This window comes from Camelus dromedarius, chromosome 23, assembly GCF_036321535.1.
Source record: "Camelus dromedarius isolate mCamDro1 chromosome 23, mCamDro1.pat, whole genome shotgun sequence".
Taxonomy (NCBI): domain Eukaryota; kingdom Metazoa; phylum Chordata; class Mammalia; order Artiodactyla; family Camelidae; genus Camelus; species Camelus dromedarius.
In genome coordinates, this window is record NC_087458.1 from 3385601 (window position 1) to 3656068 (window position 270468).

Sequence of the window (270468 nt, forward strand, 5' to 3'; positions counted from 1 at the left end):
GTGGGCCGCCGTTGCGCTTTCTCCTGGGCTCCGTCCCTCTTCCGGGCGCGTCCTCCAGGGCAGGCGCAGGGCCGGGGCCCCTGGGCGCGCTCCTCTCGCCGGGTCTGGAGCCCCGCGCGCCTTCCGCTGGGGCTGCAGGGAAGCTCCGTGGGCCGCCTTGTAGGGTTTGCGGAGCCCAGCGCAGCGCGCCTGTGTGTTTGTGGCCCCTCCCTCGGGCGCCGCTGTCCTTCCGCCCCTGTCGGAGAAAGGACCACTGCCCCCTCATCCTGCCCACGTGGGACCGCGGCGGGCCGGACGCGACCGAAAGACAGAGGATCCCTTCCTCTGACTCGGCGTGGGAGGTGAAAACTCGTACTTAGAGGGAGGAAAGAAGAGGGGTGGAATCTCATGAAATGTCCTGACCCAAAGCTCTTTGGGGACTCAGTCCTCCGGCGCCGGGGAGGATGGCGCCGTCCAGTCGCACCCTCGATGCATCTCGAGCCAAAGCAGGACAAGGCAGAGCACCGCCTTGGGGGTCTCGCGAGCGAGCTGCCCGCGTCTTCCTCAGGGTCGGAGCGCTTGAACTTCAGGTGTGAAGGAAACGCGGTGAGCACCTCACCAAGACAGGAAGAAAAGCATCCGCAGGAGACAATGGCACGTCTTCCTCCAAACTTACAAAGTTTTACTTCTAAAGGAAATGAGGGAGAGGGAGGGAGAGGGAGAGGGAGAGACAGAGACAGAGACAGAGACAGAGACAGAGACAGAGACAGAGACAGAGAACTGCATTAAAGTCTCTCAGCAAAGAGAATCGCTTTCTGCCGGCGGGCCGTGGGCTGCGAGGTTGATCTCAAAACCCCTCCAGGCACCGGCCTTCTGTGAAAACCGCCTTTACCTCCTCGTCCGCGTCCTAGGTTAAGCCTCGCACTCCACCACCTGTTAAACAGGAAAATTACACAAGGCAAATGAAAGAAGTTTCGGGCGTTGTAAAAGCTAACACAAAACTGTCCTTCAAGCAGAATCTCAACGGAGGAGGGAGGGATGAGCAACGGCGAGGTGTGCGCGGCCTGCGCCTGGGTGGTCCACGGATTTCCGTCCACGGATTTCCGCGGGGCCTGATGTCCAGACGAATTCAGGACAGACCGGGAAGCATGGCTTGGACGCGCTGATGTTCGATATTTTCTAACAGCCAAACGGCCTGAGACGTCAGCCTGTGCTACGCTTCCTGCTGAACGTGAAAGTGGGGTGAAACTATTGGGCTTAAATTAGACGAGTAGAACCAGCGGCGGCGGCAGGAGCGCGTGGAAACCCCTCTGCCCGCGAGGACGCGCGGGAGGCGCGGCGAGGAAAGTGCTTGAGAGGTAGGAGCTCTCGGGTCAGGCGCACTCGGAGCGGAGCGGAGGGCGGGCCCTAGGGTTCCGGGGTGGATTCGAAGCACTGCTCAGTTCCCAGAGCCGAGACGCTGACCGCCGGCGGTGGGAAAAGAGAGAGCGAGGTTCGCAGACCAGAGGTGCGGCGTCTGCGCTGCTGGGCGGCGGGGTCACCTGCGGCTTAGACGCACCTACCCCCCCCCCCCCCGATCCCGCGGCTTCCGGCAGCTGTGGAGTCAGCGGGGCAGACCCCTGGACTAGGGCGCTTAGTTGTGGAACTGGAGACCCGGCGTTGGGTGTGGGGTCCCGAAGCCAGAGTGTAGGGGGCCCCAGGGACCTCGCTTTCCGGGAGGAGCTGAACCCTAAGCCAGGGCCTCTCCGAAGTCGCAGCCTCCTTGCCTGAGGGATCGCCTGTGCTCCCTGAGTCCGTTTTCTTTCAAAAATGTTGGTGGCCTTCTTGAACAAACTGATGTGCCTAAACAGCTTCTCCATTCACTTGTAAAAATAGATCTGTCTGTGTACCATCTTGGTCTCCCCCCCCCCCCCGATTTTATTAAATTTCAGAACAGCACTCTAGGCCGCTTTAGTCTCAGTGTGAGATTCCCTGTGACTATCTGGAAGGAAAACAGAGCCAAGACCTCTGGTCTTAAATATATAGGAATTTCCTTTCTTTAGTCTTCAGGAGTAATATGTAAAAACAAGTAGGGGTCTAATCTCCTAGAAGGTAGGCATTTCTATCCTTGAAGAGAATATGTCCTCAGAGTACTAGCACTTTTAGAGGAAAAGCCAAGGTATATAGGGTGTGTGGCCATCCCATCAGTGGAGCATGAGAGAATGGCATATCATTGTGGGAAGAAAAAAAGAGTTTGGGGAACTCCCATTGCTACCGCTTTTTGTGAGATGTTGATCTGTGCTCCCTGAGCTTGACTTTTAAAAGAATTACTCCGGCAGCTCAAGTAGTATTCTTGGATGGTCTTGCTGTTCTTATTTCTCCTTATGTTGTGTGTGTGTGTGTGTGTGTGTGTGTGTGTGTGTGTGTGTGTGTGTGTGAGAGAGAGAGAGAGAGAGAGAGAGAGAGAGAGAGAGAGAGAGAGAGAGAGAGAGTGGCCATGGGTTTTCATTTGTAACTCCATCTGTTTAGGAGAGTGGGCTCTCCACAAGGGAACCTGCTGTGAACTTCACTGCAGCAAGAATGTAGAGAGAAATGGGACTTACTCCACTAAGGCTCTCATCTCACACCTTAAGGAGAAGAAGGAGATTTCTAGGAAAACTGGGCTAAATTTTCTTTATTCTCCATCGTTTTAATAAGACAAGTTGTTTGGCTTTCCTATTCTGACCTATGTTATGTTCTGTTATAATGTGCCCCCAAAGAAAAGAGGCCAATCAGTGTCTGTATATTTTATTCCTTGATTCCTCTCAGTTTCTTCTTGATTTTCGGCATTTGTCAAATTCCTAATTTGAATATGGGTTAGCAAATTTAAACTTCATGTTTGTACCTACCCAGGGGACTCCCCAGATTTTGAACTTGAGTTAGACTAAGAGGAATCCATGAGTTGTTATCTGGCCAGACTTAAGTAGATTCTATTTTCTTGGTTCTCCCTCTACGTAGGACCTCTTATTTTATTGTCCCCTCTTCTAGATCAATTCTCCTTTGATTTGGATATATTGAAGTTTTGTTGAGAAGGAGGTTGAAGAGTAGATTAGTAAAATTCCAAGATCAAAATTACAGTGTGTTAGAGAGTGTGTGTGTGTGGGGGGGGGGGAAATTAGTCTCTTTTTCCCCCTACATGGGATAAAACACTGTGAAATTTAATCTTCAGCTGAAGGTCCTGCAATTCTCCTAAAATATCGTTATTTGTTTCTTTCTTTAACAAAGTTTAAGCTAGTGTCAATAAATTAAAAAGAGAAATTGCTTGCTTGTCCATTTCAGCTTTGTTTTATGCCCGTTTCATACTGTTCTCTGTGTTGTAATTTATGCTTTCAAAAGCATAAAGAGTTCAATTTAAGTAAACTGTTTAAGAATAAAGCTTTTTTTTTTTTTTTTTAAACGTTGGTGGCCAGTTGTGGCAGGAACTCAGTTTTTAATATATCTGTAGCGAAAAACAAGCAGGCGTGTGGTTTCCGTAGTGTAGTGGTTATCACGTTCGCCTAACACGCGAAAGGTCCCCGGTTCGAAACCGGGCGGAAACAAGCTTTTTCCCTGAAACCTACCTTCATGAGAAAGGGTGAATGGAATGCGTTGTGGCAGCATATGCAGCTGCATGCATTTTTATCTCCCCAAAACATAGAACTTCTTTTACTACCTGAAAGCCTACTCAGTATTAGGAACCAGGCCTCCATTCTAGGTCACTTTGGACACTAGGACTCACTTTCTCTTCTGGAGCCTAAATCTCCTCTCTGACTCACACTATGTCTTTGAAAATTGACTTTCCCTCACCTCAGCACACCTACAAAATACGCTGATTTGCCTGACAGAATAAAAGAAAACGAACCGAATTCTGCACTGGGGTGGGAGGGTTCGACCCAAAGACATGTAGATGAAGAATTTCAGGCTCTACAAATTGAGATTGTTGCGGAGGAAAAGGAGCCAGTATCCCTGCCATTATCAGAAGAGCCCCTGGACTCAGAGCAGAGATCGGACAGTAGGCAAATCAGCTCAACATTCGCTGAGAGCCAAGTCCTCACCTGACGTCAAAGGAAACCTCACCTGAGGTTCGGAAAGAGCGCATGCCTTCGGCTCTGCTGCACACAGAGCTAAAGCTAGAATAGGATGGAACACATGCCGGTTAATGTGGCCTGGCCTCAGAGCCCAAAGCGTAGCCCAGGCCAGGGGAGGGGAAGGGTGATGAGCAGCAGGCCAAGGACTGGGAGCCTCGCACAGCTGCATTCAGCCCAGGGGTGCTGGGAATCCTTTCCTTTTCTGCTCTGTCCGTCTCTGAAATCTAAGCTTTACTGTCACAATTTTCACCTGGAGGCGCCAACTTTGCAGGGGAAGAGACTCCTGCGTGTCCCTGGTGGTCTAGTGGCTAGGATTCGGCGCTTTCACCGCCGCGGCCCGGGTTCGATTCCCGGTCAGGGAAATCCCTTTTCGATGTGTCTGTCTTTTCCGGACCACTGGCGATTTACTTACTGTAAGGTCCACCTGCAGAAGATCCTCTGTGCTAAGTCCCTATTACTGGGTTGCATCAGGCTTGGTGGCTGCTGCAGGGGAAGGATAGATGTGATAAGCCCCCAGGCTGGCAGCCTTCTCCTACCCTCCACTCTTTTCTCTCTTCATCTCACAAACCTGCTCTCTCACGCTTGGAGTCTTCATTCAAAGAGAATCTGAGAGTTCTAAAAACGCATTAAGAAAAGGAAAACGTAAAGCCTTTGAAACATACACAAACTTTGAAATACCAATATCATATATCCTGTTCCTAACCGCACAATGAACATTTCCCCACCTTTGCTTTCTCACTCCTCTCCGTATGTGTGAAATGCCACACCATCTGAGAGTAACTTGCCTACATCTCAACTCAAGATCACTCGCTGCTTGGGCCTGTCGCTGTGGCTCCTTTCCTTTGGCGAGTCCCTCCAAATCAGATTCTGCGGGACTTGTCCTCCAAGGCCACAGGAAGGCTTTGTCCTCGTGAGGAGCCCCCTTGTGTCCCTTCAGGAACCTGAAATCCCATCTCTTCAGGCTGCAGAAAAGCTTCAGGAGGAGTTTTATTCAGCTCTCCCCGGACTGCAGGCCAGGAGCACCTCGTAGGAACACGACTGGGTTGTCATCCCCCAGCTGCCGCTGCCTCCGGACCCCTCCTGGCTGCCTCCGTGGGCAGCGGGGTCTTGGGTCAGCCTGAGCGCTAGAACCACCCACCTGGGGAGAGGCCCTTCAGGGAAGTGCGGCCGCCCCCTTGGCTCTTGCCTGGCTCCGTGTGCCCTGCAGGGAGCGTGAAGGATTCTGACCTGACAGAGAGCAGAACCTTTCCTGTGGTGGGAGGATGAGGGGAGTAGGTAGCAAATGCGTCAGAGGGTGGGGGAAAGTTCTCAAGGGCTTTTCAGAATTGTCGGCAAATCGGTGCTGTCACCTGGGTGACTACCCCTGTGGTAATGGTGCTTGTCCGGACCTGAGTCCAAGCAGACAGAGGCATCCTGATTTGCAGTGTAGGTTCCGTTGTGCCTTCCTCCAAAGTGGGGTAGTAACCCAGCTTCTAGTTCCAGGATCCCATTGCATGGTATCCATGTGTCCCTACCCACCCCCACCACGACCACCCCTGAAGTTTCTTTCTTGGTGATATGTAAATCAAGGGGGGAAAATTTAGCTCTAGGTAAATTGGTGGTCTTCAGTGCTAGGTTAAAGAAAATAATACTTCTAAAGACTATAGAGAATTCTAATCATTGACATGGCATAGACAGTGGGTCACGTCGCACTTCTAAAGATAACTCTTTGTATGCGTCGTCAGTTTAACAACTTATATCCTCCTGTTGCGCATAAGACTCGAGAGACAAGAAAGTGCATGTGCAGAGTAGAAATAACCGCAAAACAGCTTTTACACGCTAGTAACTGAGACGCGTCCCTGGGTGGGCTCGAACCACCAACCTTTCGGTTAACAGCCGAACGCGCTAACCGATTGCGCCACAGAGACGCCTACAGCGAGTTTGCTGTCCCTTTCTCCGTCACCTCAGCCGCACAGAAAGCGAGGCCTCCTTCCGCGCTAAGCGGAGCCACTCGCCCTTAGCAGGACAGCTGCACGGGCTCCAACGACTCGGAAAACCGGAGAAACCGATGGGAAACCAGTGCGCTGGGAGAGCCGGAAGGCAGAAAAGCAACCAAAGGTCCTGGCTGAGCCTTGCTCCACACCTGCCGTATATGCCAGCGCCCCGGAGACGCCTGTGCCCACGACGCCCCGGGCCTGAGTCGAGTCGGCCCCAGGAAAGCTGGACCCGAGACTGGCTTCGCGATCGCTCTTTCTATTCTTTGTTCTGCCTTCACCAGGGACCCATTGTCCTCTGGGCTGTGGTTTAGTAGGTGTGGTCGGTTGGCTACACCAGGAAAGAGATCAGGTCAAAACAGGAAACATGAAAAGGAGCAAAAGAAAGGAGAGCCATGGATGGATGAGACAAGGCGACCTCCTAGAAAGTCTGTGAGGAGGTTTGGGCCAGATCATGAGAGATGAAAATTGTTATCGTATAGCTGAGTAGAGAAGGAGAATCGGAGAAGAGTATGAAAGAGAAAAGCAGGAACGTCTGTAGGTGTCCAAGAATTAAACAACAAAAATAGTGTGAATATATTTATGTAAAAAAAAATTATCCCCAGGCCTGTGGTGCATCGTGACTGTGTAGCTGTAGGTAAAAAAAAAAATTGAGTTGAGGCTGCACCAGCCTTGGTTCAAACCCAGTTTACAGCAGGGTACTCTCTCTAATTGGTCATCTGACTTGCTTTTAATGCCAGCATAAGCTACTCCCCTTAGCAGCAGTCAGAGCAGAGTTTACCTCTGGCCCCACAGCATGATGCAGTCAGAAGAGAAATGACTCCCACAGTGCACAAATCTGTGGGCAGCCGTTCAAAGCAAAATCTAGGTCGGTTCCTTGTCTCACTATTGAGCAGAGAAAGTCCCTAAGGGTGAAATACCACCTCTCAAGGAGCCTTGTCTGTAGCTTCCTCTAAAGAAATAGTGTAGTCATAGCCATTTTTCTAGTAGAGATAATTCAGCTATCAGGGAGGGTTTTCACACTAAAGGAGAACAAGTTTTGAATAAGTTTACAATAAAATGCAAACTAGTTGTCATGGTCTATATCAGCTTGTCTCCATCCACCATCTACTATTTTTTTTTTAATGGGAACAGCAAATCATTGAACTCTAGTTCACATAGGGGAAAAAACACACATCTTTAATGCACGATTTGTTGAATTTTAGCAAATGTAATCATTACCCAGATCAAGTTAGAGAAAATTGCCACATTCCAGAAATATATGTTGAACCCCTTTCCAGGCAATTCCTACCCTAACTGGTTTAGTTACCATTCTGAGAGCTATCGCCATAGTTTATTACTGCCTGCTATTCAAATTCAAATGAATGAATACACTTTTTTTTTGTATCTGGCTTTTTTCATACAATATTATGCTCATTAGACATCCATATTTTTGTATGTCACTTCTTAATTTTGGTATTATTGGGATAATTTTGTGTTCTTGTGTCACAATCTCCCAATACAATAGTTGTCAACACAATGGAAGCAGATCACTGTTGCTTGGAGAATGTTAGTACTTCCATTGTTCACATGCTGGTCTACCCAGTGCTGTGCTTGGAGCCAAGGAAGAAGAGATCTGCCATGGGCCCCGCTCTGGCCCTCTTCTGGCTGCACCTTGTTCCATTAGGCAGGATCATGTGGAGCAAAGAGGACATTCCCACATGAAACCCATGTCCTCCCTTCCCCATAGACCTATCCAATGAACAAAGAATCCCCAAATCCTTCACACAAGTGTCTTTTAGCCCATGTATACAGACTTTGAATCTTTCTTGCATGTCAAACTGAGGGCAAAAGATACTTTTGTTTGTTTGTTTGCTTGCTTGCTTGTTTGTTTGTAGTCAGACCTAGGGCTTGTGGACAATGTGGCTTCAAGAGACTGCTTTTTAGGGAAAGCTAGTGGATGCAGCATGGGTGTGTTGGACGTGCATCTTGGACTTCTTCACCATACTGTAATGTTATCTCATTGAGATTTCCCTTTTAATATCTTTTATTGGTAATGAATCTGAACACCAATACATGTTTATTAGTCACTTGGACCTCCTCTTATAAGGGTTCCCCCACCCTCACCCCAGGAGCTTGGTGAACTTCCTATAGGTCTATCTGTCTGATCTTGTTTTGGAAGAATTCATGAAATATCTTCACTACTAGTTGATCACGCCGACTTCAGGTACATTCACCCAATTTGTGGTTTGTCTTTTTATTCTTTATTCTGTGTTTTGATGAACAGAGGTTTTTTCTGTAGTAAAATTGATCAGTCTCCAAGATTAAGAAACAGGAGAAGGAGGGAGAGAAGGAGGAGAAGGAGTGTGGGAGGAGAGGGGGTGGGGAGGAGGAGCATAGGAAGAAAGAGGAAGAAGAGAAGAAAGTGGGATTGGGGGATGAGGTAGAAAGTTATTACTTGTTAAAGCATGGGAAGAACCTCACGGCCACAGGGCTCTGCAAAGTCCCAGTTTACATCAACTCCTTAATATCTTCTGCTCAGAACTGCCTTGTGGATTTTAGCTCATTTTCTTACTGCTTGTGGTCCAAACCACAATATGAGACAGCGGGCAAAAGCAGAGCGAAAAGGGAAGTCATCATACTATGTTGCATTGGCCGGGAATCGAACCCGGGTATCCCGCATGGGAGGCGAGAATTCTACCACTGAACCACCAATGCTCCCTTCATTGGCCCCTGCTCTTTATCTCTAGCAAGAATCTCCACAGAGACGAACGGTCCTGCAATGGAGAGACAAGAAATTTCCCAATTGGGTTTACACCACTGTCTTGGGCAGACAGAGCTCTCATCCTCCCAACACAGAAATTTATGTCCAGAATAATCAACAGGTAATGCTTTACTTTATTGGGTGCACCACTTTATGCCTGCACCTTCCATCCATCAACTCTTACCTGCATTAATACAACCAGATAAAAAGTCAGTCTCCCTACACCCAGTCTAGTCTACACCAATCCATTTGTCACACTGCATCTTGAGTAACCCTTGCAAAGATAGGAGCTGCAGAGCTGCAGCCATGTTTCTCTCCCTGAGAAGCCCAGCTAGCTGGAGGCTGAGTCGTAAACTGAAGCTCAACAAAGAAAACGACCATCACCTTGGACCTCCAAGAGCTTTGGTTCTATCTGCCCTCTGCCCATCAGCCAACACACGCACCAGCTCTAGCCAGCACGCTTTCAGTTACCACTTACATCAAAAAGATTTACATTTATTCCCACATCTCTTTCTAAACGACAAACCTGTACTTTCAACTCACACCTCGGAATTCACGTCAGTGCCTCATATGCATCTCAGAGTCACAAATGCTAAAACTCAACACACGGGTGAGTTCCCTGTCAGCATGCCACACCCACCTCCACCTCAGCACTCTATGATCAGACCCAGGCACAGTATCTCCCAAAGAGTAGTTGTGCACTGAGGAATGCATCTTCAGTGAGGAAATTAAGTCTGGTGTTTTGATTTAAACGCCACAATTTGATAGTGTTGCCTGATGTCAGCCTTCCATGTAAGTAAGCCTTTGCTCTGGGTGTTTTTTTCCATTTGTTCTGCATGTCTACCAAAGAGGCCAGTTTAAACTTGTTTTTAAAACTCTTTTCAAAGTGCTTCCCAACACTCTATCTAGTCAGACCTAGTATTTTACATGAAACCAGAGCATTGGTGGTTCAATGGTAGAATTCTCGCTTCCCACGCGAGTGATCCGGGTTCGATTCCCGGCCAATGCACCAAGATACCCACACATTTTTTTTTTCCTTCTGGGAAGAAATTGATGTCAGGGTGAACTCGTTTTGCAGCCCCCCAGGCCATGAAGCGATCACTCATACTTCAGTGCTAGACCGGCTGAGCACCACTACTTGGCTAAAGCATGTCTTTGAAGCCCTACATGTGTTCTGGCGGGTCTCTGCGGTTTGGAATACTTGAAACCGAAACCACTGTTACTATTATCCTTTCTCCTAGCCTACATCGCACTATTGAGGAGCAAGAAAAGAAGGTCATCAAAAAAAAAAAAAAAAAAAGGATATTGAAGGACAGCAGCTGCGTCGGAAGAAATGTCAAGGGATGAGGGAAAGGGGACGCTTGTGGGAAGGAATTCGAATGGAGAAGAAAGAAGTTGCCTAGTCTCTGACCTTCCTGGGGAGGTAGACCCTAGTTTGCTAGTCTTGGTAAAAGTAAGGACAAAGATGAACCCCTAGTGGAGAGGTGCACCCACATGAAAATCATTTTTATCTTGTCTTTTGGTTTTACATTCCACCAATCTAATCTTCTGGTCAGTAGATCTTTGTTTTGTATTATTAATACTCTATAGAACTGTTCTGGGATTACACATAGCAGCCAAAGTTCTCATAGTCACTCCTTCCTTGCACAGTTTCCTCTATTATTAACATCTTTCATTTATGTGATACGTTTGTTACAATTAACAAACCAATATTGATACATTATTATTAACTAAAGTTCATGGTTTGCATTAAAGTTAACTCTATGAGGTTTGACAAATCCATAATGCCACGTATCCACCATTATTGTGTCATAGAGAATACTTTGGATGCCTTAAAAACCCCCTGTGCTCCACCTAATCATCCTTCTCCCCTTCCTATCCAAACCCTGGCAACCACTTATCCTTTTTACTGTCTGTATAGTTTTGCCTTTCCAATGTCCTAGAATTGGAATCGCACAGTATGTGCTCTTTTCAGACTGGCTTCTTTCACTTTGTAATGTGAATTTAAGGTTCTTTCATACCTTTTGATTACAGCCCATTTCATTTGTTCAATTCATTCCCTATTGAAGGGCATCTTGGTTGTTTCCAGTTTGGGACAATTATTAATAAAGCTACTTTAAACTTTCATGTGTGAATTTCTGTGTGGACATAAGTTTTCAACAAATTTCTGTAAGTGCCTAGTAGGAGCACGATTGCTAGATCATATTGTAAGGCCATGTCTAGCTTTGTAAGAAACTGCCAAACTCTGACCCTAAGTGGCTGTATCATTCTGCACTCCCACAAGCAATGAATAATGATTTCTGTTGCTCCACATCTTCACTAGCATTTGGTATGGTTAATTTTTTGGATTTAACTATTCTGATGAGTGTGCAGTGGTATCCCACTGTTATTTTCATTTGCAATTCCCTAATTACACATGATGTTGAACATCTTTTCCTTACGCTTAGTTGCCACTTGTATATATTCTTTGGTGAGGTGTCTGTTTAGATCTTTTGCAATTTTTTTTAGATTGGAATCAAAATGTTTTTCTTATCTTTGAGATTTAAGAGTTCTTTGTATATTTTAGGTACAAGTCCTTTAAGAGATACGTGTTTTGCAAATATTTTCTCCCAGTCTGTAGCTTGTCTTTTCATTCCCTGAAATGTCTTTTGCAGAGCAGATTTTCATTTTCATGAAGCCCAACTAATAAATCTTTTTCTTTCATGAATGGTGCTTTTGTTTTTGGACCCAGAATACTTAGTGTCAAGCCCAAGGTCACATAGATTTTCCACCATGCTGTCTTCTGGTACTTCTATAGTTTTGCACATTACTTTTAGTTCTATGAACTATTTTGAGTTACATTTTGTGAAAATGTAATGTCGGTGTCTAGATTTGTCTGACATACCCTTACAGCTTGGCTTCTGCATAGAAATTATGTTATGCTAACAGATCCACTCAAGAGAAGTTGCAGAAATGAGAAGAGGCATTTTCTGCAGTTATTGCTGGTGGCAAGTAAGGTTATGGAACCATCAGTGTTTAGATACACCTGTGGTTGGCAGCCATAGTCTAGTTTCAAATTACCTTTTTGATGCTCTTTAGTGGCAGTAAAAATTCCACTTTTCTATGACTTGCCTCACTTCTCCCCTCCACTCCTCCATACTAAAACCTATAGGATAGAAAGCTGCTGGTCTTGCTTTTCTTGCCAATTTCCCTAGTGCTGTAGTTTGGAATGACCCAAATATCCATCACTTGTGGTGTAGTTTTACATTAGTGTAATGCTTACTATTATAAACACCAAAAGTAAAGTGTGAGAAATGCAATAACGTACAAATATAAAAAACATTAAGTTGCTCGATAATAACAGCTAGATAGAAAAGTTATATACTCATTCATAGGAACTTGAAGAAAGGACAAGCCTAATTTGTGGGGTAAACATCAGAACAGTTTAAAGCAGCAGGGGGTGGATGGGCACCTGAAAAGTGTATCAAAGGGCCATGCTTGGATGCTAAAAAATGTCTATGCCTTGATCCTGGTGATGATCACACATTTCAATATTCAAATAGCTGCCCATTAATGATTTGCACATTTTGTTCTGTAAACACACATTAATTTCCTTGTAGGAGAAAAATTGGGGGTCATATGTCAGAAAATCCAGTGAAGACCAAGACCGATTTGGAGTATATTGTAAACTCTTTAAAAATTTGTTCTGTTTTGTGTAAAGAAGCATGACTGATGTTTAAAATATTTCCACTAAAAAAAACAAAATAAAACAAAATAAAACAAAACAAAACCAAATCCCTATGACGAGACTATTTCCTTCGTGGAAGCCTACTCACAAGGTTCAAACCTGATTTTTAGATATTTATTCTTACTGAGACGTTTCAGGCCTAATGCGGTTTCGAGCTGACTTTTCTTCTGACCTTGCTGCGTTTCGTGGGCATTTCCGGTAAATACAACCTAAACCACAAACCTGCCCTGACTCAGACTCGAACCAAGTTTACTTCAGCCACAACGCAGAGTACTAACCACCATACGATCACGGCGCGCCACACTGCAGGCGGTAGACTGCTCTCTTGCTATACCAGTTTTGACCTAAAACGATTTCAATTGTTGAATTGCTTTGTTGTTGAACAGCTGCAGGTTCTCGTTCCTTTCCCTCATGTCTTCCTTCCTTTATGTCCTCCCCATTCTGATGCATTTCTCATCTCCCCAGCAGCCAGCCCTTCTTTCTGCACAGTTCCAGATAATTATCTTTGCTCTATTCTTACCTCTCCTGCTTCATTCCCGCCTCTGTATATTTCCTCCTTCAATCAGTCTTCCCAAACCCCTCTTTTTGGCTCCCGCGGCAAGCAAGGGGAGGGCAGCGGTAGCGACGCAGACCATCAGATGAAGGTGGAGCAAACCGGGGGCCATCGCGGAGCCCAAACGGCATTCAGCTTCCCTGGGAGCCCGCTTGGTTCAGGCCCGGGGCGTCGAGGGTCCAGACCTCTCCGGGGCGCTGGCAAGGCGGCGGATGCGGAACAAAGCTCAGCCAGGACCTTCGGCTGCTTTTCTACCTTCCGGCTCGACCAATGTACGCGTTTCCAGCGGATTTCTCTGGTTTTCCTAGACTTTGGAGCCCGTGCAGCTGTCCTGCTAAGGGCGAGTGGCTCCGCTTAGAGTGGAAGGAGTGCTTGCTCTCTGTGGGGGGTGTGGTGGGGGAGGGAGGAACAACGAGCACTCTGTAGCTGTCTCTGTGGCGCAATCGGTTAGCGCGTTCGGCTGTTAACCGAAAGGTTGGTGGTTCGAGCCCACCCAGGGACGCGTCTCAGTTACTAGCGTGTAAAAACTGTTTTGCGGTTATTTCTACTCTGCACATGCACTTTCTTGTCTCTCGAGTCTTATGCGCAACAGGAGGATATAAGTTGTTAAACTGACGACGCATACAAAGAGTTATCTTTAGAAGTGCGACGTGACCCACTGTCTATGCCATGTCAATGATTAGAATTCTCTATAGTCTTTAGAAGTATTATTTTCTTTAACCTAGCACTGAAGACCACCAATTTACCTAGAGCTAAATTTTCCCCCCTTGATTTACATATCACCAAGAAAGAAACTTCAGGGGTGGTCGTGGTGGGGGTGGGTAGGGACACATGGATACCATGCAATGGGATCCTGGAACTAGAAGCTGGGTTACTACCCCACTTTGGAGGAAGGCACAACGGAACCTACACTGCAAATCAGGATGCCTCTGTCTGCTTGGACTCAGGTCCGGACAAGCACCATTACCACAGGGGTAGTCACCCAGGTGACAGCACCGATTTGCCGACAATTCTGAAAAGCCCTTGAGAACTTTCCCCCACCCTCTGACGCATTTGCTACCTACTCCCCTCATCCTCCCACCACAGGAAAGGTTCTGCTCTCTGTCAGGTCAGAATCCTTCACGCTCCCTGCAGGGCACACGGAGCCAGGCAAGAGCCAAGGGGGCGGCCGCACTTCCCTGAAGGGCCTCTCCCCAGGTGGGTGGTTCTAGCGCTCAGGCTGACCCAAGACCCCGCTGCCCACGGAGGCAGCCAGGAGGGGTCCGGAGGCAGCGGCAGCTGGGGGATGACAACCCAGTCGTGTTCCTACGAGGTGCTCCTGGCCTGCAGTCCGGGGAGAGCTGAATAAAACTCCTCCTGAAGCTTTTCTGCAGCCTGAAGAGATGGGATTTCAGGTTCCTGAAGGGACACAAGGGGGCTCCTCACGAGGACAAAGCCTTCCTGTGGCCTTGGAGGACAAGTCCCGCAGAATCTGATTTGGAGGGACTCGCCAAAGGAAAGGAGCCACAGCGACAGGCCCAAGCAGCGAGTGATCTTGAGTTGAGATGTAGGCAAGTTACTCTCAGATGGTGTGGCATTTCACACATACGGAGAGGAGTGAGAAAGCAAAGGTGGGGAAATGTTCATTGTGCGGTTAGGAACAGGATATATGATATTGGTATTTCAAAGTTTGTGTATGTTTCAAAGGCTTTACGTTTTCCTTTTCTTAATGCGTTTTTAGAACTCTCAGATTCTCTTTGAATGAAGACTCCAAGCGTGAGAGAGCAGGTTTGTGAGATGAAGAGAGAAAAGAGTGGAGGGTAGGAGAAGGCTGCCAGCCTGGGGGCTTATCACATCTATCCTTCCCCTGCAGCAGCCACCAAGCCTGATGCAACCCAGTAATAGGGACTTAGCACAGAGGATCTTCTGCAGGTGGACCTTACAGTAAGTAAATCGCCAGTGGTCCGGAAAAGACAGACACATCGAAAAGGGATTTCCCTGACCGGGAATCGAACCCGGGCCGCGGCGGTGAAAGCGCCGAATCCTAGCCACTAGACCACCAGGGACACGCAGGAGTCTCTTCCCCTGCAAAGTTGGCGCCTCCAGGTGAAAATTGTGACAGTAAAGCTTAGATTTCAGAGACGGACAGAGCAGAAAAGGAAAGGATTCCCAGCACCCCTGGGCTGAATGCAGCTGTGCGAGGCTCCCAGTCCTTGGCCTGCTGCTCATCACCCTTCCCCTCCCCTGGCCTGGGCTACGCTTTGGGCTCTGAGGCCAGGCCACATTAACCGGCATGTGTTCCATCCTATTCTAGCTTTAGCTCTGTGTGCAGCAGAGCCGAAGGCATGCGCTCTTTCCGAACCTCAGGTGAGGTTTCCTTTGACGTCAGGTGAGGACTTGGCTCTCAGCGAATGTTGAGCTGATTTGCCTACTGTCCGATCTCTGCTCTGAGTCCAGGGGCTCTTCTGATAATGGCAGGGATACTGGCTCCTTTTCCTCCGCAACAATCTCAATTTGTAGAGCCTGAAATTCTTCATCTACATGTCTTTGGGTCGAACCCTCCCACCCCAGTGCAGAATTCGGTTCGTTTTCTTTTATTCTGTCAGGCAAATCAGCGTATTTTGTAGGTGTGCTGAGGTGAGGGAAAGTCAATTTTCAAAGACATAGTGTGAGTCAGAGAGGAGATTTAGGCTCCAGAAGAGAAAGTGAGTCCTAGTGTCCAAAGTGACCTAGAATGGAGGCCTGGTTCCTAATACTGAGTAGGCTTTCAGGTAGTAAAAGAAGTTCTATGTTTTGGGGAGATAAAAATGCATGCAGCTGCATATGCTGCCACAACGCATTCCATTCACCCTTTCTCATGAAGGTAGGTTTCAGGGAAAAAGCTTGTTTCCGCCCGGTTTCGAACCGGGGACCTTTCGCGTGTTAGGCGAACGTGATAACCACTACACTACGGAAACCACACGCCTGCTTGTTTTTCGCTACAGATATATTAAAAACTGAGTTCCTGCCACAACTGGCCACCAACGTTTAAAAAAAAAAAAAAAAAGCTTTATTCTTAAACAGTTTACTTAAATTGAACTCTTTATGCTTTTGAAAGCATAAATTACAACACAGAGAACAGTATGAAACGGGCATAAAACAAAGCTGAAATGGACAAGCAAGCAATTTCTCTTTTTAATTTATTGACACTAGCTTAAACTTTGTTAAAGAAAGAAACAAATAACGATATTTTAGGAGAATTGCAGGACCTTCAGCTGAAGATTAAATTTCACAGTGTTTTATCCCATGTAGGGGGAAAAAGAGACTAATTTCCCCCCCACACACACACACACACTCTCTAACACACTGTAATTTTGATCTTGGAATTTTACTAATCTACTCTTCAACCTCCTTCTCAACAAAACTTCAATATATCCAAATCAAAGGAGAATTGATCTAGAAGAGGGGACAATAAAATAAGAGGTCCTACGTAGAGGGAGAACCAAGAAAATAGAATCTACTTAAGTCTGGCCAGATAACAACTCATGGATTCCTCTTAGTCTAACTCAAGTTCAAAATCTGGGGAGTCCCCTGGGTAGGTACAAACATGAAGTTTAAATTTGCTAACCCATATTCAAATTAGGAATTTGACAAATGCCGAAAATCAAGAAGAAACTGAGAGGAATCAAGGAATAAAATATACAGACACTGATTGGCCTCTTTTCTTTGGGGGCACATTATAACAGAACATAACATAGGTCAGAATAGGAAAGCCAAACAACTTGTCTTATTAAAACGATGGAGAATAAAGAAAATTTAGCCCAGTTTTCCTAGAAATCTCCTTCTTCTCCTTAAGGTGTGAGATGAGAGCCTTAGTGGAGTAAGTCCCATTTCTCTCTACATTCTTGCTGCAGTGAAGTTCACAGCAGGTTCCCTTGTGGAGAGCCCACTCTCCTAAACAGATGGAGTTACAAATGAAAACCCATGGCCACTCTCTCTCTCTCTCTCTCTCTCTCTCTCTCTCTCTCTCTCTCTCTCTCTCTCTCACACACACACACACACACACACACACACACACACACACACACACACAACATAAGGAGAAATAAGAACAGCAAGACCATCCAAGAATACTACTTGAGCTGCCGGAGTAATTCTTTTAAAAGTCAAGCTCAGGGAGCACAGATCAACATCTCACAAAAAGCGGTAGCAATGGGAGTTCCCCAAACTCTTTTTTTCTTCCCACAATGATATGCCATTCTCTCATGCTCCACTGATGGGATGGCCACACACCCTATATACCTTGGCTTTTCCTCTAAAAGTGCTAGTACTCTGAGGACATATTCTCTTCAAGGATAGAAATGCCTACCTTCTAGGAGATTAGACCCCTACTTGTTTTTACATATTACTCCTGAAGACTAAAGAAAGGAAATTCCTATATATTTAAGACCAGAGGTCTTGGCTCTGTTTTCCTTCCAGATAGTCACAGGGAATCTCACACTGAGACTAAAGCGGCCTAGAGTGCTGTTCTGAAATTTAATAAAATCGGGGGGGGGGGGGAGACCAAGATGGTACACAGACAGATCTATTTTTACAAGTGAATGGAGAAGCTGTTTAGGCACATCAGTTTGTTCAAGAAGGCCACCAACATTTTTGAAAGAAAACGGACTCAGGGAGCACAGGCGATCCCTCAGGCAAGGAGGCTGCGACTTCGGAGAGGCCCTGGCTTAGGGTTCAGCTCCTCCCGGAAAGCGAGGTCCCTGGGGCCCCCTACACTCTGGCTTCGGGACCCCACACCCAACGCCGGGTCTCCAGTTCCACAACTAAGCGCCCTAGTCCAGGGGTCTGCCCCGCTGACTCCACAGCTGCCGGAAGCCGCGGGATCGGGGGGGGGGGGGGTAGGTGCGTCTAAGCCGCAGGTGACCCCGCCGCCCAGCAGCGCAGACGCCGCACCTCTGGTCTGCGAACCTCGCTCTCTCTTTTCCCACCGCCGGCGGTCAGCGTCTCGGCTCTGGGAACTGAGCAGTGCTTCGAATCCACCCCGGAACCCTAGGGCCCGCCCTCCGCTCCGCTCCGAGTGCGCCTGACCCGAGAGCTCCTACCTCTCAAGCACTTTCCTCGCCGCGCCTCCCGCGCGTCCTCGCGGGCAGAGGGGTTTCCACGCGCTCCTGCCGCCGCCGCTGGTTCTACTCGTCTAATTTAAGCCCAATAGTTTCACCCCACTTTCACGTTCAGCAGGAAGCGTAGCACAGGCTGACGTCTCAGGCCGTTTGGCTGTTAGAAAATATCGAACATCAGCGCGTCCAAGCCATGCTTCCCGGTCTGTCCTGAATTCGTCTGGACATCAGGCCCCGCGGAAATCCGTGGACGGAAATCCGTGGACCACCCAGGCGCAGGCCGCGCACACCTCGCCGTTGCTCATCCCTCCCTCCTCCGTTGAGATTCTGCTTGAAGGACAGTTTTGTGTTAGCTTTTACAACGCCCGAAACTTCTTTCATTTGCCTTGTGTAATTTTCCTGTTTAACAGGTGGTGGAGTGCGAGGCTTAACCTAGGACGCGGACGAGGAGGTAAAGGCGGTTTTCACAGAAGGCCGGTGCCTGGAGGGGTTTTGAGATCAACCTCGCAGCCCACGGCCCGCCGGCAGAAAGCGATTCTCTTTGCTGAGAGACTTTAATGCAGTTCTCTGTCTCTGTCTCTGTCTCTGTCTCTGTCTCTGTCTCTGTCTCTGTCTCTGTCTCTCCCTCTCCCTCTCCCTCCCTCTCCCTCATTTCCTTTAGAAGTAAAACTTTGTAAGTTTGGAGGAAGACGTGCCATTGTCTCCTGCGGATGCTTTTCTTCCTGTCTTGGTGAGGTGCTCACCGCGTTTCCTTCACACCTGAAGTTCAAGCGCTCCGACCCTGAGGAAGACGCGGGCAGCTCGCTCGCGAGACCCCCAAGGCGGTGCTCTGCCTTGTCCTGCTTTGGCTCGAGATGCATCGAGGGTGCGACTGGACGGCGCCATCCTCCCCGGCGCCGGAGGACTGAGTCCCCAAAGAGCTTTGGGTCAGGACATTTCATGAGATTCCACCCCTCTTCTTTCCTCCCTCTAAGTACGAGTTTTCACCTCCCACGCCGAGTCAGAGGAAGGGATCCTCTGTCTTTCGGTCGCGTCCGGCCCGCCGCGGTCCCACGTGGGCAGGATGAGGGGGCAGTGGTCCTTTCTCCGACAGGGGCGGAAGGACAGCGGCGCCCGAGGGAGGGGCCACAAACACACAGGCGCGCTGCGCTGGGCTCCGCAAACCCTACAAGGCGGCCCACGGAGCTTCCCTGCAGCCCCAGCGGAAGGCGCGCGGGGCTCCAGACCCGGCGAGAGGAGCGCGCCCAGGGGCCCCGGCCCTGCGCCTGCCCTGGAGGACGCGCCCGGAAGAGGGACGGAGCCCAGGAGAAAGCGCAACGGCGGCCCACCCCCACGATCCGAGGTTCAAGGTGAGGGAGTCGCGCGTTAAACTGATTTCCCCGCCTTTATCGGGAGACTCGTTTGCCCAAATTCAGAGTCGCGAAAAGGAGGGATTGTGTAGGAAAAGTCCACATTTCACCGAGACGAAAACACGAAGTTCTAAGTAATTGGATGTGGGGTCTGAGGAAAACGCTGTGCCAGAGCCATCTCTGGGCCCGAGCAGAGGGAAGGCGGGAGCTGGCACGACCTAAGGCGGGGAAAGGGCAGGCGGCGCAGCAGGTGGTAGGGGGGAAGACCCGGGATCCAGGTGTGCGCGCGAATCCTTGTTTCAAAGCATTTTCCATCCAGCCGTCCCAGTTTCTGCATTCACCAGGAGTCTTTTATGATGTTGGGGATCCCGAGATCTGACCCCAGGCGCCTCCCGTGCCGTCTCTACTGCTTCGGCCCTGACGACCTTCTCTGCACGCGCGGCCCGCCCCGCAAGGGCGCGACTCCAGGGCAGATCTCAGGTGCGACTGGGACTCGGGACTTGTCGGACATGGCGGGCCTCGCGGGAGCGTCCACTGTCCCGGAGCGCGCTCGGCCTTTCGTGTCGGGCTCAGCTTTTGGAGAAAGCAAGGAGGGAACGTTCTTCGGGTACCGTTCTGTGTGTGTGTGGGGGGGGGTCTCCGTACCGGCGGCGGAAGTAGCACATACTCATTTCAGATGACCTTGTTCATTTAAAAAAGTTGGCTCTCAGCCCGCTGGTGGTCTAGTGGCTAGGGTTCGGCGCTTTCACCGCCGCGACCCGTCGGGTAAGTTCCTAGTATTGCAGAGGTTTCCTCACCCAGCAGGTCTCATTTCGTTTCTAGAGTGTGATGTTTCTCAAGGCCCACTGCAGAAGTCTATCCATGGAATCCTCAAGCTTGGTGAGTCTAGGTCTCAGGGTCTAAGACCTCTCCCAGCCTGGGAATAGGAGTAGGTGCCGTGTGATAAGCAGCCTGGCCAGCCACTGGCACCCTCTCCTTCCCTTCATTCTGGAAACCTAGCATCTTCTTCTGAGTGTCCACTTAATTGGGACTTGAGTACCTTTCAAAAACAAAAAACTGAAACATACAGCATTATATTCTTCACCTAAATGCACCAATTAACATCTTCCCACATTTGTTTTCTCACTGTCTCCATATACATGAGTTACTCTACCGTTTGAGAGTAACTTGCAGACATCTCAACTCAAGATCACTGGTTAGGGGACTGTTGCTCCTTTCCTTTGGCGAGTTCCTCAAAACCAGCTTCTGCAGGACCTGTCCTCCAAGGTCATCAGAAGGTTTGTCCCCAAGTGAAGGTCCATTATCGCCTGGTTCTCTTCAGGCTGTGAAGAAGTTTCAGAAGGAGATTAATTTGGCCTTCCTCAATGGTGCAGGCAAGGCGCTCCCTGTGCTTGCAGGAACACGACTAGGTTGTCATTCCCCCAGCACTGGTTGCCCTCCAGACTCAGCTTGGTTTGTGGTGGGCAGTGGGTCTTGAGTCAGCCTGAGGGCTAGAACAGCTCCGCTTGGGAGAGACCCTTTAGTGAAGGACAGCTGCCCTCTTGACTCTTGCCTCTCTGTGCCCTGCTAGACTTTTCTATTTTTTGGTTTATAGCATTACATTTTTATATGTATAGTATTATATTTGATTTCTGTATATATTACAGTACTCTCACCATCAAAGTTTAAATTTCCATCCCTGCCATACAGTCAACTTCCTTTACTTGCATCTCCCTCCTTCCTTCCTCCCCACTGTCTTTTTGTATGGTTTGATTTTTACACTTATTTAAACTTTTTTTTTTTAAAAAAAGTCCACATGTGAGTGAAATCATACGGTTTTTGTCTTTCTTTTCCATATTGTGATTCATAAGGATGAAATACCTTCATTTCTTTCTGATTTAATGATTTTGTTCTGCTCTCTGAATTTCCTATGATCATGAGCATATGCTAGGTGACTAAGCTAATAAATGGTGATCAACACAGTACCCTGCATGTTTATGGCCTTAATAAATGTGCTATTAATGACAGTTCAGCCCTTGTGCTTGTGAGGCAGGGTGAGGAAAGAGAAGAAATATCAATACAGTTATATCTGAAACAAAGCAGAATTAAAAGTGCACAGAGCACATAGCCATGGAAGGGGCTGCTGGGATGACAGCTATGTTACTCCAGATTCTCCAAAAAGGAAATGCTGAGAAGGATAAAATATTCAAGGACTTTATTAGGGAAAATACTTGGATGAAAGGAAACTGGAGGGTAGTCAGGAAGGATGGGAGACCTCTTAGGCCATTATTGAAATCTGACCCTGAGTAAGGAAGACAGGAGGGAAGGTTGGATGGAGGTGTCCATGAAGTCTAAATTTATCAAAGTCATTGTGGAGTAACCAAGCCAAAGTCAGCCAAAAAAGAGTCCCAGGTCTCCGAGGAGTGGGTCTGCCTTAGCATCCCCACTGCACTCAGCTATTGGCAGGGAGCAGCCCATGAGATTTGTGGCCTCAGAGATAGATTTTAAAGCGTAGCTAAGTCCTTCAGTCAGTTAAACTCTATGTATTAGGAAGGTCCGTAAGGCAAATTATCATGGCCATAATAGCAGCCAAACCCAGAATAGATGTAAGTATCATTGATACTACACATAAGTATCATTGATTGGCAAGTATGGCAAATAGAAATAAGAACAATGGTAGAACTGTTGCTTTTCCTTCCAGTTCTGTGAAGGCTACTGTCACTCCACCTTCTTTTGCTCTACCTTCAGTTTGAGCTGTAAGTGGCAATAAGGAATAAGTAGACCCAAAGAGCCAGAGATGTGATTACCTCTGTGCCCTGCGCTGATCTCATGAGAGAAGTCATCTTGTTGACAGCATCTTGATTAAAACTATTCTTTTTCTGATAAGTATGGCATTGTTTCTTGCTGAAGGCTGCATGGAATGTGAGCATGTACAACAGTGGCTGAGACAGAGGGCTGGCTCATGTTGTGGAAGGCAAGGAAAGTAGGAAGAGTGGATATAGGGAAGACATGACCAAACACTTCTTTGTTTCTTTTAATAAAGCTATATGTATGAGGATTGAGTTGCTGTGGGCAGATCCATGCTTCCCTTGAAGACAGGGGAGAGTAGACTGAGAAGGAATACTCAGAGAATAAGAGAAGGGCTAAGAATGCCCTCTCAAGAAAGCAAGGAAGATTGAGTCCAGAGTGATGGGAGAATGCAAAAAAAAAAAAAAAAAAGATGCACATCAAATGGAATAATAATGCATGTGAGTCATTTGTACATTTCAAAGCACCCCAAAACACAAGAGATAGATCTTACAAATAATGAATATGCATTACCATTATTAATTCACTGATTCTTATGTTGCTTGACATTAGCTCACTATCTCACTGAATGCTTCTTTCCAACAACCATATGATGTAGATTTTAAAAAATTATACTGTTACAGATGAGGAATATGAGACTGGCTTAAATGCCTGAAAGCCTACATTGTTTGCCTAAAGCAAAAATCAAAAAAGTAGTGATAAACTAGAACCTTCTGCAGATAGTGGGGAGCAAGAAGCTATAAATAACAAAGGCTTATGACACCTTATTGAGTCTTTGGGGCCAGATGTTTTTAAAATGTCAAAATTTGTTATTCTTTTAAGAAAATAATATAAAGCACAACCTTTATGTTATATAACCCCTCCAGTGAGGACTGGGATCGTATCCCATAATCAAGTCCATATATTGGATTCTAAAAATGTAGGCATCACTTGTCTTGCCCTAGTCACTTCGAGCTCATGAAACGAGGACAACTTCATCTGAAGTCGTTATTTAGAAGGACAAACATTCATCCCGGAAATACAAGTTCTCCTGCTGTTTCTCCTTCTGGTTCTGTGAAAGCTACTGTCACTCTTTCTTTTGCTCTACCTTCAGTTTGACCTCTTGAGGCTGGGGCTGAGACAATAGCAGAGCCTCCTCAGGAATTCCATCTCCTTGGAGTGTTTGGATGAGCCCAGGTTGGGACAGGGATAAAAGAGGGGGAATTTGGGTCCTCTGTATTGCAGTGCTATCAGCTGGAAGATGAGCCCAGTCACACCCACAGTGGCACTGAGATCTGAAGCAAAGGTGGAGGGAAGGCTCACTATTGGTATCTGGGGTGGAGCTGACCATGAGGGCCATATAATGGTCCTTGGGGTGACCTGCACTTACCTGGGTTCAGTGCAGTAAGAGTGACACATGAATTCTAGGAAACTAAGCTTAGTACTCAGGCATCAGGGGGATGTGACAGGTATATCTGTGGGAAGTTGACGGGGGTTGCAGGGAGCTGTTGAGATGGTATGGGTGCCTCTATGATCTACTGATAAAGGTCACATCCAGTAGATAAGCACACAAAAACTTCGCAATAAACTATTTAAGACTAAGCCATGGGTACCAGAGAATCATAGAACCCTGCAGTTGGCCTGTGCCTAAGGTACCCAGTTAGCAAGCTCTCTTTTCAGGAACTTTCTCTTCATGACAATACACCTGCTCTGGTCCTGAACGCTTCCAAGGACAGAGAGGTCTCTCCACCGCGAGGTGTGCTGCTTCTGTCCCTGGACAGTTCTGTGCGGTAGAAATCACTCTCTCCATCAAGCCCATATAGGCCTCCATGCTGCTTTCACCCACCGGGGTCCGTTCTGCCCTCTAACTCCATAGATAACCTAATTTCATTCCCATAGAACATGGCAGCTGTTCCAATATTTGATGATACTGTATTTATAGTCTTTTTTCCCCCTCAGGTACCTTTTTTCATGAACTACTCCATCATCCTCTGAAAACTCTAGCAAAACTATGTCTCTTAGAAAAAAGTTTGCATCCAGAAAGTCTCTTAAATCTAAGCTATGCCATGACCAATGAAGAGCACAAGGGCCTAATTTTTACCCTTGACTCAGCTCTCTGGGCAGTTCCTCTGACTGCTGAGTCATTAACGTGGCTTAATTTAGTCCTGATAAGCCCATTTGGGTTATCAGTGCCCACCTTTTCTACGTACTCACATACCATCTATTTAACACCAATCCATTCTTAGTTTGAAAAAGATCAAAATAAAATTTACTCATATATATATTAAAATACATCATTTAAAATCTTGACAATGGTTATTTTTCAGGCTTGAGGCAACTCTGATCTTCATGACTTTGAGAAGAAGTTTCTCTCATTCCCTTGAATGGAGTTTACTTGGGTCTGGCAAATGGTCTTCATTTAAAACATTCAGATTTTATCCTACTATATTTTCACATGTGATAGTTTTTCTGTTCTAAGCATGAAATAGGGATTAAGGAGTCCCACAGCCCCACTCTCAATAGCTCTGACCTTCTCCCAGCTTTAGCCTTTTGAGTCTAGTTCTCTGAAATAGAGATAGCTAATAGAGAAAAGTCATTTTTCCTTTAACCTTTTCTATAAATTTCAGGTCATTCTGAATTTTATTTTTCCCTGCACAATCTTTATTTTTATAGACAGTTAAAAAACAGATGTAAACAATTTTCAAATAATAATTTATTAATTTTGATCCATTTGTTTAAAGGTAATGTTTGATGCCTCCAAGTTTATACCCACAAATGCTGTTGGGTAGGGCTGGGAAATCTGGAGAACACTGCTCTGGACCCTCCAGGTGGCATGTCAGAAGATGACCTGATCAGAGCTGGAGGAGTGACGCTGAGTGTGTGCGAGGGAGACACCTGGAGGTGACGGCGCGGTGTCTAGGGAGGGAGAGACAGAGCAGCGATGAAGCCTGGAGAGATTTGGGGAACTCTCTTCACCAGTCGCTCCAAAAAGAAACCGACATCCCTCCCCTTCCTTATTCACACTCAGCTGGAAGTGGGGAAGGCAGACGGAGAGAGACACCAAGCTGGTATTCAGCTCACAGCCAGTGGTTAGCTGCAAAGATGGGGGAAGGGACTTATACAAGAAATGTGAATTTCCCAGTGCTATTCACCTGTAGAGCTTGGGGTCTAAGGGCCTATAGGTGGAACCTCATAAGCAGCAGCCTCATCTAGACTGGGCCACATGGGTCTGGGCAATTTTTGTACTTGCCACCCTCTTTTCTTTGCTTCTGCAGCTGGGTATTGCTGTGGAAAGGAGGGATATGGAAGTGACCAAGCTCGGGTTTTGTCCTCTGTAAGCCCGAAAACTCCAGCTTGCTTCCCTAAAGGCTCTTTTCTTGTTGTTGAGCTGAGGCATGGACTCTGGGTTCTATCCATGGAAAACAAAAGTGGATATTGTCTCAGGGAATAAAAACAACCTAGACAAGTCACACATTTGGGTAACAGATGCTTTCAAAGATATACTTTCCTGAATCCACCAAAGCGTCAGCCCCAGCCAAGCAAGAAATCTGAGAGCCTCATGCACCAGGACAGGAGTGTGTTGTGGCTGAGTCACACCACGATGGGCTACACATTCATGGGCAATGGCTGCGGCTGTGGAACAGGGCCTTCCCCCTCCCCGCAGGTTGCTGCTGTGATGTATTAGGGGCCCTAGTCCCCATCCTTCTGATCCTGACAAGGGAGAAGGAATGTGGAAGTACTGGTTTCTAAGTGAGAGCATCTGGGTGGCAAGTGTGGGAGTACGGGCCCTTCACATAGGGGAAGCGGCAGGTGGTATCCAGGGCACATGGTAGTAACGTGATGGTGAGACGTGGTCCTCCCTCTGCTGAAGCAGGCACCATGGAAGCCTCAGCTTTACCGCCTGCCAGTCAGGCCACAAGCCCAGAGCCAGCACCCGGTGGTACAGGGAGTTGCAAGAATGGGGATCACATCAGACAGCCCTGAGGGTGAGAACTAGCCCTGCCTGGTAAGCCACTTGGTGTCTTTATTTACAAATTAAGGACAATAGTGTCTGCCCTGCTTCCCTCTCTGGGCTGATTGTGAGGAAGGGTGAAGTAGTGCACACCAATGTGCCTTATAACTGCAAACCTCTACGCCCTTGTGGGACTCTCTAGATGTGGACAGAACCAGGAAGTTTTGGTGCCTTTCCTACCCTTTCCTTGGTCAGCATTGCTGAGCACGTGTTCCAGCCTCTCTCGCAGGCGGTCATTGACGAATACAGATTCCTCCAGGCGCTGGCGCAGGTTCTGGATCTCAACCAGATTCTTTTCCAGCAGGGCGGCCCCTGTTGCACACCACCAAGACACGGGAGAGATAGGAAATGGGGAAGGCTGGTCACTCACGGGCAGGTGGGAGGGTGGGGGACCTGCCCAGACTCTGTCAGATTCCTGCCCAAAGCTATACTTCTGTCAACTTCCTCCTCTCACCTGGGCACCCAGGAAGCACAAGGAAACTGTGTTTAAAGAGCTCCCGGGCTTTCAGTCACAAGCTAGCCCCCTAAGGAAACTCCCCAGGACCTCCTCCCAGACAGAGGCTGCGCACACCTGAGGGAGATGGACGCTGGACTGGAGAACAAGGGTGAGAAACTGGTAAAGCCCTCTAGGTGGGGCTGGCCTAACGATGGGCAAGCCCATCCGCCTCCTTCCGCAGCAACCAGAGGGCCTCCCTTTCTATCTCATACCTCTCCTACCTGACGACCCACTGCTCAACAGCCTTTACAATTCACCCACTAACAGAAAGACTGAGCTAAATGCACAGGAAATCAGATCAGGCTATGAATAATGAGTGATATGGTGAAAAGTGACAAGGAAGAGCCTGGGGAGGTGTCAGGATGTGGAAGAGGAACAAGAGAGAAGGGAACACCTTCAAGGAGGAAAAAGATGCCCAAAGGGAACGGGAAAGAGACCAAAAATAGGTTTCATCCCCCAAGACATCTTGATTAGGGCCAGCTTTTTCTCTGAGAATTTCAAGTGTTGTATTGTTATACTACCTGCATCTCAGAACCTGGGCTGCTTCAAGCCATTCCTCTACATGGCTGTGGCCCAAACCTCTGGGAGCCAGGATGCCTGGCTCCAAATCCAATAGCAAAGTTTGAGAGGCAAGATTGGCTTATAGTTGTATACAAAATGTGTGTGTATGTGTGCATGTGCGCACACGCGCAGAAATAGTCTCCTATCCTGCAATAGCTCTTGATCTAAGAAAGACCTCCCCAAGGAAGTCAACGCTTGGAATTCCAGAACAGTCTAAACGTAGGCTTAAGAAGGTTGTAGCACCGAGAAAAGGGAGCACACAATGTGAGGCAACTCATCCTCCCTGCAGAAGGCCTCAGGATGCCCCTGACTTCCTTTACTCTCCTGCCCAGAGTGAATGCCTAGCTAAGGAAGTGGGAGAGGCAGACAGAAGCACCAGGACTGGGCTGGGACTTCACTCTCTGGCAGAACACTGCCCCTTCACCTTCTCACCCACTTCTGTGAGCCAGGGTCTAACAGAGAAACAAACAACCGTCTGGCCAGGAAAGGAATGTGTCATTCCTGCCAACGGACTCCGCTTCACCACCTGCTCATCGTGTTTTACCAGAGGGCTTAGAGTCAGGCCGGTACAGAGAGGAGGAGGAGGACAGGTTCCCAGATGCATTCATCTTCTGAGGCCTCATCTCATCCCATGGGCCACTGCTGCCATGAAGCCCAGGGTCTGGTGTCCCGCTCGGCTGTGTGGCGGCACTCAAAGGAGAGAAGGGCTGGGCAGACACGGCTTCTGAATGGTTGCTGTGCAATAAAGCTGAATCAGCAGGAGTGGCTGGGCTGACATCTGTCCAGGAGGGAATATGAATGAGAAACAAATGGGAGAGTCAGAAACGAAGTGCTTTACAAATAATTATGCTGGGCTGAATAGCGTCCCCCCAAAATCCACGTCTACCTGGAACCTCAGACCATGGTGACCTTACTTGAAAGTAGGGTCTCTGCAGATGTAATCAGTTAAGATGAGATGATACTGGATGAGAGTGGATCCTAAATCCAACATGACTAAAGTCCTTACAAGAAGCGAGGAGACACACAGATAAAGAGACACATGGAGGGAGAAGACTATGTGACAATGGAGGCAGAGACTGGAGTGATGCATCTGCACGCCAAGGAGTGCTCCCAGCAACCACCAGAGGTCAGGAAGAGGCGAGCAAAAGGGAGCTGGCTCTGCTCACACCTTGATTTCAGACTCCTAGCCTCCAGAACTGTGAGAGAACAAGTTTCTGTTGTTTTAAAACATCCAGTTAGTGATTCTTCGTTCCAGCAGCCTTAGAAAACGAATAAAGGAATCCATGGAATGAAGACTAAGGCAGGTACCAGTGACCCCCGCCTACTGCTGAGTATTAGCTAAAAACTTATTTTCCAAGGACTGTAAGTTTCACCCCAAGGTTACTGGCATTCCCGGCCTATGATACCAAGAAGTAGCTATTAGATGTGGTGTCTGAGGGTCACAGTGCACACACAGGAAGAGGAGTGGGGCCCCCTCCTAGCTCCCTCCATGGTCCCCCGTGCTGGAGTGATCCCAGGGAGGTACTTCAGAAATGTGTCCTCCAACAGCAGGACTCATTGCCAATCTGCGAAGTCCTGAGAGGAAGGACGTGAAGCAATCTGCTGGTCTGAGAACCGGTGATCCACTCACCCGCAGTCGAGGCCCTTGCCAGCAGCACAGCGGCTGCTCCTTCCTGAGACTGTCCTGTATTGGGGTTGTTGGAAGAGGAAGGGGAAACGGCTTCCACTTCTGGCCGATGCGCAGAAAACCTAGACAGGGTTTTCTCACTCCTGCCTCAGCTGACTCTGGACGCCGATGAGGCTGAGGGAGTGACTGAGACAGGGAAGTGGCGATTTGCATCCCACCCAGATGGCTCATGAGACGGCAAAAAATAACTCTTAAATATAGCTCAGATTGTCTGGCTCCTGCCCAAAGAGTGACTGGGGTACTTCTACATGGGGGATTGTAGAACCCAAAAATACATAGCATCCTTACAGCTCGAGGATGCTATGAGAACATGGCCCTGTCCTTTGCTGTCTCCCTTTAGAGAAAAACCCAGCTGCATGGCAGGGCCATAATTCAGAGAAAAGTTTAAGAGTCTGAACCTTTCAAGGATTACAAGGATTATCATCAAGGGCCACAGGGTAGTCACATTTCTCCACCGAGCAGGTAGAGTGTGGTCCTGTTTCCCTCCACCAAGCCAAGTTCCTCTAGGGAACTGCATGCTTAAATCAGTATCCAGCAGATTGCTCCTCCCCCGGTTTACATAATACCAGATGTAATTAGCATCACTGTGAAATAAAGAGTAAGGTAAACTACTTTACTTCAAAGCCTCACTTAAGGTAGGAACGCAATCAAAATGTGATTCCCAACCCCTTCCAAAGCTTCTTTATTCCCCACCACAGAAAATCAGCTTATTCTCAGCCAAGGCCATGGGAGGTTCCAAGTCTGTTAGTAACAGTGATCAGCACTTTCTTGTCCCAGTCTCCCCCGGCCACACAACACAGGCAACATGCCCTACACCGCACGCGGAAAGCGGCAAAGAACAGCCTCCTGTGAGGGGAACTCAGCCTCACAGTGAAGCTGCCGCACCCGCCACACACCATTGCTAACTACCCTAGAAGTTCTGGCCCCCAAATCAAAGGAGCAGTGATAAGCCATTGCCCCTCTGAGAGAATGATGACTTCAGATGGGAAGAAGAGGGGCTTCAGTCTCCCTCAGGAGAGACAGAGGTAGCAGAGAACAAGGCTGATGCATTCTGGGAGTGCCACTCCAGAGGCCACATCTCAAGTGTGGCCATTCTTACAAGTGGTGGCAGGAACTGCAGGTGAGGGGAAGATGTGTTTGCCCTTCTCCTGCTGTCTCTCAGGGCATCGTTGAGGTGGAACCAACCAAGTGCCTCTGGGCAACTGAGTTCAAGGATACACACAAAACTCCCACTGGCTCCTTGGAAGTTATCACAGACATATCCAGGGCAGCCCATCCATTTATAAGTTCATGGATGGAAGTGCAATGTGTATGGCATCTTGTCTCATTTTCAGAGGCTAGACCTTTGTGCTGGGCATAGGGGCAGAAAGAGCGGAATGGGGAAACTGGCTTCAGAAGCCTAGTAAAAGAGGTGTGCAAACGGGCGGCTCCCTCCCTGCTTGGTCCCTGACTGCCCAGGCTGCAGTGCAGTGGACAGTTTCGGCGTCAGAGGCAGGCAGGCTCGCCATGACGTCACCCCAAGCTGGACTGTCTTCAGTATGCTCCCTGACTTTGCTAGGCCTCAGTGTCCTCGGCTGTGCTGTAAAATCAGGACACCACCCGTTTGAGAGGATGGCTATCCTCAGTAACAGGGGCAACATATGTGTCGTGGTCAATAATGTAAGCATGTAAGTGCTCAATAAACGTGCATCTCCTGTCTTTCCTTGGCTGGTATACTCGCGGGGGAAACATTATGCTGCTTTGCTCCTCAGGGTAAAATGAAAAACAGGAATAGTACCAGGTCAAAACCCATTATAGCTTATTCATACCTGAAATAGTCAATTCAGAAAAAAAAAATCAGATATAGCCAGGGGCTAAGGATGATTTCCTGGTCCCTGGCTTTTAACACCAGAATTTGACTCATATAGTTGTCTACAAATGCTTGTCTAAGGAGGGAAAATAAAGAGAAGGCTGAGCAGGAGAAAATGAAGGTTTGGTTTTAAACTTACTCTCCTCCTCCTACCCCCACCATGGCTACCCAAGGGCCCTCCTTGGGGAATTCTGGGGAAAGGCATGCTGGTGACAGATTCAGCCTGGCCCAGGTATTGATGGTTTAGAGGATATTACAGCTGAATAATAATAATAATAATAATAATAATAATAATAATAATAATAATAATAATAATAATAATGATGATGATGATGATGATGATGATGATGATGATGATGATGATGAATGATGGGTGGGATCTGTAAATCCACAAATGATAAAGAATATTTAGTGGTGAATAGAAAACAGGAACTGTGGCTGTTTACCCAAAGGATTCCAAGAACAGAGGCCCAATGTTAGTGACATTTGCATCTGTGGTCTGAAAGATTGTGTTTGCAGTGATGATGGAGCATTTGTCCCCTCCCTTTCCCAACTCAGACCCTTCCCCTCAAGTCCGACCCTATGTATGTGCCAGAGGGGGTCTCGTGGCTGATGACATGCGGGACTAGGAATGGGGAAAAGCTATCTGACACCCCTGGAGTCTGGCTTGGCACTGAGTCCCAGACCTGTGCTCAACCAGGTACATCACAGTGAATCTGCTGGGCCTGGCTGCCAGGATGCCTCCTCTTGGTCTAGACAGATGAGCAAGCACCCAGAAACTGGAGGCTCTCTGGTACTCACTGGCCACATTCATTGCAGGGCGCACTTCCTGCTCACCAAGCAGCCGGGAGGTGCTGCTGGGGGGGCGATGGGCGGCGGGCTGGGCGTGGCTGCTGGAGCGGGTCTGGGGCCAAGTCTGGGGCCGCGCGTCCTGCTTGGTCTCTAGGACTTCCATCACTTTACCCTTCTTATGCATCTCCCTTAAGATACTGGTGGGTAAGAAAGACAGAAGGAAAAATGAAGGTCACCTGAATGCCACAGCTATACTGATCTGGGAGCTCACAGGAGAGGACCCAGAAGTCAAGGAGACTGTTCCGTTAGAGAAGCCAAACAATTCGTTTCTGTTTGGGGTAGAGAGCTGGGGGCAGGAGAGAACAACAGTTGTCCAATGCCTTGGCCACAAACATTCTGAGAAAGACAGAAGACCCATCAGGCCCTCTAAACACTTACGGTTCCTTCACAAGACACCCAAAGGTCTGTAAGAGTTCAACAATCTCTGCGAATGATCCATTAAATAGTATTTGCAGTGGCCCATTTAAAACTGCTTCCTGAGACGATGTTGCCTTCCAGGTGTCTTGTAATTTCTAGACCCCCCTCCCTAGCTATAGTCATACAGTGTAAATCTCTTTTTTCAAAGAAAATTTGAAGGCATTTAACATTTGCCGGCACCCACTGGGTCACTCTTGAAGATACCAGGCATAATCTCACTCCAGTCTTTACGGATCCAGGGGAAATCAGAGGGGACCATGGGAGTACAGGAAACCCTGAGGACTGGGTAGTTAGGTTAGAGCAGCTCTATATTATTAAATCAGTGAATTGATGTAAGAGTGGAGGCCAAAAGAATAATACATTTTAAAAACAGGAAATGAGACCACTTTATCACTAAGGATCCATAATGGTTTGATGGTATAATCAACCGTTTGTTTTTTTACAGGGTGTGAGAGCCCCTTCTCCTTTGACCTTCTGGCTCTCGCTTCTGGATCCTCCTCCAGATCGTATCTTTCATAGCCCTTGAAAATTTGGAGTTACCTGAGGTTCCGCAGCGTCTGTCCTGTTTGATTCTTCTTACTCATACAGTCATCTGAAAACCAGATTCAAAGAGGACCAGTCAAAATTTAAGCAGCTCTCATTTCCCAGAATACAAATGAACACTGGCTTTTCTCTCTGGGATGAGAGACACAGAATTGCTTGTCGCTTGAGTCTGGGATACTCTGAATTTTTTCAGAAGAACTTGGGTTGAGTATTTACGGAACTTGCTAGGCAGGCTTTCCCGAACCCACCACGAAGATCATTACCTCTGCTTGCTCTGCTCTGAGTCACAATAAAAAGCTGAAAGTGTCTTTTTTTCCAAAGATCTTGAGATTCTTGTCTAACTGGCCTCTGGACCACACTGGCCAGAGCCTCCAAGTCCTGCCGCAAGGCTGGTCCCTAGTCCTGTGTCTGTGTGTTATATCACACTTTCATGCACAACCTACTCCTGTCTCTGTAGAGGTGACAGACAGCCCTGTCTCACCTCTTCATCTGCCATCACGAGCCCCCACAGTGGCCTCAAGCCTGCTCTTACTTTGTGCCCTCAGGTCTCTAGGGAATATTCTATGTAAAAGGCTCCTGAAATAAGAAATATTCCCACAGCCAGGTACTAGTACATGCAGTGCCTAAACCATTTCCAAATCATCATGATTCTTTTTATCACTTTTTGAAGTGCACTGATTAATATTGTTGTTTGATTTTTAGAATAATCATGTGGCATTTAGGGGCTGATATTATTTGACCTAATTTTTTAGGTAAAGGAAATAGATATCAAAAGAAATATGAACATGTCCAGAGTTAGTAGTGAACACATATAGGCGAGAGCAAGCATCTTCAGATTCCTAGTTTAGGGTTCTTTTCACAACAACCAGCTGCCCCTGTGCCACCTCTTTCTGCCAGTTAGTCTCAGATAAACACTATCACCCCTAGTGACGCCTCCTGCCCTAGCACCCATACTCTGTGGGAGATGGAGGAATAGGTAATCATCATGGCACCCCAACCCTGTGTGCCTCACTGTTGTTGTTCCTGACTCTGCCGTGGCCCCAAAATGGTGATACAAAGCAGGACACCAGACTGAAAAGTCACTTGTGGATGGGTGTGAGCCTGTATGAGCCTAGGTCCTTGGGAAGGACTAAAGGCCCTCCCGATCCCTGGGGCCCACTTACCTGTACTGAATTTGCTGGCAAGGCTCTCCGCCAGCTGGCTGCCCTTGGCCAGCTGCTCACGGAAATGCTGCTCCATGTAGTGGTCAATGCTGTTACTGCGGAGGAGCTCCTCAAAGGTCTTCACTGTGTTCTTGACGTGCTGGATGAGGAGGGAAGAGATAGCCCCCCCGATTCTCATCTTTTGCCGCAGGTGGGTCAATTCTCGAGCCTGATCCTGGATCAAGGAATATTTCCTAAAGCAGAAAAGAAACAATAAGGGTGGAAAGGGGTAACTGATAGGTTATGGTGCTTCAGCAGAAAGTGCTTTGAAAATTTCTCCAAAAGAGCCCCCACACTGAATTCTAGCTCATGTTTAGTGACCTGCATGTGGTAAAGGGAATAAAAGAAGGAAATGAAAAGGGTTCCTCTTCGTAAAAGACCCCTTCTAAGATCATCTTTCCCCCTGTCCATACTTCTGAAAATGGAACCAGGTTTCCCTCTCTAGTTCTACTTTAAAATCTGTTCCCAGGCCCTCTCTTTAGCTTTTAATTCATGTCAATACAGTAAACAAAGCCAGGTGTTAATTGAAAAGTTGAAAAGAAAATCATCATGTGATAGAAGAGACCACTTGGCCTAGGCAGCAGAATTCTTCTCTCACCAGGATGGACCTACCTGTGTCTTTTCCAAAGACAGCTAAGACTCAATTAGCAAGACATCTTTAAGCCTTTAATTTAACACTATACATTATTGCTTCTGTATTTTTCAGTGTATCTAATATGGTGTTTTACCCATCAGGTAAATGATCTCCAAAAAATGATCTTAACTAATTTAGAATCCCATGATATTCTGGCCAACATAACCACAATTTGCTACAAAAAAGAATAGAAGAGAAGGTTTTAGTTTATCTTGTTTCTGAGGGAGGCAAAGCAATCAGATGTAGGAGCACGAATCAGCCGGTCTGGGTTTTAGCCCCAGTGCACTCTACCCTCCCACTGCAAACCTGGGGAGTCACTGTACTATTTGGTGCCTTAGTTTCTTCATCTGCAAAGTGAGAGTAATATAGCTTCTTTGCCTTTTTAGAAATATGAGTGGGATTGAAATTTATTTTAAATGTTGGGATGAGTAGAGCAGAGCCTGTAAAGCATTTATCTTATCAAAAAGAAGACAGTTTTTAATTCATTAATTTGGTAAGTAATGGTGAACTTAATGTCCTCTGTGTTTCTACAGGTGTACCAGAGCAGAACCAGTGACTTCTGACTTCAGCACTTTCTCTTGGAGACCTTGGCAGTGTCGCCTGTATTGTGCCAGCAGGGGCACAGGTGCTGTTTGTTTTCTGAGAAGCTGAACTTTGCCTGAAGCCCAGAGTCACTGGTCTGGAACAGGTAATCCAGGTGTTGGAAGGAACAAGAATGGGGATCAGGGCAGGTCATCCCCCCAGGTAGCATAAACCTCCCTTTGAACCTTTAAACTACACTGTCCTTTATTCATATTTCTGTCCAACATTTCCCATGCCATTAGGCAGCTACTGGTTACTAGACTAAGAGTTCTTTCAGAACTGGGAGGGTTTTGTCCATCTTATGCATATAGGCAAACACAGAGGAGGCTCTCAGCAAACATTTCTTCAACAATGGAAAAGAGAAGCGCTTGCAAACCTCCGCTCATCCCTCACTGCGTCCCTGCCCTAGCGTCCTCTCAGGTCCCTGCCCTAGCGTCCTCTCAGGGAGCCTACGGATTCTCTACTGATGCAGAAAACCCTTCCTCTAAGAAGGACCCTGCACTCACTTGTGGGGAGTTCTGTGAAATGGGAATGTCCTCAGAAATACATACAGAAGTGGGTGACACCTTAGCAAAAGATGGCCTTGCCCTACACTCCTTGCAGCTGGGCTTCTGAAACTCTCAGAGGCTAGGACGGTTAGAATATTCTGTTGAACCTGTCTATTTGTATATTTTTCTTCCCCACCAGTTTGAACTTCTTCATGGAGGAGACCAGATCTTATTGATTCCAAATGCCTAACATGATATCCAGAAAATGATACACTTAGTAAATATTTATGAGCTATTATGTATAAAAGCCTTTCTCAAATGTAATATAAGTACAGAAAGATATTATTATTACTGCTGCTTCAGATGCATTAGGATTTAAATACAATGCAAAAATCTCAGAAAATCTACTTTGATTCCAAATGCAGATGACTTACTTTTTTGTTCCTCATCTAGAGAGAACTCAGAAGTTAATTCAAAATATCTGTTTCAACAACTGGCCTATAAAGGCCATAAGGTCTCTCGTGATAAGCTTCAGTTTTTACAAGGAAAGGTACGATACCCAGGTCATTATTTATCTGCAAAAGGAAACTTTCTGTCTCCAGAAGGAATAAGTACCACCCCAAGTAACCCCAACCCACGACTGAGAAAGAACTTAGAGGCTTCCTCACACCAGCAGGATATTGCCAAGCCAGGGTCCCTAACTTTTGCTTGTTAGCTTCTCCACTCTATGTATGAACTGCCTAAAAATAACACTCAAGGACCTCTTCCTTGGGAAACAAAATAGGAAGACTTTACTGAAATTAAATGGGCTTTACAAAATCCTCCTGCATTGGGACTCCCCAGCTATACTAAACCTTTTATGTTGTTTGTTTAGGAATGTAAAATCAGGCTGTGGGAGTACTTCCTTAAAAACATGGAGTTAAACATAGACATACAGCTATTCCAGTTTACAGGTCCAGCGGCCAGGGCACACCCCAATTGTTTAAAGGCAGTAGCTGCAGCCACTAAAGTTATAGAATCCTCCTTGAAACTTGTTCAGGGAAGTGAATTAAATTTACAGGTTCCTTATGTTGTACAAAGTTTGCTAAACACTGAGCATACACACCATTTCTTAGTAGACTAACATCTTACGAGATTCTACTTGTCTCCTAATCTGAGCATTCTTTGCTGCAGCTCTTTAAACCCTGCTACCCTTACCCAGCGAAGGAGAGAGACGCATAATTGTGTTGAATTGGGCTCCCCAAATCTAACTCCTAGATTAGATTTCCAAGAAACTCTACTAGCCAATCCAGATTTAGTACTCTCTGCGGATGGCTCCTGTGCCAAAAATTCTGAAAGAAAATATCACACTGGATGTGCTATCACTATTCAATTAGAATTGAGGAGTCTCTTCCTCAGTTTAACTCAGCCCAACCTGCAGAACAGTTTGATCTCACTTGAGCCTTTGAATTGGCAAAAGAAAAAAACCGCAAATGTTTACACTGTTAGCAGGTATGCCTTCAGAGTGGTCCATGACTTTGGTATGCTCTGGGAACAGAGATTTTTCTTCTTTGTGGTACATCTATAAAAATGAACTTCAGGTTACTGACCTCTCTGCACTATTACTGCCCTCACAAGTTGCTGTCATAAAAATTGAGGCTCATACCCACTGATGAGACCCTGAATACCAGGGAAATGCGATGACTGACTTTTATGCAAAGAAATTCCTAATGTACCAAAACTTTGTAATGTAAATGGACTCCATAAAATGGCCAAGGGAACAGAAACCAAACTTTCTGTATAGCCATTTTTCTCAGTTTCCATAACCTATGGTCCACTGTAGAGTCAAATCAGATTACTTAAGACAGTTTGTATAATAGATACGAAATTGTATCTGATGCTGAAAGACACAAAAGTAGCACCCAAGAAGGATGCATATTTAATTAAAAAGAGGACTTTGGGAAGCCCCAAATGGCTGTCTGATGCTTCCTGGATTCCTCAAATTACCACTCTAACAAGCACTTCATGTGACTACCTATTATAGAATTGACAAAATGACTCAAATTATGAAAAAAATATTAGTGGAGTGATTGTTCTAAATTAGCAAGACAGGTTTATAATCAATGTTTAACTTACGAGTCAGATAACCTAGGTAAAATCATTAAGGTAACTCCAGTGGCTGCTTCCCCACCAGCTGGAACATTTGAACATTTAAAATAAGACTTTTTCAACTGTCTCCTTTATGGGCTATCAATATGTACTTGTAACGGTATGTCTATTTCTAGAGGAACAGAAGCTTTCCCATGTTGGAAAGCTGATGCCACCACAGCAGCAAAGAAATGATTAGAAAGTGTTTTTCTACTATGGGGAATCCCAAACGAAATTTCAAGTGATAGAGGGACTCATTTTACTGGACAGGTTATAAAACAAAGGTTGTATAACAAAGGTTATTCAAACATTCTGGCACTGTCATTGCCCCTGTCATCCTCAGTCTTCAGGGAAAGTTGAATGTTCCAGTGATATTCTAAAATTAAAATTGGTAAAAGTTACTGAAAATACAAGAATACCTTGTCCTAAAGTGTTCATCTTAGCCCTCATGACGAGATCAACACCTTTTGGGAAACACAAATTTAACACCTTATGAAATCATCACTGGGCAGCCCATGCCTTTGATGAGAGAACTCCATGCATATCCTGCCCTTGTAAATTCTCATATGAGCCAGTACTGTAAAGCACTAATACAATACTCAGAAGCTTATATTCAACAGGTCAAGGAGGCATTCCGAGACCCTCAGTCTGATAAGGACTTTGTATCCATACACTGGAACCTGGAGACTGAGTACTCTGAAAGAGCTATCAGTGAAAAACAGTGCACTTGAACTTCGATGGAAAGAGCCCTACCAGGTTCTTTTCATTTCTCACACAGCACTTAAATTACAAGATATTGAAGCTTGGGTCCATGTCTTTCAACTAGAGAGAGCCTCCCCACCCTCACTTCCACCATCAGACTCCTGGACTCCTGGACTCCTGGACTTGTCAACCTATGGTTGACTTAAAATGAAGGATCTCCAGGAAAAAGATCTTCCTTTGAAGCAGATGACAACACAAGGTAGACAGTTTACATCCAAGACATGATTCTGCTGGCTCCTCCATCTTTCCCAGGACTTATTTTTATAACAATAAAAATTGTGTATTACTGTTTGACAAACACAAAACCTTCAAACTCATGTTCCTTTTTCTGTTAAGGATTTTCTCCACTCACAAAGTTCCACCATTCAATACACACCCTCCTTTACTAATTAAAACAATTGTTGGTTATGGAGCCACTTAAATGCTCAGGAAGACTCTCAGTTAATATTATGACCAGAGTTTACACATGCTTGGAGGACAGAAAGATTTGGTATCCATCCCTTGACCATTCAACTAAAACTTACGGTCAATTAATCTGGTATTGAGAGGAAGCTGTGGAAACAAAAGGACAGCCCATAACCACTGTAAACTTCATTGCTGGCAATCGGTCCATATGCATAGAACACCTTAATGGTACTAGACTTGATTTAGGTCATGTTCTGGACTCACTCTGTAAACATACTCTTTGGTTTGACTCAGATGTTGGAAACTGAACTACTATATATAACGACATATTTTAAAACAGATAATGACAACAATACTTTTGATTATGTTATTAAGAAAATCACTGAAGCTAAACTTAATTTAGCTTATTCTGCAAAACAAGCAAAAATTACCTTGGGCTGCATCTTGTAAATGCCCCTGAAAATCATAAATGAAACTTTAGCTGTTCCCCTAAATTGGCACGAGGTGGCCACTTTTAACCAATCCTCTATTGCTTGGAAAGCTCTAATGCTGCAACAAGTCATTGTAAATAATAAAAAGCCTCTGCATTCTCCTGTACAGGCTACCTTATAACAACACACCTCTGAGCCTCATTCTACTGTCAGTTTAAGAGCTCCCAGTTTTTGGACTGTTTTTATATGCACAATAAACCCTTACTAATCACTATTTTAATGATCCAAAGGTTTCAATTTTCCTGTTTCCAGATTTTTGACATTCAGTTTCTGCTTTCTCATTCACAACAACTGTCGCTGCCCACCTCCCCTCCATCATCTTACTCTCTTTCTCCAGCTAAGAAGATGTTCTTCTCTCATCTGCTCTTTCAGCTCTGAGATCTCAGGATGCAGTATTAGCGCAGTGCTCCTTGCAAGAAACACACACACAACACACAGATATGCACCAGGGGCCACGGCCTGGTCCTGGCTGCATTTACCAAGATTACAGACCCTTCAACAGCCCAGTATGTCAAGACGTAGAAAATACTAGTGCGGGAAGGAACCTCATCTTATTTTATGGATGAAGACATTGAGGCTTACAAAGAATAAGAAAAATATTTGATATATGTCAATAGTATCTCAATAAAGCCAGGGGAGGCAATATACCTGACCTACCACAACTGGTTGGTGGAAGAGCCATTATTTAAAATTTTGGCTTCAAACTCAGAATCTAGTATTCTTTATCAGTGCCATGCATCCTCCTGTTCTGACTTTCAAGGGTCTCTGAGATAAGTAAGACTATTTCTACTTCCAGGACAAGGCCAATTATTGAAGCATTCATTGTTTGGATTCTATAGGTCTATCATTTATTCTCAGGCAATTTCCAAATAATAAATAGGTCTTATCACAATGACAATTAAAGTGTACTTGGGTAATTTTTTTAAATAAAAGCTGATTGTTGGAAAGAATCAATAAAATCAATAAGCCTCTAGACAGACTAACTAAGAAAAAGAGAGAAGACACAAATTACTAATAGAAGAAATGAAAAGGAGGACATCATTACAGATCCCATGGGCATTAAAAGGACAATAAAGGAATACTATTAACAACTCTATTCCCATAAATTTGATAACCTAGATAAAATGGGCCAATTTCTTGGAAAACACAATCTGCCAAAATCCACACAAGAAGAAATAGATAATTTTTATAGACCTATATCTATTAAAGATTCAATAATGAATAATCTTCCAAAACAGAAAGCACCAGGCCCAGATGAGTTCACTAGTGAATTCTACCAAACATTAAGGAAAAAATTATACCAATTTTCTACAGTCTCTTTCAGAAGACAGAAGCAGAGGGGATACTTTCTAACTCATTCTAACATTCTTAAGCTAACATTACACTAATATCAAAACCTGGCAAAGGCATTATAAAAAACAAACTACAGACCAATATCTCTCATAACATAGATGCAAAAATTCTCAGGAAAATATCGGCAATCCAACAATAAAAAAAAAAAGAATCATACAACACATCATGAAGTGAGATTTATCCCAGGCATGCAAAGCTGGTTTGAGCATTTGAAAATCAGTTGATGTAATTCATCACATCAACAGGCTAATGAAGAAAAATCATGTGATTATATACATAGATGCAGAAACAGCACTTGACAAAATCCAACACCCATTCATGATTGGAAAAAAAACAAACCTCCCAGTAAAATGGGAATAAAGAGAAACTTTCTCAATTTGATAAAGAATATCTACAAAAAATATACAGCTAACATTACACCTAGTGATAGGAAACTAGAGGCTTTTCTACTCAGGTCCGAGACAAGGTAAGGATACTCACCCCCTCCTTTTTTTTTCCCCTTATTGCAGTATAGGTGATTTACAATGTTGTGTTAGTTTCAGGTGTACAGAAAAGTGATATAGATATAGGTATAAGTCAGATTCTTTTCCATTATAGGTTATTACAAGATATTGAATATAGTTCCCTGTGCTACACAGTAGGTCCTTCTGTTTACCTTATAGGATACCCTTTCTCACCACTCCTTTTCAACATCATATTGGAATTCCTAGCTAATGCAATAAGACAAGATAAGGAAATAAAAGGTTTATAGATTGGAAAAGATGAAATAAAACTGTCATTATTTGCAAATGACATTCTCGTCTACGTAGAAAATCTGAAAGAATCAACAAAAAAACTCTTAGAACTAATAAGTGATTATAGTAAGGTTGCAGAATACAAGGTTAATACATGTTGTATTAGGACTTGATAAAGGACTGTTAGCCAAAGCCAGTTGTTTTCCTATATGCCAGGCAATGAAAAAGTGGAATTTGAAGTTGAAACAATACCATTTACATTAACACCCCTCAAAATGATATCCTTAGGTATAAATCTAACAAAATATGTACAAGATCTATATGAGGCAAACTACAAAACTCTGAGGAAGGAAATCAAAGAAGAATTAAATAAATGAAGAGATATTTCATATTTGTGGATAGGAAGATGCAATATTGTCAAGATGTCAGTTCTTCCCAACTAAAGATTCAAAGCAATCCCAATCTAAATCCCAGCAAGTTATTTGGTGGATATTGGCAAACTGATTCTAAGGTTTACATGGAGAGACAAAAGAACCAGAATAGTGAACACAATATTGAAAGATAAGAACAAAGTCAGAGTACTGACACTACCAACTTTAAGATTTACCATAAAGCTATAGTAATCAAGAAAGTGTGGTATTGGTGAAAGAACAGACAAACCAATGGAAGAGAACAGAAGAGCCCAGAAACAGATGCACAAAAATATAGTTGACTGATCTTTGACAAAGGAGTAAAGGCAATACAATTGAGAAAAGACAGTCTTTCCAGCAAATAGTGCTGGAGAACTAGACATCCACATGCAAAAAACTGAATCTAGTTGCAGACTTTACAACCGTCATAAAAATTAATTCAGAATAGATCATAAACCTAAATGTTAAAAAAAAAAACTATGAAACTCCTAGAAGGTAATGTAGCAGAAAATCTAGATAATCTTGAGTTTGATGATGACTTTTTAGATATAACTCCAAAGGCATCATCCATAAAAGAAATAATTGATAATCTGGACTTGATTGAAATAAAAAACTTTTGTTTTGCAAAAGATACGGTCACAAGAGTAAGAAGATAAATCACAGACATGGAGAAATATTTGCAAAATATATACCCGATAAAGGACTATTATCCAAAATATACAAAGAACTCTCAAAACTCAACAATAAGAAAATGAACAATCCAATTAAATAACAGGCAAAAGATCTGAACAGACACCAAAGGTATACAGAGGGCACGTAAGCATATGAAAAGATGCTCAACATCAATGTCATCATGGAATTGCCAATTAAGACAACAAGATACCACTTCGCATCTGTCAGAATGGTGAAAATCCAGAACGCTGACAATACCAAATGCTGGTAAGGATGTGGCACAAAAAATACTCTCATTCATTGCTGATGGGAATGCAAAATGCTACAGCCACTTTTGAAGGCAGTTTCTTACAAAACTAACCATATTCTTACCATATGACCCAACAATCACACTCCTCACTATTTGCCCAAATGAGCTGAAAACTTGTGTCCCCATGAAATTTTCCACACAATGTTTACAGAAGCTTAATTCATAACTGCCAAAATTTGGAAGAAACCAAGATGTCCTTCAGTAGGTAAATGAATAAATTAACTGTGGTACATCCAGAAAATGGAAAATATTCAATTCTTTTTAAAAAATGAGCAATCAAGCTATTAAAAGACATGGAGGAAACTTAAATGCATATTACTATGTGAAAGAAGCCATTGGAAAAAGCTACATAGTGTATGATTGCAACTACATGACATTCTGGAAAAGGCAAAACTATGGCAGCAGTAAAAAGATTAGTGGTTGCCAAGGATTAGAAGGGAGAGAAGGATGACTGGGTGGAGCACAGAGTACTTTTTTAGGGCACTGAATAGTCATTCTATACGATACTATTAATGGTGATGCTTGTCATTATACTTTTGTCAATATCCATAGGATGTACAGTACCAAGAATGAATCTTAATACAAACCATGGACTTTGAGTGACAATGACATTTATCAAGTGTGACAAATATACCAGTCTGGTGCAGGATGTTGCTAGTGGGGGAGGAGGCCACACATGTGTGGAGACAGGGTGTATGCAGTCTCTGTACTTTCCACTCAATTTTGCTCTGAATTTAAAACTGTTCTAAAATTAAGTCTATTTGTAAAATAAAAAAAAAGAATGATCATGGGAACATAAATTTTAAAAATGTATTTGACAAAGTGGGTAGGCTTTGTGAATTGAGAGCCCAGGATTCTTATAATATTTCTGTTGAAGGCTATTGTGTAGCTTCGATCAAGCAGCTATATCTTTGGGCCTGAGTATTCTCAATTACAAAATAACTCTAAGATTATTTCAGCTCTAACATTATTCTCTGGGTCAGTGAAATTTAAGTGGCACATACTGACAGTGACCTAATGGAGCATGAAGCAGAATCTTAATCACCTCCAAATCTGTGCCCCAACCACTAAGCAAGTTGGTGATGATTTAGTATTTCAGTAACTGGTGCTCACAGGTAATGCGTACTGGATTAACCCCACATTATTTGAATGTGTTCAAAAAGCTATAGCGAAACAGTCATTAAAGACAGACTTGATAAATTTAGCCATCAGGCCATTATTTGCCAATTTTATAAGCTTATTTTAAAAATTGAGCTTATCATGCTGTAGCATATACAGAAATAGAAATATCAGATTGTACACATGAAACATATAATATTATAAGTCAATGTTACCTCAATAAAAGTTAATTTTTAAAAATTCAGCTTATCAAAATTGCCACTTTAGAAACCAGGGACGTGAGCACCTGTAGAGAACTGAGTGGCGATGGACGAGCCTCTGCAAAAGTCCGCCGCCTCAGGTGCTGAGACGGGTCAGCTTTCACCAGCGAAACATCTGAGGTAACAGGAGAGTCTCATGTGCGCCCATCAGTGCAGAAAAGAGACATTACTCACGTGACGGGAAGAATTCCATGAAGTCTCAAGCCCCAGGAAGATCATGTATTTGGTGCATACATGCATTGTTAGTTTGAATAAAACCAAACTACTCTGAATAATATAAAAATAATTAATAATAAAAACGCTATAGGCTTTTCTCTAAAGAATTTCCAGGAAAATCTTAAGAGAAAGCCCTTCAATTAAGGCACAGAGCCTGGATGCAGATCCTGAAAGCTGCTATGACAGCAGTGACTTAATTCTGACAGTGGAAGCCTCTGAACAGAGTCTCTTACCTACTGTGGGACACAGAGGAGAATCCTGCTTCCTCAGGCTGAGTCTTCTGCTCATTCACTCCCCTCTCAGCAGGTCCCTTCTTCTCTAAGGGCTTATGCATTCCAGACTTCAGTTGGAGCATTTTGTCATGAAGAACCCTCTTACTGCATCCTTTAAAAGGAAAGATAGAAAAGAAATGCATCTGGGTCTCCATAATGGCTAGATTTTCCTCCAAAGCTACCTAGAGGAATCAAAACAAAATAATGATTTAAAGAAGTTGGATTACTACGAAGGATCCCCTAGGAGCATAAAAATCACAAAAAGCAGAACCTACAGGTTAGTAAATCGTGAAGCTTACAATGTGCCCCCTTGGAGAGTTCTTCCCCCGCTATGAGGACCCTGCTGATCCACTGGGTTGAAGGAAAGATGCCGCAAGTAGTGGGAGCTGCTGCTATGAGGAGGGGGTGGGGGTCCAGAGAAGTGTTAGAAGTAAAAACAAGCAAATAATAAAGTAAACAAATGAAAACAAACTGGGCTAAAGGATGAGTATTTTTTATTCTTACAGTTGAGATAGTTTCCTGAGAGTGTCCCTTCAGAAATCAGAAAGCCTTTTTGTCATTCCATCAAGTTTTGAGAGTCATGAAGGCAGAAACAAAGTTTGAGATGCCAGCCTTCAAACCCCAGGTCACTGGACATCAACAGTAGTGCCATGGGAAGGACTCAGGGAGTGTACTTTCAAGGTGTAATCACAGAATCAGGACGTAGAGGGAGCTACAGAACCTAAGGAAGCCCTGCCTTCTGATGGCCTGTCACACTCAACACAAGGCTACCTGTTTTTCCATGGATATCTCTATCAATAAAGAATACCTCTCTTACCAGCCAGTTCTTTCTTTCTTTCTTTTAATTGAAGTATAGTCAGTTTACAATGTTGTGTCAATTTCTGGGGTACAGCATAATGTTTCAGTCATACATATACACGCATATATTCCTTTTCATACTCTTTTTTTATAGGTTACTACAAGATATTGAATATAGTTCCCTGTGCTATACAGTGTAAACTTGTTGTTTACCTGTTTTATATGTAGTAGTTAGTATGTGCAAATTTTGAACTTGCAATTCATCCCTTCCCACCCCCTTTCCTCCTGGTAACCGTAAGTTTGTTCTCTCTGTGAGTCTGTTTCTGTTTGTAAATAAGTTCCTTTGTATCATTTTCTTTAGATCCCACATATAGGTGATATCACGATTTGTCTTTCTCTCTGCTTACTTCACTTAGTATGATCATTTCCAGGCCCATCCATATTGCTGCAAATGGCATTATTTTATTCTTTTTTATGGCTGAGTAGTATTCCATTGCAGAAATATACCACAACTTCTTTATTAAAGTTTTTTTAATTGAAAGAGTAATACATGCCTATCCAAGGGGAAAAAGTTAGTTGGGAAAGATTTTTGTTGGAAAAGAATAATATTTAAAGGCATTTTTTTGGCTTTGTCATTTATTTATATATCATCTTTCCTTTTCGTTTTTCTAAAGTTGGCATAAAGCGGGCCTCATGTGTTTGTGTATAACTTTTGGAACGTGTATTTCCATTTAAAACTATTAAAATTAAAATATTCATCGTTAACGTCCTGGATTTATCTTACGTTCCACCAACAGTGCACTTGAAATAAAATGGGCCCAACCTAGGAGGCAAACCTACCTGGCTGAAGTGCCCTTCCTTGGTGTGTGTCATTAACAGTAGTTGCTTTCCCTAGTGTATTGGTTGAACATTTCCCCTACACCTGAAAGTCGTCATTTAAAACCCGTCATAAACCGTTTCCGTCGCTAAAAGATTTTAAAGTACTCTTACCCCAAGTAAGTGCATTAAAAATAGACGTATCTATTGCATCCTTGGAATCCATAAAAAGTCCAGGGAGAGATGTGTTCAAGTGCTACCCAGTTGGGGAGGAAGAGGGGCTACTTGCTAACTGGTAGCCGGGCCAAGTTTGCTTTGACTCCAACTACTGAGAGGAACTTGACTCACCTTCACCAGCGACTGGAAGACTGGCTCCCTGCGGACGCCGACTTCATCTTCATGGTGCTTTAGATGAGGAAATAGCACTGGATTTCTTCTTTTCCCTTAATTTATTTCCACCTCTCCCTCTGTCTTCAAGACCGTTTTTTGGATCCTTACTGGACAGGACTTAAAAGAGAGGCTGCCCTTCTCCTACCGGTCTCTCCCTGGACGTTACTGCCCGCGGACGAGACCAGAGGAGCCGGAAGGGCAGCGCGTGCGCGGGAACCGCAAGCTCGCCGCGTGCGCCCGCGCGCACCGCGCACATGCGCCTTGCGGGCTCTTGGCGAATTGAATCAATGCCTCCCGCAGCTTCTCTGCCGGCGCCACGGGAGGTGTGGGGCTGCCCACCCCGCGAGAGCGGCCGCGGGGAGGCGGCGCAGCCCTGCTCCTGGCCCTCGAAGATAGGCTGGGAAGAGGCTGATTTGAACCAGCAGAGCCAAGAAAAGTCTCAACCGCGGCCCAGACCAACCGTACCGAGTTTAAAGGTCTCAAACCCCAAAGTCTCAGCGGACTGAGGGTAACGTGTTAAATGAGTTTCCATACCCTTATGAGGAGAGTCGTGGACCCAAATCAGAGACCAAGAAAGATTGTGTGAATCAAAGTGCGCAATTAACCAGAGAGGAAAAACGATCTCTTAACAGACTAGATGATGGATGGTGAGAGGAAGCCCGTTAAGATTTTCGGCGTGAGTGTATGAAGGACAGAATTGCCGTCAACAAGGTAAAAAAAACTGCGGGTGCAGCAGATGGTAGGCGGAAGATCCGGAATCCAGTTTAGGCCTCCCCACGCCCAGTCTACTTGAAAGCGTTTTCCATTCTTGCTATCCCCATTCCTGCATCCGCAGGGGTCCTTTATGATGTTGGAGATCCTGGGGTGTCACCCCGGGCCCCTCCCCTTCTGCCTCCTCCCTGCACCCTGTCCCTTCCCCGGCCCCAGCGTCCTTCTCTCCGCACGCGGCCGCCCCGCAGAGGCGCGTCTCCAGGGCCGATCCGAGGTGCGGCCGTGAGGAGGCGACTCGGGTCTTGCAGGCCTGGCGGGCCTCGTGCGCGCTGCGTGCGTCACCTTCGAGCTCCTTTTTTGGAGGAAGCAGGGAGGGAACGGCCTTGGAAAAGGGTTTCAGGAACAACGGGTAACCGCTCGGAAGGCCCAAGGCCTCCTAGAGCAAAGGGAAAAAAGGTCATTCTGGCCCGAAGTCGGGAGAAAAGCCAGGGGCTTTCAAGTAGGCTAGTGGCTAGGCTTCAAAGCTCCGCGGCCTGGGTTTGATTCCCGGTGGGGGAAGATACCTCACCTCGCTGTGTATTTTCCTTATCCCTATTTTACTACCAAGTTTGGTATTTTCTAACTGCTATGGTTCATTTTCCCCACGACTGGTGGAGAAATGGCTTTAACTATTTATCGAGGATACATGCCAAAAGGGGGAACGGCTAGGTGAAATGTAATATGAATTTAAAACTCCCATATGCACTGACCACCAACGTGTAAGTAACAATTACATGTCCCATACAGTATGAGACTTAATTTTTCTCCCCCACATTTAAAACCAACACTAGAAATTATCAAACTTTTAGATATAATTTTGAATTTTACTGACCATCAACCAATCTCTTCATTGCCGATTTTTCTCACAGGCCTTTTTTTTTTTTTTTTTTGTCTTCACAGATTTATTCCTGCATTTGAAAGCCCTTGTAAGACTAATAAGGCCCTTTGATTGACACCAGATAGCCCAGATGTCGAGGGAGACCCCACTAGGCTTCTCAAGATGTGGGCCATTACCATTTACTCTAAGGAAGGCCAGGCAACTAAAACAGAATATTCAGGGAACTTACTCTGTAACTGGCCATTTTTCCTTGTAAACTTAAATCAAAGTACTGTGAAAATAAACTATTCCCACTAGGAGATAATATTGTTTCTTCTGGCCTGGCAACACAATTGACTCAGTGCTTCTGCTGATCCTTTTCCAGTTCACCAATCTCAGAGGCAGTAATATATTTCTGCAAGTAGCCAGCCAGCTGTCAAATAACTGGAGAGGAGTGGAAGAGAAAAATAATCTGGGAGCCTCGGTGTCTCCTTGACTCTTTTTTTTTTAAATTGAAGTTTAGTTGATTTACAGTGTTGCATTAGTTTCTGGTGTGCAGCACAGTGATTTAGTTATATATATACCTTTTCATATTCTTTTTCCAGTATAGATTATTACCAGATATGGAATGTAGTTCCTTGTGCTATATATTAGGATCTTGTTGTTTATCTATTTTATGTATAGTAGTTTGTATCTGCCAGTCCCAAACTCCGAATTTATCCCTTTCCCTTCCTTCCCCTTTGGTAACCATCGTTTGTGAGTCTGTTTCTGTTTTGTAAATAAGTTCCTTTGTATCATTTTTTTTAGAGTCTACATATAAGTGATATCATATGATACTTGTCTTTCTCTTTTTGGCTTACCTCACTTAGTATAATAATCTCTAGTTCCATCCATGTTGCTGCAAATGTTATTATTTCATTCTTATTTATGGCTGAGTAGTATTCCATTGTGTGTGTGTGTGTGTGTGTGTGTGTATCACATACTTATCCAGTCATCTGTCAATGGACATTTAGGTTGCTTCCATGTCTTAGCTATTATAAATAGTGCAGCTATGAACATTGGGGTGCATGGATCTTTTCAAGTTGGAGTCTTCTCTGGGTATATGCCCTGGAGTGGGATTACTGGATCATATGATAACTCTATTTTTAGTTTTTTAAGGAATCTACCTACCATTTTCCATAGTGGCTGCACCAAATTACATTCCCATGAACAATGTAGGAGGTTCCCTTTTTTCCATACCCTCTCCAGCATTTATTGTTTGTGGACATTTTAATGATGGCCATTCTGACTGGTGTGAGGTGATACCTCACTGGTTTTGATTTGCATTTCTCTGTTAATTAGAGATACTGAGCATCTTCTCGTGTGTCTGTTGGCCATCTGTACATCTTCTTTGGAGAAATGTCTATTTAGGTCTTCTGTCCATTTTTCAAATGGGTTTTTTTTTTTTTTTTTGCTATTGAGGTGTATGAGCTGTTTGTATATTCTGGAAATTGAGCCCTTGTCACTTGCATCATTTGCAAATATTTTCTCCCAGTCCATAGGTTGTCTTTTTGTTTTGTTTATGGTTTCCTTTGCTGTGCAAAAGCTTGTAAGTTTGACTAGGTCCCATTTGTTTATTTTTGCTTCTATTTCTATTGCCTTGGGAGACTAACCTAGGATAATTTATATCAGAGAATATTTTGCCTGTGTTCTTTTCTGGGAGATTTATGGTGTTCTGTCTTATGTTTAAGTCTTTAAGCCATTTTGAGTTTTTGTGTATGGTATGAGGGAGTGTTCTAACTTCATTGATTTACATGCTGCTGTCCAGCTTTCCCAAAGAGACTTGCCAAAGAGACTGTCTTTTCTCCCTTGTATATTCTTGCCTCCTTTGTCGAAGGTGTATGGGTTTATTTCTGGGCTCTCTATTCTGTTTCATTGATCCATATGTCTGTTTTTGTGCCAGTACCACACTGTTTTTGATTACTGTAGCTTTGTAGTATTGTCTGGGAGGGTTATGCCTTCAGCTTCATTCTTTTCCCTGAGTATTGCTTTGGCAATTCTGGGTCTTCTGTGATTCCATATAAGTTTTAGGATTATTTGTTCTAGTTCTGTAAAAAATGTCATGGCTAATTTGATAGGGATTGCATTAAATCTGTAGATTGCTTTGGGCAGTATGGCCATTTTAACAATATTAATTCTTCCAATCCAAGAGCATTGGGATATCTTTCCATTTCTTTAAATCATCTTTAATTTCTTTAATCAATGTTTTATAGTTCCCTGTGTATAAGTCTTTTTCCTCCTTGGTCAGGTTTATTCCTAAGTATTCTTTGATGTAATTTTGAAAGGGATTTTTAAATTTTACTTTTCTGATATTTCATTGTTAGTGTAAAGAAATGCAACCGATTTCTATATGTTAGTCTTGTATCCTGCTATCTTGTTGAATTTGTTCATCAGTTTTAGTAATTTTTATGTAGAGTCTTATAGTATCATGTCATCTGCATATAGTAACAATTTTGCCTCTTCCCTTCCAATTTGGATACCTTTTATTTCTTTTTCTTGTCTGATTGCTGTGGCTAGGACTTCCAATACTATGTAGAATAGAAGTGATGAGTCTGGGAATCCTTGTCTTGTTCCAGATTTTAGTGAGAAGGCTTTTAGCTTTTTACCATTGAGTATTATATTGGCTGTGGGTTTGTCATAAATAGCTTTTATTATATTGAGATATGTTCCCTCTATACTCACTTTGGTAAGAGTCCCCATGGACTTCTATGTCTGCAAGAGACTAACTAGAAGAACTGCCTAGTAATTAAGCAAACTTGGATTCAAGACTCTGTGTTCTCTTCTGTTTTAGTGTTCACCATTTTCTTCAGGTAAGATGAGTTGTGATAAAAATGTAAGTCTGACTTTTTTTGCTTGCAGTTTTCTCACTGGTTCTAAATTTTGTGAATATGGGAGCTGTTGCTTGGATAGTTTCATGGATATACTTGACCTTTAGGAACTTCAGAAACATAGGACATGAGTGGGTTCCTAAATCCATCTTGGGAAGTTTTGGCAGAAATAAATAAGCACCAGAAATAAAAGTAACAGCTTCTAAGACCAAAGACTGGTTGGAACCATAACAGATTTTTTCTTTTAAACCAGAGAGGAGTTGTTTTCATAATTTAATTTTCATTTTGTTGGACACTTTATTTATTTTGATGAGGACATTAGTGGAGGGAAATTTCTTTATTGGATCATTAATTTTTATTTCCCTAAAAGAAATGTAATAAAATAATAATAATAAAATTTCACATCTTACATTATTCACATTGATGTAGCTGGCTTATGCTGTCATGTATTACCCACTATATAATTTACCTCATGAGTATGTTCAAATATGTAGTAATACCTACCATTTTGTATATATTTTACATATAGATAGATAATGCAACTATTTATAACTCTAGAAGGGAAATATAATGGGAAGGTGTTGGTGACCCTTTAATGTAGCCCTGAAATTTACTGAACTTGTGCCATGTTCTCACAAACTTCAGAAGGCTATGCTATAATATTAAAACGGCATTCCTTGTCTGGTTATATTGCCCATTTCCTGGCTCAGCATGAAACACAGGAGGAGTGACAATGGGAAGACAATAGCCTTTTGATGGACTTACCTCATCTCTGTCTTACTATTACTTGGAATGACATCAGAAAATCAAAGGGGAATATTTACGTAGAAAGGGAAATTCTCCTTTTCTTCTCTAACCGTTAACGCTCAGTGGGAGAGCAAATACTCTTCTCATTCTTCACAATCCAGGACATATGTTGAGCTTCCTTTTCTGACCGTTGAGATCACAGTATATTAAAACATCATAGAAAGGAGTGTGATTACTACTGCCCGCTTTCTAACTGAGCATCAAAAGTTCCAACCTGACTGGTGTCAAGGGGAGCTTCCAACCTTTCTTATGGGCCCTCTTCTCTCATAGGACTTGGACCATCAGGTTCATTTGGGGAAGTTCGGTAAAGGTTGTTTTGTGCTTAGACAGAAGGAAAAACCTCTAAGACCCTGAACTGAACCTTATGTTCTGATCTAGTTTACTGGAATTCCTGCTACTGTGACACAAGCCGCACTAATAACAAATTATGTTATTGGTAATAACCATACACTTTGCCACTTCTTTGTGTACATATCTCCCTCAGGAACCCCCACACCTGCCAGGGAACCTAAGTTACTGGCAGAACGGGACTTGGGAGTTCTTTGGTCCTCTGGCCAAACGCCACCAGTTAAGTGCTCTAATTTCACCATTTTCTGATATTACACCCACCATATTTTAAATACTGTTTATTTTGGAAAGTCCAGTTTGGAGGCAGTGGAGATTATTACTTTAATATTATTCCTCTATTTTTCAAATTTTAACCATAATGGGGATTTCTCATCAAAAAGTATGGAGGCTAGAAGACAGTAGGATGACAATTTTTACTGTGAAGCAAACAGATCAAACCTTGGCAGGAGTTATAAATCTAGCATGCAGTGGTGGCTTCTATATCAGAAATACAGAGATCTTTACCTTGTGAGAGAAAGCAGTTTGCTTTTCTTTTGGCTGCCGGAGGGATTGATCTACATAGTACCAAGAAACTTTACTTGGCAAGAAACCTACTTGCTTATTGGGGTTTATTAGTCACTTTTGCTAGTAGAGGTCTCATAACACTGCAGTCAGAGCTGTTGATATTAAAATTTTTGACTTGCCAAACAACAGGATATTATTCACTGGAGAAACTTTGGACATCAGAGGGTACAGGCACTCATGTTGAATTTTGACCTATCCACTAGTGGCAAATAGGGAGTTTATCCAATTAAAAATGACACAAATGAACTTATTTACAAAACAGAAATAGATTCACAGACATAGAAAACAAACTTACGGTTACCAGGAAGGAAGAGGGAAGCACAGGAATACATATCTATCACTGAATCACTATGCAGCACACCAGAAATTAATACAACATTGTAAATTGACTATACTTCAATTTGTAAAAATGTTTAGAAAAAAAGAATTAGGGATGTATTTCCCAGAAAAGGAACATGATAAAAATAGTTAGAAGAGACAATTTCCTTCCTCTTTTCTCATCTTGGCTCCACAGCCCCCCAGCACAAAATCTTCAGTGTCTTGTGTGCTACAGGTCTCACTGCTGCTGTCAGCTTGGAGATAACATGTGGCTCTTAATAGCTCTGCTCCTTTGGGGTAAGTTGGGCTTCGAGGTGGGTAGCTAGAGGGGTACAGGCTCTGGCTAAGGGAACTCAGGACTTCTTGTCTTGTTTTGGTGTCCTAGACTAGAACTCATGAGTATGGAGACAGTTGTATCTGTGCTCCCATGGCTTATTGGTGCTTATTATATCAAAAGAATGGGAAGGGAGACTCCAAGGTTACATTAAGCCTGGAAGCAGCATGTCACAGTAAAGCCTCATCAACAACCATCTGTAGGCTGTTCTGTACCAATGGTACCTGATTTTGGAAAAGCAGAGAAACTCAAGAGGCCTAAGCTGGCTCATCCGAGTCCACGTTAATTGTCTCCCCAGCTCTCCCGTCCTTGTCATCTCCCACTGACCAACTGATGTCTCTGTTCTTTGGTCTCTTACAGTTCCAGTTGGTGGGCAAGTGGGTAAGTCATCTCTAACTTAACTTCTCTTCCTCTGCCACATTCCTGCTTCTGAAGAATGGGTCCCCTTATCCTGAAGAAGTTAGTAAAGAGAGAGGATACAAAGGAGAAAGATGTATAAATTATGTAAAATACTCTATATTCAGAGTATGATTTTTATCAAATCCTGGTTTTTAAGGTTTCTCTCTAAGATTTTCTGAATGAGCTCTGACCTCCTGGTTAAATGCCTAAATAAATGTATGTGTAATAACAAGAAAGTGCCCAAAATTGCAAAACCATGGAAGTAGCTCTGCTGGGTTTTCCAACATCCCCCACACCAGTCTCCCTTAGAAGAAAACTGAGTGTATTTTTTTCCTTCTCAGAGAGAACCAAGCAGTACTGAAGGCTTCAGAGTATGGAGTTCGATGCTAATAAGGCCTGAGATTAACCCTTAGAGACAGTATACTACAGAGGATAAGAGAATCTGCTCTAGTCAGTTTGCCCTCGTTTAAAACCCTGCTTCCTGCTTACCAACAAGGAGACCTAAGCTAGTCATTTATTTCTTAGGACCCCAAAATCTCCAACAGCTAGAAGCAGATTTAATAACAGGAACAGGACTCTCTGCAGCAGGGCCTGGGCACTCTTCGTGGCTAGCTTTTGTACTTTTCCACTTGCCTATTTTCAATCTAATCTAAACACTATACCTTTTCCCCTTGTGCTAGCCACAAACCTTGCCAATTGCTCAGATTTTTCTTTTACTCCACTTGGTCTTTGCTTTTTAATCCCAAAGCAGATCCCACAAAGGCAGTGATCACACTGCAACCTCCATGGGTCAGTATGTTCGAAGAAGAGGATGTAACCTTATGGTGTGAGGGACCCCGTCTGTCTGGGGACAGCTCTACACAGTGGTTTCTCAACGGCACAGCCATTGAGACCTTGACCCCTAGATACAGAATTGCTGCTGCCACTGTCAATGACAGTGGTGAATACAGGTGCCAGACAGGTCTCTCAGTGCCAAGTGACCCTGTACAGCTGGAAATCCACAGAGGTAAGTGTAGCATGGAAAAGGAGAACTGGAAATCACAAGGTCTTCCTTTGTGTTTCCTCCTTTCTAGATGCCAGATGTGTGTGTGTGTGTGTTTTCATTTACCTGAGTATTAGTCTCAGCTCTATGTGTCTACCAGGTACAATAAAGATACTTAAAACATCACATTAAGGTCTTACGTTGTGCCCCCAGAACACCCCAACTAGGGCAGCTGTGAGTAGGGTATCTAGATTAAAACTTAGACCCTAAGATTTTATTATTCAAAATTATCTAGTTTTGGTGAAAAAAGTAATGCCTGCACATAGTAAATAATAATAATTCAGAGAAGTGAACAATGAAGTCTCTCCTACCCCAAACCCCAAGTCCTGTAGTCACCTTCCACAAAAACAAAACCATTAATATATAAAAACTTTTTTAAGTGGTTGGTTGAATACTCTATATACTGTCTTACACCGTACTTTTATTACTTAAAATACTTTGGAGGTCTGTTTATATCAGTGGAGACCAACCCCTAACTTTCTTACGTCTGCTGCGCTATGTGGCTGTGCTGTAACTGGTGTAACCATTCTATTAGTAAACTTCTAGTGTGTTTCCATTCTTTTGCTTTTACAATCAATGCTGTAGTAAACATCTTTATACACATAGTCTAGGGGGACATTTCATAGTATACCTGCAATATAATATTCTAGACATGGAAATACTGTGAGACTTTCAAGTATTTTAAACTTTGATGAATAGAAGCAAAGAAAAACATCACTCCCCACTTAAATGTGTAAGAGGTTTCTGTTTATCAAGAGATGGAGACTGCAGGACTCATTAGGGCAAAATGTCTCATTATTCAGGACAAATAATTGAATTCAGTAGTTTAGTTATTCAAAAGCAATAGGTTAAAACTTCTTTGTAATTGATTAATCAAAAGTTAATCCATCCTGGAGGCAGAAGCAGATTTATGTGGACTAGGTTGCTGTTAGGGAAAATGTGTTTTAATCAAGGATATGTTGAGAGTGTCGGAGGAAGAAATGCTGGGTGCTCCTCATATGTCTCTCAAGACTCTGAGAATCAGTTCCTAGGCCCGAGAGGCGAGGGGGGCAGACCCCTGTTTCAAGAGACCATGTAGTTCAAGGAGCAGCAGAAGTGTTTGGTGGTCCTGGCAACAAAGCGTGAGCCCGGCCTGCGAGGGGCCGCCTGCCTCGCTGCTGCGCAGACGCTGGCACCCCGAGCACCAGTGGCCTACTGAGAGTAGTGTCTTTTACTTTATTTTACATTATATTATATTTTACATGATATACCTTTTTATATTATATTTTAATGTGAACTTCTATGGGAGTATAACATACAAGAAAACTACGTACGCCCCAGTGAATTTTCACAAAGTAAACAGCACCCATGTCAAGAAGTAGAACATTCCCAGAATCACAGAAACTCCCCTTGCTCATCTCTCGTCCCCGCCCCCAGCACTGACTGCTACCACCACGGGTTTTCACCTGGTTTTTAACTTCATATAAACGGACACAATACGACATGGTATGTGCTCTGTGTCCGGCTGCTTTTTCTCATGTTTTTTTTTTTAACATTTTTCATTGATTTATAATCATTTTACAATGTTGTGTGCTTTTTCTCATGTTGACTGTGAGACTTGCACATGTTGTCAAGTTGCAGTTCCCTGGTTCTCATTACTGTATGGTATTCCATGTTTGCTCACTCTGTTGATGGAATCTTGGGTCGTTTCCAATTTGGGCCTCTGACAAATAGTACTTCTGTGGCCATTTTTGTACATGCCTTTCAGTGCACATATATGTTGGAATATATATAGGCGTGGAATTACTAGATCACAAAATATGCATATATTCAGCTTTAGTTTTCCAAAGCGGTTATACCGCATTACACTCCCCCCAGCAGAGTGTGATAGCCCTGGAAGCTCCTTGTCCTTATTAACACTAGGTGTTTTCTGTATTTTTCATTTTAGTCATTCTGGTGCACATGCAGTAGCATCACATTGTGGTTTGAATTTGCATTTCCCTGATGACTAGTGATATTGAGCATTTTTCATATGTTTATTACCTATTTGAACATCCTCTTTTGTAAAGTACCTGTCTAGGTTTTTTGCCAATTTTTAAAATTGTTGTCCGCCTTTTCCTTACGGACTTGTAGGAGCTCTTGATATGTTCTGGATATAAGGTCTTTTTTAAGTGTTGTAATTATCTTCCACTCTGGACTTGTCTTTTTGCTATCTCATTGTTGTTTTCTTTTTTTCAATGAACAAAAGTTCTTAATTTTACTACAGTGCAATACATGAAGGTTTTTGGTTGGTGCTTTCTGTGTCCCATTTTAAAAAGTTTTGGCCCAGTTGGTCAGCAGTGGAGGATCTAACTGCAGTTACACTAGCTCTCAGTCACTTCAGTTAAGTCTGTGTGTGCTGAAACCAGGAAAAGACAGCTGGTTCATGGACCCGAGTCCTAATCATGTGACTTACAACGAGTCCCCATCCTACTCCAAAGTGAAGATGAGAATAGGTTTTAAGTATGAAATTAATGATGTCTGCTAAAAGCTGCAGCCCGCAAGTTTTGAAATGTAATAACCCCATTATTATTTAAGACTAAATATTTTTAATTTCCATTATAATTGGTTTCTTTCTTTTACTCATGAATATTTACAAGTGTTTTTAGAGGGTGGCATTTTGATCAGAATTTGTGTTAAATACATGAGTTCCTTGATGTTTGTTGAAAATTGCTTTGTGGCCTAGTTCATGCTCATTTTTTTTGTATATGCATTTGGAAAATTTTATTTTCCTCAGGTACAGCATTCTATATAAATCCATGAAATCAGGCCTATTAATAGTGTCATTCAAATATTTTATATCATTACCAGTATTTTTGACAGTTTCTGATGAAAGTATTAAAATTTCCCACTATATTTGTGACTTTATAAAGCAAATGGGTCTGTGTGTTGGGGCAGTGCAGTCTGCGAGCACCTTTTGGTTAGGAGCAGGAATAAATGAAGGAAGAGTATTCATTCTGTTTAGAAGAACTATGGCAGCACCAAGACTGTGAGAACCATGCTATATTCAACGCTGGATGCCTGCCTTCCATTCTTAGATGAGTTCTGGATGGGCAAAAAGCACTGTATCTCTTCTCTTTGGTCCTTTAAGAACCTCACCTTCATTTAGTCAAAACAAAACAAAACAAAAAAATAAAGGCGACCTCTTGAGGGTATGTGCCGAGGTGTACATTAAAGGGAGGGCCCATCTGACTTGTAGCTTGTTTTCACCAACTCTATCACTGATTTCACATATGTGAGTATTCCTGTCAATTTAGAACCATTTATATTTCTGGATATGTTTGCCATTATGTGTATTTGTCTTAGTATGTGTGATCCTATTAACAAATTAGTCAGCAGTTAGAGTGTATTAGTTTTCTATTGCTGTGTAACAAATTACCACAAATTTAGCAGCTTAAAACAACATACATTTATTATCTTCCCATGGGTCAGAAGTCTTGGCTCAGCTTAGCTGGGTGCTCTGCTGAGGGTAGTCAGGGTGCTGACTGGGCTGTGCTGCTTCCTGCAGCTCTTCCAAGCCCCCATGGTCACTGGCAGAATTCAGCTCCTCGTGGTTGTAGGACTGAGGTCCCGACTTTTTGCTGGCTGGAGGTCAGCCTCAGTCCCTGGAGACCCCTCCCATGTGGCCCTCACACAGGCCCTCTCACAACATGTCAGCTCACTTCTTTAAGGGCAGCAGGAGTCTCTCTCAGTCCAGTCAGCTTAGTCTCATATAGTGTAACATCATCATGGGAGTGAAACCCATAACCTTCATCATATTCTGTTAGCTAGAAGCAAGTCATAGGTTCCAGCCGTGCTCATGGGGATTATACAAGCATGTGGCTCATTGGAGGCGTCTTAGAATGCTGCCTATCACGTGCAGGGAGCTGTTTTTGTCCCTACCAACTTCTGAGATCTGGAAAGGGAAGATAAGAAAGGGCCATGTGCATGGTTGCTGGTAAGGATTACTTTTCTTCCCAGAAAAGCTAAAGATATTTGAGGAATGGGAGAGAGGCCTCAAATTCAGCAGAGCTCTGAGGTTTGAATGTTGCAGAGAAAAAAGATTTTTAAAAGCCCCAAGGGCCCAGCTTTGGCCTCTTTGTTCCTCTACCATTGTATAAACACATTTTTGGGTCCACATTTTCCAGATTGGCTACTACTCCAGGTGTCTAGCAGAATCTTCACCGAGGGGGAACCTCTGGCCTTGAGGTGTCATGGATGGAAGAATAAGCTGGTGTACAATGTACTTTTCTACCGAGACGGCAAAGCCTTTAAGTTTTCTCCTCGAGATTCTGAATTCACCATTCTGAAAACCAACCTGAGTCACAGTGGCGTCTATCACTGCTCAGGCATGGGAAGGCATCGCTTCGTATCAGCAGGAGTATCTATCACTGTAAAAGGTATCGTATCTGAATAGTCGTAGAGCTGTCATTTTAAGGACCAGAGGAAAACATCATGAATTACCAGTTCAATTTGCAGGTGAAGAAACTGAGCTCCAGAGAGGTAAATTGCCTTACTGAAGGCCACACAGAGACCAGTGGCTAGCTGGGATCAGAACTGAGGTCTTCTGGGTCCCCACCCACCCCATCCATTGCTTTTTCCCCATCAGCAATTCCAGGAGCTAATGTCAAGGCCAGGCCATAGTGAGGATCCATTTCATCACTTTTATTTTAGTTGCAGGGAATAGAGACTCACTCAAGATAAGGAGGAGAGTTATTAGAAAATGACTCAATGCGGGGTGGGGAGGGTATAGCTCAAGCAGTAGAGCACGTGCTTAGCACGCACGAGGTCCTGGGTTCAGTCCCCAGTACCTCCTCTAAAAATAGACAAAACCTAATTACCTGCCCCCCACGGCCAAAAAAAAAAACCCCCCCAATACAGAAACAGAAACAAAAGACAAGAAAATGACTCAGTGGAATCTCATAAAAGCTCCCCAGCCAGGAAGACACCAGGATGTGGTTATACTTTCCGTCTGGCTCTCAGGGGCCACGTGGCCTCTGGTCCCACTTCTCTCTGAACCTCTGCTAACTAAGCAGCTTCTTCTGTTAAGTTTGTGTGTAGCTGTTGTGATTCTTTCATGGCCTTTTATCTTAGTGCTCATAACCGTTAGCAACTTTTTTCTGTCTGAAAAATAGTTCATTCCTATGGGAAAGAAATTATTGTCCTAGATTATCTTTTGAGGCAGAAACACAATGAGTCACTGAACTGGCTAGTGTGTAAGTCAGTGTCCACTCCTGGTCAACCATTACAAAAGGGCAAGTTCGTATAGTAAATAGCATGGCTATTCAGGGAAGCACGGGCTGTGTAGAGGTGCTCTCCCCAGTAGGTGTAGGCAAGCTGGCAACCGTAAGTATGTTTATGAAAAAAACCCAAGAATGGCTCTGCCGGAAGTGGGGAAAATTATGTTGTACAGATGCATTCTCTAGGGGCAGATTTCCCAAAGGAGGTGGGGGTATATCTTGTATTTAAAAACAAAGAAACCTTGACACTGAAGCAGGCAACCCTATCCGCACCCACTTTTTCTTTAGAGCTATTTACAGAGCCAGTGCTGAGAGCATCCTTGCCATTCCCCCTCCTCGAGGGGAATACGGTCAACCTGAGCTGTGAAACAGAGTTGCTCCTGCGGAGGCCTGGTCTGCGGCTTTACTTCTCCTTCCACATGGGCAGCAGGACCCTGAGGAGCAGGAACACATCCTCTGAATACCAGATACTTACTGCTAAAAGAGAAGATTCCGGGTTGCACTGGTGTGAGGCTGCCACAGAAGATGGCAGCGTCGTCAAGCGCAGCCCTGAGTTGAAGCTTCAGGTGGTCGGTGAGTGAGGAACGTGGGAACTGCCCAGCACACGAGGGGGTGCTCCCTTTTCTCCTGTGGGGCTGAGGTCTGTCCAGGGGAGTTCATGGCCCAGCCGGGGAAACGCCTGAACAGGCCTCTCCACTCTTGACTGGAAACTTCACACTCCTCGTAAACTTCCTTAACTTGCCTTCCCTTTCTTTTTCTTTCCTTCTTCCACTTATTTCCTTCCCTTTGTCCCTCCTTCCTTCTTTCTTTTTCTTCATTTTCTCCCCCCCCCCCACCAATAACCTAATCAACAACATACTGAGTTCTCCTCTCTACTGTCACAGAAATGGGGTATAAAGACACTGGGGGCGGCTTTTACCTCAAGGGGCTCAACATGGTAGGCTGGCGAGATAGGGGTTTGGGGGACTGCACGTAAGTACCTGCCCAAGTGTCTATACATGGCTGAGGTGGAGGGACCATGAGCTGCAGAACAAAGACTCTTTGGAGAAAGAAAGTTCATCTTCAACCTAAATTCATTCTAAGCATTAAATGGCATAGAAACAGCAGTTCTCTGTGAAACTAGAAAGCAAGTCCACTGGCAAGACCCTGGCAGTTAAGCTCTTATGAGGAGCCTGCCCCGTGCCCGTCCACTGCAGGGCCCACTGGAGCTCCCTCCAGCCCCTGAAATCCCTGGTGCCTCCACTGGGTACAGACACAGCAGGTCTCAGCCAGCCTTCTCTTCCAAACGTAACTCCGTCAGGTCCCTCTGGTTTCTACACAGCGTTTCTTCTCTGCCGTTTTCCTTTACAGGCCCCCAGTTGCCAGCTCCTGTCTGGTTTCATGTCCTTTTCTATCTGACAGTAGGAGTAATATTTTTGGTGGACACTGCCTTCTGTATGATGATACATAAGGAACTGCAAAGAAAGAAAAAGTGGAATTTAGACATCTCTTTGGACTCTGGTCATGAGAAGAAGCTAACTTCCTACCTTCAAAAAGATAGTCACTTAGAAGAGCTGAAATGTCAGGACTGAGAAGAGCAGCAGCAAGAAAGGACGCACCAGGAGACCCTCCGGGAGGAGGGCGGCGACTCAGCGTCCACAGACGTGACAGCCGCACACCTTCCTCTCTGTGTTAGTGCCGGGCACTGACACCCAGAAGTTGAAAGATACTCGAACTGTGAATCCCATGACATCTGACTCTTAAATAAAAAGCAAATAAATGAGGTGACTTCAGTGGAAGCAAACTTGGACATTTGGTAATCAGGTATGATTTGAAGTGAGACCTACTCTAAAGAAATCTTTAGAAACTTGGAAGTTGAGTCGAGCCTGATTATCCTATTAGGGTATTCTGAGCAGTAATTTCTTTCTGGGGACAGGGTGAAAAGGTAAGTGCGTGCATAGGTAAGAGATTAATGCAGAGAGAGACAATGAGAGGACGGGGTGGACAGAGAGAGGTGGGGGGCAGAATATGAGGAAGACGAGGGAATCGTATAGACCAAGAAGAAGGAAACAGAATCTACAGGTGACTCTGAGTGACTGTGAGAACGAGAGCGCTCGCACCTCCCGGTGCTCAGGATGGTGACTTCAAAGCTCTTCCCTTTTCCGTCCATACATCTTACAGAGATGCAGCGAGTAGCTCATGATGAGAAATGGGTGTGTTGTTTTTGCCTTTTCATTTGAAGTTTTCTCATAACCTCTCTGTGTCCAGAGACACCAGGGGTCCTGCTTGTCTGACCCAGTCCCCCTCCCTGTAGGAAGGGCGAGTGTAGCTGCTGCTTTGCTGAATAAAGTAAACCCGGCTCTCCAAGCGCTGCACCCCAAGGGGAGCCTGCAACTGGGGAGAGGCCATGATGTCCCAAGGCCGCAGCTCCTGCTTCCGGAGGTCCACGTCACCCTTCTGACTTCCTAGATGATTCAGGATACATTACTCTCCCACTTGGGCTCCAGTTTGGAGACAAAATATTTTCCTGCTACTTCATAGCACAGCTGAGAAAAAAATGAAATATGTGGATAAGACCTTGCTAAAGCTTAGGGGAAAAAACCCAAAAATGGTACAAACAAACCTAGCAACATAATGCTAAATTATCTGATTAAAAAAAATGTTACTTATCTGCCCAAGAAGGATGCATCCCCGCCTGGCCTCTGTCCTGGTTCCATATGGCAGGACTCACCTGTGACAGCCACCATCTAGACGTGCCCTCAAGCAACCCGGGACACGAAGCAGACGGGAGGCGCCTCAGCCCACTGCTTTCCTAGTCTGTGGACGGTGAGAATGTTCTTCTCCCCTTCACTTTCAGAAAAAGTTCACTAATTATCATCTCATTAGAAGTGTGACAACTCCAACATTTGTGTTAAAAGAAATGGTCATGTGTAGCAGGAGCTTTACTGATTGCACGTAATGCTTGGCCTTAGGGACTGGGGAGACAGAGAGATGAGAACCGCAGGGAATGAGTTCCAAAGGAAAGAGGCCCAAAGACCCTCTGTAGCGGGACTGTCTGTTGACGATTCTAGCCCGAGGACCCGGGAACTGAAGCAGGAAGTGACAGGCACACTCAGAGGAGAGAGCTCTATTCTACCCTCACTGGGTGGCAAGGATTTTAAGGAAAGGGCTCCCTGGAGACAGGTTGGGGGCAGAAATGGACACAGACAGCACTGTGACCCGGGAAGAGGCGAGGAGCCGGAGCGGGGCCAGTCATTGCTAAAGCAGCAAGTGCCTCCTCCCCCGCTCTCTGCGCTTCCTCTCCACATCCTTCCACACTTGTGTCTTCGCCAGTGTTTTCTCATATGTACTTTAATAATTTCCTGATTGAACGATTTGCACCTCAGTCTATCCTTATTTTTGGTGTATAAGCTGTGCAGAAACAGGTTCTTGGTCCCCCCCAAATTGTGGCCTACCTGCATGTTCCCAAGCCTTGGTGCTGGGTCTGGTCAAGGCCTGGTACCACCTCCTACTTTCTCCAGGTGGGTGTCCAGCCCTCCAGTTTCCCTCGGTGGTTGAGTGCCCTCTCCCTGGCACTTAACCTTATCTGTCTAAGAGCTTACTTCTCTTCATTTTTATTCCATCCAGTACTAGAGACACACAGAGAAATCACCGGATCCTGTTGGGGAGAGAGGCCCAAAGGACCCTAGATCCTGTCTTTCCTAACCATCCTCCACCTTTGGGGAAAGCCTCTGTGTATGACCAGGGCGTGGGGGTGGTCAGTGCCACTGGGGACCAGGAAACCATGGGCAGGAGAGTAAAAGGTTCTCTAGGTCTGCTCTAGAGACAAATTAACAGGTGCCCACAGGGAAACTTTAACCCATGGTCTCATTTTTTGAATCACTAAATCCAATATGCTTCAGACGTAAAAACAAATGCACTGATTAATTTGAATCTGCACACCAGCTTTTCAATTTGCAGGGAGGGCACAGCTGAAAAAAGTCAGAGATGGTTGCTCACTCCAGCCTTTGGAGTAGGACTCTTGGCATTCTAACTGGAAAAGAGCCCTTCTGTTTCTTGTGGTTTGCGTGCCACCACTGGTCAGTCCCATGCCCCTCCACGTACTCCAGATGCCACCTGCAGGCCGTTCTTCAGAATGCCTCTGATTCTCGAAGGCTCCTCTACTGTGTGAACTGGCATCCAGGGAAAACCACAAGTGCCAAAAAATTAAAGACCCAGAATGGAGCCTCAACCAGGGAGGATGGAAGTTAGCCGGTCAATAGCCCCATTGTGTACCTCCTCTGGGAGTGGGGTGCGTCTCACACAGTCTCAGAGGGCCCCCTGCGGGATGGAACCCCAGTCCTCACAGTGGCAACCTGCTCACCATCGGTGCCTCCTTTACGGACTCTCCTCCCTTCCATGTTTCATTTCTCCACTCCCATCACTGTGCTTCCTGAGATGACCAAATGTGTACTTACACCCGGCCTTGGTTTCAGGATCCTCTTTGAGGGGAACCAACTTGATTGCTGTAACCAGGCCCATGCCGGGATACCAATGACTGGCATTGAAATCATCTTTTGTCTGTTGCTTTCATTTAACTTCAGCTTTTATGCACTAAGCATCAGTCTTGTGTGGTAAAATGAGACAAATGGGTGGCCGTCGTTAGCTAGTGAATTCCTGCTCATTCTTTAAATAGCTCTTCTTTCCAACTGTTCTGAGTCTTCCAGGAAGGACGGTGCTCTCCCTCCCCCTTTTTCCAGCACCCCTTTGCTCCGCACACTCATGTAACAACCTTTCAAACAGATCTCGTAGCCTACAATACTAGGCACTTTTTTTTTTCTGGAGTGGTAGGATCATTTTTTTTTAACCTGTTCTTAGTTTTGTTTGTAATTTTTAAAAATATGTTTATATATAATATATAACACATTACATATACACTAATTATGTATTTTATATATAACATTTTTTGCATTATATTTTTAAGGTAAAAATTCCATTTTGATACAACATCTATCTTGTCAGAATGGGATTAAATAGGTCTTGGGGAGTGAAATCGTAACTAGTTACTGTTTAGTGTTTCACTCTTCATGTGGGTCAGTTAAGAATCTTCCAAGTTGTGAGCAACAGAAGCGAACTCTGGCTCCTTGAACAAAAAAAGAGAACCCATGGGAGGAATACGGGAGAGCATGTAGGACCGAAGGGCAGCCTTCGAGAAGCCAGAAGCAGGAAGCCCCTGAGAAGATCCCAGTGCTATAGAACTACATTCTCTCCTTACTCTGCATTTACTTCCAGTATCTTTTCAACCTAAGCTACTCCCCCCATGAGTTATTTACGTAAACCTAGAACTACTGCTCCCCACTAAAAGTGTCCTGACCTGCAGAGAGAAATCAATGAGTAGGTCTTGATCTATATGCTTCCACAAATGTTTCTCCAAAACACTTCCTCAGAAAAAGACAAAAAGCAGAACAGCAAATAGCAGCTCAGGCTGAGTTACCTGGTCTTTTGCTGACTCTGAGTGCCTGGGAGGGCAGTGGAGGCTGAGGCTCCTCGGGACAGTGGGGATCTTACCAGAAGGGATAGACATGCAGACCCAGCAGAAGGCAAACCGGCTCTTGCTGAGAACCCCACAGTCCTCCGTGATGTGTGCGCCCCCCACTGCGGAGCAATAAACCCAACTTGTTCAACCACGAGTGTCTTCCTGGTGATCTTTGGTTGAAGGTGCACTGACAGTAGATTTTAAAAGTTCTAAATCCTGACCAGAATCTGAAAGGAATATAATGAATTGTTTCAGTTTTCATAATCACTTAGCACTTTCATGACCGCCTCCCTGTGATAAGGTTTGGCCTTTTTGATCACAGGTGGATGACTTCATGTTCACACGTACAACAGCTAAGAGCAGGTGACTGTTACACAGGACTGGTGTGAACTGCTCTTCATTGTTTGGGGTGCAGATACGGTCACATCTCTTTATTTCTCCAAATTAAGACAAACCAGTTCAATCCCTTAACATAGGACTAGCAGGAAGTACAGAATCATCCTCGCGGAACTTCCTCCCTCCCTCCCTCCCTCTGGATCTTGAAAGAATCCTTGGCAATTATGCAGTTCAAAAGAATTTTAAATTCTAGTTTCCACGCAGCAGCAGGGGAGCCCTGGTATCATCTGACAGCCATGGCTGCCGCCGCCGCTTCCCCGTGGCCGTGCACGGATGCCGCATTCGCCCAAGCAGACTAAGACAGGGAGCTAGGAGTCAGTGAGGGAAGGAGATTTTTAACTGTGTTTTTTTTTTTTGTACATTTTGGATTTGGCCATATATTCAAAAATAAAAACAAGTTATTAAAAATAGACTATTTGATGCTAAAAGAAATTTATTTCTCATAGTTCTGGTGGCGCGGAAGTCCCAGATCGAGGTGCCTGCAGATCTGGTGTCTGGTGGGAGCCCAATTCCTGGTTCATACACGGCTACCTTCACCCTCTGTCCTCACGTGGGGAGCGGGTGAGAAAGCGACCTGGGGTCTCTTTTTTTAAGAGAATTCCACTCAAGAGGGCTCCACCCTCATGATCCCGCCGCCTCCCAAAGTCCTCCACCTCCTAAAATCACCCCTTTGGGGATTCGATTACACCATGTGACTTGGGGTGGGGAGGACACACAGTCTGCTGCACCTTCTGATGCCCTTTCCAAAAGATAGTTACCATTGGTTGTTTTCTGTCATCCAGAGATTTTTGTGCTTTTATAGGAAAATAGAGACATCCTTCTTTCTCCCTTTGTACACAAATGGTAGCATAACATATACACCATTACACCTCGCATTTTTCAAATAACACATCAAGAGGTAAAAATAAAGAGCCTCTACTTTTTAAAATTATGGCTGTGTGTGCCACAATTTACTTAAGTAAAGCCTAATTATAGAATAATAATAATATTAATTTTCCAATAGATAAGAGAAGCTTTGTCTTTAAAAAGTAAAAAATTACAGGGAGTGGGGCTTCTTCCACAGCAGACACAGGGTCGGTGTGACCAACCATGGCCCCAGAGTCTTCCTATTAATTTAACTGAAACAATATTCTCTTAAATTATTTGTTAAATAATCTGACAGTCACTGGCTTTTATTTTTCCATCATGCCCAAAAAAGAGAATACAGCTGACCTAATCCTAATCTGACTCACAAAGCTTGCGAAGATCTATGTTGAGAAGTCAAATGTCATTTTTGGCATTATTTCCAAGGCAACAAATTGCCTATTGACAACAGACTGCAATTTCATGTTTTTCTTTAAAGGTTATTTTCTACTGGAGATGTAGAGACTTACTGCCTAACCCCCACTCCCAAGCTTTTGACTTGCTGCCAGCTGCAGGGACCCGGCCAGCAGACAGGCCACAGTGACCACGTGTGGCAGGGCCAGGGCCCCCCTCAGCTGCGGAGGGCAGCCCTGCCCAAGCGCCCAGCCCAGGGCAGCCCGCACGTGGTACCCAAGCGAGGCACGGATACACAGCACCTCAGCCAGCATGGGACTCTGACTCATTCCAGAGAACCCGACTCACTGTGTTGGCTAAGGTTTTGTTGGGTCTGCATTGCAATTCAACTGCCCAATCCGGCTTCCTTCCCTTTCCAATCCCTTTCCCATTCTATTCTTTGATAGATGTTGATCCTTTATACAAATCTTGCACCCTAAGCTCCATCTCAGCTCTGCTCCCTGAGAGCCCAATATGCAATGCTTCTTATAGTGAGTGGTCTGAGAAAGCAGGTAGTAGGATAAGGTTTTAGAGATGGAAAATTCACCCAGGCAGTGGGCAATGAGGCGCAGAGAGCCCTTGGCACAAAGTGGCAGTTCAGTTGTTAAAACTGTCCCCAGTGGTAAACTGGGAATTGTCCTTGTGGAAGGGAATGCACCAGCAATTGCCATGGACCAGGTATTTGAGGTCTCTGGAGGAAACAGTGGACAGGAGGATAATGGAATTCAGTGACTCCAGTAAAGCACCATTGATGCTCTACAGAGAGACAATGAGCAGCTAAGGGAAACAAGCAATTGAAAACTAGAGAACTTCTTTGGCTGCCGGCATGGAAGGAGCTCTCATCTCCTGTGAAGTGGAATGCCAAGGAAAGCCAAGCACTAAGGCCAGGCCAAAGTCCAGGGGCGCAAACTTCAAAGAAAGTCTGAGGCCAAGGCCCCATTTGGGAGACCTGGGAACCTAACAAATGAGGCATCTTGTCAGATTCCCCCAAATTTTGACCCCCAATGCTTCTAAACCTTTTGAGCCTCCAAAAGTGGTCCACTCTTCTCTAATAAGAGCTAGCACTCCTCCCCTGGTGGATCCAGATGGCATGGGGTGGACGATGGGGACATGGAGGTGTGCTGCCCAAACCCCCAACAGGAAAGGGCTCGACAGCCAGCGGCAGGGAGTGCGCTGCAGGCAGCCCCCCCGCTGTAGTTAATGCCTTGCCTTTCTGGGGGCTGCCCTGCCGCCTCTAAGGTCACACCCTTCCTGGAGCCCCCTGCACATCCTGCAGGAATAAAGCAGGCTATTGTCATGAGCAGTGCTGCTCCAGAGCACCCCAGCGGGTCAGGCGAGGCTGTCAGGCTTTCACCTCCGTCTGAGTTCCCCCTCTGCCCAATCCTACGTCCTCACTCTTCCTTTCACAACGGTTCCTGCCTAATAATTGTCTTGCACCCCAAGCTCTGTCTCAGCCTCTGCTTCCAAAAGTACAGCCTGAGCATTTTGCATGCCATTACAACAATCTGTAAAATCTCTGGAGTCTTATAAGGCTCGTTTGTTCAAAAAACACTTCTAGGGACACATTTATTTTAACAAACAAGTTGGTAACATTAAAAATATGCAGCAGGCTCCGTTTTGCACAGGAGAATAAGCTTGGTGTTCCTGTGAATGTTCTTGGTTTAATACTTTATTAGATTTGATTTTGTGAGCTGGTCTATGGTGCAAAGTGTCCTCTCTCCCTCCAGCTGTAAGGGAGAGGGACCATCTTCATTTATTTCTCATTATACCTTTAGGAATTATGAAGGCTTCCATTTTAAGGTCAGGCTTTGGAATTTCACTAGTTAGAAGCAAAATACAAACCTGCTAATTTTATTTGCTGAAATCAAGGAATGCGTCAACAGGATTTTACTCAATACTGGTAAAACATGGATCATACAACCGTTTATTCTGGAGTCACTGCCACTCACTAATGTCATACATGTGGATTGCTTCGCTCACCAACACGGGTGTCCTGTAGGAGGATATGAACCCACAGGGATACGTAACGATGTTCTGATGGGTACACTGGCGATTTAGTTTAAGGGAGTCAGCTCCCAGCGCCCAGTTTCCATACACACCTTTTCGTTATGTTGCACTGACTACAAACATGCCTGCTCTGTTTGAAGCTGGTTCATCTTTTCTACCTCCTTTTCCCTACTTACCCGTCTCCCAATTTACAAAAGAAAGGCATATCTCTCACCTATCCCAAATCATCATACATTGCCCTGGGGATAAAAAAAAAAAATCTCTTGAGTGTACCAAAGAGACAAAGGAACTATAAACCAGAGGTAAGTTTTTGTGTCTTTATCTTTTACTTATGGGTGTTAGGGGCAAAGCCAGGTATTAGCAAGGGATACGTTGGCCCATGTTGGCCAATCCTAGTATATTGTAGAGAAGTAGGGCAAATTTTATGACAATTTGTATTTAACCACACCTTATCTCACCTAGAGCAACAAACTTATCCACAGCTCTGTACCTGAAATACACATCTGCAACTTGGGCTGTATAGGAATAGGCCAGAGTATGTTAAGGATCGAACAACTCCAAAATCCTAGCACCTTCAATCAACAAAGTTTTGTTATTCATTCATATTGGACTAGGGTCAACTGATGGGGCTGAAGGCAGCCAGCTGCTGTGCCAGAGTGAGAGATCAGGAGCATCTCAAAACCAGGAATTAAATGCTCAGCGGAGAAATGACACACAGCACTCTACTTCCAACTCATTGGTCAGAACAGTTGCATAGCTCCACCCAACCCCAGCGAGGATGTAAAATCCTAAAGTAAACTAAGGCAAGAAGCTGGCAACACTGTGCATATAGCATAAATGTTATCACAGAGAGTATTTAACATATGTAAAAAGCATGCTGGGAAATATCCACTGACTTCAAAGAGCAGTCTTCCTGCATTTTCACCATCCTCAGTAAAAGGAAAGAGCTGATCTCATTCACCCGCGACTCAGACTGTTCCTCAGTTAAATATTCTGCATGATTTCAAAAAGGAGTGGAAAGTTCTTTCACTTCTAACAGATCAACATTACATCTTCATGTAAAAGGAATGTATTGAAGGTAAGTTGGTGTTTTACAGTTTCTTGATCAATTTAGAAGAAATTGTTTCATTAACTTTTACCAAGAAAAAAAAGTACTAGATACTGTAAATCCATATTCGTATTTTTACTTGGTTTCAAATCTGCTTGCTGTCGCTCATGAATCATTCCTATTCCTGAGTTGTGATAGTAGATTCTATTGTAAACAGCTATTTAACAACTGTCATTAATACACTTACTTATAGCTCCACACTTACCTGGTGGAATTTGGCTCCTGGATGGACAGACCAAGGTGGTAGCTCTCGAACCCGACTGGGCGGAGGCGTTGTGCTCCGAGCGTATCTCGCAGAAGGCCGCTGGCGCCACCTTGTGGTCACCTGTGCACATTGCGACCCTAGTCGCCGCCCCCGCCGGTGCGTGGGGTCACAGCATCGTGGAGGCTAGCAGCCGCACGCTTCCTGCAACTTCCCCCCAAAATCCTGTGAGAAGCATTTGCTTCCCCAGAGCTGGCAGGGGCAAGAAATTAGGTCTGGTCACGTAGGCGGCAGCGGCGACCGGCGGGTAGAGGAGAGCAAGGAATCATGCGTGTCTGATTCACCCCGGTACCCAAAAGAGCGCCCAACTCTTGGGCTGCTTCGCCTAAATCCCGACGTAATTGCTGGGGGTCGCCAAGTGAGAATCCGACTCCCGAGTGGGCCCCGCAGGCAGCTGCAGGAAGCAAGCATCACGTGAAGCCAAAGCTTTGGTGTTGGTCGGCGGCCTCCCGGAACCGCGGAGCTTTTTACCAATTTGTAGGCCAGCGGGCGTGGAGGGGCGGGGAGCGGCGGGGAGCGGCTGGGAGCCAGATCCTGCCTGTGGACCGGGTGACGGCGCCACCCGCTGGCGGCCCAGTGCACCTGCAGCCTGGGCAGCCGAATGGCGCAGGGGCTGCTGGGAGGCGCGAAGCCGAAGGGACTTTGCCCAGGGCTGCGGCCTCCAGGGAGACCCGCACTGAGGGACCAAAGGAAGGGGAAGGTGTTACCGAAAAGTTCATGTGCCCCACGCACCGTGAGGCGAAACAAACTGAGACGTTGGAGTTTGGAGCAGAGAAATGCTTATTGCAGGGCCAAGCAAGGCGGACAGGCGGCTTATGCTCCAAAAACCAGGAATCGGATGGTTTTGGAGAAAAGCATTTACAGGCAAAATTTGCAGCGATTGCTGGAGGGTGTGTGACCTCCTGATTGGTTGGTGGTGAGGTAACAGGGCGGAGTTCCAGCAATCTCGCTAAGCAGGCACTCTACCTCTGAGCTCTGCCCTCCCCCCTGCTCTAGTTTCCTGACTGTTCCTCCCTGGTCTGACTCCCCTCCCTTCCCTGATTAGCTACTGTTTAAAACTGCCCTTTGGAACTCAGGGAAGGTCAAGGAGGCTGGATGAAGCCTATTTCCTACAACAGAGAAACAGGGGACAAGGAAAGAATCTGCACTAGGGAGGAGTCCACAGGGTCTCGATGTTTCAACCGGCACTAGCTGTCCCCACGAGAGTCAAGAAAAAGGCAGCAGGAGGCGGCAGCAGAGAGGGAGCAGGTGGAGACTGCCAGACGGCCCTCTAGTCAAGCGGATGATTCCCTGCTGGTTCTGATACAAGAAAAATGGGGCACAAGGATGGTCTTGTCCCAGGTCTCGGGCGAGTCCCTGGGACGAGCCCTGCCAAGTGAAGGTCCTTGGCTTCATGCAGGAAAGAATCCAAGAGCGGGCCACAGCTGAGTAAAAGTAGATTTATTCAGAGAGATACATACTCTATAGACAGTGCAGGCTGCCTCAGAAGGCCAGGGAGGCCACGAGGTGTGTGTGCGTGCGTGCGTGTGTGCGTTGGGGGGTGAGGGGTGGGTGGGGGGGTATTTAGTTTAAAGTAAAAGTAGATAAACAGAGTGCAGGCCATCTCCAAAGGTGAGAGAGCAAGAGGCCTAGGAGATGCATGTTCCATAGGCAGTGTGGACAAAAAATACTGCCAGCCGTATCAGCAAAGGGTGCTGTGGCCATCAAGTCACCAGCCGCTACTGCCTCCCTCGACAGTGATCGGAGGGAACTCAAGATGCAGACAAGCAGGCAGCTGGGCCTCTGCTGCCACCCACAACGGTGCCTCCTGGGGGAACTTAGGATGTGGAAGAACAGGACCCTGGCCCTAGATAGCTAGGTGATTGTCAAAGGAATGATTTCAACAAGCCCAGACTTTTGCACCTTCCCAGACATAGAAAAAGCACTAAATTCCTTAACTTGAGATGTCTGGGTTTCTTTAATTAACAGTAATCTTTTGATATTCTGAGTACCTGGTCTTGGCTGCAAAAACTCCCATATATCCTGGCTCCTCTCTTCCCTAGGTGGAACAGTCTCTTAAAGTGATTTGAGAGGCTGCCTCCTGGGTTCGAGTCCTCAGAAAGTCCGCTGAATGAAACATAACTCTCAGCTTACAGGTTGTGCGTTTTATTTCAGGTGACAGCAGGATGCAGGCCATCTAGAGAGGCGAGCAGCCTCAGAGCATGGGGTCCTCTAGGAAAATGAGATTGGCACCAAGGTGTGGGGGTGGTTAAAGCAAAAGTAGATGCTCCATAGACTGCAGGCCGGCTCAGAAAGCATGAGAGTGACCACGAGGTGCAGGCTTGATAGTTGTCATTGGCTCAGTAATTTCATATGCTAACAAGTGGGAGGATTATTCCAAATACCCCTCTGGGGAAGGGGCTGGGATTCCCAGGAACTGAGCCATCACCCACTTGTTGACCTTTTATGATTAGCCTTGGAAACTTTATGGCACCTGCAGGAGTGTCATTTAGCATGCTAATATATTATAATGAGCATATAACGAAGCTCAGGGTCTACTGGAAGTCAAATTTTCTACCATCTTGGGCCTCAAGGTCTACTGGGGGTTGAATCTCCTGTCACCTTGGTGGTAACTGCTGTGTCATTCTTTTAATGGTTGTGCCCTACCCCTTCCCTCTTGTCTCAGTTCCACCACCATCAGAGCCAGCAAGGAATCCCCGGCTGTTAGAACCATCAGGCCAGTGGGCAGGAAGCCTCCTGGCTCCTCAAGGGATGTTCTGAAATTCACTTAGGAACTGTGGAGCTCCACCCTTAAGGGTCCGAGGCCTATCCTATCCTGGAGAACAAGGCCCCAGAGCTGGTAGTAAAGGATGTTAACAAGGAGTAGCCAGTAAGGTTAAAGAAATAACAGGAAAGAAAGCATCTCAAGAAAGAGTGATCAATTATGTCAGATCCTCCTGAGAAGACTATTAGATTTGGAGTAGGATTGCATTAAATCCGTAGATCTTTTGGAGGCGTGGGTGGTGGTGGTGGTGCCAATTCTGACATCATTACAATGTTGACTTCTCTAACTCATGAACATGCTGTCACTCTCAACAACGTCACACTTTTCTCTCTAGAAGTCTTATTCATCTTTTTAGATTTATTCCTAGGTCCTTCATTTTTGTGAGTTATTGTAAATGGTATTAAAATCTTAAGTGATTACCACCAATGTCATAGTTACAACTGTATAAAAACTGAAGGACCCTAAGCAAGCTGTACATTAAGGTTGACAATGGAAAGCAGGATATCAAAAAGAAAACACAAGTAAGTTGAAAATTTGGGCTTCCACAAGTTCTTTTAGGTATAGACGCCTTTGTTAGTGCACACTGGCAGTGAAATTGGAGCCAAAGAATTGTTTGCTGTCCTTTATTCCTCATATCTTTGTATGTTTCTAAGTATGGAGTCAAACCCCCCCAAAGGGTAAGAAGTTCATCTTTCTGCCTTGGCCTCTCATCTCCATATCACACTAAGCACATGTTATTCCTTAACCCTTTGACTTAGGATGGAAGAGAATAAATTGAGAAGCATGTGGTAAAGGGAGAGATTCCCAAACATGGTATGTGAGTTCATGGAGATAGAAACTCTCCAAGAAAGGCTAGGATAATTGATTTACACATTTTGGAGAAGTTCCCCACACATGTGTTCTCTGAAAAGATACTTTCATTTTGAGGAAGAAATGGCATGCTCTCCAGTGAAACAGCAATCATCTGGAGTCTGGCTGTGACTTTGAGGACAACCAACCTTTCTGGACTAGCATGTGCAAATCATTTATAGTGGGAAATACTAAAGTTCCAATGATTATAAGAGTAAAACGACTGTGACTATTCTTCCTGGCAGGAGGAAATTATTCTACATACACGGACTTACAGGCCTGAGTCTTTTAGATTGAGTTGGCGGATAGAAATACAACCATATACAATCGCCCCACAGCAGCACAGAGATGTCCAAGTAAACGCATTTGACCCTTCCTGGTGGTGCAGAAGGGTGTTGGGTTCTTAAAGTCTTCTGAGTAAGACACTGTATAGTGTGTTAGGAAAGGGTGCAGGCTCTTAAGACAGATCGTCTCCCAGCCCTGCTCTTTGTCAGCACTGCCACTAGGGTAAGGTTTTTGAACTTTCTATGCTTCAGTTTTCTCAGCTTTAGATTGAGAGTAATAGTAATGCTTACTTCATAATGGTTTTTTGAAAGGTAAATGAGTAAATACATATAAAATTCTTAGATTATTGCTTGACACAATGTTAGTTGATGTTGGAAGTAGGGAATGCCTGTTGAGGGCTATGGAACTTTTTCATCTCTAACGTACAGTGGAAATACCTACTAATTCAATCTAGTTTACTGAACATATGTTGCATTTTTCCCATCTTCCACCCCAAATTCCTAGAAGTGATAGAAAATTGACCAAAAAAAATGGCAGATGGAATAAGGGTGAAGAGTGTAAGAACAGGGAACTATGTTCAGTATCTTGTATAACCTATAATGAAAAAGAATATGAAAACGAATATAGGTATGCGTATGTGTGACTGAACTGTTATGCTGAATACCAGAAATTGACACATTGTGAACTGACTATACTTCAATAAAAAAAAAAAAGTACAAGAATAAACATCTTGGAAATTTTAAATTTGGTTACTAATGCAAAAATTCAACAGTAGGACTAAGTCCAGAATAGAATCAGTATAGCTGGAAAAAATGTGGGAGCTGAAAGATGAAGCCCAGAGATTCCCCCACAATGTCAAATAAAAGATACAAAGATAGAAAATATGAAAAAAGTTATATGACATGGATGATAGATTCAGATGTTCCAAAATTCACCCACTAGGAGTTTGAGGAGAGAATAGAAATAATGTAAAAAATAAAATATAGGTCTACCAAATAAAGCTCACTGCTTGTGCACTGCACAGCCTCAGGAGCACCGTTTCAATTATAATCTTTGTGAACAGTGTCCCCTGCAGCTGTGCAGTGCACAGCCCAGCTGTCATACATGGGGCTCCTGAGCGAATGAAAGGAGACTACTTCACAGAATATGTATCTGCAGACGGCAAGGTCTCATTAAATGCAGCTCATATAGAGATGAATTAAAAGTACCTTTACCTAGAGACATGGTGATAAAATTCCAAAACACAAGAGTTAAGGAGAAAATTCTAAAAACACTCAGAAAATTCTTACAAAGATATAGGAGTCAAATTTATGTCAGACTTCTCATTTGGACAACATTGGATAGAAGACAATGAATCCATATTCTTTTAAATCTAGGGAAAATAATTTTGAAGATAGCTCTGGGGCAAAGCTGTGTAATGTATGTTACCTGTCCCATGTGAATGTAAACTGTTCGCGATTCAGATAGAAATGAGTGTACCCACCAAATCATCAGTCACATACCACATACCTAAGGCCGTGTCAGCTTGCTCTAGTAAAGCTCCCGTGTCTGGCATGGCAGCTTACAACTGTGGCCACTAATGAGCTGAGCTTGCAGTCACCTCCAGGGTCCACCTAAATTCAAGGGCCAGGCTGTTTAATAAAATACAGGCATTATGGGGGCCACTTCCCTCCTTTAGACTTGCACTGTCTAGCATGGTAACCTCTAGCTACATGTGGTGATTTAAATTCAAATTAATTAAAGTTAAAAATTCAGCTCTTGTCACACTAGCTGTATTTAAAGTGCTCAGTAACCACATGTGGCTTGTGGCTGCTGTACTGACAGCACAGATACAGAATGTTTCCATCATTGTGCAAACTTCGATTGGACAGTGTGGATCTTTAACGGATGTGATTACTCTCTGCCATCAACCCTAGTATACAGTATTGGTTTAGATTTGCTATCTTGGTTGGGATTGATAGGAAGAGTCCCCAACAAAGATGCTTAGATAAGCAAAGTCCCTCTTACTCCATGTTCCCAGTGCAGCAGGGAGAGGAGTGAAGCAGCCCAGGAAAGCAAGCACGCGCTCCCCGGCGGGGAGTGATCCTGTAGTGGATACGGGTACAAGTTCACCAGTCTGCCCTTCTCCTGCTTGTTACTCTACCTGTTAGGAGTCTTGAGTAAGGAGACATGCCAAATGTGGTAAATTTGCCTTTTAGATCAATTTTAGGAAGGGCACTAGTTTAAAAATGAGATATTTGTCTGAAAGTCATGACAGAAGATTAAACTGTCATTTTTATAGGTTTCTATGCATATCACAGTCCATTCACCAGCCCTTGAAAAGATGGAAAAAAAGACAATCAATCTCAATGACATTTGACCTGACCCAGGCCACGCCCATTTCTACAGCTGCAGCACTCCCAGGATCTGATATTTAAGGCTCCTTATCTTAATATCACACACTTCTGGGATGCACCCTCCCCCCAATCCAACCACTTCCTTGTTTGCAACACTGGAAAAGCAGTACTTCAAACTAGGCTGAAAAAGCTCTACTCTAATCTCATTGTTTTGGTCACAAATATAACATTCATTGGCTCAAGGGAAGCTGTCAAGTGCAGTACTTTATCTGCTCCTCTCAGAATTTTTGAATGTCTAACAGTTATTGTAACTGGGCCAATAATTATTAAGAGCAACTAAAAGCATTCCAGGTTAAAGGAGCAAGAAAAAAATTAGGAAAAACCGGAGGAAAAAAAAAATCTCATTGGAGTATTTGAACCTGCCATCCTCACACCAGTTTTCTAGTGTTCTATGCTCTGGGGAATCGTCAACAAACTTTGAGAGCTATTTTGTATCAGGCACTGGGATAGCCTTTGTGAAAGATCTCAAGTAGTATAAAAAGCTGGACCCTACCCTCTAGAAGACAAACATAAGAAAACATAAAGCCAATGAAAATGAAATTTAGGAACAAGGCTACAGAATTCACAAAGCTACACTATTAACTGTAAATTCATTGTGCAGAGAATAGAGCCTTAAGAGTTAAAATGAAAAAGACTCCCCCATGAACAAAGATAGGATGGGAAGGCTTCACAGGGTGAGATCTGAGCAAGAGTTTAAAGAACTGGCAGGATGATAGGCTCTGAGGAGCCTAGAGAATGACAAACTGTACAGCGCAGAAGACTGACACAACCAAAGCACAAAGGAAGAGAAATCCTTTAAGATGCATTAAAGGCCGCTTTAGCTAGCTAGAGGTCTGGGGGAAATGAGTAATTGAAGAAGGTACATTTTGGCCTGTTGGTAGAAGGCTTTTGGTTTCAGGATAAGGAGTTGAGGCTTAATCCTTTAGTGAGTGGATAAATGGGCCAACTGACAATGCTTTAATAAATCTGAAAGATGGTGAGAAACATGGTCCCTAGTCCTCAGGGAGAAGAGTCCCTGGCCTTTAGGATCCTAGCTAAGGGGAACAACAGACTGACAGGTTGACTGGCTACAGGACACACCACCCTGGCCTTCTCATTCTTAGGGTGATTTTTTTTTCCCCTATCATAAACTGTACTGTATAATGGTTTATCTTCTTTCAACTGGAAATTTTAGGTTCTCAGCTGAGTCATCTCTGGTAGCCTCCAGGGAAAGATGACTCACAGAGAATCTCAATTTCCCAGTGAAAAAAAGAAATCAGATACAGCCCACTTTATACAACTTTTAATTGGATGTAAATTTGAACTCCTACATTATAAATTACTAAACTTCATTTTAAGCACAAAGTCATGTAAATTCCCCCAAATTTACAAAGAATGGCTTAATTTCCAAGTTTGACTGTCAAGTGAATTAGAAACTAAGATTTTCCTTTTGCCTCAAGAGTATATTTTATTTGGTAAAAATATCCAGCCTTTTGTGAACTTGATACTGCTCTAAAAAAAAAAAAAAGTCTATTATTTAAAAAAAAAAAAAAGTCTATTATTAAAAAAAAAAAAATCCAGCCTTTGTCAGGATTAGTCTTGAGTTATGCAAGATTTGAACTGAGAGGGCTTCAGAAATTTATACTTGTTAATTGTGCTCTTTTGTATATATGACCCCCAAATCTATTTTTTAAAAATACACCTGAAAACACTAAAACCCACTTCCCCTAGAAGCGACCTTATCAGAAAGCTTTAGGAGAGGCAACTGAAGTATGTTTAGAAAGCATGGAGTGATTCTCACAACCAGGAAAGTTTGTTACAGAACCAAGACAAGGTCCTTGCCCTGGAGGAGGTAATTTTCCTGTGGAATTTAAATAATCACAGTAAATTATGAACTGCTCAACTTCACCAAGGGCAACAACACTGGCTGGGTAGGGACTGGGGAAAGGTTTGACCTAAATAAAGATTAAATCCTGAAGGGCCAAAAACAAAAAAACCCAAAAACCCTGAAGGTAAGGGAAGTCTTTGGGCGCTGGGTCTTTCAACCTTGGCGCCACAGTTGACGTTATGGACCAGATAATTCTTGGCTGTGAGGACTGTCCTATGCAGCCTCTGTGGCCTCTACCCACCAGGTACCAGTAGCGCTCCTCCCCCCACATGACAATTAAAATTGTCTCCAGATATTGCCAAATGTCCCACAGAGTTGAGGGGCAAAATATAGTTGAGGATTGCTGGACTCGAAAGAAGTTAAGGGAAGCTAAGTTGAGATTTACAGACAGGCCAACATACATCACCTGGCTACACTGAGAAAAGTTTGTGACAGACACCTAGAGGTATATGTTAAGAATATATATAGACTTTAATAAACGGCAGGGACTAGGGAACTAAGAGCTCTGTGCTCTAGAATAAAGTAAATCCTAGTTTGTTTACTACCTTAATAGTAATAAAAATTTAAGACTCTAGAAACATTTAAGGACAAACAGATGAAACAGTAGGACAGGCTAGTCATCCTCCCCCACATTAAAAAACAAAAAACCAAACTTCTGCAAAAGGGGGTCACTTTCCCTGCTATCTGTACCTAGGCTCCCATTGAGGGCTCAGACTAGGTAGGAGCCACATTGAGAACTAGTTACTCATTTATACCACAAGAGTTGTACTGCTAGGCGACACTACCAGACTGTAGGAGGATCCAAATTTTAACAGCCACCGCAATATTCATCACGGTCCCAAACGAAAACCAAATTCAAGTCCACTTACGACCATAGGCCCACCCCACCTGACCAAAAGCTAACCAACCTTCTACCAAGTGTTTACAGCCACTTTCTCTGATAACTTAAGTGGCTCTGAAAAGAGCCTTTGGGGTTAAGTAAATATTCTATTTCGTCCCTTGCGCGCTCTTACTTCGAACTGGTGTACTTGGTGACGGCCTTGGTGCCCTCGGACACGGCGTGCTTGGCCAGCTCGCCGGGCAGCAGCAGGCGCACGGCCGTCTGGATCTCCCGGGACGTGATGGTCGAGCGCTTGTTGTAATGCGCCAGGCGGGACGCTTCGCCCGCGATGCGCTCGAAGATGTCGTTGACGAACGAGTTCATGATGCCCATGGCCTTGGACGAGATGCCGGTGTCCGGGTGCACCTGCTTCAGCACCTTGTACACGTAAACTGAATAGCTCTCCTTGCGGCTGCGCTTGCGTTTTTTACCGTCCTTCTTCTGCACTTTGGTGACAGCTTTCTTGGAGCCTTTCTTGGGAGCAGGAGCAGATTTCGCTGGATCCGGCATTTTTGCACGAAGATAAGCAACACTCTACTAGAAGCAATCCCAACTGCGGCAAATGGCTTGGTTACGTGCTACTTATAGAGCCTGCATGCAAATGAAGACTAGCACAGTACTGCGTTTTTATTGGTTAAAATCCAATAGTGTCGTCATAGGGGTGGAGTCCATGCAAATAAGGTTCTGTTCGCGCTTCCTTAGTGGTCATTAGAACAGAAGTCATGTTAACCAATCAAAACGTTCCATTTCACACTGACCAGTAAATTATGTAAAGTGTAGTTTCATGTTTGGGGTCTTTTGCTAACTTTCATTTTTGTTAACTTGCATACGATGTAAATCTGAAGCGCCAGCTAAAGATAAGTTAACATTCTATTTTTGTGTCATTTTACTCTATACTTTGTGGAAGTTTGCTTTGTTTTGGTTCTTGAAACAATACCTCAGCTCCCCCCCCCCCTTTTTTTTTTAACGGTTTGCGCAGCCTGTCTTATGCAGTAAGATGGGATCTTACATACTCGGGACTCAGCACAATGTCCCTTGCCCCCAGTCCTTTTTATCAGTTTTAATCCCAACCAAATATTTGGGGATCGAGGATTTTGCCAGCCTAGTTTTAGTGACTGTATAATTGAGCTGAAAACCCATTTTCACAACCCCTTATCACTCATGACTACCGTGTCATTTAATTTCTGTATTAAGACGTGCTAACGTTTACGTTATACAGCAGCTTGCTAAGCATTACAAACGACTGGTAGAGCACGTTATCCTCACTAAACTCTCGTCACAGAAATAGCAAGGCAAGCTCTCTAGAGTTAAGTCACAATGTAAGAGCGGTCTTGGCCGAAAACGACCTAGATCCCTAGAGATCCCTCTGGCATTGGACAATGTTAATTCCACATCCTCACCACCCAAACACCTGGGAGTTCCGCCAACCCTCTTCAGCTGTGCACAACAGAAACCGACCGAACTGAAAGCTAGTACAGCCACTCTTTATGAAAGACGTGGGTGGCTCTGAAAAGAGCCTTTAGGTCGTCTACCTAGACATAAAGCCTTAGGCCCGCTCCCCGCGGATGCGGCGGGCCAGCTGGATGTCTTTGGGCATGATGGTCACGCGCTTGGCGTGGATGGCGCACAGGTTCGTGTCTTCAAACAGCCCCACCAGGTAGGCCTCGCTCGCCTCCTGCAGCGCCATCACCGCCGAGCTCTGGAAGCGCAGGTCCGTCTTGAAGTCCTGCGCGATCTCGCGCACCAGCCGCTGGAACGGCAGCTTGCGGATCAGCAGCTCGGTCGACTTCTGGTAGCGCCGGATCTCCCGCAGGGCCACGGTGCCCGGTCGGTAGCGGTGCGGCTTCTTCACGCCGCCCGTGGCCGGCGCGCTCTTGCGGGCCGCCTTAGTGGCCAGCTGCTTCCGCGGGGCCTTGCCACCGGTCGACTTGCGGGCGGTCTGCTTCGTCCGCGCCATGTTTCACCAGCTTTGCTCACCAACCCCTAGGCAGCCTTATTTATAGACATAGCCTCGCCTTGATTGGGCCAGAAAAGCTAGGAGTTTCCAGAATTGTATCTCATTGGTTAGAATTCAATCCTATTTATCGGGGCAAAATTCAATCGTTTTTCTCTCTTCCCTTATTACTTTCCCTTCCCCGTGCTCTTCTATAATTTTATCGATCAAAGATTTTTTTCTTTTTTGGCCTTTTCCTTTAAAGCTTTAACTTTTGTAAGAGCAATCTATGCAGTGTTTTTGCACGCTTGGGATGTATGTTTTAACAAGTTCTTCACAAATACAAACGTGCCCTAGGTTTCAGACTGCATTTCCGGTTACTAGTTATTGTAACTCCTCTCCCAAAGCTAACATTTTATTTAGATCCTGACACTGTGCTAAGCGCGTTAGATGCGTTTCATAATGACTATGTTCAACAAAACAATATGCAGCTTAAGGAACCAAAAATTGAACTTAATGTTTACCTGATTCGGAACTCCGCCAAAGCTGTGTGCTGACCGGTACCAACTTACATAGTAGAGCCTTCTGCCTTTCTTTTGCCTTTTCCCCCTGGAATGCTGTTTTCTCCTCAATCCATCCATGGCTAATTAGATCCTATGGACGAACGCTTCTAAGTCACGGAAGATAAGCTGGAAATACTCATTTCTCCTTTACAATGTTCAGTAGTTTTAAGTAGTCCAGCTGCTTATCAGTCAGATTGAAAGTTGAAATGTCAAAGCAAATAAAGTATTAGTTGATTACTGAGTTGCTAGCATATTTTCTTCAATAAATTGTTTTCTGATGCTTTAAAGATTTATATCTTTTCTATTCTCTAAAAGGAAATTGAAAATCCTTTGCCTTTTAGTTTTTTCATATGCTTTGAAGAATTGCTCCGAAAATTGCATATAATACAACAACAGTCATGTAAGGTTACCAATGCTTAAAATTATAATAGTTACTATTAAAACTTGTAATGCTTATTTGATTGAAAAAGCATTATTTCATTTAAACCTTATGAAAACTCAAACCTGAGAACAAAAACAGGCCCAAGAGTCTCAAAACTTACCTTGATAGTGTCAGTAAGAATGATCATCTTCCTGAAGTCAAAATAAAATAAAAGTGATTCTGAGGGGATTTCCTGAACATTAAACACAAGGTAGAAATTTATATTATATATTCAAGTCTACTTGGGCAGCTGCAATCTCCTGCTTTAGGGAGAAGATCTAAAATGTCATGCAAATGTGTAACTGTTGTGAACAACCGTCACCCTCTCCTGTGATGGTTTTGTAATAATGCCTTACATATAGAGAGCACTACTCAGTATTTAAAAATTCTCTACATACAGTTTCTCATTTAATCCCAACTCTGTGAAATAGATGATATTTTCCTCATTTTATAGATAAAGAAACTGAGTCTCAGAGAAACTATGACTCATCCTGGACAACTAACAGGGACTGCATAATATTATAAAGCAAAAGAATGAAATTACAATGGATTTCCAGTTTCATCAGGCTTGGTATATTTTAAAGCACTGAAGAATTTTCTCACCATACAATCAAATTACTCAACTGAACTATTCCCATCAGAAGAGGAAACTGCTCAGGGCGGGCATCTGTATGACAGCCCAAAGCAGCCCACCCCAATGTCACATTTCTTTGAAATGTTCTTTAAAAAAAATTTTTTTTTTAATCTATGCAACTCTCGGCCATGATGTATAGATGTGTTCATTTAAACAAGAAAGAGATTCTCAAACTGTCTACTTATATAGAATCCAAGAGTCATGGGATTTGTTTTACCTTTATATCATAGAGAATAAAAACATTCCAAGAGTCCTCCTCTGGCTTAATAAAGAAATATTAAGAATTTCTACTTCTCAGAAACACAGTGATACCAATTTAAATATTAATTCCAAGGAAACCAATCAAATAAAATGATCAGAATGTACATTTTGAGGTGTTACAGGAAACATCCCTGTGACTATAACAATCTGTGATGGATGGTTGCCTTAGAAGTCACCTTTCAAAACAGAATTCAGATTCCTATTAGTTCAATTTCACCTGGTCTCCGCACTGGACAATAGAGCACTAGTCCCGTGAGGGTCTCAAAAGACCACGTTATCAGAAACAAGTTGAGAATGCAGAAGAGCCTCTGCTTTGCTGAAGCTGTGTGGAAGAGGGATGGTTTTCTCCTTTAATATCTCTGAAGTTTCTTTCATCAGAAATATTAAGAATCTGCAGTTTTAAGACTGAGCACTGAAATTTCATTATTTAGCACTGGGGGGCAGGGTGGGGAACAGGCATGAGAAGCTTAAATTTTACCGTGGGAAATGGGCAAAATGTTAATAAGTGAATTATGAGGCATATGTTTTGTAGGTGCATGTGTTTGTTTTAATACAAAAGTAATGGACTAAATTAAAATACATATTCCAGGAAGACAATTTGTGTTTAGTTTTTGACTTCAAGTACACCCAGGGCTTCAAGTATCCCCATTGTGAGACTGAATCTTTGGTTTGTGGGCTAGTCGGGCCATGTGCCTGCTTGCCTTTCATTTTGAGTGGCCTGCAGCCCTGGACCAAATTGAAAAGCCATCGGATTTTGAGCTTTTTTTTCTTACTCCATTTTGAGCTATACTCATTCTCTTAACATCCTGCTCATTGGATAACCCCCCCCCCCAACCCTGTCCTTAACACTACTGCCTCTACTGTACAGTGAGGGGTCATGCAGGGGAGGCAAAAATTATCCTTGACCCTCTTAGGGTCCCTGGCTGGATCTGAACATTAAACTGACAAAGACAGATTAACAGGAGAAAAACACACAACTGAATTTGAGTTTTTCATGACACAGGAATATTCATAAGGAAACCAAGATCTGAAGAAACAGGCCTGAATGTTTTTATGCCAGGTTTGGTGAAAAGTGGGCAGTCGTGTAGAGATATGAGCAGTGAGATGATGAGTGTGGGTTAGTGTAGTAACCTGGGGAAAACAGCAAGGCCTGTCAGTTAGGGTTCTTCTGTGTATCCCTTTGTTTTTTAGAGAAAACGCTGCTCCTGTCCTCTGGATGTAGGGAGGGCACCTCTCACAAGAGGGTTTTATGACCTGTTTTGGGTGAGAAAGTCGGTGACCCTCCTGCTTCTGTCATTTTCTCAAAATTTCTTCAGCTTAAAATATTCAACATGCTAAGCTGACACATTTTGGAGTGGCGTGTCCTGAACCCCCTCAGTGGCAGTATACGTCACCCCTAAAATATGCCACTTTGGTAGAAGGATTATTTTGAGCTAAAGACACTTGAAAAACAGCAGATGCAAGAAGGGCACTCTGACCTCCCCTTTTCTTCCTTAAAACAGGAGATAAAACCCCCACGTGGAAGAGGTCTTCCCGCTACCAGGAGCGTAACCAGGATGGGGAATCAAAGCCAAGAGAAATCTGTACAAACAAACCTTATTAAACTAACCCATATCTTCCTATTTACTTCTCCACCTAGTTAACTCCCCTAGTTAACTGCACCTAGTTAACCGCCCAAGCCCTTTGGTCTTGTCATATCCCCAGAATTTATTGTACTTTGTTTTAAAAGATATAAATAAGCGTTGGGGCCTATATAGGTCTTCAGCTTCCTTCTGAAGATTCTTGTGTACACAGAAAAGTATTTAAATTGGTATGCTTTTTCCCTTTTGACCAGACTTATGTCAGTTTAATTCTCAGGCCCAATCACATGATCTAAGATGTAGAAGAAAAATTTTTCCCTCTGCTACAAGTTTACAATTTCTGACTTTCCAACCGTAACAGATCCCTGTGGACTGCAGTAGGTTAAACTAATGTTACACAGTATTTCAAAGTTATACAAATGAGGATTTTTGTTGTTGTTGTTCCATTAACCATCCTCATGAGATTTAAGCTACATTTTGTGGGAATTTTAAGGTCTATGTTTGTTTGTTTATAATAGAAATAAATTGGACTTTTTTTTTTTTTTAAATGTTCAGGCCACAGACGTTAGCATGACACTACTTTTGGTCTGTGGGGAAAATTAAGACAGAATGGTCACAACTCAAATGACACATAGCCTGTCTGCAAAAAAAAAAAAAAAAAAGTATTTTTTAACATACCTTCTTCCTCAATATTTCTTTCATTTAATTTTTGTAATCACCAGCATGTATATATTATTTCATTTAATATTCACAGCTACATGTGAATTGCTTTCTCAGTCTGAACTTCTTGCAACTGGGAAGGGGAGAGTTTATTTTGGAGAGAATTTTGTTTAGGTAATGCGTGATTAGGCTCCTGGGAGGAGGATGAAAAGTATTGAAAGGGAAGTTTGTAGATATTTGGATTCTGCCCAGGGTTCTGTTCCCTCTGACACCAAAAACCATCCCTTCTGTCAGCCTTGGCTTGTGGTTGTCTTATCATGTTGTGATTTGGTTGTGCCTTTCCTTTCTACTAGTGTTTAAAAGCAGTCAAATGCAGGAACTGTTCATTCTATAATTACTGAGCTTATGCTAGACATTGAACATGTCAATTTACAAAGAAAAATAAGCAAAAAATCACTGCCAGATAGTCGCGGGGGGGGAGGGGTTATGTAAGATGCAAAAGGCATTTAAATTAATATGATAGATTCTGTAAGAGTCGCTAAAGGGTCAGAAAAGAGCAAATGTGTTTTTCTGCCCTGAAGCAACTGAAGGAGAGGAAGACATTACAGGAGAGGAAAAAAAAATTTCCCTCTACCCTTCCGAGTTCTGAGCTGAAATTCTTGTAGTAAAAGACAGAGCAACAAGAGAAAAGCAAACAGAAGTTTATTAACATGTATACCTTATGCATACATGGGAGATACTTGGCAAAAAATGAGTAGCTCCTCAAAGTGGCTTAGAATTCAGACTTAAATACCATCTTCATGGGGAAAGGGGAGAGATCATGTAGGCCTCTTGGGGAGAGTAAATGATATTTAGGAAAGATGAATGGGCCCTTAGAAAAGATGAAAGGTATGACAGTTTGTGACAAAGTTTGTCTGAGTGTGGTGTTGACTTCTAGCCTCCTCTCCTGTGACAAGAGTCAATCTTCCCTGGTTGATGAAACCACCTGGGAACGGGATTCCTGTCAATAGAGTTCCTTTCTGAGGATCTGTCTTTAGGCAGAGGACTTCAAAGAAAGCCTGCCCCTGCATTTGCTGTTTTTCAAAGTACTACAGCTCAAAATAACCAATACACCAAGGCAGCGTATTTTGAGGCGGCTTATGCTCCTACCCTCCAGAAACTATTGTGAATTCCAGGGCGTTGATTTAGGTATGTGATCATGATGACAGCATTCAGTGAGCAGAGAGAGAACCCCTGTGTTTATGGAGTGGGAGGGAGGAGAATGTATTCCCTCGGCCCCCAGGAGAGCCATACCTTGGAGATTTTAAGTTTAATCTTTGGAGATTCTGAATTTTGAGTTTAAAATGTCCAAAGAACACCCAGGAGGAGCTACATGTCTGGAGCCCAGAAGTCTGGATAAAGCTATAGATTTAGGATTATTACCATATAGAAAGTAGAGCTAAAGGAGAGATGAAAGAAGGCACATAAGATTTTTTAAAAATAATAAACATGTCTCAGAAAAAATATAATTTTTTTTGATGCAGAAACCACATCTCCTGTATTCTTCTGCAGAAGGCCCAGGTAATGAACATGCTATCAGTAAGGACTCCAACCAATTTCATAAGGCAGCTTCTGGTAATGACTCTCAGTATGAAGCAGATGTCCTCTTGTGAAACCCAACTCAGCAAACTTTGTTAGCTCCACGTGGGCCTCAATGGGGACACTAATCTGGGCACTGAATCCTGGCTGAAAACATGGTCTAATTTAGAGGATCTGTAGAAACGGCGAATACGCTTCAGTCTTCTTTCTGTACGTATTGCTTCCTTCAGCAGAGCTCTACATGACCGTGCACTGGACCCACTGCCCTCCGTGGGAAGGCTGGGCAGTACCGTGAGAACAGCTCTCCTAGGATATGGTTTCTCCTGGGTGAGGAGCAATTAAAACAGAGACGAGACTCGGGAATCGTGGCGGTCTCCCCGCTTCCCTCTCCACACACATCCCAGCTGCCGCTGCTCTTGAACTCGCCTCCTGGGTCTGTCAGTCTAATTATGGGAACTCCATTGCTGCAGTTGTATGTAACCATCGCCCCGAAGCCTGGGATCCTTCTGTGGGGGTTAGAGCCGGCGGCACGCTCTCTTCTTCCCGTCTCTGGATTCTACTTGCTCTTCTGGTCTTCCCCACTAAGACCTTTCTTATTAATCTAAATTTAATGTTTTCTCCATCCACAGATGGAGAGAGACAGAGGCAGAAACAGCGGCAGAATCCAGAAGTTTGGATCCGAATTCTCCCCGGGACTCTGGCAAATAGATTTTTTTTTTTTTTTTAAGGTAAGAGTACGAGGGGGAAGGGGCAAGACAGGGGTAGGGGATCAAGAGGTACAAACTACTATGTATAAAATAAATAAGCTACAAGGATGATTATACAGCACAGAGAACATAGCCAATATTTTATAACTTTAAATGGAGTCTAATCTATAAAAAATGTTGACTCACTGTTGTACACCTGAAACTAATATAAAATTGCAGATCAACTATACTTCAAAAAATAAATAAGTAAATAAAATACAAATAAAAGGTGAGAGTCCGTTAGAGGGAGCTGCGGAGGTGGAAAAGTGTTGGGGAAGCAGCAGAAAAGAAATGACGAAATGCCTATCGGGCGGGGACAATTTAGAAGCTTCCCGCCCGCGCGCTTTCGGTTTTCAATCTGGTCCGATACTCTTGTATATCAGAGGAAAAGCCGCCTTCACAGTCCCCAGACTTGCCTCCAGATCACAGCTAGTCATGTCTGGGAGAGGAAAGGGAGGGAAAGGCTTAGGCAAGGGTGGCGCTAAGCGCCACCGCAAAGTCTTGCGAGACAACATCCAGGGCATCACCAAGCCTGCCATCCGGCGGCTTGCTCGGCGTGGCGGGGTCAAGCGGATCTCTGGCCTTATCTACGAGGAGACCCGGGGTGTGCTGAAGGTGTTCCTGGAGAACGTCATTCGGGACGCCGTCACCTACACTGAGCATGCCAAGCGCAAGACGGTCACTGCCATGGACGTGGTGTACGCCCTCAAGCGGCAGGGACGCACCCTGTATGGCTTCGGAGGCTAAGCTGCCCCTTCTGAGCTACGTGTGACAATCTCAAAGGCCCTTCTTAGGGCCAACCACACAGTCATTAGAGGAGCTGGACACCTGCTGAAAGTAGAGGTAAATTTATGTTTGGCTGTTGGCTGGAGTAGGGGTCAGAAGTTTGGGAGGCAGTGATTCCCCAAACCGCTGAGAGCCTTGAAGACCAATGCCAGTTACCAAAAGCTGCCTTTCACCAGTCGGCCTTCACTGTTACCAACCTGAAGGGCTATCATACTCCAGATATAAGTCACTTCTTGGTTTGCTTTTGAGTGTGCTGTCATTTGTGGCCGTTGGACCAGGCTGTGGGAAGTACTCTGGGCTTCACTTCCCACCCTTGCAAAGGAGGGGAGGGGAGGGGAGGGGAGGGGAGGGGTTAGCTGGGCAGCTTGATGGCTGAGTTCACATTGGATGTTCTGACATTAAGAGCCCCACCTGAAAAGGTGCAAGAGCACTAGTAAAACCAAGTCCAGCCACCAACTATTCAAAAATGAGGTAAATTAGGTCAGAGGTGAGCTCATTGATGCTGATTTAAAATATGCCTGATGAATTATTTGGCCAATGTATGAAAAGTACTCTTGGTTCCCTTTTTCATGCTAAATTAAAAGGCCCTTCACAATTACCTGTTGAGAGTATTGTGTGTGTGTGTGTACCAGCTTCAAGGGAGAATTTAGTCAAGGACCTATGAGACATGAGATCCGTCTTTCAGTGACAACATTGCAAAGATAACCGATGCAGAAGAAACAAGTATGAACCTTCTATAAAAGCTGAGCAAACTAGAATCTTACTGTCATGAAAGCAAGCAAGTCTTCAAGAAACAGCTCAGGCATGTCACTGTTCTGTTAGGTCCTGCTGTAATTAAGAATAAGAGACTGGCAGAAACATACCCACCATCAGTACAGAAAGCACAGTTTAGTTTTTGACAAGGCAGAAGCAAATCATCCTATAACACCATGGTAAAAAAAATTTATAGTAAGCCATTCTCTATGCTACCATTTCTAAATTGCCCTGATGAGGGTTGAAATGTAGGTCCGTACCTCTCATCTTTGAACCAATTATAGTTTTGCAGGCTTAGGATTTTACAGCTAAATCTGGCTGTGTATGTAGCCAAGAAGAAATTCTAGAGAAGAAATTCAGCTCCCAAGAGGTAAGTCAGCTGTTGCTTTATCGGTCTCCACACTTGGTAGCTCTCATTATTATCAAATACTTGAGGGTGAACTAGGTTTAAAACATGGTGCTTACCAATGGAGACCCTAGAAAGTCAAAGGTTGTGAGACTTGCCCTCTAGGAGCTTACTATCAGAATGGGGAGGAAAATAATGTCTAAAATACATGCGTGCATGCGTACATACTTATATGCACAGCTCAGTAGTACATGGTGGCATATATTCAGTATGAGAAATGCAGATGAGAATTACTATGAATCCTAACACCACGGAAGTCACTGGCTGCTGGGAAGTGGGCAAGCTTGGCAGTCGAGAGGCTTGTGTCAGGCTGTGAAGGAGCAGAACACCTGGCATCCTAGTAAGACATACAGTAAAGGGGAGCGGGAGGATCCGGAAGGGAGTGGCAAGAATACATTTGTGAAGATGTGCAAGGTGAGAAATAAGAGGATGTTCAAGGTGTTTCATCTTCCCTTTAAATTAAAATATCACCTGCAACTGATGGCATTTAGATTTCAAATATCATTTTTTTTTTAAATTAAAGGCAATGCAGATTGTATATATTTGATCCTTAATGAGACACTCTGGAGAAGGAGATATCAAAAGTTGGAAGAGAAACCAAAGAATAATGGAAGGGGGGAGGGAACATGTCCATTGTCTAAATTAGTGGTTCTCAAAGTGTAGTCTCTAATCCAGGAGCATTAGATCACCTAGGAACTTGTTAGAAAAGCAAAATCTTGAACCTACTCCAGACCTATTGCATGAGAAGCTCACAGGGGTGAGACCTAGAAATTTGTGTTTTAACAAACCCTCCACTTGGTTCTGATACACATTAAAGTTTGAGAATGGTCTCAGTAACAGTGTTTTTTTAATCAAAACTATTTGGAATCTGAATACATATGCCCTAACTTACCTACCGTAATGTTAAGTTTTGCTTTCTTTATGGAAAAAAAATTAGGTGAATGATTCTAATAAATTTTTTGTAGGATAAAATATTACAGGAGGAAAAAGGTAAAATAGCTTATTTCCTCAAAGCATCTAGGGCAAAAAAAAAAAAAAGGATGTATGAATAAAAAATATAGTCAGCTTGTTTAACTAAATATTATTGTTTTGTATTTTTAACAATATTGAATTTCATAGTCAATGGATATGTTTCTTTTCTCTTCCTAAATTTCTCCAAGATCTTGTCCTTTAACTATTAATTTTTCATCTTCTTTATAGTGACTTTAACAGTGATCCTTATTCCCACCTTGTCTACTCCACAAAATACTTTTATCATAGGGCATGACTGAATCCTCTGATAGCCATATCCAGCCTCTGAATATTGCCAAATTATAGAATACGCATTGTGCATTTTTGTGTTAATAAATGGCTTTTTTGTTGTTGTTGTTCTTAACTATCTGTAACAGTGAGGAATATAATGCTATTTCATCTCTGATTTGCTAACAAAATACTTTCCTTCCCATTTCTACCCATAAGTCACTCACGTGCTCTCTGTAAGCCAGCCCTGGTTGCCAACACTTTCCCTCCATGGGTGAATTCAGGATTTCCACTAGAATACACGTGTACAAATTGTTCTCATCCAGTCTGCACATCTACTTCCATTACTCCGGTCATAGAGGCACTTAAGTGTCCCACTGGCTAATCAGGCTTCACAGTAGACCAGTCTGAAGCCTTATCTTTCCTCTCCAGGCTCCCTACTTCTCTGAATAACAGCATTATCCTCTTGAAGGCTAGATGCTCCTGTCATCTTTCGGGACATTCTTATTTTCTTCCTTTGAAATCTTTTACTCTGAACTTTATATTGTAGCTATTGATATACATGTTATTTCTCTACTTGAGCCAAAAGAATTGAATTGTCATTAATGCAGAATACTACTAGTATATACAAATATATATGGATGTATAGAGAATTATCAACAAGAACGTTCACAAAAATTTAAGAGTGATTTATAGGTGTTGATTTTTGTTACATTTATAGAGTACTTTTGAACTGTTCAGAAGTTTAAAAATAAGCATGTACAATTTCCCCCAAAAAGGTGATAGACAGATAGATAGATAGACAGACAGACATAGGGAGATAATCTGGGCTATATGAACCATGGAAAATCTTAACTTTGTCAAAGTTCAATTTTCTCATCTTTAGTGTGGCTGAGAATTCCTGCCTTTCTCACAGGAGTACTTCAAGGATCAAAGAAAAATACTCTGTGTAAGACTAAAGTAAAATCTTTCTATGTGAAAGCTTTATAGTGACAAAGAAACCAAAGTTGATGTATTTATTGCCTATTTCACCCAATCTAGCTCTTCCATGCTCCATAGTCCCTGGGGAAGAGAGGGAGTCAGTATAGCCAAAATTTAGAGAACAAAGGAGACAGTGGGTAAAGGTGACTATGAACAGGTTGGCAGGGCCAGATTTTTTCAGAATTAGACCAGAAAAATGTAAAATCTTCAAGAACCAAAGAGACTCCCCAGCTGACTTGACTGTTATAATGTGTTAAATGTATTATTTAAGAATATTCAATTATTCTATAGAAAATAGGAGGAATAGACAAATAAAGAGAAGTTCCTTGTAGATAATAAGTAAGCACAGCCTGTGAGAGAGGGTAGACTTAACTAAACAGAGCATCTTCCAACATAGATATAGGAAGGGGTGGAGGACCAAGTAAGCACCATGTCAAATACACGTGAGGTACCTGAGGTACCCAGTGTTTACGTCTTCTATCAGTCATCCATTGGTGACAACCACTGTTGCCTATATTGTCCTCTGCATGCTAAACACAGAGAAATCCATAGCTATTCAGCAGGTTATTGGTGAATTACAACTATGGCCAGGCATACTTGCCCCTGTGTCTCACTGATCAAGCAAGTGTAAACTGGCTTCAGGCACCTTCTATCTGCTGAGTCCCCTTGCCCACTTCCATTTCTAGTCCTTTTAAATGCAGCATCAGTGGGGAAGGCTAACGCCCTAGAGCAAGACATGACAGAACACCATGTAACCCAGGAGTGGATTCTGTGTTGTACTTCCCCCATCACCACACTCTGTTCTAAGTGTGTTAACTTCACTCACCACTTTCGCCTTGATCCTTGTTTTATGTTTTAAATGGACTCAGTTAACTGTGTGATTTGAACATCTTCATTTGGCCTATGAGCCTTTCTGTTCAGTGAACTCTGGGATTTCTTATCTGGTGATAGAAGACTATGATTACAACAACGTACTTTCTTATCACAACAACCTTATTATAGAAGAGGGCTGGAAATAAGGTGAGGGGGTTGGGGGAGGAGAGAACATGGGGTTGTGACCATCCAGGTACCAGATGGTACCCTAAGCATATCTAGTTCTTGCAATGAGGCAGCCTTTAAAGTGAAATGGTATCCTGGCTGAATAATGGCAGCCACTGAGGTCATCTTCCTCCATGCTTTTCCCAGCTTTCTGACAGCAGTTTGGCTTCCCAGATAGATTTGCCTGCAGGGAGTTAATGGGCTGATGAGTTACATTTCTCGTTGGAAATTAAGAGCATGAGTTCTGGAACCAGACTATTCAGGTTAGGATCTTAACATCCCATTTACTAACAGTGAAACCTGGGGGAAATTCCTTAATCTCTGAGCCTCATTTTCTTTATCAGTAGCATTACGATGAAAAGAATACCTATTGTATCAAGCTTTTATGCGAGTAACATGTATTAATATTTATAAAGCAATAAGCACTGTGAAATTCAATAAATGCTAATTCCTATGAATGATAGCAATTATTACTGGGGGTTATGAATCTGTCCCTTGAGAGTCTGGTCAGTGGGATCTAGTCCCTCAGAGCTCACCACCCCTGGCTTATCAACAAAATGAAATTTCTGAGCCTACAGAGCCAAGGACCAGAGGCTGGAAGGGAGTGAGCATGGGTATAATGTCCTGTGTGAGTGGCCAGCAATTCATTTCCTTCACTGCTGCTTCACGATGCAATAAGACTGAATGCAACAACTTCCCAACCATTAAAGACAAAATCCAGGTAGCAAAGGAAGAGAAAAGGGGGGAAAGATCAACCAAAGAAACACAAACCCCAAATCAAAACCTGGCTGAGGAAAATTCAGTCAGGAGCTCAAAGTTTAGCTCTGAGCAGGGACTCCTATGGGCCGGAGAGGGCCCACTGCCTTAAGAAAGAAAGTTTGCAAGATCAGAAAACACTTCACATTTTGCTCACCTGGTCTAGGAGGGAGCATGAGATTCAGAACTAAATAATAAACCAACCAAATTTAAAAGTTTCCCAATGTCCAGAGCCAGTTGTACCAAAACTCTGGGAGGCCAATTTAGTAATACCTATCAAAATAACCATTCAGATATACGGAAAATGAGCCCCAAGTTATACGTACAAGGATAATAACTCGTGACGGTGTTTTCAGTAGCAAAAATCTGGAAAACAAGTATCAATATGACTTTATGTAAATAAAGACACATCCATTAAATGTAAACTGTGTATTCCTTAAAAAGAACAAAGAAGATTGATACAGAGGCATTTTTATATCTATAAAGTTGATATAGAGTGACTTCATATATAAACATAAATATACATGTATATAAAGATCCCCCCCTTTGCTTTTTTACTTTTATATAAAATATATGTATACATTTTTTACTTATATATTTCACTTATATATAAAATATGTATATTAAGTGAATTAAAAACAAAAGGCAGGACAGTGTGTCTTCCATGTAAATTGTCATATAAAAACATTGGTAAATAAATAGAACATTTTTCTGGAAGTACATAAGAAACTTGTAACAGTTGTTACCATTATGAAGAGGAAATGAAGTAGGAGCCTGGGAAGAAGAGGATTTTGCTTTTCTTTTTATTCCTTTCAGTTCTGTTGGATTTGCTCTCAAGTCAAGTCTCACTTTTATTGTATGTGTGCATCAACAGAAGTAATCTAGACAGTAGGATTATGAGCCATTTTGTTTTTCCATTTTAAATCTTTATTATAAAAAATGCTCAATGTTTTAAAAACATAGGAGGGTGGATAAACCATCTCAAAACGCCTAGCCTGGTGCCTGGCACATGGTAGACAACACATATTAGGTAAGTCTTTAAAAAGAGAGTTTTATAAATTGAAAAAGAAAAGAATTCACTAAACAGGTGTCTCTGTTTCAGCAGGCGTTCCCCTGGGTGAAATCCCACGCCCATCTTGGTGTGTGTGTGTTTGTTTTGCCTTGTTTGTTAATGAGGCCTGATGATAGGTTGCTTCTCCGCTGGGCTAACCACACCCTAAAGGGCTGAACCTTGGAGAACCTTGAAACTAGGCAGAGACTGGACACAACAGAATAAAACCTGGAGTTGTTGGTTGATCCCGAAGCAAGTTGAGACTGATATTTTGAGAAGGTTAGTCTGGCTGAGCTGTGCACAGAGGACTGAACGCCAAAGAATTAAAACTAAAACCAGTTGGGGGGCTGCTATGAGCTATATAGGGCCCTGAACAAGAATGGTGGCAGCAAAAAGCAAACAAACATACAAACAAAAATTTTAAAAAATAATAATAAAAAAATGGTGGCAGCAGGACTGAAGGTTGGAAAAATCGATGGAGATGGAAGGAGGCACAGAAATCTCTGGTTTCTCTAAACTTGAAATGGTCACTGGGGCTGAATTTAGATGTCTCCCTTCAATTTGAGGCAATTTTGAAACTAAAGAGTAATGAGGAATAGTTCCCATCTGTTGAATATCTACTATGTACAACTTAATATAGTTTGCATAGTTTACAAATCTTCAGAACAGCCCCAAAAGGTAATTAGCACCATGTTACAAAGCAAGAAACTGATGTTCATACAGTTTAAATAACTTGGCGTTCTCTGATACACTATGAGTCTCCAGAATCTTACTAAAATACTGGTCTAAATTTTTTAAATCACAAATAATCTGAGGATCTTTAATACATTTGCTATACTTGTTTAATAGAACTATACAATATCGGTGCTGAAAAGGACCCAGGAAATCATGTGGTCCAATTTCCTCATAATGTTCCTTCTGGTTTCAGGACAAAACTCTAGCTTCCCTTCCCCACCAGATCCCTCCCTAAGTGGTGTAGATGTTCCTCAGAGGCCTGTCCTTTGGGCCATCCCTTTATAAGCTCTTCCCAGGGACTCCCAGGGGTTCCTCTAGCTCTTCTGGGCAAACAAGGAAATCCAGCTGGGTCTCTACACTCCCAGCTGCCTGAAGGCCATGGCCATTGGCCTCTCCGCTTCGATACCTCTGTCCCAGTGTGGCCTGAACTCCTCAGCAGCAGTCCCTCCCAGGCTGCCTTTCCTGTGAGAGTGGCATCGTCTCCCAGTCACTCAGCAAGAAGGGCTCGAGACACCTTTGATTGCTTTCGGCTGCAACAACCTCCTACCCCTTCCCCCACCCAGGTTCAGGGGGTCTTCCACACGCCATGACGTCAAAACCTCCCCCCCAGCTCGTTGCTGTGGCTGCTTCCTTCGTGCTCAACCCTCAGCCGCTCTCACCTGCTACGTCCCTGAGGCCTGGGACTCGGCCTCCTGCCTCGGATGCTGCTCACTTCTCACTCCTTTCCTCCCCAAGATTAGCCTCCTTTACACACAGCTCTGATTATGTTACCCACCTGCTTCAGGCCCTGTCCAGTTTTGGTTTTCCTCGCTTTTCTAATTTTCTTTTATCCTCATTTCCCTATCTTTTCCCCATTCTCCCTCACAGAAAACCATTCTGGTATGTTTAAAGTCTCTTTATTTCTGTATATGATTGCAAAATACATTCATGTGTTTTGAATTTTCATAAATAATATTTTTAAATCTCATTCCCTTTATTGCCTCATTTCCCTCAGAATTATGTGTTTAAGTTCTGTCCTTATAGTTACGTGTCCATGTAATCCACTGTCTCTCATTGCTGCAGAGGACACTGTGGAGCGTATTCACCACATTTTCTCTGCTCACACTCTCAGTGATGAATGCCCACATTGTTTCTAATGCTCCATCATACTTGTCAGGTTCCCTGAGAGAACATGTGAGAATTTCTTTTGGATAAATACCCAGAAACAGAATTGCTGGTTCCTATGATGTGTAACCTTAACTGGCCTCAGAAGTACCAGGCTTCTCTCCAGAATGGCTGCCCTAGGCCACACCCCACCAGCTGTGCACCAACCTTCTAAGCCCTCCAACCTGACCAACACTTGTTATGGAAATGACAGGCCAGCCAAGAAACAAGCACCTCTCGGATGGTTGGAGTACTCAGATTTATTACCCCGGCGGGCTCAGAGGGGCTTCTGCTCCGAAGCTCTGAGCACCTCCAAGATGTGTGCATGGGGTTTTATAGGGTTAATTACAAGCCTGGGGGCTGTTAGCCAATAAGGCTCGAACAGCAAAACCAAGGAATCAGCACACTGGAACTTATCTATTAGGAACAGATCACGTTACTGACACTTGTTGAGCTTGGATTTACGAGTTAGCTTGTTAGCCCAGTAAACTGACACTAAACTTCAGATTTACGAGTTAGCCCAGCAGAACTTCGATCAGTAAACCGACACTTATTACACTTAGATTTACGAGTTAGCTTGTTAGCCCAGCCCGGCTTTTCCTTCACACACTTAGCATTATTCGGCTTTCCATGATTTGCCAGAGTACCCAGCATAAAGTGGTACCTCCTTATTGCTTTCCTTTTAGTACTAGTATTTATGAGCATTTCTACAAATGTTTTTTTCTTCCTCTTCTTTAATCCTTTCCCCTACACTCTTCACAGATTAAAATCTACCCCTCTCCAATTTGGCATTTTAAGTCCCCCAGTAAGCTGGCCTCAAAGGCCCCACCACTGAAAAGTCATTTGCCATTCCTGGTCTTGGTCCTCCCTGTGGCCTGGCCACCACTCATAATTCTCCTTACCTTTTTCTGGTTCCCTGCCCCATCCCAAGTTCTCCTACAAGAAGAGCTCTTGAGTCCCTCAGTTAGAATTGTCCTTTCCCTCTGAACTTCCAGATAATTCATCTGCACCTTTCTCTGCCACCTTTCACATGTGCCTTCATTATAGTGCATGTCTTCTCACAGAGCCTGAAGACCTGGTTCCCATTTCTGCAAACTCATATACATGTCTCCAGCTGTGAAGAATTGCCAGGCTTCTTTGAACAAAACAAAGAATTTTTAATTGTGAGGTGATTTTACTTTATTCTTTGTAATTTTCTCTACTGCAGTAGTTTTCATTTGCAGGTTGTAACCCATGAGCAGGTGGTAAAATCAACTTAAAGAATGGGAGCCAGTATCTTTTATTAATGAAATAGAGAAGGATTGAAAATATCCAAGGTGCAACCCAAGTGAAAAAAAATCCTTTTGTATAACTTGTTTCATTTTAGATACCTGTGAATGTGCAGCAGGTAGTAATGTAAAATTATATCTTACTATAGTTTGGAGACAGAAGAAATCAGAGCTGTTATACAGATATAGTGATACTGTATCTCTGTGTGTAACTATTGTGTGTATTGTTTTCTTCTGAAGCAGTGAATCTAATACAAAAAGAAAAGCAAAACACAAGACCCAGGCTCAAGCTCTACCTCTGCTGTCTTCTGCTTATGTAACCCAAATCCCCAGGCGTCTCACCCTCAGCAGGTTTAATTTCTCAACTATTCAACAGAAATTTATTTTTTTATTGACATATAGCTGATTTATCATGTGTTAGTTTCAGGTATACAGCATACTGATTCCATTTTATATATATATACATACATGTGTGTGTGTATATATATATAACTGAATATATATATAGCTATATAACTGAATATATATATTCTTTTTCAGATTCTTTTCCATTATAGTTTATTACAAATATTGAATATAGTTCCCTGTGCCATACAATAGGTCCTTGTTGTTTATCTATTTTATATATAGCAGTGTATATTTTTAACCCCAAACTGCTAATTTATCCCTCCCTGCCCCATTTCCCCTTTGGTAACCTTAAGATTGTTTTCTATGTCTGTGAGTCTATTTTCAACAGAAATTTTAAAAGCCCTTCCTCCCTTTCAGGGCTATTGTGAAACTGGATGCAAGAAGGTGAGTAAAAGATGAGCCATAAGCCATCTAGGAACCTGGGTATTCTTACTGCCTGGACCACACAGTCTAGAAGCTGGGCATGTGTTGAAAATTATTCACCAATTTGTGTGTGTGTGTGTGTGTGTGCGTCATTCTTTTTTTTTCCATGACATGATTTTAATTGAGACTTACATCAATTCATATTAATGTCACTAATATTTACATCATCGATATAGCAATCATGCTACCAATATTGCTTTATGACTGTAAGTAAGGCTCTGTTCTAAGCACTTTGTGTGGGCTACATTATCTCTGTTCATCCTCACAGCAATCCTGAAGTGGGTGCAATTATGATCCTGCTTTACACATGACGAAGTGGAGATATTCTTCTCTTTGGAGCCCTTTCTTGGTTAAGGGTCAGGATCCCTTGTCGGTGGTGCGACATCATGTACACACAAACACCATGCAGAGAGAAGCAAAAAGTTCTCTATTTATTGATTCTTAGAAAAGGATTTATATAGAACATGCATGGTGCCTCGCATAGCATCTAAGTTATAACAATGTTAATAATTTTAAGCTAGTTAGGTTCCCAGGCTCCTGCAGTAAGCACAGGATGTTACATGATCAAGGACAGATTGTTTTAAAGTTTGTCACAAGACTTCATTAAGTAGGCCATCTCTTGTCCAGCCGGCTGTGCTTGTCTTAGGTTGTCCTCATCTGAGGCTCTTACCCGTCATTGGCTTTGCAGCCGTCCATACTGGATACATTAAATAGGCCATCTCTTATCCAGCCAGCTACGTGACATTTCTCACAGCTTGTTTATCAGTTCAGCCCATGGCTTATTCTCTAGAGCCTTCAGGCGGGGGCCTACAGCCCTGGCCCTACCCACCAAGAGGTCTCAGGGCTCAGCCCCAGTTCATTGTAGTAAGGACCCTAGACTTCTGTCTCCCAACCCCTTTCTCTCCTCTACCATCCTTTCTCCCCTTTCTGTCTCTCTTTATGTATACGTCCCTCTATGTTCCTGATCACATCTCAATTTCATATCAAATCCCCAAAAAGTCCTGTCAGCAGGGCTGAATCTGATGTCTTTGTGGATATAAAACCAGACACTCCTCCCCAGAGCTCCTGCATCCAGGAATAGACTGAGGGCGCTGGTGGGTGTGTAGCTCAGTGAACTCCTCTCTCAGTTCCTGTCACCAGGAGCAGGCTGTCTAGGACTATGGCCATTCATAGGTAAGGGGCATCTGGAATTTCCAGATGGGCAGTTTCCTGCTTCTGTATTGTGGGACTCCCTCAAGGACCTTGGAAGTTCTTCCCAGAGGTCCAGTACAGGCCTGCTCTTGATCTGTAACTTCGAGGACCCAAGAACTGGGGGCATCTTATGCTCAGCTCCTTCATATAAGGCAGAGTTGAAGATCAGGGGAATTGGGTCCTTCATCAAGCATCTCCTATCCACCTATGGTGTGCCAGGCACTATTGGGTGCTCATGCCACCCAATAAGGACAAATCCTCAGCCTGAGGAATGATGCCAGCCTAATGCTGAGGGTAGGGGATAGGAAGGGATGTAGGATAGGATGGGGAGAGGCGAGGAGGAGGGCAAAGAGGAGAAAGGGAAGGAAGGTCACAGAGGGCTGAATCTTGAAGAATGAGCAGGGATTCTCAGGGCTACAAAAAAGAGAAGGACATTCTGGAGAGGAGAAATGGAAACTGAAGCATTGTATACTTCGGGACTGAGGATGTTCTGAGGGGCTAGAACCTACCTCTTCAGCTGGCAGAGTGCTTGGAGCCCGAGGAGACTCTGGGAAATATCAGAGATAAATTGTATATTAAAATGACTTTTATTGGGATTTTTAAATTTAATAACTATTAATAGAGCACCTAAAAATAATTGAATACTTATTCTGGACCAGACACTGTGCTAGGTAATTTATAGAAACTGTCACTTAACATTTCTGACAACACTATTAGCAAGATACTGTTGTCACCATTTTACAAAGGGGACAAGTGAGGCTTACAGAGATTTACTTGCTGAAGTCACATGCCTGTTATATGGGCAAGACCAGGATTCAAATTCAGGTTTGTTTAACTCCAGAGTCCCTACTAATTATCAACCTCCACTGCTCTGACTGCCATGCAAAGGAAGGTGAACTTTATTCTGAAGGAAATGGGAAGAAGGTAGAAATTTTTAAAGAATGACTGTGACAGTATCAAAAAAATGCGTTTTAAAAAAGACAGCTCTCATGCGGAGTGGATGCTTAGTCGCAAGGCAGAGTATCAAGACAACATTTAATCCTCTAGAACAGGGCTGGTAAGGGCGTCTGTCTACCACAGATGGATAGACAGAGCGTGACAGAATTAAAAGTCAGATAGTAGATTTGACATCTGGTGACTCATGAGACTGGGACAAATGACAAGAGAAAGGAACTGCTGACCTGAAGAGATGGGGGAGGGAGGGTAAAGGTGTTTTTCAGTAAGATGGAGAATATGGAAGGGAAAAGATAGCTTTGGGAAGCAAGATGATGCAATTTTGGAAATAAGCTGAGTTTGAAGTAACTGTTATCCATTCAGGACCTGGCCACCAGGCAGTTAGAAATATTCTTGTAGAGCTCAGGACTGGAGTCCCAAGACAAGATACCAATCTAGGAGCACTTGGCAGAGTAGATATGGAAAGGCAGGGAATCCATGACCTCTCTTGAGTTTCAAAGAGGAAAAAATAACAGCCAAGGGCAGCATGAGTGAAACCAGGAATACTGATGGGGCCTGGCAAACAAAGAGGACATGAGAATGCGGAGATGGGGACCTAGAGAAGGATAAGTGTGATCAGGAAAGAGTGACCGAAGGACCAAGTCCTCTTCCAAGGAAACAAAGGTGGTGTCAAAAGGGCTGTAATACCCCTGTAGTTTCCCTCAACACACACAAATGCACCTGTCCCCCACTACTCTAAGAATTAAACCTGAACAAAGACTTTTTATATTTCTAAAAATCCCTGAAGACAGGCTACACACATGTCTGAAAAAAACATGCAAGGACATCTCCAAGTTGGAAGACAACGCTGACACAGGTTCAAGTTTTTAGAGACTACATCACGGAGTACAGTGATTCTCACTCGAACTGGGCAGGGAAATAGTCTGTTGAAGGCCCAGCTCACAAGAAAGTGGCCTTAGGGTCTATACATACACCCTGAATGGATTTTGATGAGGAACGAAGATGGGAGACATTATCCTGTCTAGCGAGGCCCTAAATTACCGATATTTTAAGACCAGGAAACCCGTACTTACTGGGCAGACTGGGACAGCCAGGGGGGGCGACCTCCCTCCCAAGCCGGAGGGCCCCGCAGGGTGGGGCCCTTTCTCGCGTGGGTGAGGAGGTAGCGGGCTCTCACCCATCCCCTGCTCTCAGCTGCCTAATCTAAAAGGCCAGCCCCTACGCGCTCTGGCCCGCGAATCCCGAGCGTCCCCTAGTGACTCTCCGTGGTCTCAGCGTGTCACTCCCCCCTCCCCCCCACCTCCCAGCGCGATTACAGCTCTGGGCCACCTTCGAGTGCGGAGACGCCCCGGAAAAGCCCGACCAAAGTGCGCAAAGCCCGCTCTTCCAGGATGGCCCGCGGCCGCCTCCAAGAAGCGAAGAGTGGGTGCCCTGGCCGCGCCCAAGAAAGCAGCGGCGACCTCGCCCGCCCAGATAAGGCGGCTAGCAGGCAGGGACTAGGCTCGATACCTGGCCCCTAGCCTACTTGCTGCACACCCAATTCTTTGCCCACTCTAGCGCCCTCTCCTCCCGGATTATAAGGTCTGCCGGAAGAACACTGACGAGTGGCACAGCTTCTTCCAAGTGCAGTTGTGAGTGGCTCTGAAAAGAGCCTTTGGATGTGATGGAACCTTGAGCCGAGCGCGCGCTTCTTAGGCCCGCTCCCCGCGGATGCGGCGGGCCAGCTGGATGTCTTTGGGCATGATGGTCACGCGCTTGGCGTGGATGGCGCACAGGTTCGTGTCTTCAAACAGCCCCACCAGGTAGGCCTCGCTCGCCTCCTGCAGCGCCATCACCGCCGAGCTCTGGAAGCGCAGGTCCGTCTTGAAGTCCTGCGCGATCTCGCGCACCAGCCGCTGGAACGGCAGCTTGCGGATCAGCAGCTCGGTCGACTTCTGGTAGCGCCGGATCTCCCGCAGGGCCACGGTGCCCGGTCGGTAGCGGTGCGGCTTCTTCACGCCGCCCGTGGCCGGCGCGCTCTTGCGGGCCGCCTTAGTGGCCAGCTGCTTCCGCGGGGCCTTGCCACCGGTCGACTTGCGGGCGGTCTGCTTTGTACGGGCCATAGCGAGCCAAAACACAAGATTACCAGCACAGCGCTACGCAGGGAGAGTAAGCGGGTCCCGGGCTGCGGCAGCACTCTTTATAGGCACTGTCTTTTACCCCCCCATTGGGCGGGACCAGAATTGAAAAGTCCCGCGCTGGCTGCCCATTGGCTGTGACGCCACCCACCTTCGAGCCACTCATTGGCTTGGGCAGAACCCTCCCTACCCTCGACCGCCCCTCCCCCTTCTACTTTCCAGTTTGCCAACAGTCTTCCGTGCCTTGTCTTTCTTCCGGCCGGAGAGTCGTCTTTGAGAGCAGCTAGGTCAGAGTGTTCCTCAGCCCTTCTCTCCCTAGAACACACTACCCGCGATACCCTCTTCCTTTCCGCGCTTTCTGGCTCCCGAACTGAACCGCAATCTCCCGTTTGTTCCCCCGCCCCGTGAACACCTGTTACCTTCTCTGAGCCCTCTAGTTGGTCTAACGGGTCGTTTTTTCCCTGCCTTTCCAGCGGAAAGTTACCTGCGCCCCGCCCCCACTCCGGGCGCAAGGCTCCGCCTGTGAAAGCCTAGAGTGGGGACCTGTATCTGCGTCGGGGAGGCACGTCTCTGACCAACCTCCCGCCTCCCCAAGACAGTAGGCTCACTTAAGCCAAAGCCCAGGTGTGCCACACCCCCGAAACTGCCCGCTCCCCTAACCGGCAGGGGTGTTCAGGGTGGGCTGTACGCGTGCGGGAACGTCCCCCTACTATGAGACCTCAAGTGTTGGTCAAGGGCCTCGGGAACAGCTACAAGTGCGCCCTGGGCACCTGACTCCCAGTTAAGAGAGCGGAGGCGAGGGGTGGGGAAGAGGAGTAGAAATCTGACAGGATACTTGAACCGAGCCCACCGTAGTGCCCCAAACTTTCTACCTCCACGTGCGTTAAGCCTTAGGCCTTAACGACTCCTCCACTCCCCGCCCCAGCAAGATACGGGGATAGTTTAAGCACTCGAACTCGACAGGCGAGGAACGGTTGGGAGGAACAGGCAAGTAGTACTCCCTCCCCCCCGCCAGTCTTCCTATCCCTGGGCTCCGCATTTACCACTGGAGCAGGGTGGAACTGAAAACATTTGTTATGGCTACTGCAACAACTCTTTATTTGAGAGAGTGAGTGGCTCTGAAAAGAGCCTTTGATTTCGCGGGTGCCCCTTCGAGACGAGGACTGCAGGGGGCTTCTTGCCGGCCTTACTTCCCCTTGGCTTTGTGGTGGCTCTCAGTCTTCTTGGGAAGCAACACGGCCTGGATGTTTGGCAGGACACCACCCTGGGCGATGGTGACTTTGCCCAGCAGCTTGTTCAGCTCCTCGTCGTTGCGGATAGCCAGCTGCAAATGGCGAGGGATGATGCGCGTCTTCTTGTTGTCTCGCGCCGCGTTGCCCGCCAGCTCCAGAATTTCAGCCGTCAGGTACTCGAGAACCGCCGCCATGTAGACTGGGGCGCCAGCTCCCACTCGCTCGGCGTAGTTGCCTTTCCGCAGCAGGCGGTGCACTCGCCCCACCGGAAACTGCAGACCAGCGCGGGACGAGCGAGACTTGGCCTTAGCGCGGGCCTTGCCTCCTTGCTTGCCACGACCAGACATGACAGCAGTAGTTTCTGTGAAGTAGCTCTCACTTGACAACCGGGAATAGTCGCCCTGAATGCAACCCCGCTTCAACCTTTTATAGGCAGAACGGCGATTGTCTACGGAGCACTCTGATTGGCTGCCGCACAGCTTTTACCTGGTAACCAATAGGATAGCTCAACCAGAATCCACTCATTTACATAACCTCGTCGCCCTCGCAGGAGCGCCACTGAAAACTCGCCAATCGCAACGCGGCGTAGTCAGAACCCTAATTTGCGTACCGCCTGTGTAAGTACCGAGTCGCTTCCGGTAGCCTCTGTGCTGCCGTTGGGTTTGCGTTCCTGGTTGTTCCCCGTTGTCCCTGCAGCTTGTGCTCGCCGTTATGCCTGAGCCGGCAAAGTCTGCTCCGGCGCCCAAGAAGGGCTCGAAGAAAGCCGTCACCAAAGCTCAGAAGAAGGACGGTAAGAAGCGCAAGCGCAGCCGCAAGGAGAGCTACTCCATCTACGTGTACAAGGTGCTGAAGCAGGTGCACCCGGACACCGGCATCTCGTCCAAGGCCATGGGCATCATGAACTCGTTCGTCAACGACATCTTCGAGCGCATCGCGGGCGAAGCGTCCCGCCTGGCGCACTACAACAAGCGCTCGACCATCACGTCCCGGGAGATCCAGACGGCCGTGCGCCTGCTGCTGCCCGGCGAGCTGGCCAAGCACGCCGTGTCCGAGGGCACCAAGGCCGTCACCAAGTACACCAGCTCCAAGTGAGCCCCTGCCAGGACGTGGCGCTCGCACGAGTCGCCGGGCCGCTTGCCGCCAAAGGCTCTTTTCAGAGCCACCCACCTTCTCAGTCGAAGAAGCTGTCATCTTGTTTACGTGGGTCTTCTGTTATGCCTTGCTTCGCTCTTTTGTTTCCTTTCCTAGTTAACCTTGAAAGGTCATACTCGTAGGTATAAATATCCATTTTTAGTTTTTCAGATAAGCGACCGAATAAGTATTATTTTCTCTGTTTTGGGAAAGATCTAATGGTAGGTATAGACTTGCTGTGTTTGGTCAGAGCTGCTCATGAAACTGGCTTAGGCTTGCTTGCACGCAGGTGAATATGCCCATATCGAAATAGTTTCCTAGTGAAATACTGTGCTAAGTTTATGAAGACCAGGTATGATTTTAAAAAAAAGTTGTCTGTGTAACAAAGGTGCAACTGGTTCCCAAGCAGTTAAGTGGTGGTGCTTAATCTTTTTTGCGTTATGTGCTGTTTTGTGTACAAAAAAAGGAATAACAACTACTCTGAATAAAATAAATTTCTTCTGTATAGCACAGGGAACTACATTCAGTATTTTGTAGTTACCTATAATGAAACATAATATGAAAACGATTATATGTGTATATATACATATATATGACTAGAACGTTATGCTGTACACCAGAAATTGACACATTATAAACTGACTGTACTGCAATTTAAAAAGTCCCACAAAAAAAGAAACTCGTTACCTTTGGTACTAACAAACTCATTGAGTTTGTGTATCCTGTATTCTCAAGCACCTGCCTACCCTATCTACATGTAGCTTCCCCGGCTAGGGAAATTGAAGCCTGATTTTGGTATCCAGGAATTAACCATTAATGCTGGTTCCTTCTCTCTGCCTCTTCTTAAATCATATACTATTTGCCTAATATTTGGTGATAGTGTTCTCCTCAAAGAATTACCACTCACAAAAGCAATTTAAAGGACATGCCCATTTAATGGGAACAAAATATGCGTAATTGCTGAACCAAGAAAAAGTTTATAATGTTCATAGAGCAGAAAGCCCCAATGTGGTTTGGAGTGTAAAGGAGATAGTCTTCAGAGTTTAGCCTCAGTGCTTTGGAAACCTTTGGATTGTTTTTGGTGGGGATATGACTACATAACTTCATTAACCTTAAAATAGATTACTCTGATTGCTTTGTGGATCATAGATCCTTGGTTGTCCACAGTAGAAAGGAAACCAATTAGGAGGTTGTGGGCTAGAGCAGTGATTCTTAAAATCTGGTCTCCAGACCAGCATTAGCATTACCTGAGAACTTACTAAAGATGGACTCTTCAGACCGTAATATGTGATAACAAGTTCCCTGGGTGATTTTGATGCATGCTGAAAGTGTGAGAACCACTCTGTAGTCTAGATTTGGAGTACAGTGATAGTATGGTGATAGTGAGAAATGTTGGCATTAGAATTGTATTTTGGAGGTAGAACTGGCAGATCTTGCTGAGGGATAGGATTTGAGCAGAAGCAAAACCACTACATTTTTGTCTTGAGTAACTGGGTAAACAGTGGTTTACTTAGGATTGAACACTGGAAGAAGGTATGGATTGGGACGGTGAAGGGAGATCCAGAATTCTGCTTTAAGATTGAGAAGCTTTCTGACATTCAAGTGGATGTATGGAGTTGGCAATTTGAGAGATGCATCTAGGGTTCAGCAAAGAGAACACAATCCTGCCTTTAAGGACTACCTCTTATTGACTGAATGGGAAGAAAAAGCGCAACCTGAAAGCTGAAAATTTTGTTTTATTTGGCAGATTTACTGGGGACTTAATCCCGGGACACAGTCTGTCAGTTCTGAGGGACTCAGAGAGGTAAGGAAGGAGTCAGGATATGTAGGAGTTTTTGCTAAAACAAACAAAAACCCCCCCAAACATGTAGTCGAACATCAAAAGATTACTGCTAATCATAAAAACAGGCATCTCAAGTTAATAATTTTAGTGCTTTTCTGTGTGTGGGAAGGTGCAAGAGTCTGGGCTATTAAAACCATTCCTTTGATATGCACCTTAACTATGTACAGCCAGTATCTTGTTTTTCTCCACCCTGAGTCCCCTCAGGGTGCACTGGTGGGGGCGGGGGTGGGGGGGTTCCTGATAGCAGCTGTCTGATGGCCACAGCATCTTTTGTTTACTGAAATGGCAAGTGACTCTGTCCACACTCTGAACACAGCAGTGGGGATGAAGGCTATCACCTGTAAGTATTCTTCTAGACTTTATTTTTCCTTATGTGTCCTTAAAGCATTCTTTAAGACTTGATTTCTTGTGTGTTTGTTATGAAGTATTAACTTAGTAGTTGATATCTCTTAATGTATACTATTGACTAGGTAGCATTTTTCTTCTCTTTCTCTAATTGTATCCTGATTTTCACTGAGGAACCCACCTAATCCCTTAGGTAGTTCTCAAACTTGACTGCCCACTGTAACTACCTGGAGAACTTTTTAAAATATGCCTGTGTGTCATCCCCAGAAATTCTGATTTAGGTGATCTGGCATACAGCCTTCGCTTGAAATTTTTAAAAGGTACTCAGGTGACTCTAAAGAGCAGTAAAGTTTGAGAACCACTGACACATGTGTTTCCCAGAAAACAGGTCTTATCCACAGTTCTTAGGGTTGGCCTCATTGGTTTAAATGTAGTTCCAACCCCCTTCCCACATCAATTAGTTCAGAAATCTAGACCAATCTAATTAGCACAAACATTTCAGAAATTGAACTGAGAAGGAGACTGTAGATTGCTCTTATCTTTTGGTAAAGTTTCTTTTGCTTTCAAGAGGCAGCAGCAGGATGGAGTGTTATGTGGGTGTGAAGGCAAGAATGATTATAAGCAACACTGATGAGGGCAACTGCTAAGGGGAAGAATCTGAGGACTGAGCCATTCATGGAACTCAGCCAACCTCAGAGCCCTGCTATACTTTCAGACATCCAGTTAAGTCAGTTTGCCTAACATACTTTTATTTAAACTAGTTTGGATCTTGAAATATTTGAGAAATAATTTCCCAGAAAAAAAAAAAATGATAGCCTTTTATCTTGGAAAGTCTCAAAGAGACCAAACAGGGTAGATAACGAGAGAGAGAGGTGCTCTAACTACATATTTGGACTAAATATCTAAGTATTAAAATCAGTATTTGACTAGGACCAGAGATTAATATTACCATTAAGAAGGAATGTCTGCTGTACACCAGAAACAACATTGTAAATCAAAGATATTTCAATTTTAAAAAAAGGAATGCCTGGAATATTTCAAAATCTGAAATTTTTTAAAAAAATTTAAAATGGTTGCCGGAAGGGAAAGAGGAGAGGGGAGGGAAGGGAGGGAAGAGGGAGGAGGGGAGAGAAGGGAGGAAAGGGGACAGGGAAGTGTAAGGGGAGGGAGGGGAAAGTAGGAGGAGGGGGGAAGGAGGAGGGATAAACTGGGAGTTTGGCATCTGCAGATCCAAACTACTATGTACAGAATAGGCAACAAAGGAAGCTATATTCAATGGCTTGTAGTAATCTGTAATGAAAAAGAATATGTATGTATAACTGAATCACTGTGCTGTACACCAGAAACTAATACAACATTGTAAATCAAAAAAATAAGTAAAAGTAAAACTAGAATTTAACATCCGCTGGGGGAAAAACAACACTATGAATCCTAAGCATGTATTGTCACTACTTTTAGTAGTATCAGGGTGTGTCATGAAAAGTTCAAAAGACTTAAGATTTGAAGAGAATTGATATGATAAATCCACTAAAACTTGATTCCCAATGCAACTATAAAACAATGTGTGGACTGTAGATTTCCTAGGCACCTGTCCTTTATGTGGCCAGATTAAAAGCACAGGGCATGTCAGATCATTAGCTCTGAATATTATGTTTAGATAGACGTCGTGACAAGCATTAATCAGTACCGGGTAAAAAAATACTACAAACAAAATCACATTCCTTTATAAAATACAAAAAATTGTCATGGAGACTGAGGTGAAAAGGAAAAAAAAATGAACAATGTAATTCTATCATTAAAATTTTTAGTAGTTGCAATAGTTTCTTAGGGCTGCCGTAACAAAGCCCTACAGACTGAGTGGCTTAAAAGAAATTTATTCTGTCATAGTTCTAGGAGGCTAGAAGTCTGAAGTCAAGGTGTTGGCAGGGCCCTGTCCCTCCAGAGGCTCTCAGCTAGGATCCTTCCTTGTCTTTCAGCTTCTGGTAGCCCCAGGTATTTTTTGATTTATGACAGTATAAATCTGATATCTGCTTCAGTTTTCTTCCTGTGCATTTTCTACATCTTATTATAAAGGAAATCTGTCATTATTGGATTAGAGCCCACCCTAATGACCTCATTTTAACTTGATTACATCTGCAAAGACCCTATTTCCAAATAAGGCCACATTCTAAGGCACTGAGGAGGTAGACTTCATATCTTTTGGGGGGGACACAATTCAACCCATAATTGTAGTCAACAGCTGTGGTAAGCTGAGTATGGCTCCCAAATATGTCCACATTTCAATCCCTAGAATCTGTGAATATTACCTTAAATGCCAAGGGGGATTTTCGTGATGTGATTTCAATATATGGAGATTACCCTGGATTATTTGAGTGGACCCAAATGCAATCACCAGGTTTATTATGAAAGGCAAAAAGTCAAGGGAGAAAGAGATGGAAGCAGAGAGAGATTTGAAGATGGTATGATACTGGCTTTGATGATGCAAGAACGGACTATGACCCAAGGAATGCCCCTCTAGAACCTGGAAAATTCATGGAAGAGGATTCTTTCCTATAACCTTGGGGGAGAGCACAATCTTGAGATCTACCTGGTGAAACTGATTTTTGTGCTTCTGATCTTTGGATCTGTAAGAAAATAAATGTGTTTCAAGCCACCACATTTATAGTAATTTGTTACAGAAGCCACAGGAAATTATACACCTTTATAGGATTTTTTTTGACAATTTAAGATTTGAATATGGATCGTACATTTGTTAATATTATTAAATCAATATTAAATGTGTTGGATGTAATAATGGTATTGTAGTTGTATAGGAGAATGTCCTTATTTGTAAGAAAGACATGCTGAAGTACTTAGGGAAATGGCTCAGAAAATAAGTGTGTGTGTGTAAAAAGAAAAAGATAAAGCAAATGCAGCAAATAGTAATTGGTGAATCTAGATGAATACCACCTATTATGATCATTGTACTATTTTTTCAATTCTTCTATAGGTTCAAATTTTCCAAAACAAAAAATTGAAAAATATTTAAAAACTTGTAATCAGACTTTAAAAACTAGTAAAAAAAAAAAACAAACCAGTTTTAAAGACATTATTGTTCCATTTTATTTTTAAAGTAATGTTAACTGATTGAATTTCAACATATGAACATAAAAGATTTTTCACTCCATTATGTTTAAAAGGCTTTTATGTATGTTTGAGTGATCATCTATATGTTAACTAGAACTCTGAATGATATCCTTTGTTCATCACACTTTGCTATACTTAGAGGTAACGGTGACTTGTGTGATTGCACTAGTCCAGGGATATGCAATTAACATTGATTTAGACAATTGGTTGTTCTGCCTTCTGAAGTTGGACTTTGAAACTGAAGTTAGATAGGGGATTTTAATCAAATACTGAGGCCAAGGCTAGATATGGAAAAAAGCCTTATCTAGATATGTTACAGTTATTCTAAAAGCTTCCATAAAGAAAGGATAGACCACCTACAAAAGAGCAAGAATCAAGGTGTTAGAATCTAACTTCTGTCTCCTCCCTGAACTCCGGATTCTCATATTGCGTGTTCCCAACATGGGGAATTTGATAGTTCCTATTCGATATTTCTACTTGGATAGCTACCAGGAGTCTCAAAATTTTGTCTAAGATAGTACTCTAGGCTTTCCCCCCACAAACCTAACTGCCCCTCATATCAGTAAATTGCAGCTCTTTCCAAGTGCTCAGTCTAAGAACCTACAATTAATCCTTGATTCCTCTCCGTCATAACCTACATTCAATTCATCAATTTCATTTAAAATATTTTGATTACTTCTCACCATCTCCACTGCTACCATCCATCTGTCTCCTGAGCTGTTACTGTAGCCTCTTTGATATTCTCCCTGCCTCTACTCTTGCTCTCCTACAGTCTATTTTTCAGCATAGTATCCTGGATGAGCTTTAACATAAGTAAAATAATGTCATTACTCTGATCAGACTCTCCAAAGGCACTGCAAATTATTTAGAATGAAAGACAAAAATTTCAAATTGGCCTGTGAGGCCCCTCAATAGCCTACATGATCTGACTCTCCACTACCTTTCTGATTGCATCTCCCTTCAGATCTTTCCTTTGCTTGCAGTGCTTCAGCCACAATGGCCTTGCTTATTGCTTGCACTCCCCAAACCTGTGCCTGCCTCAGGGCCTTTGCACTTGCTGTTTTTTGTTCTTAGAATACTCTTCTCCAAGATATTCTAAGGCTCACTTTCTTACTTCATTCAGGCCTCTTTTCACATATTAACTGATTAGACCTGTCATCCACACTCCACTCCATATTCTACTTTACACAATAGCACATATCACCTTCTGAATACTATACTATTATACATTTTTCTTATTTTCAGAATCCATCAACTAAAATGTAGCTTTAAGTGGACAGGGACATTTTCTATTCTGTTTACTGCTGTATTTCCAGCATGTGTTATTTAAGTGTAATTATTTTCCCTCTCCCTTATTGTGAGAAGCAATATGCACAAATATTCCTAACAGAACCTAAACAGGGTGTCAGTTTTGCTTTCACACCTAATATCTGGGGTGGTCACACCAAACAGAACAGGTTCTGACCAAGGACTATGGGAACTACATAACCAATATGTCAGTAGTTACCAAAATTTGAATCACCCGGTGTGTTTTATAGACTATTTATCCTTGACTCTCACCCTCAGTGCCCCAGTGATTTGGATTCAGTGGAAGTATATGGGGCATTAGGGATAGATAGATAAATTGATCAAACAGCCTTTGAACTGTTTCAGGAAATCTGCTTTTTAAACTTTCTTGTCTCAAAAACACAGAGGGCCTTTATTATTATCTAATTTTTACTTCCTCTTTTTCAGAGAGAAAGAATGAATTGTTCCAGGGAGGGACAAATATTTTTAAGGGTAAATAGTTTTAATAAAAGCTGCTGTATTTACAAACTAGAAAAAGACTCACAGACAGAAAACAAACTATGCTTACCAAAGGGGAAAGGAGTGGAGTGATAAATTAGGAGTTTGGGATCAATATATACGTACTACTATACGTAAAATAAATAGCAAAGACCTACTGTATAGTCCAGGTGACTATATTCAATATTTTATAATAAACTATAATGGAAAAGAATCTAAATATATATATATATATATATATATATTTGAATCAATTTGCTGTGCACATGAAACTAACACTGTAAATCAACCATACTTCAATTAAAAAATTTTTAAAAAAAAACAATGAAAGCTGCTGGATAAAGTCTCTGGAGGACATTTTACGGTTAGCAGGCCCAAGTTCTTGAAATTCCTGAACATCTATAAATCCTTCCTTCCTTACCCAGATTATAAAATAGCAAAAGTACAACTTCAGGGAATTGTGTAGATATCAAGACCTGGGAAAAATGTTTACATAACAATGGCCTTTGTATTATCTTACTCTGATGGTGTTGTTTAATGTCTTGAATTTGAGCAAGGTATATTGCTTCAGTATACGCATCTGCAAATGAATTTAGAAAGATGACAGCTTCTTTGACTGACAAGATGGGTGGCTCTGAAAAGAACAGGAAAGAGACAAGGAGTGTGTAGACTAAAATTACTTCAATTACATATGGTCAGAAAACGTGGCCTGCCATATCAGTAAACAAAGGATGTTGTGACAATCAAGGCATCAGCCACTGCAGCCACCCAGACTGTGCACTGCAAAGGGATTCACTATAGAAACAAAACAGGACACTATAGGTGCTCGGGCGTGGTCTCAAAGTATTGCTTTGCATTTTTACAGTAACATTACGTTTGGTTTTCTGGGCTCAAGAAAAATGCATTTACAAAATATTGACCCAATCTAACTGCTATAGAGTAACCACTGCTTAACTACCCGCCCCCTATCCCCCTGAACAGATTTACATTGATCACCACCCTTGCTAACCTTTTCACTGTGAAGAGGCCAATTATTTGTATGTGAATGAACACACACTAACTAGCTGTCGACCAATCTACAACAAGTCTTGTCCTACCTTGAGTTCTTTACTTGCCTCGTAAAATAAACGCAGCTTTCCACTAGGTAAACGAATAGGTGGTACAGGAAGAACCAGTTAACAGAAAATGAAAATGAATTTAGAAAGATGACAGCTTCTTCGACTGAGAAGGTGGGTGGCTCTGAAAAGAGCCTTTGGCGGCAAGCGGCCCGGCGACTCGTGCGAGCGCCACGTCCTGGCAGGGGCTCACTTGGAGCTGGTGTACTTGGTGACGGCCTTGGTGCCCTCGGACACGGCGTGCTTGGCCAGCTCGCCGGGCAGCAGCAGGCGCACGGCCGTCTGGATCTCCCGGGACGTGATGGTCGAGCGCTTGTTGTAGTGCGCCAGGCGGGACGCTTCGCCCGCGATGCGCTCGAAGATGTCGTTGACGAACGAGTTCATGATGCCCATGGCCTTGGACGAGATGCCGGTGTCCGGGTGCACCTGCTTCAGCACCTTGTACACGTAGATGGAGTAGCTCTCCTTGCGGCTGCGCTTGCGCTTCTTACCGTCCTTCTTCTGAGCTTTGGTGACGGCTTTCTTCGAGCCCTTCTTGGGCGCCGGAGCAGACTTTGCCGGCTCAGGCATAACGGCGAGCACAAGCTGCAGGGACAACGGGGAACAACCAGGAACGCAAACCCAACGGCAGCACAGAGGCTACCGGAAGCGACTCGGTACTTACACAGGCGGTACGCAAATTAGGGTTCTGACTACGCCGCGTTGCGATTGGCGAGTTTTCAGTGGCGCTCCTGCGAGGGCGACGAGGTTATGTAAATGAGTGGATTCTGGTTGAGCTATCCTATTGGTTACCAGGTAAAAGCTGTGCGGCAGCCAATCAGAGTGCTCCGTAGACAATCGCCGTTCTGCCTATAAAAGGTTGAAGCGGGGTTGCATTCAGGGCGACTATTCCCGGTTGTCAAGTGAGAGCTACTTCACAGAAACTACTGCTGTCATGTCTGGTCGTGGCAAGCAAGGAGGCAAGGCCCGCGCTAAGGCCAAGTCTCGCTCGTCCCGCGCTGGTCTGCAGTTTCCGGTGGGGCGAGTGCACCGCCTGCTGCGGAAAGGCAACTACGCCGAGCGAGTGGGAGCTGGCGCCCCAGTCTACATGGCGGCGGTTCTCGAGTACCTGACGGCTGAAATTCTGGAGCTGGCGGGCAACGCGGCGCGAGACAACAAGAAGACGCGCATCATCCCTCGCCATTTGCAGCTGGCTATCCGCAACGACGAGGAGCTGAACAAGCTGCTGGGCAAAGTCACCATCGCCCAGGGTGGTGTCCTGCCAAACATCCAGGCCGTGTTGCTTCCCAAGAAGACTGAGAGCCACCACAAAGCCAAGGGGAAGTAAGGCCGGCAAGAAGCCCCCTGCAGTCCTCGTCTCGAAGGGGCACCCGCGAAATCAAAGGCTCTTTTCAGAGCCACTCACTCTCTCAAATAAAGAGTTGTTGCAGTAGCCATAACAAATGTTTTCAGTTCCACCCTGCTCCAGTGGTAAATGCGGAGCCCAGGGATAGGAAGACTGGCGGGGGGGAGGGAGTACTACTTGCCTGTTCCTCCCAACCGTTCCTCGCCTGTCGAGTTCGAGTGCTTAAACTATCCCCGTATCTTGCTGGGGCGGGGAGTGGAGGAGTCGTTAAGGCCTAAGGCTTAACGCACGTGGAGGTAGAAAGTTTGGGGCACTACGGTGGGCTCGGTTCAAGTATCCTGTCAGATTTCTACTCCTCTTCCCCACCCCTCGCCTCCGCTCTCTTAACTGGGAGTCAGGTGCCCAGGGCGCACTTGTAGCTGTTCCCGAGGCCCTTGACCAACACTTGAGGTCTCATAGTAGGGGGACGTTCCCGCACGCGTACAGCCCACCCTGAACACCCCTGCCGGTTAGGGGAGCGGGCAGTTTCGGGGGTGTGGCACACCTGGGCTTTGGCTTAAGTGAGCCTACTGTCTTGGGGAGGCGGGAGGTTGGTCAGAGACGTGCCTCCCCGACGCAGATACAGGTCCCCACTCTAGGCTTTCACAGGCGGAGCCTTGCGCCCGGAGTGGGGGCGGGGCGCAGGTAACTTTCCGCTGGAAAGGCAGGGAAAAAACGACCCGTTAGACCAACTAGAGGGCTCAGAGAAGGTAACAGGTGTTCACGGGGCGGGGGAACAAACGGGAGATTGCGGTTCAGTTCGGGAGCCAGAAAGCGCGGAAAGGAAGAGGGTATCGCGGGTAGTGTGTTCTAGGGAGAGAAGGGCTGAGGAACACTCTGACCTAGCTGCTCTCAAAGACGACTCTCCGGCCGGAAGAAAGACAAGGCACGGAAGACTGTTGGCAAACTGGAAAGTAGAAGGGGGAGGGGCGGTCGAGGGTAGGGAGGGTTCTGCCCAAGCCAATGAGTGGCTCGAAGGTGGGTGGCGTCACAGCCAATGGGCAGCCAGCGCGGGACTTTTCAATTCTGGTCCCGCCCAATGGGGGGGTAAAAGACAGTGCCTATAAAGAGTGCTGCCGCAGCCCGGGACCCGCTTACTCTCCCTGCGTAGCGCTGTGCTGGTAATCTTGTGTTTTGGCTCGCTATGGCCCGTACAAAGCAGACCGCCCGCAAGTCGACCGGTGGCAAGGCCCCGCGGAAGCAGCTGGCCACTAAGGCGGCCCGCAAGAGCGCGCCGGCCACGGGCGGCGTGAAGAAGCCGCACCGCTACCGACCGGGCACCGTGGCCCTGCGGGAGATCCGGCGCTACCAGAAGTCGACCGAGCTGCTGATCCGCAAGCTGCCGTTCCAGCGGCTGGTGCGCGAGATCGCGCAGGACTTCAAGACGGACCTGCGCTTCCAGAGCTCGGCGGTGATGGCGCTGCAGGAGGCGAGCGAGGCCTACCTGGTGGGGCTGTTTGAAGACACGAACCTGTGCGCCATCCACGCCAAGCGCGTGACCATCATGCCCAAAGACATCCAGCTGGCCCGCCGCATCCGCGGGGAGCGGGCCTAAGAAGCGCGCGCTCGGCTCAAGGTTCCATCACATCCAAAGGCTCTTTTCAGAGCCACTCACAACTGCACTTGGAAGAAGCTGTGCCACTCGTCAGTGTTCTTCCGGCAGACCTTATAATCCGGGAGGAGAGGGCGCTAGAGTGGGCAAAGAATTGGGTGTGCAGCAAGTAGGCTAGGGGCCAGGTATCGAGCCTAGTCCCTGCCTGCTAGCCGCCTTATCTGGGCGGGCGAGGTCGCCGCTGCTTTCTTGGGCGCGGCCAGGGCACCCACTCTTCGCTTCTTGGAGGCGGCCGCGGGCCATCCTGGAAGAGCGGGCTTTGCGCACTTTGGTCGGGCTTTTCCGGGGCGTCTCCGCACTCGAAGGTGGCCCAGAGCTGTAATCGCGCTGGGAGGTGGGGGGGAGGGGGGAGGGGGGAGTGACACGCTGAGACCACGGAGAGTCACTAGGGGACGCTCGGGATTCGCGGGCCAGAGCGCGTAGGGGCTGGCCTTTTAGATTAGGCAGCTGAGAGCAGGGGATGGGTGAGAGCCCGCTACCTCCTCACCCACGCGAGAAAGGGCCCCACCCTGCGGGGCCCTCCGGCTTGGGAGGGAGGTCGCCCCCTCTGGCTGTCCTAGTTTCTGCCCAGTAAAGTGCGAGATTCCAGCGCCCTAGCTGCTAATTGGTTGTTGGTAATGTTCGGGCTTCTCAGCGGGAAATTTAGCAGATGCCACTCATCACCTTGCTTACACTCTCTCTCAAAAGTCCTCTGCAGGCCTGAACGATTTTCCTAGTCTTTTTTTTTTAACCAAAGACAAAGAATCAGAATAGGAAAGTAGTTTATTACGTTACACCGTCATAGGCAACGTCTTGCCACAAAGATGAGAGGTGACTGTACAACGTGGGTGGCCGTACAGGGTCTTTTATTGATAGGAAGGGGCTGGTAGGGAAGAAGGGAAGAATCCTTCCTTGCCTCTCAGCTTCCAGTGACTCCTGGCGTTTCTTGGCTTCTGGCAGCATAATTCCAATTTCTACCTTTGTCTTCATATGGCCTTCCTCCTTGTGTCTCTATCCAAATCACCCTCTCCTTGCTCTTATCCCACCCTCAATGCAGGATGATTTCATCTGAAGACACTTAGTTACATCTGCAAAGACCGTATTTCCAAATAAAGTCACATTCTGAGCTTCTGGGTGGACATGAATTTGGGGAGGACCCTGTTCAACCCACTATAGATGCTGGGCCCTTCGCCTCAGGGCCCTCTGGAAGACTGGTTTTCCCTTTCTAGGGGACTATGAAGTCTCTATCTCGAAAGGCCCTCAATAGAGTTGCTTACACCTGAGTAGAAAACTAAGATCGACAGCTTTGCCTTTTTCCCGGTGATCCCCATGTCCATGAGTGTGGAGGCTGGAGGGGAAGCTGCGTCTCCTCTTGGGAAAGTCTAGGCTTCAGGGGCAGTACAGGGAGATGTCTCTGTCCCTTGGCTAGATGCCTCTGGTAACTATGAGAAAGCCTGAACTGTCTGTTCCCCGGATTCACTTGTCTGGGAAAAGGTGGAATAGAAAAGGCATGGAGCTAGAATAGGGGCTGAATGTCTATTTCAATATCTGTAAAATGGTGACAATAAATGTAAACACCCCAGAGAATTACCATAGGGATAAAAGGAGATAAATACAGTCCATGCAAATTACTTAGAGCAAAGTCTCAACATGGCAATAAATTAATAATTGTCAGTCAATGTAATTAACATGTTAAACACTAATTGATGAAAGTCCTAAATCTTTCCTTTAGGAACATTACAATCATGTTGTGGAAAGAAAAATACATTGGAAACGTTACATTATCTAATCTCTAGATGATTAGCACGTAGAGATTCTGCTAGATTGTGGCCCAGACATTAAGAATATTTGGGTTCCTGGGTGTCTTATGAATCACAAAAGCCATCCACTATGTCCTCTCATTTGATTCCACAATAACCCAGGAAAGGAAAAAGGTTTTTTATTTTACAGGTAAGGAGATTTCTGGTAAAGAAGAGACGACTGGGAATGTGAGTCACCCAGCAAAAACATGGCCAAGATGAAATCTGAGCCTAAATTCTGTGTTTCTTTCTTTTTTTTTTTTTTTTTTTTTTTAGATTCAAGGCTTCAGGGGAAAGGGATACACACAATAGATACAAATAATATCAGTATGTGTCCTGTAGGGAAGGAAAAATAATTTCCCCTCTGCCCTTTTGAGTTCTTAGATGGGACCCCCATAATACGAGAGATTAACAAGAAAAAAAAAAAAACAGAAGTTTACTAACATGTACACATGGGAAATACTTGGGAAAATAAGTAACTCCCTGAGGTGAGTTAGATTCAGACTTAAATACCATCTTAATAGGGAAAGAGGAGGGAGGATTGGCCTCTAAGGGGCGAGTAAATGACTTTGGAGGAAAATGAATGGGCCCTGGAAGAACAGATGTGAAGTATGATAGTTTGTGACAGAGTTTGTCTGGGTGTGATATTGACTTCTAGTCGCCTCTCCTGTGATAAGAATCAGTCTTCCCTGCTCAATGAACCCCACCCCCCAGGAAGGGCATTATGACAATTGGGTTCCTTTTGGAGAGTCTGTCCTTAGGCAGATAAGGGAAGTTCAGAGAAAGTCTGTCCCTGTATTTGCTGTTTTTCAAGTACCTACTTCTCAAAATTACCAATATGCCAAAGTGGCATATTTTGGGGTGGCATGTTCTGTGACCCTTTCAGTACAGTAGAATAGACTTCTGACCTCAACCCACAGTAAGAAACACATTTTACATTGCCTCCTAGACACAATCACACAAGAATACAAGTTGCAACAGATTTCACAAAATGATACTTGCTATTTGTGATACACTCTGGTATTTTCTCTTCTGCTTCTTAAAAAAGGGCGCTCTCTATCAAGTAAACCAATTTCATACCCCACTAATGAATTACAACCTGTAGTTAGAAAAACACTGGCTAGAGGAAACTACAAAGAGTAAAGTAAAAGTCATCTTACTTATCTTTTAAAGTCTTACTATTTCTCTGAACATGCCTTCTGAATCTCTGTTTGCATACACAACCTAATGCCTGTCTTTGTGGGGAGGTGATGTCCACATCAATAGCTAGAGTAGAAGGCCTCTTGTGACAGATGGCAAAGAGAAATGCAGGTTCAGCTCTGTGGGAGCTGAGAATGAAAACCCATTTCCAGCTTAACAAATAAGGGAATCCTTCCTACAGGAGGTGATATTTGAGGTGGGTTCTCAAGAATGCTTAGGCTGTGAGACATGTTTAGACTGGGGGCTTGGAGAAGGTGATATAATCCAGAGGGGACAGTGAAAACAAAGACAGAAGAATTGTTGTTGGGCCACGTATAGCATGGACAAAGGCAGTAATGAGACGTGAGCCGTTAGTATTGGGGACCAGTTTTAGGGGCCTGCCAAACTAGGAGGGCCTAGGTTTTACTCCATAAACAATGTTGGGGAAAATGAGATGGGTAAGCAATATACAGGAGAGCAAACACAAAAGCAGTCACTCATGTGGAGATGCTTGAACTCATTAATAATCAAAGAAATGAAAGTGAAAACAATGATATTGCCCTACACCAGACAGTCTGGCAAATCTTAGAAAGTCAGCTGACCCAAGTGTTAGCCTGGAAGTGGGCTTCTAGGAGCCCTGATGCCTTGGTGTTGGAAGTTTGGGCCAACCATTCTGGAGGGGAGCCTGGTACTCCTTCATTCAATAAAGAATAAATAGACCCTAGTAATCGGAGTTCTGGTCCTGAGTTTTTATCCAAAAGATATTCTTACATAGGTCCATAAGGGAGATGTACAATGATGTTTATAACAGCATTTTTTGTGTTGATGGAGACTTGCAGCAAACCTGGATGTGTATCACTGGGAGAGCCAGAAGATCAAATTTAGGGTCTGCACATCCTGAAGGTATTCACAGCACTTCAATCAGCAAAGTGCATGTTCACATCACAATGTGGAAAGCAAAGAGAGATGCAGGTTGAATTTTGTGGGAGTCGAGCACGAAGGGCCATTTCTACATTAAAAGAAACCCCACTGAAGTGAATGGACACTCCTTTGAGGGTCAGGGTGCATCTGCAGCCGAGGGTGCTTGAATGGACACAGACCATCTGGCCTCTGAGACTGAGTTTTCTGTTTCCAGTGCCATTCAGCTCCTTTCTGTTTCCATAGTTATGTCAGCCTAGAAACTAATCAGGTTCTTTAAAGTCCGTTTCCATATACCTGGTCTAATCCTGCAGGGTCTGGCTCTGCCTCCTTGTGTGACCTCCAGATTTTGCACTTTACCTCCTTGCCATCTAAACACTACCCACACTTGACTTCTTGTAGTGCCTCCTGTCTCCCCACATTTGCTGTCCTCCACTCTCCTCCAGGCCTCTGCCATGCCACCCTCTGCCTGGAACACTCCACCTTCCGAGCTCTTCCGGTGTCATCCTGAAAGTCCTTCCTCAGAGAGGCCTTCCTTAACCCCTTAAGTGAGGCCTTCTTCCATTACACTCTCTGGATCTGTACTTCTCCATCTTAACCCTTGTCACATTTTATTATAGTCACTGGTTTAATATCTGTCTTTCCTTCTAACCACCAAAAATCTAGGAAGGCAGAAGCTACTCTATTCTGTTTTACCTTATATCCTCACTGCCTAGCAGATTTCCTGATATCTAATAGATATTCAATAAATCATTGAATGAAAGATGAATTAATTAGATCATACCTAACAATGCTTAGGAGTCAGAGTGGACCTAGAGAGCCTTTCTTATGGAACTTACTAATGCTAATAGATACTTAACAATTATTTATAAAATCTATAATGACGTAAGGCAAGTGGTTGATGGAGGAAAAGTCTGGGGGCAGAGGAGGACACTGGTAAAGGGGGCAGGAGGGAAGAATTATAAAGGGGCACTAGGAAAGTCTGGCGGGGGTGGATATGATGGATAGGATCGTTATTTTGATTGAAGTAATGTTTTCATAGGTCTATATGTCTGTCTACATTTAGCAAATTGTACTTTAAACATGTACATTTTATTGTATGCTAATTATACCTCAGTAAAGTTTTGTTCTTTTGCTTGTTTTTTTTTTTTTTTAAGCAGAGGTGAGGATGGTAGAGAAATTAATTGAGACGTATCCTTTGAGGTGGAAGATTATAGCCCTGGCTTGAAAGAAAGAGTTAAAATTCCAAATTCTAACACTTCTTCCTTCCTCACTCTGTAACTTACTTCCTAGCAAACATCATGCCCAGGAGGAGCCCACAACCCATAACCAGAAGTCTCTCACATTTGTAAAGGTATTTCCACTGGGGAACCTTACGACTCTGGGACAAACTAAACGGAGTGGAGCTACATCCTCTGGGATGGAGAATGAGAGCACCCCCAACCCCTCCCTCAAGGCTTTCAGCCACCACCACCACCGTAGACTTACATCCAGGGTGCATCCTGAGAATAAAACAGGGGGTATTTATTTTAATTTTAATTTTAATTTTAATTTTAAGGTATAGATCTTTCCCCCTAAAGCCCAGGTTTTGGGAGAGAAGAGGAATTTTACTTTCTTAAGTCCCTTTCGCCCTAAATTAAGAGTTTATTCTCTGGAGAGTTTCTGAGAAGCCTCTCTGTGTCTTAGTTGCCTCATCTGTAAAATGGGAGATAATAGTGACTACTTCATTGGGTTCTAGGTACTCTGCAAGTGTTAGCTAAACTTTCTGAAGGACTTTATTTCTTCTAACTTGTTTATAATGCTTCTTGTTGGAGATCATTTTGTTTGTTTGGGTTTTTTTGGTTTTTTGGCGGTCGTGTATTTTTCAATTCTAAGCATTGACAGTATGGCGATAACAGACTATTTCAGCCCCATTACACCTCTGAGGTAGAAGTATATTTCACCAATGGTTTATAAATATTCATCCTCCAAATCAGAGGCACCCAGCTTTTCCACAGATCCAGTAGTGGTTGTATCCACTCATTTAACTTAGAAAATATATTGCAGAAGAATCCAGCCAAACTTTTAAATTAACTGATAACTTTATTAATAATAATAGCATCTACACACATTTGAAAACACACATGTAGGAAACATAGATTTATTCAGTCTCTGATAATGTCTGGAGTCCATTTGGATTCATGAAACCCCTGCAATCAACTCCAGGACCTCTTAACCAAAAGCAGAACTGAATAACTGATTAGATTGTCAGTGTCTTTATTAGCAAAATCAAGGCTTGGACAGAAAGATTCAACATTCTGTAATTACATGAAATAAAACTAAAATGCAATTGTCCTCACATTTGAGGATACAAAGGTGAACAATGTTACCTGCACGACCAGTGGACCAATAACTTTACTTCTTGCAATCTTGTTTTTAAAGAGATACTAACCTAGTTTACCTTACAGGGTCTCCTGAGATAGCGTTGTTTTTTAGTTTTGTTTTGTTTTTTTGGTGGAGGGGGAGTAATTAGGTTATCTATATTTGCTTAATTTTTTAATGGGGATACTGGGGGTTGAACCCAAGACCTAGTGCATGCACTCTACCACTGAGTTTACCCTCCACCCTGCAAGTGAGATATGGTGAGTGTAAATTAAAGCTCATCTAGGTGGGGGAACAAGGTATCAGGATGGGGAAGGGGCGTCAGAAAAGGAGAAAGGAAAAGGATCTTTCCAGTGACCAATGTTCTGAATTTAATGAAAATCCGAGAGATTAGGCCAAAGTGAGAAGCATAAAGGGAGGACTTCAAATTGCCATCTCCTTCCTTTTTGGCGCAAAAAACAAAACAAAATAAAAACAAACCAAAAAAACACAAACAAAAAAAAACCAAAAAACAAAAACAAAAAAACAGGCCTCCTCCAAGCTATTGACCTGAGGTGAGGTGACCACGGACAGACTTGGGAAGGAGCTCCAAAAACATTTCCATTTTCATCGTGTCTTCACATACATCTAAAGTATACCTCACCCATCCATTAAGAAAGGGGTGGGACAGGAAAATAAATTCAATGAATTAATTCAAGTGTCCATTGTGTGCCAAGTACTGGTTGGCGCTGACGATACATTGGAAAACCAGACCAGCAGTTTCTGTTAAGGACTTGAGAAGAAAGACGATAAAGAAAATAAAAGAACGAGACAATTTCTGACACCCGCCAGGAGGAAGACAAAACACAGTGAGGGGCCAGGACAGGCAGGAACGAGAGGCGCAAATTCCTGAGTGGATGACTTGAAAGGATCTCAGAGGATTTTTAAACCCAGACTAAAATGACTAGTGCCTTGCAGTGACCCGAGGCCGGAGCGTTCCAAGAAAAGAATTAAATGCAAAAAACGATCCACAAACCGAGAAATAATAGGGACTTCAAAGCGCCAAAGTGAGCGGCGGAAACCACAATCTATCCATTCTGGAGCCGCGCGTGATTTTGAATATTCATGTCGTCCAATCACGGGAAAGATGAAACCATGCAGCGCGGGCTCCACCCGAAGTACTCCGAACGGCTGGTATCCACAGAAGGCCACATCGCAGGGTAGAACTGGTGATCCGGCACCCAAGCAGCTGTCGAACTACGGAGAATTCCTCAGGACAGTGACGCAGTGTTCTCAGGACCCGGGCTTAGTTGTGTCTTGGGGTCCTTCCTCGTTGAAATCACTCACTTCGTTTTAGAACGCCGATGAAACATACCGAACAGAGCCACCAGGACAAGAAGTCCGGGAGCGGAGGGTGGGGACAAGCAGTCTTGATATCCTAATTTAGAACTGACTCATAGGAAAGCTAAGCAGCACAGTGAGGGGTTAAGACGCGCCCTAGATTAAAAAGCAAAGCCAGTCACGCTCCAGAAACCTCGTCAGATGGGATTAAAAAGCTACGTATACATCTTCCGTGACCTTTAGCCAACTAGAGTAACTTACTTTGTGAGAAAGAATTGAGAGGGAAGACAAGTGAACAAAGCTCTTTTCTGATTAGGTGGGTGGCTCTGAAAAGAGCCTTTGGAGGCAAGCGGCCCGGCGACTCGTGCGAGCGCCACGTCCTGGCAGGGGCTCACTTGGAGCTGGTGTACTTGGTGACGGCCTTGGTGCCCTCGGACACGGCGTGCTTGGCCAGCTCGCCGGGCAGCAGCAGGCGCACGGCCGTCTGGATCTCCCGGGACGTGATGGTCGAGCGCTTGTTGTAGTGCGCCAGGCGGGACGCTTCGCCCGCGATGCGCTCGAAGATGTCGTTGACGAACGAGTTCATGATGCCCATGGCCTTGGACGAGATACCAGTGTCTGGGTGCACCTGTTTCAGCACCTTGTACACGTAGATGGAGTAGCTCTCCTTGCGACTGCGCTTGCGCTTCTTGCCGTCCTTCTTCTGGGCTTTAGTGACGGCTTTCTTCGAGCCCTTCTTGGGCGCGGGGGCGGATTTTGCCGGCTCCGGCATTGTAGAAAACACGGCGGGTTAGCAGAGAAAAGATGTGTGAGAATGGGCGGGCATGATCCTTTTATAACCATCGTATGCAAATTAAGGCTCCAAAAGTCTTTCGTTTCTATTGGGCCTTGTAGAGACCTTGCGTTATCAGTAATAGCTACGTAACAACACCGACTCCTGACCTTATTGGCTGTTTCTGGAGACAATTTAGGACCAATGAAAAACTCGTTCCTGACCCCACCCCTAGGAAAGCTTATAAAGGCTCTCCAATTGCTGATCTTTCAACCCTGTTTGTTGCGAAAGTCTCTGCTTTAGAGATTTTTAGCCTTGTTTTAAAATCATGTCAGGTCGTGGAAAACAAGGAGGCAAGGCTCGCGCTAAGGCCAAGTCCCGCTCCTCTCGTGCGGGCTTGCAGTTCCCGGTGGGGCGAGTGCACCGCCTGCTGCGCAAAGGCAATTACGCGGAGCGGGTGGGGGCCGGCGCCCCAGTCTACATGGCGGCAGTTCTGGAGTACCTGACGGCGGAAATCCTGGAACTGGCGGGTAACGCGGCGCGAGACAACAAGAAGACGCGCATCATTCCTCGTCACCTACAGCTGGCCATCCGCAATGACGAGGAGCTGAACAAGCTGTTGGGTAAAGTCACCATCGCCCAGGGTGGCGTTCTGCCCAACATTCAGGCCGTTTTGTTACCAAAGAAAACTGAAAGCCACAAAGCTAAAAGCAAATAAGTCCTAACAAAGTAGACCAAAGACCAAAGGCTCTTTTTAGAGCCACCCAAGTTCTCAAAAAAAGAGCTAATGCGCTATTTCGTGATCAGCCCTTTACTTGATACTTTAGTGGCTCTTAAAAGAGCCTTTGGGGTGAGTAGGGGTGGTGTCAAGCTCCCTAGTTACTTATTCTTGCCAGGTTTGTGACTCTCCGTTTTCTTGGGCAACAAGACTGCCTGGATATTGGGCAGGACGCCGCCCTGGGCAATAGTGACACCTCCAAGTAACTTGTTGAGCTCTTCGTCATTTCTTACGGCTAGCTGCAAATGGCGAGGAATGATGCGCGTCTTCTTGTTGTCTCGAGCTGCGTTGCCCGCCAGCTCCAGAATTTCTGCGGTCAGGTACTCGAGCACGGCCGCCAGGTACACAGGCGCGCCGGCCCCCACCCGCTCGGCATAGTTGCCTTTGCGCAGCAGGCGGTGCACTCTCCCCACCGGGAACTGAAGGCCAGCGCGGGATGAGCGCGACTTGGCCTTGGCGCGAGCTTTGCCCCCCTGCTTTCCGCGTCCTGACATTACGGGTAAATATGCAGTTACAGCTGGCTTTTCAAGGAGAAGGATATGAAAAGGATAATGAGTTTGATGTAATTTATAAGAGCTACCGGGAGGGGTGAAGAGAAGTCGTTTGATTGGCTAAAAGCGGAGCCCGATCAAACAACCAATAGGAAAGCTGAAAGCAGACTCTTCGTTTGCATCTTACACTACGAGGAAATGACGGATTTTTTAAGTGCCTACCAATCGCTGGGAGCCACATTAAAGCCCCTTATTTGCATGCCAGGATTTTTAAAGAGAAGGTTTTCAAACGAAACGCTGTTCTGTTGTTTTTTTTAATTGGTAATTTTTTTTTCCAGTTTAGGGTGGTAGGTTCCCCACCCACCCACCCACCCACCAGCTTACAGCGAGGGAAATCCCAAGAAGGGCCCAAAAGGACTGCGGAGAGCCTCCAGCAGACGAGTTACTACCAGTCAAGGGTACCGGATTCTGAAAATGATTATCCCCTTGAGCCATAAATTACCCTCCAAGTCTTTCCCTTTCTGTCTACCTCAAAGCCAAACTCCATTAAAGAGTATAGTACTACTAAGGCCATAGGCTTTCAACGTAGTTGTTGCCCGCGGTGTGGCTTTGCCCCATCCCCACCCGCCTCCGCTCTTCGGGGTCTAGTTGGACCCAGGGCTAGATTAGACTTGTCATTCTCCTTTTGACCTCCAGGAGGCGTCCGATACTGCCTTGAAACTTGGCTTTCAAAATGTCGCCCTCCGTCTTTCCTCATTCTCCTATTCCTCTGCCTGTCCCTAAATCCGCGTGTCCACCTGGGTTGTGCCTCCCTACTGGCCCCTCCCCCACATTCCTCCATTGTTCACTTTTCCGGAAGCCTTACCCACATCCATGCTTTCAACTAACATCCAGATTCATTCCAGCTCAGACCCTTATACCCATCTACTTACTGGATACTTCAACCTGCTTGTCCCAACAACTCGACCAAACCAACCGCGAACTCATCCAAACAACCCCTACCCTTTCTTTACTCTCTTACCCTGAATTGCACCAACAATCTTCCAGATACCTAAGCCAGAAATCTACTTTTCCCTGCGTCTCAACAGCATATCCAATATTACCTTCTTAACATATCTTCACGTTTCCTCCACGATCCTCTTGTCTGCGATCATCGCTCACTCAGACTTCAGCAGCCCCTGCAGACCCCTTTGAGTAATAATCCTCCGCCTACCTTCCATAGATCTTTCCTGAAAGTAAAATCTCCTTAGCTTCCCATCCCTGAGAGTTCTACATCCCCACACCATTTTCACCCTTTCCTGAGTATAGAGAAAAGAACAGACTTAAATTCTATTCCTTGAGTACTTTTCTGGTGTTCCTCACTTATCCTCACCTTTGTTGAACGGACGTTTATTGAGTACATGCTACCCGTCAGGCAGTGGATATACGTATGATTGAGACCGATAGACACGACCAACTTCATTTCGGCAATCCGGCGCCATTTCAGGACAAGCCCGAGCTGACAACAAGCAACAACATCTACCTTCTGCCTGTGTAAAATCCTCCCCGGACCTGAGTGAGAACTACTGGCGGGAGCGTTCATCCTACATGCCCCTCTTTTGGACACGCCCTTCTCACTTTCAGCATCCCTCATTTGTCACTTTCAGTATCCCCTATTTGCATACGAACCCACCAATCAGCTCCTACCCTTGGGTATAAATACCCAAGCCTGCGCACGGAGAAGTTGGATACAGTTTGGGGATTTTCCTTTGTGGATTTTTCGTGGTGAAGCAGCTTGTGCTGTTGCGTAGTGCCTGATGCTCTCTTTCTGATTATTAACAGAGACTAATACAGAGGGGTCTGTACTGATAATGCCTGGAAGTTGAAGCAGTATCAGCTCTTTCTAGAAGTTATCCCTGATGAGAATGCTAGGAGCTGGTTTGTGAAATACTGAATTAATCAAAACTAGTGAAGTGTTTCCTCAATAATAGGATGTAACTGAAGATGATTCTAACCCAACTGACTAACATCTCAGAAGATGCACATGTTAATAGGCATAGTCTATGTAGTGTCTAAGTGGGGCAATTACAGACTGTGCTGTTTCTCTATCACTAAGAGTATGTGCTACACACAAAGGTTTGGACTGTTAAAAGAAGTTTCCTTGGTTGTGAAAGGGTCAGATTGTTCTCATAGCCTGGGTGAAATATTTAAGATTATCCAACTCTACCTCAGGTTCTGTGTTCAATTAACTTTCCATTTCTGTTTCAAGGTTAAAAAGTATGAGATGGGAGAGCTAGTATGGGAAGGTACATCTATCACTAAAAGTTAAGTCAATTTGCATTCTGAGCTATTCATAAATCTCTTGTGTATTTTGTTACTGTCTCTTCCCAGTCGGCTCTGGAAGTTCTGATAGTGTCAACTTTTCAGTCCTACTGGGCATAGAACAAAATACAGATTGTGGGGAACCTGTGACAACCCTAGTACTCTTCGAGGACCTGCTTAAAGGGCCAGCTGACCTCCCACTCTTTTTGACCTCTGATGTCTTTTTTTACGTCTATAACAGTGACCCTATTCTGTTAGGAAGGGTGAAGGGAAAAGAGATTATACTGAACACTTGTTATGTGGTAAGCTCTATGCTAGGGGCTATCGATGAAGAAGACACATAGTTGTCCCTCAGTACCAACAGAGACTGGTTCCAGGACCCACAGTGGATACCATAATCTGAAGATGTTCAAGTCCCTTATAGAAAATGGTATAGTATTTGCATATAACCTACCCACATCCTCTCAGATACTTTAAATCATCTCTAGATAACTTACAATACCTAATACAATGTAAATAGTTCTAAATACAATGTAAATACTATATAAATAGTTGCCAGTGCAGGGCAAATTCAAGCTTTGCTTTTTGGAACTTTCTGGAATCATTTTTCTGAATATTTTCTATCCACGGTTGGTTGAATCCTCGGATGTGAAACCCATGGATACAGAAGGCCATCTGTAATTGTTTCACAGATAAGGAAACTGAGGTTTTGGAGTTAAAGCACTTGCTGAAGGTCACACCACTACTTACAAAGACAGGATTAGAACCAAGGGCTGCCTGCCTCAAAGACTGTTCATGATCACTTTGTGCACACTGTCCCACTAACTACATTATGGGCTTCATGAAGTCACTTAACTTGCTGAGTCTTGCTTTCTCCCTCTGTTACAGAGAAGGAGAGAATAGGAGACAAAATCTGACTTAATACTTAAGAGTCTATCCAGCTGTAAAACCTTATTAGATAAGTCCAGATAGGCCAATATCCTACAAATTACAGGCTCAATTACTATCTATTGCTCCCCAGAGCTCCTTTTCCAGCATTCCTACCAGAGCTATTAAAAAATAAAATAGAGCAGGCCATTTGGAAAAGTAGTATACCATCGCAGACAAACGGGCTGCAGCTTTTCTTCCTTAACACCTCTGGGATTTTTAACCAAAGGTAACTGAGTTCCTTTCCAGGCAATCTAGTGAAACAAACATTTAGTTTGCATTCTACATCCATTCTACTGTTCCAGTCATACTCTTCCCCCTTCCCTTTTTCTTCTGCCTCTCCCCAACTCCATCCCCAGTCCTCTCCATACTGAGCTGCACACCATTCATGAGATGAGCAAGGCCTTTCTATAGCTCCCTGCCATTGCGCATACAGTTGCCTCTGTCTAGGATGCTTCAGCCTCCTCTTGACCTGCAAAATCCTCATCCTTCCAGTTTCCACCCAGATATCACCTCCTCTTTCATGAGGCCCTCCCTACTCCCACACACACACAGCCTCAATGCACCACATCTCTTTGTTCACATCCTGGTGTCAGAAGTTAACCGATCTGTCCTGTGTTTTGACCTTGGTCTCAATTCATTTCTGTGACCACCTCAAGGGAGAGACCATATCTTCTTCACCTTTGAATCAGGAGTCCTTGATTTCTTCTACCTGTCTCTTAATAGGGTAATGACATGTTCTGGCATGAGTAAGTGAAACTATACTCTTAGAGAATTAGTGTCTTCTTTTCTAAAATGTTTCTCTTTAGTCAACAAACCACTCACCAAATGCCAACTATAAACAGTAGACTGTAGTAACCAGAGTGATGGAAGATATGATAGAAGCTCATTAATTAAATAAAAATAATATACCCTACCATAATAGAGTCATGAGAATAAATGTAAAGAACCTAGTATGGAACCTGGAACCTGAGATGCCCCAATGCTGGATTAGGAAGCAGAACAGCTTAACAGTGGTTAAGAGCCCAAATTCTCTGGGTTTGTTTACCATCTGTGACCATGGGCAACTTACCTAACCTCTTAGGGTCTCTACTTCCTCATCGTAAACCAAGAGTAATAACAGTAGCTACTTCATGGACTTGTCACACTGAATTAAAAGAGTTCATAAATCTCAAACATTTACAATAGACTTGGCACCAATAAAGCTGTGTCATCTCAAAAATTCTTTGAATGAGTTTGTCATTTCAGAAATAAACATTGTGTTTATCCTATGACCTAGCAATTCCACTCCTGGATATACACCAAACAGAAATAAGTGTTTACATCCAACAAAACGCATGTACAAGAATGTAGTATATTCATATACTATAATACTACACAACAAGGAAAATGCACAAATTACTGCCACACACATGGATAAATCTCACGATGTTGAGGAAGAGACAAACACAAATGAATTCATGTGTTCTATTTATAAGAAGTTCAAAATCAGGCAAAACTAATCTATGGTGCTCGAGGGTACAGTAATGATTACCAGTGTCAGGGTAGTACTGACTTCCCTGGGAGCCTTCCAAGGTGCTAGAAATTTCTGTATCTTGATATGGGTGTATTTGTATGTAAAATTAAGCTGTATACTTAAGATTTGTACATTTCTTATGTGGAAATTATATGTCAATAAGCACAAATTAATTTTTTTAATGAACAAATACTGAAGTAATTAATCATTATGGGGAAAAGAATGAATACTTTGCTGGGCATCTTAATCGTCATGTTACAGATTAGTGTTTACTGTTTTTTTGTTTTGTTTAATTACACATGAGGCAGCCACCAGCATAATCTCTCAGTGCTTAAAACCTCTAAAAGTCTTAATCTGTCCATGACACACCTTCACTAAATAGCAGATACTATGATTATGTTTTTATCAGAAACAAAGACACTAAACTTGCCCTATGGAGCCTGAAACTTACAAAGCTTTCATTTGTTTTTGCAACGGGAATAATAATGATGTCAGCCCTTCCTATACATGTATGAGTTCACTTATCCATCCAACACATTTTACTGAACACCCACAAGTATGCCAACAATGAGCTTGACATAACACATCTAGAATGTAGTGAATACATTCCCTCCGGCCAGATCTCTCTTTTCACATGATTAGTTCCCACTAGTCATTCACATCGCTGTTTATATGTCCCCTCCACAGCAAGGCCTTCTCTGACCACAGCCTCCCACCAGTCCCCCCACCCCACCCCAGTTACTGGATTAGCAAATTACAGATCCTGTAGATGCCATCTCTTTAATAGCTTTCTGGTCAATTGGCTTCTCTCCAGCCCATCTCCTGCCTCCACTCAGATTATCTTTCACCAGACTATTGCCAAAGCCTTTTCTACTCTTCTCTCTGCTTCCACTCTTCCCATTCCACTAACAGATTCTTCACACACTAGCCAGAGTGCTCTTCTAATAGAAAATCCGATTCTTTTCTCACCATGTATCTTCCCCATGGTAATTTCACTCCCCTCACCCACTTCCCCACCTAACCCCCCACCCATGACTTCATTTCACCTTCAATAACTCTTCAGATACACTTCTCAAATGCAAAAATTAGTAGACAAAAGCTTAATGAGAAATAGAATATAAAGAAGACTCGAAGTATCTCCTACAACTACAAATGGAAAAAGAATAATTTTACAGTGGAGAAACCTGAGAGATACCACCTGGATCAACTGATCAGAATTATCACTAGCAAAAGGACAAATCAAATTATATGCCCCCATATGGTTCAGTGAGGACTCAATATCACTTCTGCAGTATTCCTGCCAAAAATGCATATCCTAAATCTGAATCAGAGGGAAACACTAGACAAACCCAAACTGAGGGATATTCAACAAAATACACAGTCTGTACTCCTCAAAAATGTCAAAGTCATGGAAGACAAAGACCAAGGAACTATTCCAGACTAATGGAGACTACAGAGGCGTAACAGCCGAACACAGCATGTGCCCCTAGATTGGCTCCTGGCCCAGAATTTTTTTTTTTTCATTGTTTATAGAGGACATGAGTGGGACAGTGGGCAAATTTTGAGTGAGATCTGTAGATTATAATACTGTATCAATGTTCATTTTCAGAGTTTGACAATTATACTGTTGGTTATGTGAGAAAATGTCTTTTCTTTAGTAAATATACATTAGTAAATATATATTAGAGTTCTTCAAAGAAACAGAATAGGATGTATATGGAGAGAGAAAGAGCAAGTGAGAGAGAGAAAGTGAGACAGAGCAAGAGAGAGAGAGATTTATTATAAGGAATTGACTCACATGATAATGGAAGCTGACAAATCCCGAGATCTGCAGGGTGAGTCAGCAAGCTGGAAACCTAGGAGCGCTGATGGTGTAGTTGCAGTCCAAGCCTGAAGGCCTGAGAACCAACAGAACCAATGCTGTAGTCCCAGCCAAAGGCTAGAAGGCTGGGGACCCAGGAAGAGCCAGTGTTTCAGTTGAGTTTGAAGGCAGTAAAAAAGCCAATGTCTCAGTTCAAAGGCAATCAGACAGGAAAGAACTTTCTCTCTCTCTCAGGGAGGGTTAACCTTTTTATTCTCTTCAGGCCTTCAACTAATTGGATGAGACGGGCCACAACCAGGAAGGGCAACCAGCTTTACTCAGTCTACCAATGTAAATGTTAATCTTAACCAAAACACACTCACAGAAACCCCAGGATAATGTTTGACCAAATATCTGAGCATCCCGTGGCCTAGTCAAGTTGACACATAAAATAACCATCACAGATAGTTAGAGGTAAATGGACTTTATCTCTGAAACTTACTCTCAAACAGTTCAGGGAAAAAAATTATATATGTGAAGATTGATACATAGAAATAAAGCAAGTACAATAAAATGTTAATATATTAATAATCTGGGTATCAGGGTGAGGGATAGACAAGAATTATTTGTACTATTTTTGCAATTTCTGTAACTCTGAAAACACTTAAGAAAAAGTTAAAAATACAATTCACACATACATAGAGCCATATATCCAACTTGACATCTCTTCTTGAATATCATAAAGATACTTCAGATTTAAGTCCAAAACAGTACCGGACACCTAATCGTCCACTTCCCCATTCTTCCAAACCTGGTCCTCTTCCAGTATTCATCTTAGGGAATAAATGCAATCCATCGAGATGCAGAAACCTGATAGTTATCCTTCACACTTTCCCTCCCGTAACTGGCTCATTACCACATCCATGAATTTTACCCTCCTAATATATTATCTTGTAGCCACAATTTCTTCCCATCTCAATCTCCACCTCCACCACCACCACCTTGGTCCAAGTCATCATCATCTTTCATCTAGACTACTACAATAACCTCCCAGCTGGTCTCCCTTCTTGCACTCCTACCTCCTCTACAGTTTTCCACACTGCAGCTAGTGATCTTTGCAAAATACACATTGAAAGAGGGCTAAATGCAATACATGATCCTCCACTAGCTTTCTAAAAATAAAAAGTTATAAAGGACACTAATGAGACAACTGGGGAAATCTGAATATCAACTGTATATTAGGTACTGGTATGAATATTAAATGTCTTAGGTGTGGTAGTGGCATTGTGGTTATGCAGAAAAATGTCCTTGTCTTAGGAGGCACATGCTGAAGTATACAGTAGTGAAATGCAAAACTTTTTTTACAGCTAACTCTCAAATGATTCAGCAGAAGTGGTACATTTTATTTTTATTATACACACACATATTCAAAGATTAAAAAGCAAATCTCACAAAATATCAGTAGAGAATAAATGGGGTGCTCACTACTAACTTTGCAACTGACATTAAGCTTCTTGAATGTGATAAGGATATCGTGGTTATTTAGGAGAATATCCTTGTTCTTAGGAGATACTTATTGGAGTACCTAGGGATGAAATGTCATGCTATCTGCAACTTCCTTTCAAAAAAGTATATAAATATATTTCTAAAGCATATAGGATACATAAAGGACTTAAATATAAAAGTATATAAGTATTTAAAATATAATATGTAAAAAAATAGTGGAAGTAGAGGATATTGCTTTGTACTTTCCAACTTTTCTGCAGGTTTGAAATTTTTCAGAATTAGAAGTTGGGGGAAATACATATATGGAGAAATCTATAAAATATGAAGGATGCAAGATAAAATATAGATTGAATTGACAAGTTATCTATCATCTTGGAAAAATCTCATCCCTGCTTAAAACTTTCCCTTCCTTCCTACTGCTCCTAGGATAAAGACAAAACTGCCTAACAAGACCTACAGGGCCCAGCCTGGTTTGGCCCCTTCCTCTTCTCGCCACAGGCCTATGCACTCACCCCAGCTCCCAACACCATCATCTCTGCCCTGTCGGTTCCAACCATGCCTAACTACACCCAAAGGAACCACCAGGAGGAAAGTACTCTCCTCCTGGCCTTTGTACGAAAGCTACCACACTATAAGCACTGAGAAAGGATTTTCGTCTCTTCTAAACTGTTCCCCTAAACTTTCTCTGCTCCCCAAAGTCTGGATGGCGTGCCTCCTTAGCATCCTGTTCTTAGTCCCATCACAGCACTCAGCACATAGTATTGCACCTGTCCCCTCATTTATCCATCTTCTCCAGCGTTCTGTAAACTGCCTGAGGACAGGGCCTGTCTTCCCTCCCTAGCCTCCAGAACTGGTCTGGTGCGCAATAATTATGTATTCAATAAATGAAATAGACTGTACTTTCTCTTATGTAAAATAAAGGAGTTGGGCTACATGACCTATAAGATCTATATTGGCAATAAAATGGGTAGAATAATCCCAAACCCAACTGCGCCGAACTCCCATTTTCTTCGCAATTCCTCCAATTCGGCACCTCCATCGACGTCCCGAGTCGGGCCAAGTGGAGACTACAGTTCCCGTGAGCCCTCGGGGTACCACGTGACCGATGCCGGTTCTAATCGCGTTGCGAGGACTCCATTTCCCAGCGTGCCTCCGGACGCGAGGTCTGCATTCCGCTCAGAACGTCGGGAGTTCTGGCCCTGAGGGGTAACTGCTGCAGCCAAGACTGAGTGCAAGGTAGTGAGGGCCCAGTCTGGGGTTCAGAGGGGACGTGTGGACACTGGCTCAACTAAAAGCCCGGAGCTTCACATACTCTACCTTTGCAGCCTCCAGCCTATTCCTTATGAATCCCCGTGGTAACGAACGTGCCTCGCGCGCAGGCCCTGTCTTAAACCCCGTCGCCGCTCCGCCGCCCGCGGAGGCTAGATTCCCGTCCGTCACACGGAGGGAAGGGGCGGTGCCTTGCGTCTCTCGCGTTAAGGCGGGGCCAAGCAGGAGCCGAGTGTGGACGTTCGCCGCGGGCGGGGGCTGGGGTAGCTGGGAGACTGGTGTCTCACCTAGCGCGAGGCCCTGTCCCTCACTGTTCCCGTCCTTCTCCCTGTGGTAGCCGATGCTGAGTGGGCAGCTGGTCGGACGCTTCTTCTCCATGGCCGGCCGCGTCTGTCTGTCCCGGAGCAGCGCGGGATCGGAGACCGTCGGTCCCGTTGAGGCCGCCATTCGCGCGAAGTTGGAGCAGGCCTTGAACCCCGAGGTGCTGGAGCTGCGTAACGAGAGCGGCGGCCACGCGGTCCCACCAGGCAGTGAGACCCATTTCCGCGTGGCAGTGGTGAGCTCGCGCTTTGAGGGACTGAGTCCCCTCCAAAGGCATCGGCTGGTCCACGCGGCGCTGTCGGAAGAGCTGGCTGGGCCAGTCCACGCGCTGGCCATACAAGCGTGGACCCCTGCCCAGTGGAGGGAGAACCCTCAACTGGACACGAGCCCCCCCTGCCTGGGCGGGAGCAAGAAAACTCGAGGAACTCCTTGAATCCTGAGAGAGAGGGAGAACCAGGATCCAAATGGGTTGGGTGAGAATAAACTACTGGGGCCTTCTTTCCTCTGTACAGTCTGGTATTTGTAAGGGATGAGGACCCTGGGGCCCATTCAACCGGCATATACACATACTCTGCAGACAGCAACTCATTTCACCTCATAGCTAACCCAGGGAAAGAGTAGTCTCTCCTGCTCTTGCCATGGACTGTTCAGGGAAAAGTACGCAGTTATTTCGAATTAAATTGTGACTAAAGAACCACTAGACCTTATGAGTCGCAGATAATCCTGTACACTAAAAGAGAAATTATCATATGAGTTGAATTGCTGTGTTATTAGTGGCCTGTTGGATCAGTGCTACAGATGTTCTTGGGAGAAAAAAGATACTTGAAGTGTAGGGCAGTCAGGAAGGGCTTTATTCAATCAGAAAGGAGAGGAAAGCTGTTGCAGGCAGAGGGAAGAGCCCAAGCAAAGGCACAGAAGCTGGACTAGGCAGCGAGTTATTGGACAAGACAGCAGTTACAGACACATTTGAACTTCAGACTTGGGAGTGTTTGGCTTTCTAACAACATGCCCATTTCCAAAAGGATTTGCGTTTGTTCGTGAGAAAAATCTTTTTAAAAAAATCACTAAAGCAACAAAAAGATGATAACCTAGGAAATGAATATAGAAGATGGAGAAAACTTTATATAGCACTTTTTCCTTTGAGCCTTCCAAACGTCTTATTTCTGAGGGGAACTCAAGTGATATCTAAATAAGCAACTTTGCAGTGATCTCAACGTAGAGATGGAACTTTATAAAGAAAAAGCTTGATTAACACGTGTCGACCATTTCTTGCTAAAGAGTATAGACTGCATCTGGTTGGGCAGCAGGGAGTCACTGAAGAGTTTTGAGGAAAGGCATTTCAAAGAACATTTTGGGATAGATTGATCTGACCGTGATGTAGGAGATTGGAGGCACAGAGATCAACTGATGGTGAAGGTGGAACCCTGACCAAGAGGTCAGCTGTGGAAATGGAGAGGAAGGGGTTGATTTGAGAGCTCCCACTTAAAAAGTCAGAAAAGGGCTTGATTCAAACAGTAGTGAACCAGAGAGAGGGGATTAATGGTAACCTCTCGGCAGTGGTTTTCAGATTTCCTCACAAATAAGAGTTCCCAAGGGAACTTGTTTAACATGTACAGTCTAGGTCACCTCTCTTCTAAAAAAAGGATTCAGCTCCGCAAGTTGAGAATGGAATCTGGAATCTGTATTTTTAAAAGACACAAGAGGGTTTGGAGGAAAATTGATTCTGTTCTTAAGAAATATTACTCCAAGTTGTTTGTTTTCATTTTTGGAGATTTTAGATTTTTAAAAAATTATTTTGTAACATTGCAGCAAAAACTCTAAATATGAGATCTACCTTCTCAAATGTTTAAGTGCACAATATATTATCACTGACTGTAAGCACAGTGTCGTACAGCAGGTCTCTAGAGCTTATTTATCTTGCGTCACTGAAATTTTATGCCTGTTGATTGGTAGCTGCTTCTCCCCCAAGCCCGTGGCAACCAACATTCTAGTCTGAGTCTATGAATTTGACTATTTTAGATAATTAATATAAACAGAATCATCCAGTATCTGTCTTTCTGTGACTTATTTCACTTAGTGTAATGGCCTCATGATTTATACATGTTGTCACATATTGCAGAATTTCCTTCTTTTTTAAGGCTGGCAGATACTCCATTGTATGTATAAACTATTTGTTCTTTATCCATTCTTCCACTCTACATCTTAGCTATTGTGAATAATGCTACAGTGAACATGCTAATGCCTCTCCAAGATCTTGATTTTAATTCTTGCGGATAAATACCCAGAAGTGAGATTGCTGAATCATATGGTACTCCTACTTTTAATTTCTGAGGAACCTCCATATTCTTTTCCAGGGTGGCTGTACCATTCTGCCGTCCCATCAACAATGTGCAAGGGTTCCAGTTTCTCCACATTTTGCCAACACTTTTTTTTGATAATCGCTATCCTGACAAGTGTGAGGTAATATCTCATTGTGGTTTTGATTTGCACCTCCCTGATGATCAGTGACATAGAGCGTTTTTTCATATTTACCTATTGGCTGTTGTATGTCTTCTTTGGAAAAATATCTATCCAAGTCCTTAGCCCATTTTTTAATCAGGTTATTTGTTTTTTTGCTGTTGAGTTATAGAACATTATCCCAAGTTTTCAAATCTGGGAGACAGAGGGGACACTCCACCTGTAAAAGTGGAAAGGTCAGGAGAGAGAGACTGACAGGAAATCATGTTTTTCTGGCCTCCCAGGACCCTCTTAGGAGGCAGGTCAGAGTTGGATATAGGTGGAGGCAAAGAAGCAGATACAGCCATTTTGGGTTTTAAGGATTTGTTTCCTTTTTATTTTTCATCAATGTTTTCATTTCATTTTTCACATCAACATAGTTGGGTTTAGGGTTCCCCAGGAGAGTAAGGGAGATGGATGGGTCCCTCCAGGGGGGTGCAGGGAAGAGGGCTGCGTCCAGCAAGTGAAGGGTGAGGAAAGGGCACACACTCGTACACTGGGCACTGGAGGGGAAAGCAGTCCTTTGAGCACAGACACCAAAGAGTTAAACAGTCACCACCTGGTTCAGTGTTACAAAATGGGAGTGACCACAGGGAGGGGGCACCGCCAGACGCAGCATGAGGAGGGTGAATTTGGATTTTCTTTTTTTGTTGTTTTCACTTTTTTCCTTTTAAATTTTTTTTTAACATTTACAAACAGCTAAAAACTACAACACATCACAGCTACAGTGGGGGGAAAGGGGGCACCAAAGAAAGCCACGTGGAGTGGGGTAGGGCAGGAGCAGCTTTACCTACAGGGGCTATCCTGTGAAGAGGGTGAGATGGGGAAGCTGAGGCTTCTGGTCCCTGCATTAGGGGCCCCTGGCTTACTGTCTGACCTCTTCCCACTTTAGAGGGGTTGCTGGGAAGGCCCCTGGTTCCTGGCCCTGCCCCTTGTGCTTTTTGATCTGCTGGTTTGACCATATGCCTAGTTTCTTTCCCTCCCCTGCTACCCTGCCTGTGAGGGGACGGGGGTGGGGGTGGGAGGGCTGCTGTGCTGTTCCTGTCTGTGCTGTAGTGGGTCAAGCCTCTCACTCCAGAGGAGGCCTGTGCTTCCTGAGAGGAGGGGAGGAGGTAACCTTGTCAGGTGTCCTCAGATTTTCCTACACTGTGGGACTCTTATCCCAGCCTGGCCTAGGGCTCCTCCCTCCCAGGCCCGGCCCAGAAACAAGATGAGAGGAGATACTGTGGGAAGCAGGGCTGTGTGTGGGTCCACTGAAATTATCCTTGGCTTGTATTTCAGGACAGTATAGTCACACCCCCGGCCCACGGCACATACACATGCATACAAAAGTGTACACACGTGTTCATGTTCACACACACACACAGTCCTGCTGAGCTGCCTCAGAACCTAATATATAAATAAATAAGAATCAGAAAGCTAATTTCATAAAATTCAGGTTTCTTACTTGGAGCCCAAACTGAGGAAGCAGAGGCCAGGGCACTGAGATTTACTGCTGCTCCCCCAGCATCCAGCAGGTGTGAAGGGACACCGGAGGCCCCTCCGACTCTAAGAAGTTCTTTTGGTCCGTGGTCTACACAAAGCCCCAGCCCCCCGATGGTCATATGCCTGTGGTTTCGCTAGGGCACAGGCAGAGGGGATGAGGGGAAGGCAGGAAGCCTGATCCATAGCCCCAGGAGCCAGGAAGCGCAGGGGCCTCTCACTAACACTGGGGGAGAAGGGTGGGGCCGAGCCTTCTCTTGTGCAAAGTGGAGGGTGGTAGGAGGTGGGGAGTAGATCTGCATCCCAACACTGGGATGGAGGCGCCTTCCCTGTAGTCCCTGCCCACGGGGTCACACACATGTGCGCGCACGCGCTCTCTCTCTCTCTCTCTCTCTCTCTCTCTCTCTCTCTCTCTCTCTCTCACACACACACACACACACATACACACACACAGCTAAGACACCAAACACGGGCGAGTGGGGAAAGAGGGCTCTGGGAGCCATGATGGCAGGGCAGGGAGGGGAAAGAAGGAGTTGTTGGTCTCACAGTGTGCCTGCCACCCCCAAAGCCCCAGAAGCTCCCTCACTGCAGCACCTGCCCCCGGGTCTCAGGCAGCTTCAGGGCCAGAGAACTACCAAGGGCAAGGGCAGCTGAGGCAAAGAGGATGGGGGCAGCCTTGGTGATTCCCACAAAGGATGTGAAGATGCTGATCCCCAGCACAGCTGCCAGCTTACACAGGGCATTCAGGAAGCCGAAGGCTGTGGTCCTGCTCAGGAGTCCCCCAGCACAGCACGCAGCAGGGACGGGCCGGCCCAGGAGGGAGACGAAGGAAGAGCAGTGGGAGGGTTGGTGGGGGAAGGGCAGGTAGGTGGGAAAGTGAAGGAAAGATGGCAGGCAGTGTCCAAGAGGGAGAGGAAGGATGGAGAGATGAGAGGTGAGGGATGCACATCAGGAAATAAGGATAAATTGGGAGGCAAGGGGAAAGGACACCAAAAAACTAGGTTAATAGTTAAGACTTCAAGGAGTGAATACAAAAGCTACCAGCTTTTAGAGGAGAAACTAAAGGGGAATGTGTACCCCTTTTACCCCTGCCTTTCCCAGTCAGCCCCCTTCCTCACCCTACTTCTGCCCTGCCCTCTGGGCCCGAACCCTGCTGCCCTGCCGCCACCACACTCCACCTACCTCTTGTCCGAGGGGTAGAGTTCAACAGTCAGCACGTCCAGCGAGTTCCAGGATGCAATGCTGACCCCCCCAAAAAGGCAGAGCAAAGCGATCATGGCCGACTCGCTGTTCCCAAAGGACAGGAAGAAGCAGGAGACACAGGACATGACGCTGGAGCCAGCTAGAGCCGGGGAAGGAGGAGGCAGCATGAGCCTGGCCACGGGGGAAACCATCCGCAGCCCACCCTGCCCTGTCAGCCAGCGTTGAGATGAGACTCTCCTCTTGCCAAGGTACCCCAGCCTCCCTCATAATTGTCCTTTTGTTAATAATACCCGTGCCAGCCATTTCTTCAGTGCCAGTTATGGGCCAAGCAACTCGATGCTTTACGTGCACTGATCTAATATGTAGCTTCATGAGGCAGGTACTGTCATCACCCCCATGCTGCAGGTGAGACAGCTGGGCTCATAGAGGGAAAGTAACTTGCCCAAGGTAGGCGATGGAGCTGAGATTCAAAATCCATCACCTCAAAGCCTGTGCCCTGCACTTGCTATTCCGCATACCTCCTACCCCCAGGGGAGCTTCCCTGCCAGACCCCTCGCCATCCTGCAGCCACCCCCAAGCAGAAGAGATAGAACCTTCTCTGGCTAAGCTCTTCCACAGACTAAGGTGAGAAGCCCATTGACAGCCTTCCCCTTCGCCAAACCCCTCATCAGTCCTGACGTACCACCACCCAGCCTGTCCCCTCACCGAGCATTCGGAGCCTGCCGATCTTGTCCATGAGCAGAGCAGACACAATGTTCCCAGGAAGCACAGCCAGCGTCCCCAGGAAGCTGACGAAATACACCATGTAGGCGCCTTCGCCCGTCCCTGTCACGTCTAGGGGGCAGCCCTCCTTGTTGTGCAGGAATGTGCTGTTCACCAGACGGCTGTTCACGAACTTGTACTCAAACAGGTCTGGGGGCGAGGGCCGAGACAGGCAGACAGTCATGGCCGATGTGAGAGGGAGGAGCTGCAGCCTGTGCTCAGGGCTCTGCCTTTGTGGGGTTTGGCAGGGAGGGCACTCAGGATCATTCAGGGCGCTCACTGCCAAGCATCCGACACATGACTATGGGAACTGGACTCTATGGCACAAAGTGACCGTAATCTACGGAATGAAACGGTGACTGGCTGTTTCCAAGTTTTCTCATTAGTAGTGCCTGCTTCTTTCCCATTCATACTTTTTGCCTGCTCGAGCTGACTGTAAGCAGTAGCGGTGCCATAAGTTTAGGAAAAAATACTGAGCAAAATATTAAAAATCATTAAAAGCCCCATCATTATTTTTTCCTGCAAGATGGGAAAGCTCACCCAGTCCTCCACTTAGAGGTGGGAAACCTCAGTCTGGTTTCCAAAACCAGCATTTCATGCATATGCAGTTTGAGAATCACTCTTAAAGAAATGGATTAAGGCCATGGCCCCCAACCTTTCCTCTACCAAGTGACCTTTTTATTGTTTTTCTTTCTCCCAAGGACCCTGTTTTGAATGGTTTTTGCCCTCTTCAAAGGTGCATTAACATCACCACACTGAGTTGTTTCAATTCTAACCAAAGGCAAAGAAACTTGATGTTTTTGTCAGATATTTTAACTATTACAGAAAAGTTTTCAATTTCCATTAGATTTTTCGAATTATTGGCAGTAGCTCACAGGCCCCTGTACCAGCCTTCAAGGCTCCGGAGAGCTCAGCTTGCAGACCCTGAGCTAGGGAATGAGGAAGGTGCCCTCCCCGCCTCTTCAGGGTCCACCCAGCCCTTCAGTCAGACAGCCACTGGCCGCCCCACCTTACCAGTGTTATAGAACACGGTGTTGATGAATGTGCAGTTGCGGAAAAAAGTGTTGCTGGACGTGACATCCTCAAAATAACACTCCTCAAATAGGGAATCCTCAAAGGACACTGACTTCAGACGCAGCCCAATGAACCTGTAAGGCCAAGATGATGAGAGATCCCCATTGTCTCCGCCAGGACCCACTCCTTCAGTGTGGTTACAGAAAGCGGCAGCACCAAGGAGAACCACAGGTCTTTGGCTCACACAGGCACCTCTCGTTTGTGTGGCCCTCTGTTGTCTATGGCAGTGTACCTTGATAAACTCTTTTTCTAGTCTACAAACAAACAAACCCACAGGTCTTTGCCCCCCAAATACCTTGTCTCCGAACTCCTAGACTCACAAAAGAGACAAGGGGTAGAAGGGACAGGAGGAGTGAAGTGTAAAGGTCCCCACATACTTGTCATTGAAGTACTGTCCCCCTCGGTGGATCTGATTCTCCAGGGTGAAGTTAAAAGTCACATGCTCTACACGCTCCCCTGGGAACACTTTGGTGCGGGCTGCATAGTCCACTGCTTGGAGATGGCGGATCATGTCAGGAAACCAGACAGTCAGGCCATAGTAGCTGAAGAGTGAAGGGCAGTGGAGTCAGACAGGGCTCAAGGATTAGAACCACATAGTCCAGGAGGGGGAATAGAGGAGTCAGTCCATGCCAGGACCTTGCCTACCTCCCAGCCTCATCTCTCACCTCACCTCATCTTTCACCAGTTGCTTGGTTCTAGGGGAACTTCAGGCTCTTCTGACCTTCCCACCATACTCTTTCTTACCTTCCAGGCATTTGCTCTTCCCTAGTCCACCCTTTAAAAGTCTCCCTAGCCCACCCTTAGCCTGTCTAACTCCTGTTCATCCTTCAGGACTTAGATCCCCTCTCCTGCCCACCCCAGACCTGGGCTGGGAAGCCCGCTCGATCATGTGCTCCCAGAGCACCTCCCCTGCTGTGACACTCATCACACTACCTTGTAGCTAGTTTTGTCTAGCTCTCTAAACAAAATTTAAACCCCATGAGGACTGGGACCACATCTGTTCCAGCCCAGCAGAGTACCTGGCACAGAATAGAAACAGTACTGTTCAGCCTGTAACGTAAGTTTGTTGGATTAATGAATGAAGTAGAGGAGCTGGTGGAGGATCAGAGGGGATCTGAACAGCACCTTCCCTCATTTTCATCCCTTTCATTTCCATTTCTTCCATCTCTCTCCCAACCCACAAACCACCACATAACACCTGCCCCACCCACCTCCTCACCTGAACGACATGGTGAACCACACGCCCATCATCATCAGAGTGATGCGTCGATATTCTGGACCGAAACAGGAGAGGAAGTTCCCCCAAACCTGGGCATAATAGAACAAAGTCAGGCAGTGGCTGACAGACAGTAGTTCTAGCACCTGCAGGTCCCAGTTCTTCAGCCCAGCCACCTCCCTTCAGTTCATGCATCACCCCCACACCCAGGCTGGAGCCCTGCCTTCCTCTCCACCTCCCCCGCTCCCTTCTCTCTTTCCACCATCCCATCCCCCATTACCTGCCCTCCTAGGCTCAAGGCTCGGACCCCCCAGCGCTGGTACCAGGTCCCTGTGTCTGACTGGATTTCAATCAACTCATCCTCCTGGTGAATTGTCTTAATGTGGGTGACCTGGGGTCAAGAGAAGGAGTGAGCGAGCAGTCACATAGTCTGTATTTTCCACCCCTTCCAAGTACCTCAGTTTCTCTTGCAGCAGCAAAATGGGAGGTTGGTGGACATGAAACCCCAAGAGATTTCATTGAGGGAGTGTGGCTGGAGTGGCCTAGGAAGTGGTGGGGATAAGGAAGGTGGGTGACTAGAGAGGGGCCAGGGTGGGGCTGGGGCTGCAGGGGCTTGGAGGACTGAGGGGGAGGACTTACTGAGAAGACTCGCTCAGGATGCCCCTTGGCTCGCATGTTGGTGTCATGAACCTGCTTCAGCACCATCCAGGCCTCATCATGCTTCCCATTCTAGAGCCACAGACACAATCCCCACATCTAGGTTAGCCCCTTCCTGACCCAGGGTTGGGGACCCCCTCCCTCCAAACTGGCTTCTGGAGTCACAGGACCCAAAAAGGCTCCTCCCCCAACCCCTGACGTATGGACACATCCATCATCCACTCTGAAAGAGCCCCAGTGGGAGTACAGCAAGATATCATCAGACTTGGGGGAGTCCAGGGTCCTAACCCAGGTCCTAGGCATCCCCTGTTACAACGGAAAGAGAAAACAGAAAACAGGAAATGACGATGGTGGGCAAGTATGTAGTCGGGGAAGGGGCAGCATCCTAACCCTGCTGGACCAAGATAAAGTTGGAGGGGGAAAGAGTACGCAGCAGGATCTTCTCTTGAACTGTAAAGTCAGGGCGAGGGCCAGGGCCAGGACCCCTGCCCGCAAATCCCTAAGCCACCCATGGCTGAGCAGATACCCTGGTTTCTCCAGCCATGGAACTCCTCTGGAGGTACATTCCAAAACAAAGGAAGCAAGATAAAGTCCCCCAGAGCATGGACCCTGTGAGGAAGGAAGGCAGCCACAAAGGACCAAACCAGACCCACAGTGGGTGTTTGAACACAGGAGCCTCTGCTGCCCTACCCGCAGCCCAGCCCCATCCCCATTCACCTCCAGGAAGAAACGGGGGCTCTCAGGCTGTGTGGTCAGAGCCCCAATGGCAAACACAGAAGGAAAGGCGCAGACGAGGACAAAGACCCTCCAGCTGTGGAACTGGTAAGCGGACCCCATCTGAAAGCTCCACCCTGGCAGGGACAGAGGCACAGAATCAGCAGAGAGGCCAGAGGATGGAAGGTCCTACCACCGGCAGCACAGGAGAGGAGGGAGAGAGTCTGGGGTGCGCTCCCAGGGGGCTGCTCACCGTAGTGCGGGATGATGGCCCAGGCCATAGCAGCTGCGTACACTCCACCGATCATCCAAAACATGCAGAGCCAGCTCAAGTGCTCCCCGCGTTTCTCCTGGGCCAGGAACTCCGAGAAATAGGAGAAGACAATGGGGATGGACCCTCCAATCCTGGAGGGCATTGGAAGAAGTCCGTGTTGGAAACTGGCCGTATTCCTGGCCCCCTGCCCCAGTGCTCTGAATCCCCAAGTCCCTCCCATCTTACAAACCTTTTAAAGAGACTCCTCACACATACCCTGTGGGCTCCCTCATCACAGCCATAAGCACCCATCCTTGGGACTCTGGGAAACAAGCAGGCAGGTCTCGGGGAAAGGGAAGAAATGAACATGAATCTTGAAGATGACTGCAGAGCAGAAAGGGAGGGGCGATAATTCTAGAAAAGAGGGGAAATCCCCAAAGGAAAAAGAACCGAGGAGTCTAAGGGCATGTGTGTGGGAGCAGGCCAGAAAAGAGCTTGGGGACAATGCAGAGAATGCACCCAGGTGGCTGAGTAAGTGTAGGAGTTGCGCAGGCCGAGGCTTCAAAGTTCCGGCAGATGTGGGTACCAGCAAGGTCTGTTACTGAATGCAGGAGATGTGTCGACTCTGGGAAGGGGATAACTCAAGGCTCCACAGGTGCCCAGGGGTGAGTCTGAGACCCACTAGGCCTCTTCATGGAGTCAGGTTCAGAATGGAACTAGTGGATGGGGTGGAGGACTCTGCAGTGAACCAGACATGGAATAGCATTCTGCACAGGCAGCAGACAGGTCCTGGACAGGGAGAAGCTGGCCTGAAGACAGTGGGAGAAAGGAATTCATTCATTCAGCTCATACATACTTCAGGTCCATCTGGTGTGCCTGGCACTGTGCTGGACCCTAGAGACACAACAGTGACAAGACACAGTCCTGCCCTCCAGGGGCTTGGGAGGTGGACACTCACCCAACTCCAGAAAGGAGGCGGCAGAAGAGGAAAGTGCCATAACCCTGGACAAAGGATGAGAAGAAGGCGAAGACGCTGTTGACTGAGAGTGAGATGAGCAGACACTGTCTTCGACCCAGCCGATCAGCCAGACCTCCCCAGAGGAAGGCTCCCACCATCATGCCCAGGTAGACAATGAGGCCTGGAATGAGGAAAGCAGAGGCAGAAGGGATATAAGCAGACACACTTCAATTCTCCCACCCCCTGAACAGTAAATGAGCTGAAATTGCAGCAGAATGGATGGAGTTGCTGAAGGGCTTCCAGGAGCTAAGTCTACCCAGAGATGAGAGCAAGTGAGAGAACTGCGTGAGCAAAGATGTCTGTGCAGGCCGGGGGGTCAAGGCAGGGATGCAGATATTGGAGACCCCCAGAATTCTTTCTCTCCCTCTCATTCCCTCTTGCTCGCTCTCAGTTCTCACTCTTGCTGTCACACACACATGAACACATAAACACACACACATACAAGACACCCCCATATCTGGCTTACATGGAATGAGGAATGGATCTGCCTCGATTCCCAGACCCTCCCAGGGTCCCCTCGACCCTCCCTGCCATGATGCCCTCAAAGCAGCAGGAGGTGTCTCTCATGTTCCCTGGGAAAGAGGCACCATTCCTTCAATCCTCCCAGGAAATCCCACACACAAAATCCATCCTTTACTCCTTTCAGGTCCAATACTTCTGGTCCTAAAACTCTCCTGTCTCTTACTTCCTTCGTAAAATCAGACGTGGAATTGATCTTAAAAGTCATCTACTACAAACTCCGCCCTTTACCCATGCCAAAGCCAAGCCCCAGGGAGAGGGCAACTGCCCGAGATCTTACAGCAACTTGGTGGCAGGACAAGACCAGGTATCTTTCTGAGTGAATCTAGGGGCTTTCCTCCCTCCAGGTCCCCATCAGCAAGGGTCATGAGAGACCACCTGCTGACCCCTGAGCACTCCCAAGGCTGACCAAGAGCAAGTGTGTCCAGTTTCTCTGGCTGAAGACCCAGGATCCTTCCCCTCCCACCCCCCACCACCTCAAACTGACCCTTCTCATTTAAACCAGAGTTTGAATACTGACTTCTTGTTCCCCCCCAAAAAAGAAAGGAATCAGGATAACAGGAGGGAAGGCTCTGAAGAAACATTAAATGGGGGCCTGTCCCACCATGGCCACCTCCTGCAGAACTAAGCAGACCACCAGTCAACCACTGGCTCAAACCCCAGCTGCCCGCCCTCAGGCCCCTCTTGCACAAGCAGCCTCGCTATGACCCAACCACCAGAGGAGGCTGTGTTCTGGGGAGAGTATGCAGAGGAACCTTGAGCCCTCTAGGGACATCCTGGAAGCAGGGTCCTTAGGAGCTCAGTAGTGAGGACAGGAGCAACTCTCTGGAACAGGAGTGTTTCCACAGTTTGGGGCGGGACAGGGCTGGAGTGCCCCCCAATGTCTTACCCAGCATGCCTTTGTTGGAGTCAGACAGGCACATGTCCTTCTCAGCACTGGGCAGCACGAAGCCCACCACGAAGACCTCGACGCCATCAGCCATCAGCGCCAGACCAAGCACGAAATAGAGTGTCCACTGGAAGCGGCCATGGCCACACTCCCGCAGGATGGCTTCGTACTGCTGGGCTAGTTCTTCCCGCTCTTTCCGCCGCTGTGCCTCTCCTCGCCCCCCAGGGGGGCCTTCCCCATCACCCAAGCCGCCCCTCCCTCCTGCCAGGGGTGCCCCGTCTGCCATCCGCTCGCCTTTGCCCCCAGACTCTGCCCGAGGGATGCCCTGATATTCCCCTTCGTAGATCTCATCATCCTCATCATGGCCCTCGGTGGCATCACTAGATGCGCCACCTTCCTCCTCATCCTGAGCCCCTTCCCCGCGGTAATAGCCGTCAGCAGGGGCGGGGAAGTCATCATCATCCTCCTCCTCCTCAAAGCGGGAGTAGGATCTCCGGGAATATTCGTCCTGGACTCTGTCCAGGCCCTTCACCACCTTCTTGGCTGCATGCTTTTTGACTTCCTTGGCAATGTCTTTGGCCCCACGGATGAAAGCCGCCCGGTCTCTGAAGCCCTCTTCCATGATGGGGCTTTGGGAATGCTTCACAGGAGCTCCCCAACTCCTTATTCAGAGTTTGTGCAAGGACTCGTGGAGTCAGAAAGACCTCTTCTCCCAGTTACTTAGATGAAATGTGTTCGAGTATCTCTGGGCACAGAATAGGAGGAAACAGGACCTGGCCTAATAGACCAGTGTCTAGGGGAGGAAAGGCGGGAGAGGCGCTCTGGCCCACAGCCAGCTCAGTTGGGTGCATTGGGAAGGGAGAGGGGGAGCGGGGGAACAGGAAAGGGAGGGGAAGCCAGGTTGGGGAGGCTAAGCTGGGGAGCCAGGGTAACTCAGAAAAGGCTGCTACTTCTCTTCCAGGAGATTCTGGAGATCTAGAAAGAAAGAAAAATATAATAATAAGAGGGAGAAAAAGGAGGTTGTGAGGGCTAAGACACTGAAGAGGGCCAATATAGAGTTCCTGCCAACCCAGAGTCCCACCTGGCCACGTTGTATAGAGATGGTCTCTTTGCCTCAGGCCGGCACACAGTAAAAAGGGATGACTATCTGGGCCAACTGTGGGCCATTCAAGTGTACAAGCCCCCTTACTTTGACCTTGGAGACTAGACCCATGTGATTTGCTCCAGAGTCATGGTCACCTGCCCAGAGCCCTTTTCCTAACCTCTTGCCCCACATCAAGATCAGACCCTTTGCTCTACCACCAATCTGCGAAGCACAGAAGAGGAAACAAACTAGGACTCCCTGCTCGTCTGGTCTGGGTTCCTTACTGTGGGTGGAGCTTGAGGAGAATGTACAGAAGGCACTGAGTCCTCCAACCTGTTGCCTTCAGTCCACTGATGGCTTTGAAGGTGGGGCTTCCACAGTCCTTCCCTCAGGTTCCATGTTTATAGGCCTCACAGACAGAGGTCTTCTCCTAACATAGCTCAGCAGGTGAAAACGCAGCTTCCAGAGTCAAACAGACTGGAGCCTGACTTCCTGCTTCAGCACTTACCAGCTAAGTGACCATAGGCACCTCCAAGATTCAGTTTCCTCTTATCTAAGAAGAGGAAAGTAAGGATTAAATGACAAACTGCATATAAACTCCTTACCATAGTACCCGGCACATAAAAATTGATAAATATTGGTTATTACTCTTTGTGGTGGTAATAATGTAATGAGATGCCCAGTACTTCACAAGATCCCAGAACAAAAGCCACCTGTGGATGCCCTTTAAGGTGAGCAGCAGAAAGGGACACTGGCAAGGAGAAAGCTGGGTCTGTGCAGAACACATGACAGTTATACAAGCTAAGTTGAAATCCCAGTTCTGCCACTTACTTACTAACTGATCTGGGCAGCGTACTTCTCTAAACCTCAGAGTTCTTATATTTAAATTGGGAATAATAATCTCTATTCTCTGAGTTGATGTGAGAATTCAGTCTCACAATAGATATTCTATTAGTTTCCTTCCTTCCTATTAGATTGAAAAATGTGAAAGAAGCAGCAAGCAGTGAAGGGCAAGCAGGGTGGGGGTCATACTTAGGTGCTGTCGTATCCTCCCAAAACAGTCCCAAGACCCCTCTGTGTTCAAACTAATTCCAGCAGCTGGACCCACACTGTCTTCCTACAGACAAACAATATTTAAGGCTCACAAAAAGGGAGGTCTGGAACCTGAGACCACAGGGAAGAGGGCAGATCAAAGTCTAAGAAAGAAGTGATGACTGGTTTTTGCCACCTTCCTTCAGGACAGCGTGAGTGGGCCCTCTTCACTAGTGGGGGTGGGAACAGCAGTGACTGATCAGACTCATATATTTCCAACATGGGGGTCTCAGGTCTATAGTTGCACCTCATTTCTCCATGGCCTCCCTTCCTAACCCCCCTTAATCCCCCTGCTCCTCCTCCAGGAGTCAAGGAAAAGGGAGTCCACAAATACCGCATTGCGTAGGAGGCTGATGTAGAATGAAGGGGGCCTTGGGCCTCCCTGCAGGGAGGTATAGGAGAACCCCCTCTTCCTTCATAGAAGCAGAGGAAGCAGGACTAGATTCTGATCAGAGATCATTCCCCTAAAAATATCCGGTCTCCTTCTGCTCCCACCCATCCAGGGCCTTCATTAAATGCACGCGCGCGCGCGCGCACACACACACACACACACACCCCATCCCACCCCACCCCACCCCTGGCAGAAGGGGATGAGTAATGCTATGTGGTTCAAAAAGAAGCACTGGCAAGTAGAGCCCTACCCCGCCCTCAGGTCAAATGTGAGCAGTGGACCACAATGACCAGAACCAGTGACCCCTATGTCACCTTCTTTTCTTTGTGGTTCAGGGCCCAAAGCATCCCCCATGTAAGAGAAGGGACTGTGGAATCCCCTTACTGCATGCAATTTGCTTTCCTCTCCTTTCTTTCCCAACTAGGCTCTCCCCCAAACCCTGAAGGAGGCAGATGGACCCACCAGGAGCCATGCCCTGTGTTTGTTAACACTCTTCACCCCTGAGAGGTCCGGGAAGGGTACGAAGGCCCTCAGAGCCACAGCAGGATATGATGGCTCAACAGCCAGCTCCCGCAGGGCCAACAAGCCCAGGAGGTCAGGAGGGAGAGAAAAAAGACAAATTCTTTCAGCTCATGAGGAAGTAGTGCTATTTTTAGCCCCAAAAGCAGCACAGGGTGGCTAAGCCTGTGGGAGAGAGACAGCACTTGGAGAGGTGGAGGTTAAAGGAGACAAGATGCAGGGTTACAGGGCCCTTTAAGGTTGGCTGGCTTCACCTGACCGGAAAATGTGCCCAGGAGATTTTCTGCGGAGGATGGGGGAAGGGGGGAGACTGAGCAAATGCTTCCTTTCAGGACAATTCACTCAGCCCTGGGTAAGAGGGGAGTCTAGAAGCACCCCCATCAAAGCCTGTGACTTTGGGAGCCACCAGGTTCACTAACCCACCCTAGCACAGGTGACAAGGTCATTAAGAAGCAATCACTTATCAAAACATCCACGGAGGGGGAGGTGCTGGGGCACCATTCCCCATTACAGCTGGGTGACTGAGCCTCGGTCCCCACCCCAGGACAGTCAGGGCTGCACCTCTCCTCCCTGTACCCTCCCCTAGGGTTAGGAGGATGGAGCACCCACAGTTCTGAGGAAAAAGACCAAGTTGTCAGCCGAGAACGCACAAGGAGAAATACAGAGAGACAGGACGCCGGCAGAAACCACGACACGCACAGGCATAGAGACCGCCCCCCGCCAGCGTTTGCCGCGACCCCCACCCCATCCCGCCCCTGCTACGGTCTAAGGCACGAGCCCCTAGAACTGACTGAACCCATTCCCTGAGAGCCTCCCCTCACCTTGGATTCTGCTGCTGGACAAGTGCCCACCATCACTCAGCACCCCCTCCCCCCTGCTCCGGAGCAACTGCCTCCAGCCCCCGCCATCCTGCCCCCAAGCCTGGCCGTTTATCAGTTCTTGGTACCCAGCATTTCCGTTCTTCCGTCTCTTCCCTCCCTCCTTCACCTGCCCTTCCTCCACTCCCCCCTCCCAACTCAAGTCCAGGCGCACAGAGGCAGCATCCATTCTCTGGCCCCAGCCAAGGTCATTTATCATTCACGGGGTGGGGGGGCGCGGCAAGGTGAGGAGGGCATTGGAGTTTGAGGGAATCTTACAAGCCCCCCACCCAGTTAATATCTGAGGAAGATAGTTGGGACTTGGTTAATGCAGAGAAAAACGCCATATATATATATATATATAATCATATATATATATAGTCTGATAAGCACAACGACTGAAATAAATGTCCATTCAAACCACCACCAATCCCCTCACCCCTAAAGAGGGGTGGTCACCCTCCCCACAAGCAAAGCATCGGAGGATAAAATGGCTGCAAGGCAAGGATGCTTCTGCCCAGGGCGGGGCGGAGGTGAGACACTTAGAGAGGGGTCTTACCTGGGCTGGGTCCCCTCGGTAAGGGAGTCCCGGGTGAGGGCGGGGGTCCCGGCCGTGGGGCTGGCGGCAGCGGCGACTGCTCGGGTACCAGGGGAAGCGGCACTGCAGACCTGACCCCCCCACTTCCACGCTCCGGCCCCGCCTCCGCCCTCCCCCCCCCCCCGCACCCCCCCACCGCCACTGAGCATCGGGAGAGACCATTATTGGGGGTGGGGGGTGGCAGAAGAAAAGAGGATGGGAAGGGACTGAGGTCTCCGCGGAGAAGCGGTGAAGGGGCTAGGGGTGTTGTCGGGTGCAGCAGGAGATGACACACAGCCCTTCCCAGCCCCTTCTAGTTAAAGACGAAAGGACCCTAGGAAAGAAATACTGATGTCAGGGAGGCCAGGGGGAAGACAGAAAGGGAGATGGTGATCGAGGCAGCCCCTTTCTGAGTTCCCCAGTCCCAGAATGGCAGGACGGACCAACGAATGTCAGGGAGTCTCTCTGCCTTCAAATCGCCTCTCTTCCCCTTCCTCACTGTTCCCAGCTGAACTCCTTTGTACAGCCCTCTCTCAAATCCGGAGTGCTCACACTCCAATTCACCTGGCTATTTTAGAGAAAGCAGGAATAACAAGGTGTGGTTTTTATCCTGAACTGCTGGAGGCAGAGACTCCCGGATGCCTGCCATCTCTTTCCAGAAGCAGTCCAGATTATTTATTTCCAGTGCAGACCTCCCTGTCCTCCATTCTGCTGGTGACAGCAGAGGTTGGAGAAGCTGAAGGGATTTACCAGGCCTGACCAAGTGGACATCTCCCCTTCTATTCATTTGCCCTAGTGACTTAAAAAAGGACTCCCTCTGTACTCTTCCCCACTTTCTCTTACTACACACACACACACACACACACACACAAACACACACACACACATATACACACACACGCACGCACGCACACGCACACACACACACACACATACATACACACACGCACGCACACACTTCTGCTTCCAGGGCAAAAAAGAGGGAAAAGTGAACTGGTTTCAGTTCTTTCCTTTCTCTTTCCTTTGCCCCTACACCAATAGCCTGGGCTTGGACATCCAAGGCCTGCCGCTTGGGGAACACCCCTGCTGCAGGGATGAGGGGAGCAGGGTGATTTAGGGATGTTCATATTGAACGTTTCTACCTGTTCTAGGTAAGGCCTTAGGATAACTGAACACAGCACTGACCAGGGCTCTGACTTTGATTCTTGCTTCTAATAAGTTCTCTGCCTCTCTAAACCTCAGTTTTCTCATCTGGAAAATGGGGGACCTGGACTAGATGCTGTATCAGCTCCCTGTCAGATCTTATAGTGTGTGATTCTGTTCTCCTAAACATGAAGCTTTCAGAATGCTGGGAGATGTTACATGGAGAGGGCTGGCAGGCTGTGTCCCAAGCAACCTCAGAGGTGGCATTTGTGGTGTTGAATTTAGTGCTGACAGGGATATGGGTCTGAGTTTTGCAGACTCCAAAGCTACATCTTGGAAATACTCTTTTGTGCCAACAAAATTTACAATTTACTGAAATATAAAGCCATAATACATAAACATTAATTTACAGTGAGAAATTTAACTGTCACTCAGACTGAAGGAAAACTCATATCTGCATGTCCAGCAACTTCTCTCCCTTAAACCAAATCAGAATAATGATGTCAACATATAAATGCACAATGATATAACTGGACAGGAGTCATTGTATCTTTAATGGCATCTGGCCATGCCCAGTAAGGAGTCTTGCCAATGGGTTCAGAAAACTCTTCTTGGCTACAATTCCCCACCCACATCTCTAACCATGGGCAGCCTTGCCAATACGCCTGGACTACTCGAACTCTGTTGGTTAAAGCATTCTTTCCAGGATGGCGCTTGGTAAGGCTGTGCGCACGTGGGCTTCAGGACTCTCCTTTTACTGGGCTTTCATTGCTGACCTCTCTTCAGGTTGACATACTCTTTATTTAAGTATGTTAATATTTTCAATTAGGTTATAGCCAAGTCCTGAGTCCTGCTGGCAGGGAGCCGTTTCTTCTCTGTAAGCTGACTTTGCATGCTCTCTACTTATCCATTACTTGCTAAAATAGAAATCTTGTGTACTCTTAGAAAGGGTGCATTTAATTTTTCAAGTTCTGAGGAAAGGCGTCATCATTTTTCCCAGGAACCACAGACCCATGCACCTCACCTGCCACTCACTCTCAGTCCCCTTTTCTGGGCCCATTAACATGAGGGTTCCTCGGGGCTCACTCCCGGGTCTTTCCCCCCTTCCACCTACTCTATTCTCCTCAGTCACCTCAGGTAGTCCCATGATCTTAATGCTGTCTGTATGCTAATGATTCCCACATTTATATCTCCAGTCCAGACCTTTCCACTAAGCCAAGTCTCCAAATCATCATCTGTCAATTCAACATCACCACACGCATATCTAATAAGCATCTCAAACTCAGCAGATCCATGAACAAACTTCTGAACCAGTTTCCTCCTCATCTCTTCACCAGGGTGTTCAGGCCAAAAACTGCCGGTTATCCTTGTTTCCTGTCTTTCTCTTATCCCTACATCAGTAAGTCTTGTCAGCCTTACCTTCAAATTACCTTCTGGACCTACTTCTCCACCCCGGCCCCCAGTCTACACCACCATCATCTCTCTCCTTAGCTACTGCAGCAACCTCCTAACTGGCTTCCCTACTTCCAGTCTTGCTCCCTTAAAACCCATTATTCTCAGCAGACAGGGTGATCCTCGAAGAACAAATGAAATCTGATCCAACAACTACGCTCCCAAGAGAACTGAGTGCATATGTCTCACAAAAGAGACAAGGACAAGTATTTTCATAGCTTTATTCATAATATTTAAAACCTTCAAATGTTTATCAGCCAAAGAATAGTTAAATTTAGATAAACAAATTGTGATATATTCATGTCAGGAATACTATGTAACAAATGTTTAAAAGACTAAACTGCTACATGCAACTGCATAAAAATGTCTCACAAAGAAAATACTAAGCAAAAGAAGCCAGACCAAAAAAAGGAGTACACGCCCTGTGGTTCCACTTCCACGAGGTTCAAGAAAAAGCAAATTCATCTATGAGAGAAAATATCGATTACCTCTGGGAGGTGGAAATTGACTGTGAAAAGGCACGAGAGGACCTTCTGGTTGGTGGGAATGTGGCCAAAAGGGTGCATACATACATGAAAATACAATGAAGATCTGTGTGTTTTTCTGAATGTATTTTACACCACAATTTTTTCTATAAGTTGTAAAAAGGTCTTATCACTCTCTTTTCTTCAAATCCTCCAATGGCTTTCTATTATACTAAGAATTAAATGCAAATTTCTAATCAAGACCTAATAATCATGTGTGGTCTGGCCCCTGCCTGCCCCCTCCTTTCCTACGCATGTCCCAGGCTTCAGTTCTGCTTTAGCTTCACTGGTCTCCCTGCTGTGGCTCCTACACGCCCAGCGTGTACACATCAGAGGACCTGGGCACTGGGGGTCCTGCTGCCGGGAACTCCCATCCCCCAGATCTTTGCCTTATCATTCAGGTCTCTACTCAGAAGTCACCTTATCAGACCACCCTGTCTAACAGAGCTACATCCCTCCCCACTCCCGTCACTGTCCTGTCACCCAGTATTACTACTTTTCTTACGATATACTTCTATCTAAAATTATTTTTATTTGTTATACTCTCTTATTTTTTTGTCTTCTACCTTTTTTCAGTTCTAAGGGAAAAGGAACCTCATCTGGCATATTTACTGTGATGTCTTCAGTATACATTAAGTAAACACTCAGTGAAGGATTATTCCAAATTAAGTTAAATATTACCTGTACCGCATATGATAAATTTTTTCCTACTCCCACTAAATATGAGTGCTGAACTAGCAGGTAAAGGATTGGCTTGAAAGAATATAAATTAATTGCCTGTTGAGAATTGTCACTTTTTTTTCAGTCTAGACTTGTTCTTATCCCCTAGACTCATCTCTTCTCCACAAATAGCTTATATTGGGTGTGGGAAGTAAGACCATGGCCCAGGAGATGATAAATGGGTGTATGGGAATGATGGTTGACATTGTTAGAGAATTTACCTGACTTGGGCACTTTTCTGGCCACTTTACATTGACTAACCTACCCCATGTCACCATTAACCTGTGAGATGATTACCTTTTGCAGATGAAGAGACTGAGGCACTGATTGGTTAAGGAGTAACTTGATGAAATCACACAGCTCAGAAGTGGCAAAACTAGGATTTGAATGGAGGCAATATAGATTTAGAGCTCTTATTCTTTTTAAATTCATCCATTTTAAGTGTATCGGTCTGTGAGTTTTAACAGATGTTTACACCCATGTAAGCACCCCCTTGATCAAGATATAGAACATTGTTCCTGAAAGTTCCCTTGTGCCCCTCTGCAGTCAACTTCCCCATCCTAGGCAACCACTGTCTCCTTTCTGTCTCCATAGATGAGACTTGTCTATTCTGGAGTTTCATACAAGTAGATCCATACAGACCGAGGTCTCTGACTTCATAGCTCTGGGTTTCAGAGCTTTCCAGTTTTGGTTTTTTTTTTTTTTCATTGAAGTATAGTTGATTTACAGTCTTGTCTCGGTGTACAGCATAGTGATTCAGTTATACACATACACACACACACACACACACACACACATATTATTTTTTTCATATAAATCCTTTTCCATATGCTTTTTCATTATAGGCTCCTGCAAGATGTTGAATATTGTTCCCTGTACTATACATACAGTAGGACCTTGTTGTTTATTTTATGTGTAGTAGTTAGTTCTGCAAATCCCAAACTCCCAATTTATACCTCCCCGTCCCCTTTCCCCTTTGGTAACCATGAGTTTTTTTATGTTTTGTTGGATTCAGTTTGCTAATTCTTTGTTGAGAATTTTTGTATCTATATTCACCAGAGATATTGGCCTGTATTTTCCTTTTTGGTAGTGTCTTTGTCTTGTTTTGGTATCAGGGTGACGGTGGCTTTACATGAGTTTGGGAGCATTCCCTCCTCTTCAATCTTTTGGAAGAGTTTAAGAAGGATCAGTATAAGTTCTTCTTTGTATGTTTGGTAGAATTCCCCAGCAAAGCCATCCGGTCCTGGACTTTTGTTTGCAGGGAGCTTTTTTTTTTTTTTAATTACAGATTCTATCTCACTTCTAGTGATTGGCCTGCTCAAATGATCTGTTTCTTCTTGATTCAGTTTTGGTGGATTGTATGTTTGTAGAAGCTTGTCTGTTTCTTCTAGATGGTCCAATTTGTTGGCATATAATTGTTAACAGTATTCTCTTACGGTTTTTTGTATTTCTGTGGTATTGGTTGTAAGCTTTCCAGGGTTTTTAACCACTGCTTTATACTACTTCCTGGTGTAGCTTCCTTCCCCACTTACCCATCAAATTGCCTGCTCCCCAACATCAGCCACCCACCTGTATTCTATCACTGCTTCTACCCACCATACTCCAAGCACATAAGACTGTCAGTATGGGGAGGGTTAAGAGGGACAAAACAGGGTCAATGACAGCACCTCTAAGATACTGTAGAGTTCCAGTGAAAGATGCTAACAAGTAAAGCATCAAAATTCCTTCCTTTAGGAGCTTATAATCCAGTTAAAGAGAAGGGATATCTTATCTAGAAAGCCAGTAAGTAGCAAAGCGTTTAAAACATTCATTCATTCAACAAGCATTTATCCAGTAAATATAAAACAGCATAATGTGACTGAGCACTTGGCTTTGGAGTTCAGACAGATTTTGGTTCAATTACTGCAACCACTACTTCTTAGCAGATAACCTTGGTCAAGGAACTTAATATTAGCTTCCTGATCTTAAAGTTGGGGTAATAATAAAACATATCTAAGGGGTTATTTTGAGGATTAACTGAGATAATGCTTATAAAATACTTAGTACAGTACCTGGCACATAATAAGACTTAGAAAATATTAGCTGTAATTATTTTTATAATTATTGCATATGTCAGGTATCTTTCAACACTCTGGAGAGATACAGATTAATAGAATAAGATTCGTTAATAGAGTAAGAGTTCTTAAGAGATTCAGTTTAGTGCAGGGATACTGAGATTGGGATCCATGAAACTTCTGGAATTTTTGCTTCAGGATATTGGATATATACGCATGTACATATTTTTTCTTGGATAGGGTCCACAGTTTTTATCGTATTCTGAAAGGACTGTCTATGGCCTACATATTTAGGACCCATGGTCTAGAGCATGCATTCTCAGCAGGGGTGGTTTTGCCCCTCAAGAAGTCAAAAAGTGATTCGGAGGTGGGAATCTTAGATATCACAGTGGTATTGTGCCTCCAAAGGGCCATAGTACATAAGCAGATAAACAACATGCCAGTGATATTATAATTTCATGCATGGGGGAAGGGCAATTAGGAAAAAGTGTCAGAGGTAGGCAATAATTTTTTTAACGGGTTGAGAAACCCTAGTACGTGACTAACAAACAGATGTGTGAACTGAGTACCTGTGTGCTAGCAGTACTAGCTCTGTTCAGGGAATTGCTGAGCAGCTGTAGTCTGAAAGAACTGGAGGGTGGAGAGGGGGATAAAGGAGAGTCTGGGGGAGTCAAATTTAATGACTAGAGGAGGCACTCAGAAACTGTGGAATAAATAAAAGCTCAGAGATTCTGCAAATGAATGCCCGAGAGAATGGTGGTTCTAAAGGGAGAAGTAGGGAATTCAGTAAAGGCACTGATTTACTCTGTGGTGGTGTGAATTCATCAACATGACATCAGATAACAGCCGAAAATACCACACAGGAGTTCATATGAAAAAACAACCTAGAAATGTGAACATAATCAGCATCAGGGTAACAGTCACTGAAGTCCTCATCAAGGCTCAGTTGGAAGAGGCAATTCGTTTGATAGATGACCTGGAGGCCGATGGACACAGAGACTGAGAAAAAGCCTCCCACTGGGCTGCTCCAGTGCTGGCCTCCAGCATCTGGGGCCAGGATCCAGCTGCTAGCCGTGGCAGTTCCAAGTGTTCCTGGGACCTCAGCCTATGACCACATCAAAGCAAATTTATAGCAGAGCTCTGTTTGAAATTAAGAGGTCAGTTATTTCCGCTGTAACCAAGAAGCCTGGCATCCTCAGCCATTCACGATGTGAAATATCAGGTCTAGTCTTCCCCCAAGCTTTTGACACATATAATCAGACACCCACTAGGGGACCTCACCTCAAAGCCACCATATCCAAAATGGAACTTATCATTTTTACCCCACTCTCCCCCCAAATTCTTCCTGTTGCATATTCTCATCCTTGATTCCACCCTCCCCTTCATTCACTGTATCCAATCTAGTACCAGCTCCTAATTTGCCTTTTATCTATCTGCCCGCTGCCTCTCTCTCTTTTCATCGCTGCTCCTGTCATAGCCCTCATTATGACTTCACCTCTCACCTCAGTTATTGCCAGTTGCATAGCTCGTTGCCTTGCCCGCAGTCTTCATCTCCCTCAAATCTATTCTATACACAGCAACTTTAGTTCTAAAACACCAATTTGCCACTCCCTTGCTTAAACCTCTGCTGTGGCTTCCCATCATGGACAGCAGCTTCCCAACCAGTATGCCTTGACAATGATGCTCAGATATTAATTCCCTCAGCACCTTGTGCTGCTGGGCAGAGCCTGGACAGCTGGAATTCTTAAGCCGATAGCCTCAAGCCTGAAGCATCCTCCTCCACCTCAGTGTGCTTTTTCAAGTGGTTCTGTGCCATGATGTGGAAAAGGGGCTGAGAAGCACTGATTGTGGGAGCTCCCTGACTGGCTCTGACCTCATCCTGCAACCGATACCGAACAACTTTAGTGCATTATAAACCAGGCTGTTTATCAATCTCTGCTTCTGCTCAGAAACATCCCATCCACCTGGAATGAGCTTCCCTTCATCTTTGCCTGGGAAGATTCTAACTTTCCTTTGAGATTATATTGTGTCACTTTCTTTCCCCAGACGTTTTCTTGGACTTTCATGCCAGGTTAGGTACCCTTCCTCATGTTCAGAATAGTTTCTTTCTTAATATTCTCTTATGTGTCAGTCTGTCCCCTTAGTAATGATGGGACAGCAAAACCACCTTGCTCATCTTTGTGTCTTCAGCTGCCACCAGCACAGAGCCCTCATAGGTACCATATGAAGGGGAGTGATGTAAGCGAACAAGAGGGCCAGGCTCACCTTTTCTTGCCTTGAGTTTAGGAAAGTATGTGGTTATATAAGCCAAAAAGTGAGCTTCAAGAAGGGGGTGATATAACAGGATTAAATGTGGTAAAGAACGGAATAGGCCATTGGATTTGGTCTAGTTGCTGCTCTAGTTACTAAAAGTCTGAGCACAGAATTAAATATAATGGAAATTAGGTTTGGAAGGACTGAGAATGAGAAAAAAAATAGGAATAAGATACAAACCCCTTACCCAAGATATCTGGTGGTAAAGAATGAAAGAAAATGAAGGTTTACTGAGTTCCTACTGTCCCAATTTCAACTGTTCTGCAATCATATGAGACTTGCACTTGGTTCCAAAGAAAACCACATTAACATAGTTTGCTCAGAGGAATCCCACTTCCCTCCGTATCCCTTCCCTTCTCACCCCCAGCCCTGCCCCAGTGGCATCAATTTCCATTGGTTTTTGGTTTAGCCTTCCATTTTTAAAATATAAACAAATGTATACATTATGTGCCACCCCTTAGACAAGGAAACACACACACTCTGTCCTGCATGTTACTTTCCTCACTTTAATATATGCTGGAGGGCTCTCCAAAACTGTAGGTAGTCTCCCCCATTCCTTTTTACTGCCGCTCAGTACTCTGCAGTACTGTATAGATTTACCAGTTTATTCAACCAGTCCCTCCCTGATGGATATGTGAGCTGTTTCCAATCTATTATTATTACACATATGCTGCAATGAATAGTTTTGTGCACATTACTTCATATTTTTGCCAGCATATCTCCAGGAACTTTACTTCTGTTCTTAGTTAATATTCGCAATAACTATGCTGTATATGTTATGTCTCCATCTTCTGTATAAGCTTGATGTAAGGAAACAGCTGCTGTAGTAAACAGCAGTCCAGTTGTAACCAAGCAGGACCCTTAGGGGCTCTTCCCAGGACAGGCCACCCCCCCGCCAATATCCTCTGATTTAGCTCCTCTCTGAAGTACCTAGATAATTGTATCTGACGCATCTTTCCTGAGTTTTTCAGATGCTAAAACCACCAGCAAATGGAAGAAACGAACTACTCGATGATCATGAGCATGTGGCCCCCAGACCTTCTGGCGCCTAAGGATGGCTCACCCTCAATCAGAGAATTGTGCACAGCTGATCACACACGCTGGGCCGCCCCTCCCTCAGCTGGCTTTAAAAATGCTCAGCTGAAACCCTTCAGGGAGTTCATGGTTTTCTGGGGCATGAGCCAATCATTCTCCTTGCTCAGCCCAGCAATAACCTTTCTCTGCTCCAACCTCCGACATTTTGGTGTTTTTTTGCCTCACTGTGTGTTGGGCACATGAATTTGTGTTCCATAACCATTTTGGCAAAGTCAGCCTAGGAATCTTTGCCCGTAGCAGGTCGACCCTGGCTGGAGGCAGCCCCTTCCCTGGGTCCCCAGCAGCTGCCGGGGAACTGGGAGGGACTCTTCCTGACGGGAGCCGCCGCCTCAAGGCAGACTGGAGCTGGGAGGCGTCAGGAGCTATGCTCCACATTCAGTGTCGCCTGGGGGTGAGTCGCTCCAGCTTCTGCAGCTGGGGAGTCTCTCCACTCCATCTGGGTTCATTCCCTTCTGGGAAGTGAGCCACTCTGGGTCCGTTCTCTTTCGAGAACTGGGCCCATCTGTATGGAGGCCTCCTTCTGGGAGTGGAAGTGGAATTTTTAGACTACACCTCGTCTGATTTTCTGTGTGTGCAACCACAGCTTATCTGTTATTTGTGTTTTTGTCTGTGTCGTTTTAGGGTGAGCCACTCTGGCTTACACAGGATGGGCAAATTCCACCCGCTCCACCTGGGCTCATTCCCCTCAGGAAGTGAGCCATTCTCGGCTCCCAGGGGCCAGTCTGGATCCCTTCTCTTTCAGAAGCCAAGCCACTCAGGAAGCCTCTGGGAGTGGAAGTGGAATTGTGGGGCTACACCTTGTTGGGTCCTATGTTTGTGGGCCCATGTTTGTTGTTTGTGTTCATGTCAGTACTTAACATTGGCCCGCTGAGACATCTGTAAGTAACAGGGCTCACGCGTGATGACACCAGGGTATCCTTCCCTATGGTGTTTCAGAGAGGCGATTAAGCAGGCTATTGACCCTGGCAGATTAACAATGAGGGAAAGAAAGTGCCAGCCTGTTAAACAGGCTGTTTCCCTTATCCCGCAGCTGGCTGCTTGGTTCCAAGGACATGCCATACAAGACTTTCTGTGTTCCACAACTGCTGCATCAGTTACAAGGACATACCCCAGTATCTTTCTTCTTCCCCAACCCGCACCCCGATGAAGTTTCTGCTTTAGGGTTGAGCTCCACTGGAGGAAAGAGCCAGTAATAGATGCCTGGCAGCACCAGCCTGAAGGTTAACATGGCGGAGCCTTCCAACAGAAGGGCCCACTGCCCGATGGGGGCTGGAGCTGTCTCACCCGGCCACCTGGCTGACGGCTGCCTGCTTGAGTGTTTCCTTTTTTGTCTTTTTCCCATTCTTTGAGCAATAAAGCAGCTCTTTTGTCCCTCTGCTTCTACTGAGAATTCTTTCTCAATCACACATGGGGTGAGAGGGCTTACCCACCCATTTGGTGAGCTTTGCAATTTGGGGTCTTCCTATCTACTAACAAATGGCACCCCAGATGGGAGATATTTTGTGAATACTGAGTACTCAATGTTCCCCAGGAGCGAAACCTATCAAGATCAGGTTGGTGAGCCTCTGGCTGTCTTCTTGCTCTCGTCTTAGTCTTCTGTATCTCTTGCCGCACCTGTACCTGCCCCCTCCTTAGTTCTGCTATTCTTCCCTGTTCCTTCCCTGAAGAGAGTTTTTTTTGAACCTTCTACTTTTTACAATTTTCTTCTTTTTACTTTCAGCTTCCCTTCTTTCTTTTTCTTTGTGGGTTCGAGTCCCACAGAAATTCAAAGTCCTGGATGCAGGACACAAGTGAAAGTCCACAGAAAATTTGTGGGTCCAAATCCCACGAGAGCCCAGGAGCCAGGGCCTGATAACTCCCGTGGGCAGGGAACTCATTTTAGGTGAGTGGGTTCGAGTCCCACTGGCCAAATGTGTTGAGTTCGTGTCCATCTTCAAAAGAGCCTGGGGAAGAGTCCTGTAAGGCCTGAACATCAGGCTCCTGGGTCCAAGTCCCACAGAGGAGCCTATAGGTTGTGTCAAGAACTGTCTGCAAGGCCACTACTCCCTGTTCCTTTCCCTCCCTCTTCAGCTGGCTCCCTCTACTCTCTCTTTTCCATCATCCAGCTAAATATTACGCTCTGGTGGACTTGGATACTTAATTGCCATCCTTGCTCTCAGGATCTCTTATGATTTGGCTCTGCTCCTATACCCTAGAGGGAATTCCCAGGCCTGGAGGGAATTTTGGAGTAAACTGGGTTGGCTGATATTTTTGTTAATGTGGCTTAAAATTGGAAACTTTAATTTTAGACTTGTACTTTGTAATAAAACTAAACTAAAAAAAGTGGGAGATTATGTCTCTACAGCCTCCCAACTCCCAGACGGGCAGCCACCCACTGAAACTCCAGCTGGCTTCCACTGTTGATATGGAGCCAGTACTTATAAGGACTTATCTAGCCCTAAGATGGCCAAGGTGAGGCGTTTTTTTTTGGACATTTCAGACTCACAGACATAGTAAACAATCTTACAGTTATGAGAGGAAAGGGAGTGGGAAGGAACAAATTTGGGAGTTTGAGATTTGCAAATATTAACTGTCTACAAAAATAGATAAACAAATTTCTTCTGTATAGTACAAGGAACTATATTAAATATCCTGTAATAACCTTTAGTGAAAAGGTATATGCAAATGAATATATGCATATGTATGACTGGGGCATTTTGCTGTACACCAGAAATTGATATATTGTAGCTGACTATACTTGATTTGATGTATTTGATTAAAATGAGGGTAATTATAGAGAAAAAGAATACATTTCAGTGGACATTAAATTCTAGTTTTGTTAACTGAGGTCTGTATTTACTAAGCCTCCCTTCCCAGACAGTTCCTTGTTATGTTACATTGTTGCAAAGTTTAGTTGAATTATTAAAAGGACACTAGAAATTTGTTCCTGAAACTTAGTAATCTATTTCTGGATGAAGATCAGACAGCCCATGGCCTGCAGCCATGGGATTATACATACTGAAAAAGACATAATTGAAGGACTGTCTCCAACCTAGGTGGAAGGACCTCCTGACTATCTCACACACAGTAAAACTGAAGGAAATTGACTCTTAATAATCTTTCCACTTACAGAGGGCTTCTGCACTGGACTGGCCTATAGAGAGGATTGCTAACCTCGAAATCACCTTGCAACAGTGCTCAAGTGGAGGAGGAACTAACTAGACCAGGATGAAAAGATGACATCTAGGTAAACAGCTGACCCAAGACACCAGACCAGGCCTGTATACCAATTACTTTGACAATCACTCACACCTTTGCTTATGAACTAAATGTATCTCACAACCTTATGCAAAGTTAAAGTTAATCCAATTGTTAAGTTTATGGTCAGTTACCTATGTCTAGTACTTCTGGGTTACCTTGGTGGATTTCTCTACTCTAAGGCTCTAATTAGATGGCCCTTAAAAAAATTTAGAGGAAAGAAATTATAGTTCAGGCCACTTTGACATTATTAGGTGGGATCCCCTCACCTGGTCAATTAATAATACCTGCTCTGATCCTGACCATGAATATGAATTTTCTTCTAAAGTTTCTCAAGCTCAATCAGAGCAACAAGCAAAATTTCAGCCAAAGAAAATAGCCTCCCACAATTTATAGGATAAAGTTATATGATTAACATCAGGCTATGGTCATTTAAAGACTTCCTTATGTTGGGAACAATTAAGCCATACTAACAACTAGCCTGATTAAAAAATTGGGCCATTGCCCTATGGACAATGCCAATATGTAATTTCCCTTAAAGATGAAGATGGGTACAAAACAGGCTAAGTCAGATGCCCTGGGAATGTACTGAGCTGCACCTAATGAAAATTCTTAACTTCTTCCTTCTGACCTTACTATACTGCTAATATTATTTGCTTATTGCCTGTTTTACAAGATTGCTGTTTCTCACATTACCAAATGTGTGACTGAGACTGAGCCTCCAATAAAACGACGACTGGGCAATGTGAAGCAGTTAACCAGATACATCGTTCTATAGGAGATGTGATTACAATGATGTGACTATGGGTGTGGGAAGAAACAAGAGGGCGTATTTTCCTGGACCACAACAGACTAGTAAGACAGGTGGTCCAGAGACTTCTTACTACTGTTAATAAGGCCTGTTTCAGTAATAGCACAATGAGTGGCCTATCAACAAAATTCTCACCCGGTCTAGGAACGAGCATTCCCAGCACTGTGGGACAAAATGGTCATAAAATACCTCCCAAGCCATGGTCAAATTTATAACCACGAGGAGACCCTACCAACTAAAATTGACACTTGCCGTCTGCCTCTACAGGGATTAAGTCACAAGGCAGTTGCTGACCTTCAACACACCCTGAAAGGAATTCAGGGTGGAATTCAGGAATAAGACACTCAGTGCTCTGAGAAAATTTGGCAGAACAGGGATTAAGATAATTAGATGTTTTCAGGAGAAGATTTTATGAGCCCAAATTCTTGCATCTCCCCATGTGTAGAAAAACACTAAAATCATGTATAGTGACATCTGCTTTAGCCATTAAGGAGAAAAAGTTTAAAAGTCAGACTAGAATATAACTGTAGGTTAGACATCTAAGGCAAAACTAGGTGGCCATTACGGACATGACTTCAGACAAGTTTCTGTCTTGCTGAGAACTTAAATTTTCCGGACTGTATCAGACTCAAGGACACCTCTAGCCACTCTCAAAGAATCTGCAACCTTGTGGTTGCAAGTCTCCTTAGATCTCACCACAAGCCAGGGAGGGACCTATGTCTGTCTAAGGAAAGAATGCTGTTTCTGTTACGATTGATCAGGCCAGGTACAAAAAGATCAGAGGTCTATTAGAACAAGCAGAAAACCCCAAAACACGTGGTAAAGCACTCAGCCGGCAAATGCTGTGTCTTGCCTTGGTTAATGCTCTTCCTAGGCCCTGCCATAATCGTCCTGTTGGCCCTAATTTGGGGACTATTTTTAACTCAAATACTTTCCCACTTCATTTCAAATCATCTCCAGCAGTTTCAAAATAAGACTCTGCTACTACACGACTGGAAGCCTATCCCAGGGTCACACTGTCTAGATTTAGATAAGGTAGAAAGAGACTTCAACTCAATCAGACATGCCAATACCCCTTTTCAGCAGGAAGTAACGATGGACGATAAGAGACCTCCATCCATTTCCCCAAGAAAATTCATGAGTATGAAGTGTCACGGGGGGGAGCTCAGAGATTTCATTAGGCAGGCTTACTGACCCTGACTAATTAATGACAAAGGAAAGAAAGTGCCAGTCTGTTTAAAAAACAAAAAAACAAAAAAACAAAACAGATTGTTTCTCTTATCCCACAGCTGGCTCCTTGGTTCCAAGGACGTAGCCATACGACAAAGTATTTAACACTCCACAAATGCTGCATCGGTCCCAAGGACATACCCCAGTATCTTTCTTTGTTCTCTTTTGCCCCCGCAGGCGCTTCTGTTTTAGAGTTCAGCTGCATGAGAGGAAAGAGCCAGTAATAGAAGGTGCCTGGCAGCACCAGAATGATAGTAACATGGCAGAGCCTTCCAACAAAAGGCCCGGAGGCCCGATGGGTGCTGGAGCTCTGTCAGCCGGCCACCTGGCTGACACTGCCCACTCAAGCTCTTTCTTTTTTGTCTTTTTCCCCTTCTTTCTCTGAGCAATAAAGCAGCTCTTTTTCACTTTGTCCCTCCTCTGCCTGAGAATTTTTTCTCAATCAGCAGGCAAGGACCCCCACATTTGGGAGGTGGGGGGACTTGCCCACCCATTTGGTGGGCTTTTCAATCTGCGGTCTCTATCCGCTAGCACATTAGCTTCCCCTGTGGCACAGCACTGGCTGTGATTTTCCCTTCTGGGCCTAGCTTGGTCACCCATCTGGCTTCCTCTCTGACGGGGTGTTGGTCGGGGCTCTCCCCTTTTGGATGCATGTGGCATTGGTTGGGAATCTCCCTTTGGGGGCTGGGGAACTGTGACCCTGAGAGAACATTTTGAGCTGTTTTTTGCTTGATAATTATTCACAGCAGATGTTATCAAATTAAGTATGGATGATCAGAGCTCTTCCATCTTATAGTCCCTTGGGGTATTTTTGCAAAACTGGGAGTTCTTTAGAGATGCTCCCATAAATGAAAGAAAATGCTGTTTTTATTGTAACATCATGTGGCCTCAATACTTCCTGAGATCTGAGAGCAATGGCCCCTAGTGACTCAGCTGTTACATCAAAGTGTGCTTTTGCGATTGCTTTGGATTTTACCTTAGTTGTCTATGTGAGTGTCCCAGTATCCGAGTCCAAATCCTGTTCTCTCTTCCTGGTTTTGCTGAAAGTGAGGCATGTGTATATAAGTGAACGATGTGTCTGTTGCCTATTACTGTTATTTCTTTGAACTGAAGTGGGTATTTGGGAACTGAAAAAGAAGTCCCTGAAAATGGCCAAGATGTTTGGGTTTTGTAAAAGCAGTTAAAGAAGAAATTTGCATTTCTCTTCCTGTGCCTTTGAGGTGTAGATTATCTACCTGGGCTCTCAAGGGGAAAAGAAAAAAAATTTTTTTTAACGTAGGTGGAAAAACTGAGATCTCTGGTTCTGTTTTTACGTAAAAATTAACTTGTAAATGAGCTCTGTTAATTGACTTAGGAGTGTTTAATTTGTAAATGCTTACTTTTAAGTATAAAAGAAGCTACAGAACAAATTTCAGATTCATGTGATCTAGGATATTAAACTTAGTTTAAGCTTGTTGGTAGAGTCCACATAGACATGTCTTCTATTGTACCCAGGTTTCATGAAGGCCAGTAAGTTTGTTTCTGTTGCAGTTTGTCAGCAGAAAGAAAAAAATTAACTTGGTATGATGAAATTCTTGTAAGCAAATTAAATGCAAATTAGATAAGAGCTTTTGGGTGAGTTCTTTAGAAATAATTATTTTAGGAATGTCTACTTAAAAATGATCTCTTCTAATATTTGGTAACTTGAAATTTTAGAGTTGTGCTAAATTAAGTTAAATGATGGAAGTTTGGCTAGGTCATTTCCAAACAAAATAAGATACTGAAGCATTAATTACTGAATGTTGGCTTCCCTTTACAGAGAAACTAAAGGTATTTAGGATTATTGATGAATATGTTTAGTATCACCCTGAAATATTTTCTATAAAAAGCACATGTGTTTGGAAAATTATTGGTATTTGCCTGCCATCATACAGAATACTAATGTAAAGGACAGCTCATAATTGCTTACTTGGCTTTTCACTCGAAATTGAGATTTTTAATAGGTTGAGGATTCTAATTAAAACATGGCATTAAAGCTACTAAAAATAATAAACATTTCAGTGTATACAATAGGAAAGTAATGTTGTGGGAGAATAGGGTCTTGGCTCCTGCAGGAAAGAATTCAAGAGCAAGGCATGTAAAGTGAAAGCAAGTTTATTTAGAGAGAGAGACCCCACTCCATGAAGTGTGACCCTCACTCAGAAGGGAAAACAGCTTAGGAGATAGACTCCATAGGCAGAACGTGGGCCATCTCAGAAAGGTGAGAGGGAGAGCCTGAGAGGGGTGGGGCGTTTAGTTTAAAGTAAAAGTAGATACACACTCCGTTGACAGAGTGCGGGCTGTCTCAGAAGGCAAGAGAGTGAACGCCCACGAGGTGCGGAGTTGTTAGGTTTTACGGGCTCCGTAACTTCACAGGCTAGTGAGTAGGAGGATTATTCCAACTACTTTGAGGCAGGGGCGAGGGTTTTCCAGAAACGCCCCCCTCTGCCCACTTTTTGACCTTTTAAGGCCAGCCTAGGAACTGTGGGTGCGCCATGAGGCTCAAGGTCTACTGGAAGTCGAATCTTCCGCCATCTTGGTTCTAACCAGTTTGTTCTGTCCTCAGTTGCTGTATCATTCCTTCAATGGTTGTGCCCTGCCCTCTTTCCTCCCACTTCAGTAGGACCTGTTTTGAGTTAAGAAAGGTATGAGGTATGGAATTGCATTTTGTTAAGGGAAAATAAAATGATCTGGACCTAGAGCTGATTGTTTCTAGATGAGAAAAAAATAAGGGACAAACTAATATGGAAACAGAAAGTTGTGGAAAGTTTGTAGAAAGGGAATCCTAAAAAAGGAGTTCTGTGCATTGGTGGGGCTGAGATTAGATTACACTTAATAGGTAAGTGGATTTTATTAAAATAGGCTGGTGTAGAACTAGATTTGCTTCCTCTCTGTTAAGAGAACTTTACCTTTTTGATATTTTTAACAAATTTCCTATCGAACTTAATATTTTTCTTTCTTTTTTTTAATGGAGGCATGGGTTTTGAATCTAGGGCTTCATGCATGGTAAGCATACACTCTATCACTGAGCTATTTCCCTCCCCCTTCAAATTCTAATTAACATTCTTTTGACATCAACTAACACTAGGATGCTTCCAAGGGCCCCTGAAGCATCTCAGAGAAAAATGATTTACTAGGATTGGTTGGTGTGTTGGTTGGAGTTTCGGATTACACACGAGGCATTGTCAAATGGTGGTAAGCCTCCTCAGATTATGCAGTGTGGATAAATGTTATTAATATAGATATTCTAGAAATTACATAAAGTTTCTGAAACTTGGATATGTCCTGGTATAATGCTATCAGTCATAATTCTGGTTGTTATCTTGCAATGCTGTCACAGCCACTTGATTAATCCTGTCAAAAACATAATCAGATCTTTTACTTTGCCCTTTTAAATCTTTTGTCATTCATAGACAGTCACGCTGATGCTTTGCAAAACTGCTTCATCTTCAAGAAAATTCATAAAGGGGAGGTATAGTTTTCTTTTAAATCATATTGCCGAGCTGGGTAAGATATTTTTAACTCTGATTTCATAAAACTGCTAGTAAAAAGCATTAATTACATAGGACTGAGTGAATTACATATATATGAGTGAACATATATATGTTAATACCACATCAAAAGTTAAAACCTACATGTATTTACATGCAATATGTGTATGTGCAGTCAAACTGTAATAATTCCACCTAATGACACTGAAAAAGGAGGCGAAAAAAGTTAAAACCTACCCAGATAAAAGCAGACAACTGGCCACCTGGCTGCAAGTCTCCTCCAGAGTGCCACGTGCAGACTGGCTTTCAGGCTTGTTCTCCTGAATTCCTCAAGGGAATGAGATCTTAATCACACAAGACTCAGATCCAGGACCTGGAACTCAGGGATTTTCAATTCAGTGTCCATTCCCCAGATCGAGGTTGGACTAGACCATGTCTCAGCAGGAAGTAGCCAGAGCAGTCGTCACCCCATTCCCTGAGACTCGGGGTGTGGGGTGAAACAGGACTGGAGACTGAAACCGAGTTCTTCTGCTGAGTTTGTGATGAACCTCTCTATCCAAACTATCACTCCTCTTCTTGTCCAACACCTGTTCTCAAGATTGAGGAGTATCAAAGAAAAGGGGGAACTGTAACTGAGCAGGACCCCTAGGAGCTCTCCCCGGGACAGGCCACCCCCCCGCCAATATCCTCTGATTTAGCTCCTCTCTGAAGTACCTAGATAATTGTACCTGATGCATCTTTACTGAGTTTTTCAGATGCTAAAACCACCAGCAAATGGAAGAAATGAACTACTTGATCATGAGCATGTGGCCCCCAGACCTTCTGGCATCTAAGGATGGCTCACCCTCAACCAGAGAATTGTGCACAGCTGTTCACATACCCTGGGACCCCCCCCCCCCCGCCTCAGCTAGCCTTTAAAAATGCTCAGCTGAAACCCTTCAGGGAGTTCACGGTTTTCTGGGACATGAGCCAATCATTCTCCTTGCTCAGCTCAGCAATAAACCTTTCTCTGCTCCAACCTTTGACATTTTGGTGTTTTCTGGCCCCACTCGCATTCAGTAACATGACTGCAACAGCACATTACAGAATAAGCCTGTAAAACGTGGAACAAACACCTTCACTCCTACCTTACCACTCTTCTCCCAATATACTGACATCTATTCTTAGAGAAAAAGTCCCCATACCAAGGAAAACACCACAAAGAATAAACAAGGAGTTTAGTTTATTATCTCCGCACTTGTAAAACACTTAGGACCAACATAGGGGAAAAAACCTCCTGTGAAAAAAGTTACACTTACAAAGCAGGTCTGAGAGGGATTAGTGCCTTAGCCCCGAGAACTACAGCAACTCTGATTGGTCCAAGGACGTGAAAAGATATTGGGAGAATATAACAGGAGGAAAGACAATGAGAAATCACTGAGGAAGAGGGCCTCGAAGAGGGCCTCGAGGGGGAACTGGAGGCCGGGGAGTGGGTCTGGGTGGAGGGAGGGGCCCTCGCTGGTAGCCGTATGGTGGAGGCCGAGGAGGGCCAGTGTACCCGTGTGGGGGCATCAGTGGAGGAGGTCCACGCATACCATGCGGAGGCATAGGACCTGGGTGGCCTGCAGGGAGAGAAGGAAAACTTACTAAAAACAAATGAGATAGTTCACATTGGGACAACGGAGGGAGACGATAGACAGGGAGACAGTGAAAAGAAATGTAAGAAAGCGCAGGGGATGGAGGTGTGACGCAAGAAGCTGTAAGAATAAGACGTGTCAGGATGAGGGAGGTGGCCAGAGCCTACTCACCCATGGGAGATCCAAACGGAGGCCCTCGGGGGGGCATGCCCATTGGAGGAGGTCCAGGATGAGGCATTCCAGGTGGTGGTCGGGGCGGTGGCTGCCCCCCAGAGCCAGGGGGCCCGGCGTGAGGGTGTCCTAAGCCATGAGGGCCATGGTGGGCCAGCTGCATCTGAGACATTCCTATGAGGACAAAACAGACACAAAAAGGAGACAAAAAGTTAGACAAGAGGACAAAGAAAATGAGCAAAGAAGAGAAGAAAATGGAGAAAGAAGTAACATCAGAAAGAAGAGACTGGAAAATAAGTCTGACAAAAAGGACCCCTTTCCTTGACTCCATTCCAGGAAACAAAACAACCAACTAACCAATCGACCCCTCCCACCTCCCCTGGCCCTTCCACGGCTCAGGCCCTGTAACAGTGCTGCGCAAGTATGTAACAAGTGGGGTGATTATTCTGTTGATAGGACTTGGGAAGGTAACAGAGATACTGTCTGAGCAAAGACCTAATTCTAAAGGATGAGTAAGAACTTTTCAGGTGGACAACAGAGTGGGAATAGAACATTCCAGAAGGAAAAGATTAGCATGTGCAAAGCACAGGTGTGTCCAACAGCAAAGTATGTTATAGGAAACCCAGTAACACGGTGATAAGGAGCAGGTCACGGGCAGGAGGCACGTCAGGAAGAACCTAGAATGCTATGGTACCAGGTTTGGGTTTTACTCTGTAGGTGAAAGGGAGCAACAGAACAATCTGAGCAAGGGTGTGTGACCATGTGTACTTTAGAAAAAAAACTCTGTGAAAGTTGATCAAAGGTAGAGATAACTGGAGTCAAAGTGTCAGTTAGGAAATTACTACAATACCTTAGGTGTGAAATAGTGAGGACATGAGAGCCTGAACTAGGGCACTGGTGGCTGGTCTGAGGCCAGAGACATTGAGACTTGGTATTAAGAAGGGGTGATAGGGAACAGTCAAACATAGCTCCCAGATTTCTGAATCAAGACCAAAAAACAAAGAATACTAGAGAAAGAGTAAGTTTGAAGGGAAAGGGTAGAAAACTGGAGCTGTCCATTAAACAGCAAGATTAAGGGTATGGGATGTTAATAACCATGGAACAGAGACACAGACCTGGGAGGCACAGAAATAATGGAATCATGCAGAAAAGAGAACCAAACACAAAACCATAGTACAAGCAGAGAAAAGGGAGCCTACTTAGGTGGCTGAGACTGAGGAGTCAGAGAGATAGATGAAGAATCCAGAAAAACCCAAAGAGACAAGATTTTCAAACAAGAGGACCTGGCCAGTTTCAAGTACAGCAAAGGTCAAACCAGAGAAGGAGCAGAGATGTCCCCTCAACTTGGCACTGGGGTAGAAGTCAAAGAAGAGAATGTAAGTAAAAGCTAAGGAAACAAAAAACAGCAAGTATAGTTTACTCTTTGGTAAAACTTAAATAAGAAAGGACGATAGGGTGGTAGTTGTTAAAGTACACAGAGTAAAGCTTTTAGTGTTTGTTTTTATAAAATAATGTCTGAAAGACACGAGGACCTGGGGGCTATCTATTACGGCTGAAGGACAAAGGAAAGCAGTGTGTCTCCTCTACCAAGCTCATCCTTCTCCTTCCCAGCAAAGAACACCCACCTGGATGTGGCATCCCACCCGGCGGAAAGGGGTGAGGATGTGAATGTCCGTGTCCAGGATGTCCAGCCCCTGGGGTTCCTGCTGATGGGGGGCCATGTCCTCCAGCCCCAGGAGGCATAGGTGGCGGCGGCATGGCTGGGGGTATCCCAGGTGGAAGTGCTCCAGGAGGTGGTACTGGGGGTGGGAAGGAGCCGGGAGGAGGCATCCCTACAGAGAAAATGGAGAAAGAGTTAATGACAGTGAGAAGAGAGTGTCTTTAGAGAGCTTGTTCCAACCTGGCCTCTCTAGGCAGGATGAGCTCCTTTCCCCTCCTCCCAACTCTCTATAGTCAGAAACAACGTTAGACAACTCAAACAACTTCAGCCTTCTGGGGAAACTCGACACCACCATCATCATTCCTCAATCCCTTTCTCATTACCTACTCACTCAGTGCCTCCCTTTTCCAGGTTCTTTTTCCTTCTTCCTGGTTCCACCCTCACCCCCAAGCCCAAAACATATTTTGAATCAAAAGCTTTACCTGGTGGGGGTAGCCCGGACCCCAGTGATGATACCACAGGATTGGGAGCAGAGGGTGGAGGGGGTGCATCTGCAAACAGCTGATGAGGGCGGTCAGCCTGGGAGAGCGGGTTCTGTGCTGCCAGAAGTCGCTCAGCTGCTGAACCATGGCGCTCACCCTTAGAGTCCTTCTTGAAGGCATAGGACACAGTGATTGGGCGGTTACAGAGGTACTGCCCATTCATGGCCTCAATTGCTGCATCCGAAGCATCAAATGAAGCAAAATTAATAAAGGCATAACCTTTGGAGTTGCCTGTGTCTGGGTCCCGCATAATCTTGGGGGTTTGTAAGATGACCCCAAAGGCGCTAAAAGTATCATAAAGCAACTTCTCATCAATCTCTGGGTCCAGGTTCCCAATGAAAATGTTGGCCCCCACATCCAGGTTTTTGTTGTGAGCTGATGCCTTGTTCACTCGTATTGGCTTCCCATAGAGTTTGATCATGTTCATGATCTTAATGGCATAGTCAGCATCTTCCTCACTCAAGAATTCCACAAAGCCATAGCCTGAGGAAGTGGAAGAGAAGAGGTTAAGAATTTGAGTGAAGTGACTCAAAATGGGGTTTTCGCCTTCTATAGTGCAAAAAACAAGAAATAATAATCTCACTCAACTGAAAATCGTTCCAAAAACAAACTGTGAGCTAGGCTTAAGAGAAAGAAATCTTAAGCTTGCTCATTCCAGAAGTTATGAATACCACTGGGGCCCTCCAGAAGCAATCTGCCCCCCCCCCCGATATACATAATTGCACTTCGTGCCATGTACTCACCTTGGTGCTGACCAGTGACTCTATCCTTTGGCATGTGGGTGTTGACTACTGGTCCTGCCTGGAGAAATAGCTCCCACAGCAGCGGTTCACTAACCTTCTCATCCAGGCCCCCCACGTACACAGTGGCATCTGGAAGACAGGATTAGAAGGTTAGGGCAGGGATGAGAATATGAAAGGAAAGAAGTAGATGATGGGAACATGAAGATGAAAGCCAGGCAGGGAAATTGGGGGTGGAGATGGGATACAGGAGCAAAGAGAAGGCGAGGAAAAAAAAAAAAAAAAAGACATTACGTTAAACCCTTACACCTCCTCCTTTACAGAAAACAGATTTAAGTTTAACTTAGAATTCTGGTGCAAACTCTCTTTGTAGTTTAATTTTTTTCTTTTTTGGAGTGGGAAGGCGACAGATGGGAGATAGACAGAGTTACACCTACAGGCCTCAGCCTGCACCCATCCATCCCGTCCCCAGCCGGCATCACAGCCGGTCTCGCGCCCCCCGGGATGGTCCAATCTCCCGCCCCGGCGGAAACACTGCTGGCCCTAGTCGGGGCCCCCCAAACCTCCTAGGCCCATTCCGGGCTAGTCCCCTCCAGTCACCCTGGTTCCGCTCAGAGATCGGCCCGGCAGCCATGGCGATAGAGCTCCCGCCGTCTCCAGGCAGCTGTTCCGCCCTCTGACCTCAGTCACTTCTTCCACTTCCGGGGCGAAGGCGGACGTGGGCGGGGCCGCGGCAGAGGAGGAGCCGGAAGCGGCCGCGGCCATCTTAGGGCCCGCGGAGAATTGAAGTGGTTGGGGTGACGGCGTTCTTCGGTTATTGGTCTTGTGCCAAGTGTACGGCTGTGAGCGGCCTGGGCCGGGAAGGCGGAACGGAAATGCTCGGACCCTCCTAACACAATGCTAGACGTTAAAGGATCCCACTGCTCCCAAAAATGTAAATTCAAAAGCGAAGAGAACAGAACTTTACTTTTCGTACATTTTGTATCCTTGTTCCCTAGGAAGGGTCGGGGAAGAAATCCTCAACCTAATGACTCGTGGGCTGCCCTCGGGCATGGAGACAGCTGTCCACCTCGGCCCGCAGGGTTTTGGATGGATGCGGCCTCACAGCCCCGGTCTGGGCTTTGAGGTATTACGTTTTCCCTCAGGGAGGGGGTTGCGGAATGTCTGAGCTCGCCTAGTTGTCGCTGCACATGGGGCTGAGAGGAACCCGAGGCTCAAGAGGTGGTCTGTGACCAAAGCTGAAGGGTGACTGACAGTGAAGCCCAGAGGTCTCGGTCTCAGCCTCCAGGGCACACCTCGGCCCCAGCAACAATTTCAGTCTGCTTTTGCCCCATCTGCACGGGAAAGAACCCAGTTTGCCTGCAAATTCTGCAGGGCCTCAGCAGACCTATCCCTTATTTCCTTAGCAGTAATACGGTGGGCACTTCCCTCTCCTGGGTCACACCCACCCTCTGCCCACCACTCTCCTACCTAGGTTTCTTTATTCAGACACAAGAAACAATGCCAGCACTATGTATAAATACTGGGCTTTAATGAACTCTTTAAATAGGAATGTCACAACAAAAATACACAATTGGAAGAGAGAGTGTCGCCCATATCCACTCCATACCCATAGAAAACTATAAGGGAAGAAACAGAAATTGGAATTAAAGAAGCAGCAAGAGGAGGAGGAAGGAGGTCTGTAGGCCATCTTGTTGGCGCTGATAAAGGGTATCTCTGATCTCACAATTCACCAGCTCAGTATCCAAAAGGGCTGGAACTGCCCTAAAAAAAAGAGGCAGTCATATTCTGGATTGTTTTTGTTTCTTAATTCTTCAACTCACAAGAAGCTGTCCATATAGCTATACTGAGGAACAGAACAGGCCAGGGTAAGAGTTGGATAAGGTTAGCACCACCCATCTGTAATGGAAAGTCCGTGAGCTTAAGGGCTGGCGTATAAAAGCTGAGGCAGTAAGACCAGAATTAAAAAATGGGAGGATCAGACAGAACTTCCTCACCCCAGACGACCCTTGCCCATGAGAAAGGCAGGAATTTCAACGGGATTGGGAGAGAATGGTATCTGGGTCTCTTTTCTTGGAGTGACCCTCTGGAGATATTCTTGGTGTCCATTTCTTTAATAACTCCTGAAGATGGGCTAGTTCATCCTGGAGGTCAGAGATTGTGGGAGCTGAGAGGCCCATCTGGGGAGGTGAAGAGAGGCAGAGGAATATTATTGCAGCTCTTGCTGTCTGCTTCTAAGATCTGTCCATGACTTCTGGCATCTTTAATTCTTTTCCCCCTCCAACTCAGCCCTAGATTATACTTGATATAAGCCGTGAGCAGTTTCCCCACACTCCCAAACCTATCCACTTTGATACTAGCAGGAATGGTACCTCACTTCCCAGTACCCCCACCCCCACCCCAGTTCTTTGCCTTTCCAGCTTCTGGAAACATCTCGTTTCTCCTAGAACATCTTGTTCAGCAGTCAAACCCATTTTCCCACTCCCAGTCCCTGTCTTCCCTTCTCACCTGGATCTCAGGCCTTCCCCTCAGGTAGCAGCGTCTCCAGAGCCTGATCTGGGGTCCCAGATATCCAGGCAGCAGCAGCCCCGGGGGTAAAGGGCAAGCTCCCCAATGTGAGGGGAGCCCCCACTCCTGATCAGCCAGGCTTTCAGAGGAGATAGCAGGTCGAGGGAGCCAACGAGAAGAGACTGCCAGCAGGGAAGGACTGTCCCGCCAAGGACAAAGCTGATTCAGGGGGGTCAGGGCCCCTCTGGAGAAGAGCCACACAGAACTGGGGGGTCCAGGAACCATGAAGCTTGGCTGAGGGGGAAAGAGAAATCAACTGGCAACCTAGAAACCGGATGACCCTAGTTTCCCCAAACCGTCAGGAAGGAGTATGTCCATCTGCCACCCACTCAGCACTGCATGAGTGATCAAACCACAAGCCTTCCCCTGAGAACTCTATCTACTCTGCTCACTAGGCTTCACACTAGGCCTCAGGACTGATAAAAGTTGATTTTAGGGAAACATAAAAATGTGTGCATGAGACAGGAAGACTAATGAGGAGGACAGAAAAGATGCCCTTGTGATTTCTAGGGTTTCTGTCTTCCTGGGGACAGTCAGGGACTGTAAGTGACAGCTACAGAAGAGGAGTGGGGAACTCAGACCCTGTGTCTTTCTACTTCTCCCCATTCTAGTAGTTTGAGCCTATGAGAAAGTCAAAGGAATTTAGGAACCTTAAACACCTCACCTGTTGTCTAGGGAGCCAGGAATCTGGGCAGTGTTCTGGGTCATAGCCAGGATTATGGAATAGTAGTATCTGTTCATTGCTGTAGCGTAAATTCCAGTCCCAGACAGACAGCTGCAGGTTAATAGAGTTCCCAGCTGGGGGCTGGGAGTACCCTGCATTGTAGACTTGTGTGTAAGTGTTGAACTGAATGGAGGAAACAAGAAAAAGGATGGTTAAACAAAAATATAAAAATTTTCTCCCAGGTCTAGAAAGAAATCATGAAATTTTCATCTCTTACTCCAAGAATCAGATGTAGGATGAAAGTCCAGTCCTGAAAGTGAGCACCAACTTCCCCCTTTCCCATGCGCAGACCTCACTTTTCATAATCAAGACTAAACTTCAAAGAGTACTTCTTAATGGGTGTGGGGGGCGTGGAAGACAAGTCAAAAATGGAAGTCACTGACCTGTCCACTCTGCTTTCCACGCTCCCAGGGAGTATCTCTCAAGAATGTAAGGGTGTCAGGAACCCTGACGCTGTCGTGAAGAGCAAGAAGGAAAAACTCAGAGAACTCAAACTCAGCTGGAAGCTGCTGGAGGAGCTGCCAGACGCAGTCAAGGAAAAGGAGAAACACTGGGGCCTGAGAAGATGGAAATTAGGAGGTTGGAAGGGATTATGGGGACCAAAATGGGGAGGGTAACAAAATGACAGGGGATGAGGGACACAGGGACCAGGGGACACTAAGGAGGTCAGGGAACAGAAATCCCAGTTAAGGGTGGTAGGGGGTTGTGGTCATTCACTCATCTGGGTCTCCCTTCAAGCTCAGCCCAACGTCAGAACGCTTTGGACCTAATTCACCTCCAACGGGTTATAATATATAATTTTCTCATCTGCTTACTTCTTTAGTAATACCTGCTCCCTGCACCCCAATACCCTTCCCAAATACTCTCACCTCTTCACTGGCCCCAGTTCCCCCAAGTCGGGTCAAGAAGGGATGTCCAGCTGCCACCCACTCTCGCTGCACTAGTGATTGGAAGCCGAGCAGTGTTCGGGCTTCAGGGGCTGAAAGCAGCTGGACGAGTGAAGAGAGGAGGCCATTGAAATCACGATCACCGCGCTCTGGGTGATAAAGAGGGAGAAGGGACAAAGAAGGAAGGGCCAAGAAACTAGGACAGAAGAGAGTGAGAAAAGGAAAGAATAAGTGAGGGGCACAGAGAGAGAAAGTTTCGGGTAGGTAGGATTGAGAGGGCACATAGAAATGAAGAGAAAACAAAGACCTTGAATGATTCACTTCATACAGTCCACTTGGTAGAAATCCCCAGCTTCACATGTAGGAAGCAGAATCATAAATGTCAAACCAGCTTCCACCTCAACCCCAATCCCCATCCACTGATGGAAGTGCAGGAGCAGAGAGCTGAGAACCCTTCTGTGAGGGACCACAGTCTTAGTGGGGAGGCAGAGGTAGCACTGAAGGATGAGTTGGTGCTGATGGGTAGTTCCTAGCAAAACAAGAGGAGGATGCTAGCACTGGAAGGGGACAGGGAAGCTTTATAGGTCTCCCTCCCTGAGCAGAATCCAGTCAGGTGCGTAAAGGAAAAAGACAAGGAATGGAATAGATTGGCCCAAGAAACTCACCTTGAAGTACTACAGAACGAACCCTGGATGTCACTAAGACCGAGATGTCACTGGCCTTTCGAAGACAAGACCTGGAGGGGCAGGGGAGGAAGAGGAGAGGGGAACAAGAAGCCCAGAGGAAGGGAGTGAGGGGTCATGGGAGACAATAGAAGCAGATTCTCTTCTCCTTCTAAGGAGCAACGAAGAACAGTCTTCTTGGTAAACCAAGGAGAAGAGTTAATGGAAGACCATTTAGGAATCCAAGTTAACAGAAGGATGGGGAGGGATGAATTATAAATCGTGGCTAAAAAAAGGAAGTACCTGACATAGTCCAACCATCGTGTTCCTTCCAGAGCTGAGAGCCATTTATCCTCAGCTACAGATGAATCTGAGAGAGAGCAGAGGGGTCAGGAGGGCAAAGAGCTCAGGAGAACTGGGGATTCAGCATCCAGGGTTAAGAAGGGTTACTAGTCAGTGGGGTAGTGGGTGCGTAGGTCTCGGGATAGGAATGAGAAGTAACTGTAGATGGCTATGAGATTTCTACAATTAAGCTGTGGTGATGGTTGTACCACACTGTAAATACAATAGAATACATGGAAGTGCACACTTAAGATGGGTGAGGGGTAAGTTTTATGGTATATAAATTATATCTCAAGAAAGCCGTTTAAAAAAAAGAATGTGTTGGGGTCAGGAAGGCAAGAAATCAGCGAGTCTGTGGGAGATGGGAGTTGAGCAGAAAACTGGATCATGGGCCTGAAGGGGTACCATCTATAGCAGGCAAGAGGGTGAAGCAGGGTACGATCAGCAGGCCTAGGGGTGGGGGTAAGGGGCCAAAATTCATCTCACCAGGCAGGCAGAGGGCCCTCAGCCTCAGGTGGGCAAGCTGGACATCTGCGAGACCAGGCAGCTCGTCCACAGTGTCTACCAGGACAACGTCCGAATGCCCAGCCTGGAGCATCGACTCCACTGCTCTGGAGGGGAGGGAGTCAGAAAGTAAGGGAAGGTGTCTGCCTTGAACATTTAGCCCTTGATTCTTCTCACCCGCCCTCCCCTCACCTGATATCCTCCTTGTTCGGGTCGCTGGCTGTATAGAAGCCGCCACAGCGGAGAAGGTCACTGCCCCCAGGGTGATGCCAGGACAGGCGCTTCACATGGAAGAGAGAAGGATCACTGCGGGAGAAACCCAGCCTCACCCTACCCCTGCCCCTACACTGACCTCACGGGGATCCCCTCCCTCCACATCGACCCCTGACTTCCATGACCCTCTAATACCCACCCGTTACCCTGACCCTCACACTGACCGGTCCACGGCCCTGATGGAAGTGGCCAAACGCTTTCCTGATCTCACTGTCCAGGGTTCGGTGAGGGACCCAGAAGTAACGGGGGAGGCTGTGAAATTGAGAGTTACGTCACAGCTTGGCTCAGTGACCTCATTATAACGCAAAGCTGTTCTTACAAGGAAGCTACTTAGGAAGGGATCTCTCTGAGGTAAGGGGGATAGCTTTGTGGATGTCCTCGGAGACTGGAGCTTGTGGGAAGTCCTAGTTTTAGAGCATCAGAGAACTGGGGGAAGATTGGGAGGGCAGCAGGGGTGGGGGTGGACGGGGGGTCACCTGGTGGCTACGTCGAACCTCTCATTGACAGTGCTGACCCTCCAGCCCCTGGCACCCTGCTTTTTCCGCTCAGTCTCCCAGTCTTCTGACGTCTCCAGGAGGGGAATAGGTGGTTTCCTGGAGCCAGAACTCCAGCCTAGAGCAGGAGGGAGGCACAGAGGAGGAGAAAGAAGAGCCAGAGACAGCTTCTCAGCTCTTTTGTCTGCAGCCAGCCTCTGCTTTTTCAGACTCTACCCTTGCCTTACCCTAAAGCACCCTCGCTCACCGGCCTTACTCAGGGTTATCCCTGCATACTGTTGGGCTTGGCTGCTCCGAGCTCTGGCTTGGACAATGGCCATGGTCACCTGTGGAAGAAAGAACACCCCATCCTTTGGCTCAGACTGAAGAAGTGAAAAGAGGGAAATGGGGCCCAGGTGTGGTTCCACTGTCTTTGCCACCAGCAGAGAACAGTGAAGACAGTGCCCAACAAAAGGCACTTCCACGGGCCATGGGGAGCACATCTGGAACCACAGAATCACAGGATGTTCATTCCAGGAGGAATCTTAGGAATAATCTTATCCAGCCCTCCCTGTTTTTCAAAGGAAGGCACTTGCTGGCAGTTAATCTCCTGATGATTGGCAGAGCTGGGCTAGAATTCAGGCCCTTGCTCTCATAATACTCTCATTACACTGTCATTTTAGCCTCTCCTTGAGAAGCGATGGATGAGAGGGATCTTGGGAGATTGGGGGCTACAGGGCATTGCCAGGGAAAAGATCCCAAGGTTCTAAGGGGAAGGGGGTCCTTGGGTTGAAGGCCTCTTACCTGAAAGGCCTGAGGCTCTAGTCCTCCAGCCTCAAAGCCAACTCTGAGTAGCCGGAAGTCTCGGCCATGGATCAGAATCTCCTCAGGGATAAATTTAAGCAGGGACCCTGGACGGAGGAGCTGGACTCGAGACAGGCCATTCACTGAAGTCAAGAGTGAGAGAGCAGTGTAACGCTGGATCTGGGTCCCTCTGGGAGGAACTCATCCAGCCCATCCCACTCCATCCACTTAGGCTGTCCTCTGAGAGTAGAAGGGTAAGGAGGGGTTCCAGCACCCCCGGTGAGCCCCTTTGCCAAACCACCACACTTACCAGCCTCTAATCGTCCAATGTTGGCCAGGGAAAAATCATACTCACTGCTCAGGGGAGTCTCCTAGAAGAAGCACGTGACTGATGCCAAAGACATCTGAAGTCTCATTCGTTGCCCTAGTTCAGCAGCCCTCACCTCCCTAGAGGTAGCCCCCCCTGGACTATCCCGGATACTCACAAAAGACAGCCCTTAAGCATAACTCTCACTATCTCACTTCCTGTAATGTTTGTCTAAATCTTCTGGCCTCCCTTACCCACCTCCTGCTGGCTGTCCTTTCCTCTGTCCTACCATCTCACCTGACTCCGCTGCCATCCACAGGGCTGGAAGGTGACCCTCAAGTTGGTGCAGATCAGAGTTCCAGGCAATTTGGGTTCCAGCCCCTTCCTCACCCCTGGGGCCCATGCTAGGATCTGCTCCCCTGCAGGGCAAGGAGGGAAGTCAGGTCTGACTGTCTGCAGTGCTGCCCACACATCCACTCCTCTCAGACAGGAGGATCTAAAGGGGGAAGATTAAGATCCTGCCCTAACCTCACTAGAATGAAAGCTTAGGAGAGAATGTGTATTCTTTTGCTCCAGAGCCTAGAAGGCTCCTGGCACGTAGTAGGCACTCAAATATTTATTGAATAACTAAATGAGAAAAGGAGTAACGAGGTCAAAGAAGCAGAGGGACCATCAGGGTCCAAGCTCCCAGCCAGCCCTGGACAGAGAAGAGAGCAAGCCTCAGGCTGAAGCACCTTAAGCCAGGAGGAGAATACAGAGGCATCCGTGGCGAAGTTTGAAGTCTTTGGAGATCAGAAGTATTGGAAGAGCATTATTACCTGGGAGGCATCCAGAGGCCAGGCAACTGCCAAGCTGACGACTCCCGGGCTCTGGCATCCCGCTCCCCTGGACAGACTTTGGTCCAGAGAGCTGCAAAGGGTGTAGGGTTATTCCCCTTGCCTCTCCAATCCTGGGGTCTGGGGTTACTTCAGCAGCCACCTTTGAAGGCCTACCCTCATAGACTCTCAGGGGAAACAGATCAGTGGCTGCAGGGAGCTCAGGACCAGGGTTGGCAGGTACTAAAGGGAGGGGCTGGTTAATGGATAATGAGACAATGAACTTGAGACTGTGAAAAAGACCAAGCCTCCTCAACCGAGGTCGATGAGACACGCCCTCCTCCTTCTCTTCTAGATCCTTTTCTTCCCTTTTCCACCTCCACATCATCCCCACTCACACCGTCTTGCTAACGCCCTCCCACAAGCCCAAGCTGCTTCTCCTTACCCCCATCTCTGGCTCCTCCTTCTGGGGGGCGATGTTGAAACTCTGGCCCCGGCCCCCCCACCACATTTCTCTGGCTCCATCCGGTTACGGAGCGGTCAAGGGTGGGAAGCCTCGAGGATGCTCAAGCCTCTCGGGGAGAGAGACTGAATCCTGTAGTTGAGAGGAGGGAAGTCAGGGAGAGGGGCAAGGGGAGGATTCAAGGAAAAGGAGCATTTGAGGTGCACAGAGCACAAGTTGGGGTCTTTCAAAAGGTGTGCCCAGCCTGCTAGAGAAGGCTCCTCTGGAAACTTCAGTCGACTCTGGAGAGGGCGGGAGAGATGCCCAGCCCCTTAAAGGAGAATGCACACAATTTTGGAAAAGTGGAGAGGAAGTGGAGCCTGAGAAAGGTGAGGGAAAATGGGGTACTGAGATAATACCCAGATCCCCTTCTTTACCCCAATCCCAGATCCTGGTCTCTGCCTGTTCATGATCATTGAAGACCGAGGGGAGCTGTAATGCTAAGTACTAAACTGGAGTCATTTGGGCCATTTCTCGGGGCTCTCTCAGAGTTGGCTTCCCTGGGAAGCTGGGCTTTTTTTAACATCTTCTAAAAAGGGGGTGGGGTGGGGAGGGGGTAGGAGGAATGTAAAAGTAGTTCAGGCCTCCCCGACAGACCTAACAAAAGTGGTTGTGAAGAAATAAATGGAAATTGGCCCTCAGGGAATTTTTGCCTGGGGAGGCCCAAAAACTGGGGAGTGGGGGCGAGTTAGTGTTTCCGTATATCCTGAAGGGTGCCGTGGAAAAGTAAGGAGAGGAATGGAAATACCTGCGGGATGCAGACACAGGTACAGGTATGTTTACATGCAAGCTCTGGGGGCGGGGGCGGGAGGCCCCAGGAAAAGATCTTACCACTTAATCCATCAAACACACATACACACACCACCCAAGCGGAAACTAGAGCCCACTCCAGGTACCGGAGCTCTCCCAGCCCAGACACAAGATCTCCAGATTAATGATTCATGTTAAGGACTTTGAAAGCCGAGGGCTGGAAACCTCTGCTCAGCGCAACAGTCCCATTCCCCCACCCTGCACACTGCACCCCAAGAAGCAAAGGTGGGTGAGGAGGGCAACCCAAGAAGCAAAGAGGGGGGTGAGGAGGCACCAGGAGGGAAGGAAAGGAACTGTAGCTGTCGGTGACTGGGGGTAGGAATGCAAACATCTACTTTTAGCTACGATCAAGATAGGAAATAAAATACGAAGTAAGAGTTAATGAGCTGCGGTTTTATTGATTTTGAGTCTGTACAGAGGCAGCAGTCCTTAGGTGGGGGCCCCAGTTTTCCAAAGTGACACTCAACTTTCTCCTCCCAGCACACACACCCTTCCGGCCTCAGCTTTAAAAGTTCCCTGTCTTGGCTGCAGCTGTGGAAACAGTGAAAATATTGTGAGACAGGGAGTCGATCTGGAACAAAGAAGCATACACCTGCTAGGAACGTGGCCCAGAAGCCTGATTCTAGAAACTCTAAAAGCTACCAAGCTCCCCCACCCCCACCTGCATTCCATGGGCCTCAATCACTTGGGGGAAGAAAATTCTTCCCAAGGTCTGTGGCAATAGGAAGAGGTGTGTACCACAATTTAAAAATCCATTATCCACTTTTCTTCCCGCCTCCACCCTTCACTCAAAAGTGTTCTTTAATACTTTGAGGTGTAGGAGCAGCAGAGAGATACAGAAGGAAAAAACATCTGGGGAATGGGGGAGTCAGAGGCAGAAAAAAAGGGAGACTTGGATCAGCACCTAACCAGGAGTGCAAAGTGGGTAGCAGCTGGGGGTTAAGTAACAGGAGGACCACCTCTCACTGCCCCACACACACCCAGTGGAGGTTAACGGATGAAAGGAAGGGTGGATAGACAAGAGGCTGTGTCAGATTTTTCCATTTTCAGGATCCTGGTCTGGTTGCAGGTTTGTGCCAGGAGTGAAGGCTGCTGGGAGGGGCAGCTAGAGGAAGGAGGTGGAGCTGAGTGACTCACAACATGAGTCACAGATCCAGTTATAAGCACAGAAAGAGGCCAAGGTCCTCCCCACCCCCGCCCCTCGGCGCCACTGTCAGCCAGCTTCCAGTTCTGTTTGCTACCACCCCTCACCCACGTGGCCAGCAGAGGGAGGTGGCATGGAGAAAGTCTAAATGGGGAATGTCATAAATATTTTGTTAATCAACTTAAATACAGGGGGTAAAACACTGTGATTTGCAGACCCGGTATCAACAAAGTGAGAGAGACAGACTGCCTGTATGCCTCACTGGAGCTACAGTTGAAGGGCCTGGAGGGAAAAGGAAATTAGAAAAACCTGGGGTGCAAGTGATTCCAGGCCAGGAAGGGACTTCTAATTCTGTCTTCTCACCTGTGGCTGTGTGTCTGGGGCACTGACTCCTAGGAGAAAGAAGGGGTCAGAGTCCAGAGGTGTTCGAGTAACTCAGGGACAGTCACCTTTGAATCTCCTTTATTGGGAACAAAAAAAATGTGACTGGAACCTTAAGACATGTCGTTATTTAGAAAGTAGTAAGAACAACAAAAGCTAGGTCCTCATAAGTCATTCAGAACCAGCTCAGTATCAGCTCCCAAATGTACAATACAGAGTCTGCTAACTTGCTTTATTGGCCTGTGAGCTTTAGTTTCACTTGAGAAGAAACTGAGCCAAAGGGAGAGGGAGGTTGCTTCCCTCCAGGCCCTATACAGCACTGAGTTTAACACCATCCGCACTCAAAAGGGAGACTGAATCTTAAAAACAAAACAAAACAAAACAAAACAAAACAAAAAAAACTTCATATACTCTTTTATTTTGTTGGTAGAATCCAGTATGAGGGGATAACGTTTGGTTAAATCTTGTAACTCTCAATAAAACCAGAACAGATTAAGGGAGGAATGTAGAGGCCTAACCTCTAGTAGACCTGCTCCGTCAGTGGGGTAGAGAGTGGAGGGTGGAGGGGGAGCACTGTCTTAAGTCAAAAGGGGAAAAGTTAGGAACCCTGAAAATCTCCCCTCTCCAGTAAAAACCCCAGTAGGTATCCCAAATGCCCTGGATTAAAGAAACTAAGTGCACTTATTTCGGCCTGAGAGATGGTACCACCCCTCAGCTAGGGCTATGGGGTCTGCCTCCCTCTTCATCCACACACCCCTCCTTAACTAAGGAGTTGTGGCTCACTGCGTGCACATCACATACCAGTCCTCCCTTCTCCCCAGCACAGTAATTCTATAAGCTCTCCTCTTCCACCCCCTCATCCTCCCCCAATACCACAAACCAACCAGGGTCTGTTTTCATTTCCCAGGCATTATTTTTTCACCACCCTCCCGTGCCACAACCCTGTCAAAGAGTAAAGCAAAACAGACTTTACTCATCCCTACGGAAAAACATCCACTGACTCAGGGTCCCTCATCTTTAGAATGAAGAGTTTTTTTTTAAGATGCCTCAATAGTTACCTTCCCAAATTAAAAAAAAAAAAAAAATATATATATATATATATATATATTTCTTAATAAAAAGCTATAGGGCCTAAATAAAGCCCCATTTTACCATACTCACCCCTAGGCCACCTGCAGAATTTCCACCTTTTTTATTTGAAAAGAAGTCAAAAGGAATTGGGATTGGTTACTTTATAAATCAAACAAAAACAAACATGACACAAGGCTTTCGGTTTTGTTCATTTGTCCTCAGTTTTTAAAAACAAAAGTATTAACTAAAATCTAACAACAGATCATATCCAAACACAGCAGTCCAGTGGAGAATCAAAACTTTCCTGGTTTTATTCTCTGGGAAAACTCCTGGTCTGTTTCCATTCCTATTGGTCCAGGCCAAAATCCTATGATATAGATGGATGCCTCTGGGCAATCTAGGAGAGCTGTGCAAATTCAAGGTGTGAGTTTGAGCCACCTGTTGTTTGGGTGCATGTTAGGTGATAGAACTTCATAAGGTGTTGGTCTCAACAGTGTTGTTATAACCCCAGAAACAAGGTGAGGTGAGCAAGGCACTCGCTTAGGGCACAAAATTTAAGGGGTGCACAAAACCCCAGTAACCAAGATACTATTTTAATGCAGTATTTTTTGAAAATCGAAACTAATGTAAAAAAAAAAATCCACAATGAACAAAGTATCAAAATTTTAAATAAAGACAAGATTCAACCCACTTTCTCAATTCAGCTTTTCTTTTCTTTTCTTTACCCTTATCCCAGTCCTGTTGGATCCTGTCTTAAGGCTTTGATATTTTGTTCATTATGGATATTTTTTGCAATCATTTTTAAAAACACTGCATTAAAACAGTATTATCTTGATTACTGAATTTTTCAGTACCCCCTTAAGTTTTGAACCTGAGGGGAGCCCTCGTCTCATGAGTCCCAGCCCTGCCCAGAAATATATTTAAGTACCCTCCTTTGGAACCTGTCTCCTTTGACCTTGTTGCTTCCTTAACACCAGTCTATTTTCAAATAAAAGCCTAAAAATTAACAGCCACAGGAAGCGATTAAATCAACAATCGGGTTTAGAAAATAAGTGACTTTCAAGTTTGTTGAGGAGAAAGGAAACTCTAAACTGAGCAGTTCCAATGAACAGGACAGCCTTGGCTGGCTTTGTCACCAACGGGGATGACAACTTTCCCTACTGGGCAGAAGCAACACATGGCAAACATGAGCTCCCCCAACACACACACCCAGCCCAGGTCTGCCCTGGATCAGATGTGGGGACTACATTCCACAGGATGGGTTATGAGTACATACCTCAAAGGAGAAATCCAAATACAGAATGGTAGCCCCAGTTAACACTCTGGACACTTAAGTACACTTATTCCCCTTCTTCATATGCACCTAGGAGTGTATACAATTGCATAGTTGATTTTTTCCCCCCAGGAAAAAAAATTTAAAGAAAAGGGAAAATTGGCCCAGGATAGGTCCTCCAGTTTAAAGCTCTCAGAAATGGTGCTGGCCAGAGCACAGGCTGTCCAGGCTTGGGCTTTGTGCAAAATGCAAAGGAGCTCCCCCTGCTGTGTCCACAGGCCCACTCCCATCTCCTGGGGAGAAGGGACGGGTCAGGGAAAGGGGGGAAGTCCAAAAACAGATCAGCTCATTGGGAGTAGTCTGTGATCTGTGGTTACAGTTCACTAAAATATATTTCTCTAACTACCTTTTTATAAATTGCCCCCAGCCCCCACCCCAAGTTTCAACATCAGTCCTATTATAAAAAATATCTCTGCTTACAAAGTATTTTTTATTATTTTAATAAACTAACCACAGATTAAGGTCAGCTATGGCTTAACAAAAGAAGCCGGGATGTTAAGTTCATTCTCCAAAAGTAGAGAGAAAGGAGAAAGAATCACTTAAATAGGAAAAAAAAAATCATTTTTAAAAATGTTTTTGCTTGCTGGGGTCTTTTTGTTCCTTTTCCTTTAAAAAAAAAAAAAAAGTCCAAAAAATAAGTTGCTTTCTACAGAAACGCAGCAGCAGAGGATGGTAGTGCTCTATTTAGGTTTTTGGTTTTGTTTCCAACAGTCTGGCCAAAAGTCTGTCCTCCTACACCCCTCCCAAGGCGTCCTCAAACCCTAAGGTGTGGTTATTGCTAAGCAGTTAAAAAAAGATCACCTCTGCATCAATTCACCTGGAGAAAATTAAACACACACGGCTGCTCTTCTCACCACTCTCTTCCCTTCCCCAGAGGGACCTTTTTTTTTAATAAAATTAAAGTCTTAAAAATCCCTCAACCTTCTTAGCTGAGCTCAGCCCTCAAAAAGGACGAGGAAAAGATAGGGGGCAATCAATCGGCCATCTCTCAAACTAGAACAGATGACAGATGGCTGTTCAGAAGGACATAAAATTTAAGAGGAAAGATTCCCCTTTTAAGTTCCTCCCTTTCCCATCTTACTAACCTGATTCAAGCTATCCCCCTCCTAATAAGCACCCATGAGCACACATTATTGCCTTGTCTTTCCAGACCCTGCAGGAGGAAGAATTTATCCAACCCTAAGTTTCTGCCTTAATTCAAGTCAACAGCAAATCTGTCTAATTTCCCAGTTTCCCTCCACATTCCCAACTCCACCACCATGTGCTTTTTTCCAACCTAAAAGAACTTTGGTCTGTTTTTTCTTTTATTGACTGAGAACCTCCTTTGCCTGTTCCTCCCCAACACGTCTACCCACCTCCCCACCCTCACACACCAAAGCTTCCCCCTCCCCCCGACGACTTTCTCTTAGGTCCTGGGATGGACTCGAGGGGTTATGACACAGAATTACCATCCTTCCCCCCCGTGTACTTCCTCAGTCCCTTCATGTCAAGATCGGCAGAGGACCAGTGCAGCCCTCAAGGCACCATCCAGCCCTGGCCTGCTCTTGCTAGCCTGGCAGCTCCCCAGAGTATACACACTTAAAAGTCTCTAGCCAGGCTCCCACACACATGACTGCATTAGCCCCATCAACATGGGGCTGGGTCTTATGAGCCAATTAGTTGAGCTTAACTCTGTGTAGCCCCCTTGCCCACCGAGGTGTCCCCATTCAGAACCTGTGCACCAGCAGCTCCCCAGCCGGTTCACGCTCCCTTCTCCTCAGCTCTTCCCTGTAACAGCAGGAGCAGAAGTTGTTTGTCTCAGGGTGTCCATAGAAGCTGCAGTTCGGTTGTTTGCATTTGGTCTGGGTTGGGGGGAGCCCCCGGGGACCTCCAGCCCATCCATCTGGCTCAGGGGGCTCTCTGTAGCCATTGCTATAGGAATCAGCCACGCGGAAGTGGGGTGGTAACAAGGCACCCCTGTGAACGCCATCCTTGGAGTGACTGCCTGGCTCCAGAGAAGGGATGCTGTCCTGATGGGGGTGGGGTCGCCCAGGAGGGCACTGTCTGGGGAAGGTGGCATATGGTGGTAGGCTCCCCCCACATGGCCCCCCTGCCAACTGCCTCCGGGGTTCCTGGCAGTGGACTCCACCCCCCGAAGGCCGAGGGATAGTAAAGCCACCAGGGTAGCCAGTGGAAAATGCCACTGCCTTGGACTCTGCTGGAGGGGCAGCCAGCAGCTCCTCCCCACCATCTGGCTCTGGCTTTTTGGCTGGAGGAGGCCCACTCCCTACCCCTCCATTCATGATCTTTCTCTCTGCCTCCTTCTGCTTCTGCTCTGCCAGGAATCTTTCCTCAGCATCAGAAAGGTAGCGCTGGATCATCTCCTCCTGATACTGGTGACGGTGACCCATCTTCAGGGTTCCAACAAAAATAAACTTCCCCTCCCCTTGCATCGCAGTCCTCAGAAAGCTCAGGCTTTGCATCACCTCCTGGCTATACTTGCTCCCTCCATTACCAACAGACTCAGACGTGGGCTTCTCAGATACAGGCCCATCCCCAGCTGCCTCCTCCTTGCCGCCCTTCCAGCTCTTCAGTGAGTTCTTCTTCTTCTTCTCCAGTGTCTCGGTGCCACCGCTAGCCCCCGCCCCCGCCCCGCCGGGCTTAGAAGCCTTGCTGTGCATCAGGCCCCCCATGTTCTTCTTGAGCTTGCTGCCCAAGGTTTTGCCAAAGCTGCCCAGCTTGTTAGCCACAGAATCTGCTCTCTTCTTGTCCTTTTCCCGATCTCGCTTCGACTTCTCTTTCCGCTTGCTGCCCTCATTGCTGGCAGAACTGCTGCCAACTGACTCCTTGTCTGATTCCCCAGATTCGGGAGTGGACCGGGGCTCATCTCCAGCCGAGGCTGTGGGGGACTCCGGCTGGGCCAGGGGCGCCTGGAAGAGACAAGAGCATGGCTGACAGTTATCCCACAGTCTGGGTTGGGGGGAGCCCCCAGGAACCTCCAGCCCATCCATCTGGCTCACAGGGCTCCCTGTAATTAGCCATGAGGAAGAGGGTGGTAGCGAATGCTTTCCCAGAGTGACTGCCTAGTTCCAGAGAAGGGCTGCTGTCATGATGGGAGAAGGGTCCCCCAGGAAGACACTGTCCTTCCCAACTCCAGCCAGCTCTCCCGTGGGACTGGGTAAGATGTATCTAATATGTAACTTTTACCTCACTTCCTGCAATTTCACTCCCTTTTGTAATAAGGAGATATCAAAACAAAGCCTGACTGCTCTTCCAGAACAATGCGCAACTACCCAAATAAATGGCTTCTGGGTGAGGAGGGAGAACATTCTACAGACACTAGAATGTCCTTTACTGTAAGTTTCTCTATGCCCAATTCTGCCCAGAATTAATCTCAAGGAAGTCTTAAATAATCACCCCAAGTCTAACCATTCTGCATCCCCTCAACTTTTAGACATTCAGCACTGGAGTCCATCAGTTTGCCTTTGCTCCTGTGTTCCTGTTCAACGGCTAAGAGTGACACCATCAGAACCTACCAGATCAGGAGCTCTTTAAGCTATTCTGTCTCCGCTGGTCCCCAGCACGGAGATCTATGTACAGAGGGCTTGGAGCAAAGTAATGACAACCTCAAATTCACCAGAAAGTCCAGAAAACTTTTCTTGAAGACTGTGTTTTAGTGTCAGAAAGCAGAGCTTGGTTGGAGAGAAGATACAAAGGGCACTAACAGGTAGAAAGTCAGGGAAAAGTGTCTTTTGGAACTTACCTGGTATTTCCCAGTTATTCCTAACCTTGAATCATAAGCCACTGCTCAGCAGAGACTCAGAAGGAGACCACCACCACATCTCCTTGTTCCCCCAACACGGAAAGTGAGGACACGCAAGGGCGGGCGGGGAGAAGCCCTTACCTGAGCGTCTGAGGACACGGGGATCCACCTGACATTCATGTAGCTGTGCAGCAGATGCAGCTTGACCTCTAGGGACAGGATTACACTGGGAAACGGAGGGGAAAGAGAATTTAAACTTGTACTGGGACCTTTAAAAAGCCAAGGAGCATGATCCAGTTGGGGGTAGGCTGGGAGAGGGCTACCCAGCTGGGACCTCAGAGGGGGTCGGGTTTGAATTAGAGCTCCAGCAATTACTAAGCTTTATGACTCTGAGCAACTCACTTCAACCTTCCTGAAACTCACTTGGGGTTGACACTGGGTAACATCTATCCTGTAGGGCTATTGTGAAGATTAAGATAGTATTTGGGAAGGGCCCAGCACAGTGTCTGGAAAATAGGACACACTTACTAAACAGGAGCTATTATTGTTGTTGTTGTTGTTGTTGTTGTTGTTGTAAATATTACTTGGAAGGAAGGAGTTTTTGACAATTAGGTGAGAACTTACATAAAAAGTCATAAACTCTGGGTTTTTTAATCAAATGCTCTCAGTTGGATCAGTTTCAAGAGCCCAAAGAAGGAGGCACTAGGTAAGCAGTAAGGGAGGGGCTTTCATATTCATAAGCTCTTCACAGGAAGCTGAGGAGGCAGGAGGAAACCAACTTCTGGGAGGCAGGTGGCAGGAGGGGAGAACGCATTATTCTTGCTGTTTAAATTCCAGCAAGGCAAAATCCAGAGCACACTATTTTGGTCAACTGTTTAAACCCCTTCTACATGGGCTGGGAGAAGAAGTGTGATTTGATTATCTTGATTTTCTGACCACTGTCTGGGGATCCTGCAAGAACACCTGCATGTTGTAAGGAGATCCCGGGACTCCAGGCTCTTTCTCAGGGAGAAGCAGCAGCTGCGCGCTGCAGAGTCCCGCTGCCCAGCCCGCCTCCCACCTCTCCACCTTCCCAGAGACACCGGGATGTTAGGGGACTGTCTCTGCCTCCGGGCTGGGGAAAGTCCCTGGGAGATGAGACCACAGCTACAAAGCAGACGAAAGGCTAGGCCTGCCTCACCTGGCCAATCGGACATTGTCATTGTCATCTTTGCCCCACTCCCAGCCCTTTCCAGGGTCCACAGCAAAGTGCAAGGGCAGCAGCTTATGCTCTGAATCTGTAAGTGGGATCACAGCTGGGGAGGAAAAAAACACATGATCAAGGAATCTCTTGAGAGAGGAACACAACTGAACAGACTGACTTCACTAAAAAGAAGGCTGAACCACAACAAAGGTCTCTAACTAGAGCCACTTCTCAATTCTTACACGTGAATTACCTCAGCATCAAAAACTAACAGGCACGGGGAGGGTATAGCTCAGTGGTAGAGCACGTGCTTAGGATGCACAAGGTCCTGGGTTCAAGCCCCGGTACCTCCATTAAAAAATAAATACATTAAAATAAAAATAAATAAATAAATAAATAAATAAATAATGTTCCTAGTTTCCTCCCAAAACAACAACAAAATTTAAAGAAAAGAAAAGAAAACAAATAAAAACTAACAGGCAGGTTTTCCCTTACTACCAGCACACAATTCAGGCCACTGATCTTCACAACTTCCCACCAGTCAGCCAGCCGGCCAGTCAGCACCCATGATGTTCTTGCCAGTTAATGCAGATTCGGGGAATTTAAAGTCATTACTAAGACAAATATATTAAGACCTTCATTTGGAAGCTTCTATGACCTTAATATATAAGCTTTTTATTGCAGAGCAGGGAACAGGGAATACAGGCTATTGTGTTATCCCCAAACACAATTTTTTAAAATTTTAAAACCCCAGTATATCATCTTACAGCTTAGGAAAACTGTATCAACATGCTTGTCTGGGCTTCCATGTCACTTAATTCTTTCCTCCTACACTCTGCCTCATTTCAGTTCTTCCAAGTGAAAATAAAGCAGACCAAAAGACACCAGAGACACAGACACTGCATCCCACACCTTGTTCCTTGGCATTCTCCTTGTGCTCCATGGACACCAGTGCAGAAAAGTGGGCCTGATCGTAGGCGAGCACCAGAGGGGAGCGGTGACACTGGCTGGCTGGGGCCTCCAAGGGCAGATAGATTCCCCCAAAAGGAATAGGGGCAAATGCTGCAGGAAACCATGGAGATGATTATTAAGGTTATATTCTTGCCTAGTAGGACACTGCCCCACCCCACTCTGCCAGTGGAGCCCTTTCATTCCAACCCACGTGTAATAATTCCTTCCTAGAAGTCTCGTTCAGTAACCCCAGCTGCTTCACTCTGAATCTCTTGAGAATTTTGCATTGTTCTAACTTATACCTTGTTTTTTCCCCAAGAGTCTACATATCCCCTTTCCTGCCCTCCTCCCAGTGCTTAGCCCAAGGCTCTGCAGACAGGGATGCTCAGGGTACAATGAGGACTGACTCACCTTCCCCTCCGGAGTCCCTCAGCATGGTGTCTGCCACGACGACTATGGGCCTCCTGAGCACATGAGCAAGGACGAAGACGTGGAATTCTTCTAGGCTCTCGTACACAGGCTCTTCTGAACTCTCCACCCTAGAGTTGGAGGAGGGGAGAGAGTGGAAGGGGTGCAGTGGAAGGGGGAGGGAAGAAAACAAAACAAGAGACCCCTGAAGACCAGTTCTGCAAAGAGGAAAAAAAGAAATGCCTTTCCATTTTTTCCAGTCTTAAGGCTGCCATCGACGTAGCTGATTATCTTATGCTACCATGGCTGTTCCTACTCCCGTTTCACAGATGAGGAATCCAAGAATAGCAATGTGAAGGCTCTGGGGATAAAGCAGCGTCAGGAATTGGGAAGTAATTCCTCTCTTCATACTCATCATGTTCAACCATCTTCCCCTTCTCTTCATCCAGTAGCTCAACACCCAAGAACTGTGTAGCCTCATCCTGCTGACTGTACCCAGCACAACCACCCACACCCCACACGCATCATGTCCTACCCCTCCCAAAAGAGAAACTAAAAATCCCTCCTTCTGTGTTCCCTTACTTCAAGAACAGCCTCACCCGTCTACGTCGCAGCCTGATCAGAAACCTGAAGTATTTACTGTTCTTTATGTCTCATCTTCAGTTAATCACCTGGCTTGACCAAGTCCCTCTCTTAAGCGGCTCCTGCACCTGTCTCCTCTGGCCTATCGCGAACCACCACTCCTCACACCCACGGCCCCTCCTTCCCGGATTACTACTTCAGTGTGTCCAAATACAGCAGTGCTCCTGTCACCCGCATACTCACGATTCAGTGGCTTCCTGCCCCCTAAACCAATGTTATTCAACCCTCGATGCTTGCCACAAATGCAGATTTCTGGGCCTTACCTCTGTCCAACTCAACTGGACTTCCTTAGGGTGCAGGTCCAGAGTCTGCATTTTAAACTATCTCCCAGATTATTCTTATACACAATAAAGTTTGGACAGGTTATAATTTTTAACTTTTTACTATAGAAAAATTATAAATTTTAAACATATCTAAAACTAGAAAGAATATTATACTTACCTCTCATGTATCCATCACCCAGCCTCATCAATTATGAACACATGGTCAATCTAGTTTCACCTAGACCTTGATATATTTCCCTAGGGATCAGCTCCCACCATACCAGATTATTTTTGAAGAAAATCCTAGATATCATATCATTACATCATGAATATCTGTTTCTATCTCTAAAAAATAAAGAACTCCTTTTTAAAACAACTACAATATCATCAATATCACACATTAAAAACTTAACAGTAATCAAACATGTAGACGTCATTCACATTTCCCCAACTGTCTTATAAATGTCCACACATTCCAACAGGTTGATGTGTCTCTTAAGCATCCTTTTCCTTTTTTATTATCCTTGCCTTTATTTATTGAGGAAACCAGGTCATTTGTCCTGCAGTTTCCCAAAGTCTGGAGAATACAATTTTAATTCCATAGCATTGTACAAGAGAAATCTTAGCGTGGCCCCCAGAAGTCTGCACTGCCTCATCTATCATTGTGCACCATGCACTCTGTATTCTGGCAGTAACTGAACTGCCCGTAGTTCCTAGAACATGCCACACTGTTACCCCGTTCTGTGCCCTTGCCATGGCTTCTCTCTCTCTTTCTAATATCCTGTTAGCACAGAGCTCTTTGGACACTGAGGACTCAGCAAAGATAATTTCCTGCTCCTCCACTTAGACATACTTACCCACCACAATTGGCTCCGTTGGTTCCGAGATGCATGCGGGGTTCACTTGAGGCAAGCTTGATCAGCTCATTCCATTCCTTCTGCCACTCATCCTCTGTGTATACCAGTCCTGACTGTGTGAAAGATGAGCAGGGGACAGCAAGCAATTAGAGGCTAGATTCAAGAGACAATAGCCATTCCAACTCATTCACGTTACCCCACTCCCTACTCTCTTAGCACCTGGCGTACAACTTGCACTACAAAGTCAAATCTCTCTCCCTTTTATAGTCAAGAGCCATGAAAGAAGAGTCTATGGCCTTTTCCCGCTCCTTTCTGACCCGTTGCAGTCTAGCTTCCGTCTCTGCCCTCTAGCCTTCGCCCCCACCCCCACACACCACTTCACCTAACTAGCAAAAGACAATGACCTTGTCATTGCCAAATTCAGTGGACTCTTCAGTGCTTATCTTTCTTAGCTTCCATGTGGTGTTTGATCTCCTCTTTAAACTTTCTTCTCCTTCAGCCTGCACAACCTTCTTTCTCCTACCTCTCTCAACTCTGTTGACCTCAGAAATACTGAAGCTGTGTCAGTGATGTTAGCCTTGGTCCCGTCTGGGTTATCTCTTCTACCACTGTCATCTCATCTACTGCTGTCTATATGCTCAGGACTCTAACATCTTCCTCTCTGCCCAGACTTCCTCTGAACTTCTGTGTTCACATCCAGCTGCCTACTGATGACAGCCACCGCCTATGACTACCTCAGACTTGATCTGGTCAAAACTGGACTTCCACCTCTTCTAAAACCCGCTCTTCCTACATCTCTACCTTAGTGAACACCACTATCACCAAACACCCAACTAGAAGCCGGGATTTATCTAAGACTCCTCTCCTTTCACCCATCCCACATCTGGATCCCTTTAGTCAACAATTATTAAGCACAAACTACTGTAATGGACCCTTAACTGGTTTTACTACTTCCAGTCATACATTCTTATGATCCATTTTCTACTATGCTATCAAAGATTTTTCTAAAATTAAAATCTGATGATGTTAGCTTCCTGATACAAGTTCTTTTAAGAATTGTCATTGCCTATTAGATACAGTTCAAACTCCTTAAGCATAGCATACAGAGTCCACTTCCTGGCCCCAACCCACCTCTCTGATTCAACATTTAATTAGCTGTAGCTCCTTGAATGCACCATGTTGTTTCATACTTCTGAGTCTTGTCTACGTTGTTCCTTCTGCTTAGAGCAGCCCACTCCATATTCACCTGGAGAATAATTTCTCAACTGTCAGGAAAGACAACTCCTCTATGAAGGTCTTCCTAAATCTCCCTGATAGATCGACCACTCACTCCTTTCTTTGTGTCCTCCCTCCTCAACTGCTATATGGATTTCTACCACGGAAGTCACAACCTGTTCCGTTTTGGCAATTATGTATTTACATGTCCATCTCTTCCTACTACTCTTAAGAACCAGCACGGTGTCTTATGCACTACGCCCAGCACCTGCTGTGTGACCAGTAATTAAAACACACATACTGAGTGAAACTATAGTTTTTATCAAAAAAGAGGAAGAAGTGGTACAAACAATCTTATAATATCATATAGGCTTTAGGATGTGTATGATTTGGAAGAAAATCTACCTTATTATTTACATTTGACCTACATAAGTGTTAAAATGAGTTTATACTTAAAACACACACTGACAGAGTAGAAAAAAAACACACTGGAAACATGAGAAGTTTCAGAAACAAATTTAACAGGAATTAAAGAGCTGCTGTGAGCACATTTTACTTTAATCATTTAAAAAATGACAGCTATTTTCAGTTTGTAAAATGCTATCACAAACTTTTTCAACTAAAAATAAAAACAATGCACTGGTTACGTATGAGGTGCTCTGGTCTCTCTGATAAATGATACACATTCACGAGGATCCATCCCCCTCATCCTCCCACGAATGTTTGCTTCCTATTTTTACAAGCACAGCCACGAGGTGGTGCACCCTTCTAGGCTGAAAGTGCTCTTACTAGGTTTTACCACCATTTTCAACAACAAAAGGAGGCCTGAGAAATCAAAACCAATTTAGTTTGGTGTTTGGTGCTGGCTAAAAGTAGCTCTCCAGTCCTTCACCCCCTCCTCTGACTCCCACGCTGGGATATAATACTATGAATGGTCTGAGCTAAAACAATTATCTGGTTTCCACTTAGAACTTCCAATGTGCTGAGCAAAAGGAGTAAAAAGATTGTTCCTTGCACAGCGACTATTCTCTATGCATGTATTTCCCCTTGGGGACTTTGAGAGGGAATAGGTGGCTGACCAAGAATAGAGCTTGGATATTTCTGGGTCTCCAGGCTAAATACCATCATAACCTAACCCCACCTTTAAAAGAATAACTATCGTAGCCTGACTGCTGGCATCGGGCCCACCTATTCTCTGACTGCTGCTGTCACTTCTGGCTGGCACGCTCTGGTCTGGCCTTTTCTTGTCTCGGAAGTGGTCAAATCTAAGGTTCAGGTACAGTGTGAATTCAACAGAGAAGAAGGCAAACTCTAGGCTGGCTCTCACTCAGGCAAAAAAAGCTCTCCACGCAGTCCAGCTCAGCTCACCAGGGAGCTGGGGGTTTGGCGAGTCAGTAAAGAATGCTGTTTACTTGGCCTTGCCCCTGGGCATTTATTTCCCTCAGGAATCTTCTGGGGCAGACTGGCTGATCAAAGACAGGATTCTGATCTTAATATCATCCTTATTTTAACAACTGAGTTCTTTGTTTTTGAGAAAGAAATATAATACATTCTACTTCCATATTTTAAATCTTCAAGGCAAAAAATTCTAATAACTGAAACAAAAAGAAATCTCTTAGTTCTATATTATGGCCAGCTATTATAGAGCAATAAAAAGGTGGGGGGACGATGGGAAGAAAGAGGAAAGTTTCTCAAGAGATAGTCCCACATTAATGCCAGAGACGCCCAGCTATACACATGGCAAAGAGCAGCTATACACGAAGAGCAGGAGAGAAACAGAGAAGACAGAGAACCAGGGCAAAAGGAAACAGGGAGACTCATTATCATTATGTAACTGTATAATGTCATCATTAAAGGGAAGGGAATCGGCAAACTTTCTCTGTGAAGGGCCAGGCAGTACATCTTTTACACTTTCTTGGGCCACATGCAACTCTATTCTGCTGCTGGAGCAGGAAAGCACTTACATAAACATAAACATGTAAATGAATGAAGGGGGTGCTGTGTTCCAATAAAACTTTTTTTTTTTTTAACAAAAACAGTTGGGATTTTACCCACAAGTCATATTTTGTCCAGCCTCTGGACAGAGATGGAAAGTACAAATAGTTCATTGTTAGTTTCTTATACAGAAGCAGCCTCAACATTTGCTAACCATTCAGACTCATGCCTTTAAAAGTTTTTTACAAACAAACTGAATATATGAAAAACAAATGGTATATATGGCAAAAAATTTTTAAGCATTTGCATTTCTGTAAGAGTTAAAAATGTAATAAGTCCTTAAAAACTGGCCTAGCCTTATTATAAGCAAAAAACAATATAAAAATTCTTTGAACACATACTTTGTTTTGCAAAAGATTGCCACTAAAGGCTTAGTGAGAGCCTATCAGGTGGAAAAGCACAGTGTCAGATGTCCCCTCTACAGCTCTCGGCTTCCCCACACCCGTTCTCACAACTGTCTCAGGAGGCATGTGCCCTGTGGTGCTAGCTGCATTTTAGACAACCTCCAGGACTATAAAAGGAGTAACACTGACTTAAGCACCTAAGTAGGAGACACTTCCTACCGCTAGCCCTGGCCACTTTCCCGGGTAACTGGAGAAAGCAAGGTGCTCCCACCCAAGCTCCCTCACCTCTTTATTCTGCTGAGTTTGCTGCCACCTCCAGCGCCGTTTTAATGCTTCCTTCTCAGCCCCCTTCTCCATCAGTGCATACAGAGCTTTCCGCAGCATCAAGTCCCGATCATGGAAACCCCACATCCCTGTGGCAGGAAAACATAATGATAAGACACCTTCCCTTGACTCAGTTCCACTTACTGATTATGATACACACCCTGACATGAAGGAAATCAGGCTGAAGCCCAGGTTCAAAGAAACTCCCTGCTGTGACCTGGGGGAAAGGTAATTAAGAAAGAAAAGACATTCCTACTCGGGAGGTTCAGAACCTCCTGATCAAGGTTGGCTGGATCAAGTCCTGCACATGAGATTTAACCGTATTGCTTCCTTTCTATGAGGGAACAAAGGACCACTTGCAAGACTCACCAAGAGAGGCGGCATGCAGAAGGCAGTTTCCATCTCCAGTAGTTGCCAAAGGAAGGAGTCTCTGACAGGTGGGGTCCACACTCACCCACCAGTTCAAACGCCCTACAGAAACAAGAGGAAAAGGAGAAAAGCATATTATCCACAAAGCTCCTCCCACTTCCCTATTTCTAAAACAGACTCCAAATTTACCTCCTCGGAATAAAACCATCACTCTATTACTCTATGTATCTTCTTCACTTACATCTGCTTCATCAGAATTTGGGGAGCCCAAGTGCTTAGATCAGTGGTCCTTAAGTGGGGACAATTTTGTCCCCAAAGGAACACTTGGCAACATCTGGAATTATGTCTGGTTGTCACAGCTGGTGAGGGGATGTTTCTGGCATCTAGTGGGTAGAAGCCAGGAAGGCAGCTTACACAACAAAGAATGATCTGGTCTTAGGTGTCAACAGCACTAAGTTTGAACAACCCTGGGTTGGATGATGAGGCCAAGGTCGTAGGTTGAAATCTGTGTTGGCTACTTGGTCTGGCTCTGATTCCTTCACTCTGGTCAGTAGACCAGCAAATACTGTAGCAACAAAAATCAGCATAAATCCATCACCAGTAAAAGAAAAACAATTCAAAGCCTGTGTTCAAAGGGTCATGCAAGTATCATCTGCATATGCAACAGTGAGCATGTCAGCATGGATCTGGTGTGACTTTAAAGACATGAGCAGTAAGACAGAGCACTTAAAACACCCAAGAAAGTAAGTCTCAATTCTGTAGATATCCCACAATTGCTAATCCATTATTTACATAAGGAAAATATTTTAAGAATGCTTAAAAGTTTTCTTGAATTACTGAAAAGTCTACTGAAACAAAAACTGGTCTGTAATCATACCTGCCAAATAAACTGCTTACTACTTAAAAAATTATAAACAGATGCACATGGTTAGAATAGAAGGGTACAAAATGAAAAATAAAAGCTTCCTTCCGTGCCCCCACCTCCCACCCCTCAGTCCTTCCACAAGAATTTTTTAATACCTTATGAGCTTTTCCAGAAATCCCAGCTGCCTCACCCCATCATATTAACTAATTATAACAATAACTTAAGACAAATATAACTGTAAAAGTAAATAAATCTTTTGGGAAAGGTTCAAATAAACAAACATGACTTGGATTAACCACCGCCGCACATCACTGACAGCGCTGGTTCTTTCTGTTCCCAAGGGTCTTCCAGAGCCAATTATAATTCATCTGTATTTTTTCTTCATGTATTGATTTTTAGGTATTGATTCCTAGGTGTATTTCTGGTTTTCCTTCTAACAAATGGGAAATTTCCAGAGGAAAGCGTCTAATTTACGTCTTTTCTGTAACTTGAAGAAGCACCTAGCTCAGTGCACGTTTATCTGCCTGACTGTGGAGTCTGGATGCGATCGGACCAAAGGCTTGGACTGGAAGCCGCCAGCCACGCCCGGCCCCTCCGCATGGCTGTGCATAGGTGGAGAGCGTGGGAAAGGAAGTGCTCACTGACCTGCCTGTTCCAAGGCAACAAGCATGGACTGCTCAATGAGGTCTCTCTCTATGAAGCTGCGGAAGTCTTCGTTGTACACAGTGAGATCTGGAAGCTGGAAGGCACAGATGGGCATTTCCAGGGGGTGCTCACTGCTCCCCCCACCCCCACCACTGGAGGAGACATGGGACCGGGCCAGGGAAACAATGCTGGAGCTGGCGTGGGAGATGCCCCTAGACAGGCGTTTTTCTGCAATGAGAAATGGAGTCACCTTAGAACATATACAACCCACTCAGAGAACTTTCCACTCACGTGGTGACGGTTACCTCTAGACAAGGTTTCTGGTCAGGGAAAAGCTGTGAGTCTAACTGGCTACCAAATTTCACGACCCTCTTTCTCAAGCCAAATACAACTGAAGAAACACAGAAAGTGGTATTTTCACAGGCACTCACATTAGCACCAAATATACACTCCTCTTTCTACCCTTTTTGGAATTTGTCTTAAACTTCTTCCTGCCATGACACTGTCTTCTTCCACCTCCATTTCCCAACATAATAGGGACCCATTCATTTGGCAATGTGGTCAGTGTTTGGTGAGAAGGAGAGAGAATAAGGGACATGGGGTTTCATTTAGCTAGCTTGAGTCAGATAATCTCTCTGATAATTTTCAGGGTCTTGGAGAATATAGAAAAGGATTTCCATTACAGAAAATTCATGACAAATCTTATGCATTGGGAACTTTCTTACCTATCATCAATAATATTTATTTACATCATTTACTACAACTTTTCTTGATACTCATATTTGTCAAAATGTATATTCTTACTTCACATACTGCAGAGGAAGACAGTAATGTAGATAGTGCCCCAAATTGTTTCATTTGTTTTGAACACATGGCACTTGTCATTCTTCAGCAGATATTTCACTGTGATCATAATTTGTTCAGTACAGTATTACAATTTATTTGCATGGCTTGAGTTATATGAAGTCCCATCAAGAGAGCTAAAACTCACATTGGGTAGCAAGTCAATATAATATTTGCCAGAGATGATGCACAAAGTAAAGAGTTGTCTAAAGTTATTTTATAGTGATATTATTTTTTAAAACTCTAGGTGTTTAAAAAGTACCACATGCCCATGGTAAAAAGTCAAGATACTATCAAAATGTTTAAAGTGTTACAAAGAAATCTCCCTCTCATTCAAAATTCCTGATCCCCTCCCAGAGGCGACCTTTTGTATCCTTCTAGAATTTCTTTTGCATATAGAAGTACGCAGAGCTTTTAAAATATTTTTTAAAAACACAAACAGGAACATACTGCATATACTGTACTACACCTTATTTTTCTCAATAGATTTTAGAGATTTTTCCAAAACAGTACATCAAGTTCTACTTAATTCTTTCTAATGGCTGCGATGTATTTCAAAACATGGATGATTGCAATTTATTTAACCACTCCTCTACTAATGGACATTGAAAGTTATTTTTAAGCTTTAACTTTCAAGCTTTACATTACATATGTATTTGTGTCTATTTATGTATGCATGTATGTATCTATTTAAAAGGATATATACACACATGCACATAACATGCATATGATACAATTCCTAGAACTGAAATTGCTGAATCAGAGTATACATGCATTTTTAAATTTTGATAGATACAAATACTAACAAAATGCTCCAAAGGGGTAGATGATAGCGATCCTTTGAATTCCATCTTTATGTGTGTCTTATCTCAACAATTAAATTGTTATCTTCCTTCCTCTGTCTCTTTCACAATACCTAAAGAAGGCTTTTATACAGGATAGCACTCAAGATGCAGACAGTGACAGGTTCCAGCACCTGGAGAGACTGAGGACACCTCTGATTGGTTTGGCTGGGGAGGTAGGGGAGGAACAGAAACATCTCCGAAGGATCGCTAAACTCCCTCACTCCGGTTAGCAGTCGCCTCCCTTCCTTTCTACTCCTCATACATTAACACCCCTCAGTACCCCAATACCTTGAACGATGTCATCCTGTCGCTGTAGGGTGGGTCGGGGAGGGCGAGCAGACTCTCTATCAGAAAACCCTTTCTCAGGGGTCCTGGAGCCACCACTCCCTTCACTGAAGGGTGGAGGCAGGTTCCCAGCATGGACCTGACGTAGCTGTTCAAAATCGCTGAGGGCTGCGCTCACATCCCAATTCTTTCCTATCAGGAGACAAAGCAAAAAGTAAACTGGGCACTCAAGAGTATGGGCAAACTGAGGAAAGATACAGAACCATGACTCTAAGCACCTCAGCAGCAAACCAGCAAGCGTGTACTCACACACAGCTCAGTCATTCTTTTTTCCTTCCCTTCTTTAATGTCCTTCATAATACTTCATTCTGGAATATCACAATTTCTTTATTTACTTACCATCTATTTCCTAAGTAAGCCCCATGAGCACAGAGAATTTCTCTCTCTGAACTGAAAGGGCCGTTGGAGGCCTAGTAACCTCATTTTACAGATAAAGGAAATGAAACCTCAACAAGGAGAGTTACTTGCCCAAAGTTACAGTTAGTTCGTACCGGGGCTCGGCTGGACGCAAGCCCAGGTCCCCTAATTCTGAGACCCAGAGAGTTCTTTGCCTCAGTGTGTCTTAGGGTGCCCTAAACCACCTGAAGTTGAATACAAAGTTATAGGTGTGTGCATTTTTCTAAAGAAAGAGCTGACAGCTGCCATCAGATTATCAAAGGGAAATGTTAATTCCCCTCAAATTTAAGAATCACTACTTCACTGAAGAAAAGACCCAAATGACAGATGTGCCACAATAGAGTTTTCTGTTACTTTCTCCAGTTAAATTAGTCAATAAATGACATATGGCATAACTGCTCACACTTCTTTCTGTCCTGTTTCATGTCACCACCTTAATTCAATTCCTGTCACCTAATGTCCCGCCTCCAATCCACTCTAAAGGATCTTATGGGATTCATTCTTCTAAAGCACAATTCTGATCATTTCAGTTCCATCATCAAAAATTTTAGTGGCTCACCACTGCCTACAGAGTAAAGCCTAGGCTCCTCTGCCTGACATCCAGACCTTCCTGGCCTACTTTTCCAACCTTTCGTCTGTGCTTCAATTTCCCTGTCTATGAAAGTGGAAATGATATCAGACAGGACTGTTATGAAGATTAAATGAATTGAAAGCACTTAGAACAATGCCTGGTGCACAGAAAGCCTTACATATGTATTCACTGCCATTGCTGTTATGCTTCTTGTCATAATTACACTTCTCCAGCTAAGCCGTATTAATCACCCACGCCGGGTGAATCTACCTCTGAGCCATTACATTCACCATTTGTTCCAACTCCCTTTGCTCACGCTGCTTCAGTCACACTGGCCTCTCTGCAGTTCCCGGAAACTTGCTAAGACTGCTCCCACCTACAGCCTTTCCACTCACTATTCCCACTGCCTAGACGGCTCTTTTCTCAATGTATCTACACAGACAACTCCTCACCTCCTTCAGGTATTTGTTCAAATGTCACATTCTTAATAAGGCCCACCCTGACTACACAGTTAAAAATCACAACCCACCTCATCGTTCCCCTTACCGTTTTCCATAGCACCTAACACCTTGTAACACAGTACTTTACAGTTTACTTGATTATCACGTTTACTGCTTATTGCCTATCTCTTACACTGGAATGTAAGGGCAGAGATTTATGTTTGTTTTGTTTTGGTCAAGGATCTAGAATCTGGCACATAGTAGGTACTCAAAAAATATTTGTTGAAAAAATGGAGGACTTTTGTCCTGAACCAATGAATGAATGAATGACATCTGTCCTGAGCATTCTATCAGTACTTCCAATTTTCTGCCAAACTCCTTAAAATCAGGTCCTCCTAACAATCAACATGCCCCAAACTGAATGTCCACCTACATTCCCTAAATCAGCATCACAATCCCTCCAGGCCAGAAACTACAGTCATTCCAGCTCTTCTCTATTCCTGTTTCCCCCCCACCTCCCCTTACTATCTACTAAATTCTCAGGGTTCTTTGTACCCCTGAAACACCTTTCAAATCTATTCTTTCTTGTCCATTTTTATTGTCACTGCCCCAGTTCAGGTCCTCATACCTTCATCTGGTTTTTGGTCTTTTGGGAGGGGGCTCTCTAGTCTCTCTACTCCTCATCCCACCCCTCTACAATTCGTTCCTTATCCTACAACCAGAGTCAACTTTCACAGGGAAAAACAGAGACAGAGGGAAAGACAGACAGAGGGAAAGACGGAGACAGAAAGTGAGGATCAGGCCCTTTGATTTCCCTTCTAAATTATAACTTAAACTCACCTATTTCTCACTCTACTTCTACTACTGTCTCCCAAATCACCATCATCTCTCATCCAAACTATGGCAATATTCTTAACTGATTTTACCACTTCATCTCTGGCCACCGTCCAATCAGCTCCACATCTTTAATCAGTATACTGTTTAAAAACTCAAATCCAATCATTTCACTCCCCTGATTAAAGTCCTTCACAGTTTCCCACTGAACACAGAATGAAACGTACACCCCTTGCCAGGGCCTACAAGGCCCCCGGTATTCTGCCTCCTGCTTCCCTAAGCAGCGTCTACCACTGTGGCATCGCTCCTCCTACCTGGCTCACTGTCAGTTTCTCCAATGTGCCAAACTCTTTCACCTTCTTCTGCATAACACTCTCTTCTACATCCCTTTGTCCTGCTACTCTATGCAACCTTCTGAGTTCAGCTCATATGTCACTTCTTCAGAAAAGGCTGTTCTGCACTCTGTATCTTAATTTGGTTTCTTCCTTATACTTTCATAGCACCTTCAACTTCTTTCATAGCATGGGTGTGTGCGCACATGGGTGTGTATGTGAGAAAGAGGAAGAGAGAGCGCATGCAAGCATTAACTTGTAGCATAATTGTTAAGAGACAGACTCTGAAACTAGGTTGCCTACGTTCAAAACCTACTCAACTTCCTAGACCTTAGTTTTTTTTTAATTGTAATACTAGGATAATAAAATCTATTTTGCAGAATGGTTGTGAGAATAAAACAATATATCTCAAGTACCTCAAACACATTAACACATATAGGTGTTCAACACACATTACAAGAGGAAGAGAACGCACTTGAGCTGAATCGAGAAGGAGGAGGAGAATTTCAGGAGAGTGACAGAGCAAATGACACTGCAGACTTAAGAGACAACTTAATATGATCAGGGAAAGGGAACAAGTCAGGCCTCGCTGGAGCACGGGAACTGTGGGAGAAGGTAATAGGAAATAAAACTGAAAATGCAAGTTAAGGGCAAAGCCATACTGAATTAGCAAACTGGAATTTAAACCCTGATTTTCTGTTTCCAAACCAACACTATTCTCACAGGTAGCTAAGTATATGTCAAACTGTCACACCTTACTAAGGGCTGACAATCTAAAAAATTACCTGTGTATGCTGAGAACTTCCCCCTTCCCCCACAGGCTTACCTATTTGTGTCATTATATATTTTCATCATTAAAAAGCATCTCTTGATTGGATAAGGAAGTTGTGGTGTATATATACATACAATGTGGTGTGTATACACACACACACACACATATAATATACATATATATACATACAATATGTATACATATATATACAATGGAATACTACTCAGCATAAAAAAAGAATAAAACAATGTCATTTGCAGCAAAATGGTTGGCCCTGGAGATTGTCGTACTAAGTGAAGTAAGCCAGCAAGAGACGGAAAGATACCATGTGATCACTTATTGCAGAATCTTAAAAAATGACACAAAAGAATTTATTTACAAAACAAAGACAGACTCACAGACAAAGAAAACAAACTTATGGTTACCAGGGGGGAAAGAGAGAAGGTGGCAGTATAAATTGGGACTCCGGGATTTTTAGTTACTAACCACTATATATAAAATAAATAAACAACAAGGTCCTACTGTATAGCACAGGGAACTATATGCAATACCTTGTAATAGCCTATAATGAAAAAGAATATAAAAAGGAATATATACACATATAACTGAATCACTATGCTATATACCAGAAATTAACACAATATTGTAAATCAAATATATGTCAATTTAAAAAGTATTTTTTAAAAAGTATCTATTAATTATGACTCCAAAGATTGCTAATGACATGATGCCAACAAGCCTTAAGGACCTTTAAATCTAGAACACACTTATGTGTATATACAGATATACACAGATATAAGTAAACAAAAGCAACAAAATGAAAGCATTAAATCAGTACACTTCACACAGAATGACCCACACAAGTTAGGGAAGGAAAGAAGAAAGCCATGGATGATCCCATATATGAAAATCCAAGTCACTTACATATAAAAACAAAGTCTCACAGCTCTAAAACTGCTTTTAGTGGACTAATGTAAAATTTCACTTGCATTACCTGAGCATAAATTGACAGTGGTGAAAGCTACCTAAAAATTCAAGGTAAAAAGGGAATTTTGCATTTTAAAGTTATGGTGGGTCATACACGAAGTGGATTATTAGAAATAACTTAAATGTAAGGCCTACCACACACAAAGTGTCTTTCTGATCACCTTAAATATTCCAAGCCTTCCTAACAATAAATATCACATCTCCCATTTTACTTTGTCTCTTCTCGTTCTCCTCCAAAGGCTCCTTACCTTCCAGGAGATCTCGAGCCAACCCTGGCTCTGCGCCTGTGGAACGGACAAAATCCGACAGGACAGCATCCATGTCCAGGGTCATGTGATCATTAAGTCCTTTCAAGCAGCTGATGTAGGGAGTACATAGATCAAAATTTAGGCCTCCACCTGAGGAGGAAATAAACACATAAGGCCCAAATTACACTGGAACAAGGTGATCATAGCCATTTCAGCAGCCTCCTAACTAAATGGGGAAACTACTCATCCTAGCTCATTCATTTCAGTTTAATTCATTAGGAAGAATAGCATTTAGTTTCTTAGTTTCTCATTAATATTAGTTTTTTTCCCTTTTACTATGTAAGTATCAGGTTTCCAGCATTATAGTTCAACATCTGTACACACTGCAGTGAGCACCATCACAAGTCTAATTATCATCCATTACCATAAGGTCACCCATTTCACCTGTATTAACTTCTCAGCTACCGCATTAACCACAAAACCGTAACACCACTCTGAATAATGCTTTTCCTCTCCCCTTCTAGAGTATTACATTCCTACCCATCAGTCGCTTATCTAAACTAATGGAAGGAAGCAGCAGAATATCACCCTGAAGAATTCCCTACCAGGGTTACTCTCTAACATAGCACCCTGTTTATTTCCTTCCTGGCACTTGATACATCCTGAAATTATTTCAATTAGTTGCTGTCTAGCCTCCTCCTTCATTATGTAAGTTTCTTGAAAGTAGGAAGCTTGTGCATCTTGTTCACTAATGTATCCCCAGCATGTATCCCTTGGCACTTGGCACAGTGCTTGGCCCACAGGCCCTCAGTAAATATTTGATGAATGAATGAATGCATGCTATAAACTGAATAACTTTAGAGTTGACTAGTATTCTGACACTAGCTGAGGAAATGGAAGGAGCAAACTGATAGCTAAAACGACTTCAAATAAAACAATCTGCTATTATGCAAAGCAAAGTGACGATCCCAAAGGTTCAAAACAAAGGTCAATCTTTGTCCGCCAACTTCATGAAACCAGGAAACCTGGCTTTCTCCGCCCAGGACAAATGACTTGCCAAGTAAGTTCACCTGAAAAAGATCTCTTCTTTCAGGCGTGACTCTGGCAGAAATTGTGTCCCTGACCTGTCAGCCTGGCACCAATCCACATTCCTCTGAAGTTAGCAGTCCCGGCTGAAGAAGCAGTAACGGAGTGAGGAACAATCTCTCACCAAGATCTGCCACTTCAGACAGGTTTACAGTTCTCTGCAGAAGAGGACTTGTTCATGAAGTCACCAGGCACATCTGCCCCACCACAACCATCAGTGCCCAGCTTTGCGGGAAGGCCAAAAGTAGAGTTCTCAAAGGTAATGGGGTGGCTCAAGTGACTGTCTCTTCAGAAACATCTCCTCCTAAACAACATAGACTCTAAGGGAGGCTCTCAGGTACTTTTCCATCACACCTCCCCTGGCCCCAGGACACAGGCTGTTTAGTGGTATTATCAGATCCTGATTTTCTGCAGTCTTTAAAAATATTAAGGCAAATAAACAGCAGTGGTTTGTGGGTCATGAAACCAGTAAGTCACTAACTTAAAAACTTCACAGAATTCTTGTGTGTGTAAGAGAGGCGGCAAATTAGAAAGTACTCTCCCTTGCACTGTTCCAGGAGTATAAGAGGTCGTGAGTATAGCGACTTGTTTTACTCGCATTTGTAGCCCCCGTATCTAGCACGGCATCCACGGCACCGTAGCCAGTCAATAAGCACCTGATGAATAAATGACTGAATGACTAACTGAACCTCCATGTCACCCACCACCAGACCAATCAGTGTGAGGCTTAACTCAGCAGATCAGAAATTCAAAGGTACTTCACACCTCACATCAGCCCTCTGTTTCTAATGGTCTGTGCTGGTCCCAATCCACCTCTGGAAGTTTAGAAACTCTCCTTTCTAGACAGACATCAATCATATCATCACTACTTCTACCACCCTCATATCATATGATTTTTACCTTCACCTCTATATATTATTAGCTGGGTGACTTTGGTCAACTTACTTACAGGGTTTCAGTTGCCTCCTGTATATCCTAGACTTGGATTTGATGACTTCTAAGATCCTTTCCAGGTTTAAAACATGAACTTCTTCCGTTCACTACAGCCTCATTAACTATGATCCTTACATTCTCGTTTCATGTACATATTATCAAAGTCTAATTTACTTCCATTTCAATATCACAATTGTCAGAAAAGACTACCAATACATAAAGAACTTTGGGCCTAAGATACCTCAAATTCAGAACGTTAAGTTATAAAATAAATTAGTTCCTTGCATACAATACTTAAGAATTAAATTCCTTCAGAACTCAGAGATGAATGAGTAGTTTCTTCTGCCTCTAATACAGACAAGAATGCCTTCCTCGAGCTCATTTTAGTCACCATCTTTGGTCACAGGAGATGGTAGCAACCCAAATAACCTAACACATGAATAATCCAAAACCAAGAGCACAGCTGCAAAATGAATTTCAATCTTCTCTCTTAAAAACATGCAGAGTTACTTAAAGCCGCTTTAATAACTGAAAGAATGTGGGAAATACACAATAAGCACACAAACAGCAATCAACAAAAAGGTGCTCAGCAGAAGAGAGAAGAGCTGATTAAGCCACAGGCATCCAGGCAACTTCCCAGCCAGATACAGGCTTCTGAGTGAGAGAGGCCAACGAAAACCATCATCCCAACTGTACCCTACTGCCTCCCTAGGGGCTAGGTCATTACTGGTTCCCAGAACTGCACTGACCCATTTAATTCTTTCATCATAGGAGAGGGCTGTGCCTGTGATGTTTATTGAAGACCTGCCTTATGTTTTTCTCAGTTCAAATCCCTACCATCTTCCCAAGCACCAACCTGCACAATCCATCAACATTTCTGCCTTAGAGTTTCATTATCTCGTCAAATGCAAAAAGACCTCTCTCCACTCCAACAACTCAGCCCTGGACCCTGCCATCCTCTGAAACCATCCACCTCTAAATCTTCAATTCCCAACGTCTTACTCTGGCTACAATCTCATCTCCTTCCAGCTTTTGATCTCTACTACTAAATTCGTTCTCTCACCTCAGGCATCCACAACTCAGACTGAGGCATCCAACTCCTTAACTATCTTATTCATTAATTCAACAAAAATTCATGGAGTGCCTACTGTGGGTGAGGCACTGTGGTCAGGATTAGGAACACAACTGTGAACTAGACGTAATCTTATTCCTCACAAAGCTTCTATTATGGAGGAAAAAACACAAAATTTCACCAACAATTATAATTTATTATAATTATAATAAAGAAATACTGGGGGGAGGAATGTTACATCTTAAAGGGAGTCAGGAAACGATTTCACAAAGAAGCGATATTACATCTAAGAATTGAAGAATGAGTAAGAATTGAAGACACAAATTGGAAAAGAAAGAATGCTCTGAGCAGAGGAAACATCAACACTCCGTGGTAGAGAGGAACACAGAGGTGAAAATGGTGCAAGATGAAGATGAAGAGAGGGGCTAGTGGACCCTATATTAAAGACTGAGATTTTATCCTAAAAGTAGTAAGAAGCCATTGAAGGGCTGTAGGCAGGGATAGGGAACGATCAGATTTAAATTATTGAAAGATCACCCTGGTTGCAGCGAGAATAGTTTGTAGGGAGCACAAGTCGATTTAGGGATAAGTTTAGAAAACTACTGCATAAGAGATGATGGTGAGCTGGATGAGGATGAGAGCTGAGAAGACTGAGAAAAATGGATAGATTCCACCTTGTCCCTTCTTGTCTACCTGAACATAAACCCAGGGAGTGATCACGTTAATTATTTTCCAGTAAAAACCTAGTTCCTTTATCCTTCCGTTTCATCTGCCCAGCCTGGATGAACCCTGCACTCAATTTCTCTGCTACTAAATGGGGCTACTGAGCAAGACAAGTTCACGTAATACATGGTACCCTGTCTCATTCCTTTCAATGAAACACTGCTGTCTTTTGCTTGACTTTGGTACCTAACCGGTCTCCTCAGCTACTATGCCATACTTTGACCATTCTCCTTGAGCCTCCTACTAAACCCTTATCACCTCCCTTACTCCTGTTAGATGACCTTGCCTCTGACTTCACAGAAAAAACTACAAAACAAAGCAAGAGGAGTTCCTTCAGGTTTCCTCCCCTGTTCTACCTGCTGGCTGCTCTTCTCTTCTTCCCTGAAAAGCTCCTCACAACACACCACAGTCTGCTGCTTTCTCACCTTCCGTGCAGTCTCAACTTACCAAAATGGGCTTCTACAGAAAGACAACGGCACCGACTTACAGACAAGATCATCCTCCTCCTCCTTACTGCTTATCTAAAGCACCTCTTTGTAGCATTTGTTACATACTGACCACTCTTCCTGCCTCTCTGGCTCTGGGTCTTGGTCACGTTTGTGGGCTCCTCCTTCTGTGCCTACACCAAAGTTTAGTTCACCCACACTTCTAACCTCAGGCCTTCCATCTTCTCATTTTATATCATCCCCGTGAGGAAATTCATTTACGCCCCTGAGCACCCAAACACTGATGAGTCAAAATGCATCCACAGCCCCCAGCTCTTTCCAACTCACCTGGGCATCCCACAGACACTTCAAACTCAGCACATAAAATATGAGCCCTTTCTTCATCTCTGTCCCCCACCCTTTCAAGCTGTTCTTCCAGTACTGCCTGTTCTAGCACCCACCCCCCTATCACTCAAGTCACAAGCCTGGGAGCATCACTGGACTTCTCTCTTGCTTTATGCTCACTCACAAATAGTCTCTGACTAAGGTTTACTAATTTCACCTTAAAAAATTCTCAAATTCATCCAACACCTTCCACAGGCTCCTTCCTCTCTCCAGCCATTATTTCTTATTATTTATTTCTTATTTCTTCTTTCTTCTTTCTTTAAGGCAAGTCTAAAACAGTGGTCATCTCAAAGACATCTGCTTAAGATTGTTATATGATCTTATTTGCAACAGATTTCTCTTCCTAAATGAGTTAAGCTCAGATTAATATTAAAATCATTCTGTGTGCTCTGAGTTCCCAATTATTTAGTAACAGAGAAAAGTGACTCAAAATTAAATATCGATTGTAGACAATAGAGCTATGTTAAAATGCGTGAGAAACTACTGACCCTGCATTCTCTTGTCTATACCATCCCCCAAAGTGTCCACATTCTCACACTATCCCCACTCTCCCAGTTCCACTGATGCATTACAGCTGGGTCTGAGTGCTCTCCAACTCCTCCCAAAACTCATTGGAAAACCACAACATTCAAGACTGTCAAGAATTTTCAAAGGTCAGAGACTCCTCCACGTCTATGATGTCAGTCCCAAGGAATCCAGACAGGAGAAAGACAAGGGACAGAAACCCTTAGAATTTCACACAATTTTTGATTTGGTGGGTGGGAGAGATGAAAGACTGTCTTGGCAGATTGTTTTTAGTTAAAATGCGTCCTTCCAAGAAACAAAATATAGCCTTAGAAAAAAGAGAATTGACCAAATTCCATACTAAAAAGACCTACATATCACTAAATGTTACAACCCAGAGATAAGATGGGTCTAAAAGGAAGAAAAGAAGGAAAAGGAAGCAATATGTGTTACAGTATTAGACATTATTTCATTTAAACTTCCAAACAACTCTAAGAGGTGTGTTTGTATTGTTAACCCCACACTGTAGATGCAGATGAAAAAGCTCACAAAGGTTAGATAATCTACCCAAAGGTCACACAAGTAATAAGCGGTAGAACCAGGATTGTTATGAGTCCAGCCTCTCTGACTCCCAAGACCACTCACCCTCGACCACACTTACTCCAGGGAGGAGGACTGAGGAAACACAGGCAGTCCACCCACGTGGAAGTCCACCCTCTCTGCCTCAACTCCTTTCAGCTCCACCTGGACAGAGAATAGGCTCTGGGTTCATCCAGATCTGGGTTCAAATCCCCAGTCTACTACTAGCAGCTGTGCAAGCACGGCTAAGTGATGTAACCATTTTGTGCCTCTGTTCCTTCATGTACAAAATGGGGGAAATATTGACATTTCAGACCTCTTGTTAGGATTAAATAACTAAGATATGAAAAGCCTTTAGGGCAGTGCCTAGCACACAATAAGTCCTCAAAAAACGTCAGTTGCCTTCTTTGTACCTAACTTCCTCCCACACGCTCCACCTCACTCCACTGGTCCCCAACACAGCCTCCGTATCCTTCCTTCAGAAGCTCCCTCTACTCCTCCCAACAAAAACCCTCCAGTCCTACAACCATTTCCAAAACACAGTCTTCACACGTACACACAGTACCTGGTCTAGCATTCCCATTCCAGTGTCTTTCAACTCCTTAAGCCCTCAAGAAAATATCATTAAGGGACTCCCTTTATTGGATCTTCCACCAGATGGTCCCTCAAAAACAACAGCAAAAGAAAAATGTCTGTCTTCTCCAAGATGTACAGACACAGCTAAATAACTCATTCATCCTCAAATCTCCAGGAACAGCAATTTCACACATATTTACCGAAATTCTAATGCCCTAATCTACCAGTCCTACGTCCCCACCCTTATCCCTTACTACTTCACTCAATCCAGATTCAAAGTTTTTTTTTATAATATCCACTTAATCTCTTGCATGATGTCTAGTTCTTGGATTTGGAAAGAAATGTTTACATCCATTCCTACTCACCCTGCATAATTTTAGGATATTTTCTACCTTCATTACAGTATACACTCAAGGAATGTTTTATTTTCTCCCCCTAAAACAAACTTAAGAGAAGAAAACTCAACCCAATCACATAACTTACCATTCCCAAAACAGCTGATTAGTAAACCTCACGCTACTGTGGATACACATTAGGAAGGACTCAGGAATGGGCCCCCGGCTTCATCACTACCACTGGGATGTGTATGTGTCAGACCAATAGTGAACTATTTTTTCAAGAATTTCTAGTTTTTTTATCAGGCCTACAAACAGCAAAATGAATTTCTAAGAGACAAATCCCATTAACAGCCAAATGCTAACATGCAGACGAGGAAGAAGCTCACAGAGAACTCCTTAAGAACTGGCATTTGTCTTTTCAGTGCTACTGAAAAAGGCACCCTGAATTATAGTTATTTGGGAAATTTATTAATTTGGAAGGCTTGTACAATGGAAGTGACCTTTGGAAAAATAAGAGCAGAGAAAGTCTATTATTATAATATTGGCACAACAAGAGTAACTTGAATAGAAACAGAAATCATGTTAATTTTTTGGTTTTTTAGAGCCAGACCAGCATGTTTATTTGCCACACACAGCAAATTTTTCCTTTTTCCTTTCAACTAGAGTCAAGGATAGCTCAAGGTTTGATTCTCAACAAATTCAACTTTTAAAAGAACAGCCTGTAAAAACGTAAGTTCTACTTGAGCCCTTAAAAACATTCTGATTGCTGAACATTTGACATGAGAGAAAAATAAATACTACAGATCAACAGAGGCTAGTCTAACAGCAAAACACGCTGCTTCTCTAGAATCAACCCTCAAATATTCAAACAGCTGACAACCTTCTCTCCTCTTCTTGATCCTTAACTATTGGTCATTTCACTGTCAATTACAGAACTTCCATTCAAGGGAAGAAATAGTGGAAGGGAAAAAACTCCAATTACTGTACTATCTGTGATTAGTTATCCACAGGAAATTAATTCACTTTGTAAATTTCTTCTGATAAATTAACTTTCTTCAGCATACAACTACTAATTTTTTTAAAACCTCAATTAGAAAAAGAAATCGGCCTTTAATAAAATGATATAACCCATTTCAAAGAAAGATTTTTTTTATTACTACTATTACTTTTTTAAAATTCTCCATCTGCAAATTCCACTATTCCATCTTTCCTGGCTACATCTATACCTCATTTGAACTTCCACAGGCACAGTGTATGAAACATTCACTGGCACTTGCTGTCATCATATACTGCCTTGTCATATTAGTTGGCCTTCCAATATGACTATGAGTCATTCATTTAAAATTCACCAAGCTGGGTCCGTCACAGCCTGGGGATACAAATGAAGAAGAGAGGCCATGGTCCTACCTTCAAGGCACTCCAGTCTGGTGGGAGAAATCTAAACATCTTTTAAGTGCCCAGTCGGGTAGGAAGAGGGGTAAAGAGCAATGGACCCAACCTGGATGGGTTAGAGACTCAAACTGAGTCTTTTTTTTTTCATGCTTTGCACTTTGATGTATTTTTTTTTAATTAAAGTATAGACACTTTACAATGTTGTGTTAATTTCTGGTGTACAGCACAGTGATTATGTTATTTATCTATATACATATATGTATATTCTTTTTCATATTCTTTTTCATTATAGGCCATTATAAGGTATTGAATACAGTTCCCTGTGCTGTACAGTAGAACCTTGTTGTTTGTCTATTTTCAGACTGAGTCTTTAGGATGTGTAAGAGCTCACCAGGCTAGAGGACAAGATGCATTCTACGTAGAATTAAGATCCTGGAGGTTGGCACCTTTCTTCTGTACCTTTAAAAATTCTAAACAACAAACTGCTTGGCACATAGTAGATGCCTAGCAAATATCTATGGCTCTAAGTTATTCATGGTAGTCTGTGTATGTGGGTAATTAAGAGCTAATCTGTACCTAAAACAGGATTGTGAATTTTTTAGGGATTTCAGATGCCACCATTCAACCCATAGATATGCATAAGCAAGGTCTATATGAATATATTCGTACAGTGTTTGTTCACTAAGAATAGCTTCTCTTCTCCCGTAATTTTGTCTTGTTTTGTTTTTAAAGCACTTTTCACAAATATGGCCTCATTCAATAAAAATTTTAGTAATTAAATACCCTTTCAGGTTTTAATCCCCTCTTTTCTGATGGTAAACACATACACAGAAGCTTACAAAGCTTAAATGATACCCAGATAGCAAAGAGCTTGGACCTATGTATTCTGAATTTGAATATAGGGTTCGTATCAGTTCTCTAGAAATTTATAGCAAAATAAAACCAGTCTAGCCGTGCAAAGTCCACAGGCTGAAGAACACTTTAATATTTTGCTTTTTAAAATACTACCTAGGTTCACCCACGCTGTCTACCAACCACCACTAGTCTCCCGCCACCCTCCATCAACCCCACTAAAATTTCTACTTTCAGGTTAGAGTTAAGAAGCAAAAACTCCAACCCAGGGTATCCTGAGTATTATTTGTGTCTCTTTCATTTGTATATGTTGTGCCTTTTGTGTTATTAATTTCTCTTTTAAAAACCAACCAAGCCTCTTATACTTAGGCACATAAAATTAGTTACCAGCATATAACACAATGACAAGCCCAGTCTACCTGGGAATACAGGCGATATGCTTCTATTATTTACATAATTAACATTTCACATTTGGGGCTTATGGGGAACAAGGCTGCTGGTAAGGAACAGAAAGTCAGTCAGTTTTCCTTGTTTGACACTTTAGAATTACAGACTTTAGAACTAGGACATCAGAGATCATTTTATTCCATACCCTCAAGTTACAGATGAGAGCACTGAGAACCAGGTGAGTGAGATTAAGTGACTTGCCCAAAGTCACAGAGCTAACTGGTGAGAAAACTGTCTGTAGAACAGAAATCTGTTAACTCTCATTGCAGTAATCTTCATTTGACTTCACAGATATTGATAACTTCAATTCTCCACGTAATCCACTTTGTGGATTTAGCTATGAAAACTGCCTTTCCTCCTGATACCCAGCCACATCTCTTACTTCTACAGAGGTGCATCAAAGAAAGACGCATACTTAGGAAATTTAATCACCTAACCAAACCACAGTAAAGAAGGGAAATCATCTGTAAAAAAAAACCTTGAAGGCATGTTCAAATCAAATCACTTTTGTTTTGCTTGTCACCACTAAACGTATAAACTGGATTTGAAAATACTGTATTTTTCTAGACATATCTCTAAAGTCTGAAGTTTCATAAAATTTAAGTTTTATTTTTTTTTTACATATACACACTCATTGTCACATTTTTTTCTCTGTGAAAAATTTAAGTTTTATAAAATTATAAAATTATGGGTGACAAGGAGAGATTTCTCTTTTTCTTTTCTATTGATAGCTTGAAGCTATAATATACTTCTCATACGCTATCAAGAAATCATAGTAAGAACTAAATTTTGAACAGAATAAAATACAAAATAAAAACCAAGAGAGAACTAAAGCACCAGCTTTTAGCATATGACTTCTCGTTGTCCGAAGTGTAAAATGCCCGGAAGCATCAAAGCAGTCACCTTCCCCACATTCACATTTACTCATGTTTACTTGTGGGAAAGCTACATTTCTTCTTCCTCTCAGGACAGGCCACCAACACCACAGTAGCACCGAGGTCCCGCAATTCTCCCCAATGGAAACTTTAACCTCCTGACTCAGTCATTCAATAAGCACTTATTAAGGACCCACTCAGTGCCAGGCAGTCTGCTAAGTGAAGGGGACAGATCATGCATCAACTAATAAGTCATCATTCTTGCCTCCCAGAAGTTCATCTAATGGGCTAGTTCCAGAGAAAACCCCAAGACGGGTATCAGCTAACTTCCTTTATTCAACAAAGATTTACTGAGTGCCAGGCACCAGAGACAGAAAAAGATGCCAAGGAAATTTTCAGAAGTAAGAGGTCTTTTCAAAATTTACTAAACAACTTTGCTCTTTTGGATTATTAAAATCACATGTTCTCCAGGAATGCCAAACATCAGAAGTTGATGGTAAAGGCTTTTGATGATACTACATAATTTTGGTCAAAAGCACTGTTTCCTCAAACTTTCTACTTTCGGAAGCCAGGGATACTATCCTGAACTGATATAATTTTTGTTATTTATTATAAGACCCGTAATATAGAAACGTGGTTGATCTTACCAACAAACTGAGACGAGTTGTTTCCTATGTAGACAGATGCTTCCAGTAAAATGTACTATAAGCTTCTAAGGTCAAACAGGTGACAAATCCTGTTAAGTTTTCTTGCCATCACAGAGTACATCAAAGCAGCTTAGGCAGCCCTTCACAATGACACAGCACCAGGCCAAGTTTTCAGGGTGAGAGTCTCTGCTTTTCCTTCTCCCTTCCACAAAAAGTACAAAAGGTATCAGTTAGTACACAAGCCATCTGGCAAATATCACAGTGTCCTCTGAGTTTTTTCCTTGAAATTAATCCAGGAAACCGATCCTTGTCAGAATGAATCCTATCCCATTAACATATTTTTAATATTATTACTAGTAGTGGTGGTGGTGATCATAACTACTAGCTTTGCAGTTCACAAAATACTTTCAAGTATATTATCTTATTTACTGAAAAAATGGAGAAGGAATAAAAGGAAACATCATAGGCAACTATCGCAAATATCAAAAATCAAGCCCAGTTTGACTGGACTTGAAAGACAAGCATTTTCCTTCCCACCAAGGGGTCAAGAAGTTATTTCTATCAAAAAAGCATAGGACTGACTCTAGTAAAGCAAAATCACAAATTTCCCCTTAAATTATGCCCTTAAATGCTAGGCCTAATTGATTCAGTTTATAAATGTTAAGACCATAGTCTCAGCGAGAATCTGATATTATAAATCTTTGTTACCTCAATCCCTTTCCCAAATGCTTTACCCACATTTAAAGGCTCAACAAATGTTCTTCTAAAGAAGGAACACTTAATGAGGAAGCTGCCATAGAAAGACAAATTGACAATACTCAGCGTCCAAGTATCTTTTTAAGATTTAACAAATATTTACTGTGCACCAATCAAGTACCAAGCACAAGGCTAGACACATCACATAAATCATCTCATTAACCTCACGAGCCATGCCCAGATACCCCAATACTAAACAGTTCTAACACTTGCAGCCTTGATCCCACCTGATTAATCCCTAGAATTCAATTCCTGCTGGAACTCAGGTCTTCATTCTCACAGACTTAAGCATCTTTTAATGGTTTTTACTAGGTAAAGCTCAGTAAAAAATCCTTGTGCCTGTTTTTAAGTTCCTAACTCCAGAATAAACACCACTCATTCCAGATATGGCACACGGTGATAATGGCCATAATCAAGTATTGTCTTGGATCATCACACTTGCTAAAGAATAAACCTAGAATGCTAAAAAAAACCTGAATTTCAGGTGGGCAAAGGCACTGAATTTTTTTTAAACTGAAGTACAGTGAGTTACAATGTGTCTATTTCTGGTGTACAGCACAATGTCCCAGTCATGCATATACATATGTATATTAGTTTTCATATTCTTTTTCATTAAAGATTATTACAAGATATTGAATACAGTTCTCTGGGCTATACAGAAGAAATTCATTTCTTTTTTAAATCTATTTTTATATATAGTGGCTAAAATTTGCAAATCTCAAACTTCCAAATTTATCCCTTGCCACACCTTCTTTTCCCTGTTACCATAAGATTGTTTACTATGTCTGCGAGTCTGTTTCTGTTTTGTAGATGAGCTCATTAGTGTCCTCTTTTTTTCGTTTTTTTTTAGATTCCACATATGAGTGATATCATATGGTATTTTTCTCTTTCTGGCTTTCTTCACTTAGAATGACAATCTCCAGATCCTTCCATGTTGCTTCAAATAGCATTATTTTACTTTTTCTTATGGCTGAGTAGTATTCCATTGTATAAATATACCATAACTTCTTTATCCATTCATCTGTCGATGGACACTTAGGTTGTTTCCAAATCTTGGCTTTTGTATATAGTGCTGCTATGAACATTGGGCTATATGTATCTTTTCAGATTAAGAGTTCCTCTGGATACACGCCCAGGAGTGGTATTGCTGGATCATACGCTAAGTATCTTTTTAGTCTTTTTAAGGAATCTCCATACTGTTTTCCATAATGGCTGCACCAAACTACATTCTCACTAAAAGTGTAGGAGGGTTCCCTTTTCTCCATACCACCCTCTCCAGCATTTATCATTCATGAACTTTTTAATAATAGCCATTCTGACTGGTGTAAGGTGATACCTCACTGTAGTTTTGATTTGCATTTCTCTGATAATTAGCAATATTGAGCATTTTTTCATGTGCCTATTGGTCATTTGTATGAGAAGACATTGAATTTTAAGAGTCTTACCAACCTTGAAACTATTTTCTAGGCCTCTGAATACAGAGTCTTCTCTATTTGAATGAACTGTGGAAGGCAAGTTTGACCCAAGAGTCCCTACTCACATACTTATCAGAAAGAACCAAGGTGAAAAAAAAAAAATATTCCAACTGGCATGACCACATTACAATGTTAACAACACATTACTCATCATTGTGCTACAAGAAAGAACTTGCAAGGAAGCCAAGGAAATAAACAAAACTCTCCCAGTCCTCAAAGCACAAACACATCCAAATGCCAGAGCAGGTCACACTGTCCAGTTTACACCCAGGTATAAGTGGGTGCAGAGGGAGTGGGAAGGAGGGAGGAGGAAAAGCATCATTGTGCAGGTGTGCTTGCCAGCACCAAGGCAGATTTCTTTCTTAGATTCATCACGAAACTTTTTAAAAATAAATACTGGGGGAACCCACCTATTTTCATAATTTGATTTATTTGTGGAATTATAAAGAACATGCAGTATATGTAAATAGCATCATAATGTAATAATGATCACAGACATTCTCTTTGGAATCCATCAGATCTATACCTAAATTCTAGCTCTGTCACTTTCTTGCTATGTGACCTTGGGCAAATTGTTTAACTTCTCTGTGCCTTAGGAGGGACCTCATCTAATATTCACTGCGCTATCCCTCAGTACCTTAAACAGTGTCTAAATATTCTGGTTGAGTTAATAAATATTTTGGATGAATAATCTGCAAACAGATATAAGAATATCTGTCTAACTTATGGAATTTTTGTCCTTATTAAATGAGGTGATATATAAAGCACTTAGAATAATTCATGGTAGGATCCCACTGCTAAATAGTAAAGTTCTCTTCCCTTTATTCCCTAGCCAGGTCAGACGTTACAGAGGAGTCATAGCGAGGATTAAGATGGGATAAGAACAGTAGAAGCCAAGCACTGGAATGTTTACCACTAGAGACCTAGCATAAAATCCAGGAATATTTAATCTTGGCAGGTGAAATGATATAACAGTGCCAGTCCCTTATAGCAGATACTTAATAAGTGTTAGATGATCCAGAAAATGCTATTTTGGGTTTTCAGGTATCTGTTACAAGATAGATAAAAGCTTGGGAGAAAGGAAAAGAAAAGGAAAAAAGGGAGTGAGAATGAGTCACATCTTAAATAAACTTGACTACATATTTAAAAACCAAATAAAGGTTTTTTAGAAGGCTATTAAATTCTCTAAAAACATACCATTAGCAAAAACACTCCATTGATTCACAGTATTTACTGCCCTTTTAAGTAATCAGATCTGTGTAAGTAAATTGTTCTTAACTGCTGACAAAGTAAATAAGCTTGAAAGAAAATTTGGGTCCAAAACTCTTCTCCCTTTACTCCAAAAAGACTAATGGGGACTTTGAGGCTACTTCACCTACAGTTTGTGCCCAAAGCAACCTATCTACACGCAGGAGGAAGGACTATTTTATCTTCAAAATTGGGGGTCGGAGAGTATATGCAATTAAATTAAAAATTTGAAGGAATCTTTTCCCTTGACTATGAAGCACTGAAACTTAGAAGATTGCTCTAAGAAACCCAGGTAACTGTTTCACGATAAGCCTGACAGAAGTATACACATTTAGTATCTAAATATAAGGAAAATCTATGCAGAACTGAAACAGATTGTGGTTAAACCTCATCATAATGTGGTCTTCAACTTCCCATTTCACTTCCAGGCATTTGCTCTGTGTTTTTAACCACTCGATCCACCTCCCCTTAAGCAGTATGATACAGTAGAGAGAGAACTGAACAGTCGAATGCATGGGGTCTACACCAAGGTCTACTATCACAGGCATGCAAACTTACACCAGGCCCTCACTCTCTCTGTACTCAGTACTACCTGAGAGCGTCAGGCTAGACCCACTGCTTGCTTCTTCCAAGGTATCCCTTTGGAGAGCAGATGTCTCAGAGACCAACCAAACCCAGCTCCCCTTTTGCTATAACCCAGATTGAAAACATGCGCATTGTTCTTATCCATCCCTTTCCCATAAAAACAGTTACCAAACTCTATTTGTTTTTCTTTAAATCACTCGAATCACTCCTCTTTCTCCATTAAGCTCACTGGTACAGAAACTCTTCTCCCAGGACTATTTTAACAGTCCTCTAACTGCTCTGTCTTCCTCCATTTCACACCACACAGCTGAATCAATTTTCCTAAAATACTAATTTACACATACAGTTCCCTGGTCGGGAATTTTTCACTGTAAGGATAAACCAAACTCTTCTGCCTGAAATTTAAGGTCCTCTCCAATTTATCTAACTCAACTTTGTTACTCTCATTGCTCTCCTAGGTGAAACACTATGCGATGAACCGTCTGCTTGTTCCGTCCCCCAGACAAGATGGGCTCGGCTCACCGCTCTCACGCCTGAGTTTCCCGTCTGTGCTTCCCTAGTCCTCTCTCTTCTCTAGGGCCGAGATTACGCTGAGGGCAAAAGTTTTCCCTACTGAGTCCCTCTAAACTTCTGTATAACTCTAAATAGCTATACCCTTGCCCCGCCTCTTAGTACACATGGCTTTGTATTACTATTTATCTTTTTATTCAGTCTTTATAACTAATTAGTCAGTTCTTGGTGACTTTAACTCTTTCTATACCTGAGACCTAACTTTTCAGAGGGCAGATATCCAATAAAATGTTCGTTGTTGACGGTAACTACTACCTTGAACAAGCCATTTAAATATTCTGGGCCTCATTTTCTCACCTAGAAAACGATGACAATATGCGTCTTTCCTTCCCGCTCTGAATGCTGGGTGCGAGTGAACATAATACTGTATATCCTGTACTTGTTTCTCCTATTTCTTTCTTTCCTAAATGTGTGTGTACATGTATATATATATAACTATGACCTATTTTAACCCAGAATATAAATTCCCAACGAGCCAATTCTCCTACTACTTATTTAGTTTATTTGCTGGGTAACACTTCCTTGGCATCTCCTTAGAGCAACGTGTCCAAATTCCAGTACACAGCAGGTGTTCAGAAGATAGGAATTTATAGTCCCAGCCAGGCAGCAAACATCAAGGGAAATTTATGTAATGATTTTTTTCAATCTTAATTTCCATAATGAGCTAGTATAAAACAAAAAAATTACAAAGATGATGTGAGAGAGAAGGAACTTAATGTTGTTAAAATGAGATGTCATCTTATGCCAAATAGCTAGGAATTGATCTTAGGCAACCAACAACACTAAGATGCAGCAAATATTAAGTCTAACTCTCAAATTCTATTTTCAGAATTCTGAGGAGTATGGGAAGTCTCTAGTCCTGGTCAGTAAACAGGGACCAAGTATTCTTCATATCAGATAAACTTGTCCTTAGTACTAAGAGAAAATTTCAGAAAATGAGGAGTCCAAACACTCACTAAGGTGAGCTCCCAATTCAAAAAAGGTGAAAGCAAATACTCACAAAGGAACTTATAAGAGCAGGAAAGTTTTTAAACAGATGAGAACTTGGTGTCTAAAATATTTTGGTTAGCAGCATTGTATTTTCCCATTGTGTTGCCTCAGTTCCTCACATGGGCCTATCTTCATGTAAATATAAAGACTTACTAATTCTAAAGCTTCAGAAGAATTCTCTTCTTTTCCTTTGAAGTCAGTTATTAATGATTCAAAAGGCACTAGTAGACCAACTCTTTTAAAATGAACCTGAGTTTTCAAAGAATTATTTTAGAACACAAAGCTGATATTTTCAAAGCTGACATCTATATATGATGTTTTCCAAGTAGGTATGTGGCCTGGATACAACTTTGTATAGTTAAGGTTCAAGGCTTATAAAGAATTCTAAGTCAGGTTTTGAAGGAAGAGAAGAAGTAGAACCTCTTTAAATTTTTATACCTATCCCTTTCTTCCATTCCTGTTCCTCAATCCTATTTATCACATCTGCTAACTCCCACTAGCTAACTTTGTTTCTTTGCTCCTTCCCCTGACTTCTGCATTCCTCTTCCCTCTTAAGAACTACCTTGGGGAACCACAAGGTAAAAATCTGGTGCCAGGAGCTAGGGATATTACCTTCTTCCCTATTAAGTCTCCAAATAAAATCAAGGGCAAAAAGCGACTTTCTCTTCATAGTTTTCCACCACCAGATCTCCCTTATCAAGACCACAGAGGAGACATGTCAGAGTCATTTACTCAAAGGAACTGTAAGCTCACTAAAACCAACTGGATTAATTATATGCACCTACTGACAGCAGAAGTTTTCACCTCAGGCTTATTTCCCAGGTACTCCCAGATACTCCAACTCACACATCTTCCCCCACCCTCACCATCCCCCCCAATATACTAAATGTGTGATAAAATAAGAACATTTTATCAAAAATTTGATCTAAAATAACTACAAAAGAAAATCAGTTGCAAATTAAAGTTCAGAAATGTATTTTAGAATTACAAATAGATTTGGGATTATCCACTTCAAAAAGGTCTGTGATAATGTTCTTCAGAACCCCAAGAGGAAATCAAGACCCAACATATTAAGTTTAACCATATAAAACTGCTGATATTTGACTTATTTTATCTGTAAAATGGCAATTTCATTATAGTTAATTTCTTCCTAGTGGGAGAGAGAAGGGCTTCTGTGAGACTATTGGTACTACACATTTAGAATTAAAAGCTTAAAAATATTCTGCAATTTTTGGTCTCATCAAAAAAAAAAGTGCTGTTAAAAGCATATGCACATATATATGTACAAATGTATACATTAATTTGGCTTTCTTTTTTAGGGGCCAAAGAATTCCTGGTCCTCAACAGTATTTATTAAGTGAACAGGCAGGCTGCTTTTTCTCAAGGCCACTATAAATTTCCAGTGAAGGTGTCGAGACCTTGACGACAATAGCAGAATTTGATAGCTAGTGCAATGAGTCCGGCCGCAGGGGCACACTGCCTCAAATGCCACCGGGATCAACTCCCAGGAGTTTCCTCATTGGGATGATATCACCGATCAATTCCCGTTTCATTTCTCAGGGAATGTTTGCTCTCATCTCCTACAGGAAGTTAGTATTGACTGTGCTCAACATTTACGTGCATTTTTACATAATTTTCAGTGCTGAATGTTTCTTTCTAAGCTTTATTTTTCATGAGGGCCGCTATATTGCTCATAATTAAACTAACAGTTTACCAACTAAAGGTCTGTCTTTAGCTTTTTTATTCATTAATTAACCATTTAGCCACTAATAGTTACTAAATGCCTACTATGTTTAAGCTGCTGTGGCAAGCGCCATGAGCGATGGAAGACAAACTATTTAACTGCTCTCAAGGAGCTGGCAGTGCAGTAGAAGAGGCACGCCAAGGGCACAAATAAACTAAAATACAACAATATACCACTATCGCCAGATAGGTACCAATAAAATGACAGGTGGATTCAGAAGTAGAAAAGATCATATTCTGCTGGAAAAAGAAAAAAAGTCAGGAAAGGTTTTTGTGGAAGACAGGGTTTAAACTGGCACTTTGATAGGTAGGATTATTTCACAAGGCAAATGCAGAGGGCAGTGGAGGAAACAAGCTTAAAGATTAGGTGATTAAATGAACTAGATCAACATGTGGACAATTCAGAAAAACCAGGTTGAAAAAATACATGCAGTATGATTCTACTTATAAAGTTTTAAAACAAAACTACATATTATTTGTGTATATATTACACTTTTTTTTTAAAGTCTAAAACGTGAAATGGAATGATACACACCAACTCAGGCCAGTAATCATTTCCCAAAAAAGAGGAAGCAGGTAAGAGTGCAGAGTAGGACTTTAGCTCTATCTAATATCTAACAGTTTATATCTTAAAGAGAGTTAAGAGAACTAAAACAAATACGACAAAATGTTAATATCCATTAAACCTGGGTTGTAGGCTCAAAATTGTGTTAGAGTTTTTTCCCCTGAACTTTTCCAAATATTTAAAATATCCTATTTTTTAAATTTTAAGAAAGGTCCAGGTGACTGGAAGAACAGGAGAGTTATTAACACAAAAATAATAAGGAGCAGGCTGGTTCCCCTAAACTTTAAAGGAACACTTGATTAGCTCAGTTTTAGACTGAAGAGGATCCTTCATATCCCTCACGCAAGAGAGTAGGGTAGGGGCTGACAAATACAGAAAAGAAGAAAGTTTTTATTGCCATCCCAAATCAGATAACCGAGGGGGGTGAGAACCACCTTCCCACGTAACATAAATGCCCTATAACCAAGTCATCTCCCCTAAAACAAAGCCAAGGAAACTTCCAGTTACATAGGAATTCAGATAAAGACCCACTGTGAGTAGCTATTCTGGGCCTCCTCTCTCCCCTCCCTTCCCCTAAACACTCACAAACAAAAACAAAATGTACCCTTGCCCACTTGAGAAAGAATTAAGAATTGGCAGCTCTGCTGAAGTGGACAGTTTCCAAACCAAGGCCCTTCTCTAGAGAAGATGTTGACAGAGCCCAGAGAAAGGAGTGAAGAAAGTCATAACTCAGTTAAGTTTTATGAAGGCTTATCAATGGAAGGTATCCATCCCCCCAATCCCCTTGTGTGCCAACTTCCCTAGAGGAATCTAAGAACCTCTAAGATGTCTTCTATCCTGTTCTTCAGTTCTTCTCCAGCAAAAGACTAACATACAAAATCCAAACTCTTACTTTGCACTTTAAACCCAAACAATTTAACTTCACAAAAATCCAATGAAATTTAAAACATAGGGAAGAGAGGTTTAGAATCCAAGGATAACGAAAAATCTTGTTTTTTTAGAAATACTTTTGTGCGGTGCCCAGTTGCTCATAGCCTATTTCTTTTACCAAAGGTTCATCAGTACAATTTAAACTTAAGTTTAAAAGAAAACAATTGGAAGAGAACTTAGCAGGAGAGATAAATCCATCTGCACACGGAATAAAACAAATACTTTGACATTCTTCTACATCTGAATCATTACAGCTGAAGAATCCTAATAGCCTATTCACTCCACTCCAAGGCACCCAACTGCCTCAGGTCAAAGTCCCTCTTCCCCAGGGTATTCTCAGGGCAGATCTTCCTCAGTTAGACCTGGGAAAATACCACTGATAACTCTGGACTAGTGAAAAGGACAAAGGAATACAATGACAGAAGTCCCTCTGTCTTCTAGCACAATGCGGTGTGGCAGAATGGAACCAACACTGCGATGGGACTTGTGAAGGGATCAGGGAGGTGTGCTAACATTGATCACCCACCACATTACAGCCACTGAAGACAGAATGCCAGACCAAGTAATTACTGAACTGCTTCTATCATCCTGAGTGCATCGCAGGTATTCCATTTGAAAATCAAGGAGGGAGACTAAGAAAGCTCAACAGTCCCTCCGGTTCTCAGACACTCTGATTCTACAAACATGATCCCTCAACAAAAGTGTGACTGTTAAGCACAATAAAGTTATTTAAAACAGCTTTTGCTTTGTTCCTCTCCAATCCACCCTCTATACACCACTGACAAAATAATATTTCCAGAACAGGTAACTTACTTTATTACCAGTGCTTAAGAACCCTTAAATGGCTCATCATTTAGTGCAGCACAAGATAAAGCTGTCAGGATCGGCATCATCCCTGCCCTCCAACCCTGTCCTCCAGCCATAATAATTACTTAAAAGTTACCTGAAGTCTGGCTGTTTTGTTCCTTTGAGCTTTTGTTCATGCCGTTTTCTCAGCTTGGAGCGTACTTCTGTCTCTCATCTGTAGGGTATATCCTTAACTCATCTTTCAAGACTCAGCTCAAATGTCATCTCCTCCGGGAGGCACTTTCCAACTTCTGAATGACCAAGGCAGAACTGACCTTTAGGCCTCCACTTTGCACCCTACTTACTTCCATCACCACCTCTATCACACTTCACCCCATCTATGTACTGACACATCTGCCTCCTCCCTCTAGACCCATAACCCCCAGGAGGTTGAGACCTTGTCTGACTCATCTGCTTCCTCAGCGCCTAAGACAGTGCTTATAAGATAAGAGACATTCAATGGGTATTCAATGGTGTAGGGAGGAGGGGAACAGAAAACAGGAAAGGAGAAAGAAGAACTCAATTAAGATGGCCTGAAGAGTGGAGAACAGTTAGTGATTATCAGTACCACTATCTTCAGCCTTCTGCTTTTCCCCTAAACTCTAGTCTTCAGAGAGCTTACTCATTCTCTTGGCTATAGCTACCACTATGCTGATGAACGCAAAACCACAATTTCAAGCATGACTCACCCCCACCTCTCCAGCACCTTTAGGCTCACCTCTAACAACTGAAACCACTTTCACTTGGATGTCTCGTTGTCACTTTAAATCCAGAACATCTCAAACTGAACTCATCACATTTCTCAAAAAAAATGAGGAAAACTTCCTAACTTCTTTATCTCAGTGTCTCAGAAATCCAGGCTTTAAATGCTCTTGCCATATCTGACTGATCAGTCTCCATCTTCTGCATCCAGTGCTCACTGATTCCAAGTTTTCCTTCACAATCTCCTTCTCACTCTTTCTTCTCTTTATCCCACCCTCCACAACTCTAGCTCAGGCCTCATCACCTCACATACCCCAGGTGCCAATCTCCCCTCCAAGTCAACCTACTTTCTACCATCACCATAATAAAATCCTAATCAAAAATTCTCAGTGGTTCACTATTTTCCATCATTTAAAATTTAAACTTACAAGCCTGGCTTTTAAGGCCCCCCCTATAAACATAGCTCCAAACCAACCTAACCACCTTCGTTTCACCACTATTCACTGCTGCTCAGGTCAGCCTCATCACAGCCCCAAGAACAGCCATTTCCAGGCTTTTGCTTGATCCCTCGCAGCTCCAAAATGAAATTTTGGGGAGTTTTTTGTTGTTGTTGTTGTTGTTGTTGTTGTTATTTGCTTCATTTCTTGTACCTAAATAAATTTTATTTATTTTCTTAAGATCTGGATTAAGTTACAATTTCTCTGTGACGTCATGATTACTTGAGTACTCTTCTCCAAAAATACCTATGGTATGAGCTCTATACTATGCAACTGATCATATACTTTCACATTTTAAAATTTCCTCTGGCACAAAAGAGGTTTAATAGGTATTCATTTCTTTCTATTCCTCTTACACCCAACTGGACTGTAAACTCTTCAATGGCACAAAATTGTCATTTTTCCTACTCCTCCATACAACCCAGCATAGAATTAAATTCACAGCAGGTCACTAAAAATAATAGTTTAGTAATTTCTCCTATCGAAAACTATTTCTTAGAGACAATAAAGGGATAAACCATAATCCTAAAAAACACAGTTGAAAATCCTGAACTAAACTGTGTAAATTACAATTCCTGATTTTTCCACCTCCAAATTCCAGCTCAGAAATGCTACACTCTCCTGACTTAAGTGGTAAATAATAATCCTGTGTCCATGACATCACAAGTGCATAGTTTGGTAATGATTATGAGGAGAGGGGGAATAGGCAAGGATGAAGGAAAGCAAGTCAGACGAAAGAACAAGGCTGGAAGAACAGCTGCATGATTTTTTTTGTTTACTTCTTAAATGTGAACGCTGCACCTTTCTTTTTTTTTTTTTAATTGGCCATTACTTTCAAACAACTTGAGGAGGAAAAATCTAATAGATTTTCAAAGGAGCTAGTATCTGAAGAGCCTCTACAAAGCCCAAGTCTTTAAAAAAAAAAAAAAAAGCCAGCTTAATCTTCAACAATGCAACATCCTGCGGTAGGATTCCTCCCGATTTCGTGAGTAAAGACTCATCCAGCTGCATCACAGGCATCTTCTATTAGTGGTTCTTAGGAATAAGGCCAGCTTGAGTGGCCACACTGGACCCACAGATACTGTGAAAAGAACCTCGTCTTCATTTACATACTCAGTATCGCCCAGTCTTAATTACCCACATATGGACTGTTCATTTTATGGATTTCTAAGGAAAAATCTTTAATTCAAGACTGACAGTTCTTCACCATCATTATGCTTTGCTCACCATCAGGTAATACAGGGTTATAAGTTCTAAATCACCTAAACTAGTGTTCCCTACAATAGAAGAGATAACTGAAAGTTAAATGTACTTGAAACATGACACTGTCCTTACCATAAGCTCTTGAAGAGAATCCAGCCATAGTCTTGAGACTTCCCCAAAGGCTGGTACAATGTGAGACAGGCACAAGCAGAGCTCAGCATAGTAACAAAGGTGGCTAAGTACACAGCTTCTACAAGGAATCTTATGTCTCCTAGCTGATACCTTTAGGTCAGGATGGTCCAGAAGAGCAGAAGACTCACAATGTACCGGTGCCTGCCTGACTCCTTGTCCCTGAGCTCCTGGACCAGAGGGCTCAATACTTCTCATTAAATCCATCCTTTGTTCAAGGACCTACAATGCCTCTATTGACCCTCTCATCAACACCCAACAGAGTCTGGCCTCTGAGTCCCCTCCACCCTCTTTGCCTGCTCTTCTCATGACTTGGCCAACCCCCATTCTCTCCAGTCATTCTCATTTATTCTCTCCACAAACACAACTTAGTCATTCATACCATCATTGCACACTGTACATTCTATACTTTCTGCCCAGAAGATCTTTTATTTCCTTATACTCCTAACACAGAATAACTATTTCATCTACTTGAATGCTCAAATATATTATATAGATAAAGATGAAGAAGTAAATTGTCCAAGGTCAAATCAGTAAAAAATAGACCCACGATTTGAACCAAGGTCCATCTAATTCTATAGCCCATGCCTCATTATGACTCTAATTCATAGCCTCCCAAGTCCATTTTAAATTTTACTGACTCAGAAATCTTCTCTAATTTACTTTATTCTTACTTTATTAAAGTTTTTTAGCCTTTACATACTTCACTTGTAACACATTAAACTTGGTTTTGTTTATATGCTGTTTCCTAAACGTTAAAGCTTACAATAGTCTGCCTTTCCTTTTATGTACTGCCTTCCCCAATCCCACCCCTGTCCCAAGGGTAAGAACACCTGTCTTTACATCTTTCATATCTCCCCAAAGCCTGTCACCGGAGCTCGAAGACTGCCTTATCCACAGGACTGTTCATTATTCAGCAAGGAGTTTTTACTTTAAAAAAAAAATCAGCTCCCTTCTTCTTTCATATTTAAAAATCAACTGAATTCAGGCATTCATGATAAAACTGTCCTGCATCTACATTCCAGTTACACAGATTTTAATTATTCGAATTAATCAGGGGCTGCTGAGATTTCAGTCTGCCATTCCACAGCTCCAATTCACATAGGAAAGATACTGCTAAAGTCACACTTCAAAGCATTGTTTCAGGATTTTTCCCTTGATGGGATGAATGTCTCGGGTAAGGAGGAGTGCTCCCCTATAATGCCCTCTGCCAGCATACTTAGCATGCTTGAGACATTCAGGAGCGCTAAAACTTTAACAAGTGGCATATCAATCTGAAAACTTATTTTTAATACTGAGTTATTCCATCATAATTCACTTGGTTACACATAGTGAATCTCAAAATTCCAAACAAAGTCTTCTGAGAACTAGAAATAGTAGTGGGTTATTAGGCTGCCTTACACTCATTCCTAGATTTTATTCACTTCTTCAATCCCCACTCCCATCCCCAAACCCCAGAATAATACATGTAATTCAACCAAGGGAAGTTGCTAAATACATATATAAATAAAACTTGCCAGCTTTCATCACTAATATTGGCACCAACCAACTAACAAATTAAAACAATTATTGATAGTCAACAGACTCTGGGTGTGTATGATTTTTAAAAATTAGATTTTACCCTCCAAATTAAATCATTTTTCAGTAAGAGTCCCCCAAAAAAGAGATTAAGGAAATAAAGCTTCAAGAAAATTTCCAAATTGTTGGCAACATAACTACACCAAAGTCCAACTAACAATTAACATTCATTACTGGTCAGCCTGCCTTATACAAGTCAGTAGACAACCCTTTCTTTGGCAAAAGTTTACTTTTTTTTTTCCACGAGGGAGTCTTTAGCATTAAATGAAAGAGTTAAGTCAAAGCAGGCAACAACAACAAAAATTAGTAATAGTTTGGAAACTATCTTCCTTCCATCTTCCCTTCCTGCTTGAATGCGTAATGTCCAAAGTGGATATCTGTTCAACCCTAAATTATTCATGTTAATGGATGATTATCGGCAGAAAGGTGCTGATAATCCAAAATGGAAAAAATGAAAAATCATCTATTTCAGTTTTGGAATATCTTTTCAGCATATTTATCTTCTCAATTATTCCTAGCCATGAGCTAATACTTGTATTCATTTGTAATCGCTAAGTACATAGTAACTGGCCACTTACTCAGGGAGGTGTCTGGAGCATGCTGGGTAGCCAGTGGAAATTAGAACACTGGTATTCACTTCCAGATAAGCAACATCAATTTCATTTATTTTACAGTTCTGTTCAGCCTTCAAAATATCAATAGACTAGCACAGCAGGTTGGTTACTAAACTTTAAAAGAAAGGCTCAGAAAAACAATGAGGACAAAGAGTATAATTGTTTGCCTGTAATGTATTCATTTGTAAATTATGCACAGCAAATTTTTAATTACAAGTCTGATTCTCCCTAACCACACAGCGTAAGTCCCTGCTGTCTTCTCCAGCCCATCAGGAATGCAATCTCATTTACCAGGAAGGAAATTTTCTAAACATTTTAAAAAGTTATATAGTATAGCAAATGTTTTTTTAAAGATTTAGGATTAGCTACTCTTTTGGACTTGCCTTACCACTACCTCTTCTCTCTACTTCGTCCTTTCTCACTTTAGAAATAGGTTGAAAGACAAAGAGATCCAGCATCCTCCAAGATCTAAACATACGGTATCAGAAGTCAAAGACTGAACAACTACCAGCTTCTGATCTTCTAGAAAGTATATTTTTATATACATACGTACTAAAACTAAAAGTCAAAAATCCTGCTAATTTTTGCCTTTGCACTCATGGAAAGAAAACTCCCTGAAGAGTTGAGGAGAATCTTATATAAAATTTCACCAGTTTCTTTTAACTTAATTTTTCTATCTGTATTGTGCCCAGAGGAGCCACCTCGGTTAGGGAGACAGACTACCTAGACAGAGAGGGAGAGAAGGGGTGAGAAAAAGAGAGAGAGGAAAAGAGAAAAAAAGGGAAAGAGAGAGAGAATGAGAGACTTAGAGCGCTGGTCCTGTGAGCCGACAAGCTAAAAATACGCCGGCCCAGTAAACAAATCCCATTCCATCCCGACCGGAGCCACACCGTTAACCTAGTAATTATGAGACGAGGAGTGAGATCACGCAGCCCCCGGCTTACTCATCATCAGCTTCTAAAGTTTCCATCGGCTCACAGCAACTTTTCTTTTTTTCTAAAGTTCCTAAGCCTGCCCTAGAATCAATCAACCTCTCTCACATACACACACTTCTCTTTCGCTCCCTTCCTCCATTACTGGACGCACCTCACTTTGGCTATCAATAGGGGAGAACAAGCTTGTTTTCTTCTCACTTTACTTTTATACTGAGACTTTTAAATGAACTTTATCCCACTATGAGGCAGTAGCCTGCACTCCTAACCACCTTAAAACTCCACCATCCCTCCCTGAAAGTCTGGCTGACAAGGGAGGACCGTCCAAACTGCCCAGCACAGCTGAGGAAGGGAAGCCACGAACGGGGGAGGGGGGCAGGGGACGCAGGTGAAAGGGAGGAGTAACGGGGAAAGGTTGGGACGAAGCAAGATAGTCAGGGCTGGCGCGGGGTGGGGGTGGTGATGAGACGAGATGGCTCCGGGTAAAATACAGTCAGAAAGGAGAAGGGGGACAGTGGCTATCAGAGGGTCAGAGTTTGGGAGTCTAGAGAGGCAGGAGGGGCGGGAGCAGTCGGGGGAGGGTGACAGGGCGGGGGGCTCCGTTACCCTCGCGGCTCCCGGGACAAGGCCCTAGGCCGGGGCGGAGCGCGGGGCCCGGCTGCCTCTCCTCATTCCTCGGCTGTGACCCCGGGGTCCGGCCGGCCCCTCCCCCGACGACGATGGAGGCGGAGGCGGTGGCCGAGACTGCGACCGCGGCTGTTGCTCCGCACAGGGTCAGGAGTTGGGAGTCAGACGGGACTGACCGGGACTGACCGGGACTGGCCTCCCACAGTGGCTTTTTGCCTGCTCCACAACGGGTCGCCACTCCGACTCCGGCGGCTGGTTCAGGATCAGTGGTTTTCGGCTGTCCGGCCGGAAACAAGCGCCAGTTTCCGGCCGGAGCGGGTTGGTGGTGACACCCAAGCCGCCCCCGGGCCTCCTCCCGCCCCGCCCCGCCCCGCCCCGCCCGGCCCCGCCCCGTGGCAGCCCCGCCTTTAGCGCCGCTCCCCGCGCTGCGGCCAGTTTGGCGCTTGTCCCCCGCGTGACCCCGTGTTTTCCTGGCCCGTGTTCCTGCAGCCCCTGGCCTGGAGAGTTCCTGAACCAGAGCTATGGGGCTCTAGAGTGGACTCTTGAGACTCTGAGATAGAGTTAGTTGGACACAGCCTTTTGGGAAGAAACAGAAAGGGGCGGGGTAGTTCTAGAAAGGTGAGAGGGATGAAAATATTTTTAGGAGAAGACTGAAATTCTAGTTACTCTACGCAGGCATTCTGGACTGACCAGAAGAAGAATAACAACTCTTCTTCCAGACCAGTCTCCACCCAGTTATGCACTCTCCCTCCTTCACTCATTAAGTGAACATACCTTTCTCTATAAACACTCCGTATTTATTTACCTGATAATGATGATACCCTATTGACATGTCTGCTTCAGACTGTTAGCACAATCAAAACAAGTTATGTAGTGCTTTTTTCGGTAATGCTTTTTCAAAGCCTCACAGCATAATTCAATTTATAAATATTGAGTACCTACTATGTGCAAGGCAGTGTGTTCATTGATATCAGGGACACAAAAGCAAATAAGCCATTCAGTTCCAGGCAAGGATCTTACACTTCAGTAAAATACATGAAACTACATTATATAAGGCAGAACTCACGTAAGTGCCATGTGAGTTTCAAGGAGCTATGGCTATGAGAACATAGGCCTTGCCTGGCACGTAGCAGACCTTCCATATTTGTTGAATGAATAAATATTAGGAGAATGTGGACTGTTACAGGTAAAAAGAGCCATTTAATAAACACCTCTTTATGACAAAATGGGGTCAGTCCCTGCTATAATCTGACCAAAGAAATCCTAAATTTTAATTCAGATTCCTACCATTGTGGCAACTGGTTTGCATATTCAAAATGTTTATTGTCTAAATTGTGCCCATTGGGCCTATTTAAAAACAAATACCACAGTCAGTTTTTCTATCCCTTCACTATTTCTGAAGTCATCAGTTTCTAAAGGGAAGGCATGGAACATAGATACTTTAGAATTATCCAGCTCAAGACTAGAAAATTGACACCTGAAATAGGAAACTTCCTAGACAGCTATATCTCTTTGAAGATTTAGGGATGGGCTTAGGGCCACACCAAGGCCAAGCAGGTCAGAGTGCTTTGCATAAGCCAAGCCCAGGACCAACAATACAGGTTGGTAGTCAGAGCCTTTTGGCCTTGGCTTCAAGAATGTGGGGACTACACATTTTGGATACTGTTCAGTGGCAAATTTGAAGAGGAGAGTAGGATGAGACTTGGTCACCTAAATTGAACTCCATTGATCACACCCACCCCTTGCCCGCAAAATCTGAGGTAGGAGGACAAAGTCACAGATGAAGAGCTTCAAAAATCTAAAGTTCCTCAGAGGAGGGTATAGCTCAAATGGTAGAGCACATGCTTAGCATGCAGGAGGTCCTGAGTTCAATCCCCTAATTACCTCCCCCACAAAAATAAATAAATAAAAATTTCTTTTAAATCTACAGCTGTCTTGTTTCACCAAGGCCCTCCAAGGACCATGTTATGCCCATCTGTTAACTATGTCTCTCTAGTCTAAACTTCATTATCACAGACTTCTTAGGACCAGGTATGGGGTTCAAAGGCAGTCTTCACCCTCAGTACAAGGCAGACTTTTACTTTTGGCAGTGACTACAAAAAGTTTCCAAATTTGAAAGCTGGGGCAAGTTGCTGGCCAAACTCATTTAAGTGACCACACTTTCCAGGCTTGCCTGATAATTGAGGGGCCAGGAAGTGATGGGGTTGCAGTTGCTTTGTGCTTGTTTCTTGCTCTGACCATCCATCACTCATTGTTGTTTGTGCAGTTACTCAATGGGCTGCTTGTTTGGGTCAGCCCAGGTTGTGTGGGTAGCAGTGTGGTCAGCCGGTCTGGGAGCCAGGCCACCTGGGTTCTGATCCCAGCTCAGCCAGTTCCTAATCCATTAAGTGACTCCCTATTCCTATGTGTCAGTTTCTCTGCCTAGGAACTGGGGATGTCTTCTGTAGTGATGTGCAGCCATTCTGGCTGTCACTATGCTAAATGCTTAGAAGCAGCTGTCTGATGTCATTTTCGGTAGCCAGAACATAGCTGATTATTTTTGCTGACAGGTAGAAGAACAGTAAGGGAAAAAAGTAAAAGCAGCAGAGAAACCCCTATCAGTGTATCCAGGACTACACCCCCTCATCTGCCATTCAGTACAAAGTTCTTCTTCACCCTAAAGGCCTGTTTCTGTTGACTCACTTTAGCAATTCTAAGGGCTGCTCCACGGAGCTCCCTGAGATTTCACTTCACTTTAAGCAAGAGCTGGGGGAGGACAGAGCTTTAAAGCCTTTCAGCAAAGAAACTAAAAGGAGAGATTATTTCAACACTGAAGCTAATGGATAGAGTTGGGGGAAATGTTCAGAGAAAGCTGTTTTGCAGCTGACCAGGGCGGAAAAAAAGCACAGCAATTGTTTGCATGTATATGCTTTTTGTGGTAGAAAAGAAAACCAAACCAAAATAACTTCCTTCCCACCACCACCACTATAATTTAGACCAGTGGTTCTGCGGAGTTTTAAAAACTACATACTGTATGTGGTTGCATATTGGGGGGAGGTGGGGACTGACTAGAAAGGGGGCATGAGGGGACTTTCTGAGGTGACGGAAATGTTCCATATCTTGGTAGGGGTAGCTGCTACACATGTACATCAAATTGTATACTTAAGATCTGCACATTTCACCATGTGAACTTTACCTCAATTTAAAAAATAGAAAACAAACATCTTAGGTGCCTTCATAATAGTCAACCAAGTTATGAATTCACACTTACTTTTAGATTATTTCATCAGTATTTGCTTCATCCATTAGATTGCAAAGCTCTATGAGGTATGTTCACCATTTTATCTGTAGTACCTAGCATAGTGCTTGCCCCAGGGCAAGGAGGAGTTGATGGCTTTATATTAGCTGAGATGCTTTTGGTTACACACAATAGAAAAACTAAGTTCCAAACAGTAATTCATTAAATATCTATTGAGTTAATGAATGAATGAATTGGCAGTTGAGAACCATTGCTTTGGAAGAACATACCAGGCTCTAGTTTGTAACAGAGTCACATCTAGACTTATAAATAATATAATTGGATCTATTTCCAGGCCTGCTAATTTCCATCTCTACATTTGTGTTCTATTTTCTTTGCCACCAGTACTGTGCTGGTAAATATTAACAACCAGCTCTCCAGGCAGAAAAGGCTTGCATACCATTGCTAGATTATGCTTCCTAAAATGTTTCATTGATGTTTTCTCTCTTTTCAAAAGCTATAGCAGCTCTTTTCAAATGCTGACTGCTTAACCAGTGTCCATCTCCCTTCTTCCTTGCTTATAGAATCCTTACGTTTAAGTAGCCATCCTTCTCTATAAGGCCATGGGCTTCTGCAGAGATTGGCTCCAGTGGAGGGACGGGGGCTGAGTGGGAGGGAGATGGGTGAAACACTGATGGATCTAAACCAATCAGGGGTTCCATTCCCCTTGCCAGTGCTTGGTTTAGGAACATGATAAAGTTCTGACCAACGAGAGATTTGAGGAAATCTGCTGGACTTCCCTGCTCTTACAAAGAGGCAAAGAGAATTAAGAAATGATTCTCTTCTGCTGCTGAATGTTGCTGGATTTGAAACTGCTGTTCTGTTTGAAGGACAAGATGACATACTAAGAATGGCAGAGCAAAAAAATGAAAAGAATCTGGGTCTTGGGTAAACCGCTGAATTAGCCAACCCTGGGCAGTCCTCTTTGAAATTCTTTGTATATGAGATAACACAGCTTCCTTATTGTTTAAGCCATTTTGAACTTAGTTTTTCTATTGTGTGTAACCAAAAGCATCTCAACTAATACAAAGCCATCAACAACTCCTCCATATCTGTAGACTAAAGCCAAAATTCATCAGTCTGCCCTGTAAAATCCCATACAATCTCATCCTAGTCTAGTCTAACTCCAGAATGTGGCTTGCTAATTTCCATCTCCGCATTTGTGTTCTATTTTCTTTACCACCAATGCTGTGCTGGTAAATATTAACAACCAGGCAGAAAAGGCCCTGATTTATAGCATTTACTCATTCCCAAGGTGTAAATATTTCTACTCCTGATAATTTCATGCTAATGATGTGATGTCCTGGAACACAGAGACAAGAAGAGACGTGCAATCAGCACTAGCAAGCCAGTAAGAGTGCACTGTCGTGCTACCACCCACCTTCCTCTCTTTTCTCCCAAGAATTCAAGGCCCAACCTGTATCGTCTCCTTTTAAAGATTTCCCATAAAACCCTGAACTATAAATGTCTTTACCAATCAATTGGAATCTAACAATTGCCTTGAATTGTTAGTCTTCATAAGCATTTGCTCATAAGTCACCTATTTAATCAATTAAAGAATCTAGAAAAAATTAAACAGCAAGAGAGAAGAGTTCGGTGACATCATTTACATTCCTGCATCTCCTAAAGAGTTCCTGAGATTAGGTATTAGAGGAACTCGTAAACAGAAAATCCTGCCTCCAGGCCCTGGGAGCACTAAAGATCACTGGAGATATTTTGTTGTGAATAAGACTTATCAGCTCTCAACTGTGGCAAGTGCTGGTTCCCAGGAGAGCTCTGTTAGGACATTAACTCAAGGGCTGTTGGCAAGAGTTGGGTGTGTTCCTATTCTGGTTCTGACAAATCCCCTGAGGATGTTAGAATGGGCGGCTAAGGCTATCAGAGGCCCGACAACAGGGTAAGTAAAGAAGAGAAGCCAGTTCCTGAGGCTTTGAAGAGAGCGGGTGCGGCCTTACCTGCTTGGAGTGCCAGCCAAGTGGGTCAGCTTCATCTCCACCTCACAGGTAACACACCCTCAGGTTTGGAGGAGAAGTAAATCATTACACTCCCAACACACTGGCTGAGGCAATGAGGAGAGGCTGGAGAATGGAGTGACTAAGTCACTCTGTCCCCTGACTAGGTCAGCACTGGGAGGCAGGCCAAATTCAGGCTACGGGAAACTGACAGAGCATTCGGAGCATACGAGATGTGAGACTGCACCAAACTCTCTTTTTTTAATGAGACAAATGGCCCACATTGAGCTCTGTGGGCATTGCACACTTAGAACGTTTTCTAAGTTAGAAATATGTGCTTCTGCTCCTGCCTTGGAGAGCTACTGTCCAACTGGAAGTGGTAGGGTTGAATGACTATATCTAATTGGCATCTGCTAGAAGCTTTCTTGTGATGCACCCTCTGACCATCGCTTTCCAGGTTACTGAACTGATCAGCATTAGGGTTGTTCCCATGTTGATTACGGTATGTGGACAAGCCTGTAGATCATGGCAATGCCTCACAGAGAAGTAGACGGATGGTAGTTTTTCCAGCTGGAAAAAAAAAATCTGAAATTGAAAAATGTCAAAAGGTTACCGTAGGTGACTCTTACCCTAGCATGTTAGGTAACCTGCCTAGCTTAAGAAGAGATGAAATCCTGAGATCTGACGAAATTAAAGCAAGACCAAGAGCTAGGGAGATCCATGGGTGAGTGAAGTACTCCAGGAGCGCCCAAGAGAAGAGTGTAAGACCTGAGGGGCACTGACCATGAGAAAGCACTGACTAGGGGAAAAGCAAGAAAGGAAAACTGAAGGGCTGAAAAATGAGACCTGCTGGAAGAAGATCACACGTGCTCAGCAGGGCTGCTGCTGCCCCTGCAACAGTTTTTAAGCGGCCTAGCTTCCCTTGGGTGGTGCCCTTTCGCTCCTCCCCTGGGCCGGAGATCACACACAAGTGGTAGCTCAGCTCTAACTTGCCAGTAAGTGATACTGAATATAGCGCCAGAACACTTGCGTCTTATTTAGATCCTCTACAGGAGCAACAGAGGCACAATAAAACGGGAATTAATACAATTCAGTGAATTCTGTTGATATTTTTGTGTGCCCATCATATGTAAGGCAAACAAAGATACAATCATAGCCCTTAAGGGGATTTCATGAGCAAGAACAGGCATTTGAAATCCAAATCTTTCTCTGTTTGACACACGCCCTTCACCTTACCCAGAAAGAGAAGAAAAAAAAAGTAGGAAGGTGATGTAGACTATAAAAGCACAATGTGTTCTTTGACTACAGACATTCATTCCTAAAAGAAGCTGAAAGGGCCAATTCTTCCTGCCCATACAGTACATTCTGTCATTGATTTCCTGGTGCCTACAAGACTTTCCTTTTGATCTTCAGTTTCCTCCTCACCTCCTTCTCTAGATAAATAGTATGTATAGGCCCTTATGCCGCAAACAGCTCTAATACTCAGAAAGAGAGCATGAGGGCGGGAAGGAGGGATAAATTAGGGATTTGGGATTAACACATACACACTACTACATACAAAACAGATAAACAACAAGAACCTGCTGTACAGCACAGGGAACTGTATTTAATATCTTATAATAGCCTATGGAATAACCTAATAGAAAAGAATCTGAAAAATAATATATATATATATATATATATATATATATATATATAACTGAATTACTTTTCTATACTCCTTACACCTGAAACATTGTGAATCCACTACACTTCAATATGAATGAATGAATGAATGAATGAATGAATGAATGAATAAGAGAGCATGGTGGTTATCTCTTAACACTGAGGCACAGCCCAGTGAGTTTGTGTTGCTGTGGCCTATTCTGTGGGATGCCCCTAGCACTTGGACATACATACATCTACAGTTAGATTACACCATGGACTCAGTTTGTTATTAATGTCCCTGCTTAAAATTAGGTTAGTTTTTTTTTTTTTTAATGTCTGAATCCAAGGTCAATACCTCTACATTAAATCAGTAAATCAATTCCTTTCTCCCAATTCCCACTGCCATAATCCTAGCTCGTTACCTCTGGCTTAAACTCCTGTAAAATAACTTCACAACTGGTCTCTTGCCTTTAATATTCTCTTCTCCTACTATCCTTTACACCCCACCTAAAACTAAGGTCTGGTCATATCATCTTCCTATTCAAAACCTTCAGTTGTCTTTGAAGAGAAATGTCTCTACTGCCAATAATAATGATGATGATAATTATTATCATTATAGGTATATTATAATATTACATAAAACATTGTGATTATATTACATATATTATTTTATTAGAATAATATTATCATATACTTATAATAATAAGGGTTTTTTTGGTCAATGTGGTTGGCACTATACATTCCTTAGGGACTAAAAGAATTCAGAGAGCTCACAGATTGCTTTGGGATCATTGTGTAAACTGAGAAAGAAAATATGTAATGTTATTTAAAACCAAAATTGACTACAGCTGCTGCCTTTTAAAGGCCATGATGTAGTTCATACAGCAAAGAAAAATTCCTTCACATTGCCTTCTTCCCCTGACAGAGTTGGAAGAAGGGGCAGGGGCTATTGCAAGCCTCAGTTGGTTCTTCTGAGTCTCAGGATGGGAACTGGAACAGATGATCCACAAATCAGCATGACACACTACTGAGTCCTTGGCTACAGTAAAATAAGGAAAATCAAATTATAAAAGGGAAGCCCCGTGGTAGGGGGTCAGGAAAATGAGGAGTCTTTAAACGAGGAGAAAGGATCAAGCATTACAGCAAGATGAAACATCTTCATTGCCTCCAAATTTTCAGCAAAGCCTAACATAGACACATATCCTGTGTGAGGAGTGTTTTCTGGGGAAAATGAAAGCCATCCTTTCACACCTTGGAGCAATGTGGTACAAAACAGCAACAGCACACTAGAGGTGGTGAAGCGATCCATCCATTGAGCCAATCAGGAACAAAGAAAAGCATAAGTACCACCCCCCACTCCAGAATTCCAGGAGAGACTGGGGGCTCTTACTACACAGGAGAATGGGCTTAAGGCAGTTTCATTTGAATCTCACTAGGACCTTCACAGAAGCACTGGGTACTTCACAGAAACATGGGTTACAATTGATGAGAGGTGGGCACTCCCCTTTTTCCTTCCTTTCCCTGTGAGTACTCCAGGGGCCTAGTGTGGTGCTTGCTCAGTGCCCACCATATGAGTACTAAATAAATACTCACGTGATGATGGTGTTGGCATTTATTTTTCATCTAAAATGATCTGCTCAGAAGCCTGGCCCATCATGCGTTCTCGGCTTCTCCCGCTGTGGCTAGCAAGCAATGCTCTCCCCTTCCCAGTGTGAACGCTGCTGAGGCCCCTGCCCCTCTGCCCGAGGTGGGACCTGCCACCAGCCCTGAGAACAGTAGTATCCTGAAGGTCTTCTCATCAGTGAAAAGAAAACACCACGTCTCTTCCCCAGACTTACTGCCGTCCATGCTCTTTCTTCCCCGACAGGCCTCCCATGGGTAAACTTTGCTAATAAGAAAGGTCCAGATAATTAGTAGAGGGAATTGGAATCAAAGAGAAATAATGGAAGATACCATCCTATCAAATAAGTATCTGAGCAGAACAACAGGTAGGCTCCATGTGTTCAGAAGGAGGACAGTAGACAAGAAAAGACGCAAAGACAAGGACGGGGATTTGTAGTAGAGTAGGAATTATGAAGGGTGATTCCCAGGTGACAATTCATACCCCCCATCGGGCCCATGCAAGGGGCTCTGAGCCCTGAACTTGAAAAGGTACCATTCTAACCTTCCTCTGGCCTTATCTCTCTCTGTAGGATGAGGAGAGGAATCTGGAGCCTGGGACCCTCTTCTAGAGCACATTCTAGGTGCCTGGGAATCTGGAATTCTTGGCCCAGATGTCCTGAGCTCTCTTCCAGGGCTTATGTGGGCCTCTCTCCTGAGTCTAGATTCCTGGTAAAACACTACCACCGCTGGGCCGGCTCACCCTGCACTGCCACATGCCAGGCCACAGCTCCAGGAGTCCAATAATTCTAAATTTGAACCTGGCCTTCCAAGTTGTCACAAAAATGTATTTGTTAAGGTGGGAAGATAAAACATATTTCATCTAACAACTTGTTAGTTTTATGCATAACTTTTAAATATTTAGATGTATAATGTATGGGCCTCTATTTAGACTCTTGCCCCAAGCCCTACAAATGTCAGGGGTGGCCCTATCTAAAATAAAGTGCTTGGGACTAAAGAACTATATATTTAAGAAAAAATATGTTTCTCTGCTAGTGATTAAAACATAGATTTTTATTCATAGATACTGATTTATCTGGAAATGCTTTCTAAGGTGAAGTAGACTCCTATCAAATAATTATCTGTATCTCAAAATTATACTTTCTCCAAAAACATTTGGTGTAACAAAATAAATATGGACATTTGTTGATTTCTTAGTTTCCAAACAAGGGCTTGGATCCTGGTTTCTCATCATCCAGCCACGCTCTGGTCTCTGCTGAGGCTGCCCTTCCCATCTCTTCTCTGCGTGACCTCAGTCTCTCTCCTCCCACGTGCATTAGCCAGCCTTCTAATAAAAGGAAAGTCATATATTTTCTAAGTACATAGTTCAATATTTTTTACTTAAAAGAAAACAAACTGACTCTTTTATATTCCTTTCTCTCAAAAGAAAAAAAAACTAAAAATTTTTTTTAAGTGACAGATTTTCTCCCCTTTGGGTCATATACTTTTGGTAGGAAACACTCCATTTTGCTCTAATAGTGATTTTTTAAGGCTTTCAGTGTCTGATTTCTTTTCCAGTGGTGGTAAGGAGGAAGGCACACCAGCCTGGGGCAGGGTCCCAGAGGCTTGGAGGACTTCAGTAAGGTATTTACTCACAGCAGCTGGGAGGAAATGAAGCCAGAAAGTGAGTGTAAAACTGTATTGGGGAGGTGTGGCAGGGGTTAATTATTAATCAAGAGAAGCAAAATCTTGTCATCAAGTCCAAGAGGCAAAATCAGAGCCAAAAATAGAAGATGAAGTCAGAGATCAAGAACTCAGTAAACTGAAGTGCAATGATTAAGACAGGTATGAGGTGAAAGAGTCCAGTGCAGAATGAAATAGAGGATGGGCGAACATGGGCTGAGCCCAGGTCAGGTTTAGTGAAGAAGACGTGACAGTAAAATTGACAAACCTCTCGCCAAACTCACAAAGAAGAAAAAAGAGAGAGCACAAATAAGCAAAATAAGAAAGGAAAATGGAGAAATTACAACAAATAACACAGAAATACAGAATATCATACAAGAATATTATGAAAAACTATATGGAACCAAAATGGATAACCTAGAGGAGATGGACTAGTTTCTGGAAACATACAGTCCACCAAGACTGAATAAAGAAGAAACTGACCACTTGAACAAACCAATCACTAGAAATGAAATCGAATTAGCCAAAAAAAACCTCCCTACAAATAAAAGTCCAGGACCGGACAGCTTCACTGGGGAATTCTACCAAACATACAAAGAACTCATACCAGTCCTTCTCAAACTCTTCTAGAAGATTGAAAAGGAGGGAATACTCCCAAACTCATTCTATGAAGCAACCATCACCCTGATACCAAAACCAGGCAAAGACACTGACAAAAAAGAGAATTACAGACCAATATCACTGATGAACATAAATACAAAAATCCTTACCAAAATATTAGCAAATAGAATACAACAGCACATGAAAAGGATTATACACCATGATCAAGTGGGGTTCATCCCAGGGACACAAGGGTGGTTCAACATACGCAAATCAATCAATGTAACACATCACATCAACAAGAAAGGTCAAAAACCACATGATCATCTCAATAGATGCAGAAAAAGCATTTGATAAAATTTAACACCCATTTATGATAAAAAAAAAAACTCTCACCAAAATGGGTATAGAGGGAACATATCTCAACATAATAAAAGCTATATATGACAAACCTACAGCCAGCATAGTACTCAACAGTGAAAAACTCAAAAGCTTCCCACTAAAATCTGGGACAAGACAAGGCTGCCCACTATCACCACTCCTATTCAACATAGTTTTAGAAGTTCTAGCCACAGCAATAAGGCAAGAGAGAGATAAAAGGGATCCAAATTGGAAAAGAAGAGGTAAAAGTGTCACTATATGCAGATGACATGATACTATATATAGAAAACCCTAAAAGGTCCACACAAAAACTACTAGAACTAATTGAAGAATTCAGCAAGGTAGCAGGTTACAAGATTAACATTCAAAAATCAGTTGCATTTCTTTACACTAACAATGAATCAACAGAAAAAGAAAGTAAAGAAACAATCCCCTTTAAAATAGAACCCAAAGTAATAAGATACCTAGGAATAAATCTAACCAAGGAGGTGAAAGACTTATACATGGAAAACTATAAACCATTGATGAAGGAAATTAAAGAAGACTTAAAAAAATGGAAAGATATCCCATGCTCCTGGATTGGAAGAATCAATATTGTTAAAATGGTCATACTTGCCCCAGGCAATCTACAGATTTAATGCAATCCCTATCAAATTACCTAGGACATACTTCACAGAACTAGAACAAATCATAATAAAATTTATATGGAACCACAAAAGACCTAGATTTGCCAAAGCATTACTGAAGAGAAAGAAAGAGGCTGGAGGAATAACTCTCCCAGACTTCAGACAATACTACAGAGCTACAATAATCAAGACAGCATGGTATTGGTACAAAAACAGACATGCGAACCAATGGAACAGAATAGAGAGCCCAGAAATGAACCCACAAACTTTTGGTCAACTAATCTTTGACAAAGGAGGCAAGAATATACAATGGAATAAAGACAGTCTCTTCAGCAAATGGTGTTCGGAAAACTGGACAGCAGCATGTATATCAGTGAAACTAGAACATTCCCTTACATCATACACAAAAACAAACTCAAAATGGATCAAAGACTTAAACATAAGACAAGATACAATAAACCTCCTAGAAGGAAATAGAGGCAAAACATTATCTCACATACATCTCAAAAATGTTCTCCTAGCCAAGCAATAGAAATAAAAGCAAGAATAAACAAATGGGATCTAATTAAACTTACAAGTTTCTGCACAGCAAAGGAAACCGTAAGTAAAACAAAACAACAACCTACAGAATGGGAGAAAATTTTTGCAAACGATGAAACCGACAAAGGCTTGATCTCAATATATAAGCAGCTCATACGACTTAATAAGAAAAAAACAAACAACCCAATCCAAAAATGAGCAGAAGACCTAAACAAGCAATTCTCCAAGGAAGAAATACAAATGATCAATAGGCACATGAAAAATGCTCAATATCACCAATTAGCAGAGAAATGCAAATCAAAACTACAATGAGGTATATCACCTCACACCAGTCAGAATGGCCATCATTCAAAAGTCCACAAATGACAGATGCTGGAGAGGCTGTGGAGAAAAGGGAACTCTCCTACACTGCTGGTAGGAATGCAGTTTGGTGCAGCCACTGTGGAAAACAGTATGGAGATTCCTCAAAAGACTAGAAATAGACTTACCATATGACCCAGGAATCTCGCTCCTGGGCATATATCCAGAAGGAACCCTACTTCAAAAAGACACCTGCACCCCAATGTTCATAGCAGCACTATTTACAATAGCCAAGACATGGAAACAGCCTAAATGTCCATCAACAGATGACTGGATAAAGAAGAGGTGGTATATTTATACAATGGAATACAATTCAGCCATAAAAAATGACAACATAATGCCATTTGCAGCAACATGGATGTCCCTGGAGAATGTCATTCTAAGTGAAGTAAGCCAGAAAGAGAAAGAAAAATACCATATGAGATCGCTCATATGTGGAATCTAAAAAAAAAAAAAAAAAAACCGAAAAACATAAATACAAAACAAAAACAGACTCATAGACATAGAATACAAACTTGGGTTGCCAAGGGGGCAGAGGGTGGGAAGGGACAGACTGGGATTTCAAAATGTAGAATAGATAAACAAGATTATACTGTATAGCACAGGGAAATATATACAAGATTTTGTGGTAGCTCACAGCGAAAACAATGTGACAATGAATATATGCATGTTCATGTATAACTGAAAAATTGTGCTCTACACTGGAATTTGACACAATATTGTAAAATAACTATAACTCAATTTTTTTTAATGTTTAAAAAAAAAGAAAACTAAACTAAACTAAAAAACCCATAATGTCCCCAGATTCTGCAGGCATCTTCCAAAAAAAAAGACATGGCAGCAGCAGCCCAGGGGAATCCAGACTCTAGTGCTCAGTGAATATTTTCAAGTAATGATTTATTAATTAGTCAATGATATTTATGTAGAATATATAAGTTATTAGAATATGCATATGGCCAGCAGCTTTCCTGAAGAGAGGCAGAAGGGAGGAAAAGGTATGAATGTAGACATTTAAAATTCACTAACATTACAAACACAGTGGTTACTCTAGACTTTCTCTTGCCACCAAATACATCTAACCCAGTCATTTCAACAGTTTCAACTGTTGTAAGAAACAACAGTTTCTTATTACAAAATGAAGAAAAATCTAGCATCTCTCTCTCTCTCTTTTAAAAAAAATTACTCTTCCTGCTTCTCAGACCCAGAGTCTGGAACTCAGAATGTAAGTAGTAATAAGTCAGGGTTAGTTCTGCAGTCTTTACCCATAAGATACTATAAAATCTTAGGCCTGAGTCTGAAGCCGCTGATCCTGCTTGAGGGAGCAACTCCAGCCCTTGGTAACTGGGATTGTCTAGAAGAGCCACACCCACATGTGCCCACATAAGCAGAGCATGTACTCAGACCAGTCACCATACATCACCTGGGTTCTCAGACCAGCAACCATACAGTACCTGGGAGTTCGTTGGAAAGTAGACTTGTGGTCAGAGAGAGATACCAAAGGCCATATAATGACATCTTATCACTATGTCTCTTAAACAGGCTCTGCAAACCACAAGTAACGGATAGTTTATCCTCCGGACAAGTCAGTCAGGAGTCACTCTACATTTACCCTCAGTTTTATTCAGCTCTTTAACAGCTCACTGGATTCATCTTCTGTCCAATGGTATATATTTTTTTAAGAATCCTAGAGGGAGAAAGAAACATCTCAAAGTTCCCTAGTACTAAACAGTCCGAGGAGTTTCTTTACTAAAAGACCAGCACATTATCTTCAGGAGCAGCAGTCGCAGCTAAGACCTTTAGCATCCAACAAAATTTTATTTTTTGCCATTGTAGTGGCAAGAGGTTTAACGCAATTAAATGATAGCCAGCAGTGGGGAGCTAGGCACTAGGAAAGATAGGGAAACTCCTCTTACCTGGTATGTAGTGTGAAAGCAGAATCAGGAATACAGACTTCAAATACAGAAAGGTAGAGTAACCTGACCTAGTGACATCAACACTTCCCTCCTTCTCCTGCACGTGTTAGTGAGTGATGGTAGAATTTAACTACTTTAGCCGAGAACTATTTCCTTCCCCATTGTGACACATCAGTTAGTGGTCAGTTCTAGGGACGTGAAAGGCAATTATTTCTCAATGGAGCACCACTACTTAGCATATTAACAAAAATACTTTTCAAGTATTTGTCTGCACAAGGCAGTGGAATAAATATTCCCTTCCACGAGTTAAATCTAGTCCCTGTGTAGCTTTTCGAAGCACCTATGATTTATTTTAGATCACAAATTATAAGTTCCTTCAAACAGAGCCATTTTAATTTTTGTTGTCAAGGATGAGACCGCAGCAAACAATAATATCTGAGGTAACAGTTTTTCTGGCGGGAGCCTGTCCCCGATTATTGCCTCTGCACTCTGAGGAATAAAGGATCTCACAGGCTTATGAGGGGACATCAGCTTAAACAGGAGGAGAACAATAAAGAGGATAAGGATTTGAGTACAAGGTGATAGAGCCTCGGAACAGATGGCTTGATGGAGAACACTGATGAGGGTTAGAGATACTGATTTGTATGCTTTTCCCATGTTCTTCACAAAAGCTAGAAAAATTATTCTTGATCTTTTAGGAGTTTAGCTTGACTGACATTATATGGCAAGAATTGTAAAGACATGACTATAGCTATTTGAGAGCAAATGTCTCAGTAAATAGCACTAATTGCAGCTTTTGTTTTAGAGTGTATTATATGCCAGGCACATAAAACTAAAGGATTTTTTTTCTTTAGTTTGTTCTTTATTATTAAAATTTATTTAACTCTAATTGATTTACAATACTGTGTTAGTTTCAGGTGTATAGCTTCAGATTCTTTTCCATTATAGGTTATTACAAAATACTGAATATGGTTCTCTGTGCTATACGGTAGGTCCTTATTGTTTATCTATTTTATATATAGTAGTGTGTATCTGTTAATCCTAAATTCCAAATTTATCCATCCCCCCTTTCCCCTTTGGTAACCATAAGTTTGTTTTCTATGTCTGTGAGTCTATTTGTTTTATAAATAAGTTCATTTGCATCACTTATTTAGATTCCACATGTAAGTGATATCATATAATATTTGTCTTTCTCTGTCTGACTTACTTCACTTAGTATGATAATATCTAGGTCCATTCATGTTGCTGCAAATGGCAATATTTCATTCTTTTTTATGGATGAGTAATAATCCATTGTATTTGTATTCCATACCTTATTTATCCCTTTATCTGTTGATGGACACTTAGGTTGCTTCCATGCCTTGGCTGTTGTGAATTAGTGCTACAATGAACATTGGTGTGCATGTGTCTTTTCAAATTAGTTTTCTTTGGATATATGCCCAGGAGTGGTACTGCTGGGTCATATGGCAACTTTGTTTTTAGTTTTTTAAGGAACCTCTGTACTATTTTCCATAGTGGCTGCAACAACTTACATTCCCACCAACAGTATAAGAGGGCTCTCTTTTCTCCACACTCTCTCCAGCATTTATTAAAAAGCTAAAGGATTGATGAAAGTTTTCTCACTTAATCCTCTCAGCATCTCTTCTTTTAACCCTAAGTCTTCAGTGAAATTTTATAAAACACCACAACCTGATCTGAGCTGAGCTGCAGAAGATCAAACATATGATCGACCTCAGGAAGGACTGACTGAAATCAAGGACTCAGATGTTTTCAGGATTCTCTACAGCATTTGTCGCAAGTTCTTTCTACATTTGAGCTTTACTCTCTCCCAGCACGGACTGGCTTCTTTCACACAAGAGAGAATAATAACTCCAGAGCTTCATATCTCACAGCACTCACCATCAGAGAAGACCTGACACTAGCTTTCTCTGTCCAAGTTTAAAAATCTAGAAAAAGGTCTATGACTGGACTATATTGGGTCAAGTCTCCATAATGAGACTAACGAATTATGTCTAGTGCTGGGGATGATGAAATATTATGTTTGGGTCAGGTGTCCAGCCCTAGACCAATGAGTGTGGCCAGCCTACTGGAGTCATATAAGAACATGGAAGCCCCCATAAGAATTACATAACTGGAGAAGGAGATGTGGTCAGGGGCTTGTGTTCATATTTGGGATGAAACAGTACAGGGGAAGCAGAAGTGGGAGAGTCTTACAGGGCACCAAGGGGATCAGGGGCACTCTGGGGCAAGAGTGGCCTTGAATGGGACCTTGAGTGAAAGCCTTCCAGTGTTCCTCAAAGGGAGGAGGAAGAAATGAAGAAGTAATGCTTCTTTCTTTTAGAACATTTCCTAGAAGTTGCACCACAACATTTCTGCTTACATCATTGGCCACAACTTGGTCACAGGACCACACCCAGCTGCAAAGAAAGGTCATGAATGTATTATTTATTTTGGGTGGCCATTTGCCAAGTTAAAATGAGAGATTCTTTAACCAAGGAAGAAGATCAGAAGGAATATTAGAGGAAAACTAGCAATATGTGTCATAGGTCACACAGTGAACATTTACTATTTTGTCAGATACAGCAGTACTTATCTTCTGTGGGAAACTTTTTCTGTCTGACTGCAACCACATGATTTTGGAGGGGCTTTTGAATAATAGTATTCCACTTCCCTGGCCACAGAGATGAACGCCTGACCCAAGTGGTTTCAAACATAATATCGCCATCCCCCTTGACCTCAGTGATTAGCACAAAGATGACACGGTGCCCAAATTTGACCTATCAGAGCCCCTCCCTGGAATTTTGTAACTGGATTTTTTTTACATTACAAGGTCATAAGGATATAAACTCAGGGCTACTTAAGGCTATGTTTGAAATATGGTGACAGCAACTTAAAGCATTAAAGCCAACACAGAGTAAGAATCGGAGGTGAAAGGTGAAGAGAGAGAAGTGCGGAGACTCTGGATGATACCCAAGCTCTTGGAGCCAGTCAGCTCTGAGGACAGCTCAACTCCCACCTTTTCTTCAGTTTGGCAATATGAGCCAATATATCCCCCTTTATCGCTCAAGTCCATTTGGGTTTCTGTAAATTGTAATCAAAAGTATATTTATATTTAAATTGTATTTACATTTTAAATATTTAAAATTTTTTAATTTCTAGACAAAGCTATACTATATGCATATCCAGTGTACACCATTAATGGTCTGATGTCCTCCTGCTTAAATAATCTTTAGCTTTCAGGCTTCAGATGATGTAAATCAAATATATTGTGTTGTATTGTATCATAAGTTAAATGTGTTGTACTGTACTGAGTACCTTCTATATGTCATAGGCATCTTGTTAGGCAGGTTCTGGGGATACAAGATTATGTCATTATCCCTACCCTCTATAGAGGAGGCAGAGGAGATAAAGTTACAATACTGTAGAGATATGTAAAAGGTAAGCGATGGCACAAAGGTAGGCGTGGTCAACTGGACATTTCCAACTTTACAGACCAAAAAGATTCCTTACCAAAATTAATGGGCGACTCCACTAGTATCCTTCAGTGCTATAAGTTTAAGTGCTAAGAAAAAGTGCATTTTCTTAAAATTCCAAATTGGAAATATTTCTTCTCTTTATCACTTCCCTATGAAATATATAAATTCTATTCTTTTCTATCATGAGCGGTTTCATGTAGAAAAGAAACTTCCTCAGCTAATTCGGTGAGTTCAAATTATAAAGATGATTAATTAGCCAAGACCAGAAGAAGGTCTCAGACACTTTTTATATAGAAAAGGATACTAGAAAAAAGCTTTCTGAAGTAACCAAAATATATCAATATCCAAATCATAAAACCGTAATTTTAAGTTGTATTCCTTTAGATAGAAAAAGTGTTAGATCATAGGTAATATGCAATAATATTCATGTTTTCCCTAGATCATCTGTACACAACCATTCTGCTCAAAAGAGTTATTTGCTTAAGTCAAACAGGTTTGGCAGGTCTCTAGGATACAGTTGTCAGTGGCATCCTTAATACAACAGACACCATGAAACTAACCACAAGGAACCCAGCAGGCAGTAGCAAGCTCTAAAGAGCCCTGCTTACACTATAGCCACCACTGCAGTAAATCCTATCAAGATCATTTGGCCTAGTATAAGGTTTTGTGATTCCCAGGAGAATCTGGGCGAAGCCAGATTTAGGAGAAAGGGCCAGGTGAAGGGGGGGGGGAGTATTATATTGTTTTCATGAATTAAAATTATGTATTAACAATCTCTAGTATCACCTCTGTTCAATAAGTATAATAGAAAAATCATTTAATTGGTAATGAGTTAGGAAACTCAGGTTTCTAAGTCTCATAAAGATATGAGGAAACATGCTTGTTTATGCAGATTATTAGATCTATTATTTTTGTCAAAACTGTAACAAATTGGCAGCTCTCAGTGATAAAACAGCTTCTACTATGGCATGTTGAGAGTGTGACCATCCACTCACAAACTGTTGATTGATTAAACCCATTGCCCAGAATTCTGACACCAGTAGGCTGTAGAGTGTCAACAATTATGTCTATATTTGAATCATGACTCACAGTCTTATTTCCAGGAGATAAGTAACTGAAGTTATGACCCTGTCCCTTGAGGTTGCTTTAAATTTGCACATCAAATAGCTCAAGAATGAATTTACTGAAGATTCCAGGAAAAGTTTCAGATTTTAACCCAAAGTAAATCTAGGAACACATCTATTTGCAGCTGCCTCCAGCAGAGTTGTCCATTCTTTCAGGCCCCACAGTCCCTGGGGACAAGCAGTTTGGTGGTAGTATTATTCCCGCTTCCAGTTTTTCATATAAACGAACAGAGGATCAGGGTGATTTAAGTAACTCATCCAAGGCCATACAGCCAGGAAGTTACAATGGATTCTCCAAAGCCTATGCTCTTTTAACTATACCAGGTTGTCACCTCTGAAATCTTAAAGTCTAGTAATCCACATCCTACAATCTCTTATTTCCCCAGCTGTCTCAGCCCCTCATACTCTCCACATCTGTCATTTGACACCAGAGCCACCTCATGTTCTAGATGTCTTCACTTTCTCTGATTCTATCTGATCTTTCTCAGCAAAACTTTCTTTCAGGGGAGCCTGGGTCCCATGGTCAAAGTATTGATGAACCAGTTCCCTCTTACCCTTATTTTATATATACAGATTTCCCCTGCTATCCAAAAGTAGAGCATTCCTATGAAAACTTCTGTAAGCTGAAAACAGCGTAAAGTGAAGAAGCAATTACCTGAAGACAGACCTTGCTAACAGATGCACAAAATAAATCAGGAGAAAGCACAGGTGCTCACAGACACAGCTCAAAGCTATGGCAGCTTGATGCTGAGATGATGAGATGCTGAGATGCTGAGTGAGCTCCTGAGGAAGGAGCTTGGTGGGGCCACTCTCGCTGCTACAGGTGCACACTGCCTCTAAAACAGCTCACTGAAAATTAATTTTTTATAAAAGCAAAAATCCTGTTTGGATTTCTTTTGGTTAGTGAAAACAGATATTAATGTAGATCTTTCATAAAAGCGAAATAGCGTATTGCGAACTTTTGAAAAGCCAGGGATACTTGTAATCCATAAACTCATAACCTTGGATTAGTCAGTCCTAAAAGGTAGTTTCTCTGCTACTACATTCTAAGCACAATGGGAGAAAATTACATCTGTGGATTGATGTCAACATAAAATTTTAAATATCAAATTAAAGTTTAGAAACTGCTTCTCTAATTCCTTCAATCTCCTTGCCAAACTTTCACCACCAGCTTCCCTTTATAACCATTACCTTGCTCCTTCTCAAAAGATGACCTAGTCCCCACTTCACAGACAAATTCAGAGCCTTGGGGTAAGTGGGAAGGCATTTCCCTAGCCTCCAGGCCCTACATTTACAGAACTATGTAGAGCTGATTCCATCCTTATCTTACACAAGTTTCTGGATAAGAGCCTACAGAGGAAATGCCCCTTCTATTCAATGTTAATTCCATCGATCTCTGCCTCAGTTATTGTGCATAGTCCCATTCCCTTCTGCCTCCTCAGGGACTTTGTGCCGTTTGCCTATCTTGCCATTTTCCATTTCTCTTTCTCTCCTGGATCCCTCTGTGCAGCCTATATTGCTTTCATCTATTTTTTTTCTTCATTTTTTAAAATTGAAGTATAGTCAGTTTACAACGTTGTGTCAATTTCTGGTGTACAGCACAATGCTTCAGTCATACATGAACATACATATATTCGTTTTCATGTTCTTTTTCACCATAAGCTACTACAAGATATCAAATATAGTTCCCTGTGCTATACAGTATAAACTTATTTATCTATTTTACATATACCAGTCAGTATCTGCAAATCTCGAACTCCCAACTGGTTTCATCTTTAAGCAAACGAAACAAAGAACAGCCTCATAACACATCAGCAGGACCTTGCATCTCCCTCACAGAGAAATTTCTCAAAGTGTATATACTGCATCTGTTTCTATTTCCTCAGCTCCCAATAGCCCTTCAATCCACTTAAGTTTGGCTTCCATCCCCACTAGTTCATGGAAAGCTCCTTAGCAAAAGGTCACCAACATCTGTAATTGTCACCTTTTTAATATTTACTATTATTTATTCATTTTTCTTCATTGAATATAGTAATTACTGCCTATTTTAAATTATTATATAAACTGTTTACTTGATTAGATTACTATATCATACTTTTATTTCTGGTGTGAAAGAAGTTTTTCTTCTATTTCATTTTTGAAGTGGTTGCTACTAGTTTAGAGAAACACTTATTATTTTTATATATTGATCTTTATATATATTGATATATTTTATATATTGATAAAAATATATTATTTTTATATATTGTCAGCCTTCTCTGGTTGGTTTCAATAGTTTGCCCGTTTATTTACTTTACTCTGTAGATCATCATGTCACCATCAAAGAAAACAATTTTCCACTTACAGTCTGTATACCTCTTACCATTCTCACGTTATTGCATTGATTTGCTACCCAACAAATGTTGAATAGTAGTGATGAATTTCCTGTCTGGAAATTCTTCTAAAGTTGCACTATTAAAGATAATGTCTGCATATACATTAAGAAATCTTTATCATGTTAAGAATTTTTCTCTCTATTCTTTTTTTTTTTTTTTCGCTAAGAATTTTTATTACTTACTTGGGAATGAGTATTGAATTTTATCAAATCCTTTTTATTCATCTGTTGAAATGAACTTTCTCCCTTTAGTTTATTAATCTAGTGAATTATATGTATAGACTTTCTGATATTCTAGCATTCTATATTCTATAAATCTGGAATAAATCCTACTTGGTCATGATAGATTATTCTTTAAATACACTCTTGATTTTATTTGCTAATATTTAAGATTTTGCACTCGTGTTAATAGGTAAAGATGGCCTACAATATTCTTTTGTGGTGCTAATTTGTATGTTTTTGATATCCTGGCTTTGCCAGGTTATAAACTGAGCTGGAGCATTTTCTTTCTTTTCCTGTGCCTTTACACGAGTTATAATTATTTCCCTGTCTTCAGTGTTGGAATGTAAGCTCACGGAGGGCAGGAATTGTATTTGTCTCATCATTTGCAATCTTTCCAGTACATAGAACAGTGCTTAACACCTGGCAGGGGCTCAAAAAAATTGGATAAATGAAGCAGATCTAATGTACAGTATAGTGACTATGGTTAACAACACTGTATTATATGCTTAAAAGTTACTAAGAGAGTAGATTTTAAGTGTTCTCACCACATACAAACACACACACAGACACAAAGCATAATTATGTGAGGTAACAGAGGTGTTAACTAACCTCATTGTGGTAAACATTTTGCAATATATAAGTGCATCAAATCATCACCTTGCACTCCTTACACTTATACCATGTTACGTGTCAATTATATCTCAATAAAGCTGGAAAAATATAATAAAGCTGCCTCCACTTTGACCTCTCAAGGTACATAGTATCTTTTTACTGGTAATGATCATTTCCTAGTACTCCCTAATCTTCCTTACTAAGTTATAGACTCCTTATACTATTTTTAATTGTAGGCTTGATTGTGCCTAGCAAGGAGGAATCTAATGAACTTCTGTTAAATACATTAAAGAAAATGTTAAGTGGTATGGAAAAGCACTGTAATACCATATTTTAGATGAGGTATCAGGGCAAGTCCAAACAAAACCTTTCTCCAGCCACCCGCCTCGCACTCCTCATGAACCTCGTCTTGCTGTTTCCTGCTCAGTCCTCTTCTGCTGTCCTACGGAGCCTGTTACTGACGTGCTGACCCTTCCACCTCCATAAAATAGACCTGTCCTAGTTTTAATTTCCTCAGGGCCTAAGGTTTCAGACAGCAAATCAGACAAACTAATTTTCATTATTAGAGAACAGTAATTGGAGAAGCCAAAAGGAGCACATTCTTAGGCAATAAATGTGGACTTTAATAACACATTGTGCTTTTTCTGATTATAAAATACATATTTATTATGGAAGAAATTTTCACTATCAAGAAAACATAAAGAAAATAAAAACCACAAAAAAACTGAAACAAGCCATAACTTTTTTTTTGTTTTACTATAGTATAGCAATTAAGAGCCCAGAATCCACTGCTTTAGCTTTAATCCCACCTCTCCTACTGTCTAGAGTGACCTTGAGTGAGTTACTTAACATCTCTGTGCCTCAGCCTTATCATCTGTAAAATAGGGGTAGTGGTAGAGTCTATTTTTGTTCTGAGGATTAAATGAGTTTACATGTATAAGGTGTTCAAAACAATCCCTGGCACATAGTAAGGTCTATGTAAGTATTTGCTATTATTGTTTTGGCAAATACCCTTCCAGTTAGATAAGACCAATCAACAGGAAAGGGATATGTCTATAAAAACATATAATTTAAACAAATATTGGCATCATCCTTTACCTATAATACTTATTTGCTTTTGTCACTTGAAAGTATACCATGAGTATTTTTCCACATTTTAATATTCTTCAACAGCAGGTGTTTCAAGCTGGTAAATGTACGGGCAGAACTCAGACTTCACCTTTGGTCACCCAGAATAGTGTTGCTTTATAATTTGAATTTTCATACTTTCAAGTGGTGCACAAACTCTCCAGTTTATCACAGTCCTCACCACTTGCTAGTGTCTTACAGTGGGATGCTTCACACACTTAGTTTACTGGCTAAGCACCTAAAGGCATTGGAGCTTTTTACACCCAACATCATTTTTAGTAGTTGCATATTCTTTCATCCTGTAACTAGGACATACTTTACTTAAGCAGTTTCTATTGTTAGGCATTTAACTTGTTTGTAACTCACTGTCATGAACAATGCTGTGAAGAACATCTATAAACACAAACTTTTCTATGTATCTCTGTCTCTTTTCCTTAGCAAAATTTCCTAAAAAATAGAAATGCTGGGTTTCTCTTTGAATATTTTCAAGATCTTTAATGCATATTGCCAAATTGCCTGACCGAAAAAAAAAATTGAACTGCTTTACATTTCCACTGGACCATTTCCTTGAACTGTTACTGATACTGCCCAGGAAAGGTTTACTAAACAATAAAAAGCATCGTTTAAATATGGTCTTTGTTTGTTTGTTTTGTTTTGTGTGTGGGGGTAATTAGGTTTGTTTGTTTAGTTAGTTAGTTAGTTAGTTAATTAGTTAGTTTTAATGGAGGCACTGGGGATTCAACCCAGGACCTTGTGCATGCTAAGCACGTACACTGAGCTATACCCTCCCCTCCAAATATGGTCTTTTGAGGACAAAATTTTTCTTTCCTCCAGTCGCCCAACCTCATTTTTTCCTCGCTGTCCAGATAACTAAGTGAAATGGTCAGGAGAAGATTAAGAATCTTAGCTATGTCCTTAAATGATATCAACATTACCCAAGTCTCTCTATACCTCAAAGAACTTGCCAGTGGTAAAGAACAGGAGTAAGATACGGGATATCTTTAGTCTCTCCTAAACTCTATCATTAAGGTGTAACATTAACATCAGGATAATTATTATTGTAATTGTAAATAACAGCAGCTGTCATCTACTGCACACTCTATTGTGTTTAGATGCTGTAATAAGCACTGCACTTTCATTAATCCTCACCATAACCCAGGAGATGAGTATCATTATAAGTATTATAACAGAGAAAATGGAGGGTCACACAGGTTAAACAAATTTGTTTCAAGTTATGTGATCATCAGTGGCAAAGCCAGAATTCAAGCCTTGACTAAACTCCAAAACACAATACTAAAATGTACTAAGTATATTATTAGCAGTAATAAATCTCTTTCATTTAACACTTTAAATTTCTCAGAAGGATTTCATATACATAGTTTGGTGGTGATGATAATAAGTCTGTGAAACATAATGAAGAGGCGTTGTGATCAATTCCCAGGTTAGGTAACCGAGGGTGTCTGTTGCAGTATAACAATAAACACAACATCTCACACATCCGTTGCTCTCCATTAAGCTCATAACCAGTACCATACTTGCAGTAGAACTTAACAATTACATAGGCACTTAGAGTTAGATGTAGATGACAGCCCTATAAACCTCCCACACACTTAGGCTTCTCCTAGTTGCAGTGGGAATGCCAATTACAGAATTATGACAGGAGTTCTGGCCTACTGCAAACCATCCTCATTCAGCAAGTTTGTTCTTTTTCTGTTCTCCAGCTGACAGAGCTACTTTAAAAAAAGAAATCATTTCTGCAAACATGTGAAGCAGCTGAGCCCTCTGGCTTTTAGCATAAAAGGACCCTGTCAGAATAATCCAGAAATCTGTTTTCTAATGCTTGTGTAAAAGTTCCTGAGCTTTTTCCTATAAATTGGGGGGTGGGGGGATGTTGTTACATTAGGAATTAGATTAGGCCAAAAATATTAATAAAAATAAATATAGGCTTTGACTTGTCCAAAATAGTACATTTTGAATATCAGTTTTATTATTTTATATTTACTTAGGGAGTCTTTTAAAATGTCAATATGATTTAAAGTACTAACAAGGTTCACTGCATAATTAATTTTAGCAGCTTTCTTCGTGAGATCAACACACAATAAAATATCGTATTAAGCTTCCGTTTTAGTGCTTCCCAATCTTTTTGGTCTCAGGAACCCTTTACACTAAAAAATTACTAAAGACCCTGAAGAGGATTTTTTTTTATTATGTGGACTATAGCTATTGATATCTACCACATTAAAAATTAAAACTGAGCTATTTTAGAACTATTTAGTAATTCATTCAAAAATAAGCCCATTATATGTTAACTAGATAACGTTTTAAGAAAAATAACCATATTTTCCAAGATAAAACTTAGTAAGAGAATAGCATTGTTTTACATGTTTGCAAATCTCTTTAATATGTGGCTTAATAAAAGCCACATTTGGTTTCTCTCTAATATCTGCTTCTGCATTCGGTTTGTTGTGGTATATTATTTTAAATTTTTTTCACCTTTTTCTGTAGGAGGGGTCATTAGGTTTATTTATTTACTTATTCTATTCTATTTATTTATTTTTAGTGGAGGTACTAGGGATTGAACCCAGGACCTTGTGCATGCTGAGCATGCGCTCTACCACTGAGCTATACCCTCCCTCTATGATATGTTATTTTAAAACGTTGAAATATTTGAAGAAAATCCAAGTTCACACAGATATATAGTTAGAAAAAGGAGGAATATTTCAATGGCTTTTTCAAATAATTGTGGATATTCTTTTTTGATACTACACCAACCTCAACAAGTAATAGTTTCTAAAAGGTTAGTTGCAATATGGAACCTGAAAGTAGAGCCATGAATTCTTGTGCTCTGCCATATTAAAACTCATTACTCTATCTTACACTTTGACGAGGTCTTTTACCCATGCTTATTTTGTAACATCATGCACGGCCATTTGAATAATATTGGGTCACTGAATTATGCACTTCTTCCAAATGTTAACATAATTCATTATATTAGTATCAAAATATTACATTTATGAATATGATCTTATTAGAAAATCTTTAAATGTTGACAAGCTGTCAAGTTCACCATGGCAGATAAAATTTCCCTAAAATTCCTATGTTTGTTTAAAAGCCAGATTTTATCATTGACAATAAATTTGGTCAGTTGTTTTCCTTGCAGTGACAGGCTCACGTTGCTCGTTTTCAAGAAAACACCTGCCATGTATCCATGTCTCAATATCCATAGATGTTCTGTCAGTCATTCTTTCTAGTAAAAATGATGTTCCATGACCAAAAAAGTGGCCAGTTCAACTCACAATTTAAACAGCTGCACCAACACTTTTCCGCAAAACACCCTTCACACCTTAGCATGCAGCAGGAGTGCTGATGTGCACTTACTTCGTCACCCAGCATATCAAAAACATGTGCACTCAGTGGTCAACGTTTAATAATTTTTCCTGCTTCATCAAGAACAGTCTTAAGTGAAACGGGCATTTCTTCCTTTCTTTGTTTTTCTCTCCCTTCTTTCCTCTTTCCTCTGCCTCCCCCCTCTCTTTCTTTCTTTCTCACCCTCCCTTCCTTCTTCTTTTCCTCCTCTTGTTCCCTCCCCTTCTTTCTTACTGTAAGTGCCTGGCAGTGAAAAATACAATGACCGTTAGTAGTACAGTTTGGTACCACAGCTTAATTTGTGCTAAGAACTAGTAGTTTTATCCATCGTTGCTTTTTCATCATCAACATAGCATCAATAGAGAGGGGAAAAAAGTCATATCATGTCTAAAAATTTTTTGAAAATAGTTTAACTTTGCAACTACTATAGTCACCAAGTAGTAGCATTCACCAACTACTATACTCAGCAGTACTCTTGCTACCTTAAGTCAGCTGATAAGCAACCTTAATTCCCAAGGCCGCCTTAATGCCCCTTTACCATTTAACATGACATATTCATAGGCTCAAGGATCCTAATCCTGATGTGGACGTCTTTTGGGTTGGGGGTATTATTCTGCTTACCAGAGTTAGCTCCACCCTTGAGTTACCACCATCTCAAAGAGAGGCAGGCACTAAAGCTCAAAGGCCACAATTATAAGACCTTCATGTGCTTTGTAATTTCCCAGTGTCTGCTCTTTGTGACTTCCCAAAGTGGTCTATAATAAAAAATTTTAAGTAAAAAGGCCTAGGAGGAATAATCCATTGGGTATACAGTATTCCAATCTGGGGGTAGGCTTGGGAGAGACTGAGTAAGTCATTTGGACCTATTTTTGAGTCATTTTGGTTTGTATTTCTCTATAAATTACCGTTTCACTTAGATTTTAATTTTATGGCAAAAAGTAGTAGACAGACATTCTTATGTTTTTTAAATCTTCACTATTTCTGTGATTATGTCTCCTTTTCATCCCAATATTGCTTTTTGCATTTCTCTCCTCAATCTTTCCTTTTATCAGACTTGCTAAAGATATATCTACTTTATTGGTCTTTCAAATAATCAGCTTCAATTTTTTCTTTTCCTCATTTTTAAAAAGAGGGTAACAGCACTACTTATGTCACTGAGTTGTTGTGAGACCAATGCATGGAAAGTACTCAGCACATGGCCTAAAATATACATTCATATTAACAGTTCTATTGTCAATTGCAGTCAGATGTGAATAGAAGTTATAATCAGATTCCTACCTTTCAAATTTCAGATGTGACTTTATATTTATTAAACTAATCTCCCAAATTGAATGCCAATTAATTTGAACCTTATAGCAATTAGTTTTATTTGGTTCTTAAAGAATGAAAAAATTATAAAGCAGTCAATTCATGCAAAAATTCAGTAACACTTAAAGCCAAAACAGATTAAACTCACCATTAAAGCATTTTGTAATTTATTTTGATCAAAACAATACATTTTCCTGCATCCACGAAACTCAGTGGACTCAGAGTAACGGTACAGAGCCTGTAAGTTATTGATACCTTTTTGGTGGTCCAAGGGCGCCCTCTGTCTGGGTGCTCAAACATTTCAAAGCTAAATTAAATACTTTTAAATAATTGATGCTTTCCAAGTAAATTCTTAATCAACAATTCTATGAAATTAACCCTCTCTGTAATAACTGGTAGCAAACTGTCAGAAAAAACAAGTGTCATCTCACTGGTTCTAAGAGCGCCAGAACGGTCAGGTCTACATTCTTGTAACTTACCTGGGAATTGGAAAGAAAACCCATATTTTCCCCAGAATATTCCATATCATTCAATAAAATATCTGGCATGAATCACCTAGATAAGTATATTGATCTTTTTGTTTGTTCTGTCCATGTAAAACTCTATATTTTTTTTCAACATGCCATTGTAGCAGTTTGCTCAGTAATTAGTATAATCAACATTAAATATTTATTGGCTATCTTTGTGATCTTTGTGTACAGGACACTGCACTAAGTGAAAAGGATGGGGGGAAAATTCTTTATCCTCAAAGACATGACAGTCTACTGTCTAAAAAATGATGTGTAAAAAGGATGTGAACAAAGAAATATAGGGTAAGATGCCCACTGAAAAAGATATGCTTCTTTCAATTTGCTGCCTTCTGTGCTACCTCAGGAAAGTTATTCAACTTCTCTGAAACTCAGTTTATCTGTAACATGGAGATAATACTCACTTTAAAGGAAAGTTGCAAAAGTTAACTGAGATATTTCCAAAGGACTCAGCATATAGTAAAAGCTCAGTAAAAGGTGGGTTTTTTTTTTTTACTGATATTAAGGGAAATCTTAAATTACAGCATCCTACATTAAATTTCATTTGCTACAAAGGGAAAGATGTGTAAACAAAATATTTAGTATCTTATTTTTTTCAACATTAAATATTCTTTCCAGTGAAGAAAAACAAGTGATCCTAATCAAATGCTTGATCAAGTCAATAATGAGCCATTTCTAAAGGAATTATTTCAGTATAAAAAATATAATGAAGAGTCCTTTACCACTAATGAAATTTAGGATTTATAAGAACATACATTTTCTGGTACTTACTTCATATGGTTTGCCTATTCTCTTGAAACACCTAAAATGTTAAAAAATAATTTCATCGCATTTTATGGTCATCTACATTTCTAACACAAAAGCAGCCCAAGAACAGAATCATGATCATAAAAGGAATTTTAGCAATTTCTAGCTTGATCTTTTTTTTCCTTCTTAGAAATAAGAACATATGCACTCCTTAACGTTCCAAGGCACTTTTAAATTCAGTTTGTGAATTTTAATAATTTTCCACAGGGGAAAGCACATGACTTTTTTTTATTGGTGTTTATAGGTGGAGAAACTTATAACTACGCACAGTACAAAATATTCACCAAGAAAAAACAGTTAATGCTCAGCTAAAGACTACATGTATTATTTCACTTAATTCTCACACTAACCTAATATAGGTGCTATTTTCTCCATTTACAAATGGGGAAACTGGGTCATTGATCCCTTATGTAACTTACCAAAGTCCTGCAACTAGTACACAGCAGAATCAACTCCAGACTGCCTGATTCCAGAGCCTGCACTCTTGACCTCTATATACCTTTCTATTACTTAAAAGTAATCATTTTCTTAAATATCCATGAGCCTGGCATAAATAAATGACTGAATAAATAAATGGGGGAAAAGGATAGCTCTTTTTCACCAAAGAATTCCAAATAGTAACTATAGAAGGAATGAGGAAGATAATTAACATTAGGTAAATAATTGTTGCAGGCAAGAACCATCAAATGATTCCAGTTAAAATTAGCAGGTATAAGTATGATGAGAAATAGAATATCTGCAACACATTGAGGCATCTCTCCATATGATATTTATTAATTACAAGAAGAAAAACAGTAAATTTACAGTGGAGGACCCAGCAGACACCATCTAAACAAAGTGATCAAAGTTAGTATCACCACCAGAAAGGTAGAATCACCGAAATTACTGAACCCTCTATGCAAATAATTTTTACTTAATGATTTAAAGTTCCTCAATGCTTTTGCTACCATAAAGTTTGGTAATAAACTACCAACTGTGACAAAACTTAACAAATTTTGTTCGATTTGAGGCTGGGTAGGCACTAAGTTTCTGAAATCACTTGAAGCTTTTTTCCTAAGTTTTGCTTTCGTGAAAACTATATCCTTTAAAAAATTATGATGGAGCAGGCCAAATATTCCCATTAATATTTCCATCATTGTATAGTAATGCAAGATAAAGTTGTTATGGAAATTGTATTTGAAAACTATAGTTTACAAATTCAGAAATCCATTCTATTTTTAAATATTGTTGTCAAACGGGAATAAAATATGCCATATGCAAGAAAGAAGTTAAAAGGTGTGTCTACATTTTGATTTCAAATAGTTAAAGCTGGTATTTATGGAGACTTTACTATGTACTAGGCACATTTTTTTCCTGCAGATTATTTCATTTAATTCTCACAATTTCATAAGGTAGATTATATTGTCACCACTTATCAGATGAGTAAATGGTTAGAGAGGTTAAGAACACTGCATAGGGACTGACACAAACAATACTATCATTCTTCCTCTAAATTTTTATTTTAATTGCTAACAAGCAGGAAATCTAATTAATTCGAGTTTCATTGACTTTCATCTTTACTTTCATCCTATCCAGGGCTTGTAGGGCAGATGTTAATACACAGCAACAAGGAGAAGGGTAGATAATTAATAATCTAAGATAACTAAGAGTTGGCCATATTGTTTTATACTAAATTTATTTACATATCCTTCATTTTATATCAAACTTTGAGTTCTTACGGAGGAAAAACAGGACTTTGATTAAGTATAAAATGGGTAATTAAACCTCTAAGAAGTGTATCACTTTGTAAGACGTTGAAGCACATGTAATTATTCAGGTAATCATTCTTGATTATTTCATTTACACCCATATTTACAAATCTAAACAAAATGTACAAATACAAACACCGTATTTTTTAACTGCCTGTTTTCCACCCTTAAAGCACTGATTTCTTGAATCTAGTAAAAATAAGTTTTCAAGTAACTGCACTAGAAAGTTTATAATTAATGTAATCATTCATATCTGAAGACTGTCATATTTATTTTTTAATTTGAAGTTTTTATTATTGAAAATATTTATTATTACAAGTTATTTACATCCTAAATTTAAAAAAAAATAAATAAGGTACTTCTAAATTTGCTGTGTTTTGCCTACAATAAAATAAATCATTGGGTTTATCCTGGAAGAGTCACAAAGCAAGAGTTTGGACTTTATCATTGGTTTCAGTCCTATTTTTAGAGGTATGGAAATACAAAAGAAGTTCTTAATCTGGTGACATTTAAAATGTTTTTTTTAGTTTTCTTCAGAAAGGAAATAGGCAGCCAAACTTCAGGACCATCACAGCATCCTATTACTACTTCGTACAAAATGCTTACATTCCATTAAACATGGTATCTTATCAACATATAAAACAACACTGCCACTGACATCAGTGGAATTTCATGGGCAATGGAATGTGTTAGTAGGCCTTGTCAAAACAGGCATTTTCCTCCTCCTTTAAAATATTATAATTGTCCAAATATAAATAATTAAAAGGATACAGTTTCTTTCTATGTATGACTTACAGATTGACTATTGTCTTTAAAAAAAGCACATGGACAAGCCCTTCTCTCCTTGTTCTTTCTAAAAATGCATAAAGTGGAAAACAATATTTCACTATACTTAAGTCCAAATTATAGGTAAGAAAAAACAAAAACCAAGTGACACAGGGGAGTGGAACTGAATTTTCAAATATTAATAACTAAAAGGATTTGCAGTTGCTTCGTTTTTCATTAGCACTGGTTTGCTGTTTTGTATATTTTAAATTATAATGTAGTGTAAGTAAAATATTTAACACATTTGAAAATTTAAGTAGTATTTTAAATAAATAAGAGTAGAACTTCAGGTAACATTAGATTTTTCTCATTTGAATCAATTTAGATTCATTTTAATATAGCTTTTCTTGCAAAATGTATCTCAAAAATAGAAAAGGTGCCCAAAGGGAAGTTTTATTTACATGGTAGAAAAATTGAAAAGGAAAGAAAAGAAACACATCTTCACAATTTCAGATGTGATAAAAATCTATGGTATTTCAAGTGGTTTCTGATCTCCCTTAAAGGATTTGAAAATTGTATACAAAGTTTCATAAAGTAATCTTAACAGTCAGATTAATGTTAACGTGCTCAGGGTCTAAATTTAATTGTATATTTCATACAATACAATGAAATAATATTGATTTGGTAATGTTGAATCTATTGATTAAACTATGACCCCCCCCCCAACAAACAATGGTCATTTTTTTGGTGCAAATATTTACAAGCAATATAGTCACTGATTTCTTGCAGTTGTTTCTTGTTATTGTCTTGATTTTACAATTCCCCGACATAAAGGTTCCAAAAACTAATATTTACCCTCCTTTTCGAGAAAGGGCATGATGGAGAGAGGCCTTCGGGGTATGCTGACATTTAGAAGCTGATTTCTTTCAGATTCATTTTGTTGCTAAGTTTTTGTCGTTTCTTAAATCAAAATTTTTAGTTTTCCCTTAAAATCCCCACGCTGCTTTGCTTTAGCTCACAGAATTCGTGCCCCCTACGCATTTTTTTTTTTTGACCCTTTTAACCCCCTTCTTGTCCGCAGTTTCAGCGTAGCAGTCCCCAGCACCCCACGCGAGTTGAAGCCCGCGGAGTCCAATCGCGCAGGGCGCCGAAACCTGGGTGGCTCCCGGCTCTGCCGAGCCCAAGGCCTGCGAGGGCTGCCGACCCCAGCTCCGGGCCCTCCTGGGGCATCCGAGGCCTCTCCCACAATATCTCTAAAGGGCGTTCCGTTTGTTTATTCATTCAACAAATATTTGTTCAACTTCTGATGTCCCTCAGTCTTCGGAAAGACAACTCGGGCCTCACTTTGCAGGGCAGTGTCCTTGCCTTACTAATGACCCAAAGGAGCTGGGGAAGACGAATTTCGGCCACTATTTAGCAAACAGCGCGTGCGATTTACCCCACGCCGTCCCTCCGAGTCCCGAGCATCTGCCAGGAGCCTACGGCCATCTCCCTCCCCCCCCCCCCCCATCCTTCACTGCCACCCAAAAAAGCGTTAATGGCAAGTAGTGGCCACGGCCAGGCTCTGCTGTTTTTGCCTCCAAGCCAGCCTTACACCAAGTTCCTCCACACCGCGAGGCGCCACCCTCTCCCCAAGCCAGCGGGAGAGGCGTCAGGCCACGG

At 43.7% G+C, this 270468-nt stretch overlaps 18 protein-coding genes and 9 non-coding genes across 59 annotated transcripts; 12 read left to right on the top strand and 15 right to left on the bottom strand.

Annotated features, from left to right (window-relative positions):
* The first annotated feature begins 3463 nt into the window (after positions 1-3463).
* Positions 3464-3536, top strand: TRNAV-AAC (transfer RNA valine (anticodon AAC)). The gene has a single exon. It is a non-coding gene; the product is annotated as a tRNA-Val (tRNA).
* Positions 3537-4354: 818 nt separating this feature from the next.
* Positions 4355-4426, top strand: TRNAE-UUC (transfer RNA glutamic acid (anticodon UUC)). Its single transcript has one exon. It is a non-coding gene; the product is annotated as a tRNA-Glu (tRNA).
* A 1471-nt stretch (positions 4427-5897) lies between these two features.
* On the bottom strand, positions 5898-5971 carry TRNAN-GUU (transfer RNA asparagine (anticodon GUU)). The gene has a single exon. It is a non-coding gene; the product is annotated as a tRNA-Asn (tRNA).
* Positions 5972-8663: 2692 nt separating this feature from the next.
* On the bottom strand, positions 8664-8734 carry TRNAG-CCC (transfer RNA glycine (anticodon CCC)). The gene has a single exon. It is a non-coding gene; the product is annotated as a tRNA-Gly (tRNA).
* Positions 8735-9718: 984 nt separating this feature from the next.
* On the top strand, positions 9719-9789 carry TRNAG-CCC (transfer RNA glycine (anticodon CCC)). The gene has a single exon. It is a non-coding gene; the product is annotated as a tRNA-Gly (tRNA).
* A 3699-nt stretch (positions 9790-13488) lies between these two features.
* On the top strand, positions 13489-13562 carry TRNAN-GUU (transfer RNA asparagine (anticodon GUU)). The gene has a single exon. It is a non-coding gene; the product is annotated as a tRNA-Asn (tRNA).
* Positions 13563-15033: 1471 nt separating this feature from the next.
* Positions 15034-15105, bottom strand: TRNAE-UUC (transfer RNA glutamic acid (anticodon UUC)). The gene has a single exon. It is a non-coding gene; the product is annotated as a tRNA-Glu (tRNA).
* An 818-nt stretch (positions 15106-15923) lies between these two features.
* On the bottom strand, positions 15924-15996 carry TRNAV-AAC (transfer RNA valine (anticodon AAC)). The gene has a single exon. It is a non-coding gene; the product is annotated as a tRNA-Val (tRNA).
* A 9010-nt stretch (positions 15997-25006) lies between these two features.
* LOC105103157 (myomegalin) lies at positions 25007-44809 on the bottom strand. The gene is made up of 7 exons (XM_010996679.3): positions 44666-44809; positions 33831-34063; positions 32665-32716; positions 31657-31844; positions 27864-28097; positions 26443-26574; positions 25007-25166 (listed from the first exon to the last, which is right to left on the bottom strand). The coding sequence occupies exons 1-7, from the start codon at positions 44785-44787 to the stop codon at positions 25087-25089; spliced, it is 1041 nt and encodes a 346-aa protein (XP_010994981.1). The 5' UTR covers positions 44788-44809; the 3' UTR covers positions 25007-25086.
* An 8597-nt stretch (positions 44810-53406) lies between these two features.
* On the top strand, positions 53407-61879 carry FCGR1A (Fc gamma receptor Ia). Its single transcript, XM_064477696.1, is given in 6 exon segments — positions 53407-53476; positions 53874-53894; positions 54664-54918; positions 59100-59351; positions 60480-60764; positions 61542-61879. Coding segments are annotated over 6 exon segments (1182 nt in total). The 5' UTR covers positions 53407-53445.
* LOC105103158 (histone H2B type 2-F) lies at positions 61247-80822 on the bottom strand. Of its 14 annotated transcripts, none has more exons than XM_064477682.1 (4): positions 79929-80822; positions 65718-65912; positions 62291-62716; positions 61247-61645 (listed from the first exon to the last, which is right to left on the bottom strand). In XM_064477682.1, the coding sequence occupies exons 1-3, from the start codon at positions 80303-80305 to the stop codon at positions 62701-62703; spliced, it is 588 nt and encodes a 195-aa protein (XP_064333752.1). In that variant the 5' UTR covers positions 80306-80822; the 3' UTR covers positions 61247-61645; positions 62291-62700. The 14 variants fall into 14 exon arrangements, with proteins under 14 accessions (XP_064333752.1, XP_064333751.1, XP_064333754.1 ...); XM_064477681.1 differs by having other exon boundaries at positions 61247-61929; XM_064477684.1 differs by having other exon boundaries at positions 61790-62716.
* A 141-nt stretch (positions 80823-80963) lies between these two features.
* Positions 80964-103456, bottom strand: LOC105103161 (histone H3). The gene is made up of 2 exons (XM_031436530.2): positions 103001-103456; positions 80964-81755 (listed from the first exon to the last, which is right to left on the bottom strand). The coding sequence occupies exons 1-2, from the start codon at positions 103403-103405 to the stop codon at positions 81342-81344; spliced, it is 819 nt and encodes a 272-aa protein (XP_031292390.2). The 5' UTR covers positions 103406-103456; the 3' UTR covers positions 80964-81341.
* LOC105103160 (histone H4) lies at positions 88536-89555 on the top strand. Its single transcript, XM_031436525.2, has one exon. It carries the CDS (start codon positions 88607-88609, stop codon positions 88916-88918), a length of 312 nt encoding a protein of 103 aa, XP_031292385.1. The 5' UTR covers positions 88536-88606; the 3' UTR covers positions 88919-89555.
* Positions 103457-104490: 1034 nt separating the features above from the next.
* On the bottom strand, positions 104491-105134 carry LOC116148193 (histone H2A type 2-A). Its single transcript, XM_064477694.1, has one exon. The coding sequence runs from the start codon at positions 104997-104999 to the stop codon at positions 104607-104609; it is 393 nt and encodes a 130-aa protein (XP_064333764.1). The 5' UTR covers positions 105000-105134; the 3' UTR covers positions 104491-104606.
* A 76-nt stretch (positions 105135-105210) lies between these two features.
* Positions 105211-105827, top strand: LOC116148156 (histone H2B type 2-E). The gene has a single exon (XM_064477695.1). The coding sequence runs from the start codon at positions 105364-105366 to the stop codon at positions 105742-105744; it is 381 nt and encodes a 126-aa protein (XP_064333765.1). The 5' UTR covers positions 105211-105363; the 3' UTR covers positions 105745-105827.
* An 8276-nt stretch (positions 105828-114103) lies between these two features.
* LOC105103163 (histone H2B type 2-E) lies at positions 114104-114720 on the bottom strand. Its single transcript, XM_031436524.2, has one exon. It carries the CDS (start codon positions 114565-114567, stop codon positions 114187-114189), a length of 381 nt encoding a protein of 126 aa, XP_031292384.1. The 5' UTR covers positions 114568-114720; the 3' UTR covers positions 114104-114186.
* Positions 114721-114796: 76 nt separating this feature from the next.
* LOC105103162 (histone H2A type 2-A) lies at positions 114797-115440 on the top strand. Its single transcript, XM_010996686.3, has one exon. It carries the CDS (start codon positions 114932-114934, stop codon positions 115322-115324), a length of 393 nt encoding a protein of 130 aa, XP_010994988.1. The 5' UTR covers positions 114797-114931; the 3' UTR covers positions 115325-115440.
* Positions 115441-116450: 1010 nt separating this feature from the next.
* Positions 116451-117024, top strand: LOC135318958 (histone H3). Its single transcript, XM_064477693.1, has one exon. The coding sequence runs from the start codon at positions 116526-116528 to the stop codon at positions 116934-116936; it is 411 nt and encodes a 136-aa protein (XP_064333763.1). The 5' UTR covers positions 116451-116525; the 3' UTR covers positions 116937-117024.
* Positions 117025-122930: 5906 nt separating this feature from the next.
* LOC105103164 (histone H2B type 2-E) lies at positions 122931-125363 on the bottom strand. Its single transcript, XM_010996687.3, has one exon. It carries the CDS (start codon positions 125319-125321, stop codon positions 124941-124943), a length of 381 nt encoding a protein of 126 aa, XP_010994989.1. The 5' UTR covers positions 125322-125363; the 3' UTR covers positions 122931-124940.
* A 247-nt stretch (positions 125364-125610) lies between these two features.
* LOC105103165 (histone H2A type 2-C) lies at positions 125611-126053 on the top strand. Its single transcript, XM_010996688.3, has one exon. It carries the CDS (start codon positions 125650-125652, stop codon positions 126037-126039), a length of 390 nt encoding a protein of 129 aa, XP_010994990.1. The 5' UTR covers positions 125611-125649; the 3' UTR covers positions 126040-126053.
* Positions 126054-126123: 70 nt separating this feature from the next.
* On the bottom strand, positions 126124-126715 carry LOC105103166 (histone H2A type 2-B). The gene has a single exon (XM_064477697.1). The coding sequence runs from the start codon at positions 126591-126593 to the stop codon at positions 126201-126203; it is 393 nt and encodes a 130-aa protein (XP_064333767.1). The 5' UTR covers positions 126594-126715; the 3' UTR covers positions 126124-126200.
* Positions 126716-135784: 9069 nt separating this feature from the next.
* On the top strand, positions 135785-172119 carry BOLA1 (bolA family member 1). Of its 4 annotated transcripts, XR_010377432.1 has the most exons (5): positions 135890-136704; positions 138586-138691; positions 141509-141660; positions 165447-165561; positions 167791-168390. XR_010377432.1 is itself a non-coding variant. In XM_010996691.3 (2 exons), exon 2 carries the CDS (start codon positions 136251-136253, stop codon positions 136662-136664), a length of 414 nt encoding a protein of 137 aa, XP_010994993.3. In that variant the 5' UTR covers positions 135785-135877; positions 136248-136250; the 3' UTR covers positions 136665-138279. The 4 variants fall into 4 exon arrangements, 1 of the variants encoding a protein (XP_010994993.3); XR_010377431.1 differs by having other exon boundaries at positions 165447-172119; XR_010377433.1 differs by lacking the exons at positions 165447-165561; positions 167791-168390 and adding an exon at positions 170198-170256.
* SV2A (synaptic vesicle glycoprotein 2A) lies at positions 139035-153146 on the bottom strand. Of its 4 annotated transcripts, none has more exons than XM_064477698.1 (13): positions 153017-153146; positions 148515-149489; positions 147047-147227; positions 146089-146240; positions 145839-145972; positions 145104-145193; positions 144745-144855; positions 144468-144556; positions 143626-143790; positions 143189-143322; positions 142118-142324; positions 141392-141551; positions 139035-140975 (listed from the first exon to the last, which is right to left on the bottom strand). In XM_064477698.1, exons 2-13 carry the CDS (start codon positions 149134-149136, stop codon positions 140792-140794), a joined length of 2229 nt encoding a protein of 742 aa, XP_064333768.1. In that variant the 5' UTR covers positions 149137-149489; positions 153017-153146; the 3' UTR covers positions 139035-140791. The 4 variants fall into 4 exon arrangements, with proteins under 4 accessions (XP_064333768.1, XP_010994995.2, XP_010994996.2 ...); XM_010996693.3 differs by lacking the exon at positions 153017-153146 and adding an exon at positions 152422-152728; XM_010996694.3 differs by lacking the exon at positions 153017-153146 and adding an exon at positions 150107-150171.
* Positions 172120-172327: 208 nt separating the features above from the next.
* On the bottom strand, positions 172328-176566 carry SF3B4 (splicing factor 3b subunit 4). 2 transcript variants are annotated; one of them, XM_010996695.3, is made up of 6 exons: positions 176452-176566; positions 175855-175983; positions 175052-175594; positions 174535-174741; positions 172910-173083; positions 172328-172723 (listed from the first exon to the last, which is right to left on the bottom strand). In XM_010996695.3, exons 1-6 carry the CDS (start codon positions 176483-176485, stop codon positions 172536-172538), a joined length of 1275 nt encoding a protein of 424 aa, XP_010994997.2. In that variant the 5' UTR covers positions 176486-176566; the 3' UTR covers positions 172328-172535. The 2 variants fall into 2 exon arrangements, with proteins under 2 accessions (XP_010994997.2, XP_031292377.1); XM_031436517.2 differs by lacking the exon at positions 176452-176566 and adding an exon at positions 176415-176448.
* A 795-nt stretch (positions 176567-177361) lies between these two features.
* MTMR11 (myotubularin related protein 11) lies at positions 177362-185070 on the bottom strand. Its single transcript, XM_010996698.3, is given in 18 exon segments — positions 177362-177895; positions 177897-178031; positions 178360-178653; positions 179084-179266; positions 179527-179700; positions 180013-180179; positions 180696-180766; positions 180996-181062; positions 181521-181645; positions 181731-181819; positions 181976-182063; positions 182288-182423; positions 182553-182631; positions 183089-183231; positions 183399-183459; positions 183693-183814; positions 184214-184304; positions 184656-185070. Coding segments are annotated over 18 exon segments (2142 nt in total). The 5' UTR covers positions 184722-185070; the 3' UTR covers positions 177362-177844.
* Positions 185071-187444: 2374 nt separating this feature from the next.
* Positions 187445-237079, bottom strand: OTUD7B (OTU deubiquitinase 7B). Of its 13 annotated transcripts, none has more exons than XM_064477703.1 (14): positions 236948-237048; positions 230527-230680; positions 220722-220923; positions 209868-210017; positions 205231-205414; positions 203255-203482; positions 201745-201846; positions 201337-201464; positions 197498-197610; positions 195739-195866; positions 195289-195438; positions 194374-194488; positions 193335-193419; positions 187445-192360 (listed from the first exon to the last, which is right to left on the bottom strand). In XM_064477703.1, the coding sequence occupies exons 4-14, from the start codon at positions 209934-209936 to the stop codon at positions 191158-191160; spliced, it is 2505 nt and encodes an 834-aa protein (XP_064333773.1). In that variant the 5' UTR covers positions 209937-210017; positions 220722-220923; positions 230527-230680; positions 236948-237048; the 3' UTR covers positions 187445-191157. The 13 variants fall into 13 exon arrangements, with proteins under 13 accessions (XP_064333773.1, XP_064333770.1, XP_031292373.1 ...); XM_064477700.1 differs by having other exon boundaries at positions 205231-205419; XM_031436513.2 differs by having other exon boundaries at positions 205231-205419; positions 236958-237032.
* TRNAP-AGG (transfer RNA proline (anticodon AGG)) lies at positions 194657-194729 on the top strand. The gene has a single exon. It is a non-coding gene; the product is annotated as a tRNA-Pro (tRNA).
* Positions 237080-270468: the final 33389 nt, after the last annotated feature.

What these genes read in the sequence shown, in the direction of transcription:
- OTUD7B (XM_064477701.1), bottom strand. Translation starts at nt 209,952, where the DNA reads ATGACCCTGGACATGGATGCTGTCCTGTCGGATTTTGTCCGTTCCACA. An exon ending in ACAGGATGACATCGTTCAAG is followed by an intron (nt 203,483 to 205,230) that starts GTATTGGGGTAC and finishes TTCTCATTGCAG; the next exon opens with AAAAACGCCTGTCTAGGGGC. An exon ending in GAGGGACTCCGGAGGGGAAG is followed by an intron (nt 195,439 to 195,738) that starts GTGAGTCAGTCC and finishes GGTTTCCTGCAG; the next exon opens with CATTTGCCCCTATTCCTTTT.
- BOLA1 (XM_010996691.3), top strand. Translation starts at nt 136,251, where the DNA reads ATGCTGAGTGGGCAGCTGGTCGGACGCTTCTTCTCCATGGCCGGCCGC.
- LOC105103164 (XM_010996687.3), bottom strand. Translation starts at nt 125,321, where the DNA reads ATGCCGGAGCCGGCAAAATCCGCCCCCGCGCCCAAGAAGGGCTCGAAG.
- LOC105103161 (XM_031436530.2), bottom strand. Translation starts at nt 103,405, where the DNA reads ATGGCCCGTACAAAGCAGACCGCCCGCAAGTCGACCGGTGGCAAGGCC. An exon ending in GCCGCATCCGCGGGGAGCGG is followed by an intron (nt 81,756 to 103,000) that starts GCCTAAGAAGCG and finishes CAAAGCTGGTGA; the next exon opens with AACATGGCGCGGACGAAGCA.
- LOC116148193 (XM_064477694.1), bottom strand. Translation starts at nt 104,999, where the DNA reads ATGTCTGGTCGTGGCAAGCAAGGAGGCAAGGCCCGCGCTAAGGCCAAG.
- LOC105103160 (XM_031436525.2), top strand. Translation starts at nt 88,607, where the DNA reads ATGTCTGGGAGAGGAAAGGGAGGGAAAGGCTTAGGCAAGGGTGGCGCT.
- LOC105103162 (XM_010996686.3), top strand. Translation starts at nt 114,932, where the DNA reads ATGTCTGGTCGTGGCAAGCAAGGAGGCAAGGCCCGCGCTAAGGCCAAG.
- LOC135318958 (XM_064477693.1), top strand. Translation starts at nt 116,526, where the DNA reads ATGGCCCGTACAAAGCAGACCGCCCGCAAGTCGACCGGTGGCAAGGCC.
- SV2A (XM_064477698.1), bottom strand. Translation starts at nt 149,136, where the DNA reads ATGGAAGAGGGCTTCAGAGACCGGGCGGCTTTCATCCGTGGGGCCAAA. An exon ending in CTCCAACAAAGGCATGCTGG is followed by an intron (nt 147,228 to 148,514) that starts GTAAGACATTGG and finishes TCCTCATTCCAG; the next exon opens with GCCTCATTGTCTACCTGGGC. An exon ending in GGCCATCATCCCGCACTACG is followed by an intron (nt 145,973 to 146,088) that starts GTGAGCAGCCCC and finishes TGTCCCTGCCAG; the next exon opens with GGTGGAGCTTTCAGATGGGG.
- LOC105103165 (XM_010996688.3), top strand. Translation starts at nt 125,650, where the DNA reads ATGTCAGGTCGTGGAAAACAAGGAGGCAAGGCTCGCGCTAAGGCCAAG.
- LOC105103158 (XM_064477682.1), bottom strand. Translation starts at nt 80,305, where the DNA reads ATGCCGGATCCAGCGAAATCTGCTCCTGCTCCCAAGAAAGGCTCCAAG. An exon ending in ACCAAGTACACCAGTTCGAA is followed by an intron (nt 65,913 to 79,928) that starts GTAAGAGCGCGC and finishes TATTCCTTTCAG; the next exon opens with ATTCTGGTCAGGATTTAGAA.
- SF3B4 (XM_010996695.3), bottom strand. Translation starts at nt 176,485, where the DNA reads ATGGCTGCCGGGCCGATCTCTGAGCGGAACCAGG. An exon ending in GGGTGGGATGCCACATCCAG is followed by an intron (nt 173,084 to 174,534) that starts GTGGGTGTTCTT and finishes TTGTCCTCATAG; the next exon opens with GAATGTCTCAGATGCAGCTG. An exon ending in TCCGTTTGGATCTCCCATGG is followed by an intron (nt 172,724 to 172,909) that starts GTGAGTAGGCTC and finishes CTCTCCCTGCAG; the next exon opens with GCCACCCAGGTCCTATGCCT.
- LOC105103163 (XM_031436524.2), bottom strand. Translation starts at nt 114,567, where the DNA reads ATGCCTGAGCCGGCAAAGTCTGCTCCGGCGCCCAAGAAGGGCTCGAAG.
- LOC105103157 (XM_010996679.3), bottom strand. Translation starts at nt 44,787, where the DNA reads ATGCTCCAACTGAAGTCTGGAATGCATAAGCCCTTAGAGAAGAAGGGA. An exon ending in TCCTCTGTGTCCCACAGTAG is followed by an intron (nt 34,064 to 44,665) that starts GTAAGAGACTCT and finishes TTTCTGCTTTAG; the next exon opens with GAAATATTCCTTGATCCAGG. An exon ending in TGCCAGCAAATTCAGTACAG is followed by an intron (nt 32,717 to 33,830) that starts GTAAGTGGGCCC and finishes TCTGGTTTTCAG; the next exon opens with ATGACTGTATGAGTAAGAAG.
- LOC105103166 (XM_064477697.1), bottom strand. Translation starts at nt 126,593, where the DNA reads ATGTCAGGACGCGGAAAGCAGGGGGGCAAAGCTCGCGCCAAGGCCAAG.
- LOC116148156 (XM_064477695.1), top strand. Translation starts at nt 105,364, where the DNA reads ATGCCTGAGCCGGCAAAGTCTGCTCCGGCGCCCAAGAAGGGCTCGAAG.